At 34.9% G+C, this 288,358-nt stretch overlaps 2 protein-coding genes, 1 long non-coding RNA gene and 2 pseudogenes across 5 annotated transcripts; 2 read left to right on the forward strand and 3 right to left on the reverse strand.

Moving 5' to 3' along the window:
• The first annotated feature begins 28,123 nt into the window (after positions 1-28,123).
• On the forward strand, positions 28,124-97,467 carry TPP2 (tripeptidyl peptidase 2). The gene is made up of 20 exons (XM_074192775.1): positions 28,124-28,455; positions 37,190-37,318; positions 44,616-44,711; positions 46,178-46,282; positions 47,663-47,787; positions 53,456-53,619; positions 58,323-58,477; positions 64,206-64,282; positions 65,837-65,964; positions 72,882-72,981; positions 74,759-74,907; positions 76,260-76,375; positions 77,585-77,753; positions 79,964-80,130; positions 86,110-86,273; positions 86,508-86,604; positions 87,304-87,434; positions 89,427-89,637; positions 93,476-93,595; positions 96,554-97,467. Exons 1-20 carry the CDS (start codon positions 28,291-28,293, stop codon positions 96,641-96,643), a joined length of 2,658 nt encoding a protein of 885 aa, XP_074048876.1. The 5' UTR covers positions 28,124-28,290; the 3' UTR covers positions 96,644-97,467.
• On the reverse strand, positions 88,271-176,160 carry METTL21C (methyltransferase 21C, AARS1 lysine). Of its 2 annotated transcripts, none has more exons than XM_074191984.1 (6): positions 175,969-176,160; positions 104,754-104,958; positions 103,832-103,986; positions 101,845-101,962; positions 100,741-101,242; positions 88,271-88,425 (listed from the first exon to the last, which is right to left on the reverse strand). In XM_074191984.1, exons 2-5 carry the CDS (start codon positions 104,917-104,919, stop codon positions 100,848-100,850), a joined length of 834 nt encoding a protein of 277 aa, XP_074048085.1. In that variant the 5' UTR covers positions 104,920-104,958; positions 175,969-176,160; the 3' UTR covers positions 88,271-88,425; positions 100,741-100,847. The 2 variants fall into 2 exon arrangements, with proteins under 2 accessions (XP_074048085.1, XP_074048086.1); XM_074191985.1 differs by lacking the exon at positions 175,969-176,160 and adding an exon at positions 112,472-112,650.
• A 14,549-nt stretch (positions 176,161-190,709) lies between these two features.
• LOC141492278 (taste receptor type 2 member 7-like) lies at positions 190,710-196,675 on the reverse strand (annotated as a pseudogene).
• A 60,484-nt stretch (positions 196,676-257,159) lies between these two features.
• Positions 257,160-265,520, forward strand: LOC141491248 (uncharacterized). 2 transcript variants are annotated; one of them, XR_012469538.1, is made up of 6 exons: positions 257,160-257,204; positions 257,441-257,461; positions 257,693-257,716; positions 257,924-257,947; positions 264,910-265,001; positions 265,379-265,520. It is a non-coding gene; the product is annotated as an uncharacterized LOC141491248 (long non-coding RNA). The 2 variants fall into 2 exon arrangements; XR_012469539.1 differs by lacking the exon at positions 257,441-257,461 and having other exon boundaries at positions 257,175-257,204.
• Positions 265,521-286,840: 21,320 nt separating this feature from the next.
• LOC141492279 (taste receptor type 2 member 7-like) overlaps positions 286,841-288,358 on the reverse strand; it is a 6,384-nt pseudogene continuing 4,866 nt past the window's right edge.

Genomic DNA, 288,358 nt, shown 5'->3' on the forward strand with positions numbered 1-288,358 from the left:
GAAACTGAGGCTGCTAGAGTTCACATATCGGTCACCTGTACTGTTTTCTCACCATCTTTTTCATATATTCCTGTGTATGATAAGGGGGGGCAAAACTATTAATTTCCCTGGAATTCTATCTGACCCATCTTGTATCTGTTTTCCCTGTATACAGTCTGACATCTCCTTGGAATTCCCAGTGTTGGGTTTTCCAGAGATTTCATAATGTTGAAGCCTTTTGTATGCCTCAGGGAGAGGCAGTCCTGTTAAATTTGGACAGAGTTTACACTGTTTTATTCAAGGAATTTTTCTGAAATCCTTCCTTTATAGTCATTCCACTATTAGGGTAAGTAAATATTGCAATCAATAATAAACCTATAAATATTGGTATGCATGAAATCCCTATATATATTGAAGAAGGAAATGTTGTTCCATCAGGCAGTGTGACTGCCTTGAGTCTGCTTGCTGCAACTGTGTCAAACAGCTTAGAGACCCTGGCTCCCAATAATCACCTAATCATAATGTGATATCTGCCATATTTCAAAAGCATGACATTGACCTAAAAATCTCAATTTAAGGTGATTATTTGTGTGTGCATTGTAAGACCTAATATTTTTATTACCATAATTATATAATTACTTTATTATCTTTGTTTTGTTACCTTCTTCCAGATGTCAGGTGGTACATGGCTAATCAGTAATACTATACCATTATTAGTCATTTACTTTATGGATCTTGTTATTCTGTGAGAACTACTGTAAATATATGACCTAGTTCCTTAACATAATTGCATCATTTGTTTTTTGAAAAATAAATACCTCTGTAGTACCATAAGTCTAAACCATAATGCAAGTTGTTAGGTTGGATCACTATTTCCAAAGTCACCAGCATTTTGAGGAATAGCTAGTGGGAGCTTTTTAAAGAATTCATTATCTTTCTCCCTAAACCAACCCATTCCAGAGTAACCTGTATTCCTAAATTTAAAGTTATTTTCTACTATGCTGTTTCCTATACCATTATAGGTGAGTTGCTATATCTTCTCAAAATATATGGTATCTTTCCTCTTCTCTCATTCTTGAAACAAAACAACAATACTGACCACATGAATTCAGGCCTTCATCACTTCTCTCATTTGACTCATTGCAATAGACTCTAATTGGTTTTCCTGTTTCCCTTCTTTCCCTCCGATTCATTATACACACACACACACACACACACACACACACACACACACACACACACACACACACACGTTGATTTTTCTAAGATATACATCTGATCATATCCTTTCCTTGCATGAGAGAGAAATATTTTTCTCCTGCTCAAGTTTCAGTGACTCCCTAAAATGATAAAATGCAAATCCTCAAGTTGAGCAAACTCCTTTGCAGTCTAGCTCCAATCTGTCTTCAAAATGATTTTAAATTACTGCCCTTCCTACACTCTATATTTGCTGAGCCAAAGAAATTAAATTACTGTTCCCTACACCTATATTCTCTAGTTAATTCCTTCTCTTTTCCCTTGTATGAGCTGTCCATTTTCCTGGGACTCTCTTCTCTCTCTCTCTCTTCTCCTTTGCCTCTCATAGCTCTCCTTCAAGGCTCAGTTTAAATGATATCTCCATCAAAAAATTCTTTCCTGACATTTCTTTCCTAATAGTATTAATAATCTCCTCAATCCCCCACGGAAATTAGTTTGTATTTATTTATCTGTATATATGATATATCCCTCCCCTTCTTTGAATAGAATGTAAACTTCTTGGGGTAGGGGCTGTTTTATCCCCACGTGCTTCAAAAATATTCATGGGGTTGAAGATATATTGCTATTTATAATTCTTGAAGGCAAAGATGGAAAAATAATGTTTTGCTCTTTCATATCTTAGTTAGATTTCAATTACTTCTAATTTCAATAGAAAGAAAAAATGTCAATGTATTCCTGAAAATAGAAAAATCTATCACAATATGTGTATCATTAACAATACATAGATCATAAACATTTATAAGATATTTCTTATATTCCTGTAAAACTTGATGTATAAGTAATCATTAATACATATTTCCAAAACCATTCTGCTATAAAATGATCTTTTTTTTTCCTTTCTGGAACTCTTTTGCAAAATTTTAATTTATGGAATAAAATAAGCATTTCTATAACAGCATACAAATCTTATAATATGGTCTTTTAAAATAAATTTTATTTTATTTATTTTTATTGCATATGAGTTACAAGCTATTTTTCTCCCTCCCTCCTGTCCTGTGCTAGAGACACAAATATATAAATAAAGCTATAAAATTCATAATTCCTTATGTCAGTCATTTCTCTGGAGGTAGAAAGCATCTTTTTTTATTGAATAATTCAGAATAGCATAGTTATCCACATTTACTCTTTGAATGATATTGCTAGTGGTTCATGCAGTCATACATTTCAGTCTTCATTATTTCATCTATTCTGTTTTGTTTTCCAAAAGTCAACCTGTTCATCATTTTTTCCCTCTTAAAGTTTTTATTTATTTTTGAGTTTTACAATTTTCCCCCTGATCAGACAATAAGATACCAGGTTTTTTTTCCTAAATTAAAGTTAATGGTCCTTGGTTTTTGTTCAAACTCCACAGTTCCTTTTCTGGATATAGGTGGTATTCTCCATTGCAGACAGCCCCAAATTGTCCCTGATTGTTGCACTGATGGAATGAGCAAGTCCATCAAGGTTGATCATTGCCCCCATGTTGCTGTTAGGATGCACAGTGTTTTGCTGGTTCTGCTCATCTCATTCCCTGCTCATCATTTCTTAAACATAGTAATATTTCATTACACAATCATATATATTACAACTTGTTCTACTATCCCTCAATTGTTGAGCAACCCCTCAATTTCCTCTCTTTTGCCACCACAAAGAGATCTGCTATAAATGTTTTAGAACATAGAGGATTTTCCCCCCTTTTCTTCTGAAAATGTTGGGAAATAGACCTATAATGGTATTGCTTGGTCAAAAAAGTATCCATAGTCTTATAATATTTGGGCATAATTCCAGATTGCTCTCCAAAACATTTGGAACAGTTCATAGTTCTATCAGCAGTGTATTAATGTCTCAATTTTTCCGCATCCCCTCCAATATTTTTCATTTTCTCTTTCTATAGCTTAGCTAATCTGATATGTGTGAGATGGCATCTCCAGGTTGTTTTAATTTGCATTTCTCTAATCAATAATTATTTAGAATATTTTTTTCATATAACTAATATATAGTTTTATTTATTCTTCTGGAAATTGCTTTTTTATATGCTTTGACCATGTATCACTTGAAGAATGACTCATAAATTTGACACAGTTCTCCATATATCTGAAATATGAGACCTTTTTTTTGAGAACCTGTCTATAATTTCCCCAATTTTCCTTCTAATCTTGACTTTGCTTTATTTGTACAAAATCTTTCTAATTTAATATAATCAAAATTATACATTTTATGTCTCCAAATGTTCTCTATCTAATTTATTCATAAATTCTTCTCTTATCCACAAATCTGATAGTAATAAGTTCCACGTGTTTTCTAATTTACTTATAACTTCCAATAATAATTCTCCAAAAATTCTTATCTCAAAATCTTAAATCCTTATATTTAACAATACTATAATATATCAACTCTATTCCCCTGATCTGTCATTCTGTTTCTTGATCAGTACCAAATAATTCTGATAATTACCACCTTAAAATTCATAAAGTTTGAATCTAGTACTGCTAGATCTTCTTCTTTCACATTCTTTTCCATTAATTCCTTTGATATTCTTGATTTTTGTTCTTCCAGATGAATTTTGTTATTTTTTTTTAGTTCAGTAAAGTAATTGTTTGGTAATTTAATTGGAATGGCATCAAATATGTAAATTAGTTTAGATAAAATTATTTTTATAAAAATATTTTTATTATATTAATCCTACCTACCCATGAACAATGAATATTTCTTCAATTATTTAAATCTCTTTGTTTATATAAAATGTTTTATATTTATGTTCATATAGTTCCTTGGCTTGTCTTGGCAGATATTAAAAGTTCAGTCATGTTCAACTCTTCATAAACCCATTTGGGATTTTCTTGGCAAAGATACTGGAATGGTTTGCCATTTCCTTCATAACACTGTCAAATGATCCAAGATAATTTAAAAAAACTCATGATGGAAATTGCTATCCAAATCCAGAGAAAGAACTGATGGATTTTTGAAGTAGATCAATTTTCACTATTTTTGGCAGGGTTTTTTTTTCTTTTGTATTGTTTCTTCTTTTGCAACATGATTAACATGAAAATGCTTTACATGATTGCACTATGTATTACCATCAATTCTGAAACAATTTTTCCTTTTAAATAGTATTTTTTCTTTCCAATGTAAAGATAATTTTTAACATTTATTTTTAAAATAAAAATTTTAAAATAAAATCCCGAATTTCCTCTCTCTCTCCCTCCCTCCCTCCTTTTCTCCCTCCTCCCTAAGATTGAAAGCAATTTAGTGTAGATTATATATGTGCAATTATGTAAAACATATTTTCATACTAGTTATTAGAGTTTTAAAAAAATTCATTTATGGCCTATTCAATGTCTTTTTCTAAAATAAGTTTATTTAGATGTTCTATTTCCTCTTCTTTTAATCTGGGCAGTTTGTTTTTGTAAGCATTCTTCCATTTCATTTAAATTGTTAAATTTATTGCCATGTAATGAGGCAAAATAATTCCTAATAATTACTTCTATTCCATCTTCATTCATTTTTAAAATTTTTGATGCTAGTGATTTGGTTTTCCTCTCTCTCTTTAAAAATCTTTAACCAATGTTTTATCTATTATATATTTTTTCATAAATCCAATTCCTAGTTTTATTTATTAATTCAATGGTTTTCTTACATCCAATTTTATTAATATCACTTCTAATTTTCAGGATTTCCAATTTAGTATTTAATTGAGGATTTTTAATTTGTTTTTTTCTAATTTTTAAATTGCTTATCAAATTCATTGCTCTGATATTTATTTTATTGATATAAGCATTTAGACATAAACTGTCCTCTGATTACTGCTTTTACTGTAACCCACAAACTTTGTTATGTTGTCTTATCATTCTCTTTAATAAAATTATTTATTGTTTCTATGACTTGTTCTTTAACCCACTGATTTTTTCCAGGTTAGTTTATTTAGTCTTCAATTAATTTTAACCTGTGTTTCCATGGCCCTTTATTAAATGTAATTTTTATTCCATTATGATCCAAAAAGGATGCATTTAATATTTGTGCCTTTCTGTATTTGACTATAAAATTTTTATAACTGAATATAGGGTCAATCTTTGTAAAAGTGTCATATACCATGAGAAAAAGATATATATTACTTTCTATTTCCACTTAATCGTCTCCAGATGTTTAAGATTATCTAAGATTCTATTAAACCCTTAATTTTTTTGATTAGATTTATCTAGTTCTGAGAGGGAAAGGTTGAAATTTCCTGTTATAGCTGTTATAGTTTTTCAAATTATTTCCACCTTTAATTCATTTATCTTTTCCTTTTCCTTTTTCTTTTTAAGTTTTTGTAAGGCAATGGGGTTAAGTGGCTTGCCCAAGGCCACACAGCTAGGTAGTTATTGTCTGAGGACACATTTGAACTCAGGTATTTCTGACTCCAGAGCCGGTGCTCTATCTACTACACCACCTATCTGCCCCCCCCATTTATCTTTTTCTTAAAAATTTGAATGTATTTGTTGTATGTTTAGTATTGATATCAAATACATATCTATGATACTTTTTAACATAATATAGATTCCTTGTTTGTCTTTTTTTAATTAAATGTATTTTAGCCTTGACTTTGAGATAATCACGACCCCTTGCTTTTTTTTCACATCAGTTGAAGTATAATAAATTCTCCACAAGTTCCTTATTTTTAATCTGTGTATGTCTCTCATTTTTTGAATTGTGTTTCCTATGAACAACATATTTCTGGGTTCTAGTTTTTGATCCATTCTACTTTCCATTTATGTTTTATGGGTAAGTTCATCCAATTTCCTCCCATTCCAACTTATAATTACTAGTTATGTATTTCTCTCCATCCTATTTTTCCACACTATCCTCTTTTTTTACTTTACCCCTCCTCAAAAATCTAATTTATTTCTGAGTACTGTCTCCCTAATCTACACATCTTTCTAAAAGTCACTTCCTCACCATATCCCTTCTTGGTTCAGAATACTTTTGTGCCCTACTAAATATATATGATATTTTCTCTTTTACAGTTATGAGAATAAGGTTCCCAAACTACTTGTCCTACCCTATCCTCCCCCCCCCCCATAGTAACAGTTTTTTTTTCCATTTGTACCCTTTTTCTATGAAATAATTTGCTCCATTTTACCTCTTGCCATCCAATTTTGTTTTATTTAGGATCATCCCATCATAATCAAGTCAACCATAAATCTTCTATCTAGGTATAATCTTGTTTACCTTAGGAATGATAACATTCTTGTTTTTGAAAGATTTTGTTTTGAGTTTTACAATCTTTCCTCCATTCTTGCTTCCCTTCCCCCCACCCCCCACAGAAGGCAGTTTGTTAGTCTTTACATTGTTTTCATGGTCTGCAATGATCTAAATTGAATATGATGAGAGAGAAATTATATTCTTAAGGAAGAAACATCAAGTATGAGATATAGTAGAATTACATAATAAGATAACTTTTTTTTAAAATTAAAAGTAATAATCTTTGATTTTTGTTCAAACTCCACAATTCTTTCTCAGGATATAAATGGCATTCTCCGTGGCAGATATCCCAAACTGTGCCTAATTGTTGCCCTGTTGGTATGAGCAAGTCCATTAAGGTTGATGTTGTTGTTAGGGTGTACAGTGCTCTTCTGGGTCTGTTCATCTCACGCAGCAACAGTTCATGTAAATCCTTCCAGGTTTCCTTGAATTCCCATTCCTTCTGGTTTCTAATTGAACAATAGTGTTCCATCACATACATATACCACAGTTTATTAAGCTATTCCCCAATTAATGGACATTCACTCAATTTCTAATTCTTTGCCACCACAAACAGGGCTGCTATGAATATTTTTGTACAGGTGATATTTTTACCCTTTTTCACAATCTCTTCAGGGTATAGACCCAGTAGTGGTATTGTTGTATCAAAGGGTATGCACAGTTTTGTTGCCTTTTGGGCAAAAGGAATGATAATCTTCTTAAGAGTTACACATATCATTTCCTGATATAAGTAGTAAACAGTTTAACCTCATTGAATCCTTTATAATGAGTCTTTCATATTTCTCCAGGCTCTTGTGAGTCAAATTTTCTGTTCAGTTCTAGTCCTTTACTCCAGAATAGCTAAAAGTCCTTTAGTTCATTAAATATATATATATATATATATATATGTATATATATATATATTTTCCTTGCAAGATATTAAACATTCAGCTTTGTGGGGAGGCTCATTCTTGATTGCATGAGTTTCTTTGCTCTATAGAATAATATATTCCACACACTTTGGCCTTTTTTTTGTTTGTTTGTTTTGCAAGGCAATGGGATTTAGTTACTTGCCCAAGGTCAGCTAGGTGATTATAAGTGTCTGAGGTCATATTTGAACTCAGGTCCTTTTGACTCCAAGGCTAGTGCTCTATCCACTAAACCACCTAGCTGCTCCCTCTTTGATCTTTTAATGTAGAAGCTTCTAAATTTGTGTTACTCTGTTTGTTCAGTTAATCTCAACTCTCCTGATGAAAAGATACTTTTTTACATAAAATAAAAAATAGCCTTTCAAGATCATAATATAGGTCCTTAAAGGGGGAACTGTGGAAAGATGGCAGAATAAGGCAGGAAACTAAACAACTCTCTCAAATTCCCCTAAAAATTATTTAAATAATTCTCCCAAGTGATCAGAAATAAACTTAGAGCAACTAAAACAATTTTGGGAAGACTTTAGAAAGAACTGACATCTTGGGGATAGTGGTATTTAAATTTGCTATTTAAATTTTTCTTTCTAGTTATTAATATTATTTTCTCCTTGATGAGGTAGTTTTTTGGGCTTTTTTTTTTAGGTTTTTGCAAGGCAAATGGGGTTAAGTGGCTTGCCCAAGGCCACACAGCTAGGTAATTATTAAGTGTCTGAGACCGATTTGAACCCAGGTACTCCTGACTCCAAGGCCGGTGCTTTATCCACTACACCACCTAGCCGCCCTGATGAGGTAGTTTTGAAATCTAGCTATAATATTCCTGTAAGTTTTCATTTTGGGATCTTCTTTCAGTTAGTGACTGGTGAATATTTTTTCCATTTCTATTTTACCCAGTAATTCCAGAACTTCAGAACAATTTTCTTTAATATTTCCTTGAAGGATAGTGTCTGAATTCTCTTTTCATCATAATTTCAGGTAGTCTGACAATTCTTATTTTATCTTTCCCTGATGTTTTCCAGGTCAATTGTTTTTTCCTAAATCTCAGCCTAATTGGAATATCCCCTGTACCCCTTTTTAATTTAGAGTAAACCAAATAACTTCTTTCTAAGGAGACAAGTCTTAAGTCTTTTCTGGGAGGGTGGGGGTACAATCTTCTGTTCTTAAATCCTCATTTGATCCATAACTTTCTGAAATAGCTGACATTATCAGAATCTATATTGATAAACTCCTGAAGCTATAATGTGATGATATCATTCTGGTAAAAGATTAACTATTTACTTCCCCCTTATTTCTTTTTGGCATTACTTAGTACCCAAATTATATACTTTAGAATTAACCTGACTCTCTTGTCTTTTTGGAATATACTTCCCTAAAAATTTTAAAAAATAGCATTTCTTTTTATGATTTCTTTATATCATATATTTGGTAATAGACACTGTCTCTCCTGATTCTTTTAACTCCAAATAAATTTTCTTTTTAACACTTGTTTATCCAAATCTTCACGGAGTAATTCTCTCTGTGTCTCTCTGGCTAGTAACTCCAAGGTCAAAAGATAAGAGCCACAGTGCAAAAACAGAGAAGCTGTAGGGGGGCGGGGCATTCTGGCAGAATTACAGTGAAGAAGTGGGGGAGAGAAAAATTCAACAGTATTTTATCTTATTAATATACATTTATCTGTTTCACTCAGAGTACTTTCTAAGCTCAATTCTCCTTTCCTTGGGAACCATGGAAAACATCATAAACAGTCTGTAAAGACTTATTTGTTTTTTGATCATTTCTAAGCCCTTCTTTTAAGCCAGTTTCTTTAAGATATTTACATCCTGTCCTGGCTTTTTTAGTTCTTTGGAGATTTCTTTCCTCATTATACCCACTATGCTCACTTGGAAAAGAGGAAAAAAGCTGCGGCTGCAGAAGGCTATCTCAAAGCCTTCCCCCTCTATCTGATCCCAGGGTTCACAGCTTTGCTGGGGATTTTCTTCTCCTGAAGGACTATCTTGGCTTCAGGTCTTGTACCTGCTCCACATTAAGGGAGCCAAATGTTGAGATGAGATGGTTTCACATTCTCTTCTATTTTCTTATCCTTTTTATTTTTTTATTATTTCTTTTTGTCTTATCAAGTCATTAGCTTTCCCTGGCTCAATTCTAGTTTTTAAGGCATGCTATTGTGTTTTCTAAGCTTTTGACCTCTTATTTCTTCCAATGTTCTATAATCAAGGCTTGGTCTACAGTTGACCTTTCTACCCCTGTGTCTTGTCCAGGACCCCCAACACAGCTGCCACTGGAAACACTCTTGTTTCCTATGAATCCTCAGGTGGCTGGCTGCAAGCCTCAGCTCACCCCTCTGCCCTAGTACCAAAATAGGGACTCAGTTCCCTTGGAGTGACCCCAACACCCATCTGCCACCACACTCACCAGTCTGTGCTCTCTCTTTTTCACCTGCAGTCACAGTCTGAGACCCCATGTGGTTGGGAAGCCTGAGCCCTGCATCCAGCACTAGTGGGGAGGGCCCCCAACCCTCAGTGGCCCCAATCTTCCCCCTTTCAGTCATCCAACTGTCACACTGTGGGACAAAAGTTGCTTAAGCTAAAGCTGACTCAGTCACCACTGCCTCTGGGGCTTGCTTTTTGTTGGCTAGGTGGTATGGACCCAGAAGTATCTGCATTTCAATCAAGTCTGACCCCCAAGATGTCAGATCTTTCTAAAGTCCTCCCCAAATTGTCTTAGGTTGCTCTAAATTTATTTCTGATCACTTTGAGTTATCATTTTAAATAATTTATAGGGGAATTTTAGAAAGTTGTTTAGTTTCTGCCATCTTTCCACAATTCTCCCCTTCAAGGACCTATAAATATGATCTTGAAAGGCTATTTTTTTTAATATGAAAGTATCTTTTGATCAGGATAGTTGAGATTAACCGAACAAAGTAATAGCTCTTTACCTTATCTAAGATTTGGGCAGTTCTTCAAAGGTGATTACTAATTATACTTAAATGTGCAAATCTGGACAGGATAGATTATTGCTTCTTTTTCTCAAATCCTTATGTGAAAAGAAATTTGATATTTGTCCAGTACAAGTTTAACTCTGGTTTGATTAGTCATAGTACAGAATTAATTAAAAATAAGGAATTTTTAAAAAATTATAGAGATAACAAGGAAAAAATATTGACTTTATTCAAATTACTATATAGGTCAAAATTTGGTTTTTCAGAATATTGTTATTAAAAAGATATAATCTTAGGGCAGCTAGATGGAACAGTGAGCACCAGCTCTACAGGTAGGAGGCCCTGAGTTCAAATCTTACCTCAAACAACTTTACCTAGCTGTGGGACTTTGGGCAAGTCACTTAACCCCACTGATTTGCAAAAAAACAAAACAAAACCCCAAAGAGATATAATCTTCATAGTTTAGGTATATAAATAAAGATTACTCTTTACAATTCATTTAACCTACTGCCTTCTTTCCAAATTAATTATTTTATTGCTGTTCTCATTTATGCTATAGGTATGGCTGAAATGTTTTCTAAAGCAATTTGTCAATATGTTGAATGTTTTAGATAATTTTATTTAATTAGAATTTACTATACTCCAGTGTGTCAACCTGACTGAGATAATGAAATGCTATACTACTTACTTTGAGTAATTCAGTTTACCAATATTGGCATGGTATTGTTCAATCCTTCAATCATTTTTTATTTCCTATCTTTGTCAGCCCTTTTTCTCGAAGTAGTAAGAATCCCACTTCTCATCATAATGATCATGATTATTTCTTTCTCATGAAACAGTCATGGAGCATACTCATACAGAGCAAAGGCAACATTTCCTTCCTGGTTCCTGTTAACTAAGTCAAATTTTGAAAAAGTGACCTGAGGCTCTCATCACTCTTTTCCTTTGTATCACTGAATGATGCAGGGCTACTCTGATCTTACTCCAATAGAAGAAAGACTGGATGTGGTCTGGCATCTTTGAGTACATGGCTGTATCTTTTTCTTTGTTGTATTCTTTCCTAGTGAAAGGTGAGTGAGTATTCCAGGATGGAATTATACAGGCAGTAATCTTTTTTGAGCTTTAGAAGTTTAGAATGATTTTGATGGAGAAAATAGCAATGTCCACCATAGCAGTAGTAACCAATAGGGATGGGACAGGCTGTGATGGCAGAAGAGAGACATGCTAAAACAAATAATTTCAGGAAGTTTGACCCCCCCTCCTCCCATAATGGATAGAGATGTCATATATTGACTCTCATAATGCATAGACTCTTGAAGCCTAGCAGAAAAATATAGGGAACTTTGTAATTATGACTCAAAGTTAGGAGGTACCCAGATGCTCCATTCATTCTTATGCATTCTCCTACCATTATATCAAAAATTTATACTCACTTTCCCCTCCTTCATCCTATGAAATCAGTGTTTATTATAAGGAAGAATGCACTCTGGGATGTTTTTGTTGGGGGATTGGGGGAGAGATTTTGTATTAATTATTTTTATTATCCTTTTTTAGTAAATATATTTTCTAAAAAAACTAATTGATGCTGATTATTGATGGAGAGCTCACTTATAGGGAGTGGGTAAGCTACTGTTAACTCTAATCAAATGACCAAAAAGTCACAACAGTTCTGTAACTATTAACTCCAAAAAAACCCCCCACAAAAAATCCCTAACAAAAACTAGTTCACACAGGTTATCAAAATCACAGTTAATTCTAAAAATAAAGCAAAACAAAATTAAACCAAGGACTAACAGTGATTATAAACAGAAAAGCTTTCTTTGTTTCCTTGGAGAAGGGAAACTAGATACTAGCCCCCTTTAATAGGAGACCGGCTTCAGTGTGGACAAATCTCAATATTTATTATACCAATGGCTATGGAGTGAGCTGTAGTCCTGGCAATGGAGGGGTAACAGCAACAATAAGACAAGTTTGATTCGTAGCAGGACTTCATGAGGAGAATGTGGGCTCTACAGGTGCCTGTCCAAGTTCAGAGATCACCTGGTGCTGGTGTGAAACAATTCTGGGATTTTGTTGTAACTGAGTTCATTCAGGGAGTGAGTACAAAGAATTGTTGTTAGGATAAGCTCAGGGCAGAGCTTGCTTGCTGAGTCTTAGATCTAGAAAACAGGGTATCTCCTAATAGGAAGAAGAGAAGGTAAGTCTTGGCCTAAAGATCCTGACACTATCATACACAGCACCTTAGGTTTGCCCCTAGAATTCTGAGAATCGTAGCCATTTGCCTTCTGAGAATCGTAGCCATTTGCCTTCTGAGAATCCCAACTTGTGTCGGGGTGAACCCTAGAAAGAGTGCTACATTTAGAAAGTTCTAGAGGTTTTAGTTTGGTTTTTTTTTTGTTTCTTTTATTTTGTTTTTTGCAAGGCAGTGGGGTTAAGTGGCTTGCCCAAGGCCACACAGCTAGGCAATTAATAAGTGTCTGAGGCCAGATTTGAACTCAGGTACTCCTGAATCCAGGGCTGGTGCTTTATCCATTGTGCCACCTAACCTCCCCATCTAGTTTTTTTGGAAGAAAATTAAATTCTTATAGTGAGTTTCAGGTATCATCACTTTTTTCCTATTCTTACATTATCTATAATGTCTCCTATATATTATGTATTACATATTTTTCATTCTTACACGTAAATTAAGGATTTGTAGTAGTAGTGGTGGAAATTATCAGTAATAATTATGAGTACACTATTTTGTAAGAATGTTCTTAGGCATTTTCTCATGCCTAATTATATACCCTTTTCAAATTAAGGAAATATGACTCTTCTCTTCTAGCCATCATGAAACACAGCATTCCTGCACCAAAATATGCTTCTCCTTGCTTTAAGACTTTACTTACAGAATCACAGAAGGATAGAATTTAAGAATTGATAGGGATCATAAAAGTCATCTAATCCAACTTATTAACAGAATCCCCAACTATAAAATACCAGACAGGTGAATGGCCTCTGCTCAAAAACTTCCCCTCCCTCAGTCCCTTGAAGGAACCCTTTCCCCCTTTTTATTTATTTATTTTTTAACTTTTGGACAGCTCTAATTATCAGGCATATTTTCCTGATACCAAGTCTGTTTACTCCCTTGTCACTCATTTTTCCAAGTTTAGTTCTTTGAGATCAAAGGGAGCAAATCCAACCTTTCTCCTCCATGATAGCTCTTCAGATACTTGAGAACAGTTGATACAGCCTCCTTAAGTCTCTATGTGCTAAATCTATCAGATAACTTCAACAGTTCCTCATATCATCAGGTTGAAGGTCCTTCACTCTTGTTGGTTGTATTCTTATCAATATTCTAACTTATCACTGTCCTTCATCAACCATGGTGCCAGAAATGAATCAAGTACCCTATATAAGATGTGACAATAGCTAAAATGGGATTATCAGCCTCCAATTTAGGAAACTATTCTTATCTTAATTCGACCGAAGATTTCATTAGGGTTTTTTGTTTATTCATTTATTTTGACTGATCCAGCTAATCAATGATTCATATTGAGTTTGCCAATACACTTAGACCTCTAGATCCTCCTCTGAATAACCACTGTCTAACAATACCTATTTCATCTTGCACTTGGATAACTGATTTCTTTTATACCCAAATATAACCGTATTAACTTTAATTTTACTAGTTCCATTTCAATGTTCTCACAAGTCTATAGATGTAATTTTGAATCCCAATGGTCATCCAATGTGTTGGCTATCCCTCCCAACTTCTTACCTTCTGTACATATGATAAGCTTTTATCCAAGTCATTCAGAATGTTTTCAATGAAAACTTTCAAACCTCTTTCCAATCATTACATTTACTATAATAATCCCTTTAACAAACACATGAAAATACATGTAAATCTATCTTATATTTGTATTGAATATTATTAGAAATCTAATTAACTTAAGAAAGTCATGACAAGGGCAGCTAAATGGTGTAGTGGGTAGAGTACTGGCCCTAGAGTCAAGAGGACCTGAGTTCAAATTCAGCCTCAGACACTTAATAATCACCTAACTGTATGACCTTGGGCAAGTTACTTTAACCCCATTGCCTTATCAAAAAAAAAAAAACCCTGCTCCCAAAAAAGTCATAAGGAGCTGTCTTCTATTTTAATTAACACCACAATGTTTACTCAATGCTATGTACTATTCCCTATGTATTAATAAAAATCAACTAAAAATATGGTTAGTAACAAATAAGGGAGGTGTTTGGGGTGAAGCTACCTATTACAAAATTAGTTGTCTGAATCATCATCAGATGAAGGAAAATTATTTCAATTAATTACATTTCAAAGTAACAAAAATGAATAGTTAACTATATATAAAACATAATTTAAGTGGTGACTGATCTTAACTGCTTTTTATTCATTCATTTGAAAATTTTTTTCAACAAATTAATAATATTAAATAATCTACCTCTTCATTGAAGGGTTTGACTTTGAGTAAGAGAATATTTGGTTAATGGATGTATCAGAAAATCAAATCACTTTTATATTTTAAATATACCATGAAGAACATATTTAACAGTTTTTCTAATAAATGTTTTACTGGTACTTTAGGCTTATTTTCTTTAAAGATATATTCTGAAGACTGAATTCATAAAAGTTCAGAGAACTTTGTTTGCCACCAGAGAATAGACTAGGTCCCACAGGACCTCTCTCTGCTATTCCTAGGGGGTTTTTAAAGTGCCAGAACTACATTTATTCTTCTACTGATAGAAAAAACAAAAATAGCCCAGATAATTTCATTGCCCTTATAATTTAAACTAGTCACAATAAAAGTCAACAGGGAAATTATTATTGTTGATATACCACATTAAAAAGAACATGTCATTTAGTTAATTTATTTCTTTTAAAAAAATGATCTATGCTGTCTTTTAATTTCGGGGGAGTCCAAATTATTTCTTCATTCATTTAGACAACCCCTTGTGAGGAAACTCCCTGCTGGGCAATTGTTCAGGATAACAAAAAAGGCTTCAGAATATATCATTTAAAAAATTAACCTAAATTACCAGTAAAACATTTATTAGAAAAACTGTTAAATACTTTCTCCATGTAATATTTAAAATATAAAAATGACTTGATTTTCTGACTGACCCATTAACCAAATATTCTGTTACTTAAAGTCAAACCCTTCAATGAAGAAGTAGAATATTTAATATTAATTTGTTGAAAAAAATTTTCAGAGGTCGAATTTTAGACCCAAGTCTTTTTGACTCAGAGGTTGCCTTCCTATTTACTATATTGCTCTTCTACTCTGTTTATACACATGCCCAAAAGTTTTTTCTTTTAAAAAATCTATGTAACCAAGAAATCTTTTATCATTTTTAGCTTCTCTAAAGTGTCTTTGGGGGAAATGAAATAAGGTTGTCTTGGAAGATTTACCTTCAATTTACTTTTATTCAATCTCATCCTCCCTAATAGCTTTCTTTTAAGTCAAAAACATGCCTACAGTTCCTCTTGCCTTAAAAATAGAAAAAAAAAACCCTTTTCTTTGACCTTTGTTATCCTCCTTATGTCTTATCTTTCTTCTGCAAACTTTCATTGCCAAACTTCTAGAAAAAGCACTCTAATATCAACCCATTTTCTTTTTTTTTTTTTAATTTAAGGCAATGGGGTTAAGTGACTTGCCCAATGTCACCCAGCCAGGCAAGTGTCTGATGTCAAATTTGAACTGAAGTCCTCCTGACCCCAGGGCCAGTGCTCTATCCATTGTACCACTTAGTTGCACCTGGTAATCTGATTTCTATCCCCACTGTTCCATTTAAAGGATCTTTTCAAAATCATTAGTTAGTTGATTTCCTGTTCCTTAAATTTTAGGGATTCTTTGCTAACTTCAAACTCATTAATTCCTTTTGCATTTAAGACCAATGACCAATCCTTTCTCCTTATTACCTTTTCTTGCTTGGTTTTCATGACAATATACTCTTTACGTATTCCTACTTCTCTGACAACTGATTCTCTTAACTCTTTAATCTCCTTTTGCCCCTTAAAAAGAGATGCTCCCCCAACATTTTATCACTGTCACTCTTCTCAGTTCTTTTTTGCCTCAATGAACTTACATATCCTAATAGTTTCTTTTTCTTTCTTTCTTTTTTTTTTTAGATTTTCTAAGGCTAGGTAATTATTAAGTGTCTGAGGCCAGATTTGAACTCAGGTACTCCTGACTCCAAGGCCAGTACTCTATCCACTGGCCACCTAGCTGCCTCCATAATAGTTTCAATTATCACCTTGATACTCTAAATTCTCAAATCTAGGTATCTGCTATCAATCTCTCCTCGGAGCTCTAATTACACTTCCAATTTCCTGTTAAATTTATCCATCTGAATGTTGTACTAATGCTTCAAGTTCATTAAATACATAACTTAATTCACTATCCTTTCATGTTTTTCATGAAGGGCAATGCTATTATTATATGCTATCCCAACCCACAACATATGTTGATTAGAAGGTTCAGAATCATATGATATTAAGTGACTAAGCATTTAAGTTCCTAAATTTATTCCATAAAGATGGCTATTCAAATACTTATTGTAATCTGAACACAAATAAGATATTTTTTATCCATTTGGTCTTTCCTATGTGGAAAGGGCAGTAGGTGGCTCAGAGTACTGGTCTTGGAGTCAGGAGGACCAGAAGTTCAAATTCAGCCTCAGATACTTGACATTTATTAGTTGTGTGACCTTGGGCAAGTCACTTAACCCTGATTGCCTTGCATCCAGGGCCATCTCCAGTCATCTTGATCTATATCTGGTCACTGAGCCTAGAGGGCTCTGGAGGAGAACCTGTAGTTAGTGACAGCATCCCTCACTCAAATCTAATTCATGTGCTAGTCATGGCATCAACCTCCCTGATGTTGTGGTCTTCTTAGAGGATGTAGAACACATCCAATATCAGTGAGACCAGACCCTTTTGAGTGTCGTGGACCTCTTCCAGGAGGTTGGAATGTTCTGGAGCTAGATACAACTAGTACAATATTATCTATTTTTAAAAGGACATCTGGAAGACTTTATCATTCACAGTGAATCTGTTCAACTTGGTTCTCTGCACTGAATTTCCTCAGTAACATAAGCAAACACCTTTGTAAAGCACACAAATCTGTTTTATGCCTCACATCATGTTTTTGCTCAGAGGATTAATAAACAAAGTAACTTATATTGTTATATATTTCAAAGATACGAGCAGTTTTAATGGATGAGCAAGAGACACATTGTTGGATGACAGTCATTATGATAGCATTTTGTACTTTTAAATCAGATCTTTTTCGAAATTAGAAACAAATAAGCACAATGGGATTTTATATTCTCTCTATCAGTTAGATAGTTGGAAAATAGGACTGCTGATGACAGCAAATTCTTGTGGTAAAAACAAGCCTTGGTCTTTACTTACAGAAATTTCCTCCCTAGTTATAAGGAATCATTACATAGACTCTCTGATGTTTGTGAGAGGTGGGAAATTGAGGGCAGGACCCATGGTTATTTGCTAGATCTCTTGCACAATGCAAATGCATGCATTTAATGTGTGTTGATGATGAAAATGGTCATTAACACCATATTGTTCTGTTTGCTGATCAACAAATACTTGCATGGTATGGTATCTAGTAATCATCAGATGTCATTTACGTGTGTCATATTGGCAATAGGTACTTTGGTTGCAAGGAAATTATCAATAATGCCAAAGTTTGACCACTCTGAAGTTGTTTTTGTTCTTTGCCCTGGGGACTCCACAGGATTCTTTATTCAGGTACTACTGTGGTTTACATTCCTTTATATTTAAATATTTTAATTTTTTCTTGAAGTTTTATTCATTGCTGTTTTACTATTTTTCTTTTTTTTTTTTTAATTGAGTACTGTCAGTCTCAAATCTTCCCTGCATCCCTTTTCTTTACCTTGGGAAACAGTTTCTAACCCTTAGTAACCTCTGGAAAACTGAACTAGCCCTAACTGATTTTCCACTTCTCTTTTCCTCAGGTTTGACTAAGAGCATTTTTAATTTGCCTGTTTCCTTCTTCTGCTCTCTACATTTCCTCTACCTTGGTTGGAATAATTAGCATTTTTTCTGGTGATAAAGGTGGGGTATCGCTTATGCAAATCAATTGAGTCATCTTTTCATGTTTAAAATCTCTTAAAAGAGATATGAGAATAATTCTTAAGCAATCTTAATGATAACCTTTAGTTTCAATCATAGGTTTTAGACAAAGTGAAAAAAATATTTTGGACTTTAAGTGACATTACATAGGAATCAACTCAGATTGGCTAACTTGGTCATACTCAAGGAAGGGCTGATCTATGAATTATCAAACTAGTTTAAAAATAAGATTATTCCAGAGATCTGAGTGAGTGCAGCATTTCAGTAAAATCATTGAGGAAGAACTGTTTGACAACAAAGGAGAGACCTTGGCCCAAGTTTCCTTCATTCCCCCTTCCCGCCTTTGGCAGGAAGAAAATCTTGAAAAACTTTAAATGGTTTGCAGGAATGTTGAACGTATCTTCCCACAGGTGTCCTAGCAGCATCTCCATGAACAGACTGGACATGTAGAGTCAGCTCCACAAGAAACCCAACAAAGAAAACAGATCATGTCTAAGGGGAACTTATCGAGCACTCCACAAATGGGGAAAAGGACTTCTGGAGACAGGGGGCTTTGAATTACACCTTTGCTACACATACTAAGCTTGATTCCCACATTCCATGAATTCTGTATGTACTGAAACGCCAGCATATCATAGACTTTTGGGTTAGGGAATCTTTTGTATTAACCTATTTTTCTCATACTACCTTAGTAAAGTCTCCTCTTCTGAAATCTGGTTGACAAAATTGATTCTCAAATGAAAGAAGTAGGCAAAATACTGAAAGGAGTTTTCAGGGTATATAGCACTAGGAGAAAAAAATCCCTCAAGGATATTCCTAGTCCCTTTACAAGGATATGAGTTCCAAATCAAGCTCTAAGGACCTGACTAATGGGAAGTTGTAGGGAAGGGGGGTCCTCGTAGGGAGGGATGTGTTGTTACATTGGGATGTGGTCTGGCCCTGGACTGATAGAACACTATCAGTGTGGGGAGCAGAGAAGAATGTCAGTTGAGTTCCCTCAATATTAAAGTTTTCTAGTATTAATTCATATATATTTTTAACTCAGGGAAAGGAGGAATTCTGTTTTATTTTCTTAAGAATTTAGTTTTAATTATTCTACTTTTGATACTTAATTTGGTACATAATTTTTGACATTGAAGAGGCATAGAGAATGATTAATCTACCCTCTTGTCACATGAACTTTGACATTTTAAAGCTGTACTTTTAAGAAACAAAGTATTTTCAGCTTTACAAACAAGCTGGAGTTTGTTTATTTTGTAGTTGGTACTTGTTTGGCATTCCAGTTTTTCTATGTGCTTAATAGGGTGTTGTCTATCATTTTATAGGATCATTTGTATGAAAATTGAACACAAGGGCTCTTGCATAATTTGCGATACCAATGGATAGATTTTAGTCCAATAAATATTTACTGAAAACCAGCTATGTAGAAGGGATTTCCTTGAGAGGATACAAATAGGTACACTATCAAACAGTGGTTCCAAAATCAAATAGAAATGGGGGCCATGAAACCAATACAAGAATCCCTGTGAGCTGCACGTTTAATAGAAAGCCATATTAAAATTGTTTTGGCAAATATTTCACAATTACCTTCCAATATGGTATGAGTGTAGTAGATCACATGTGGCTGAGTGCTGGGGGGATGGGGGGATGTGAATAAATTTATACATGAAAAATGAATAATTTAAAGGCAGCATAAATACAATGAGTAGTGCAAGCAATGTTACATGAGTTTAGACAAGAGAGATCAATGTGAAATGGTTATGTGGGGCAAGTTTAAAGGAGGAAGCAGGATTTGAAGGACAGATGAAATTTGAATAGTTAAAGAAGCACTAGGAGGAAATAGGGTGAGGAGTAATATTACCAAAAGAATGTGCAAGGTATGTTCAGATGATATGAAAGGCAAAGCTTGTATAAGAAAATTTTAGATCCTGGAGATTGGGAACAGATTACATTGGTCCTTGAAGATCAATCTAAGAAATCCAAACTTTACGATGTTGGTAGAGAGGAACCATTAAAAATTTTTATAACGGGGGCAGGTAGGTGGTACAGTGGATAGAGCACTGGTCTTGGAGTCAGGACTCAAATCCCACCTCAGACACTTAAAAATTACCTAGCTGTGTGGCCTTGGGCAAGTCACTTAACCCCATTGCCATGCAAAAAGCCAAAAAAAATGTTTTTTTTATAATGGGAGTGATATAGGTATAGTTGAAAGAATCTTGGATTTTTTGACTTGGATCCTAGCTTTGGCTGTGCCACTAATTTGTCATACGCCTTTAGACAAAGAACTTCATTTTTCTAAAATAAGGGCAGGGCTTAGTTAGCTTATCTTTGGGTACTTTCTATTTCTAACATGCACTGAAAACTGAAGAAATCAGGAGTCACTTAGGAAGCTACTTCACTAGTCCAGGCAGGAAGGTATAAAGTAATGGCAATGGAAACACAATGGAGAATTATATCCAGATGGCAAAGAGTTAAAAATGAAAGTTATGCTTATGTATATATATATATTGATTTTAATTTAACGTTCAGGAAAGTATATTATTTAAACAAGTGGTAAATGAAGTAAATTAATCTTTTTTGGAAAGCAATCTGAAAAAAAGGTTATAAAACTGATGATGACCTTTGATCTAGTGATTTAAGTAATCAGATTATAGTCTAAAGATGATAATAAAAGGAAAAAAGATGTTCCTATGCAAAAACAGTTTACAGTGGTTTTAATGTTCTAATGAAAAATGAAAAACAATCATATATTGCAATGAGTGGGAAATGGATAAATAAATTAGGAAATATCAATAAAAAGAAATTTTACAGTGTCATAAGAAATGCCAAAAATGAAAATTAAAAGTAAATATGGGAGCGGCTAGGTGGCACAGTGAATACAGCACCAGCCTTGGAGTCAGGAGTACCTGGGTTCAAATTTGACCTCAGACATTTAATAATTACCTAGTCGTGTGGCCTTGGGCAAGCCACTTAACCCCATTACCTTGAAAAATCTAAAAAAAAAAAAAAGTAAATATAGAATGACTTTTATTTAATGATACAGAGCAAATAAAGCATATGTAAAGGCATAGAATAAAACTATGTAAAACCATAATAAAAATAATATAGAAAAATATTAACAAAATCTGCCCAAAAGTTTACATGCCAATAAGATCTAAGTATTGTAGATTTAGTGCTGGAAAAATCTCAGAGGTCAGCCTAATCTAATTGTCTCATTTTATACATGAAGAAACAGAGTTTCAGAAAGAAGTAACTTTCCCAAAATCACATGTAAAAGGGAGTATGCTATAAAATACATAGTCACACAGATACCCTTCTCTTCTTCCTGGCCCAACACAACTCTGAACACAACTTTCAAATGACTTCATTATTTTTAAGAAATAATTGCCATGCCTCTAAATTATCTATCCTGATTAAAGCAATGTGCTTGGGGGATATAAAAGATATATGTCCTTAAAACTTAGTGGGGAAAAATGTGCACACACAAGTAGTATTATAGACTGGCAAATGTCATTGCTCTTTTTTTGTTAAAGATATATAAGGAGCAGTTAGGTGGTGGTGGTGCAGTTAGAGCACTCAGGAAGACCTGACTCTAATCCAAACTCAGACACTTAATAATTATCTAGCTGTGTGACCTTGGAGAAGCCACTTAACCCATTGACTTGCAAAAAAAAAATATATCTATATCTATATCATTAAACTATAATAGTTTGAAGTTTGTTTTATATATTTTTATTTATTTGAATGTTTAAATTTATTTATAAAGTTTATTTAATTAATATACACCCATTTCTGAGGATGAGACAAAAGCATTTTGAAGGAAGAATACACATGACCAAACAACTGGTAAATTGGAGGGATTAAAGAAGAAGCAAAGATGATGAAGTTTTGAGACTGTCTGAATGGAAAATTAAAAGAACTTTTACATTAAACAGAGATGTCAGAAAGCATCGGCAACTTGCGAGGAAAGATATGAATGTTAATTTTTTTGATAAGTTTGGTTTGAGGTAATGGTATAAAATACAAATTGAAATATGCAGAAGACAAAGTTACAGGATTTAGAACTTGAAGGGAATCTTAGGATCCCTATATAGTATAGTCTAGTACTCTTATTTTATAGATGAGAAAACCAAAAGGGAAGAAATTAAGTTCACATAAGCAGTAATAGACCTGGGATTCAAATCTAGGGTTCACACAATGGTGAAAAAGGAAGCCAGTATTTATTAAGTACCTACCATGTGGGCCTATACTGTGCTGAGAGCTTTATAAATACCATCTCAGTGATCTTATACTATCTCAGTGATCTTCTTACAGAGAGGTTTTCTACCACAGACATACCATCATCATCATGACAACTAAGGTACTACCAATGCAGTCAAATATTTATTAGTATTAAATCTTAAAATAGGGGGGTTGAATTAGATTTGTAGGATCATTACTCTCTCCTGCTTCTCCTCCTATCCAGGAAGAAACCTCAAAGGGCAAGTAGTTCACATCTTTTACTTTAACGATGAAAGGTCCAGGCATTTAAATAAAGAATGCAAGGTCACACATATAATGGTATAATTTGAACCCAGGTCCACTGACTCCAGAAACTTCAAAGTCCCTTCCACCTCAAACATCCTAGGGTCCTCTTTAAGAACTCTTCATAAATTATTCTAAACCTGTCTAAAAGACTGCTGTTAATACTTTATGTAACTGAAAAGGGAAGACTATATCAACAAAGCAAAGAATATGAATTACTAAAAATCCAGGAGTAAATTAATTTTTTTTCCTGCGACAGTTTTAAGCTATTTTTCACCCTTCTCATTAATCATGTGTTCAAATATATTTGTTTTGCCAATATCAACTGGCTTTTAAAATAAAAGCAGAAAAAGAATATTCAAAAAGTAAGGATAATATATTTATTGAACAAACAAAAGCCTAATAAAACAAAAAATAACAAATCAAAGCCCATATGAACGCTATAAGTTGTAACTGAGTCTCAAAAATTAAGATTTAGCCTTAAAAATAGAAGCTAACTCATTTCTCTTTTTTAATCCTATCATATATATCAGTAATAGAATTCCTTTTATTTTCTAGGTTTTTGTAAGGCAAATGGGGTTAAGTAGCTGGCCCAAGGCCACACAGCTAGGTAATTATTAAGCATCTGAGGCTGGATTTGAACTCAGGTACTCCTAACTCCTGGGCCGGTGCTCTATCCACTGCACCACCTAGCAGCCCCAGTAATACAATTTCAAAGGAACCTTATCCATTGCACAAATTTAGGTGTTTATAATTCATTCATAGTACACAAATTTATATCTATTAAATAATTCATAAAATATTGAATATATATATGTGTGTAAAAGTCTTGAAAAAATCTGTCAAATGTACTGGCATTGGGCTGACTCAGAAGCCTTAATAGGGAAAGTAGAAGTAGAAGAAAAACCAGGAAGCCTGACTCAGTACTTCCTTTTCTGAACTCCAGTGTGGTAACCAGCTATCATTCTAAAAGGGGGTAAGGTTCAAAGAGATAGCTCCTACCCAGTCTGCCTCTTCCCTCCCCTGGGTCTGTTGCAGTTTCTGAAGTTTCCTGTGAATTTTTACATTCCCTTTTTGGAGGCTTTTTAAAAAAATTTCTGCATTATAATGTCTCAGATCTTTTTCATCTTTTCTAGAATTCAATTTTTTTTTTTGAGGCAACTGGGGATTAAGTGACTTGCCCAGGATCATATAGCTAGTAGGTATCTGAAGCTGCATTTAAACTCAGGTCCTTTTGACTCTAGGGCTGGTGTTCTTTCTACTGTCCCTCCTCCACTGCTTTTTAAAATTTTAAGTCATTATTATGCTTGCTTAATAGTAGGTTTATAACACAGAATAATACAGATTACCAACTAACATAAACTTGGCTAAATATCTGCAGATTCTCCTTAGGTTGATCCAAATATGTGTATCTTGTCTGTATACAGACACACAGACAAAATTGATATCAACACTTCCTTTCCTTTCCCTCTTCTTTATTCTGTTAAGCTTCTGTACTCATTATTCAACATAAAATGCTCTCTTCAAAGTTATTAATAATCTCTCAATTGCTGATTCTGATGTCCTTTTTTTCAATTCGCATCTTTCTTGACCTTTGGAGAATTGGACATTGTCAAACCACCCTTTTCTTCACACTCTATTCTGCTCAGAATCTCCTCCTCCTCCTATCTAAATGACTACCTTTCTGCTCTGGATTTCTGTCAGAGATCTGGGTGCTTTTCTTTTATCCCTTTACCTAATTTCACTTGGTGATCTCATCAGCTCCCGTGGATTCGATTATTAATTCTATGCCAATGATTCTCAAATCTGCTTTTTCAGCCCTAAACCTCTTTGTTAACCTCTAGCTTCTAATCTCAAATTGTCTATTGGGCATCTGATTTAAATGTGCTGGAGACATCTTAAATACATGTCCAAATGCAAAGTCATTATCTTTTCCTTTAAACTCTCCCCTCTTCCTAATTTAGCCATTACTGTCAAAAGTGCTACATCCAGTCACTCAAGTTTACCACATCAGTGTCATCCTGGACTCCTTAATCTCTCTTACTCTCCATCTCCTATCTTTTGCCAATACCTGTAAATTATACCTTTGTAAAATCTCTCATGTTCATCCACTTTTCTTTGACACTACACCAACGGGTCCTCAGTACACCACACATAAACTACTACAAAGTTGAAACCAGTCCATCTTCCACCCAGTAGTCTAAGTAATGTTCCTAAAGCACAAGCCTGACCATGCTTCCCCTCTACTCAATAATTCCACTAGATCTTTCATCACCTCCAAATATAAAATAAATATAAAATCCTCTGGTATTCAGATCTCTTCATAGCTTCTTCCCATCTTCATGACCACACCTCCACTTGTCTTATACTTTAACTACCACCATTATTGCCCAATTTACTCTGTAATCCAATGGTACTGACCTCTTTGCTATTCCTTGCACAAGGCATTCATCTCCTAATTGAGAGCATTTTCACTGGCTGACCCCCCCCACCATGTTTTGTAACTTCTACCTTTTGACTTCAAACCCTGGTTAAAAATACCAGCTTCCCAGGAAGTTTTTCCCATCCCAATTAATTCCAATGCCTCTCTTCTTGGATTATCTCCAATTTATCCTATATTTATCTTTTAAGTCAGTTGTTTACATGTTGTCTCCTCCCCATTAGAGTGGGAGCTCCTTGGGATCAAGAACTAGTATTCCTTGCCTTTCTTTGAATCCCCAGTGCTTGGCACAATGCCTGGCAGACATTTAATACATATTATCTGAATGAACTTGTAGTTAGAAAGACCTAAGTTCAAATTCTCCTAGATGTGTGATCTTAGGAAAACCACCTAAACCTCTAGTGAAAGGGCAGCTAGGTGGAGTAGTGGATAAAGCACGGGCCCTGGAGTCAGGAGTACTTGGGTTCAAATGCTGTCTCAGACACTTAATAATTACCTAGCTGTGTGGCCTTGGGCAAGCCACTTAACCCTGTTTGCCTTGCAAAAACAAAAACAAAAACAAAAAAAACCCTCTGGTGGTTCTTGGCAATTCACAATTGTGAGAAGAAAATGAGATGATATATGTAAAGTGCTTTATAAACCTTAAAGTGCTATATAAATGTTACCTATTAAGACTCCCAAAGTTCTTCCAGTTTGAAAATTCAAAGATTATCCTTATCTTAGAGAAGAAAACCAAGAATTTCAGAAGTTAAGTATCCCAAGGATTCTTAGTAAACCATGACAGAGCCAAGACTGAATCCTGCTTTTTTTCTACCATACCACAGCAGCCTATTAAGCATGTGTTCTATTGATGATTTCAAGATTTATAAAGTCTCATCAGTTTATTGCTTTCCAACTCGATTCCATAAATTAAATGTCTACTATAGGCAAAAACTGAATGTTAAGGGAATACACACACACACACACACACACACAAAGTCTCTATGAAAAGGAATTTATATTCTGATAAAAGTTACTCCCCTTCTATTCAATAAATTCCAGTGTTTTCCTATTGCCTCTGGGGGGCAAAGACACCCTTCCTACTTTGCCTTATTCCCCAATACATACTCTTGGATCCAGCCCCATGACCTTCTGTCTTTTCCATTAATAAGATCCTCCATCTTTTCAGGTCCTAGCATTGATTCTCTCCCTTCAAGACATTAAAAACTAAAACTGATATCTTATTGTCCAATCTTGCTGTCTCTTATACTTTGTTTCTTCCTTAAGGATACGATTTCTCATCACACTCAATTTGGATCAATGTGTAACATGGACTGGCAAATTGCTTTCTGTGGGGGGTGAGAGGAGGGAAGTTAAGATTGGGGGAAAAATTGTAAAACTCAAAATAAATAAAATCTTAAAGATGTTAACAACGAAAACTGATATCTTATTGTCCGATCTTGCTGTCTCTCATACTTTATTTTTCTTAAGGATATGATTTCTCTCTCATCACACTCAATTTGGATGAATGTGTAACATGGACTGGCAAATTGCTTTCTGTGGGGGGGGTGAGGGGAGGGAAGTAAGATTAGGGGAAAAATTGTAAAACTCAAATAAAATCTTAAAGACATTAACAACGAAAACTGATATCTTATTGTCCGATCTTGCTGTCTCTTATACTTTATTTTTCTTATGATTTCTCTCTCATTACACTCATTTTGGATCCATGTGTAACACGGTGACAATGTAAAGACTGACACATTGCCTTATGTGGGGGGTGGAGGAAGTTAAGTAAGATTAGGGGGAAAATTGTAAAACTCAAAATAAATAAAATCTTAAAGACATTAACAACAAAAACTGATATCTTATTGCCCAATCTTGCTGTCTCTTATACTTTATTTTTATTATGATTTCTCTCTCATCACACTCATTTTGGATCCATATGTAACACGGTGACAATGTAAAGACTGACACATTGCCTTATGAGGGGGGTGGAGGAGGAAGTTAAGATTAGGGGGGAAACTGTAAAACTCAAAATAAATAAAATCTCAAACAAAAGGCATTAGCAGGTCATCTCGGTCCTCTCCTTTCCGTTGCCCTCTCCAGCTCTCAGCGGGCCCTTGCTCTCTGCGCCCGTTTGCGCTGCCGCCGCCACCCTCTGCGCGCTCCTTGCGGGCAGGCCTGGCACTCGGCCTCCTGGGGCCTCATCCGAGCGCACTGAACGCACGAAGCTGGCTTTGGGCCGGATCTCCGGGGGTCGGGGCTGCGGCCGGCCCTGCTCCCCCCACACCCGCGGCACCACGGCCGGTCGGCGCCCACCCAACCGCGAGTCTGTCCCGCGGCGGCACGTGGATTCGCGGGCCGCCACGCGCGTCTACGCCTGCCCAAGAGGAGCCGGGCACGGATGGGGGAGGGGCGCGGAGGGGGCACCCGGCTCGCGCGCACGCGCACGTCGCCCGGGGCCCGTCCCCTCCCCTCACACTCCAGCCAGGGCGGCTTAGTCCCCTCGGTACGGAAGTGAGATTCCGGCCAATCACGTCGAAGTTCCCCGCCTCCAGGCTCTCCCGGCAGGCAGCCGGGTCCTGCGGGCCGAAGCCGGCGAGCAGGCGCTCCAGAGGCGCGCTCTCCCTTTTCTCCTCCACAAGCCGCCGTAGGCATGGAAACGCGCCGGCCGACGTCACGCGTCGCCCGCGCTACGTCAGCGTCTCCTCGCCGATTGGCCGGCGGGGAGGCGCGGGCCCGCCCCCGGGCGGCGCGGCGGCCCCGCGCTCTTCCGCGCGCGCCCCCGCATGGCAGGGACTGGCTGGCCGCCCGGGGGCCTCGGACTGCCCGCCTCTTCTCTCCGCCCCCGCTGCCCGCCGCAGGGTGTCCTCGAGCCGCTCCGCGCGCCGCCTGGCAGTTTGCCTCGTCCTCGTTCCCGTGCCCGCCATCCATGGCCACCGCCGCGACCGAGGAGCCGTTCCCCTTTCACGGGCTTCTCCCGAAGAAGGAGACCGGGGCCGCCTCGTTCCTCGCCCGCTTCCCGGAGCACGATGGGCGAGGGGTGCTTATCGCCGTGCTGGACACCGGGGTCGACCCGGGCGCGCAGGGCATGCAGGTGAGGGCGCCCCGGAGGCCGCGGCCCCGGGGGCGGGGACGCCGGGGCCCCGGCGCGACGGGGGAGGGGAGCCGGGCCGGGCCTCGGGGGGGCGCCGCCGCGGCGGCCGGGGTCTCGGAAGCGGGGGAGGAGACGGGCGCGCGCGCCCAGGGCTCGGGGGGTGCCCGGGGGGCTCCCGGCAGAGCAGCCGCAGGAGGGGCGGCCGGGAGCGGACAATAGCGGCCCGGCGGGCCCGTGCCCGCGGCCCCGGGCAGAGCGCGCGTGGCGTGGGGGCCGTGGAAGCCCCCGCCGTGCATTTGTGCGGCCTCGGGGCCAGGGTGCCATTGCATTTGGGGCCGAAACCGAGATTTCCATCGAGTCCCCATCCCAGGCGGCTGTCAGGGTTTCCGCCTCCCCTTCTGCATTTCTGTCCTAATCCATAACTACTTCATTCCTTTCCCCTTTTTTGGGGGGGTCCGTATTGCATAAGATAAAATGGCGAAATAAAACGCAGGTATTCTAAATCTCTCGGGGAGGATCAATTGAGTCAGGTTTTGGTTACGGGTCCTCTTTTTAATATGGAGGGGGGGGAAAGCAAATGTTATTTAGTTGTTGTAAAAGTTTTTTACACCAGGCTTTGAAAAACCTTGAGAGAAAATGCATATTGCAAATGAATGTTAGTTACAACCATTCTGACTTTAAAAAAAGCACTTAGATTTATAGATACTATGAGATTCAGTCAGTCATTAGGATAGCTAGCTTTTTTTTCCTTTAGATCCACTGGAAAAAAAATAAACCCTCCTAGAAGAAAACATCCCTGACGAAATAAACTCCATTTGCTCATTCAGTTACGTGGAATTCCCTCCACGTTTTTATTTTTTCTACTTTATGCATCATTTCCTTTTATTCTAAAGATGTTGTGGTGTGCTCCTTGTTTCCCCAACCTAGTCCTTAAGGACTCTACACTAAAACTTCTTTTGTATCAGCTGCTAAACACACTGTCAGATTGGATTATTGGAGAATCTAGTGAAGTACAATCCAGAATTTTTGTTTTTGTTATTTTTTGGGGGGGGGGCAGTGAACTTTATAATTAAATATTATTCCATCAGCAGTTTTCTAGTGTTTTGATCTCTTGATATCCTTGGTGAGAGTAAAATGAGCTTCCTCACTAAAAAAGCAATGTGGCTCATTGGACAGCACTCCAGATCAGAAATCAGAAACATCAGAGTTCAGACCTGGGACACTTCATAGCAAGTATTTTTCTTATTTGTAAAATGGGGTTAATATCCCTTTGTCTCTTGGTTGTTGTAATAAATGGAACAATGTTTGTAAAAGGCTCTGCAATCTTTAAAACTTACTGTTTGTGTGATTTCTGCTATTTCTGGGTCTCAGATACCTCAACTGTAAAATGAGAGGTTTTAAACTAGATTTAACTCTGAGGTCCTTTCCAATTCTAAATCTATACAGTTCTGTAATCCTAATGACTCTCAAAGTAAATTGGTAGGAGTTAAGATCCAAGAATTCTCCAGATTGTTATAGCATTTAATATTTCACATGTGCTTTAACACTTTTTAAAAAAAAATTTCAGAAATTAACTCCTTTGTCATCCTCATTGAGAATGCCAGTCTTCCCATTAGCTTTCATGAATTTTGTTAAGGGCTAGGTAATTCACTGGTTAGCTTGCCCTATAATAGTAATAAGTAGATCAAAAAAGTTTAAGAAATTAAGACTTTTAGAAGCCACTCTATTAATTTTAACCCCTTACTATGTAAGATCCTTAAGGGCAAAGAATTTTTTTCATCTTTGTGTCCCCATACAATGTTTTGCACTTTGTAAATGTTTAACAAGTGTTTGACAACTTGAGTGCATATAGAAATAAACTTGTCCATCAAATTGTTCCCTTGTTCTTTTTTCCTTCCCATAAAACAACAATGATGTTTGCTTCCCTAGGATTGCTTTGAAAATTTAATTATTGGCGAAGATGAATTATATATGAGCCTTTAAAGTGCTCAAGAAAAATAATGTAATATAATTACTCATTTTTAAAGTAGTATTTATTAGCAGGGACTTGCTGTGAGACTTAAAATGTATCCTCACCTTTGATCCTTATTGGATTAAAGAGTATATATTAATATATTAGATAAATAATAACAATAGATAAAATGATGAAATCAAATGAAAACCTAGACTTTGATCTTCTAGGAACATGTATTCTGTGTTACTTGAAGGCCAGCGAAAGGGAGAATTGAGTCAATTCAAAAGGCATTTACTACTGTACTTTGTATAAAAAGATAAAAATGAAATAATTCCATCTTAAGGATGATTGCTGAGGTTAATATATATTGTTTATGGAAAATGAAGTATAAATATAAAGTAATTCCTAGGATGGGCAACAGGCTAGGCAGTCTATAGGAGCTAAACATAGAAGGATGATAGGAATTCTGTTTATGGGGGGGGGGGATAGCTTGTCAAAAAAACCCACCCAAAACTAGCAGAATGTTGCCTAATAGGTACAAGAAGTAGACTAATTTGGTGGGAATATGGAGGGCTTAAAAGGGTATTAAGTGCAATTGAAACTGGAATTTATATATCTCTGAATCAAGAAGAAACCACTGGAACTAATTTAGCAGGATGTGATATGGTTAAAACTGTGCAGTTTGGCAGGTGTATGGTATATGGATTGGAAAGTAGGGAGACAAGATCAGTTAGGTTTTTATAATAGTCCAAGGTGATAAAGTCCTGACCAGAGCAGTAATTTATATGTGGAAAGAAGGAAGAGAGGTGAGAAATGTTGTGGAGAGGTAGCCAGAGATGGCAACTGATTGGAAGATAAGGATTGACAATGGTGACTTGTGGATCTGAGGGTTGCTAACCTATGTAATTGGAGGATTCTGACACCCTAAGAGAAAAATGGGGGATTTAGAAAAGGAGATGGTTTGGGGGAGAAGGTAATGAATTCTGTTTTGGACATGTTGAGTTTGAGATACCTGAGACATCCAGTTTGAAATGTCAAATAGGAAATTGACAATTCTTTGTATTTTAAAAATATTTAATTCATAATTTTAAAAATAAAGCAAACATTTCCATAACAGAATAGAGGGGAAAAAATTGCAGATACAACTTGCTATTCCTTTTTTTATCTTAGGGTTGTTTTTAAAAATATTTTATTTATTTTTCCAGCTACATGCAATGGTAGTTTTCGACAATCTTCCCCCCCCAAGGTTTTGAATTTAAAATTTTTCTCCTCCTCCCCCTGACAGGAAATCAATCTAATATAGGCCATGCATATATAACAATGTTAAGCATAGATTATTAATCATGTCATGAAAGAAGAATCAAATCCAAATGTAAGAAAAAATATTAGAGTTTTAAAAAAGGCATAGTATGTCAGACATCTTTTAAAAATTGAAGATAGTAAACCGGTCTGCATTTAAACTTCACAATTCCTCCTCTGGATATGGATGATATTTTCCATCACATTTCTTTAGAATTGTTTTTGATTATTATATTATTAATGAACAAGTCCATCACAGTTGATTAGCACTTGATGTTGCTGTTAGTGTATGTAATGTTCTTCACTCAACATCAGTTCATGCAATTCTGAAGTCCAGTACAACAATGGATTCCTGAACTAGATTTCAGGAGAGAGAGATTGATTTGGTCTAGCTGTAAAAATATGGGAGTAATTGATAAGACATGATAAGATCTTGGGGCGGCTAGGTGGCATAGTGGATAAAACACTGGCCTTGGAGTCAGGAGTACCTGGGTTCAGATCCGGTCTCAGACATTTAATAATTACCTAGCTGTGTGGCCTTGGGCAAGCCACTTAACCCCGTTTGCCTTGCAAAAACCTAAAAAAAAAAGACATAGTAAGATCTTCATCAAAAGAATGAAGTAATTTGTAAAAAACTTATCTTCCAACATGAAAGTTTTGCTTTTTTTTTTTAAAGGATAGATTTTTTTTGCAAGGCAGTGGGGTTAAAAGTATAAGGAATTGTATTGCAATTGGAAAATAAAAGACATAGGCATGGAAGTAATATTTTCGGGAAGGACCAAAATGGACAAATTGGGGGTATAAATAATCTTCTGTAAAGTTAATGAAAATCTAAAGTTTAATACCTTACATTTTGTTAACTTTTCTGGGCACAAGTCTCCTATTTTGGTGTCCCTTCTGACATTTTCAGGGGGAAAGAGAAGAATAAGAGAGAAAGAAAAATAAAATTTTTTAACAAATTTTCAAGGGTTTTATGGTTATTATGGTCCCAATTTGCATTTACAGTCAATCAATAAATGTTTATTAAAGACATATTTTATGCCAACCTCTGGTAGATGCTATATATATGAAGAAGAAAGCAAAACAATCATGTTCTCAACAGCTTAAATTTTATATTGGATACAAGATCAAATTGTTTGACTTTTAAATTGCTCTATAATCTGATTCCTTCCTACCTTTTCAGTCTTGCACCTTAGTTGCCTCTACTTTCAGTCTATGACACTGGTCTTTTTGCTGTTCCTCTTAACAGTACATTTCTTCTCTTGACTGGGTATTTTCATTGGCTGTAACTCCATACTTGGAATTCTCTCTCCATCTTCATCTCTGGTTTTCCTGACTTTCTGTTAGTCTTAACTAAAATTCTTCCTTCTCCAAGAAGCCTTTAAGAATCACTCTTAGTACTAGTGCCTTCTTTGAGGATGAACTCTGATACTAGATTATGAGTAATTCTTGACAGCAGGAACTTTTGCTTTTTTCCACTATTTCGGTGATTATAGTACCTGGTATATAGAAGTAGGTGCTTGAAATATGATTGTTGCCAAATTTAATATTTGCATAAACAGGTAAATATAAAACCATATACAAAACAGATTGGAGACCAGCCTGAACTAGAGTGCAAGGTATGTGTAGAGAGATGGTGGTTAAATAGGTTAGGGAAGAGATCCTCTGTAACAGGCTAGTTAATCTTTTATTTTCTGTTAAATTTTTTTTGGACTTGTAAACCTGGATTAATATTAGTATTAGCTAACTGGTATTAAAATTGATCATAAAAGCCTTAAGATGTGTCTTAGAAAAGAAAGAAAATGTTTTGCCTTTTGAGTGAGTGGTCAAGACTAATACACTAATAATTGTTTTTCATTAATTGAGCCATTTTAATGATCATTGTGACAAATTAGTTTTTTCCAAGATTTGCCAGAATTTCTAAATGTGATACTTTTTTTTTTGAGTTTGAAGTAAAACTTCCGAAAATATAGTCAAGATGTTAAACTTAAAAGAAATGTCTCTTTTTTAACAGTGGTGAGTCAGAAGATCCAGTTTTAAATTTTACCTGTCACTTGTTAGATATATTTGCCCAAGTCACCTAGACAAGATGATTAACTTCTCTGGACTTTGAACTTTAAAGCTAGAATTTTTTTGTGCAGTCTAGGTAGCAAGTGAATATTTGAACTTTTTCCTTTGACAGGTATTGAAAACTTTTGAAAGAATTCAGCAATGACTTGGGAGAAAAAAATAATACAGTAAAACCTCGCTTATATATGGGGGTCACTAATCTAGTGAACTTGACAGAAATCTGAAAACAAGTTTGTAAAAGGCCCTGAGGAATGAAAATAGACCACAAAATATAGGTATAAAAGTTTAGGTGCTTTATTTGAAGGAGAACTTTTCAAATCCTATTACTAAGTAATTTATTTATATTTTAGATATGATTCTGGACAAAGTTATTAGAATTATATTAGAATTTAAACGGTTCATTAAATTGTTTTTCTGGCTCCTCAGGTAATGAATTAAGAGTGTTGAACACTACTTTCAACTTACCAAAACAGGCATGTCAACTCTTAAATCAAAGTCACCTAGGGAAATGAATCCAGATATAGGAAGTTAGATTTACCCACAAGTTTTTAGGAATTTCTTTATTTGCGTTAGTAGCAAATAGTTTTTTATTTCTCTGTCTGTCTGTCTATCTAAACTTCTAAGATTTATGTAATGCTTAAATTGTTTTGTTTATTTTTAAAACAGTACTTTGAAATAGATATTGACATCTGAGGAAATAAGCTCAGAGAAATTAAGTAATTTGCCTGTGGTCAAAACAATGTTAAATTGGGACCTAGCATTCTCCTGACTTAAAGTCTGATATTCCTTCCATATACCAGTGCTGCCTCTCATAACTAAGATGTACTCATGAGGGTTTACCTTGAAATATTTATATAAATAAAATGGATTGAAATAAGAATATGTGCAAAAGTAATCATTAAATTACATCAGACTTTATTCATATTCTTACAGCTTAAAAACTTCTTGGAAATTTTATGTCTGCTTTGTCACTGATGCATTTTCTAATATTTGGCTCAGCTTGGGCACTGGAAATGAACAACTTTCTGTGACTGATAAGACAAGGATAATGAGCGTTTTTTACTATTTGTAGGAACTTCTGTTTTTCATATTACATTTAAAACAAGTTTAAGATTTTTACCATTTTTTTTTAGCCCATACTGAACTAGATTCATTTGAATTTGTTGGAAACTCACTTTTTTTCCCAATTCTTCTCTCTTTCTCCCCCTTTCTTCTTTCCCTCCCTCCCCATATTAATATGGCATAAGAAATGCCATAATGCTAATATGCTATGTATGGACTAGATGCTAATTCCTTTGTGATTGAGATACACACACATTATTTACAGTTATATCTGGTTGCCACAATTGGTGATTGCTTTTTTTTTTTGGTGAATTATGATTGTTTTGTTCCACCAAGCATAATATAAAATCTTTGTGCCATTCAATTATTGCTAGCTCAGGCAGTTTCAGAAACTAAAACATGATTTAAATGTAAACAAATGTCAGGGCAGAGTTGTCTTTCTATTGAGCACAATATCACCTTCCTGACACTTGATTGTCATAACGCCTCTGCTGTACAGTAAGGACTTTCCTATCAGTGGTGGCTGGGATCCTAGCTCTGGATGGCATCCTCTTTCCCCTCAGCTTTTAAGGAAAGGGAAATTCTCTTGAGAAAGAGGATTTCCTTCATCTAGTAGTTGGTTGGGATTGTTCCCTAGCATCCCAGTTTTCTCTTAAAGCTAACTAGTAAATTTATTTAGCTATCCTTTATTGCAGTGTTGAGAGGGGGAGTTAGAGGAGGAGGAGGAGAAAAACATTCTTAGTTTCAAACAGGGATTGAGAAGCAAACTTTTTTTTGTTTTTGTTATTTGCAAGGCAATGAGGTTAAGTGTCTTGCCTAAGACTTACCACAGCTAGGTAATTATTAAATTTCTGAGGTCACATTTGGATTCAGGTCCTTCTGATGAGTCCAGGGCCCGTGCTTTTTCCATTATGCCATCTAGCTGCCCCTAAGAAGCAAACTTTTGCAAAGACATCTTTTTATAGGTTAAAGAATATTTGAATGAGGAAACTTAATTCAAATATAGCCCTAACTAGTTTAAGATGTTTATGAATCAGTCCATTATGATCTTAATAAATTACTCATTCTGTTTCATTACATCTTTCTCTTTTGAATTTTTAAAGAGCTATTCTATTTTTTCCAATTCCATGTACAGTATTTTAATATTCATTTTTTCAATTGATAGTTTTTTTACAATTACATGTTAATGCAAGTTTTTCTTTTTTCAATTGTTTTATTTTTACAATTACATGTTATGAAAAGTTTTTCAACATTCATTCACATATATAATTTTAAGTTACATATTTTCCTTCCACCCTCCCTTCTCACCCCCATCCCCTCAGTGGTGAACAGTCAGATTAATATTGTATTTAATTAATTTAATGTATTAATATTGTATTTAGTATGTTTACAGATTAGTCATTTTTGGTATGAGGAATGAGGATTAAGGGAAAAGAGAGCAAAGAAATACATAGAGAAATTTTTAAAAAAGTAAATGTGGTATTCATTCAGATTCTGTAGGGTTTTTGTTTTTGTTTTGTTTTTTCTTACTCTGGATAGGGGATAGCATTGTCCATAACCAGTCTAATAGCATTATCCTAGCTCTCTGAACTGCTGAGAGGAACCGCATTCATCAAGGTTGATCAAGTCACAATGCTGTTAATGTGTACAATGTTCACTCAGCATTAGTTCTTGTAATTCGTTCCATGCTTCTCTAGAGTCTGCCAATTCATAATTTCTTATAGAACAATAGTATTCCATAATATCCATATACCATAATTTGTTCAGCCATTCCCCAGTTGATGGGCATCCCCTTTTCATTGTTACTACAAAAATAACTGCTTATGAATATTTTGGAACCTGTAGGATTTTTCTCATTTTTTATGATTTCTTCTGGTTATAACCTCTCCAACATTGATTGTTTTCCCTTTTGTCATCTTAGCCAATCTGATAGGTGTGAATAGTAATCTCATAATTTAACATTAATTTTTTATAAAATTTTGTAGTCCAAATTTTCTTCCTCCCTTCTTCCTAAGACAGTAGGAAATTTGATAGAGGTTATATATGTGCATATAAAACTTATTTCCATAATAATCATTTTCTAAAAGGAGAAGAAAAATTACAGTGTCCCATTTTTCACATTATAGTAGCCCAGATCTGTTCGGTAATGTTTTTTATGAATGAATAGTTGGGATTTGTCAAGTGTTTTTAGTTCTAGGGTTTTTTAAAAAAAATCCAGTTAACAAGAATCCTAATTCATTTGGGATTTCATTACTTGTTTTCTAATTAATTCTAATATCTAAGCATGGAATACTGTAATTTCTCTCTCAGCTAAATGTCTGAACTCAAGAATTATTTCTTGTTTTTCAGGTTACTACTGATGGGAAACCTAAAATCATTGATATCATTGATACAACAGGAAGTGGTGATGTGAATACTTCTACAATAGTAGAATCAAAAGATGGAGAAATTGTTGGACTTTCAGGAAGAACTCTTAAGGTAATACCTTATTTATTGTTACTGCTACTTCTCCATGTTACATTCTTAGTGTCTTTGTAATATCACTTTAGGCCACCTGTGGAATGAAGGATGAGGGATGATGGATGATGGATGTTGAAGAGGAGGAGAAGGAGGAGTAGGAGGAGGATGATAGCATTTTTATAGTACTTTGAAGTTTATAAAGATCTTTGCAAATATTAGTTCATGTTGTACTCACAATAACTATGGGAAGATAGATGCTGTTATTATCCCCATTTTATAGGTAAGGAAATTAAAACAGATTAAGTAACTTGCCCAGTTCAAGAAAGATGTCATGTAAAAAGAGCTTGAAGGTATTGAAGGAAATTAAGGATTCTTTTAAGTAAAGGTGAGGTAGAAGAGGAGGGAGGGTGACCATTCCACAGGCAAGGAGAAGGATCTGTGTTGGGTTATATGGAAAACACAGACAGAAGACTCAGATTTTTGAACAATTTATTTTGGAGCAATTTAAGAATAAGTTGGGGGAAAAACGACAGATTGAGGCTAAACTGAGAGGTTTCAACAGAAAAACAAGAGATTTATATATCATATGTTATATATTATATATTATACATTATACATTAAATATTACATATCATATATTATATATATTGTCAGTACCATAGCATTCTTCCTAATCTCAATTTATAGGAAAGTGTGTAATTAAGAAATAATGTTTAAAAGCCATTCCCCAATTGACAAATAGTCAAAGGATATGCAGAGGCAATTTATAGATGAGGAAATCATAGCGATCCATAGTCATATTGTTATATCTGCCCAAAAAGTGAGTCAGAGACCAAACGGAATTTAATCTTGAGAATAGAATGAGCAAGGGTTTTTATAGTATTTTGAGGGGCAGGGGTATCGTGAGCAAGCAGGGTACAGAAGCCAAAATAGCAGTTAGATATAGTTCCTTGTTAGACTGTTGCACACATGTGACATAGTATAGATAGGAGGTCAATAAAAGATGGAAGGGGGTCAGGGTCTAACATGTTTCCTGTGGTACAGGACAGTTATGTACCAGAGAGAGGGACAGGGTCTGCCTGTGGTACAGGACAGTCATGCACCAGGGAGACTTTAGGTCAGGTGGAGTTTACTATCTTCAGCTGCACCTGGGGAAGGGGAGGCAGTTTTAGGAGGGAGCAGGAATATTGCAGAAACAAGCAAAAGGATTGGGTTAACAAGAACATTAGGGGAGTCCCAGATAAAATTTATGGTTTATCTCGTGACTCTCAGGGTCAACTATTTTAGCCCTGTCAGGATGTTCTCAGACCTAGGGGCGTTAGCCAAGCTGTATTTCTGGGGAGTTTCTCAGGACCCAGAAAAGTGTCAAAGGCCCCCTTTACACAGGGGTTACACAAGTATTAATATTGTACTTCATTCCCCACTTCTTTTTTGCAATACTCAAACCCTTGAGTAATCATCTTCATAACCTGTGGAAGCATGAACTACAAGTATCTTAACAAAATTTATCTGAGAGTGTGTAAAACAGATGATTTGATTGAAAAGAGACTAATGGTTAAAGTGAGGAGAAGGAGTAAAAAGGGGGCCAGCCAAGGCAGAAAAATAACAAGTCACTCCCAGTGCAGCACACAGGCCATCCTCCTTCAGGAACAGTCCAACCCACTTTTATTCTGCAGTATCATTTCTGCTAATGAGTCGACCTGTTTCTCGAGCTGAGAGATGGAACTTTCAATGTGTTTAACTTCTGGGCACTCAATTCTTTAAAACTGGATTCTCAGGGCAGCTAGGTGGCACAGTGGATAGAGCACTGGCTCTGGAGACAGGAGTACCTGAGTTCAAATCTGGCCTCAGACACTTAATAATTACTTAGCGTGTGGCCTTGGGCAAGCCACTTAACCCCATTGCCTTGCAGAAATTAAAAAACAAAAAAAAACTGGATTCTCCCTTAATGAGGGCAGCAATGCCCACTGCAGTGGAACCCACCAGTCCTAGTTCCACCAGTAGTGAGATCAGGACAGGTATGGCTCTCTTCCATAGACTAGAGGGACCCAAAAGCAAGAAGAAATATCCCCAGCTGTCAGGTCCTGAGAGTAAAGACACATGGGGGAAAATTAACATGCACAGGTCATCATCCTGGGACAGGAGAACCTGAACTGAGATACATTTTGTGAGGCTATCCAAGCATGGCAAACCAGGTGCCTTCTGGGGCAATGAACCAATATGAATCAGACTCAGGAGTAGAGATATTTCTAAATGAGCTGCAGGATCTGAGGAGAGGGTTGGCTCTATAAGTTGAGGGGATTACAAGGGAGGTGCCTGAGCCTCACAGATCCCTGAGAGTGACTTTCGGTCCTTCTCAGGAGCACGCTGAGGGTCTGGAGGACCCAGAGACAGGATCCAAGTGAACCAGACCCATGAGATAGGATGGCTGGGGGTCAACACAGAGTTAGCAAGCCTGACCCAGGTTGGGCTGGGTATCATTTGGCATTTGGTGAATTGCGGACAGAAGGGTCAATAAAGGGGGGGTGGGTTCAAAATGACTGTAGGAGTTATTGAACTCCCTTCATCTAAATTTAATCCACTCGGGTGAGGGGTATGCCAGAAGGGGCTAGAGGGTTGCAAAACAAATAGGAACAAGATGGCTTAAGGGACTTCTGATATAAGGGTCAGACCCACCATGGATCCCTGGGACCCTCCATGTCTACACACCTATAGGACTGGAAGATGTGTGGAACGCCATGACACACTGATACTTGGGGCAGGAAAGGGAGCACTTGGTCTTCCCCCAATTTGGGCATGCCAATATGCTAGAATTAGGGGTGTACCCAAGGAACAGAGAATCTAAACCTAGCCAGAAAAAACACCCATCATTGAAGCCTTGAACCTCTCCTCAGCCTGAAAGATCCATAACACTTGGTCACTCTTTTTAATAGTCCATGTGTTCTTTTCTCTGGGGGTGTGGGGTTTAGAAAAGAGGGAGGCACACCAGAACATCAGGAGGACGACTGAATAGGTTTTAGTAGATTGATGCCAGGTTCCACCCTCCATTGGTCAAGTGTTCAGCTTCACCTGGGTGTGATGCAATCACATTGCAATAGAATCTCACCTTTACAGGGTTGGGGGGGGGGTTTAGGATGACAGTGTAGGGTCCCTTCCAAGTAGGTTCAAGTCCAGATGCCGTGAATTTCTTAACCACGACTGAATCCTTTGGCTGGAAGGGATGTATAGGATAGTCAAAGTAGGATCTATTAGTTCATTCAATCTGGCTAGAACTCTGGGGCTTATATGCACAGTATATCTTCCATTCACATCCTAGCACCTCTGTTATTCCTTGAGAGATTTTTAGCTGTAAAGGCAGGCCATTGTCTGACCTAATTCCTACCAGGAGACCAAATCAGGGAGGAGCTCATTCAGAATTTTTTTTAAACTACTTACAGGGTTGTTTTGTCTCCATCCTCCTGCTGCCTTCTTCTACCCTTTTGATCAGCTAGGGGGCAGTTAGTTCAAGGGGAAGAGGAGACAGAACTGGATTCTTCCATCTGGAAATGTTCATCACCCTCCCTGCTCTTGTATTCCCCCCCTTTTGATCTAGTGAAGGAATCTTCCAAGGGGGAACAGACAGGACCTGGTGACGGCCGGGGTGGGGGCGGGATTTGGGAATTCAGGGGCTAAGATCTGTACCTATTTCCTCCCCAGTGCTTCTGATACAAAAACACTTCCATCCCCTAAATCCCACCATCCAGGTTTTGGCATCATAACAGTAAAGTAGCTTATATACACAAAACTAAATCACATAACTTTTTGACATCTTATACATTGTTCTTCTGAGTTTACTACTTTGCTTCCTTAAAATTGAACATTTAATTCTTATTCTATGTGAAACAAGTTCTTTAAAAGTTAACCCTAAGAACTGAATATCCTTTATACTCAAATTTCTTTGATAGCTTTTTTTTTTTTTTGCAAGGCAGTGGGGTTAAGTGGCTTGTCTAAGGCCACATAGCTAGGTAATTATTAAGTGTCTGAGACTGGATTTGAACCCAGGCACTCCTGACTCCAAGGGCTGGTGCTCCATCCACTGCGCCACCTAGCTGCCCCATGCTACCTAGCCGCCCCGATATCTGTTTTATAAGCTTATTATCCTCTTGTTCAAATACACTCCTATTTTCTTTTTTTTCTTTTTCTTTTTTGCAAGGCAACCAGGGGTTAAAGTGGCTTGCACAAGGCCACACAGCTAGGTAATTATTAAGTGTCTGAGACCGGATTTGAACCCAGGTACTCCTGACTCCAGGCTTTAGCCACTGTGCCGCCTAGCCGCCCCCTACACTCCTATTTTCAAAGAAAATAAGATCCTCTATGAATTTTAGTTTCGCACAATAATTCCAAAAGCCCAGTGTACACTTATTACACATGCCAGTGTTAGAGTTATATGTATAATTTCTTCCTTTTAACAGATAATAAGCTATATTGATCTTACATATCAATATTCCCCTTTTATAACCATGAGGTGAAAACAGAGCCTTTTACAAAATTCTCTGGACCAAAAAGACCTTGAGAGATACAACCTTTTGGTAAGGTAGTCTCTAGTTTTTCTCATTAACAAGTCTTTACTATGTGATAGATGAAACTTCAATTCATTCATAGTTTGTTATTACAAAACAATTTTAAAGTCTCAAAGTATAGTTTAAACTGTTCTTATACAAAGTTTACTGAATGTACATAGCATATTTCAATTACATATATGTACCCTTTACTCCCTAAAACGACAATACAAAGAATTCTTGAGACCAATTGCTAAAAAAAAATTCCCTTTTTATAACTACAAGATTTTCTTTATACTTCCTTAAATTCCAAAAGTCATATTCAAATTAGCCTTAAATCACTTTCTTTTTAAAACCTAAAAGTTTGAAAATTCTCCTGATTTTTATCAGTGCAATTCTGAGTTCTCAATGCTCTAACTCATAAGAGTTTTCTATCCTCACTAACATTTCTTAATATTGAAAATTCCCCACAATTTGAGATATCAAAGTAATTTGTACTAATTCTTTTACCTTTACTGTTTATCATTACTCACTCACCCCAGATTTTTCCCCAAAACATTAACTATACTTTGAATCAGTCTAAAATATTATCTTCCCCTTATTTATTCTAAAGTCTGATAAGAACACATAAGTCACAAATTCGTTCTAACAATAATTTTGACAGACTCCCATGACTCTGGAGGAGCCATAAAACATCAGAATAAAAAACTCAAACTTCTTTTCCTTTACAAGTCCCTTAATTTAGTTTACAGGTTAGCGCATTCTAGAATCAATAATAACATCATAAAATTAACATTTACCCAGCAATTGCTTTCATATAAATCAATTTTTTTTCCAATCAGTTCACTGCCAGACATTGCAAAAAGTGACAGTTTAATGAAATTTTTAAATCACCCCATTGTCATATAAACATATCTCCCTATAGACTTATAGTTCTATACTTCTCTTCTTTGTAAACCACTTTCCAAAGTTCCCAAAATCCATCTTTTGTGTACAAGGTCAAACCTGCTCAAACCTTCTGTTTATATGCTTTAACCAATTTCCATACTTAACAAATGATTCTCTATGTCTGGATTTTCTTTCCAGATCTTTCCAAACCTCTGCCCCAGACTATACAGCTCACATTTTCCCTCAATATACTGTCCTACCATTCCTTTTTGTTAGCTCTTCTTGACTTTAATTCATACTATTCTGAACTCGAGTGACATAGCTTATACAACTATATAAGCCACAAATATGATTCTACTTTTCACAATACATTTTCCATTCCAAGATTTTAATATTTAACACTTCTTGATTATGGCTGCTAAAACCTTGGAGAAGGCAAACAGTCATTCAAAAATCCCTTAGCCTAATTAGAATATTCCCTGCTCTCCTTCAGATAGAGTAAACTGAGTAACTTTTATAGGGGGACAGTCCTAGATCCTTTCTAGGGGTTGATCTTCTGTTATTAAATCCTTATATGTCTCATAACTTTCTGTAATAACTAACATCAGAATCTATATTGATAACCTCCTGGAGCTCTAATGTTATCATATCATTCTGGAAAAAGAGTAACTATTTAGTTTCCCCATACTGGTACATTTTGGTAACCATTTTTATATACTTTAGGATTAACCTGGCTCTTGTCTTTCTGAAATTTACTTTCCCAAAACTTTCTCAAATTAAAATAGCATTTCTTTCTATGGTTTCTTTACTTAACATATTTGATAATATTTACTGTCTCCTGTTTTTTTTTTTTTTTAACTTCAAAATAAGGTCCCTTTTAACACTTATTTTACTAATTTTTTCTAAAGTAATTCTCTCTTAGCTAGTTCTTTTTCTGTTTATCTCAAGGTGCAGTGGTAAAAGCTATAAACCAACAAACTGTGGAGAGGGAGGGACGGATCATATTACCCATTGTAAAAGATATAACACAGGCAGAAAGCAGTCTTAATGAGGGCATTAGATGAATACTGCCTAAAAACCCAGCCTGCATTCTTGTCCAGGTGACCAAACGTAGGGAGCCAGGCTGGAGTGGGGTAGAGTGGTTCTTTGTCCTGCCAACTGACCATCTCGGTTTCTTCCCAGCAAAATAGCAATGAACAAGAGTCTTAAAAACAGCAATTTAAATGAGGCAACCCCAAGGAAATCTTTAGCGGAACTTGCTGACTCCCCTTTAACAAATCAATAAAGAAACCAAACACACAAGGAAATAGACAATCTAAACACATAAAGACAGACGAGGCACAAACATGGATTACACAAACGCAGCAGCCAGACACAGCGCAAACATTGACTACACAGCAACAGAACTTTCCAAAACCAGTTCAAACTTCCTAAATTCTACAGCAGTGTTGAAGTTTGGCCACTCCTTAGTGCAAAATAAAGTTAGCTTTGAAATTTAAAACTAGAAACAGGGAACTGTCAAAAGCATCCTTTTGCAGTTTGGAACTACAATCCACGAGTCTCGTTAGACTACAGCTGGACTAGAGTTTACAGATGGCTAGCCCAGTAACAGAAACAGATTGTTATCTGTTTATCTTACTATGTAATTTTGCCATCTCTTATACTTTATTTTTCTTCCTTAAGGATATGATTTCTCCCTCATCACATTCAACTTAGATCAATGTATACCAGAAGCAATGTAAAGACTTAACAGACTGCTTTCTGTGGAGGGGGGGGAGCAAGATTGGGGGGGAAATTGTAAAATTCAAAATAAATAAAATCTTTCTTTTATAAAAAAAGAAATAATGTTTAATGAAAACAAATTATTTCACCTTTCTCCCCCTTCATAGATTCCAACAAATTGGACAAATCCATCAGGCAAATACCATATTGGTATAAAAAATGGTTATGACTTCTATCCTAAGGCTCTTAAAGAGAGGATGCAGGTAATGTCACTTTTATACATATTAAGAATTAATTCCATTGTAAATTCCATATTTACTGTGTTTATTTCCTTTATGAATCCTTACTTCTACTTGAAAAGTGTTTTCCCTGTATAATTAGTATTTTTGCTTTCTTTAGAATGCCAACCACTGTTGCTGTCAGACTTCTCTTAGAGTTAAGGGTTTTTGACAGAATAGATGGTTATCTTTTTAGGAACTCTATTCCCCTTTTCTACTTGCATTCTGAATGAATCCCCCAGACTACCACTTCTTAAATTTTTTATTTAAGGCAATGGGGTTCAGTGACTTGCCCAAGGTCACACAAGGTAATTATTAAGTGTCTGAGGCTGTATTTGAACTCAGGTCCTACTGACCCCCAAGGCCAGTGCTTTAACCATTGTGCCACCTAGCTGCCCCCGTACTGCCACTTCTTACTATCATGTTCTGTTATTGACTTTACCCACTAATTCTAACTTTAATGAATTTTGTCTGACTAGTGTTGAATAAAATGAGAAATTGCTATTGCAAGGAGTAGATTTTTCATAAAAGTAGTAGATGGGCCACAGAAGGGAACTTAGTTTTTGCCTGCACTACTCTGATTCTTTGATTGCAATTTAATTGGGAGGTCATTTACTATATACACACACACACCATAAAACTATATGCAACCTACAGACAGTTCATTCAGTGTCTTTGTGACCTTTGCTTAAAAAATTGCATTAAAAACACAAGTGAACTCAATTTTCTTTTCAATGGCATATTGAATTGCATATTAATCCTAAGATTTATCTTGATGTAGTGATTACAGAGCCCTCAATTTAGTGAAATAGCGATAGATTACTGCTTGGAGTAGGCTTAACTAGTAAGATCTTTTTTACTTTGAAAATTTCATTTGGTATTTCAAAGTACAATTTATAAATTATTTTTACAGCTGCATAAATTATTGCATCTGTTGCTGATTTTGTTTTGTTCAGATAAAACATGCCATTATCAGAATTGAAAGTTAGCTAATAGTTATTAAATCTCAGTATGGGGAAAAATGACAGTAATAGAGGTAATCAGGGTCATTTCCAACTATCTTCAGTAATATTTTTTTTTCAGTTCTGTTTTTTAAAATAAGAATGTTTTTTTTTTAAATTCTGTGGAAATTTAAAGTTATTGAAAAACTAAAGGCTGTTAATTGTTTATTACATTCCTTGCACTTTATTAGTTGGCAATCACTATAGATGGTCATACTTTACATTTTTATTTAAAACTATATAGCTTCCTATTTCCAATAATTTCTATTTGAAAAGTAGCAAATTTTGATTTGGAACAGTTAGTTCATAACCTTTGTAACTTCACTAACATTTTATTTGTATGTTAATTGTATAAGGCAGCCCAAATGTATTAGCAATGAGGTTTGAAAATAAAATTGTGTAAAATAATGAAAATGTATGAAAGAATTGATAAATATCTTTGTTTTTCAGAAAGAACGTAAGGAGAAAATTTGGGATCCTGTTCATAGAGTTGCACTTGCAGAAGTCTGTAAGAAACAAGAAGAGTTTGATGCTGTTAACAACTCTTCTTCTCAAGTTGGTGCTAATAGTTTGCTAATAGTTTAAATAAAAATATTGGTAAAGAATATTCTTCCTTAGGGAATGAAGATTCGACTTTTAAAGTTTAAGAACACTTTGCTTATTTTTGTGATCTATAATACCATTCCTCCTCTTAAAATTGACATGGACTCTATGCTTTAACTATTTTGTTAATATAATTTTTGACTACTGTTCAAAACTTTATTTTTAAAATGGGGCCTTGGTTTCATCTCACTTGTATCCTAATAACAAAAAAATCATATTCTACCACTTTTTCATTGGTAGGATAATAATTTTTAAGTAATGGAAAATTAAGCTTTATTAAGCATTTCACACACACACACACACACACACACACACACACACAATCTTGTTAAAAATTTAGCCCTCCATATGAAAATGTAATTATGTAGTAGGTTTTTTCCATGAGTTCAGATTTTGCCATTATTTTATTTTCACAGTAATTCTGTGAATTAAATATAGAAAACAAGTTCATTCTAAAATTTTTATCATCTGTAAATATGAATATAATATATAATAAACTTGAAAGATTTGTGCATTTATTTTCAAAACTTTTCTGTGTAGTGCTATCCTCCAAATAATTTTGATGTTTGCTATATGTAAAGAGAATCAGTTTTTTTGCCAGCCCATTGGTTTCAATTTAATCCTTTGTTTAAATTTTTTTGAAATCTTTTTTTATAACTGTAATAGATCTGATTTACCATTGACTTTTGATAAATCATAGGAGTGTAACATGCATTGCTGAATGTTTTGGATTTAAAAAAAGATTTTGTAATAGAAATGGTGGGTACTTTTTAGCAGTTCATAATATGTTGTCTCAGATGTTTTTAAAACACCCTTTTTAATACATTTCACCTCTAAAAGTTTGAATTGATCCAGAAATACTGTTTTTCTTTAGCCTAAGTTGAAAAGAATTGAAGTTTCATTAACTACTACAAGTTAAGGAGTTGATTTTTTTTTCTAGATCTTTAATGGCATATGTAATATGAGCTGGTAGATTAAGTAACTTGAGTTCTTTTATAACTAGTTCTTAAAATAGCTTGTAAAAGTTATTAGAGAGCATTCATAGCTATTTTATTAATTGATGTAGAATTAAGAGAAAACCAGCATTCTTACCATAAGGTTTGAGACCTTAATTTTTAACCATTTCATTAGATAGAACCACAATTTAGGGTAGGAAGATAAAATGATATTTTGTTTTTCTGGATTAAAGTTCACACAGTGAAGTGTAAAATTGAGAAATAGTCTTATATATATATGCAATTTATACAGATTGTTCTCGGGAGTCATTGTATATAGTCATTCTTTAGAAGCAAAAATATACCAAAAATATGCATGTTTTGTTATCTTTTTTAGTTAAGTAAATTAATCAAGGAGGAGCTTCAAAGTCAAGTAGAACTGTTAAATTCTTTTGAGAAAAAATTTAGTGACCCTGGCCCTGTGTATGACTGCATAGTTTGGCACGATGGTGAAACCTGGAGGTAATTCCATTCTATGTGACTTATATATTTTAATTATTTTTTAAGTGTTTAACTATGGCAAAATTAAAATCTCACAAAGTATTCTGATTATTTTCTTTTAGAACAGTAGTTCTAATGATCAAACTACATGAAAGCCAAGTTGATAATTATTTTTTGCATTATTCATTGGGAAAGATTGCATACTTTAAAGATGTGCGACGTTTCCCAAAAGTCTTAGTGCACCAAGACTGTTATTCATTTGGAAACTACATTTTTAAAGTACACTTCAGCTTTTGTCACAAATATGTTATGTTGTGTTATAAATGATGATTTTGCAAATTGAAATGTTTTAAAATATACTTGCTTTTGTAAAGGAACTGATATGAATATTTAACTGAAATGAAATGGTTCCATGGAACCATATTTGACAAATGGCATTATAGGATGCACCACAATTGTAGTAAATAACTAATGAGAGAGGCATTAGTGATTGGCAAAACTATTTAACAATAAACTTTAAATGAAATTTTCAGAGATCTGGGATCACAGTGTTTTAATAGTGATATGTTTTGTACCAATATGTACTGTTTCTGCCCTACCTTCTTTCCTTGGCCCCTAGCTATCTGGGGTTTCTCACATGGTGGGGATAGGGAAATAAAAGATTCCATTGATATGGTTCTATTCCCCTCTTGCTTTTCTAACTGTGACTAATAGCTGTGCTAATCTGCTATTTTCAGTTCAGGCAGGACCTTGGCCTAGTGGTTGGGAGATCTTAAGGTGATCTTTTGGTACCTATCAAACGGTTTTCTGATAGGTCTGAGTATTTCCACTGCTTCTTTCTAATCTTCCTTCTTTTCTCTTGGTCAATTCTAAAGGAAGACAAGAATTGTGTGGATAGAATTTGGTACTTATTAATAAGAAATTTTCCTCTTGAGGCATAAACCATAGCAATAGTAAAGTTTTCCTATTTTGTGTTAAGCCTTAGTTAGTAATGTCAGGCAGTTTATACTTTAAAATATTAGTTCCAGGGGACCTTGTGCTTGATATGTTTGTCTGGGAAATAAGTCAAATCAATGATCCAGAGATGTTTAAAAATAAAGCAAGGTTGGTCCCTTATATAATGTTGATTCTACAAGGTTAAAAAGTCTGATTTTTATTATTGTTTTATTTTATTTATTTTGAGTTTTAAAATTTTACCCCTAATCTCCCCTCCCCCCATCCACACACACACACACACACACACACACGGCAATTTGTTAGTCTTCACAATGTTTCCATGGTATACACTGATCTAAGTCGAATGTGATGAGAGAGAAATCTTATCCTTAAGGAAGAAAAAATAAAGTATAAGATAGCAGAATTACACAGTAAGATAATGGGGTCCCCCCCCCCGAATTAAAGGTAAGAGTCTTTGGTTTTTTTTTTCTCCAAACTTCACAATTCTTTCTCTGGATCTGGATGGTATTCTCCCAGTATTGTTGCTGATTGTTGCACTGATGGAATGGGCAAGTCCATCAAAGTTGATCATCACCTCCCTGATGCTGTTAGGATGTACAATGTTTTTCTGGTTCTGCTCATCTTGCTCAGCACCAGTTCATGCAAATCCTTCCAGGCTTCCCTGAATTCCCATCCCTTCTTTTTTTAAGTGAACTATAATTTATTATTACTATTATTACAATAATTTTGTTATAAGAGTAAACATAAAACCCCTTCCCCAAGAAAATGAGAAACTTCAAGAATAGTGAAAGAGTAGAGAGAGAGCGTGCGCAGGAGAGAGAGAGAGAGCAGGAGAGAAAGAGAAATATACCTCAGTCTGTGTTCAGATTACAGTGGCTCTGTCTCTGGGATGAGTTGCTTTATCATAAGTCCAGCAGAGGAGGTGCTTCAATATTTTCCCCACAGTTGCTATTACTAGCTGTACCTCCACTTTATTCCTCCCCACCCTCATTTATTCCTCTCTCTCTCTCTCTCTCTCTCTCTCTCTCTCTCTCTCTCTCTCTCTCTCTCTCTCTCTCTCCTTTTATCCTAGTCCTGTTCCAAAAGTATGATGTATCTGAGTAACCTCTCCCTCAATCTTCCGTGTCTTCTATCACCTATTTCCCCTTACCTCCCCCCATTCCCACTTATCCCATTCTTCTCATTTTTCTCTAGGGTAAGATAGCTTTCTATACCCTATTAAGTGTGTATGTTATTTCCTCTCTGAGCCATTTCCGATGAGAATGAAAGCTCACTTATCCCCTCTTGCCTTCCCCCTTTCCACTACATTGAAAAAACTTTTTCTTTACTCTTATGTGAAATTTATTTCTTAGCTTCTTCATCTCCTTTACCTTCCTCCCAGTACTTTCCTTTAGCACCCATTGACTCCATCTTTTTACTATATTATACCATTATATTCCTCTTCTTCCTGTGCCCTGTCTATAAATACTCCTTCTAACAGCTCTTATGAATGAGAAAGTTCATATGAGTTATCAATATCTTCCCATGCAGGAATACAAACAGTTCCATATCATCAAGTTCCTTATAGTTAGTCCCTCTCTTCCACTCCCTCTTTGGTTCACCAGAGTCCTCCTGTACTTGGAGATCAAGACTTTCTGTTCAGCTCTGGTTGTTTCAGTAGAAAAGTTTGAAAGTCCATCTTTTCCCCTGAAAGATGTTCATTTTTGCTGGGTAGTTGATTCTCGGTTGTAAACCAAGATCTTTTGCCTTCCGGAATATCATATTCCAATCCCTACGCACTCTTAATGTAGATGCTGCCAGATCTTAATGTAGATGCTGCCAGATCCTGTGTAATCCTGACTATGGAGCCTTAGTAGTTGAATTGTTTGTTTCTGGTAGCTTTTAGAATTTTTTTGGTGGGGGGAGTTTTGGAATTTGGCTATAATATTCCTGGAAGTTTTTCTTTTGGAATCTCTTTCAGGAGGTCTGGTGAATTCCCTCAATTTCTATTTTACCCTCTGCATCTAGGATCTTGGGGCAATTCTCCTGTATTATTTCTTGAAAAATGAAGTCTAGATTCTTCTCCTGTTAATGGCTTTCAGATAGTCCAATCATTTGTAAATTATTTCTTTTGGATCCCTTTTTGAGGTCGGTTGTTTTTCCAATGAGATATTTCACATTTTCTTCTAATTTTTGGCTTTTTTTTTTTAAGTTTTATTTCAGGGGCAGCTAGGTGGCACAGGAGTCAGGAGTACCTGAGTTCAAATCGGGCCTCAGACATTTAATAATTACATAGCTGTGTGGCCTTGGGCAAGCCACTTAACCCCATTGCCTTGCAAAAAAAAAAGTTTTATTTCTTCCTGATTTCTTGCAAAGTCATCAAGCTTCCTTTAGTTCCATTTTGCATTTGAAGGAGTTATTTTCTTCAGAGAGCTTTTTTATCTCCTTTTCCAGCTGGTGGCATTCTTCTCATTTGCCTTTTGTTTTGCTTTTTCCATTAGGCCTAAGCTGGTTTTTAACATATTATTTTCTTCAATTTTTTTTATTTCTTTCACCAAGCTGTTAATTTGGTTTTCATGATTTTTCTGCATTGCTCTCATTTCTCCTCCCAATTTTTCCTCCACCCCTATGCTTTTCAAAGTCTTTTTTGAGCTCATCCATAGTCTGAGCCCATTTTCTGTTTCTCTTGGAGGTTTTGGATATGGAAGCTTCGATTTTGTTGCCATCTGAGTATGTGTTTTGATCTTCCATGGGACTAAAGTAATTTTCTATGGTCAGATTCTTTTTCTGTTCTTTACTCATTTCCTCAGCCCATGACCAATTTGCAGCACTTCCAAGGCTTTGGGTTTTTTTTGGTGGGGGGGGGGACACCCCACTGGGACCTTCAGTCCTGCAAGGTCTTATGTTCTCTTGCCTGTACTTTGATATAAGAAGGGGCCCTGCTTGGCTACTTAGTATGGAAGCCCAAATTACAACCTGTATCTGAGTGTGGGCTAGCAGTGGAGTCCTAGCCTCAGGGGGAGCAGAGAAATCTCTGCAGTCCTCCCTGACCCTCTTACTGTCTGTGGGCTTTGCTCTTGGGATGCAGGCTGGTTTCTCCAGATTCTCGCTGCAGATTCTGCGACAAGTGCTCCTCAGTCCACACTCATTCTGTTGTAGCAGAATTCTCTCACTGCCCCTTAAAGCTGTTCAGGGGTTGTGCTGCAACTGGGACTTTTTTTCCAACCCCCTGGTCTTGGGGAAATGTATCACTCAGTCTTTCTGTGGGTTCTGCCCCCTCTAAATTTTGGCTCGAGTCATAATTTGTTGGCTTTTGGAGTTTTGGGGGGAAGGAGTTCTTGGGAATGCTACCTTCATGCTGCTATCTTGGCCTTGCCCCCCAAATTCTGATTTTTAAAAATATATATGTATTCATTATTAATATTAAGTGTATGTATATCAGGCACTTCCTGAACCTGGTTTTTATTTTTGCTATTGTGCCTTATGCTTTAAGCTTTGATTAGATTATTATCTTGCTTTATCCTATCATACACTTTGACCTTTTTCTTTGTCTCTCCAGGCTTTACCTTTTAATAAATGTTTAGCAAAGAATCCTTTTGCAGTGTGAATGGTCATTGTCTGATTTTATGTTTTATCATTTCTATAATTTATGCGGTTATCTCATTTGACACCTTCTAAATGAACCCTTTTAGGACTTAACAATTTCTAGCACTTTTCTCTGAATTACTTTTAATTTGTTTTGAGTATACTTATTTATATATGTGTTGTTTCTGCTGATAGGATATGAAACCCCTTGAGGGCAGGGACTGTTTCATTTTTGTATTTTTATGTACAGTATAAGAGTTATGCACATAGTAGGAGTTTAATAAATGTGTGCTGATTGCAACATGTTCTTGATATTATTCGGAGATTCAGAAGTAATTAGATTATGATCTGAGTTAGCATGGAGCTTGCTCTTATGATATCCAGTTATATATAAAATCTTAGCCTATTAACATAGCTTTTTTTTATGTATAAGTTAACCATAATTCCTTTCAAGTGAAATTTTCTAGGGGAAGTCCCTGCCTGTATAATGATCAAATGGTCATCCTTCGATGCAATATTTATGAATAATTCCTCTCTTTCCAGTAACTACCTATTATTGGCAAAAGGGTATAGGAGAGAATCTAGTGTAACCTTGTTCATGTCCTGTCTCTAGTACTTAAAATACTTTGCTAGCTGGGTACTATGGGCAAATCATTTAGTCATTTAATTGTACCTACAGTTAAAAGTTTAGTTTGTTATGGTCCAGTGGGATATTAATTATGAATAAGATTAATGTGAACCTAATATGAAATGATGTATACAAAGCACTCTACAGACTTTAAAGAACTAATTTAAATGTTGGTAAATGACCATTCTATATCTAGTTCTGTTCTGTCCCCCGGACTCCAGTTTACATATCTACCTGCCTGTTCCCCTACTTCCTCAAAGTTAATATAACCAAAACATCTTTTCCTTAAAACCTATTCCTCTTCCTAACTTTGCCTTGTCTGTTGATACTATCACTATTTGGTTTCCTGGCTACTCTCTTTTTACAATCTTTTGAATGAATGGTTTGTCAGAACTTGGCATTTACTTTGGTATGTACTAGAGGTAAGTATGGTAGATCCTTATCCTTAAGAAAAACAAATTACTTGGCGTGGAGAGATTATTTGGTTTGTGACACACAAATAGAAATTTGGGTATTAACAATTCTGTTTTAATTTCACAGAGCCTGCATTGATTCAAATGAAAATGGGGATTTAAGTAACAGCACTGTATTGAGAAATTACAAAGAAGCACAGGAATATGGTTCTTTTGGCACAGCTGAGATGTTGAATTACTCTGTTAATATATATGATGATGGGAACCTACTTTCTATTGTGACCAGCGGAGGTATTTCTTCTCATTTATGTAGCCACTAAATGATGAAAGTGTCTTAAAGCTAAGGATTAAAAATTGTAGATTTATAAAAGATTTAGACTCTAAATCGGGGTTGTCCAACCTTTTACCTTTTTTTGGACTATACAGAATTTATTATTTATGGGTTCTAACCTCCTCGTTTCACCCAGTTAGGGGGACTAAACTTTCTCATTTCCAACCTTCCATAAAGCAAATGTCACTATCTTAGTATGTTGGAAAAGAAAACCTAATGAAAATAGTGAAGCATTTCCACCTTTGTGCATTTTATTTTTTATCAATCTAGATACAAACAGGAAAGAACAAATTATTTAGTGGAAAGGTTTTCTGTTGGAGTTTTTGGGTATTTTTCAAGTTTTCCATTTTTCTTTGGTTTATTTTTCTTGTCTGTCTGTCTCTCTGTTTCTTTCTCTCTCTCTCTCTCCCCTCCCTCCCTCCCTCCCCCTCCCTCTCTCTCTCCCTCTCTCTCTGTCAGGCCTATGCTCTCTTTTTTGGTTGCATGTGTATTTCAATATTTTAAAGAACTTTCCATTTGCTAAGAGTCTGAGATTTCCATAGACTCATCAGGTACCAACAGATAAAAGTTTAGTTTGTTTTGTATGGTCCAGATTTGATTTCATTGTTACAGTGGGGATATCTCTGTCAGAAAATTGGCAGTACAGATCAGGAAAAGTTATGCATTTTGGAGTTGTAAAATTTCCTGGATCATCCAGAGGTTAAGTGTCTTGGCTTTGGTTAAATGATCACGTGATAACCAGAGGAAGGTTAGAACTTAGATCTTCTTCCTGACTTGAGGTTAACTTTCTGTATTGTCATGTTGTTGCTCCATGAAATTACTTAGGGGGAGCAAAAAATGATCACAACATATAGTCACTAATGATAATCATTTGTAAACTTAGTTCTGAATCAAACATTTCCTCCCTGGACCAGTTTCTTTCTTCATCTCTTGCTCTGTCCATCACTTAAAAGATTAGGATTTTATATGTTTGCCATAGTAACTTTAGATTGATTTATCCCAGGAGCTTTGGAGCTTTTCTCTGCAAAACACAGTTCTTAAGTTAGAGTCAAGTTTTCTGAATGTGTATTCATTAGCAAATGGTTCTCTCATCTTATATCAAAGAACCTTTTCTTTTCATAAGATTCCTGGAAAGATGGAATTCTCCATTTCTTGACTTTCTGTTTCTTTGTTACCTCCTCGTTTTCTGATTTCCACTGCTACTACTTCATGGAACTCTGTCTAATTGAATAATTTTTCTTAGTCTTCTTTTACCTGGGTCTCTGCTAGATTGGCATTATTGATAACAACCATCCTTCCTTTTATACCTGCACATCTATTCTCCAGTCTCTCTGGGGTCAACCTTGGAGTTTGTTTTCTACCTCTTTGGTTTCTATGATCAAGTTCTCTAGAGTTTTCCTTTGAAATGTTTCTGATTTCATTTATTTCTCCATTATACTGTTACTAATGTAGACTAGTCTTTTGCTACAGTATTAACCTCCTGCTTTTTGTTTCTCATTCTGTTTATTTCATGTTGCATAACTTTAGATTAATATTGCTGTAACACCACTTTTATCTTTGTCATCTCCATACTTATAGAACTATAATGACTTATTGTGTGTTGAAGCAAATCTAGAGTTCTCACCCTGATGTTCATAGCTCTTTTGTCTTCTTACTCAAACTTTTTATAAATTACTTTATCTTAATTTGAATTTTTTTTTTCTAAAGGTTTTATTCTGGTAAGTTACAATTTCTTTTAATAATTGGTTCAGGGGAGCTAATTGTGTCTGCTCTTGTATGTGAATTAAAAATTAATGCTAACTGTAAGTAGTGGCATTGTAAATGTCAGTTCATTTATTTGGTAAGAGGAACCCGGAACTGGTCATTTGCGAGAGGGAATAGACAAAGACTGTGAACTAGGAAACTTCTTTTTTTTAAAGACATTCATGTGAAAATTAGAAGCTTGGAATGCTTGTTCTCTGTACATGGCTCTAATTTCATTTCTTAGAGTATGTGAGTAATTAGATGCAGGAGAGTCAGGAAGAATTGTTATACAGACTGTGGTCTTAAGGGCAAATGGAGGTCATTTTAAATTCACTCTACCAAACTAAATGAACTTCAAACATTGGGACAATGAAAGAAGAAAACTATGTTGTCTAAGATAGGTAGATTGGAAGGACTTTGATGCCAAGATTACTCAAAATCTTTGAGCTTTATATCAGCTCTTAGAGAGTCAATTAGAAGGTACTGTCCACAACCAACATTATTTGACCCTAACTTTATTGGTGCATTATAACCAAACTTGATTGTTTAAATAATGCTGTATTTTAAAAGAATAAATAGGAAATAAAATTGTTAAATTTAAATTTTATTTTTTTCCAATTAATGCATATAAAGTTAGTTTTCAACATTCATTTTTTGGTAAGATTTTGGGTTCCACCTCCTTCCTTGCCCTCTCCATGATAGTGAGTTTTCTGATATGGGTTATACATGTTCAGTCATGTTTAACATTTCTAAAATAGTCACGAACAGTACTTTTTTTACGGAACCATTTAAAGGTGGTAAAAAGAGAGTAGTGGAATTTCAGAGTCCTGAATTACAGTCAGAATGGATTCATATTCAACTTCTGTTTCTTATCATCTCAGTGACTCTGGGCAGGGAATATTACTACTCTGAATTTCATTTGCCTCATCTCTAAAATGAGAGGGTTGGTTCCTTTCACTCTGAATCCATGGTCCTATTGTATACAGTGGTATTTTATGTAATAACCCTTGTGTTAGGTCATCTTAGCAATATAAGTTGAAATGTACATATAGTCTTAAAGGGGATCTGGAGAAAGACCTGTAAGGGTTAGTGAAAAAAGTTATATACTTTAGCTAGCTATCCACCTTATCTGCCTTAGACTTCTTTAAAGGTTTGCCTTAAATTCATTTTCTTTATTTACGGCAATGGGGTTAAGTGAGTTGCCCAAGATCACAAAGCTAGGTAATTATTATTAAGTATCCTAGGCCTGATTTGAACGGACTCCAGGGCTGGTGCTCTATCTACTGTGCCACTTCGCTGCCCCTATATTCTTTTTCACTATATTTCTTTTATGCTTAATATAAGCCCATATTTTTATTTTTAAAATGTTTTATTGATGTAATTATTTTCTTCTCTGTTCAATGATCCCTTTTCCTTTTTTTTTTTTTTTTTTTTTTTTTTTTTTGGCAAGGCAACAGGCTTTGTTAAGTGACTTGAGGCCAGGTTTGAACTCAGGTCCTCCTGACTCTAGGGCTAGTGCTCTAACCACTGCACCACCTAACTACCTCTCCCTTTTCTTTTAACAAAGAAAAGAACTTAAGCAAAAATATATCCTATACAGTAAACTTATCTGATAGTATATATAACATTCTACTTTAGTGTTCCCTCACTTGCACTCAATCTTTAGGGAGCAGTCCTTATATTTTATTTCCTGGTCTCTTGGGAGCATTATTGATTTTTCAGTTAACAAGAGTTCAGCTTCCTTTTTAGTAATTTTATACTACAATAGTCATTTTGTTCATAATTGTTCTGATTCTCCCTAATTTACTGTTTTTGGGGGGGCTTTTTGCAAGGCAGTGGGGTTAAGTGACTTGCCCAAGGTCACACAACTAGGCAGTTATTAAGTGTCTGAGGCCGGATTTGAACTCAGGTCCTCCTGACTCCAGGGCTGGTTCTTTATCCACTGTGTCACCTAGCTTCCCCGTAGGAAGTTTTAAAAAATACATTGATAGTTCTCTTTCTCTTTTCTTTGCCAGTTAATACTGTATATTTCCTTTAAAGTTAATCTCTTTATGAAGTCTTTCCTGATTGATCTTAGCCTACAGTTATATTTCTGTTATCTAAATTTATATAGCATTTGATCTGCCATGGAAGTTAACTCTTAGAGATTGCTGGGATTATTTTTTTTTTAAGGTTTTTGCAAGGCAAATGGGGCTAAGTGTCTTGCCCAAGGCCACACAACTAGGTAATTATTAAGTGTCTGAGACCGGATTTGAACCCAGGTACTCCTGACTCCAGGGCCAGTGCTTTATCCACTGCGCCACCTAGCTGCCCCATGGGATTATTTTTAATCTGAAATTCCTATACTCCTAGCACAGTCTTAAACACAAAGACTTTTAACAAATTTTAATTGCAAATCATTTGAGAATTCTATAGGATAATGCAAGTAAATGATTTAGTTATAGATCCAGGATAACTGATGAATTAAATTAGTGAACTGTTTTAATGCTCATAAATTGGTAGCATGAATAGGGTCCTAGAATAGTTGCTAAGGTTCTTAGTAACATTATATTAGATAGAAGTTGCAACATTATAAAAGTTTTGCAGTTAAGAATTTTCTATAATTGTACATGTATAACCTATATCATTTGTTAGCGTGGGGAGGGAGTATGGAAGGTGAGGGTGGTAGAAAAATGTGAAACTGAAAAGCTTGCAAAAGGATGACTATTGAAAACTATCTTTACATGTAATTGGAAAAAAAAGAAAATTAAAGCTTTGGTGAGAAAAGAATGTTTTCTTTTTAAAGACATCTTATTCAATACCTTACAGCCAAGTAAAATTTTTTCCTATTAATAATCATAAATGTCTAAATTAAAATAGTAAAACCATCATTATAAAATTTTAAGTTTTCTCTTACACATGTTTCTTCTCTTATTCATAGGAGCTCATGGGACACATGTAGCTAGTATAGCTGCTGGACACTTTCCACAAGATCCTGAAAGAAATGGTATAGCTCCTGGTGCTCAGATTCTTGCAATCAAAATTGGTGATACAAGATTAAGCACTATGGAAACTGGAACAGGTCTTATAAGAGCTGTAAGTATTCAATATATTAAACTAGACTTTGGGGACAGAAGATTCTTTTTGTACTTAGCCTTCTATTGATTGTTTACATTTTGACTTGTCCACCTCTTTGTCTAATTAGTCCCTCCATCAGGGAATGGTGGATAAAATAAAGTTTAGACCCTACAATTTGAGTCTCTGATTCTCAGTTCCATAGTTATTGATATAATACATTGAATTATTTTGGATAATTTAAAGTTTTTTTTATAATGGAAGTGTTGCTTTTATATGTTAGGAGGACTAACATTTTTAAATGCCATTTTTTTTTAAATTTAAAAATTTAAAATTTTTTAAAATTTAAAAATTTAAAATTGGTTAAAAAATTATTAGGTTTCTTCTGAGTTCAATGTCCCTAGTTTTTTTAAGTCATGTAATCTTAGAACTGTGACACTCCTAGTATTGTATGAATCTTCTTAAATTTCACCTCATAATAGTCATTTAGCCTTTGCTCAAAAAAACTTGAGCAGCTAGGAACTCATTAGGTCTTAAGGTAATCTATTCCATTCCTTCTAATTTGGAGACCCACGAAGACAAAATAAAGTTATGGAGCATGTGGGAGTAAAAGTGATCAGTTCTTCTGTTTTGTATTATAATCATGAAGTATTATAGCTAGAAGAGTTTTAGAGGTAAGATTGACCTTTATCATTTTCAGATAAGAAATTGAGGCCTTTGGAAATATAGGCCTTTGGACCTTAATTTCTTTTTTTTTTTTACTGTTGTTTTTTGGTAAGTAGATATCAGTCATTTAAGAATATATCTGCAATAATACGGTTGATGATAGAAGGTGTAAATGACCCAGAAGGTGATTTGGTTTGAATGAGGAATGTAGATTGACACGTGGAAATCTAAAAATAAGTTTTTATTGCATGCATGACATAATTTTATTTTGTGGCACTTTTTTACCAGTTTTCCATACTTTTAAAGTGATTTTTAAAAATCCTCTTTCCCATCTTATGATTTGTACAACAAAGAAGTCATCTTTATGAAAGTATTAAGCATCCAATTTGTATATGTTGTGCTATCCATTAAACAAAGAAAAAAAGCACATATATCTGAAATTTAATTTTCCAGTCTTAGTTGTTTTGAAACCCAACTTAAAACTAGGAGTAATTGAAAAAGGACTTGACAGCAAAATATAACAAGCCCATACACTTGATTATTTAAGAGACACATGTACTAATAGCAGCAGAAAATGAAACTAATTTTTTTTTAACAGAAACATTACACAGAAAAACTTTAAAAGCACAGTTGTCTGGGCCCATTCATTTTAGTCATAAAAAGCCCCATATCCTTCAGAAGTCTATAAGGGTATGCAGCATGCACCTTAAAGTGACAAGGAAGGGAATATTGCATTTTATATTTTCAAGAAAAATGGTTTAAAATTATTTAGTTGTTAAAGGAATAAACTTAAGACATTTTGACAATTAACTGTTACCAGATGACAATTCTAGCAATGCAAGATACAAGAGATTTTTATTGGAATAAACTATTTTTGAGCTCTTTTAAAGGGTATTATTACTAAATTTTGTCAATTTCTTTTGCAAGGCAATGGGGTTAAATAACTTACTCAAGGTCACATAGTTTAGTAAGTATTAAGTGTCTGAGACCAGATTTGAACTCAGGTCCTCCTGACTCCAGGGTTGATGTTCTATCCACTGCACCACCACGCTGCCCCATTTGGTCAATTTATTAAAAGACTTGTTATACTAGTATTAATTACTGATAGTTTTAGTTTTTATAAATATTCCTGGTAAGCCATGGAAATTTATGAAAGTATTAGTGTGATACTCCCATGTTCATAATTGAGATGGTCTTTGGGAATGCTATAACTCTGAAAAGAGGAGATTAACAGAATTATATATTTTTGTATTTTCTTTCCCTACCCACATCCCCACCTCAGGAAATAGAAGTCAGTTGTGAAAAAAATTTGTTATTTATTGAGGCTTTTATATCTTTCTAAATAATTTTTTTTTACTTAATTCAGTTAAATATAAAATGGAAAAACAGTGGGTATGTATTATAGAACATGATTGTTCAAACTTTTTTTTCTTCAATATTTCAAGAGAAATCATTAATATGGGATATTCCATTTGTATTTTAGGGGGTTTTTTTAGTTTTTTTTTTTTTTGACAAGGCAAATGGGGTTAAGTGGCTTGCCCAAGGCCACACAGCTAGATAATTATTAAGTGTCTGAGACTGGATTTGAACCCAGGTACTCAAGGTCAGTGCTTTATCCACTACACCACCTAGCTGCCCCTCATTTTGTATTTTAGAAGGCAGTCTTCATGAGTGGTTTTGGCCCCCTAAAATTTATTACCTACTGATTTGCCTACTTGTACTTACCTTTTAATTGTATTTACTTAGACCTTAAAAATGTATGGATTTGTTGAACCTGTCAGCTGGACTGAACTGACCTCTAACCTATAGAACACTGGATTCAAACAGAGCAGGCTAGAAACAGGAGTCTGGCATCAAACAGAAGTTTAATTCAAAATGAGGGAAATGACTTGGAAAGCATCTAGTGGGGAGATCCAAGGCAGTGTGGGTCTCAGTACTTATACATTGATTGCCCATTGAACTGATAAAACCTGATCATAAGAGATATGACAACAATGCGACAGGTTTGATTCATAGCAGGCCTTCATGACAGAACATGGGTACTTTATCTGAGTTTGTCCAATGTTTGTCTAAGCTCAGAGCATCTGGTACTAGTCAAAGCAATACAATTATTATGTGAAACTATTTTGGAATTTTACTGTGGCTGAGATCATCTAGAGGATGATCACAAAGGAATTGTTATTATGTCAAGCTCAGCTCTAGCTCAGGCTCTAGCTCTGGCTGTGGAAAACAGGGTGTCTCCTAATATTTTTTTGGTTTTTGCAAGGCAGTAGGGTTAAGTGACTTGCCAAGGACACACGGCTAGGTAATTTTTTAAGTGAATGAGGTCGGATTTGAACTCAGATCCTCCTTGACTCCAGGGCTGCTGCTCTATCTGCTGTGCCACCTAATGGCCCCAATGTTTGTCTGCTAATGTCTCAACAAATCCAAGCATTACCTTTTCAGCTAGGTTAGAGCCCAGCCTAGAGCTCATGTTGTGTTGGCATAACCTTCAAGAACCAAGATGGTTTTCTTATATTCTTTAAAATCTTTTTAGTCTTCAGGGACCTTGTTTTTGTCCTCTTCCTCCTTGACTTTTCTGTATCCTTTGAAATTGTCACTTTTTAGGATAATGATCCTATAGCTAGAAAGGACCTCAGAGTTAGCCTTCCTCATTTTACACATTAGGAAAATGGAGACTTAAGAGAGGTTAAAAAACTTAACCCAGGGTTATAATTGTAGTAAGAGGTATAACTGATATTTGAACACAAGTCTTCTGGTTCCACATTTAGTGCTTTCTCCTTTGGCCTCAATCCCTTCCCTTCCCTCCACCAATGGGCCCCCCTAGTCCCCCCCCCCCCCCCCAACTATATACCATGTTTTCTTTCATCTGAAGCCCAGACCTGCATCTCTTTTAACTGGGCATCTTCTAGTTAATCTTTGAGTTTAACTCAGCTTATCCCAAACTGAACAAATCATCTTTCCTCTCCTTATTTCTATAGGAGATATCCCCATTCTTGACATGGTTTTATAATATTATCATCCTTAATTCTTCACTGAATCTTAATTGCCTAACCCAATCATTCCAGGTCTTATTCCAACATATATCATTTTGATATCACTTACATTCTTGCTTTTTTTTCTTACTCTTCTGGCCATCAATGTCATTCCCCATCACATCTTTACTAGACTTTTGTAAGACTATTATCTTTTTAATTGGTTTCTCCCTCAACCAGTCCATTCTCCACACAACTACCAAAATAAATTGCCTGCCCCTGCCATCTCTATTTCCTTATTGGATCAAAATCAAGTTCCTTAGTATGACATTTAAGACCTTCCACAGTCTGGTTCCAGACTGACTAGGGTACTATTATTGCACATTATTGCTTTTATCCTGTATAGTTCAGTCACACGAGATTGCCCAAATTTGAAAGTCCAGAAGCTGCCCCTGATCAGCAGTTCAATTGTGAACTAATTCCTAAGTGCAGGAGCCACTTTTTGCTTTTCTTAGTTGTGTCTGGTACAGCTCAGGTGCTTCATACATGTTCACTGCCTGGACCTTTTGAGTCCTTATTTTCTTTAAAGGTTTGTCTTTGGTGCTACCTCTTCTTTGAAGCTACCCTCTGAGTAATCACTGCCATTTCCTTACAATGACTTCAATTTACTTAGCTTATCTGTGCTGTAAAATATTTTTTGCTTGTCCATCTGCCCTGCTGCCATGCTTTTAGGGATAAAACTTTTTATGAGGCATGAGAGAAGAAGTATTTAAATGGAAATTTTTTTCATTTTGTAATTGGCTTTTCTGAATGATTTGTTCCTTTTTATTTTTTCTTTTTTTTTTAGATTTTTGCAAGGCAAATGGGGTTAAGTGGCTTGCCCAAGGCCACACAGCCAGGCAATTATTAAGTGTCTGAGGCCGGACTTGAACCCAGGTACTCCTGACTTCAGGGCCAGTGCCCTATCCATTGGGCCACCTAGCTGCCCTGATTTGTTTCTTTTTAAAACATAGGGACCTTTACTCTTGATTCATTTTGTAAAAATGAGTTTTACTCTGCAACTAAGCATTTCCTATAATAGTATTTGCACTGTTAGAGAAAACTTTTAGAGCTGGAAAAAGGAACCTTTTTATGAATCATCTGTTTCTGTGGGTTTTTTGGTGAAAAAAAGAGCTCTGTGACCCTAAGAAGTCAAGTAGCTTGCCCAAGGATCAGTTAGTGGTAGAGCTGAAATTATAACACATTTTTCCTGATTTTTAGGTCAGGGCTCTGTCCACTATACTTTATTCCCTTCATTAAAGCATATTTGACCTTACTTTGTAGATCTTATATAAATTAGATTTAAGGTCCTCCTGGAAATTCCATCCATTCCCACTATTGCTTACATTTGTTTACATCTAATATTTAATCAATAAAAATTAAAGCTTTTTTTCTGAAACAGAAGGAAATATAAACTGTATTTAACATTAAGTAAATGAATAAGTGGTTAAAGAACTTTTTATTGAAAATTAAGAATTTTTTAAAAATATACTTTTTTCCTTCAAACTTTCTAAAATAACATAATTAAAATGTTCCTAGAAACAAAATCTTTGAAGTTTCTTGATGTAAATTATTTTTCCTGGAATTTTTAGTGCAGCATAATATTCTTTTTAGATCATTATTTCTAAAACCAATTACTGAAGTTTCCTGAAATGCAGGTGGGTGAATTCTAAAGAGGTCTTCAAAATTTAAACCCTAGAAATATGTGGAGATGATATACAAACTGGTAAATCTGTAGCACAATCAGAGTTGGAATAGAGTAAGCTGAAGTTCTCAAATTTTTACACTTTCTTGCTGAAATTCCTTTTTCTTCTTAAGCTCTATTATAGGAAAAATATTAGAGATATGAAGCTTAAAGTAATTGTTTGGTGATAATAATGCCTACAGAATTAACTACAGTTTATAAACAAATTGATTCATGGTTAAACCATTTTGGGAGTCATTGGTGTAGGCTTGCATATTTTATCTGAAACGTTGATTTTAAAAATAATATGAACTTGGTGTACAGAAAGTATTCTGTTCCTAAAATCAGAATTTAAACAAAACTCTGAAACTTTTTTTTTAAACAGATGATAGAAGCCATAAATCATAAATGTGATCTTGTCAATTATAGTTACGGAGAAGCAACCCACTGGCCAAATTCTGGGTGAGTATGAATAAAACTTGACTAATGATTTATGATCACATCTATAGAAACTTACCCAGAATATGACATGTCCTTAAATCCATTTTCTTAAGCTTGGTGGATTTTATTGCTTGATTTTGCTTGCTTTGGGGGCAGTGGCAACTAGATGACACAGTGGATAGAGTGCCAGACCTTAAGTCAGGAAGTTTCATCTTCCTGAGTTCAGGTCTGGCCCCAGTTATTTACTAGCTATGTGGGCAATTCACTTAATTCTCTTTGCCTCAGTTCCTTACCTGTAAAATGAACTGGAGAAGGAAATAGCAAACTATTCAAGTATCTTTGCCAAGAAAATCTCAAATGTGGTCACAAAGATGTGATTGAAAATTAGCAGAATATTATATTATCTCGCTATACAAAAATCAGGCAATATAAACCACTAGGCTTAGAAAAAAGATGGGATTAGGGTATAGCACTCAACAAAACTGTATCAATGACATTTTTAAAAAAGATATATAAATATATTTTAAATGGTTTAGAAATAACATAAGTATTAAAGTAGTGACCACATCCACAGCTTCAATCTGTTGATTGACCACATTAGCACAAATTCACATTATTAAGACTTGCTTGAACTTATTAATTATAATGCTGAATGTCATCAATAATGTAATTAGCAGTAATCAAAAGTAAACTGAAATTACATAAAGCTAGGTTGTGACTTCACTATATTTTTTCTAGAACCTTGAAGCCATTAGTTTCATCCTTCTTTAGTTTAAATAAAATACATGTAGGAAGGCAATAGCCAAATCTAAATATAGTCTTTGCTGAGAAATCAGCCTGCCCTGATATTGTTCAACTCTATAGCATCTTGTATCATTTCACTTTTCTATCTGATCTTACTTCTGCTACTGACACCTTTAATCTGAATAAAACTTTGTGCTCTTTATTTTTAAGATAAATTTATTTACTTATATTGTGCCAGTATTCTTTTAAAGCTCATTCACATTAACTCCTCCATCTCCTTCATTTCCTTAATATTTAAAAGTCATCAATTTCACCTTTATTTTGCTCTTGCTCTCAGTGGCTTACTATTTCCTAACATGCTCAACCTCTTCCTCTAACTTTTTCATGATGAATCTGGTTCCTTGCTTCCCATCATAGCTTTACCTGCTAGAAGGCAGGCCATTTTTTTCTTTGTATCCCCAGCCTTCAACATGCTATACTGCACATGATCAGCACTTAATAAATATTGATTTTTTTCCTTCTGTCTAATCTGCATTCTTCCATCTCTTACCAGCATATTTCTCTCAGTTCCCCTCCAGTCCAGCCAGTTTCTGCTATAATTAAAGTTTTCTAGAGTTGAGCTATGCCATTTTTCCTCTACCATTTCAGGTCATGCCTTTTAATTCTTTTGATTCCACGTAGGGCAGTTCCTGATTTAACTAATCTAAATTTTTTTTTCCATATTCAAACAATATATGCTTACTACAAATAGAAAACAACTTGGTATTTGAGTTCCATAGAAAATGTTGGAAAATGTTTTGTGCATTCAAAGGGCTTCTGTCTCTCTTTCAGGAGGATTTGTGAAGTTATTAATGAAGCTGTGTGGAAGCATAATATAATCTATGTTTCAAGTGCTGGGAATAATGGTCCTTGTCTCTCCACAGTAGGTTGTCCAGGTGGAACTACTTCAAGTGTTATAGGTTAGTTCTTTGCTTAAAAAAGCCATTTGTGCATATTTTGTTCTAAAACTTCTTACTGATACCTGTGATAAGATTCAGTTCAATGTGATGAATGGCAAAGCCAGAGTACCCGTTTTATTGTTACTTTTAAGTTAACATACTTTTGGATGGATATTTCACATTCTAAAAACCCAAAGCTGTTAAATAATAAAATTTATCTGCCCGTGTTCACTGTCTCCCCCACCGTCAAGAAAAATATTGAGTTCTCTGGGGACTCTTTTTTTTTTAATTCTTGTAATTCTAGCACCCACCATAGTATCCAGATTACTCGACCTACTTTTTTTGTTGTTTTTGAAATGAAAAGCAATTCTCATTTCTGTTGTGAAAGACATAGGTGGAAATCTTTATTTTAGTTGGAGTACACTTTTTTCTGAATGGTAAGAGATAACTATTAGAATGGAACTAGTTTTTTCTTATTACTAGGCATTTATAATAGCAAAAAGTGACTGGAATATTTGAGATTTTAATCTTAGCTCTTTTTATTATTTTAAATTTGTTCTCTGTGCATGATAATAGGTAAAAGTATACAAAAAAGAATATTGGTATTAACTGCATTATTCTCCAGTCTTCATTTTCTTCCCATCAAAAGGCTTTAGAATGCTCTGATCCCTCCTGATATCTTATTGCCACATTCTCTGCTTATAAGTCAAAACCCCCATCATCCAAGCATTTCCTTTTTCTCTGCTCCTGAAGAACACATTTAATGTTTTAAAAAATGTGTTAGAGTTTTCATTACTAGGTGCTATTGGAAAGCTTAACTGGGAAGACACAATAAAATCATTAGAAAAATGTTATTAACATACACTAGGTCTTGCTTTTTTTTTTTAAAGTCCTTCCTCTTGTTCCTAACATACCTCTTATTCTCACTTCTGTCTTCTAATGTAATCTACCGTCTTTCATTTGGGCTAAATTTTAGAAAAATCAAGCTGTATATATTTCCAAATGATATTCAGTGATTAGCTCATTTTGTATTTTATATTAAAACTAGATCTAGAATCTTCCTAGCCAGTTCTTAGCACTTGGTACAGGAACTCAGTCTTATGGCTAAACATCTTTTTTTTCTATTGTATCTGCTACTTTGGGGACAGCTTTACAGTGTAGTAGATAGAGTGCTAGACCTGTAGTGAGGAAGACTCATCTGCCTGGGTTCAAATCCTACTTCAGACACTTACTAGCTGTGTGATCCTGGACAAGTCACTTAACCCTGTTTGTCTCATTTGTAAAATGAGTTGGAGAAGGAAATGACAAAGCACACTTGTTTCTTTGCCAAGAAAACTCCAAATGGGACATGATTAAAAAACTACTGAACAACAAAAATCTACCTCTGCTTCCTTTCTACCCGCCAACTTCAAATGAGTAGTTTACTTGGGATTCATTTCAAGAATATATAAAATTGACCTCCCTCACACAAGTCATTGAGTGACCTATAGATTGTTCTTGTCTTCATTTAGATCACTAGATAAGAATTTCCCTTTTTAGTTTCCAAATACTTTCATCCCCAGAGTTTTGCTAGGTCTTGAAAACCATCTTGCCTTTCTCCCACCCATTCCCTAGAATCCTTAAACAAATTTGTTAGCTGGATTTGTAGTGACTGATGTATTCTTTATAGTAAGTAAATGCCTATCATCTCTAAAGTCAGATCATAACATCACTATTTACCATATTCCAGAATATTTTTAAAAGTCATGTTTTCCAATGTTGCTTTTATTTTCCCAGGAAAAGCTTTTTAGCAGAATGACCTTGATTAATAGTCCATTCTGTTTTCAAAAATTTTATTTATTCCCTTTTGTCACCACTTTTACTTCCCAGTGTACTCTCTTACATTTCTTTAACAAAGAAATAAAGTAAAAACAAACCTATGAAACAATTGATATTTAACAGCACCTGCAACATATTTTCCTCTAGTTTATCTACCTCTCTTCTGAGTGGAGGAAATTTCAAGATTATTAATCAGTTCTGGAGAAATATAATTTTTTGGATAGCCACTAAATTACAGAAGTTTTAATTCTACTCTGTAATAGAATTAAAGGCAGGTTTTTTGGTTGAAAAAGTTATTTTTAGGCACCTGAATTCCTGAATTTTGTAATAGGTCCTCTTAAGGTTGTAAAAACAGAAATCTTGTGGGTTTTTTTTAAGATTTTCAAAGGCAGTGGGGTTAAGCAGGTTGCCCAAGGCCATACGGCTAGGTAATTATTAAGTGTCTGAGGCCGGATTTGAACCCAGGTACTCCTGACTCCAGGGCCAGTACTGTATCCACTGTGCCACCTAGCAGCCCTAGAAATCTTGTTTTAAGCCTTTATGTGATCCCTATTTATTCTAATATAGATTTCAAAGAATTCATAGATTTTTACCAAGATCTTCTCCTTCAATTTAGGTTACCACCAAGAGGTGGCAGCAGAGAATGGTGATTTTTAACATACTTTTCCCTAATTCAAAATTGCATTTTTCATTTTTATTTTCTCCCTAGGGCTGTAAACAGAGTAGCTATTCAGTTGTTTTCATTAACTAGCATTTGTTTCCCTCTTAATTCCTTTGGTTAAAAGGAAATGTCAAATTCTATTCATAGGGCGGCTAGGTGGCGCAGTGGATAAAGCATCGGCCCTGGAGTCAGGAGTACCTGGGTTCAAATCCGGTCTCAGACACTTACCTAGGTGTGTGGCCTTGGGCAAGCCACTTAACCCCGTTTGCCTAGCAAAAACCTAAAAAAAAAAAATTATATTCATAGTCAAGCATAATAAATTCTTAAATTGTCTTTGTATAGAAATGCGTTCTCATTTTGTATTCCCAGCTAAAATTTATGAAAGTATTACTTTAGTGATACCTAAACTTAACACTAATATGATACAGTACAGTGAAAAAGTTAGGAAGGCTGAGTTCTAATCCTAACTTTGCTGCTGAGTGGATATTTTTGACAATGGTATTTAATGCTCTTTTGAAGCTAGTTTTTTAATTGAAAAATGAGAACTTTGAACTCTATTCTTTAGGAGTTCTTAAATTTTGTGATTTCCTTTGAAACAGACTTCACTTAAATAGCAACATTTCCCTTCTAACTATTACCTACTCTCTTTTCCTTCATTTGAAGGGTTCTGGATTTTTAAAAAAATTATCTTTTCATTCTCCACCTCTTTTGTATCAAAACCTCTTTGCCATGTCATCTCTGACTGAATTCTGCTAATTTTCTGATTATCTCCTGCTGGTAGATGGTTCTCCATTTGGAAGTTCTCTCTTATTTGGAGGGTTTCCTTTTTATTTCATTTAGTGTTTTCTCTGCATAGTTTCTCTAATGAAAAAGTCCCCTAAAGAAAAGGGGTTTTATTTTTATGATTTATCAAAAGTCATTCACTATATGGTTTGCATCTCTCTTTTCATTCTTTTTAATATAATTCCTCATTCATAATCAAACTCACCTGCTATCCTTAACCTCTGCGTCAAATGTCTCATCCTGTCCTAGTACTAATGCTTTTGTATTCTGCTCCTTTATGTCTGAAATGCATTCCCTGCTCTTCTCTTCTCTTCTCTTCTCTTCTCTTCTCTTCTCTTCTCTTCTCTTCTCTTCTCTTCTCTTCGCTTCGCTTCGCTTCGCTTCCGCTTCCCCTTCCCCTTCCGCTTCCCCTTCCGCTTCCCCTTCCCCTTCCCCTTCCCCTTCCCCTTCCCCTTCCCCTTCCTTTCCCTTCCCTTCCCTTTCCTTTCCTTCATCTCTCTTCTCTTCTTTCCCTCATAGGATTTCTAATTTCCTTTAAAGTACAGATTCCAATTTCTACAATTTTTTCTAATCTCCCCAGGCATTCAAACGCTTCATTTATTTGGTATGTTGTGGTGTGTATCTGCCCAATGGAATTGAGTACTTTTCAAGGGTAGCAGTGTCTTCATTTTTTTCATTTTTGTGATCTTTGTACTTACACAGTGCCTTATACATAGGTTTGTCATAAATGTTTGTTCACTTGAATTGAAAGTGTTTGTGATCCATTTCAAAAGGTTCCTTTTTTCTTTTTACCAGAAATAAAATGGTAAAATAACACCATCTTATCCAATTGTATTATGCACATGCCCTTTTAACCTGTTCTTAGAACTGTAGTTTTATTGATTATTTAAACTAAAATTATGCATGATCGTTAAAAATACTAATCAGAAGAATTGTATTCCATTTTTGATGTATTTCCTAAAAAAAAAAATTAAAGGATAATGGGACTTTGAAGAACTGGGAGGATTTATTTTTAATACAAAAAGTCAGAAAATATCAAACATTTTCATGTTCATTAGATAATTTTTAAGTTTTCTGCAAGTAATTTCAGTTCTGTGTCTTTGAGAGCTCAATTACAGTAAAAGAAATTAATTGCTTTATCAGTTCCATGAACTTTATATATTTGTGGATGCTTCTAAATTTCAGTCTTAGTTATCCAATTTAGTTGTATGGGAATATATATTAAATTCTTTTTACATATAATGTACAGTGCTAGGAGAAGGCAGACACAGACCTAGACCTTAAGCATAGTCTTTATCCTTTAGGAGCTTACTGTTAAGTCTAGGAATAGAATGCATAGATAGACTCTGTGTCTGCTCTGTTCTCAACTTCAACTGTTTTCCATGACTTAGAATCTTATTTTATTATATTTTTTGAAGTGCTTTTCTCTCATGATTTCCTCATAACTACTAGCAATTTAGAAATGCAAATCATCACATTTGTTGAAATGGAGAAGACTTTGGCTTCTGAACTAGAGAACTATAAACATTAGGAGGCCCTTCCTTTATATACTTAACAATTTCAAGAGGCCCTTCCTATATATAGTTAGTTTTGTAGGGAGTTATTCTGAGTTCACAATTGTATATATAGTTTAGGTTTGCAGTTTTAACAAGCTGGAGTATAGATTTCCCAGTAGTTTGAGATAGCAAATCAGAAATAGAAAGGGTAAATTAGAGCTGCTAGAACCCATCTCTGAGATGTGATAACTAAAAAAAGGAAAGGAAAAAATAGAACCAATTAAAAAAACATTCAACACCCTTTAATATAGTTGTAATATAGTTTTATGAAATATTGTTTCTTTTAACAATGAAGAAAAAAGACAGTATATTCTTATCAGGCAGCCAATTTTGTAACACTTGATGTTCTAGGGGAAAGAGTAGTACACTTAAAGTAAATATTAATAATGAATCTTAAATACTCATTGACAGAAGCTATTTGTAATTGCATCTTGAATTCTCAGCCTCCTATACCCAGGTGGTAGGACATTCTTTGGTTTGGAAATTCACTCTGCCACTATGTGACTATAGAAAAATCACTTAATGTATCTGATCTCATCCGTAAAATATGAGCATTGGACCAGATTATTTCTTTTTTTTTTAAGATTTTATTTGAGTTTTGAGTTTTACAATTTTTCTCCCAATCTTACTCCACCCCCCGAAAGCAATCTGTCACTCTTTATTTTGTTTCCGTGTTGTATATTGATCCAAATTGAGTATGATGAGAGAGAAATCAGGATGAAACAAAAAGTATAAGAGATAATAAGATCAGACAATAAGATATCTAGTTGTTTTTTTCCCCCTAAATTAAAGGGAATAGTCCTTGAAATTTGTTCAAAGTCCACGGCTCTTTATCTGAATACAGATGGTATTCTCCATTGCGGACAGCCCCAAATTGTCCCTGGTTGTTGCACTGATGGAACAAACAAGCCCTTCAAGGTTGAACATCACCCCCATGTTGCTGATAGGGTGTACAGTGTTTTTTTCTGGTTCTGCTTGTCTCACTCAACATCAGTTCATGCAAATCCCTCCAGGCTTCCCTGAATTCCTGTCATTTTTGTTGCCCTTTGGGCGTAGTTTCAAATTTCTCTCCAGAAAGGTTGGATGAGTTCACAGCTCCACCAGTAGTATAATAGTGTCCCAGATTTCCCACAACCCTTCCAACAATGACCATTGTCCTTTCTGGTCATATTGGCCAGTCTGAGAGGTGTGAGGTGGTACCTCAGAGAATCTTTGATTTGCATTTCTTTAATAATTAATGATTTAGAGCAATTTTTCATATGGCTATGGATTGCTTTGATCTCCTCATCTGTAAATTGCCTTTGCATATCCTTTGACCATTTGTCAGTTGGGGAATGGCTTTTTTTTTTAAAAAAAATATGACTCAGTTCTCTGTATATTTTAGAAACGAGTCCTTTGTCAGAATAATTAGTTGTAAAGATTGTTTCCCAATTTACTACATTTCTTTTGATCTTGGTTACAGTGGTTTTGTTTGTGCAAAAGCTTTTTAATTTAATGTAATTGAAATTATCTGGTTTGTTTGGTGTGATGTTCTCCATCCATCTCTTCCTTACTCATAAACTGCTCCCCTTTCCATAGATCTGACAGGTCAACTGTAGACTAGATTATTTCTAAAGCTTCTTATAGCTCTGAAATCTGAGTGCTTATATTTTCTAAATGACTTGAACTTGTATATTTTTCTGTGCTATTGAAATTTGTATAACTTAGTTTGTCACTCTGTATTAGTTTCTTCATCAAATTGTGAATCTACTAGTAACAAGTGTCTGTTCTTTGCAATTTTCTCTGCAACTTATTTTTGTGCATTTTGTAAGGCATTGGGGTTAAGTGACTTGCCTAAGGTCACACAACTAGGTAATTATTAACTGTCGGAGGCTGGATTTGAACTCAGGTTCTCCTGACTCCAGGGCCGGTGCTCTATCCACTGTGCCACCTAGCTGCTCTCTGCAATCTTAATATATTTATTTAATGTTGTAGGTACACCAGTTAACTAAAAATGATTTTCTTTTCCTGCAATAAATCTAGAGACATTTTTTGGAACAATTATTATTTCCATATTATATAACATTGGAAAATGTCTTTATTTTTGTTCTCGTTTATGAATTCTGCAATCTGTTTTGTAGGAGTTGGTGCTTACGTTTCTCCTGATATGATGGTGGCTGAGTATTCACTAAGAGAAAAATTGCCTGCAAATCAATACACTTGGTCTTCTAGAGGCCCTAGGTAGGTCAAAATTAATAATCTTGAAGTATTAAATTAAAGATTAAAAAGTATGATAGAAAGAAGACCTGGATTAAAACCCAAGTTCTTATATTTAGCAACTGTATGACCTTAGTTCTACCGTTTTTCCTTTTGTGGGATTCAGTTTCCTCATCTCTGAAATGGATTAGAATTTAGTACTTGAAGGGACACAAGTTAATCTATGATTTATATAAATTGTTGTTTCCTCACCAGGTGGATTCTGTAGATAAAACTATATTTTCATTCATTCTTCCTGTTCTGTTCTTTTGGCAATTTCTGATTTTACCGATACTACCACAAAGGAAACTGCTAAATAGAAGAATGAAACTGAGTTCAATTAATTTAATGTCTTTTTTTGAGTATAGTTTAGCAAAAAATACCTAATTTTTAAAATTAGTTAAATTTTTGTTTCTAACATGTTATTTTGTCTCATTTAATATAGTCTGAATAATTACAACACAGATTTTTTTATAGCTTTAGGATAATTGTATAGCTCTTTTTATCTTACAGTTCTAAAGCTTAGTTATGATAAGTCAAATGTTCCTTCAGGCATTTGTAGAACTTCACCATGATGAAAGACTTGATTGAACCTGCCCCTTTTGGAGTGATCACCTTGGTTGGGAAACATTCAAATTGAGGACTGAAAGTAGTTGAATAGTTTTAAGTGGGTAAAGTTAATTGACCTAAAAGGTATCCCATTGTTATTTCATTTTTTTTCTCTTAGGTTAATGGTGATTATATCTAGTGAAATCACCTGGTAAATTAATGGTGCAGAGATTCTCCCTTGGGCTTTGGAATGGTCAGAAAATAGAGTAAAATTTACTTTCTGTAATTTTAGGGTGTGATGAGTACTAAATTTCCTCTTAAATTTCAAACAGCATCATTCCTATGGATATCACCACCTTAAGTCCTTATTTATTAACTTAAAAGCACAGAATCATAGAAATAAGAAAAAAAACTCAGTTCATCACTTCTAATTTTACAGTTAAGGAAACTGAAGCTAAATAATGTCCAATTTATAGACTCAAATGGGGTAAATAGCGTAAAGTTCATGGCCTAAAAAGTTCTTTATAATGGGAAACACATACTGTTCATTCTTTAAAGATCCATTAATTCACCCAAGTATATGATGTTAGTGTATGTTGTCTGTCTTCGCAGAATACAAATAGTGACTCATTGATGATTCAGTAGTTTTCCAGGTTCACTGGGGCTGAAAAAATTCATCACTCTGCAGCTCAGGTTATGATAAGCTTGTGTTAACTTAGCTAAATTGGTGTGGTAAACATAAGTCTTTCACTACAACCATATGTAAAACCTTGACGGTTTTAGTAGAGAATCCAGGACGTTCTTAATGTAGGATCATATAATGATCTTTTACTTTTGTATATAAAATGCTTTAAGTAATTAATATACATTCCATATAAAAGTCCAGTGCAATCAATAAGTAGTATATGTATTATTCTCCTTTTATAGATGAAGAAATTGATACTCAAAGCATATAAATGACTTTCACATGCTTATCAATTAGTGTGTGAACCTAGGATATAAATCCAAGTTTGATAGATTTTCTGCTATACAACACTGACTTTGATTATGAGTAATGTAGGATTCTAGCTCTTAGCATTTTCTAATGTTTCACCAGTAGTCCAAAATAGATGAGAAAGGAAAGTAACATTAGCCCTATGATGAATTGCCATTCCCTGAATGTTTACTGCCTATTTTGCTCATTTAAGGATAATCGTTTTTATTTTTTTCTTAGTACTGATGGGGCACTTGGAGTGAGTATTAGTGCACCAGGTGGAGCTATTGCTTCTGTTCCTAACTGGACCTTACGGGGAACCCAGCTCATGAATGGGACGTCTATGTCCTCTCCTAATGCTTGTGGAGGCATTGCTTTGATACTCTCAGGTAAACAAATCACATATGTCTTTTGATAGATTATTTCTATCATTTAATGTTCTTTGAAAGTATCCATATAGGTATTCTTTCCAGTGATAAAAATTCCAATCTATTTATGCCTTCTCATACTATGCAGATTTTCTCGATGTTCTATCATAAATCCCAGTAAAAAATCTATCCAGTCAATCAGTACATTATTTTAAAACATCTGTTCTTTGTTCAGCACTCCTAGGCACTAGGGGTAAAAAAAAACCAACAATGAAGCAGTCTCTGATGTTAAAGAGTGAACATTTTTTTGGAGGAGACAGTCCATACAAAATAAATGCAAAGTAAGGGAGAAGGAGGGAGAGAACTTGGAGGTATCAGGAAAGGCTTCATTTAGAAGGTGAAAACAAAGAGGAGAGGTGAGGAGTAAGTGGCAGTCCAATTTGGAGGTTAGGTAATTTAAAAATTTGAGAGAGTAGATGGAGTGTTGGGTGGGGAAGAGCAAAAAGGTCAAGTTTTGTCAGATTGCAAAATGTAAGAAGAAAATAGGTCCTATAAAGGCAAGTTTGGTCTTGTTGGGAAGAATTTCAAATACCTAATAGAGAAGTTTATATTTTGTCTTAAAAGTAATAATGAATCACTGGTGTTAGAGAAGTGACAGGCCTGTAATTGTCAAGTTGTTGGGTTCATTGTCTAGTTCTTTTTAATATTCTGTGGGTAGCAGATAGCATAGGTATTTTGCTCTTTTACTGTGTGACAAGCTTACCCCTCCTTTTCTTATTATACCCATCATGTTAAAGGTGGCTTATTTTACTCCACATTTTATGTGGAACACATTTGATATGGAAGTAAGTCATCATTGGTCATAAGTTTCATTGCCCTACCATTCATTATTTCAAACAGTTATACCTGTTCTTCATCTTTTCATTGTTCTTTGGCCATCCAAAATTTTCATTTTGACAGTGTGGCATGGTGGCTGGAGTACTAGCCAGAAGGCAATGGTGGGAAACGAGAGTTTGAAAGACCTAGAATCAAATCCTGTCACAGACTAACAGAAACTTAATAATTTGGTCATTTGGGAAAGTCACTTAATCATGATCCTTAGTTTCCTCATGTAAAATGTGATAATGACTCACTTATTTAATGAGATCATGAGTGTAAAAAAACAGTTTACAAACCTTAAAGGACCATATAAAGTTTAGCTATTATTTGAATAAAAATTTTTTTCATTTTAAATCAGAAGTGATAGGAAAACAACAACAAAAAACCTAAATCAAGTTTCCTGAAGAAAGAAAGAAAGAAAGAAAGAAAGAAAGAAAGAAAGACAGACAGACCTCATGGTCTCTATAAATGGATTTTCTTTTCCCAAATTTTAGGACTGAAAGCTAATGACATTCATTACACGGTTCATTCAGTCAGAAGAGCACTGGAAAATACTGCAGTGAAGGCTGAAAATATAGAAGTATTTGCTCAAGGACATGGTATTATTCAGGTATTGTTTTCATGTACCAGAAAATGAATTATAAATTATTTCAAAAGCCTTGCACAAACTTATTTTAAAATAATCCTTTTGAAATTTTTGTTTTATTAATTTGAATCTTAGGTTGAAGTTTTAAAATTCTTATAGTTAGTATAGTTTCTTGTATAACACCTGAGAGAATATTTTTCTTGTTCATGCATTAAACTCAGTTGTTTTTTTTTAAGTAAAATATTGTTGTGCAAATAAAGGTGGAACCATGGCTAAGAGAATGGGTTGGTAGAATTGAATTAAAATGGTATATTGGGTGACTTCTAAGTTGATTATTTAGAACAAGAATATAATCAAAGTTAAGAGATGAGGGTGAGACTAATGGTATTTTAGAGTATTGCTTAATGAATTTTTATAGATTGAGCTACTGTATTTTGCCTTTATTAAAACCATTAATATAATTTGAAGAAAAGACTCTCATGACATAGTTACTTAGTCTATAGATTGAGAGCTAATAAGAAAGTATTTTTCTTCTAAATTGAAAATAGAAATTGAGGCAGAATTGTTTTTTACTAAAGCTGAAGGTTAATAATCATTTATAAAAATAAAACTAATATTCTTATTCTATAGTATAATACAGTCAGTATTCTGTTAATTGTTACACACTACCTCTCTGCTCCACACCAGCAGGGTTTCAAAACTGTTAGTGGTAAGAAACTCAAAACTAATTTAGAGTGAGATTTGGGAAGGAAACTAATGAAGCAATTTAATTGTACTGATAGATCAAATATAAAAGCAATTTTTGAATGAACAATGTTACTATCTTTTGTCATCACAACAGAATAATTAGCAGAATTTAAAGAATATAGATATTTTTCATTTAACTACTGATTATTTTTAAGTTCTTTGCATTTTAAAAAATGGAATCATAGGATAACGAATTAATTATTTGTAGGCTAATGAATAGCTAGTTCACATAAAGTTAAGGTTCAAAGGGCCACACATAAAATCATCATTATTTGAAGCATGAAGTTCCACCCTAGGAAATTCAATATGTGTTAGTAATTAGGGCTATTCCTATAGTATTCTTAGGAAGTTTTTTTTAGCATAGTTTAACATTGTAACCTTTCTATACCAAATTGTTTTAATTGGGAATTTCTGGTGATATGCAACCAAACTAGTTTCTAGGTCTAACTTAATTGTTTCTAATTGTCAGTTTGTTGTTCTACTTAGGTTGATAAAGCATATGACTACCTCGTTCAAAATACATCATTCACCAATAAAATAGGTTTTACTATTACTGTTGGAAGTAACCGTGGCATCTACCTCCGAGATCCTGTCCAGGTAGCTGCACCTTCAGATCATGGAGTTGGCATAGAACCTGTGTTTCCTGAGAATACTGGTAAGCAGTTAAAAAACAGGTAAACTTTGTAGAAATATTTGTAGTCAAAACATGATGAATGTGTTCGTATTATGCATTAGGTTCTATACAGGAGTAACATAGAGAAGTGCTAATTATGCCAGTTTTCCAAAGTTAATAGTTTCTAAATGCATATTCAAATTACTTTAGTTGTTAAATTTGTTTAACTGCATTATCATGGCATAGAGTAGACTGAGAAAGTATTAGTGGCTATATGATTTGTGAATTAGCGTGGCAATATGATTCACTGGAAAATAAACCTCATAATACCTTTGTCCATTCATCTATTGGCTACAGTTTCCTCTTTCAAAAAGTTAATAGGTAGAACTAAAGTCACTTCTAGCTTTAAATCTGAGATCTAAAGATTTCTTTAAATATCTTGTAACACTTTATAATCTTTAAAAATAATCTTTGGATTTAATGAGGACATATTTAATGAAAATTTGAGATGATAATAAGATGCTTTTGGAGATGACTGTGTAGCACATCACATCTTCAGTGATACAATTGGATTAGAGTTAATATAACTGATTTTAAGTAGACTAAGAAAGAATATATTAAAATCATATTAAAGATTCCTTTTTTTATACACAAGTAAAGAAGTAATTTTGTTCAGCACTTTTCTGATTATCATTATAAAGCAAGGCATGATACAGGAGCATATATGCTCACCAAAGGACTTCCTCTGCAATGTTTAAATGAAAGAAGGAAGATTCCATCATACTTGTGAGACTTTCCAGGTGTTCTTATTGTCCTTATTATTATTTTTTTTTAGGTTTTTTTGCAAGGCAAATGGGGTTAAGTGGCTTGCCCAAGGCCACACGACTAGGTAGTTATTAAGTGTCTGAGACCGGATTTGAACCCAGGTACTCCTGACTCCCAGGCCTGGTGCTTTATCCACTACGCTACCTAGCCGCCCCATATTGTCCTTATTTCAAAGTACATTCTAACACTCTTTAATCATCTCAGAAAGTCCATGGCCTAGCAGTTTCAACAGGAAGAACCAAGTGAATAAAATGCTTATTATCCAATCCAGATTATGAAATGCAGTTGATAGTCATTTAGAACGAGGTAAGAATATATAGATAGAATAAATGTGGTACTAATGTGCCTGAGATACTAAGAGTTAGAAGAAAACTTTCAGAACATTGATTAGATCTCTTAATGTAGGGTTTATGGAAGGACATGGGTAAGAATAATTCAACACAAGAAGATATGTATTGATTGCACTCTACATTGGTAGAGTACATTTGTCAGTGAGATTAGTCACAGATCCTTTCAATTTTGTCTTTAAGAGCTTTGAGAGAAAAAAATTAAGTCATTTTGCTCAGCATTGTGGTTCATACTTCTAATCCTTGTTGTTGAAGGAGGCTAAATCTAAGTGGATTCCTTAAGTAGGAATTCCTGCAGTAGGGCTAGAGCCAATCAAGTGTCTGATATCAATATGATTAGTTCCCAGGAACCTGGAAGGTCCACGGAGCAGTTCATACCTCCTAGGGTGGTCAATATTGGGATCATATCCATGAAAGGCTACTGTGCCAATAGCCTAAGCACTATAGGAAACTATGTTTCTCCTCTTTTCTCCCCAACAAAAAGGTAAAAGGTTGGTCTCAGTTCAAATGATCCAAATTTTTAGTTCCTGAAGATTTCTTCTAAGAGTACTAGTTGAATTAATGTCATGTTAAAAAAATTTTACTTTTTTAGTATTGTGACATTCCTATTCCCTGTCACTTTGCACTACTTGAATATGGGAAAAAACTTCTTTTGATGAGTGGCAAATGGAGCCATCCATAGACATTGACAGGTTTTTCCTTCATATATTCTAGAATAAAAATGTGTATACTGGCAGTGGTAGATGAGTTGTATTCACACTGCACATACCCAATGTTTGAAATTATTTTCAATAGTTTTTTAAAATGTATTGGTAGGAAAACCTTAAAAAAAAGGGGCAGCTAGGTGGCACAGTGGATAAAGCACCAGCCCTAGAGTCAGGAGTACCTGGGTTCAAATCCGGTCTCAGACACTTAATAATTACCTAGTCGTGTGGCCTTGGGCAAGCCACTTAACCCCATTTGCCTTGCAAAAAAACCTAAAAAAAAATAAAATATATTGGTAGGGATTAGCTCTCTTGTTTAAATTAAATATTAGATGCAAGAAATACTGATATATAGTTTTTTGTTTTTTACTGGCAGATAATTCTGAAAGAATATCTCTTCAGCTTCATTTAGCTTTAACTTCAAATTCATCATGGGTTCAGTGCCCTACTCATCTGGAGCTCATGAATCAGTGTAGACATGTAAATATACGAGTAGATCCTCGGGGCCTGAGAGAAGGACTACATTTTACAGAGGTATTTTTTTAAGTTCTCTGTAAATTCTCTCTTTTCTTTCTACATTTTTATATTTAAATGAAAAACTCCAAATTGTTTTTGGAATAATGATTGTAATTATTGCTTTCTAAAGGAAATTGAGTCTTATAATTTGCCCAATTTAACTTGTTGCTTTGCTATCCAGTTAAAAAATAACAAAATTTGTAGGGCATGATGCTGTTTCTTTCACTTAAGTCTCTTAGATTTGCCTCTAATTTGAAATTTTTCATTCTTAAAACATGAGTAAAATGAAATATTAGGTGGTGTAGTAGATAGAGCACCAAGACCTGCAGTCAGGAAGGAAATGAAAACCGTCTGGATAAAAACCCACAAGGGGTCATGTAGAGTTGGAAACAACAGAACAACTCAATAACAGCAACAGAAATGAAGCTTGCCCTTGTACTATAATAAATACTATAAAATTGATGAATGGAGATGGAGTGGACTGCTTGTTATGAACTGTTTTGATTGGTGAGAGTGAGACTACACAACTGGACTCTGGTTTTGAGGGAGAGCTTTATTGTTTAAAAAGCAAGTGGAACTAAGCAACTCAGAAGATTGGTTGGTTGGCAAGCCAGTTTGGTAAAAATTTTTTATGGAATGGGATTTGGAAAGTAAATGGAGATCCTGCTTAGAGGAAGAGTTGATATTTGCACAGTGAGTGTTCAGCTTCTGTTTCCGAGTATGTCACCAAGTGCATGCCAGGAAACTAAGGTGTAATAAGATGAGAATGAAAGGTGAAACAGCTAGTGCACCCTGTGCTAATGCACCCTAAGTGCAAGTTAAAGTCTGCAAAACATTTCAAACAACAACCTTGAAAGGGAATACTAGTCCTACCCCCAATTTATAGTAAAGAAAACAGTCAGAAAGAGGTAAATGACTTGCCCAATGTCAACTAGCCCAATACAATTAGCAGGTGCCTGGGGCAGGATTTGATTTCAGATCCTTCTCACTCATAAGTTAAGTGCTCTATCCATTGTGCCATCCAAAGGCTAACTATAGGAACTCCAATCTTTAATAGATTACCTTAGAAAAACTGAAAGATCTGTTTCATTTTATGTGTATTGTTCTTCCAATTTAATCTACAAATGCTTTTGAATAATCTAGTTTATTTGGGAGTAATGTCAAAACCAGAAGCTTGTTTTTCTATCAGCAGCTTTTTGTCTTTTTGTGAAGTTAAAATGCTCATTTTCTATTATCTTCTATTATATTTAGCAAATGAATGTGTAACTTGTTCTTAAATGTTTGCTGTCACTGATGGGTTTGGGCTCATTTAACCTTCTCTTTGTGGCAGTTATTTTGTATTACTTCAACTCTTTTAAAGACATGGTTATAATCTGTGCTTTCACTTAGATCCATTTCCCATTTTTCATAGTAGACAGGTTGTTTAAACATATTGAATTGGAAGTGTTGTAGTAATTGCAAGTAGCATTTTCATCTTAATCTTTTCTTCCAATTTAATAGTTTGACCTTTGTGACAGCCATTTGATCTGACCACCTCTGTTCTTGGAGAAAGTGTTTATGGTAAATAAGGCTTTTGAATAATCTGTAAACCTTTGAGCTCTTAAATTTCTCAATTTTAAGCCATATTATCTAAGATTTTTAACCATCCCTTATTTCCACCTTCACAGAGAAGTAGCTGACATCACAGTCTATGTGACTATATTGGTTGTCTTAGTGTGGAGAATTTTGTTAGGGTCTTCATAGATTTTCCTCTTTATCTTCTGCAGCAGAGTCTGGTGCTTAAACTGAATTTTTTTTCATGGGATACAATTTGCCATATTTAGTTGTGTGTAATGTCAGGCAGGATGACAAAGTGTCCCATGAAATGATTTTTCTTGTTGCTTCTGGGTTACACTCCACCAAGTCTTTTGTTCTTCTTGCTGAAAAGAACCTGTGAACTTTCCATTTCATTAAGACAGTTTTGTCTTCTGGTTTCATTTCTATTACTGTTAGTATAGGTTCAGTTCCTTTTAGACAACCTAATAATTTCTTTATTTTTTTTATCATCCTTTGTTTCCTTTTAAACTAGGTAATACAGAAGCAGAAGAGTGCCATATAGGACTATTTTAAGATTTTCGTCTATTCCATGTTCACTTTGGTCAAAAGTAATTTATCCTTTGACCAATGTTTTGATGAACTTTTCTAACATAACAGAAGTCCTAAATCAGCATGGTCAGCATGCGTAGACCATATTTGTTTCTCTCTACTGTCAGTGCGATTGCAAAACTAAGCTTACTACTTTTATCACAATGAGGCTGCAGAGTAGGTTGGACTTTTGTAGAGAAGCGATGTAGTTTTTATAAATAGCAAGCAAAGGTGTGTTGTTTGTTATATGGTACTTAAAAGATACTTTTGCAAAACCCATTTAACTAATACTTCTTTAGAGATCAGCCAAAACAATTTGACCTTAATAGAAAATGTCAAGTACTTAGTAAAGTGCCTTCATACTCTAGCTATGGTTTTTGATTGTTCTATTTACTTGAAGAGTGATTTATCAAAATTTATTGGGAAATAATTATTTCTACTTGTTTTGAATTAAAATTTAGAGTCATATTAAGTAATCATTGAAAAAATGAATAATGAATTTATTAAAGTAAATGTAAAATGACTAAAGGTCCAAGTTTAATGATTAGAAATTCAAGTTAAGTATATGTATATCAGTTAATATGCTGTATTTTAAATAATCATTTTTTTATCTTATTGATATGGTTACTAGGAGATCAAATCATCCTTTTGATATCACTGGTTTAATTTAATTTTTCTATGTGAAATATAGATTGTCAGAGTTTAAATAAAACAGCTTCCTCCTCAGCCCCTAGGATCTTTTATAAGATTCTTTTGATATTTCTGAATTTTTGAAAAAAGACACTTGAGATTGCTATGAGTCATAGTTTATTTTTTGTTGGTTGCTTTATTCCTTAGTTTAAAAGTTAAACCATTACTGGTACACATTTAGGAAATGTACAATTCTGTTTTTCTCTGCTTCCCAGCATACTACAAAACTCATTCTCCTGTGTACCTTAATTTGGAATATCAAAGAATTACCATTGCCCCAATGTTAGAGTCCTGGACCTCAACTACATTTGGGCTAGACATTTCTAGAAAGAAAGCATTATTTTGACAAAAATTGTTGCATTTTTAAATAAAAGTTATACTGCTATATACTCCCTTAATTTGGGAAAAGCTAATACTTAAATAAGATATAAATAGATAGTTCTGATTATAAGAGTTACACTTTCAGGGTTCTCTTTTCAAGGCAAGTATAATTAACATTAAAGAGGATATATTGATTATAAAATATCTAATGGGACTAAGAAGGAAAATAAAAAGCATAGGATGAAGTAATATTTATTACGTAGAGATTATTTACAATGATCAGATAGTAATTCTTCTAATTCTCTTCACTTGCCTGTTGTTTTTTTTCTGTATATGACCCAGAGCAATCAGTTTATATAAACACGTGTGGGTTAAAATTTTAGCTTACATTTTACTTACCTTTTGAATATGTACTTAAGCTTTCCCATAGTCAAATACTTTTTTAGTAAATACATTAACTATAAATTTTTTTGAGAATAAAATGATATTTTCTGAAAGTTTTCCTAAAGTTCATGGGGATTCCAATAAAGGAAGAAGGTAGTAAATAAAATAAGCATTAAAAAGTCAGAATTTTTTAGCCAATTAGTTTGAAATATAGAAAGCATTATTTGAGTGCAGTAGTTTTCCCTCAAAACCACCATATTCTATTTATTTTATTATGCTAATGTTAAAGATATGAATTTTGTGAGAAAACTACTCATAAAAATGTCTTGTTGAAAGTATAAGTTCCCTAGATTTAAGTTATGGTGTATATTTTATGGTCTAATTGACATATTCTTAGTTATAATAGCTCATTTTCTATAGCATTTTAGTTTGCAGAGTGGTTTACATTATTTCTTTTCTTTCAACAACCCCGTGTATTTTACAGAAGAGAAAATTTAAGGGAATTAATTTGTCCAAAGTTAAGTATCTAAAGTAGCTAAACTATAACTAAAAACCAGGTCTTTTAACTCTGAGTCCAGTGGTCTTTCTAACTACATCATTCTGTGAAAATTTTCCCATCCTGTTTACGTGCTAAAATCAATGTAATTTTCTGTTTCCCACTAGTCATATAAAACAAACTAGTTATGTAAAACAATACTGGGTTTTTTTTATAGTAGAAAGATTCATATAAAAAGTCTCAAGTTGATACTCATTGTTATGGATAGAAAAAAGGCACAATGTGGGAAATAGAAAATTAGGAGGGAAATTCAGAATAGAGAAGAAACACTAGAACAGTCTAATTGGAGAGAAAAGGATTATTATTATCATACTGTCACCATTTTCTCAACCTTTATAATTTGCTAAGAGAATGACCTAATCGTTAATATTTTGTTAGTTATGATAATTTCCTTATTCTGAATTTCGAATATAAAGAAAATCCTTTGCCTCTTACTTTAATTTGATTCATTTTTGGAAAATCTGTTTTCAAGTATTTTTAAATATTGAAAATGTTAACAGAAATGATGTAAATCAAGATAATTCATTGCATTCTAATTGCTATTTTTATTCCCATTGTTTTTAAGTACAGTACATCAGAAATTTCAGCTTTGTTATCAGCCTTGGAAAGAGTTTTGCTCAGATATTTTTAGTACTTGTTTTAGTTCACCTTGATGATCTTCTTTTATTTACATTTCCATAATAGAATTTCCTAAATGTATTATTTAATCCCCCAATTTAACATCACAGGTATAGTACATCCAGTAAGATAGTCAAGCTTATTAAGCAAGTGAAAGATTTTTATATTTTATTTATATTAAGGTTCTTTTATATTTTCTTAAGTTACATGGTATTTAGGAATATTTTAATCAACATGAAAATATATTTTGGTTCTTTTATTGCATTAGATTGGGAGTTGGGGTAATACAGTGCTTTGCACCAGCTAGGTCATAAAATATTAGTTAATTGTGAAAAGTATTACAATGGATATGCTGCTATGGACTTTAATATCTAGACGACCTTTACCCTACCCTTCACTTGTAATCCTCTCTTAAATACTTTGCATGTAAGTCACATATTTTTTTTTAGCAAACTTTACTTACCTCAATGTACTGTTGCTTACCCTTACATTGCTTTTCATAGAATAGTGAAACATATTTTAGTTACATACTTAGCTCAAGATTTTTGAGTGGGGAATGTAGAGTTGCCATAAGATTAAACATTTGTAGTACAGTAAAAATACTATGTTATATGTAAACTGAGAAATATATTTAACTATTTCTGTTTGCATTAGGAGCATCCAATATTATAGTCCAAAAATGCATCTTAGCAGTCATTTCATAATGGTAGTATGCAATTTTATTTTCTAGTGAATTTATAATGATGACTTTTAAAGACTTAAGTGTAAATATATTATGGTAGCTAGAATAATGAATATCAGGAGTTATAGGAACATTTTAGATTATTCAGTTAATTATTATTTAGAATTGGGGGGGGATAGGATTAAATCATACAATTTTTTAAAATATATGCCCCAGTTCTACATATAGCTACAATTTTACCTTAATTTCAGCCTGTTAAAAATTTGGGGCTATTTGTTATCTAATTTTAATATCTTTTTCCCATTGCTAGGAAGAAAATGTAGAATTACAATACCCCCCCCCCCCATCCTTTTAACTTTTTACTTTATGGGTTCTCCTGTTTGAATTTGTTTCTGACCCCATTAGTAGAGTATGGGTATTTCATTTGGAATTCAGAGGGAAAAAAAAGTTTAAAGTCAATGCACATTGGAATTTATGACTTCATTTTGGTTTCTAGTATACTCGGATAGCCCATTTCAGCAATACCAAAATATGAAACTATATATGTATTTCATTTGTCAAATCATCACCAGTATATTGTTTTATCAAAGATTTTAACAACTTGGATCCAAGAAACTGATATGTTTTCCCCCCACATACACAGGATATAATCCCTGTTCATTACTACTTAATACCTGCACCAACAAAGACAAAGAATGGCAGTAAAGACAAAGAAAAGGATTCAGAAAAAGAAAAGGATATCAAGGAAGAATTTGCTGAAGCATTAAGAGATCTTAAAATACAGTGGATGACAAAGTATGTTAATTTTCTTTTTTAATGTGACTTTTCACAAGAGCCATTTTAATATATTTCCAACCTTATTTCTTTGGCATAGCACATTGTAAATATTTGTTTGGGAACAAATGACCCATTATTTTCTCCTTCTAAATCAGAAAAACTGCCATGTTAAAACGTTTTTTTAAAAGGAAATGAATTAATGACTTTTCTCTGTCTCACACACTCTCTCTGTCTCTCTCCTTCTGTTTGCAGGTTGGATACTAATGATATTTATAATGAATTGAGAGAAACCTTCCCTAATCACCTTCCTTTGTATGTTGCACGACTTCATCAACTGGATTCTGAAAAGGTTATGAATTATTTATGCTATAAATGAGTCTTGTGTTCATTCTTATTTTTATGATCTCGGCAGCATTGACCTTGGGAGGAGCAATGAATAAGTGGAGATGGTACTTATTCAGTGGCAGAATAGACCCCATTTTCTTTTTTCTACATTGACAGACTGAGTCAAACTTGTGATTTAAAAAAGCTTGAATTTTAAGGTTATTTTAATAGAGAAATCCATTAGATTTGTCAAAGAAAATAACAGATGCCTGAGATTAGATTAGAAATCACAGACACTAATAACTGCTGCTTTATTTTTCTTATAATACAAAGACACTTTCTTTGATATGTGAATAATTGTTTAACTTGTATCCCCTAGCCATCTGTGTAATTCACTGCTTCCCTAGTCCTAGTAGTTACTGGTTTTAAACATAGTAAAAGGAACATTTAACTTCAGTGATAAAGGCATGTGTAAGTTTCTAAAATTTTAACCAAATTTTTTTAGACACAAAAGATTATGGATATACTTTGGGCAACAGTAGAGGACAGCCTCCAGGGTCCATCTATTATGTGTAACACACCTGGTTTGAGTTGTACATTTGTATGTTGCATGTCTTAGGTGGTTGAAACATCAGAAATGAGGCATCCAATTAAGCATGTATACATGTATACATGCATGAAATTTTACCTTTAAATTCCTACTTTTTCTTTTTCTCCAACTTAGGAACGAATGAAAAGACTTAGTGAAATTGTTGAAGCTGCAAATGCTGTTCTCGCTCACATAGACCAAACAGCTCTAGCAGTTTATATTGCAATGAAGACTGATCCCAGGCCTGATGCTGCTACTATAAAAAAGTACCTGACCAGTAAATACTCTTTCTTGCATCTCATTTTTAAAAGAATATAGAAAATGAAAAAATAGTATTAGATTTTGCTACTTCTAGTATCTGCATTCTCAGTTTTAAACCATTTGTGATAGAGGAAAATGATAATCTTGAAATGAATTTTTATGATCTTTATTATCTGATATATCAATTGACATTGTGGTGGGGGAGAGTATATTGGAGCGGAAATATATTTTCAAGTATACTAACTAGCATGATGAAAGAGCTATGGGGTAACATTGAAGCACTAATACTTCATTTAGGAAGGTTTCAAGATAGAAAATTTATTCCATGCCCTGGATGGTTATATTACCTAAACTGAATTAGTAAAACCTATCTCGCTTTGAAAATCTATATGGCAGTTTTAACAAAATCTTAGATTTGAAAGAAAGGATTTTCTTCCACATTCACATCCAGACTCTGCTAAAAGTTTTTCAGTGTTGGGAAAGCCCCTCCCTCCTGAGGCAGTTTATTCTACTTTGAGAACACAATTAAGATTTTTTTCTTTGTTTGAATCCTAAAATCTGCCTCACTTCAGTATCTCTACCTAATGTTCTCTGAGGCCAAACAGAACAAGTCATAACTCTTCTTTCATGCAGCAATTTTTCGGATATTTGAAGATAATTCTCATGTCTCAGATAAAAGTATTTTCTTCCCTTAGCTGGATATTGACCACTCTTTTCATTCCTACAAAACTCCCCCACCCCAGTTCTTTCATTGTCATAGCCACCTTCTTGGATGTGTTCTATTTAGCCAGTTTTCTCCTTGAAATATAGCACCTAAAATTCATCAGAATTATAGATTTAATTCTTCTCAAGGAGGGTAAAACTGATTACTTACTGTTTGACTTGGAGCAAGTTACTGAATCTTAATTTCCTTGTCTGTAACATGAAGTTGAATAAATCAAGTGATCTGGGGTTCCTTCCAGCTCCAATTCTGTGATGATTTTTTTTGTACTTTGTCTTTATGTAATTTGGGGGGGGAAGGGAGAAGAAGAGAGATATTGGTTATTTTTTTAGCAACTTTTTCAATTAAATGAATTCTCCTTGTGCTTTTAATGTATTTTTAAATAAGCAATCATGTGCCAAATCTCAAAAATGGTACCGTGTTTGAAATTATTAAAAAATACCGGCTTTTCTTGCTGTGGTAGTGTTAAATTACTAGCTAAATAACAATGAAATTAAGTTTGAATTTGAGCCTGATAATACATTTAGGTCTATTTCATCATTAATGAATTGTCTTCTATAATCTTAAATGTCTTGCTGTAAAATTTATTTAGTTGACCTTAGTTGTCTTAAAGTATTGCATAAAAGACATAGCAACATTAAATTATTTAATGTTGTTCTCCCCATCCTTGTCTTTTTTATATGTGTTCATGATAAAACATTAAGTATATAAGAAAAGCCTAGAATTGTGTTTTGAAGAGACAGTTACTTTTGGTTATCTCCAGTTCCATACTCTACTTTTTTTGAGTTGTGTCTGCCAAATTAGAAGATCTTAACTTAGGTAACATGTCATGGTTTGCCAATACACATTTTTGAAGCATTGTATTAGGGCTAGGGATGCAGATATGAAAAAAGAAAAACTATTACTTGAGTTTACAGTTTTACAGAGTAAGGCACCTCATAAAGGAAGCTGGAAAGGTTCCTGATCTTGGGGTGTGGTAGTCAAATCAGAAGAGTCCCAAAGTGTGCAAAGTGTTGGGAAATGAGGAGAATGTTCCTATCCTGTAAAAAAGAAGAGCAGAGGGTGGTGATGAGTTGTACCAAGGTTCCCCAGTAAGGTTCTTGGGCCATGGTGGATCAGTCAGTATGTAATATATTATTTGGTTTTTATTTAATAAAACAAAAGTCTTATTTTTTGTCCATAAGTATGACATTCAGAAAATATATATAGCTTCATTTAAAAAAAAAGACAAAATTTAGGAAATTTCACTGTCAGGTTTCCCCCCTCTGATTTGCAGTGACATGGACAAACAAAAATCTACATTAGTAGACGCTATTTGTCGAAAAGGATGTGCATTGGCTGACCAACTTCTTCAATTGCAAGCTCAAGATGGGGCTATTTCCTCAAATGACACAGAAGGAAAGGAGGAAGATCGAGAGAGCTATTTGGATTCCCTGACAGAAACTTTCTGGGAAACCACAAAATGGACTGACCTTTTTGACACTAAGGTAGTTTTTCTATATTTTACATGCTATTGGCCATCTTCTCTGTTCAATTAATTTTTCATTGCTAGACCTACTATGGTTCTGAAGTATTACCGGAAGTTAAAGTGAACTGCTCAAATTTTAGAATGGTTTTACCACCTCATGTTGAAAAGTCTTGTAGAAAAGTTTTCTGGTATTCCTCCAGTCAGTAGAATGGAAATTCTTTAATCTCATTAACCTTAAAAAGTAATCTAAAGTAATATTTATAGTTTTTAACTTTAAAACTGATATCACTACAGTCAGAAACTACAGAAAGTTCTGGAAATTATTATAATCAACTTTGCCTTTTATGAAATTTAAATTGCCAAGTGTAAGAATTTTCTTTCTTAAAAAAGTGGCTATATTTCTTCCTTAATGATGAATCTGTTTCCTATTTGTTTTTGATTGAGTTGCTTCTAAATATCACCAACTGAGCTAACTTCTTCCTAATCCCTAACTTCTAATTTATTTTCCTTATTATTTTCCAGTGTTTGTATTAAGGCAAATTAGGATTGAGTTTCTTAATTCAGATCAGTAACTCCTGACAAAAATCCTTTTGTTGCTGAATTTCCTGGAAAGCAACTTAAATTTTTAGTGGAATTATTTTTTTGATTGCCTTTTTTAAAAGGGTAGCATTGGAAGAAGCTATTTGTGAAATTGGTTTTAGAAAATTTGGAATTCACAAAAGTTCTTAGTTCCCATTTATCATCTTGTGACTCGTTTCATTTTTTTTTTAACCACCTTGTGACTTTTTTCTCCTATCCTTTTCTCTTTTGTGCTGTAATCATTTAAAACTAATAGGGTTAGGCAAGAATTTATTTTAGAACAGTGGTATAATTCCCCCCCCCCCCAATATACTCTGCTTGATGTGAGCACCCAAAAAACCTTTTTATTTTGTTTGTGTTTTAATGGTCATTTGGTCATCCAGACCTTTAGTCTTGGTTATTTATCTTTTTTTTTTTTTTTTTTTTTTTGCAAGGCAAATGGGGTTAAGTGGCTTGCCTAAGGCCACACAGCTAGGTCATTATTAAGAGGCTGAGGACAGATTTGAACTCAGGTACTCCTGACTTCAGAGCCGGTACTCTATCTACTGCGCCACCTAGCCACTCCATTTGTCTTCTTAAACCAAAGAAATATGTATTGTAAAAATTTGAAAATTATAATTTCCCTTTCAAAATATCACTAGAAAACAAAAATATGCAAACATTTTCTAACTTCTTGTGTATATAACCATTTACTTCTTACTGTCTGTATGTTTTCGGTATCTCCACCACTGGTAACAATATCGGCTTCCCTCAATGAATGAATAAGTATATAAAATGGGAACAGAATTGAATTGAATTTTATTTAATTCTATTCTGGCCTAAGTATTTAATATTTTCTTGAGTATATTAGTTTATTTTCAGTTGTTTTAACTTTCACAATTTTAAGAATGTTGATTTCACAGATATTAAAAGCTGCAATACATTCAATTTTCTTTTTTCTTGTTATATAGCTTGGTGTAGTACTCAGAGAATTAAGTAAGGAAAGGTTCTTTGGATGTCCCTATAAATATTTTTGATTATTACCTTTTATCTTTATGGTATGGTTAAACTTTAATTATATAATCCATATTTGCTTCACACCATAAGGTACATAAAATATTTTCTTCCTAATAACCTTTTGAATTAAGTAATACATATATTCTTTAGATGACAGAACTGAGGTTTAGAGAAGGTTGAGTCACTTCCCCATGGTCACTCAGATTGTCAGAGACTCACCGGAGGTAGTAGTTGGGAGCCCTGGAGCTTCTTGAATAAGGAAGTTGATGGAACTGGATTTGGAGAGAGGAAAGCCACCAGTACTTTCCCTTAATACACACTCCCTATTCACCTACAAGTTTCTGGACTGAAGGCACTGTATCTCTAGCACTTAATAAGTGCTCCCAAGTTTGTTTATGTATCCCTTGGATAAGGAGATTGATAATGTTTCATGTAGTCAAAGAATTTTAATACTAGAAAGCACTCTGATGCCTTAATTTTTTGGATAAGGAAATGGATTCAGAGAGATTAAATAATTTTTTTCTAAAGACAATGCATTAATTTGTGGCATAAACAAATTATATCTTAGGTCTCATTGAAATAGTCATAACTATACTGTATTACATTATGTTTATCAGTTTCCTCTCAAAACTTTTGCTTTGTTTAGCTTTAATAGGATTTGGCAGATATCTAGCAAGGGAAAAGATTCAAAATGGATAAAGTGTTTTTGGCATCAAAGCACTAAGTAACTAGTGAGAACCAGGAAAGTCTAAGTAAGTAAAGAGTGGTGTTTGAATTGAGTCTTGAAGGTGTATAGAGGTCCTAAAAGGAGTACATTCCAAAGTGGATGATCATGTATAAAACATGGTAAGAAGACTAGTTTTTCTGGACCTTAAAAAAAGGGAAGTTTATATTATTTGGTCTCAAAAGTAATAGGGAGTTTTCAGACTTTATTGAAACAGTAGAATAATGTATTTGCATCTAAGCTTTGGGAAAATCACATTGGCATGTGTGGAAGATAAATTTGAAAGAGTAGAAAAATTTGAATTGAATTAGGAAATTTCAGCAGTCATCTAGCCAAGAGTTGATAAAGGACTGAAATAGAGTGTGTGAAGAAAAGGAGGCAGATAAAAGAGATTGTCTGAAATTAGAATCAGCAAGATTGTGTTACTTGCTTAAGGGAAATTATAGGACAAAAAGAATTCTAACAAAGGAAATAAACAGCTAGGACAACACCAGCTCCCATGTCAGCTGCTCCAGAAATTTATTCCCTTTTTCTCATTGGCAGAGGATCCTGGGATAGAAAGGATTATTTTCCACTGACTTATGGATGGTTTTATTGAATGAGTTTTCCTTTATGTTATGGTTTAATTGAATACTTCATTTCTGTGGATTTACCTGTCTTTGAGTAAAATATATATCTCATAGAGCTTAATCCAATATGATTATTTCTCTTTCCCCAACCCAAGTGTACTATAGGGGTCTGAAGAGTAGTTTCATTACACTTAAATATACTTTATAAGTTTATTAATATTGATGACCTAGTACCCTACCAACTTTGTATAATCTGATATACATTTTCATGTTACTGTTTTAGTATATGTATATGTCTTCCCACATATACATATACAAATACATATGTCCCTTTAGCAATTTGATTATCTTATTTTTATCATAGTTATTTATATATGGAGCCCAATTCGTTATTATTTGCTGTTTCTTCTTATAACAGGTCAGTTTGAAATATTTAAATTTTGAAAATTAGATACAAAAGGTGCATTAATTGTAGATCTTTAATTTTTTTTTTTTAATTCATAGATTTGTAATACCTACCACAGAGGCTGAGACAGGTAGATTTTAGCTTGAGAGTTCTGAGCTGGAGTGAGCTAATCCAACTGATTGCCCTCACCACGTCTGGCACCATTAGATTGTTGTCTCACGAGCAGAGTGGCCACTAGCTTTTCTCAGAAAGGGTGAACCCCAGGCTGAAAATGGAGCAGGTTAAAATTCTCCATCATCAATAATGGCCTGTGATTGATTTTTGCATTTCCAGCATGGAAAAGATAGGGAGATTGAGTCTCAAAGAATGTACGAAGGGTGGGTAGGTAGGTAGGTAGTTAGGTAGATAATGATTTTTCTTTTAACAAAATATTCTAATACAGATTATAGGATTTTATGATTCTATATTTTGAAGTTATGAATTAAAAATTCTAAATGCATCAGCTTCATCATATAATTATTATATTTGTAGTTTCATAAATGGTTATATATTTATTTAAATTATGTCTGTTTACCTATTGTAGGTTTTGACATTTGCATATAAACATGCATTGGTAAATAAAATGTATGGGAGAGGCCTCAAATTCGCAACCAAACTTGTGGAAGAAAAGCCAACTAAAGAAAATTGGAAAAATTGTATCCAAGTAAGTGATAACAAAAAAAATCTGTCATTAATATATAGATAGGAAAGATGCCTAAAATCTTTGTTGAAATGATTTCTATGAATTTAAAACTTTTTATACTATATTTAAACAACTTGTCATAAAACATTTAAATTATAAGTGAAATGATGTGGTATAAAAGCCAAATTCATTGTAAATCATGGGAGAATTTCTTTTTCAAATTTAAGAAGACATTTTAAAAATCAGTTTTCAAGGAAAACAGTATTTAGGTTCACTTTGCTATAGAAAAGGAATTGAATTTATTTGTAAATTCAACATAAGGACTAGTGTTTCATTATTAGAAATAAAACTATTCAATCAGTAGAATTTAGCATATTTTTTAAAATAGGTATTAACCAAAAAATCTTTAAACTTTAAAGATTCATACTTGATACTAGTTCTTTAATGAAAAATATGCATGATAATTTTTTTTTGCACAGATAAAGTACATAAGATGGTTTTCTGAGCATATTAGTAATAGAAATTGGGAGTTCAGTGAATACATTAATACTTATAGAAGATTTAGGTCTCATTTTAATTATTTAGGTATAAGTGTGATGATTCATATCTGCAAATAATACAAATGGAAAGGTCAGTGCAGGGAAATTTAAATCAAGCATAACAGTCTGGAGATTTTAAAGTTCTGTTATAACAAAAGAAAATGTATATAAACAGATATGTCTTGAAAACTGGATAAAATAAAACTTTCACTAACAACATAATTAGGGGTTTATAGCCTTTATATGAGAGAATACATTAGTCATCTCTTCATAGAGCTATTACTCTCTCCCCTCCTGTTAACCTGCATTTCAATATCTGAAGAACTCACTAAAGACATTGTGTGAAAGTGATTTGTAGTTATATTTTAACATAAAAATTGTGCCTGTTTATATGTTGAGGTATCTAAACATTATAAATTATGACTGAAATTTAAGTGCAGAATAGATTTAGGTAGTACCTGCTACTTTGAAAGTAGGTGTTTTCTTATATGAACCATAGGTAAGGATACTATCATTAATTTGCATATTTGGTAAAGTAATGATACATTCATTATACTGCTCCATAATCTAATAAAAACTTTTTTTGGAGCAATTTATAGTGAAGTGTGGCTACTGTTACCCTTCATGACCTTGACACCTTTTAAGTTATACTGGTTACTTATTTTTTTGTTGGTTTTTATTGTTGTCTTGTTTTTACATCATCATGCTTGCCCCTTCCATCATCTCCATCTCCACTGAGAGTCATCCTGGTTCATAAGTAGTATTTTTTTTTTAAACAAAAGGGAAAAGAAGAGGAGAGAAAAAATAGCATAACTCATCAGTACCATGAAATTAATGATTTTTTTTTCTGTTTAAGGCAATGGGACTAATGATTTGCCCATGGTCACACAGCTAGACAATTAAATGTCTAAGGTTGAATTTGAACTCATGTCCTCCTAACAGGCTGGTGCTCTATTCACTGCACCATCTAGCTGCCTCATCTCCAAAAAAGTGCTGCTATAAAATATTTTTTTATATATGGGATTTTCTTCTTATAAATGACTTCCTTGAAGTCTTATGACTTAAATGACTTATACCTTGAAGGGTATAAGACCAGTTAAGAGTCTTTGGTTCAAAATGTATGGATATTTTAGTCATTTTATTTCATAATTTCAAATTGCTTTCCAAATTTGTCACATACCACTGTTATTGATGTGCCTCTCCAACATTGACTATTGTCATTTTTTTTTTATTATCTTTGCCAATCAATAGTAGGTGAGGTAAAACCTTCAGCTCATTTTTATTTAAATTTCTCTTATTAGTAAAACAATGGAGCATTCTGTTATGTTTTTGCAAATGCTTTGGAATTCTTTTGAGAGCTGTTCATATTCTTTGACCATTTACTGATTCAGGGATGGCTTTTAGATGCTAGTACTTCTCAATTAATTGCTAATAAATAATTGAAATTGTTACCTTGTCAAAATATCTTGACTTTTTTTCATTAAGCAGAAAAGGAGTTAAAAATAGGAAAGCAGAATAGAAATGGGAGGCATAACTTGTTTGTCAAGAGCATAGAAATGTGATGTTGTAAAGAAGAAATAGCTGTATAAACCAGAATAATATTAAGGGATACCTGTATTAATCAGAGAGAACAGAAGAGATAAAACAGCAAAGCACTATACTGAGATTAAGAACCTTAGATGCATACAGTCTATTAAATGAATCTCCCATTTTTAATGTTTAGTATAACAAAATTCCACAAATTAACTTGCTATAATGAGTAAATTACCAAAGTAACAAGAGAAGGAAAGAGAGAAAAAGAAAGAAACTAACCAAATCATTTTTCTCCTTGGATCACATTATTATCATTGCACCCATAGTTCTCCTTGGGTTCTAGAATTAGCCTAATCCTACTGCTGTATCACACTTTGACCAATCTTTGCTAAGGTTTTGAAAAATTCCCTTTTACTTCATTCAACGCAAGATTAAAGTTTTTACAAAAGAAATTTTTACTTTGAAACTAGGAAAAAATAATCCATGTTTACAAAACCTCTTCCAAAAAGGAGGGTGAGGGGTTAGGGGAGAGGATACAGAAATAGATAGACAGGATTGAGTTTGTTTTACTTGTCTAAACTTTTAAAGCCCAACCATAGTTAAAACTGGCTAACTTAGTTCTTACTATCTAACTTCAAATTCTTTTATCACAACCCTGTTTGATATTATGTTAGCACCAAAGAAGCAGATTCAATCTAAATGGACTATAATTTTAGCCAAAGACCTAAAAGTTCAAATATGTTTTAAATGATAATGAAAAATTATTTCCTTTTACTTTTTTATGCTAATATAAATAGCATTTTCTGTATTGTGAATTTTTTCTCATAAAATGTTTAAATGCAGAATTTATTGAAAATTAGGTGATTCAAAATCATTTCTAAAAATATATTCATATGTTTCATTTTAGCTGATGAAGTTACTCGGATGGACCCATTGTGCATCTTTTACTGAAAACTGGCTCCCCATCATGTATCCTCCTGATTATTGTGTTTTCTGAAATATCAACTAAGACTTGAAATTTAAAAAGAAATGTTTTATAGTGACCAGATATACAACAAATTTGTGACATTTTTATTCTGATGCATGTTCATCCACTATTAAAATGATGTGTATTTATCAGAAAATTCACTGGTGTGTGGCTTAATACATGTAAACTCAGACCCCTGACATCAAGAAGTTTTATTAGTGCATCACATTGCTGGCAATGGGATGTGTCTTTACTGCCAGCACCAAGGATTTTCAGTTGGGTTGCAGCTTATTGCATGCATATTAGGTTTTTAACTGTTACTTTGAACTGCAAACCTGTAAAATTTCTATTTTTATTTTATAAATGGACAGGGTTTTAAAATGCTTGACTTTAATTTTTTTCAATTGTATGAAGGCCTTAAAAATATGCTACATTAGGTGTAGCTAAAATTATTTATTAGATTAAAGTAATGGAGCCTCATTTCATTTTTTGTTGTTGGCAAACGTTTACATTTCAATTAAGGATTCAAATGGAAAACTGTCACAACTAGCGTGTGTCATTTGATGGAGCATCCTCCTATAAATCTTCATCTTGGACTTATTTCAGGCAAATCATTTTTTAAAATATCTACGTAAAGTTCAGAGTATCAGGATGAACTGATACATGTATAAGTGCCAGACAGCTAATTCTTTATCAGGTATTGTAAAGCTATACATATGGTATGTTTATTAAAGTTGAAATAATGTAAAACACTTGAGAATAAATGTGCAAAATTGAAGATCAAAGTACACCATATGCACTCTGATACCTTAAGGAAATTTTTTTATAATTAATAAAAGTGAATATTGAAGCTACTTTAAGTTGGTGTTAATTTTTCATAAAATAAAATTTTGAAAAACTGGTAGCACTTAGCAAGAAACATACATTAAATCCTATGAGAAAATTTCATTAGTGTAGCATTTTATGTTGAAATGTTCTTTTTAGGATTGAAATTGCTGATACATCTTTCTATGTTACCTATCAAATGTGTTCCCATGTATAAATCACCTAATCTTTCTGAGTCTCTGTTTTCTTATCTGTAGAATGAGAGGATTAGACTTCAGGTCCCCTTCTAACTCTAAATCTATAATACTGTGATCATATTTAAAATTCCAAATGAACTATTCAAGTGACCAAACATTTCAAATTTTCTTTCTCTTTGCCTTCAAAACAGTAGTTGTCATGATAAAGTATAGTTTGTATTCACCTACACAATTCCTATATTATGAGCATGACTTTATAATAGACAGGCCATCAGGTTAGTATTCTGAATACCTGAGTCCTAGAATCAAAATCTTTGGAGATAGACAAAGAACTATCCCCAAAATATAGTTGATCTCTTTCCTTAGACATTATTGTTAGCAGGATCCCATGAAAAGCACTCAGATTTTAAATTGTCGCTGCTAGTCCTGATACAGGTGCCACTTATTTCTCTCCACATTGCTACCTTTGAATTCACTATGAAAAAGTAAAAATAGTACTGTTCGCTCCATAACATCAAAAAGAATTGTCCTAGGAGCCAAAACATGTTACTTTTCATTAAACATTACTTAGCTACCAATTCATTGGCTCAATGACTCCTGGTAATTTTTCTCATTAATTTTTTCTCTGTTAATGATTAGATTTTTAAATAATATTTTGACATTAGATTAATGTAATAACTTTGTAAACATTAAATAAGGCTATTATTTCAACCACCACAAACTATGTATTCATGGTTGTTGTGTGATCTTTATAAAATGAAAATAATATTTGTTTGGTCTGCCTCAATTGGAACAATAATTTAAAAGTGAGGGAGTCCCTACCTTCAAAGACCTTATATGGTATCAGGTGAGATTAAATAATTGAAGATTTATATAAAATAAATGTACAGTATTGTGGAAGATAGTAATGATAAACTCTAGAAAAGCCTTTGAAGGAGGCAGCTCTTGAGTTGAACTCAAAGGAAGATAGGGTCTTAAGTGGGCAGAGATTAGGAGTATGGGAGGCCATTTTTGACTAGATGATGTGAGCAAAGACTGGAGAAGGAATGTAATGTGAGGAATAGCAAATACGATAGTTTGACTGTGATGTGATATGAACAGCAGAGAGTAAGGTGAAATCACTCTGTAAGGACATGTTGGAGCCATATTGTAAAAGCTATATAAGTGCCAAACACAGGATTTTGTATTACACCATAGAAGTGAGGCTCTGGGAAATAAAACTAATAGGTCAGTTTAGCCTGACTAGAGTGGGGGAGGAGTGAGTAAAGCGTAATCACCTCAGAAAGACAGGCTGGAATACATTGGGTAAAGAGCTTTAAATGCCAAAAAGGAGTTGGTATTTTAACCTAAAGACAATGGGGAACAACTGAAGCTTTTCACACAGGAGAATGGTATGGTTGTGCTTTCAGGATTGGGTTGAGAGAAGAACTGAATGGCAATGGTCCAGGCAAGAAATGATGCTTAATTTTTCACATATATGAAATATAGGTGGGAGGGAAAATGGCAACAGACCCAGCAATGAGCTGGCAGAAGCTATAGTGAAGATACCTTCTGGTATTTCTTTCCAGTTTCTTGGTAGCAGAAGCAATGGGTTCTACTTGGCACACTAAAGGGAATTGCAAAGTAAGGAACCATAAATAGTGAGGGATTTTATATAACAAACAGCACAGGGTTGATGTGCTGTTTATGTCTTTGCACAGACTTGAGATACAGCAAAAATGATTAGAGCTACTTCATTTCTCTGCTTTCGTTACTGTACTCACTATCTCTTCAAATAAGACAGTCCTTTCCCTTCAGTAATGAGGTTTGAAAAATAAGGATTACAAAATAATTGTATTTGCCAAATTTTGGGGAAAGCATGTAATTAGGTCAAGACCTCAAAAAAAAATCCTAGGAACTACATGATCCAGTTTATATTCCTGTTATATAATCTGTATTATATCTATTTGTACATTTGTCCACTCATCACCCTGCTATATAATACACTTTTTCCTTAAACCCAAAGAACTGTCTTATCGCATCTTCCCTTTGGGCCTAGGGTATGAGTTATGCATAGTTATGCACAGTTCTATTCCAATAAGGTATTAATATCTCTACATTCATGGGGGAAAGGCACCAGACATTCCTTTGAATAATATCCAATTGTGATGCAGAATGGCTTAGAACACAGTGTTTGCACATAGGTTTTTAAAATTTTATTTATTTTTTTATATTCCAATAAAGGAATTCTTACATTCATGAGATAAACATTTCTGATGTTCCTATGAATAGTAGAACTGACCAAGGTAAAAACATAAAATTTTATTAATGAAGACTGTTACAAGCTAATATTTTAAAAACTTATGCTATAACACCAAAATATTAATGTCCCTTTAACAGCAGTAACCAAAATATACTAATTTAGTATAACTTGGTGTTATAGCATAATCAAAAGCATAATTGTCCCTGATAGCTATATATTTCTTTCCATACCCTCACTGCCTGAAGAGTTGTATTAATCTAGAAATTACTCAGAGTTGTTTTAGGTTATTGAATTAATGTATAATTTAACATAATTTAACAAATATGTGTCTCATACCACTAAATTTGGTATAAAGCAGATTGAATTTGAGGTTTCAAAAAAAGATCATATTCTGGTCTAGTTTGCAATGAATTCAGCAGTTTTATGTTAACCTGATGCTTATAATATCTTTTCCCTATATTATTTCATTCCTTCAGTAGTTTTTTTTCAAGATTTTGAGTTTTACAGTTTTCCCCCTATTCTTGCTTCCCTCCCCCCCCCCCCCCCCCCCCACAGATGGTAGTCTGTTAGTCTTCACATTGTTTCCATGGTATACATTGATCTAAGTCTTCAGTAGTTCTAAAAATAAGTTAGATGTAATTCAGGTAATTTGGAACTTTTATTTTCTATTATTTGGGAGCAAATTCAGTAAAGGTGAGTTTGTACTTGTAATATGAATTATAAAGTATATATTACTATTTCATAATATGTTATACTCCTGAGTTTTTTAGTATATATTTAGTATCTTTATATCTGTATAAATATCAAATTTAGTATAAAGTTAGTTTCTGAAGTATATCTACAAAAACATTTTGAATACATACGTATTTAAAAGTCATCATGCTTGCTTTCTCATGTCCTTATTTCTGTTTTGCTTCATCAGCTTTCACTTCAAGTCATACTAACATGATATATTTTTTCCCATTTTATTTTAGTCCCATTTTAGTGTTGCTTTAAAAAGTTTGACTGTTGAATCTGGAAATTCAGCAAGTAGTGTTGTATTGAAAATTTGTTTGAATTTTTCCAAAAATTCATAATCAGTGCTGAATCTGAATTTGTTTGCCCAGAGCAATACTGTCCCTGGCTGACACAAATGTATCATTGTTTCCAATAGTTTTTCCAGAAAGTAATGGTGGTAAACAACATCAGTAGCTAAAATGAAATCATAATAGTAAACTGACTTAGGGAAATTCAAATCAAGTTCTTCCCCCCACACCAGTTTTCTCACTTCAGGTTTGTGCACAGTACAATTGTGTGTATTTTCAAAAATGTTGTATTGGAGATTTCCTAGCACATCAGGAAGATCAGTTGCTGTCACTTGTGCCCCTAAAAATGAAAACAAGACAGCTATTGTCAGGTAATATTTTGGATGGGGTCTGTTGAGCAATTATTTTAGACACTGAGAATGCACAAGTGTAAGACGTTTTCATATTTTCACTAAGCTTTTTACTACAGTGGGGAGATACAGGGAGGTAAGGTAGCCAGGAATAACCACATTCTTACAAACAAGTATTATATTCATTCATTGACTAGTCAGTATTTTCTAAATATCTTTGTAAATGACACAATGACTTTACTTTTCCCTTTTCTTTTAGTAATTCACATCACATTTTTTTTCATCAGAGCAAATTCTGCATTGCAAAAGTTTTGGGGGTTTTTTTTAGAATGTATGGGGCAATGGGGTTAAGTGACTTGCCCATGGTCACACAGGCAATTATTAAGTCTCTGGGGCTGGATATGAACTAAGGTCCTCCTGACTCCAGGGCTGGTGCTCTATCCACTGTGCCACCTAGCTGCCCCTGGAACAAGTGTTTTTAAAAGTCTTGGCATTTTGTTAATTTATTAAAATATAGATTCTGAAACTGAAGAATTCCTCTTATTTTTGCAATGATTGTAAGTTTAGAAGAATTATAAAATGATGTACTGACCTAATAGACTAGCCACAATTGACACAAGACCTGGTCCAGCCCCAATTTCAATTACTGTAGCATCTTGAATCTTGAGTTCTTCACTATGTTGTTCCAAATATTGACACAAAGCTATAGCCTAAGAAATAGCAAATATTGCAGTTAGATACAACAAAGAGACTGGAGATCAGAGTTCTAGACTTAGTTTTAGAGAAAGCTGTTTCAAATGATAAGGTCCCAGTTTTTTCATTAAAATGAATTGGACTTCCTGTAAGATCCTTACTAAATTTAAAACCTATGAAATTATTTGGGCCTCAATTATTTTGTTTTTAATACTATTTTAAATGTCAGTCAACATTTATTAAGTGCTTGCTGTTTACTATGTACCCACACACTACTGCTAGGAATACTAATACAAAAGTGAGGTTTCTCTATTTATAAAAGGGAGACATACCCTTATTCTCTCCTTGGTCCCCCTTCCCAAAAAATTGACAATGATTTGGGGAAGGGCACATTAATAACTGGAAAACTTGGGAAACAATTCTTAAGCCTTGAAGGGAGCCTCGAAGCATACTTCAGGGATGGGGGATCATGCCCCTATTCAAAGGTGCCAAGATTAGAGAAGCAATGTTATGAATAGCGACAAACATTCAATTTAAATAGAATGAAGAGTATGTGAGAGGTAGTACTGTATATTCAAAGTGTAAGCTAGAGTCAAATTGGGAAGGTCTTGAATGACAAGGGGCAGCTAGGTGGTGCAGTAAGTAGAATGCTGGGCCTAAGGTCTTGAAGACAGTTCTTGAGTTCAAATCCAAAATCAAACATTGACTAACTGTGATTCTGGACAAGTTACTTAACACTGTTTGCCTCGGTTTCCTCATCTGCCAAATGAGCTATAGAAGGAAATGGCAAATTATTCTCCAGTATCTGTGCCAAGGAAACCCCAAAAGGAGTCACAGAGTCAGACAACTGAACAACTTAATTTCCAAAGAGGAGTTTGTATTTTAAATGCTTATTGATTCCATTTACTGTTAAAGATTTTGTGTGACTGGTATGACATTATCTGAACAGTTATATCTCTGGAATGATCAACATGATGTTTAAGAGCCTATTTAGAAGCAGCTAGGTAGGTAGCTCAGTGGATGGATAGAGCAGTAGACCTGGCATCAGGAGAACAAATGTGACCTCAGACACTTAATAATTGCCTAGCTGTGTGATTTTTGGACAAGTCACTTAACCCCACTGCCTTCAATAAAATTTTTTAAAAAAGAGCCTATTTAATCATATGGTCCTTTTTTTATTTATATGCTCAGAATAATAACCTGGGATAAAAGATAAATAAGATCATTTGTATTTTGACAAACATGGTATCCGACTGCTAAGAGACTTGAGCTATAGTATAAAAGTGTTTCTCCTTCCTAGATACTCTTTTCTCCTTCCTAGATACTTCCTAGAACTCTTTTATCTTTGGCACAAGCTCTTTGTAAAACTAAGTGATTGAACATATAGAGGAAAAAGACTTTCAAATCAGAAAACCCAATTCAAATACCAGCTTTCAACCTATTACCTAGTTAATTCTGGGCAAGTCACTTCCCTTGATAGTTCTTTCCAACTCAGAAGTGTGACCTTTCACAGAGCAGAATTTCAATTCACTTTTTTGAACTTGACAAGGACCCTTTTATGGATTTTAGGAGATTAATAGTACCAATATGTTGGTCAAGTATTTTTCACAAGCGTTCCTAAGCATTCTTAACTCTACATTCTCAAATATTTTATTAGAGTGAACATACTTTCTAACACAGGAATTTTGAAATAAGGATATTCTCTTCTGTCTGATGTGAGGTATTTAAAAAATCTTTGCTCCTCCACACACACACACACACACACACACACACACACACACACACACACACAGAGACACTCACAATACACATGGTAAATATATGTGATAAATATACTGGCTTTATATTTCAAAAAAAATTAATCATAAAATTAACAATTAACTTACACCTGGCCACACTACAGCTCCATAACTCTCTATTGATTCTTGAATAATAATATTCTTGCCTGCATATGAATAATGTTCCTTAGTATAACTGTTATAATTTGTAGGAAGAAATTTCTGGAGACTAGGAAGAGAAGAAGACTCTGCATCATTGAAATCTGTTGGTAAAAAAATATGCTTTATTATTTGCAATAGTGTAGTAAACTTATTACAGTAGAAATATTTTTCAAATAGTTCTCTAAAAGTAGAGGAATGCTACTTTAAAGCCTGTCTGAAAATTAGATTTATGTCTTGCCCATTATAGCTGTATAGTGAAATATTCATTTATGCAAAAATACAAGTTATTCAGAAAACTCCCTTAGATCTTTGGTCAACACCCCTAAACCTTTTCAGCATTTATTTTACTTCAGGCTGCTAAGTACTCTCTCCCAATCATTGGAATCAAATGAGCAAGTCTGCACAGAAATTGGGTCCAAGTAAAAGTAGTCCTGAATAGAAGGGAACAGGGTTAATAATATGCTCACTTGGTTAAACTAAAGATAATGACAATAACAATTGATACCTAGAACTTTATAGTTTGAAAAACATTTTATATTGTAATAACTGGTTTCTGTGTCCATTTGTCAGATGAACAATGAATACATTTTTTGAATCTATCCAAATGGAAGTAGCTACCAAAAAATCATCCTATGTGCTAATATGCTTTGCCCATTAAACTATTTTATCTTTAAATTTCACTTCCTGGGAATTAGAAACATTTCCAGTTCGTTTGCCTCATGCAAAAGAACAGAATTAGAAAAATTAAAACCCTATAATAATTAAAATACAATTATCAATAAGTCCTGAAAAAAGTTATAAGTATACCTTCCATGCTTATTATACAAGCATTCAAATCATAATATATTAATCTAACAGGATATATTACCTTTTCTAGTGTTAGGGGATTCTCCTGCAACTTGAGAGTGGACAGTATTCTGTAACTTGGGAATGAATTCATTTTCTTGGAACTTAACTTGAGATTTGTCCTTATTCTCTGTGTTTAATTCTTCAAGCAACATGGCATGCTTGGTGGAACTTGAACACACATCCATAATCTGACCAGGTTAGAGGGAATATTCCTAAGCAAAAAGCTGAAACAAAGCAAAAATCCATTTGAGATTTGGTCTTTTTCTAGGGTCTCTAAGTTACAGATCTTTAAGGCTTAGACAGTAGTACCATTTTTTTTTTGTTTCAAACTTTGATTTTTACCAGCTTCCGGCATCTAGTCACTACAAGAATTTGTCTTTCTCTAGATGCATCATTCTTTATAATGTTGTCAAGACTGATGAATTCTTTAGTCATTGTCTTGTATTTGCATCTCTGCCTTGTTTCAAGTCCCAAGAAAGATTCCTCACTATTCATCTCATTACCATGTTGCTGACTCAAACCTTGGATACCACTTTCTTCAGCCTCCTCTTCCATCTGATTGGAGGAGTGAATGGTTGAATGTAAACCCTTTCCAAAGTCTTCCTTTCCTATATAGGGCTTTCAGTTCACTTCACTTGGAATGTGCAGCTCTGCTAGTTTTCAACTCCAAGGAACAATTTTTCTAAGTACCCCCTTAATTCTCCCACCCCTTCTCAAACCTCCCCAAGCCCTGTGTTATCTTCCCCATAAGACCAAATTCCTTAGCATATTGCCTGTCACTGGTACGTATGAACTGAATCATCAATTAGAATTTCTGACAAAATAATATACTACCCTTGGTCCTGTTGATTTCCTTCTGCTCACTATCTTTTCTTACATTTTTACCAGATCAGTTCCGATGACAATGTCATCAATATTAATAGCATTTTGGCATTTCATATAACTGTGATTGGGAAGTTAGTAGCATCTGACACCACTAAAATAATAGTGATGCCTTACCTATTCAGGTGGGAGACTCAAATCTCTATCATTGGTTTCCAGCAATTTTTTTCAGTCTGCCAAAGAATCTCATATCAAATCAAACATAAGGATTTGAATATCAACAGTCAAGTCAGAAAGTAGTCCTTTAGTTTTTGGGGGGTTTTTTAGATTTTTCAAGGCAATGGGGTTAAGTGGCTTGCCCAAGGCCACACAAACTAGGTAATTATTAAGTGTCTGAGACTGGATTTGAACCCAGGTACTCCTGACTCCAGGGCCAGTGCTTTATCCACTGTGCCACCTAGCCGCCCCAGTCCTTTAGTTTTAAAAAGGACTTTTCCTATCTAATCCTCTTTGAACTGAAAATATTTAACAAGTGCCTGATAGAAGGTTCTCTGAGTAGTTATAGTCTAAAGGGCTTAAGGGAAGATTCTAGGCGAACAGAAGGACTTGAGGAGTCTGCTTTAATTTAAAAAAAAGGATCAAATAGCCCATTTCAAAATACTAATCTCCAGCTGTCATGGAGAAGTACAGTTCATATCCTGAGAGTAGGAAGAAACTTTACCCTCCATATCTTGACAGTCTTTGGGGGTACATAGGAGTAGTGTCTTGTCTTTTTAGAGAATCCCACTTCTGATCTGGTTCAAGGGGACTCCCTCTACCAGTGCAAATCAGCAATTGTTCTGCTACCTATAATCTTAGGGAATTGTCTAAGAGAACAAGTGATTTGTCCAGTGACACACAGCTGGTATGTGAGCATTGGGTCTTGAATCTAGATCTTACAGATGCCATACTATCTCAATAAGCATCTTTGAAGAGATGATTTTTAAAAGATTATAGCTATAAGAAGCTACTAAAATCACTAATTAGAGGAGCTTATATGTATATGTTTTCATAAAATACAAGCAGCTTATGAGGTCTTCCGGATGCAGAACAGAAGAAAGGCATCTTCATATATAAAAGTGAGCTATATATTCATAAACACCCAGGATCATTCAGTTGTACAACTCAGGACTCAAGTTCTGATCCATGGTTAGTCTCCCTGCAGAAATAAATCTTCAACAAACATTTGACATAGAAGTGGGACAGTCTATCTTTCCCTGTTAGGAGGATCCTCTGTTGAAGACATGAGTTGGTACTATGTATCATGTGGACCATATGTTGTTTGTCCTTCATTTTCGAAGAAGATGCCATTGTCAGCATGTGAATTGGATTTGAGTGGGGGCCCGGGGTGGGGGGACGACTATGCTAAGTCCCCAGCCTCACTTTCTCCTCCAGAGCCATCTGGGTCCAGTGGCCAGATATGAACCAGGATGACTGAGATGGCCCTGGATGCAAGGCAATCAGGATTAAGTGACTAGCCCAAGGTCACACAGCTAGTGAGTTTCTGAGGCCAGATTTGAACATGAACTTTGACAGACAACTGAGTGGCACAGTGAACAGTACATTGGGTCTGGAGTTAGGACGATTTGAGATCAAGAACTAAGCTTGAGTTCAAATCCAAGCTTAGATACTTATCTGTATGACTATGAGCAAGTCACTTAACCCCCTCTGATTCTCAGTTTGCTTAGCTATAAAGTGGAAATAATAGTAGCACCCACTTCCCAGAGTTTGTGATTAGAATTTAGTAGGAGGAATAGTAGTAGTAGTGGTGGTGGTGGTAGTTGGTAGTAGTAGTAGTAGTAGTAGTAGTAGTAGTAGTAGTAGTAGTAGTAGTAGTAGTAGTAGTAGTAAATATTGGTGGTGGTGCTGGTGGTGATACTAGTTAGTAGTAGTAGTAGTAGTAATAGTGGTATTGGTAGTATTGGTAGTAGTTTTGCTAGTAGTAGTAGTGTTAATGGTGGTGATAGTAATGACAGCAGTGATGATGGTATGATGGTAGTAATAGTGATTGTAATGGTGGGGTGGTGGTGGTTGTAGTGGTAGTAATTGTTGGAAATAATAGTGGTGGTGATGGTGATGGTAATGGTAGTACTAGTTTATAGTACTGGTAGTAGTAGTAGTTATAGTAGTAATAGCACTCTTCTCTGAGGGTTATTATGAGAAATGAGATCACTGTAAACCACTTATCTAGAGCCTGGCACACAATAGGTGCCCTATAATGCTTTTTTCCCTCCCTTGCCTCCCCTAGACCTCTATTTCCCTATACATAAAATGAGAATGTTAGACAAGACAGTTGCTGGGGTCCCTTCTAGCCTGAAACCTTTCATCTATGACAGTGATCTTGATCAAGAAGCAGAAGACCTTATGTTCAAATGCCTTCTCTGTTACACCCTTGGGCAGCTCAGTTAATCTCTCAGGACTTCACCTCTCATCCAATGACATGAAATTGGAAGAAAATAATTGTTTATGAAGTTTCTACTGTGTATCAGACACTGTGCTAAAAGGTTTACAGATATCTCTAAATCTTCATAGCACTTGGCCAAGATCAAAACTTGAACTTTGAACTCTGGTCTTCCTGACTCCAGGTCCAGTCCCCTCCCACTGCATCCCTAGCTCGGTCTAGGTTAGATGAGATGATCTTTCAGAGAATGAATTTGGAACAAAAGGGTCTATATTCTATTAACTATATGACAATGAACAAGTCACTTAAATTCTTTGGCTAAATTTCATTTTTCTTATCTGTAAACAAAGACATTAATCCAGATGACTTCTGATTTTTCTTCATGTTAAATCTATGATGTTATCATTTAACATAATTTTAAGAACCTACTTAATCTGTGCCAATATAGATATGGATATAAAAGTGAAAGTCTCTGTCTTTAAGGATGTTAAAGTTATTGATCCCAGTTTGCTTCAATTTAATTCAATAATTTTATATAAGCCTCTTTTATTTTGTGCAGTACACTGGACTTCCAACTTTGAATCCATGATCTTTTGGGGGGAAAAAAAAACCTGATGTTCCCTGGGTCATAATGGTTTAAACAATCTTAAGATAAACTAGTTATAAATGTATATCACTGATACCATTTTTGATAAATCTTCTATGAAACAAACCTCTCAGATCATGATGTTAAAAATAGCTGTCCAAATATGGACCATCACTACTATGTGGTACAAAAGAAGTTTACTGCCAAAAGGAAGCTTGCTGAGTCTGGCACTGACATATTTATTCCTGGAGTTCTGCTTCTGATGAATGACATTTGACTTTGGTAGAGCCTCTTGTGATTTCTTTATGAATAAGAGGAGGAGATATGAATGAATGACAGCTTCTGATTGATTTATGACAGTTCTCAAAGTGTCTTTAAAAATTAGCCAATTTTGGAAGCACACGTAAGTGCTCCATTTCTGAATGTTGGAGAGCAATGCCAACTATTTTTGTACAATTAATAAATAAAAAAAGACTGATGCCATACATACTACTTGATATTGATTATCTGTTACCTGACTTTTACTTCCTTGCTATTTTTCACTGAAATCGACAGATTGGGAAAATGAAATATTCTAGACATTTTTCATAAAATTAACTTTAACCATATCTATTTAGCACAGTGGGTACACTCCTGATGTTGCTTAAGTTATATATGTTTTTGTTTTCCCTGGGTCATTAAGCAGATGACAATGTTATCCATATTATTATCACAATAACCTCCTAATTGGTCTTCCTGCTTCTGTTCTTTCCCTTCTCAAATCCATCCTTCACATAAATGCCAAAGTAAATTTCCTAAAGCACTAGTCTAACTAAGTCAACTGCTCAATAAGACACAATGACTGCTATCTCTAAGATCAAATACGAACTTCTACATTTGACATTTAAAGACCATTACAATTTGTCCCCCCACAATAAATTATTCTCCTTCCCAATCCCTATTTTCAAGTCAAAATGACCTTATTCCTTCCGCACTCTACTCCACCTCACATTTTTATTGCCCTATCTTCCATTATTAGAATGTATTCCCTCCTCATCTCTCTCTCTTAGCCCTACTTTCCTATAAAATGCAGTTCAAAACTTCTACATAAAGCTTTTCTTGATTGCCAGCAGCAGCTTGTGCTCCTCCCCAAGTAATCTTGTATTTATGTGCATATTTTCTCCCCAAAATAAGATACTAAACTCCTTGAGGACAAGAACTTTTAACATTATTATCTGTGGATGTTTAACAAATTCTTACTAATTGATAATTGCCAAACCTATACAAGATAGAGCAAAGAAGGCAGAGGCAACGTAGAGTTGGAAGGGACTTCAGAAGTCATCTAATCCAATATATGCCTAACCACAAAGCCTCTAAACATTTCTTACTGGAAGACTTCAAGTTATGAGCAACTTGTTAAGGCATACCATTCCACTTTTAGACAGCTCTAAATCTTAGGAAATTACTCCTTACATCAAATTACAGTATCACTCGTTGCCACTTCCAACCATAGTTACCGGTGTTCTTCTGAGCTGCAATCACCCAACAAAACTTGTCAAGGGGGACAGCTAGGTGGCACAGTGGATAGAGCACTGGCCCTGGAGTCAGGAGTACCTGAGTTCAAATCCGGCCTCAGACTTAATAATTGCCTGGCTGTGTGACCTTGGGCAAGTCACTTAATCCCAATTGCCTCAAATAAATAAAAAAAATTTTAAAAAAATTTGTCAAGGGGCATGTTAGTTAAGGGTTAAGCTGGTCTTTGATGTTGCAGTGCTGGTGTGTGTACTCACCTGTTTCTTCATTGTTACCCAGAAGGGTACAAGACCTGGGTCACATGAATAGGTTTTGAGGGCCATGTGCAGCCCGAGGGCTGAGGGTTGGGAACAACTCTTCTAGATCATGTCCTCTGGAATCATATGAAAGAAATATAATCCATCCAGTGATAGTTCTTATAGTTAGGCACTTAGGATTTTGAGTTGGAAGAAACCCTAGGCAATATGGAGGCCAACTCTCTAATTTTATAACTAAAGAAGTTGAAGTTAAGAGAGACTTAGGGGAACATAGGTAGTAAGCTGAATTATTTTTAAAATTTTCTAACTCAACTGAAGAACTTTGTACTTATCTCTATTACATTTTATGGGAGGTTTCTTACATTCAGTTCATCACTCTTTTCTGGATACTCTGTATTATCTGCAAGTTTGATGTGCTATGTCTAAATTCAAATTAGCAATAAAAATATTGAATGGAATTAAGCCAAAAACAGATTCCCTATAAAGAACTATATATATATATATATATATGTATATATATATATATACACACATATATATACATATATGAACTATAAAAAACCAAGAAGAGATCTCATTTCATATAGACAGTCTTTAAAAACCACTTTGAAATTGAGCCATTCAACCATTTCTAAATCTACCTAAGGACATTGGCTGTTTGGAAAACACTAAGATAACCTTCTAAGGAGATTAGCCTAGTACATCAGTGTACTCCTTCCAATGTGCAAGTGGAAAAGATAACTTATCTTACCTCAACTCAGTAGCTTTCAAAAGAAAAGTCAGAAATCTTTTTTAAAATGAATGCTGCCGGGGCGGCTAGGTGGCATAGTGGATAAAGCACCAGCCCTGGAGTCAGGAGTACCTGGGTTCAAATCCAGTCTCAGACACTTAATAATTACCTAGCTGTGTGGCCTTGGGCAAGCCACTTAACCCTGTTTGCCTTGCAAAAAAAACCCCCTAAAATGAATGCTGCCCCACTTTTACTCATATTTGGCATGGATAGAACTGTAGTTAAGAGAGATCATGAAGGACATGCAAAGTGGTTGAGAATTAATAGAAAACTATCACCCCTCATCTCTCAATCTACCCATAAGAATATCATGAGACAATCTTTCAATTCAGAACCTGAATAACTCAATCAGGAAAAAATGTGCCAGACCTAGACAGACTGTGCAAGCTTTCCTTCAGCAGTAAAACCTGTTTTTGTACTATGTACTATGTAACTGTACGATTGATGTAGAAATAATGTATCACACCATGTGTAAATCAATTCTAACTTCATACCACTTTTAAAAAATAGATTGCTTTGAAAAACACTTTAAAATTGTCAGATATGTGAACTGGTTGTCCTGCCCATTTTTCTCCCTAACCAGGCCATTCTTAACTCAAGAGGGGAAAGTCTTCCCTGATTCTTCATTCCCTAGAGTATTCCTTCCTCTATAGTTGCAGAAGACACAGGACTGAACCCTGCTCCAGGAAGGTCCATCAAATAGACTGATTATTTGTTTAAATTCACAAAATGTCATCAAAATCTAAGTCTTTGGAGTTAATTTAACTTTAACAAGTATAAAATACTACACCTTCTTTCTATGGCCCCTTTCCCTGCTTCCCGTCTTTTGTATTCCCCCCCCCCCCATTGTATGCTGCCTGCATAAAGAGTCAAATATGTATATATTCTGGAAAACAGAATTTTATCATTGCTTAATAAATATTAAATAACTACTAATTCTGAGATTTTTTCAATATTAAAACTTTTGGAAAAAAAATCCTCCATCACATTGAGACTCTCCCTAAAATGCATTACAAATTCTTCAATTGTATTTCAATGAAGAGAGAGTCATTTAAAAACATTATTGTTGTAGTGGAATAAAAGAATAACTCCCTCCCCCATTATACTCAATATATGAAATTTATTTTTCCATTTCCAAAATCAGGTGCACATTAATAAGTAATTGAAAAGCAGCTGAGAAAATAACTACTGACCCTCTCCTGCTAAATTTACAAAGTCAACTTTAACATTTAAGAAACAGCTATTCATCTGAAAGGTTTTTCAAAATGATCTCGTTAGTGTTTAGAGCAATCATTCCAAGTTGTTAGTTTAAGAGAGATGTTGTCATTACCTTCTGCACCAAAAGTTTGAAGTTGCCTGTGCATCTTCCAATCCCCTCTGAGTTTTATATAGATCTGCACCTGAAAGAATTAGTTCTTGCACAAAAGCCAGCCAGTGGAAGTTTGTTCTATTTAGGGTAGCATTACCCACCACCAGCTCTTACAGGGAAGTTACTGTGTTACACTTCTTAATGTAGTCCTTGCAATGCAGATGAGAAAATCTCTCTCCAAAGATCCAGAAAAGAAATTGTTATCTTGGTTATCGAGTTGCTTAGGTATGGTTTGAAAATCATTACTTCATATAACAATATGAATAACTTAGAATGGGGGTAGGGAAGGGAGAAGAGAGTAGGGAAAATTTGCTAGTTCTCATTTCTATAGCTAAAAGAGCAATAAACCCAAGGCTTTGGTAAACAGAGACAAAACAGAAATAAGCCAGTGTAGGATGGGCAGGATCTCCCAAGTGTGAAGGAATACAAGAGAAAATAGGACTTGAATTTTAAAATGAGGTACTTAGGAGAGACAGGAAGGAACAGGAAAGCAGGGAGACTGGATCTGAAATAATTAGCTGAAACCACTACTGTTATTTTGAGGCAAATGAGAGGCAGTGCCACTGGGAAAAGAATTTCTTCATTTAGGAAAAGAGCCTTTGGATGAAAGCCTATTAAATATAAAAATTTAAATTTTTGATAATAACCATTTAGACATATAGAGAAGTATGTTTAATGAATATTTATAACTCTGGGATTAAATTATGGAATTAATTTAATTTTAACTATAAAATCTTAAACCTTCATTCCATGGTCCCTCTCCCTGCTTTATTTCTTTAAATTTTTTCTCCAATTATATGCTCTTTGCAAAGAGAATTAAATATGTTCCTCTATGTTATATATTCTAGAACTGAACACATTATCAGTGCTAAATAAATATCAAATAACTACCAATTCTGATTGTTTTGTTTTGTTTTTTACCCCTCAAATCCTAAATTTTTCTATTCTTATTAGTGCCTGCAGTTCTGCTATCTATCCACTAGGTGCCAGATATATCAGTCACTAATATGAAAGGGGCATTACCTTGTCCTGGGCTTGCTTTTAAAATAGAGAAGAAAAAAAGTCAATTGGGAAAAATATTACAATCACATGTATATACTTAAATAATGTCATGGGTTTGTCATCTGCATGCTCCATCAGTGCAAATTATAAACCGTTGATGGGATGCATATGTTCTCTAATGAATCTTTCTTTCCTTATCATACCAAGATGCCCCAGTGGTCTGTTTCTACATCTTTTGTTTTTTGGTACAAGCTGAGCAGCAATTTTGCTGCCCAACCAGTTTTCTTTTCCTGGATAAATGCAACCATAGAGATAATTCTGTTTTGTGAGCTCCTGCTCTCTAGCATCAAGTCCGACATAATTTTTTTTAAAGTTTTATTGATGTGTTTTGCTTTTCTATCACAAACATTTAAAGGATACTGCTATTTCATGATAAACTGAAACAATTAAATAAAACCAATTACAATGATCTCATCTGAATGTACATTCAAATTTGTACATCTGTAGTATTCCTAACCTATTTTTAAATGAACATAAAACTACTTTCTCCTCCATCCACTGCCAATTGAAAAATAAAAATAAAACAAATTTCTCATACCAAATACACTTAGTAAAATAAACTAATCCCTCTATTATGGCAAATAATATTTAAATACACATATAATATATATATATATACATACATATATTCACTTATGTGTCTCATTCTACACCCTAAGTCTATCACCTCTATATTGGATAACATGTTTCATCATTAGTCCTCAGGAATCATGAATGGTCATTGCATTGATAATAATTCTCATAGTGTTCAAAGAGTTTTACAGAGTTATTGAATAAATTGTCTCTTGGTTCTGCTTATTTCATTCATTCATCATAAACATTCTTCATCAGTTTATAAAGTTCTCAAGATTGCTCTTTTTTGTAATACTGATAATAGCAAAGATTATTCTTCTGGTTCCCTTATTTCATTCACAGTAAATCTTTTCATGTCTTTTTGAAATTATCTATTTCCTAATTTCTTATAGCACAATAGTAGTCCATCATCTTCATATTCCACAACCTAATCAGTCATTTCACAATTGGTTACTGTCAAAGTCAAAAATCAAACCTAAGTTGTCTCTTTGATGTTACATTCCATTGCCTCTTGAAGAAAGTGAAAAGTTTAAAAAAAAGGTAACATTGAAAGAATGCATTGGGAATAGTCTGTGCAAGTGAAAGGAGTTAAGAGATTTCAAGACCTATGGAGTTTAGTGAAATATCACTTCCTTGAGGACAAGGAATGTTTTTTTCATTTTTATGTCTGATATCCCCATATTTTTCAATTTTGAAATTTTTTTGAAAAAAAAACCCCTCAATTCATTACTATTCATTTAGTCTTCCTCCACCTATTTTTGGATGAGTTCAGTCATTTCAGTCATGAACCATTTGGGTTTTCTTGAAAAAGATATTGGAATGATTTGCCATTTCCATTTCTTTCTCATTTTACTGATGAGGAACTGAAGTAAACAGGGCTACTGAATGTTTGAGGCCATATTTGAATTCAGAAAGGTAAGTCTTCCCAATTCTAGGTCTAATGCTCTACTCATTGTACCACCTGGTTGCCCCAAGTAGAGTTATGAGTTCAATAACTTTTAGAAACATCATTAAAGATTTTGTTTTGTTTTGTGACTATTGAACCTATAATTTCATCAGTCTGTTGACAATTTTTTTAGGAAAGTTCATCTTCCACTGCAGATCAGCATCAGTTCTGCAACATATAGTCTTAGAGTTCCCTGGGATTCTGAAAAGTTGAACCACTTGTCTGTCATCATATAGATAGGATGTAACATCAGGGAGATTTGAACTTAGGTCTTTCTGACTCTGAAACTGGTTTTCCATTCTTCATATCATACTTCCTCTAAATGAATGTCATCAGTGTGAAATATGATTGGCATTATACAAGGACTCTAGGTGTCATTATGAGGAAGGAACTATTGTGCTCTAAACAATAAGGACATATTCATTGCACCTTTGGAGCAGAGGAGTGAAATGGTCAGACTTGGACATGGGGGGGGGATATTTTGCTGCTGTATTAAATGGAGAGTTAGAGAAGAGAGAGGCTGAACATACACAGACTAGTTATTTTAATTCAAATGGGAGGCAATAGGAAGGGGGTGTAGGGTGATAGTAGAATGAGTTGAGAGGAAGAGAGGTAGAATCAACAGGACTTCACAGTTGCCTAGATGTGAGGGATAAGAGAGAAGAAAGAGTAGAAAATTACACTGAGATTTTAAAATGACCTTTTAGTGTTAATATTAATAACTCTCGGGGCGGCTAGGTGGTGCACTGGATAGAGCACCAGCCTTGGAGTCAGGAGTACCTGGGTTCAAATCCGACCTCAGACACTTAATAATTACCTAGCCATGTGGCCTTGGGCAAGCCACTTAACCCCATTGCCTTGAAAAATCTAAAAAAAATATTAATGACTCACATTTATATAGAATGTCAAGATTTCTAAAGGGAGTACATTTAGAGCAATTTATGAACTGATTATATGTATGTGAACTTCATATCATTAGTACAATTATCCCAGAAGATACTTCCTTGAGAAATTCCCTAGGGGGAAGGGTAAAGAGAATCATGGAACTTAAAATTAGAAAGACCTTAGAAGTCAAAGCACCTGGGGTACTATGGGAAGTATACTGGATCTTGACTCAAATTCTAATTCCACTTCTGTCATCTACTAATAGCTCTAACTTGGGCAAATCACTTAATCTCTATGGGTCTAAATATCCTTATCTGTAAAATGAAGAAGGTTGGATTGAATGACCTTTGCTTCACTTCAAGATCTAAATATATATATTGTAATGATCCTAATATAATCTATATCATATAACAAATATGCTTTCTATTCAATTCCATCCAACTAAATGAGCATTTATAAGCACCTTCCATATGCAAAGCCTAGGGATTCATAGTAAAAAATGAAAGTGTCCTGCCTTCAAAGGAAGCTATGTTCTATCATGGAATGTGGTAAGTATTTATGCAAAGGAAGAGAACATTAAGTAATAGGAAAAATAATAGAAGGTATTTTATGGGATGTCACTTAAATTTCACTTAGAAGAAAACTAGAAATTCTAAGAAGAGAGAATCACTCTGTAATATTCCTGAAAAGTGGTCATCCAGATTCTTCTTGAAGACTTATAATGATAGGGACATCTATCGCTGACCATACAAGTATATTTATGATGTGACCAGAAAAAAATACAACTAGATTACCACCTCCCAAATTCTGGAAATCTTGTACCTTTTAATGCTATCCTAGGCTACATTAGATTTTTTTGGCTACCAGGCCACTGTTTACTTAGGTTTGGATTGTACAACTCTCAGATCTTTCTCACATTAACTGTATCTATTCTTCTTCTCCTGTTCTGAACTTGTAAAATTGATTTTGTAAGAGGATTTCACATATATTCCTATTAAATTTCAACTTATTAAATCCAGCCCATTGTTTGTGCTTACAGAAACCTTCTTAAATAAACAAACTGTCATCTAGGGTGTAATCTCTTTCTCAGATTCAAATCATCTGTAAATCTGACAAGCATGCAATTTATGCTTTGATTCAAGTCACTGGCACAAATTTTGACTAGCACAGGACCAACAACATTTCTCCATAGGTAGTTCTCCACTGAATTTGAAATCGTCATTAAATAACTGTTCTTTATCTCTAATCATTTGAGAAGTTTTGAAGTCATCTAATTTTATATCACTTGATTCTAAATCTCTCCATGTTTACAAAGATTACCTAAGACTCTTTGTCAAGTGGTGAAGTATTAAGAAAGGTGGCTAGAAAACCTGGGTTTGAATTGCACCTCATTCAAGAAAAGTTCTTGAAAATCACATCAATGATTCTTTGTTTATATGATCTGATGAGGCCTTCCTATCAAAAGTACAGAAAATGTACTCATAAGTCCCTAAATCAAGAGATAGGGAAAGAGTGAGAAATAGAGTCAAAGAAAGATAAGAGAGAAAGTAAAACAGAGAGATAGAAATATAGAGACATAGAGAAAGACAGACAAAATCAGCAGTCTAGATGGTTGAAGTACTCCACTGTTTTAAGATAATGCCTCTGTGCTAAGACTGTTGTTTCTGGAACCCTTTATCTGTTTCTTCTTTCTGTACAAATTGTCTGCATACATCTATTTCTTCTTCCATTGAGCTGCATCCAAACACTCTCCAACATGATTTACCCTCAAGTTATTGGATTTCCTAATATGAATAATTGTTTAAATATATAATTCTATTTTACTACACGCTTTTATTCATTTTCTCTCTTGAAAAAATCTATTAGATATTTTATCTTCTGTAGCAAGACTGTTCCCTCCCTTCCCTCATATATATATATATATATGTATGGATTTCTTTATGCAGCTCAAAGGAAGGCAGAATAGAAACCTCTGATCTCACCTCCCTTCTCTTTCTCCAAGGCAGACTTTAAATTCCTGCCAAGAAGAGAAGCAAGAAACTGGGAGCAGAAACTTTTCTGCTCTGCCCTCCTTGGGAGGAAGGGGCACCAGGCTATACATATATCTATTTGTTTTTTTAAATAAGGAAATATGATTCTTCAGGTGCAAGTTAACCTATGATCACTTATCAATGGGAAAGCAAGACCCCAAACTTAATATCCAAGGCTTGACTCCTTTCCCACCAAATATCAGTTTCACAATGAACACACATAGAGACTAAATAACTAATTTAACCAAATATCCATTTATCCAAATCATGGAAAATCAAAGAATACCTGACATGAAAAAGAGCTTTTCCAAGCAAGCAAAATAATTCAACTCAACCAAGAGAGATAGTCCTAGATTTTACCTAAGAAAGAGTTCTCCAGTATCTCTAATGTAGTGAGTTGAGCATTTGAACATGATGGAAATTTCCATCTCTTCTTAAGTTAGCTTCTTCCCAACAGTCTTTTCCTTCAGCAACCTTAAGTCCATCTTCCTCTCTTGAAGTTGGAAGCCAGAAACTCCTGAAGCCCCAAGTGCTCTAAGGAAACTAAAGACATATATTTTCTCCTACTCTCATTAACTCTACCTCATCCCTCATGCAGGTACAGAACACTAATCTCTGTCATTTAGGATAGAGATCCACATCAGTCAGTTTTGAGACTGAGATTACATTTCATTTGCTTAGGCTCTGTTCTGCTATTGCATTGGGGAATTGTTTGGGGTCTTACTAGAGCTTCTTTTTCTCCTTTCATCTCAGTCCCAATTGCCATTGCTCTGTGAACATGTGGCATAATAAGGATTATGATTGTCATAGGGTGGAAACCAAAATAATTAACTTTTTCACTTAAAAAATAAAAAAGAGAAAAGAAAATTGCCTTGAATTTTTAATAAATTGCAAAAAGGCCCTAGAAATATTTATTGACTTTTGCCAATAATTTTTTTCTCCTATATATAATGTAATTCTATATGTATTTGGTAGGAGTATTTCATCCCATGAGCCTATAATTTCTATATTTTAGCCCCACAAATCAAAATCCTATTCTTAGACATCATTTTTAAAAACAACTGTTCACTTCCTGGATTCACTTTTTATCTTCTGAAGCCTTTATCATCAATCAATAGCAGTGCTAAAAAGTCACATATTCCTTGAAAGTTTAATTTTTTTCCTTAGGAATTCTTAATCTGAGCAAAGTTCCAAATTCCAGGATCATTTGTCCTTACATCAACCACAAGACAGGGTAAGGGTTGTCAACACTGACAAGTTTGACAAGACTCTCCATCCTGTCCTGGATACATGCCCAAGGAAGATAACAGGTCTTTTTATTGTTAATGTCAAATCAACAAATATCCATTTGAATTTCACACAAGAGGAAGTCACAAAACATTTCTATTCATTTAATCTTCCTCTGATTATTTGTGGATGACCCCTCTCCTTGAGTACCTGATAATAACAAGTATCATCTTTATTTGACCCACACAGAATTAACTTAATTCTCAGGGTCTAGCTCCATGCTTTATAGGAAGATCTTTATACTAATTGCATACACATATATATACATATATATTAGTATTATATATACATAATATAATTACAAAAATTCAGTACTTCTTCCCTTCATGCTATTTTTTTTATAGTCTTCTAGCCCCATTCTCTTTACATAGGTTAGAATTCCCCTCAACTTCTTCATATTCATTATCTGGTTCATTTTCTCTTTGAAACACTTCTAGACTTTCAATGAATATTTCTTTCCCTATTATTGCTTGTAGAGTTTGGATGCATTCCCTCTATCGTTCACCTTCTCTATTAGGGAGACAATTGGATGTAGTGTACCTGGGTTACATAAACTTATTGAGGGAAACCTCTTTCCATCATATCTTCACTAATCTTAAGTTTTAATTACCATTAGTCATTTTTTATTCTATCCTTTAGTCATTCTTTTCTGGCAATGGCCAGTAATAATAATAATAGCTATCATTTACAATTATTACCTCATTTAATCATTTGAAGTGGTAAATGTTTCTAGTACCTTTTTTGAAGTTTAATAAAGTTTCAAGTCAATTTTCTTCTAGTTTTTAAGTTAAGAAATTTATGAGTGTTCCCCTCTATCAGTCATAGTCATGAGTAGTGTTACTTCTCACAGGCAGAAACACAAGGTATGTTAGCTAAAGGTCACTACAAATTTATCCTTGAATTCCATACTTTTTAAAATCGAGTTGCTCAAGTCTCTATCATTCTAAAGCCTATATCTTTTTCAAATTTATTTATTTCTTTTGAATTTTCCAATTCCCCCCAATCTCGCTTCCTTCCCCCCTCCCCCCACACAGAAGGTAGTCTGTTAGTCTTTACATTGTTTCCATGGTATATATGTATACATTGATCTAAGTTGAATGTGATAGAGAGAAATCATATCCTTAAGGAAAAAATAAAGTATCAGAGATAGTAAAATTACATAATAAAATAATTTTTTAAAAATTAAAAGTAATACCCTTTAGTCTTTGTTCAAACTCCACAATTCTTTCTCTTGATATACCTGGTATTCTCCATTGCAGATAGCCCAGAACTGTTTTTGATTGTTGCACTGATGGAATGAGCAAGTCCATCAAGGTTGAACATCACCCCCATGTTGCTGTTAGGGTGTACAGTGTTTTTCTGGTTCTGCTCATCTCACTTAACATCAGTTCATGCAAATCCCTCCAGGCTTCCCTGAATTCCCATCCCTCCTGGTTTCTAATAGAACAATAGTGTTCCATCACATACATATACCACACTTTATTAAGCCATTCCCCAATTGATGGACATTCATGCAATTTCCAATTCTTTGCCACCACAAACAGGGCTGCTATGAATATTTTTTGTACAAGTGATGTTTTTACCCTTTTTCATCATCTCTTCAGGGTATAGACCCAGTAGTGATATTTCTGGATCCATGGGTATGCTCATTTTTGCCCTTTGGGCATAATTCCAAATGGCTCCCCAGAAAGGCTGGATGAGGCCACAGCCCCACCAACATAGTATTAGTGTCCCAGATTTTCCACATCCCTTTCAACATTGATCATTGTCCTTTCTGGTCATATTGGCCAGTCTGAGGGGTGTGAGGTAGTAGTACCTCATAGATGTTTTAATTTGTATTTCTCTAATAAGTAGTGATTTAGAGCAATTTTTTTATATGACTATGGATTGCGATGATTTACAGATGATTTCCTCATCTGTAAATTGTCTTTGCATATCCTTTGTTAACTGGGGAATGGTAAAGCCTATCTCTTTTTTAAAAAAAAATTTCCAATTACATGTCGAGATAGTTTTCAACATTCATTTCTGTAAAATTTTTCCTTCCTCCCCTTCCCTATCCCTAAACCAAATTAGCAAGCAATTTTATGTAGTTTATACATGAATGATTCTTATTAGTCATGTTGAAAAAGAAGAATCAGAACAAAAGGGGAAAACCATGAGAAAGAAAAAATGAAAAACAAATTTTAAAAAAGTGAAAACAATATGCTTTGATTTGTATGCAGAGTCTATAGTTCTTTCTCTGGATATGGATGACATTTTCCTTTGCAAGTCTTTTACAACTGTCTTTGGTCAGTATATTGCTGAGAAGAGCTAAGTCTATAATAACTGATCATTTCACAATGTTGCTATTACTGTGTACAATGTTTCTCTGATTCTGCTCTCTTCACTCAGCATTAGTCCATTTGAGTTTTTCCAGGTTTTTCTGAAATTCGCTAAGGCCTCTATCATTCAGCTCCACAACCATTTATACTTTAGTGAAGTCACATGTCCCTAGTAATATCCTTTCTTGTCTTCTCCTTACTGCTTCCACACCAAAAGTTAGAAACTATCTTATTTGAAGGTCAATATGCCTTTTCCTTTTTCCTATAAAAGTAATTTTTGAATCATGGAGGTCCTGTTCCATTCATTAACAGAAAATAAACTCCTCAGTTTAACAATCTGACTGGGTTCACCTTCCTGGCTGGAACTGAGAGAAGAAAAGAGAGCTTGCAACATATTCCCTTCATTAGAAAGGCATGAAGCTTCAGCTGTTAATTTTACATTGCCAAACAGGCATACTCCTATAATTGCACAATCAGATTCAGGAATTAGTTTTATCTTTGAGGCTAGACTTGCTTTCTATACTGTGGAAATAGTTTTCTTGCCTCTATCTTGATTCATTCTTCATTTGTGAGGGTACCATTGTCACTCAGATTCACTACTTCAGTGTGAGCCTTTATTTTTTCTCTCTCATTTATTCCATTTATCTAATCAGCTGCTAAATCTTGTGATTTATTTCTATATAATCAATCAACAAGCATTTACTTGGCACCTACTATATATATGTTTGTGTGTGTGTGTGTGTGTGTATGCCAGGTACTCTCCTAGGTACTGGGGATACACGTACAAAGAATAAAATGAACCCTATAAACTGAATTTGCACAATTCCCCTTCTCTCCACCCATAAAGCTACCACCCCAGTTCTGATTCTTATAACTTTTTGCTTGGATGACATTAGATATTCCTTAATAGACTTTCCTATGAAGGCTCTCCTCATTGCAATCCAGTTTCTATTCAGCTGTCAAAATCATTTTTCTAAATAATAAAACTGATCATGTTCACTAAAAAAAACAAACAAGCAAACAAACAAAAAATCCCAATAAGTCCATCATTCAGGAAGCAATATAAAATCCTTTGTTTGTCTTTTAGAACTTTTCATAACCTGTCCCCTTTCTTTCCTTCTAGTCTTTTAACACATTACTCTCCTCTTTACAGGCTTAAATTCAGCCATACTGGCCTATTTGTTGATCTTCACACAACACTGTACACTAACCTGTGAGGGTCAACATCTGAAGCATTTTCTACTTCAAATCATTTGAGGACACTTACTGATTCTCTGGATCCCAGAGCTTTTTATTTATGTATTTTTGTGTGTCACTCTCCCCAAATTTTTATGATCTCTCTACCATTAAAGAATAGGGTAATCAAAAACCCAATCTCAGATTATTTCAGCTATTTCAATTGCAGCTTTTTATTTTCATTTCAAAACTGAATATAAGGAATAGCTAGATGACGCAGTGGATAGAAACCAGCCCTGGAGTCAGGAGGACCTGTGTTAAAATTTGACCTCAGACACTTAATAATTGCCTGGCTATGTGACCTTGGGCAAGTCACTCTTAACCTCATTGCCTTAAATAAATAAATTTTTTTAAAAAACTGAATGGAAGGGCAGCTAGGTGGCACAGGGATAGAACAATGACCCTGGTGTCAGGAGGACCTAAGTTCAAATCCACCTTCTAAGTACCACTAAGTGATCCCTACTAGCTGTGTGATCTTGAGCAAGTCATTTAATCCTATTGCCTTGAAAAAAAAACCCCAAAATACCCAAAAAACTGAATGGAAAGGGTAGTCTGGAAGGAGAGAGCATCAAATTTCTTTTATTGGACAGTTATTTATCAAACTCCTATCCTCTTTAAACTTTATCTTTAAAATGGCCTTATTGCCACAACCTAAATCTTATTTTGAGACATATTCTGAGTTAATTGGGGGGGGGGGGGTCTCTTGAAACTATACATAAAGAAAAATTTACCTTTGTTAGAGATCTGAGCAATGGAGTCCTGATCCCAGCAAAAATATTACCTCAAGTCTTACAGAATTCACTCCATAGGAAATCAGAAATAATACCCACAAAAATGACTTCAGATTTTGATATTAGAAATCAATCCATCAATTAAGCATTTATTAAAGACTTACAACGTACCATGAACTAAGTTCTGGGAATAAGAAATGCCAAACCAGTCCCTGTCCTTAAAGGTTGTCCCTTCCTGACTTTAAACACAGTTTGCTCTTTGTCTCATTGACTTTTTGTTTTGACTTGTGATATAATCTGTGTTATTTTAATCTTTAATTGTGGATCAATTCCATTTCCTAATCCTTGTCATTATAAAAATATGGCAGATAGAGTGTAAGGAATTTGACATTTAGAAAATTTGAAAAAGTTAGGGAATGTTATACAATTAGTTAAATGTGGAATTATAAAATATCCAAAAATTAGAGAATTTTAGAGCTGGGAAGGACCTCAGAGACTATATTTTTAAAAAATCAATTGTAATTGCAAAACGATTTGGAGCTAAAAGGAAGTTAGAATTTGCTTTATCCAACTTTCTTATTTTCAGATGAAGAAAAAGGGTCCAGAAATTAAGTGTTGTGCCCAAAGTCATAGGTTAACAGTTTTTTTTATCTCTTTGCCCAAGGGTTTCTGGTCTAATCGTGACATATATTCGATATACTCCACATTGATTTAGTCCCACAGAACAGATCTTTTTCTCAGACCTTATTATTGTTACCAAATCATTTATGCCTCTTATCATAACCCAAAGCAAAATGGGTTGATTGGATCAATAAAAGCATGGCAATACTGGGATGCATCAAGTTAAGAAGTAATCCACATCCACCACTTTTATAGCGTCCCCAAAATCATGTCTCTCTTCAATCTATAGAGATCTAACCTATGCATTTAGGCAGTAGAGGTATTTTTTGGCAGTATCTTTCACAAAATGGCTAGAATAAAAGATCAGTTGAGATTCACTATCCATAGTAAGTTACTCTTAGTGCCCTAGAGTTCCTATGAGTCCACATTGGAACAACCCAAGAAAAGATATTGGTGGGGTATGACTTAAGTTCTCCAAGTCTAAGTCTTTGAGTCACTCTCAAATTTCTTCTATTTCCTGCTACTATTTCAAGAGAATTCACCTTCTCAATCAATGAATGCTAGATTCTTCCTCCTAATAGATGTGCAAATGCCCTTGACTTTTTATTGGCCATGTGTATTAAATCAAGCTTTTTTTCCTCCAGTTATATGCTGCTGGTACTTTATGAAAGTGGACTGTCTCAACCTCTCATCTCATGCTGTTCTCTTGAAGAAGAGATTCTTTAAGCTTTCATTTCTCAGCATACTTGTCCTGAGTGACTGAACTTGAATCTAGCTGACCTAGGGGGCCTCACCTTTTGTTTCAGTAGCCCATATGGGGGGGTATTTTCAATCCAGGTGAGACTAATTTTTCTCATTACAACTATTTACACCTATCTGTTGACCACTCCTCAAAGACCTTGACTATAGTATCTGTAGAGGTTTATCATATCCAACCTGTTCTTCTTTCTGATAAATCATACCCAGGAGGGTGTAGGTCATTATCAAGCACAAATCCTTTTCTCACATGGTTTAATCTGATGCTATCTATCTGCTCTAGACATATTCAGTTTTTGACCATTTAAAGACTTTCCTTAGGCAACATCAATTCAAAAGGCGCTAATACCTGGCAACCTATACTACTTTTTTGTTTCAGCCTGTACAAAATAAAACAACAGAGATATATAACATTACAATAGAACATAAAATGCTATACAAAACAAATTGGCACTTTATTTACCATAGTGTAGTGATAAAATAGATGTTCTTTTCAGGAAGATTTTCAATGAGAAACAAGAAAAATCTTTGAGCTACTTATTACAGCCTAACAGAGAAAGAAGAAAAGCATAATATTTTAATTCAAAAAGTTAAAATTGATCACAGGGAAAGCCCATATTAATAAAGTAGTTTCCTTAAAATTTATGGACAATTTTCCTGAGTGAATATAGGAGAAACAGAAAAGGAAAGTTATCCATAAATTATTTTAAAAAACTATTTTATTTATATGGGCTTTCCCTGTGATCAATTTTAATTTTTTGAATTAAAAATATTGTGCTTTTCTCCTTTCTCTTCTTTATATGCCTTTAAGTCAGTAATAATGATATTGAACACAACGGCTAAGGACCCTGGGGCATTCCAGTAGAATTTTTCCCAGTAGCTTGATATCAGTCCATTCATTAATCAACACTCTTTTAGAACTATTCATGTAGTTACTGAATTGGTCTAATCATACTGCTGTTCAATATGCATTTCTTTGTAATAGGAAGGTAAATTAACTAGTTCTGTAAATGCAGTACTTAACGCATCTCTTCCCCTATAGTTCAGCTCAGGTGTCACTTCTGCCTTGAGTCACCATCTTAATCTTCTGTCTGATGATGATGTTTGTCCTTCATTCTAGAAGAGGCATCAGGGAGGTGATGCCATGACAAGCACATGAATTGCATTGGAGGGAGGGAGGGCTGTGCTAAGTCATCAGCTTCACTTTCTCCTCCAGAGCCATCTGGGTCCAGTGACCAGATATGAATCAGGATAACTGGAAATGGCCCTGGATGTGAAGCAATCAAATTTAAGTGACTTGCCCAAGGTCACACAGCTAATAAGTATGTGGGGCTGGATTTGAACTCAGGTCCTCCTGATTTAAAGGTGTGGGTGCAGGGGATAGAGCACTGACCTTGGAGTCAGGAGTACAGGAGTTTGAATTCAATCTCAGACACTTGACATTGATTCATATCTGTCCACTTTAGATGCTCTGGAGGAGAAAGTGAGGCTGGTGACTTAGAATAGTCCCCCTCACTCAAATTCAGTTCATATGCTTGTCATGGTATCACCTTCCTTGATTTCATTGTCTTCTTAGAAAGTGATGGACAAACAACAATTTAATGCATTCATTCTATCACTGAAGAACTTATAATTTTCTGATACTCAATTCGATTAGTGAGAAAATTCCTCTTTGGCATTTCCCCATTCTTGTTTGATTACTTGGTCAGGGACTATCACTAGAAGTTTTGTCAACTGTCAGCTAGCACACATAATAAAAATTTAGGTAGATTTCATTAACTAGTGATCCTTCTTTTGTGTGATTTTGGTTTAGAAGCCAGACTAATCCAAAGTTGATAGTGTCTTTGGAATAAGAAAGTTCTAGCCCAGGACAGCTCTATAGGAACTCTTTAAATAAGGATGATGCCCAAGAGACAACATTAGCCCAGATGCAAAAACACTGGCTTTACAATGAATGCTACATGAGTGGTATACTTTTGCCAAATAGAATGGATTGCATGCTTGTCCTATTATAGCCCATTGTTTACTTTAATACTTTGTTGTTTTTAATAAATTTAACTTATTCCCTTTAAATTCTTTATATTCTTTTCCAAATTTAACTGATGCCCTGAATCAAATACTCTCTTATAAAAAAGAAACAAAAGTAAGAAAAAACCATCAATACAGAGATTGCCTCTGACAATGTACACAATTTTCTGTTCTAGTAGTCACCCATTTCTCTGCCAAGAAAAATTATCTGCTTTCTAGAATCATTATTGGTTTTTCCAGGATTCAATTTCCTTTTAGTGAATTTTCTTTTGCATTACTTTGAAGTCATTATGTAATTTGGTTTTGGGGGGGTTCTTTTTTGTTTTACTTATTTCACTCGGAATTAGTTCATGCAGATATTCCCATACTTCACTGAATTTCTCGTGTCTCTCAATTCATAATGAACTCTATTATTATTATAATTATATTCCTAAACTTGTTTTGTCTCCCATTTGATGGACACTCAGTTTGTTTCCAGTCTTTGTTTTTGTCTGATTTTTATGGAGTATTTGCCTATTTTTAAGATTTTGGGATCAAGGGACACACACACACATGTGTGTGTATATATATTTATATGTGTATATGTACATGTGTGTATTTTACATAAATGCATATACAAACACACACATATATATTTACATATATATATATATATATATATATATAATGCTGGTAGAACTAATCAATAGTCATACTAATAGTGTAAGTATTCCTGTCTTTTCATATTCTTTCCAACATTGATTTTTCCTATTTTGGAACATTTTTGGCAAATTATATGGTGTAAAGTAAAAGCACTAAGTTGTTTTATGTACATTTCTCTTATTACTAGTGATCTGGAACTTGTTTTCATTTTTTTTAGTTCAAAATTCTTCTTTTGACTACTATACTCTTTTTTTTAAAGGTTTTTGCAAGGCAATGGGGTTAAGTGGCTTGCCCAAGGCCACACAGCTAGGTAATTATTAAGTGTCTGAGGCAGGATTTGAACTCAGGTACTCCTGACTCCAGGGCCAGTGCTCTATCCACTGTGCCACCTAACCTCCCCTTGACTACTATACTCTTTGAGCACTTATCTGTTGGGAATGAACTCAAATTTGTTGTCAGTTTCATATCTATGTATCTTAGATATCAGTGTTTATTAGCAGTGATATTTGACAAAGGTTTTCCCATTGTATGATTTATTGTCCAGATTCTATCTGTGTTGATTTTATTGTTATAAAAAGCATTTCAGTGTCATATATAAAACATATTAATAGTTTTTAGATACCACATGTGACTATGCTACTAGTTTATTGTAAATTTATATATAAAATATATATGTAGATATATACATGTACATCTTTAAATACAAATATATATATATATGCATACATACATACATATTGTCTTTTGGAACCCTTAATAATTGCTTTGAGGAGTTAATGGTGAACCTACTCTTTATTTTTAACAGTAGAAATACAAAATAGGAGAGCAATGATCTGAAAAATGTTAATTCCTTGATCTCAATTTGAATTCAGGAGGAATGGATGAGAAGGGTCCTGCACTGAATAGAGTTTTCAATCAAATTGTGTCCTCAGAGAATAACTACTTTTCTTTTAGAAATGGAAATGACAACTAAAAAGGGTTGATAATTTAGGGCAGAGGTGTTAAATTCAAAGCCTGACTGTAAAACTCCCAAGGGTTTCCTGAACCAGATGTAAATGTAATTGAGAAATGTTTAATAAAACATTTAGATAATTTAGATAATACCAATTTATGTTTTTCTAGTCAATACATGGTCTGCAGGGATCCATTTCTGTTGAGTTTGACACTATTGATTTAGGTGAATGTTTATGATAAAATGTTATTGCTAAGGGTAAGGGGCAAATTGAACCTGGGTATGCATGGGTTGAGTAGATTAAGAATAGGAATGCTGAAGGAGATAACCAAGGGAAAAGATTTTCACCCAAAATGAGTCAGGATAATAGGAATTTGGTAAGTAGGATATCAAAAAACAGGTTTAAAGGATATTAAATATAAGAAGAATGAATTAAGAGTTTACAAAGTTTAGTTAATGGCTATGCTTTTAGAAATATCATTTAGAATGTTGGTGAAGAATAATGATATGATGACTTGGTCCCATATAAACTGTGTCTTAGGGAATCAAAGAATTTGATAATGCTAATGGGATGAGATACAAGAGTCTTTTGCCTGCTTGATTTGTATGTCTGTTGATATCACTTCTATTATTATTTTATTCTTCCATTGTACATTGACTTATCTGGTTCATTTTTGGCATTATAAGAAGGTTAGTGAAGGGGAATAAGCTAAATAATATTTAGATAGCTTGTGTAACACAGGATATGATAATATAAATAAGAAGTCTATGTTTTTCTCTGGAATCAAGGTCACAAGATGGAAGATTATTCATAATTGCTATCATAACATATCATGCAGAGTTTCCTGCAAAGAATATTTTGATTTCAAAGACCTTTTGCAAGTCACATGTCGTAGTGGGTTTTTTGCAAGAAATTCCTGCCAGCCTTCAAACTCAACACAATCCAGGTCAGCCTAGGGATAGAAGGGACTTGATAGGTACAAAATAATCCCTCAGACAAAGGACTAAGTGTGAAGCTTCAATGGGAACATTGTGCTCCTAGGTCTTTATAAGGGATGCTGCTCTGGGTTCATACAACACAGATGATATCGACACCATGGGTACCACCAAGATCCTCCTGCTCCTCCTTTCAACGGCCCTGTTGGCCCTGAGCTCAGCTCAAGACACAGGTGAAAGTGAGTAGGGGAACACTGGGAAGCTGTGATAGTGTTAGGGGATATGGAGTTCAACCTTCAAGTCAAATGATAGGATTTGGGGCAAGGCATCCTCAATGATTCACTTATTTTAGTTTACCCAGATGAAGGAATATCACTACTTCTATAAATTAAAACTAGCATTTATATAGGACTTTAAGATTTGCAAGGTTCTTTACATATATTTTCACATCCAATTTGCACAACCACCTTGGGAGCTAAGTCCTATTTTTGTTCCTATTTACAGATAAAGGAACTGAGACCAAGAACTTGTCAAGCCAACTAAGCAGTATAATTTGTAAGGGTTTTGGACTTGAAGTTAGGAAGAGCTGAGTTCGAATTCTGAATCATACATATACTAGCAATGTAACCCTATACAAGTCATCTAACCTCTCTCAGTCTCAGTCTACCTGTTCATTACATTGTAGTCTTTATATTTTTGGTTTGGGGGAGGTTCTTTTTTGGTTTTGTAAAATGGAAAAAATAATACCACCTACTTTCTAAGGTTATTGTCAGGATCAAATAAGGTACCATACATAATAGCATTTTGCAAACTTTAAATACTAGTTATTATTATTATTATTACTATTATTATTGTCATTGCCTAATAGTCTAAGGCAGACTCTAAATTCATTTTCTTGACTCCAAATCTAGTGCCCCATCCAAATGTTTTCCATTCTTGCTCACTTCAATTACCTTTTTCCAGCACTGGGAGCAAACCTAAACTCAACATCTTCTTTAAATAACTATTACTTTACCTTTAGAAACTTTTGATTATTGTTACCAAAATATTGGAAGGAAAAAGAACAATGCCGTCAATCCTTCAAATATCTAATTACAGAGACAACAAACCTTTGAATATTTACTTGTCCAGATGATTGAATGGTTCACTTTTGCCTCTAATTTGGATCTTATCTTCATTGTCAATAGCATTCCCTTTCACATTTTTCATCCAGTCAAATTGGATTACTAACATGATATTTTGTCTCCTGTCTTTGTCCTCATGCCTGAAATATAGTCAGTTATATTTTTAGAATCTCTAACTTCCCTCAAGGAGAGTTCAGTAGCCACTTCTTGCAGGTCTACTCAGATCCCTAAAAAGTTAGTACTCTCTCTCTCTCTCTCTCTCTCTCTCTCTCTCTCTCTCTCTCTCTCTCTCTCTGTCTTGCTTTCTGTCTCTCTCAATTAGATAACTTTGACAAAGAAGTGTTATTTCAGAAAATCAAAAAGGGAAAGAAAGAACTATAATATTAGAAACTCAAAAGAACAAATGCCTAATCAAAAGACTTGTATCTAAACCACAAAATAAAATAATGCTAAATTTTAGGTACATGTTTCACCTTTTTACAAAGCCTCCTCACTGCTTCCAACTAGCTTCAAATCTAGACATACCACTGATAACACTGAGGTTAAAACGAAATAGGAATTGGCAAAATGGTTTTATTTTTCTTTGCTCTTGGATTGATATAATGAATTTGGTTTGATTTCTATTGAATTATTTTTCTTGTTTTCTTTCATGTCAGAATAGTAGTGGGTCACATAAATCCAAATTAGTGCTCCCTTTTTTGAGGACTAAGATAAAACAGTTTGGCTTAGTTTCTAGTTTTGCCTTTTGGATTCTTTTTAGTAGGTGAAAATTCTGTTGGGTAAGTAAAAAAGGTTTAGACTTATGCTTCAACTTTATAGATATACCAATGACCTGAAGAGGTTCCCCATACCAAAGAAAACAGTCAGAGATTGTTAGCAAAATTTAACTAAATTTTATTGAATTTATTTAACATTTTTCTAGACAACCATACTACTTCAAATTTTGTGTTCCAATATTTCTTTTTTTAATTGATTCTGCCCTCATAGTTTAACTCCATTATTTACCTAGAATTCAGGAGAAGATTAACTATTTTATTCATGGTCATAATAGATAGTGTGAGATCAGGCTGAACAATTATCTTATTTTCCATCCATCCTGAATCTATTTCTTTCACTCATCATATCATACTTAATATATAATGACACTTCCAAAGTGAGTGGGATGAATTCTGTTTTATATGCCTGGAGATAAAACCTCTCTCCAAGTGGATGCTTGTATTTCTGAAAGAACTCCAGTGGTATCTCTCCCTTTGAATTTAGGTTGCTCTTATCCACAGTTGAAAATTCTTAAGATTCACCTAAATATTATTATTTCCTTTTCTATTTTTTCTACCCATGGAAAATCCAAACCAACAACCTGCTGCAGCTGAACATAAGTAACAGTCAGTTCCTAAATATTCTTTCTTTCCTTTCTCATTGTAGTCCCTGAATAGTGTCTCTCATTATGGGCCACTAGGACATTTCTAGTTTTATTTTAAAGATGAGTACTAATAAACAGAAGGTATTGATGAACTAAAAATGTGGTTAAGCTAAAATACATTATTTTCTCTTGCCATGGCATATGATCTTTTTCTAACAGGGGATTTCCTGGGTCAAAAATCTCGTTTACTTTAACATCTTCTATGAAATGTTGTCTTTCTCTGTCTATATCTCTGCCTGTCTCTATCTCTGTATGTCTGTCTCTCTTCTCTCTCTTCTCTCTCTCTCTCTCTCTCTCTCTCTCTCTCTCTCTCTCTCTCTCTCTCTTCCTTATGCAGACCTTTGAAAGAGTATTTCTTTAGAAGCATAAGAGGAAAAGAAAAGAACTCCAAAGACCAATGCTTTTTCTTTTCTTTTTTTTGAAGTGTAAAAGCTAGAGATTTATTGTTATTTGGGGATTAATAAATTGTCAGATTGGCTATGACACTTTCTCACAACTAAACACCACCATTCACCAGTACAGAAATTGGTGCTTAACCATATTGAGGAACAAGGCAGAAAGAACAGACATGTGAATATCATTGCTATCTCAACTTATACTCTTTGTGCCTATGTGCTGCACATTATTCCCATTGAGGAAAAGTGTCCAAACAGATTAATGGGGCAATCCAGCCTCCACCACCTTTTGTAGCCAGCAGTTACAGAAGGAATAGAATTGAACTTCAGTATTTTATTGTTCTGCATCCATGTTACTTGAACATATTTCAGTTTTTTAAAACTATTCACAAGGGGGAAAAAAACTGACCTAAGAGAATACTGAACTCATCAGTCAAATATATGACTAACTTCTAAGACCAATAAAAGATTTCTTTCTAGGGGTGGCTAGGTGGCGTAGTGGATAGAGCACCAGCCCTGGAGTTAGGAGTACTTGAGTTCAAATCCAGCCTCAGACACTTAATAATTACCTAGTTGTGTGGCCTTGGGCAAGCCACTTAACCCCATTTTCCTTGCCAAAAAAAAAAAACCCTTAAAAAAAGATTTCTATCTAAAATACAAAATAAACAAATGCTACCTCCTGGACATTTTTTTAACCTTTATGCAAGACCCATCTCAGACCTAACCTCAAACTTAGTAATAATAATGACTGCAGGGAGGAAAGAAAAGAAGAAATAGGAAGAAGGGCAAAATATTTCTAGCCTTTCTCTGCCCCCAATTTGAGGTCAATTTGTATTAACTTATTTTAAATTAACTTTCTTGTGGTTTCCCTTAACTAGTAATGAGATAAGTAACTCCAAATTACCATCCCTTTTTTCTGACCCTGTGTAATGTCTGGCCAAGTGGATGCTTGTATTTCTAAAGGAATTCCATTGGATTCATCCCCTTGAATTTATATACAATTAAAAACTCTTGAGAGTTATACAACACTTGTTCTAAAAAATCATGTTTTCCTTCTATTTTTCTGCAACCTGATGCATCTGAATGTAAGTAGCAAGTCTATCTCTCTCTAAACAATCTTTCTTTCCATTTTTCCTTGTAGTCCCTGTAGTTTAGACCCTTTGACATTTAGGCTCTTTAAGATGAGTACTCAAAGGGGTGGCTAAGGTGGCACAATGGATAAAGCACAGACCCTGGAGTCAGGAGTACCTGGGTTCAAATTCAGTCTCAGACACTTAATAATTACCTAGCTATGTGGCCTTGGGCAAGCCACTTAACCCCATTTGCCTTGCAAAAACTTAAAAAAAAAGATGAGTACTCAAAAACTTAAGAGTTTTGTCAAATTAAACTGCATTATTCTCTCTTGCCATAGCATATGGGCTCCTTTTTTCCAGAATGGGATTTCCTGGATAAAAATTGATGTTTTTATTGAAATGTGTTCTCTGACTCTGTTGTTGTCTGTCTCTGTCTATACATTCTTTGGTAGGCTTTAAAGAAAGGGTTTCTTTAGAATCAGAAGAGGGAAATAAAGAAATGTAGTCTCAAGCACCCAAAGGGTTAAAAGACTATTCAAAATATTTGGTTCTGAAACTCTCTATAGTGCTACATCCTCAATATATTTTTCATATTTATGCAAAATCTCTTCACCTTTTCTAAAAATGAATCCATCTTAGGTCTGTCCTCAAACCTGTTACAGCTCTGACTGCAGAGAGAAAGGGGAAAAAAGAACTAGAAATAGGAAGATAAGCAAGATGTTTCAATCATTGTCCCTGGGTTATGGAAGTGCTGAATAGCATGCCCAATTTATTGTTTATTCTAAAATCTATCTGGACTGGGAAAACTAGTTAGGATTAGTTTTCATTATCTTCCATTTGTGGCCTTCTTGGTAGATGAAAAACACATTAGGGAAGGGGGAAAAAGGAGTTTTGCTTATATTTTAACTCATTTTGAAAAATTTCTTTAGATAGACCAATGGTCTATGGAAGTGCTTGATGTCAAAAAATTGGTCACATATTTTTAGCAAGCATACAATTTTTATTGAATAATGCTTCATAATGCTTCTCCAGGTATCTCTTTTTCAGTTCATTCTACTGCCATAGTTATCTCCATTATTTATCTAGAAATTAAAGGATGATAAATTATATCATGGATCAATATCAATAGATATTGTGAAATATATTTAATCACAACATTTAATTTTTAGTTTCTTTTGTTTCTATCTCCATCTTTCATACCTCCTGTATTCGATATGTTATGTCAGCTTTGAATCAAGGGGATGAATTCTGAATATTATGACTGAACATGTAATATCTAACCAAAAGAATGCTTCTGTTTCTTATAGAATTCTACTTGGACCCTTGAACATAGATAGCAACTATCCACACCTGAAACTCTTGAAATTTATAGGACTCTTTCCCTAAACATCATTCTTTCCTTTTCTTTACTCTACCCATAAAAGCCCCAGTTGAAGAACCTGCTTGCTGCATCTGAACCTGTTAAAGTTTATCCCTAAACAGTGTCTTTTTATCTTTTAATTTCTTGTCTTATCTCACATTAGATACCACTTGAGCATGTATTCTCTTTAAGATCAGTAGCCAGAAACAAAAATTAATGCTGAACTGAGAGTATTGACAAGTTAAAATGAATTATCATCTCTTGATTTTGCATATTGTCTTCTTTTTCCACCATGGAATTTCCCAGATCAAAAATCTCAAGGTCACTTTGCTATCTTCAAATAAATGCTCTCCGTTTAACTCTATCTCTATTTCTCTGTCTCTGACTGTTTGTCTCTTTTGATCTCTCTGTGTTTCTGTCTCTATGTCTGTCTCTCTGTCTTTCTGTCCCTCTCTATCTCTTCTGTCTCTCATTTAGATTCTCATTGTTTCTTCTGTAGCAGAAAAAGAAAAGAAGGAAATGTTGTAAAAAGAACCCAAAAGATCAAAAGACTAAAAAATGTTTTGGATTTTAAATACAAAATAAACAAAAGCTATACACTTGCCACATTTTCACTTTTATACAAAACCTCTTCATTTTTTCAAAGAAAGAACCCATCAAAAACTTAGTCATACCACTAACTGCAGGAGAGAGAACAAGAAGAAATAGGGAGACTGACATAATGTTTCTATCCTTTCTCTGATCCTACACTGAGGGGAGTCAATTTAGATTGATTTCTCTTAATTGTCTTTCTTGTTTTCCTTAATAATAGAGGAGTGGTAACTGAAGAAAGTCCAAATTGTGTCCCTTTTTCAGACCCTGAATTTAGAAAGAACAGTTGGAATTAGCTTTCATTATAGGCTTACAGTGTTAATTTTTCAGTTGGTGAAAGATTTTTTCAGAGAAGAAAATGGGGCTTCTATTTGCATTTCAATTATTTGAATGTTTCATTTAGATAGACTAAAAGTCTTTGGAGGTTTTATAGCAGAGAAAAAGGTTACAAATTGTCAGCAAAATTCTGCAATTTTTTTTAAATTGAATTGTGTTTTTCTAGCTGTCATATTGCTTCCACCCATTCTCCAGGTTCTGCTTTTAAAATTGATTCTATCTCTCTGGTTTTGTCAAGTATTTACAAAGAATTGTTTGTTATGATCAGATATTTGACATCAGATTTATGACACCATCATCTAATTTTCCATCATTTTTTTTATTTCCTTCATTTCTCATAGCTCCAAAATAGATGGAATGAGTGGTGGCTAGGTGGCGCAGTGGATAGAGCACTGGCCCTGGAGTTAGGAGTACCTGACTTCAAATCCAGCCTCAGACACTTAATAATTACCTAGTTGTGTGGTCTTGGGCAAGCCACTTAACCCCATTGCCTTGCCAAAAAAAAAAAAAACCTTAAAAAAATAGATGGAATGAATTCTGCATTTTGTGACTGGATATGTAAACTCTGGGCAAATGGAGTTTGTGTTCCTGATAGAATTCTATTGGGGTCCCTCTCCTTGAACATAGATTGCCCTTATTGATAACTTGAGATTCACAAACTCTTGCCCTAAACACCCCTCTTTCCTTTTCTTTATTATACCATAGAAGTCCAAAACCATCAATCTGCCACACCTGAATATGAATTAAAGTTTATTCCTAAATTGGTTTTCTTTCCTTTTTCCTTGTAGCCCCTCTAAGAGCATAAACAAGTTAAAATGCATTATTCTCTTTCACCATAAATAGATCTTAATTTTCTATCAGGGAATTTTTGAGATCACAAATCCAAGATTACTTTGTTGTTTTCAGTTAAATGCTCTTTGTAAGTCTCTGTTGTACTCTCTGTCTTTTTCTCTTTATCTCTTTTCTATACTTGTCTTCAAAGGAATTTTATTTCAGAATCATAAGAGGAAAAGAAAGAAAAATAGTATAAAGAACCCAAAAGGTCAAATCTCTATTCAAAAGATTTATATTTCAACACCAAAAGAAGAAACACTACATTCTGGCCATATTTTTCCCTTTATATGTATGTAAGTTTGTTTTATACACAAATATATGTATGCATACACACACACACACACACACACACACACACACACACACACATATATATATATATATATATATATATATATACTCTACACACTATGTATATGTTTTTGTATATACATGCACACATATATTCTACACTTCTAGGAAAGGAACTATTCTCAAAATCTGTCAAACCACTGAGTGAAGGGAGAGAGAGCAAGAAGAAATAGGAAGATTGGCAAGAAGATTCTTTCCTTCATGTATCTTGGATAGAGGATTGGGATTGATTTTTCACAAATCTCCATTTTTGTTGTTTTCCTTAATATTTAATTAATGTCAATTAAGTCCAACTTAGTGTTTTTTTTGATGACCGTACACAGGGAAAAACCATATGTATTTTTTCATTATTTACCTTTTGTATTCTTCTTAATAGGTGAAAGTTCTGTCTTAGAAATAATAGATTGATAATTGTATTCCAACTTTGAAAGATTCATTTAGATAGACCAATGGTCTTAGGAGATGTTCCATAACAAAGAAATATGTCCTAAAGTTTTAGCAAAAATTCTGCTAGTTTTAAATAAAGTATGTGTTTCTACTTCAGTCATACTGCTTCCACAAGGTCCTTCAGGTATAGCTTTTTCAATTGACTCAACTCCCATGACTACCACCATTATTTATATGGAATTCAAGAGACAGCTATTTATATGTATTTTAACAACTTAAAGCTAATGTATATGAATATAAATATAATTTGTTAAAATATTGATATTATGATCACAATAGATAATGTGAAAGCAGGCTTATCACAATAACAAATAATTTTCCATCCATTTGTCTCTATTTCCTTCATTTCTCACATGTTCTATATTTAATATGTTATGACAACTTTGAAATACATTTGATGAATTCTGCTTTTTTTATGACTGGTTATGTAACCTCTAGTCAAGTGGATACTTGTATTTCTGAAAGAATTCTTTTGAGGTCTATCCTTATGAACACACATTGCTCTTATCTACAACTAAAATCTCTTGAGATTCACAGGAGTCTTGACCAAAACATTACTCTTTCTTGTTCTTTTTTCTATCAGTAGCCCCAAGTCAACAACTTGCTTCATCTGAACATAAGTAACTGTCTACTCCTAAAAAGTCCTTTTATTTCCCTTTCTCTTTTTTTTAAATTTATTTTTAGTTTTTGCAAGACAATGAGGTTAAGTGACTTACCCAAGGCTTTTCCTTTCGCTTTGAAGATCCTGAACTTTGTTCCTCAATATACATCAACTGGCCTTTGATGGTCTTAAAGAACAGTATTAATAAAGAAAACATAATAATCTTTCCCCTAGAACATACATTGCCTTTATCTCTAAATAAAATCTCTGGAAGTTTGGAGGACTTATATCTTAAACGTCACACTTTCCTGTTCCTTTTTTCTTGTATCCTCAGCAGCCCCAAGTCAAAATCTGCAGTATCTGAAAATAAGTAACTGTCTACTCTTAAAAAGTCTTTCTTTCTTTTCTCCTTATAATCCCTGAACAATGTCACTCATGATAAACTACTTGGCCTTTTATTGTCTTAAATACAGCATAGGGATGAACTACTCTATCCTCTTCAACATAAATTGCCCTTATCCACAACTGAAATTTCTTGAGATATATAGAACTATTGCCTTAAATAATGCTTTTTTCCTTTTATTTTTTCTCTCCTCAGCAGCCCCAAGTCAATCTGACCATAAGTAACTGCCTATTCTTAAACAATCTTTCTTTCCTTTCTCCTTGTAGTTCCTGAACAATGTCTCTCCTTGGCCATTTTTGGTCTTAAATAGAGCAACATAAATTGCTCTTATCCACAATTGAAATTTCTTGAGATACATAGAACTATTACCTTAAATAATACTTTTTCCTTTCCTTTTTTCTATCCTCAGCAGCCCCAAGCCAACAACCTGAACGTAAGTAACTATCTGTTGCTAAATAATCATTCTTTCCTTTTTCTTTAGTCCCTGAACATTGTCTGTCATTATAAAGTTCTTCTTGGTCATTTATGGTCTTAAATAGAGCATAAGGATGAAGTACTCCATCCTCTTGAACATAAATTACTCTTATCCTCCAACGAAATATCTTGGGATACACAGGACTACTGCCTTAAATAAAATGTTTTTCCTTTTCTTTTTTCTATCCACAGAAGCCCCAAGCCAACAACCTGAACGTAAGTATCTGTCTGTTACTAAATAATCTTTCTTTCCTTTCTCCTTGTAGTCCCTGAATATTGTCTCTCATTATACAATACTTGGCCATTTATGGTCTTAAATAGAGCAACATAAATTGCCCTTATCCACAAGTGAAATGTCTTGAGATGCATAGAACTCTTGCCTTCAATAATATTTTTCCCCTTTCTTTTTTCTATCCTCAGCAGTCCCAAGCCAACAACCTGAACGTAAGTAACTGTCTGTGGCTAAATAAACTTTCCTTCCTTTCTCCTTGTAGTCCCTGAAAATTGTCATTATAAAGTTCTTGGTCATTTATGGTCTTAAATCGGTCATAAGGAAGAATTACTCCATCCTCTTGAGCATAAATTGTCCTTATCCACCAATGAAATTTCTTGGGATACAATGAACTAATGCCTTAAATAAAATTTTTTCCTTTCCTTTTTTCTACACACATCAGCCCCAAGCCAACAACCTGAACATAAGTAATTGTCTGGTTCTAAAAAAACTTTCTTTCCTTTCTCCTTGTAGTCCCTGAACATTGTCTCTCATTATACACTACTTGGCCATTTATGGTCTTAAATAGAGAAACATAAATTGCCCTTATCCACAAGTGAAATAACTTGAGGTACATAGAAGTATTACCTTCAATAATATTTTTTCCTTTTCTTTTTTTCTATCCTCATCAGCCCCAAGCCAACAACCTGAACATAAGTAACTGTCTATTGCTAAATAATCTTTCTTTCCTTTATCCTTGTAGTCCCTGAGCATTGTCTGTCATTATAAAGTTCTTGGTTTTTATGGTCTTAAATAGGGCATAAGGATGAAGTACTCCATCCTCTTGAACATAAATTACCCTTATCCTCCAATGAAATTTCTTGGGATAAAAGAACTATTGCCTTAAATAATACTTTTTTTCCTTTTCTTTTTTCTATCTTCACCAGCCCCAAGCCAACAACCTGAACGTAAGTAACTGTCTGTTGCTAAATAATCTTTCTTTCCTTTCTCCTTGTAGTCCCTGAACATTGCCTCTCATTATAAGCTACTTGGCCATTTATATTCTTAAATAGAGCATAAGGAAGAACTATTACATCCTCTTAAACATAAAGTACCTTTATGCACAACTGAAATATTTTGAGATACATAGGACTATTACCTTAAATAATACTCTTTCCTTTTCTTTTTTCTATGCTCAGCAACCCCAAGCCAACAACCTGAACATTAGTATCTGGTGTTCTTTCTCCTTGTAGTGCATGAATATTGTCTCTCATTATACACTACTTGGCCATTTATGGTCTTAAACAGAGCATAAGGAAGAACTATTACAACCTCTTAAACATAAAGTACCTTTATGCACAACTGAAATATTTTGAGATACATAGGACTATTACCTTAAATAATACTCTTTCCTTTTCTTTTTTCTATCCTCAGCAGCCCCAAGTCAACAACCTGAACATTAGTATCTGGTGTTCTTTCTCCTTGTAGTCCCTGAATATTGTCTCTCATTATACCCTACTTGGCCATTTATGGTGTTAAATAGAGCAACATAAATTGCCCTTATCCACAAGTGAAATGTCTTGAGATACATAGAACTCTTGCCTTCAATAATATTTTTCCCCTTTCTTTTTTTCTATCCTCAGCAGTCCCAAGCCAACAACCTGAACGTAAGTAACTGTCTGTTGCTAAATAAACTTACCTTCCTTTCTCCTTGTAGTCCCTGAACATTGTCTGTCATTTTAAAGTTCTTCGTCATTTATGGTCTTAAATAGAGCATGAGGAAGAAGTACTCCATCCTCTTGAATATAAATTACCCTTATCCTCCAATGAACTTTCTTGGGATAAAAGAACTATTACCTTAAATAATACTTTTTTTCCTTTTCTTTTTTCTATCTTCAACAGCCCCAAGCCAACAACCTGAATGTAAGTAACTCTTTCTAAATCATCTTTCTTTCCTTTCTCTTTGTAGTCCCTGAACATTGTCTCTCATTATAAGCTACTTGGCCATTTATGGTCTGAAATAGAGCATAAGGAAGAACTATTACATCCTCTTAAATAGAAAGTACCTTTATGCACAACTGAAATATCTTGAGATACGTAGGACTGTTACCTTAAATAATACTCTTTCCTTTTCTTTTTTTCTACCCACAGCAGCCCCAAGCCAACCTCCTAAACGTAAGTATCTGTCCGTTACTAAAAAATCTTTCTTTCTTTTCTCTTTGTAGTCCCTGAATATTGTCTCTCATTATACACTACTTGGCCATTTATGGTCTTAAATAGAGCAACATAAATTGCCCTTTTCCACAAGTGAAATAACTTGAGATACATAGAAGTATTGCCTTCAATAATATTTTTTTCCTTTTCTTTTTTCTATCCTCATCAGCCCCAAGCCAAGAACCCAAACGTAAGTAACTATCTGTTGCTAAATAATCTTTCTTTCCTTTCTCCTTGTAGTCCCTGAACATTGTCTGTCATTTTAAAGTTCTTCGTCATTTATGGTCTTAAATAGAGCATGAGGAAGAAGTACTCCATCCTCTTGAATATAAATTACCCTAATCCTCCAATGAAATTTCTTGGGATAAAAGAACTATTACCTTAAATAATACTTTTTTTCCTTTTCTTTTTTCTATCTTCAACAGCCCCAAGCCAACAACCTGAATGTAAGTAACTCTTTCTAAATCATCTTTCTTTCCTTTCTCTTTGTAGTCCCTGAACATTGTCTCTCATTATAAGCTACTTGGCCATTTATGGTCTGAAATAGAGCATAAGGAAGAACTATTACATCCTCTTAAATAGAAAGTACCTTTATGCACAACTGAAATATCTTGAGATACGTAGGACTGTTACCTTAAATAATACTCTTTCCTTTTCTTTTTTTCTACCCACAGCAGCCCCAAGCCAACCTCCTAAACGTAAGTATCTGTCCGTTACTAAAAAATCTTTCTTTCTTTTCTCTTTGTAGTCCCTGAATATTGTCTCTCATTATACACTACTTGGCCATTTATGGTCTTAAATAGAGCAACATAAATTGCCCTTTTCCACAAGTGAAATAACTTGAGATACATAGAAGTATTGCCTTCAATAATATTTTTTTCCTTTTCTTTTTTCTATCCTCATCAGCCCCAAGCCAAGAACCTGAACGTAACGATCTGTTGCTAAATAATCTTTCTTTCCTTTCTCCTTGTAGTCCCTGAACATTGTCTGTCATTTTAAAGTTCTTCGTCATTTATGGTCTTAAATAGAGCATGAGGAAGAAGTACTCCATCCTCTTGAATATAAATTACCCTTATCCTCCAATGAAATTTCTTGGGATAAAAGAACTATTACCTTAAATAATACTTTTTTTCCTTTTCTTTTTTCTATCTTCAACAGCCCCAAGCCAACAACCTGAATGTAAGTAACGCTTTCTAAATCATCTTTCTTTCCTTTCTCTTTGTAGTCCCTGAACATTGTCTCTCATTATAAGCTACTTGGCCATTTATGGTCTGAAATAGAGCATAAGGAAGAACTATTACATCCTCTTAAATAGAAAGTACCTTTATGCACAACTGAAATATCTTGAGATATGTAGGACTGTTACCTTAAATAATACTCTTTCCTTTTCTTTTTTTCTACCCACAGCAGCCCCAAGCCAACCTCCTAAACGTAAGTATCTGTCCGTTACTAAAAAATCTTTCTTTCTTTTCTCTTTGTAGTCCCTGAATATTGTCTCTCATTATACACTACTTGGCCATTTATGGTCTTAAATAGAGCAACATAAATTGCCCTTTTCCACAAGTGAAATAACTTGAGATACATAGAAGTATTGCCTTCAATAATATTTTTTTCCTTTTCTTTTTTCTATCCTCATCAGCCCCAAGCCAAGAACCTGAACGTAACTATCTGTTGCTAAATAATCTTTCTTTCCTTTCTCCTTGTAGTCCCTGAACATTGTCTGTCATTTTAAAGTTCTTCGTCATTTATGGTCTTAAATAGAGCATGAGGAAGAAGTACTCCATCCTCTTGAATATAAATTACCCTTATCCTCCAATGAAATTTCTTGGGATAAAAGAACTATTACCTTAAATAATACTTTTTTTCCTTTTCTTTTTTCTATCTTCAACAGCCCCAAGCCAACAACCTGAATGGAAGTAACGCTTTCTAAATCATCTTTCTTTCCTTTCTCTTTGTAGTCCCTGAACATTGTCTCTCATTATAAGCTACTTGGCCATTTATGGTCTGAAATAGAGCATAAGGAAGAACTATTACATCCTCTTAAATAGAAAGTACCTTTATGCACAACTGAAATATCTTGAGATACGTAGGACTGTTACCTTAAATAATACTCTTTCCTTTTCTTTTTTTCTACCCACAGCAGCCCCAAGCCAACCTCCTAAACGTAAGTATCTGTCCGTTACTAAAAAATCTTTCTTTCTTTTCTCTTTGTAGTCCCTGAATATTGTCTCTCATTATACACTACTTGGCCATTTATGGTCTTAAATAGAGCAACATAAATTGCCCTTTTCCACAAGTGAAATAACTTGAGATACATAGAAGTATTGCCTTCAATAATATTTTTTTCCTTTTCTTTTTTCTATCCTCATCAGCCCCAAGCCAAGAACCTGAACGTAACTATCTGTTGCTAAATAATCTTTCTTTCCTTTCTCCTTGTAGTCCCTGAACATTGTCTGTCATTTTAAAGTTCTTCGTCATTTATGGTCTTAAATAGAGCATGAGGAAGAAGTACTCCATCCTCTTGAATATAAATTACCCTTATCCTCCAATGAAATTTCTTGGGATAAAAGAACTATTACCTTAAATAATACTTTTTTTCCTTTTCTTTTTTCTATCTTCAACAGCCCCAAGCCAACAACCTGAATGTAAGTAACGCTTTCTAAATCATCTTTCTTTCCTTTCTCTTTGTAGTCCCTGAACATTGTCTCTCATTATAAGCTACTTGGCCATTTATGGTCTGAAATAGAGCATAAGGAAGAACTATTACATCCTCTTAAATAGAAAGTACCTTTATGCACAACTGAAATATCTTGAGATACGTAGGACTGTTACCTTAAATAATACTCTTTCCTTTTCTTTTTTTCTACCCACAGCAGCCCCAAGCCAACCTCCTAAACGTAAGTATCTGTCCGTTACTAAAAAATCTTTCTTTCTTTTCTCTTTGTAGTCCCTGAATATTGTCTCTCATTATACACTACTTGGCCATTTATGGTCTTAAATAGAGCAACATAAATTGCCCTTTTCCACAAGTGAAATAACTTGAGATACATAGAAGTATTGCCTTCAATAATATTTTTTTCCTTTTCTTTTTTCTATCCTCATCAGCCCCTAGCCAAGAACCTGAATGTAACTGTTGCTAAATAATCTTTCTTTCCTTTCTCCTTGTAGTCCCTGAACATTGTCTGTCATTTTAAAGTTCTTCGTCATTTATGGTCTTAAATAGAGCATGAGGAAGAAGTACTCCATCCTCTTGAATATAAATTACCCTTATCCTCCAATGAAATTTCTTGGGATAAAAGAACTATTACCTTAAATAATACTTTTTTTCCTTTTCTTTTTTCTATCTTCAACAGCCCCAAGCCAACAACCTGAATGTAAGTAACTCTTTCTAAATCATCTTTCTTTCCTTTCTCTTTGTAGTCCCTGAACATTGTCTCTCATTATAAGCTACTGGGCCATTTATGGTCTGAAATAGAGCATAAGGAAGAACTATTACATCCTCTTAAATAGAAAGTACCTTTATGCACAACTGAAATATCTTGAGATACGTAGGACTGTTACCTTAAATAATACTCTTTCCTTTTCTTTTTTTCTACCCACAGCAGCCCCAAGCCAACCTCCTAAACGTAAGTATCTGTCCGTTACTAAAAAATCTTTCTTTCTTTTCTCTTTGTAGTCCCTGAATATTGTCTCTCATTATACACTACTTGGCCATTTATGGTCTTAAATAGAGCAACATAAATTGCCCTTTTCCACAAGTGAAATAACTTGAGATACATAGAAGTATTGCCTTCAATAATATTTTTTTCCTTTTCTTTTTTCTATCCTCATCAGCCCCAAGCCAAGAACCTGAATGTAACTGTTGCTAAAGAATCTTTCTTTCCTTTCTCCTTGTAGTCCCTGAACATTGTCTGTCATTTTAAAGTTCTTCGTCATTTATGGTCTTAAATAGAGCATGAGGAAGAAGTACTCCATCCTCTTGAATATAAATTACCCTTATCCTCCAATGAAATTTCTTGGGATAAAAGAACTATTACCTTAAATAATACTTTTTTTCCTTTTCTTTTTTCTATCTTCAACAGCCCCAAGCCAACAACCTGAATGTAAGTAACTCTTTCTAAATCATCTTTCTTTCCTTTCTCTTTGTAGTCCCTGAACATTGTCTCTCATTATAAGCTACTTGGCCATTTATGGTCTGAAATAGAGCATAAGGAAGAACTATTACATCCTCTTAAATAGAAAGTACCTTTATGCACAACTGAAATATCTTGAGATACGTAGGACTGTTACCTTAAATAATACTCTTTCCTTTTCTTTTTTTCTACCCACAGCAGCCCCAAGCCAGCCTCCTAAACGTAAGTATCTGTCCGTTACTAAAAAATCTTTCTTTCTTTTCTCTTTGTAGTCCCTGAATATTGTCTCTCATTATACACTACTTGGCCATTTATGGTCTTAAATAGAGCAACATAAATTGCCCTTTTCCACAAGTGAAATAACTTGAGATACATAGAAGTATTGCCTTCAATAATATTTTTTTCCTTTTCTTTTTTCTATCCTCATCAGCCCCAAGCCAAGAACCCAAACGTAAGTAACTATCTGTTGCTAAATAATCTTTCTTTCCTTTCTCCTTGTAGTCCCTGAACATTGTCTGTCATTTTAAAGTTCTTCGTCATTTATGGTCTTAAATAGAGCATGAGGAAGAAGTACTCCATCCTCTTGAATATAAATTACCCTTATCCTCCAATGAAATTTCTTGGGATAAAAGAACTATTACCTTAAATAATACTTTTTTTCCTTTTCTTTTTTCTATCTTCAACAGCCCCAAGCCAACAACCTGAATGTAAGTAACTCTTTCTAAATCATCTTTCTTTCCTTTCTCTTTGTAGTCCCTGAACATTGTCTCTCATTATAAGCTACTGGGCCATTTATGGTCTGAAATAGAGCATAAGGAAGAACTATTACATCCTCTTAAATAGAAAGTACCTTTATGCACAACTGAAATATCTTGAGATACGTAGGACTGTTACCTTAAATAATACTCTTTCCTTTTCTTTTTTTCTACCCACAGCAGCCCCAAGCCAACCTGCTAAACGTAAGTATCTGTCCGTTACTAAAAAATCTTTCTTTCTTTTCTCTTTGTAGTCCCTGAATATTGTCTCTCATTATACACTACTTGGCCATTTATGGTCTTAAATAGAGCAACATAAATTGCCCTTTTCCACAAGTGAAATAACTTGAGATACATAGAAGTATTGCCTTCAATAATATTTTTTTCCTTTTCTTTTTTCTATCCTCATCAGCCCCAAGCCAAGAACCTGAATGTAACTGTTGCTAAATAATCTTTCTTTCCTTTCTCCTTGTAGTCCCTGAACATTGTCTGTCATTTTAAAGTTCTTCGTCATTTATGGTCTTAAATAGAGCATGAGGAAGAAGTACTCCATCCTCTTGAATATAAATTACCCTTATCCTCCAATGAAATTTCTTGGGATAAAAGAACTATTACCTTAAATAATACTTTTTTTCCTTTTCTTTTTTCTATCTTCAACAGCCCCAAGCCAACAACCTGAATGTAAGTAACTCTTTCTAAATCATCTTTCTTTCCTTTCTCTTTGTAGTCCCTGAACATTGTCTCTCATTATAAGCTACTTGGCCATTTATGGTCTGAAATAGAGCATAAGGAAGAACTATTACATCCTCTTAAATAGAAAGTACCTTTATGCACAACTGAAATATCTTGAGATACGTAGGACTGTTACCTTAAATAATACTCTTTCCTTTTCTTTTTTTCTACCCACAGCAGCCCCAAGCCAACCTGCTAAACGTAAGTATCTGTCCGTTACTAAAAAATCTTTCTTTCTTTTCTCTTTGTAGTCCCTGAATATTGTCTCTCATTATACACTACTTGGCCATTTATGGTCTTAAATAGAGCAACATAAATTGCCCTTTTCCACAAGTGAAATAACTTGAGATACATAGAAGTATTGCCTTCAATAATATTTTTTTCCTTTTCTTTTTTCTATCCTCATCAGCCCCAAGCCAAGAACCTGAATGTAACTGTTGCTAAATAATCTTTCTTTCCTTTCTCCTTGTAGTCCCTGAACATTGTCTGTCATTTTAAAGTTCTTCGTCATTTATGGTCTTAAATAGAGCATGAGGAAGAAGTACTCCATCCTCTTGAATATAAATTACCCTTATCCTCCAATGAAATTTCTTGGGATAAAAGAACTATTACCTTAAATAATACTTTTTTTCCTTTTCTTTTTTCTATCTTCAACAGCCCCAAGCCAACAACCTGAATGTAAGTAACTCTTTCTAAATCATCTTTCTTTCCTTTCTCTTTGTAGTCCCTGAACATTGTCTCTCATTATAAGCTACTTGGCCATTTATGGTCTGAAATAGAGCATAAGGAAGAACTATTACATCCTCTTAAATAGAAAGTACCTTTATGCACAACTGAAATATCTTGAGATACGTAGGACTGTTACCTTAAATAATACTCTTTCCTTTTCTTTTTTTCTACCCACAGCAGCCCCAAGCCAGCCTCCTAAACGTAAGTATCTGTCCGTTACTAAAAAATCTTTCTTTCTTTTCTCTTTGTAGTCCCTGAATATTGTCTCTCATTATACACTACTTGGCCATTTATGGTCTTAAATAGAGCAACATAAATTGCCCTTTTCCACAAGTGAAATAACTTGAGATACATAGAAGTATTGCCTTCAATAATATTTTTTTCCTTTTCTTTTTTCTATCCTCATCAGCCCCAAGCCAAGAACCCAAACGTAAGTAACTATCTGTTGCTAAATAATCTTTCTTTCCTTTCTCCTTGTAGTCCCTGAACATTGTCTGTCATTTTAAAGTTCTTCGTCATTTATGGTCTTAAATAGAGCATGAGGAAGAAGTACTCCATCCTCTTGAATATAAATTACCCTTATCCTCCAATGAAATTTCTTGGGATAAAAGAACTATTACCTTAAATAATACTTTTTTTCCTTTTCTTTTTTCTATCTTCAACAGCCCCAAGCCAACAACCTGAATGTAAGTAACTCTTTCTAAATCATCTTTCTTTCCTTTCTCTTTGTAGTCCCTGAACATTGTCTCTCATTATAAGCTACTTGGCCATTTATGGTCTGAAATAGAGCATAAGGAAGAACTATTACATCCTCTTAAATAGAAAGTACCTTTATGCACAACTGAAATATCTTGAGATACGTAGGACTGTTACCTTAAATAATACTCTTTCCTTTTCTTTTTTTCTACCCACAGCAGCCCCAAGCCAACCTCCTAAACGTAAGTATCTGTCCGTTACTAAAAAATCTTTCTTTCTTTTCTCTTTGTAGTCCCTGAATATTGTCTCTCATTATACACTACTTGGCCATTTATGGTCTTAAATAGAGCAACATAAATTGCCCTTTTCCACAAGTGAAATAACTTGAGATACATAGAAGTATTGCCTTCAATAATATTTTTTTCCTTTTCTTTTTTCTATCCTCATCAGCCCCAAGCCAAGAACCTGAATGTAACTGTTGCTAAATAATCTTTCTTTCCTTTCTCCTTGTAGTCCCTGAACATTGTCTGTCATTTTAAAGTTCTTCGTCATTTATGGTCTTAAATAGAGCATGAGGAAGAAGTACTCCATCCTCTTGAATATAAATTACCCTTATCCTCCAATGAAATTTCTTGGGATAAAAGAACTATTACCTTAAATAATACTTTTTTTCCTTTTCTTTTTTCTATCTTCAACAGCCCCAAGCCAACAACCTGAATGTAAGTAACTCTTTCTAAATCATCTTTCTTTCCTTTCTCTTTGTAGTCCCTGAACATTGTCTCTCATTATAAGCTACTTGGCCATTTATGGTCTGAAATAGAGCATAAGGAAGAACTATTACATCCTCTTAAATAGAAAGTACCTTTATGCACAACTGAAATATCTTGAGATACGTAGGACTGTTACCTTAAATAATACTCTTTCCTTTTCTTTTTTTCTACCCACAGCAGCCCCAAGCCAACCTCCTAAACGTAAGTATCTGTCCGTTACTAAAAAATCTTTCTTTCTTTTCTCTTTGTAGTCCCTGAATATTGTCTCTCATTATACACTACTTGGCCATTTATGGTCTTAAATAGAGCAACATAAATTGCCCTTTTCCACAAGTGAAATAACTTGAGATACATAGAAGTATTGCCTTCAATAATATTTTTTTCCTTTTCTTTTTTCTATCCTCATCAGCCCCAAGCCAAGAACCTGAATGTAACTATCTGTTGCTAAATAATCTTTCTTTCCTTTCTCCTTGTAGTCCCTGAACATTGTCTGTCATTTTAAAGTTCTTCGTCATTTATGGTCTTAAATAGAGCATGAGGAAGAAGTACTCCATCCTCTTGAATATAAATTACCCTTATCCTCCAATGAAATTTCTTGGGATAAAAGAACTATTACCTTAAATAATACTTTTTTTCCTTTTCTTTTTTCTATCTTCAACAGCCCCAAGCCAACAACCTGAATGTAAGTAACTCTTTCTAAATCATCTTTCTTTCCTTTCTCTTTGTAGTCCCTGAACATTGTCTCTCATTATAAGCTACTTGGCCATTTATGGTCTGAAATAGAGCATAAGGAAGAACTATTACATCCTCTTAAATAGAAAGTACCTTTATGCACAACTGAAATATCTTGAGATACGTAGGACTGTTACCTTAAATAATACTCTTTCCTTTTCTTTTTTTCTACCCACAGCAGCCCCAAGCCAACCTCCTAAACGTAAGTATCTGTCCGTTACTAAAAAATCTTTCTTTCTTTTCTCTTTGTAGTCCCTGAATATTGTCTCTCATTATACACTACTTGGCCATTTATGGTCTTAAATAGAGCAACATAAATTGCCCTTTTCCACAAGTGAAATAACTTGAGATACATAGAAGTATTGCCTTCAATAATATTTTTTTCCTTTTCTTTTTTCTATCCTCATCAGCCCCAAGCCAAGAACCTGAATGTAACTATCTGTTGCTAAATAATCTTTCTTTCCTTTCTCCTTGTAGTCCCTGAACATTGTCTGTCATTTTAAAGTTCTTTCGTCATTTATGGTCTTAAATAGAGCATGAGGAAGAAGTACTCCATCCTCTTGAATATAAATTACCCTTATCCTCCAATGAAATTTCTTGGGATAAAAGAACTATTACCTTAAATAATACTTTTTTTCCTTTTCTTTTTTCTATCTTCAACAGCCCCAAGCCAACAACCTGAATGTAAGTAACTCTTTCTAAATCATCTTTCTTTCCTTTCTCTTTGTAGTCCCTGAACATTGTCTCTCATTATAAGCTACTTGGCCATTTATGGTCTGAAATAGAGCATAAGGAAGAACTATTACATCCTCTTAAATAGAAAGTACCTTTATGCACAACTGAAATATCTTGAGATACGTAGGACTGTTACCTTAAATAATACTCTTTCCTTTTCTTTTTTTCTACCCACAGCAGCCCCAAGCCAACCTCCTAAACGTAAGTATCTGTCCGTTACTAAAAAATCTTTCTTTCTTTTCTCTTTGTAGTCCCTGAATATTGTCTCTCATTATACACTACTTGGCCATTTATGCTCTTAAATAGAGCAACATAAATTGCCCTTTTCCACAAGTGAAATAACTTGAGATACATAGAAGTATTGCCTTCAATAATATTTTTTTCCTTTTCTTTTTTCTATCCTCATCAGCCCCAAGCCAAGAACCTGAATGTAACTGTTGCTAAATAATCTTTCTTTCCTTTCTCCTTGTAGTCCCTGAACATTGTCTGTCATTTTAAAGTTCTTCGTCATTTATGGTCTTAAATAGAGCATGAGGAAGAAGTACTCCATCCTCTTGAATATAAATTACCCTTATCCTCCAATGAAATTTCTTGGGATAAAAGAACTATTACCTTAAATAATACTTTTTTTCCTTTTCTTTTTTCTATCTTCAACAGCCCCAAGCCAACAACCTGAATGTAAGTAACTCTTTCTAAATCATCTTTCTTTCCTTTCTCTTTGTAGTCCCTGAACATTGTCTCTCATTATAAGCTACTTGGCCATTTATGGTCTGAAATAGAGCATAAGGAAGAACTATTACATCCTCTTAAATAGAAAGTACCTTTATGCACAACTGAAATATCTTGAGATACGTAGGACTGTTACCTTAAATAATACTCTTTCCTTTTCTTTTTTTCTACCCACAGCAGCCCCAAGCCACCCTCCTAAACGTAAGTATCTGTCCGTTACTAAAAAATCTTTCTTTCTTTTCTCTTTGTAGTCCCTGAATATTGTCTCTCATTATACACTACTTGGCCATTTATGCTCTTAAATAGAGCAACATAAATTGCCCTTTTCCACAAGTGAAATAACTTGAGATACATAGAAGTATTGCCTTCAATAATATTTTTTTCCTTTTCTTTTTTCTATCCTCATCAGCCCCAAGCCAAGAACCTGAATGTAACTGTTGCTAAATAATCTTTCTTTCCTTTCTCCTTGTAGTCCCTGAACATTGTCTGTCATTTTAAAGTTCTTCGTCATTTATGGTCTTAAATAGAGCATGAGGAAGAAGTACTCCATCCTCTTGAATATAAATTACCCTTATCCTCCAATGAAATTTCTTGGGATAAAAGAACTATTACCTTAAATAATACTTTTTTTCCTTTTCTTTTTTCTATCTTCAACAGCCCCAAGCCAACAACCTGAATGTAAGTAACTCTTTCTAAATCATCTTTCTTTCCTTTCTCTTTGTAGTCCCTGAACATTGTCTCTCATTATAAGCTACTTGGCCATTTATGGTCTGAAATAGAGCATAAGGAAGAACTATTACATCCTCTTAAATAGAAAGTACCTTTATGCACAACTGAAATATCTTGAGATACGTAGGACTGTTACCTTAAATAATACTCTTTCCTTTTCTTTTTTTCTACCCACAGCAGCCCCAAGCCACCCTCCTAAACGTAAGTATCTGTCCGTTACTAAAAAATCTTTCTTTCTTTTCTCTTTGTAGTCCCTGAATATTGTCTCTCATTATACACTACTTGGCCATTTATGGTCTTAAATAGAGCAACATAAATTGCCCTTTTCCACAAGTGAAATAACTTGAGATACATAGAAGTATTGCCTTCAATAATATTTTTTTCCTTTTCTTTTTTCTATCCTCATCAGCCCCAAGCCAAGAACCTGAATGTAACTGTTGCTAAATAATCTTTCTTTCCTTTCTCCTTGTAGTCCCTGAACATTGTCTGTCATTTTAAAGTTCTTCGTCATTTATGGTCTTAAATAGAGCATGAGGAAGAAGTACTCCATCCTCTTGAATATAAATTACCCTTATCCTCCAATGAAATTTCTTGGGATAAAAGAACTATTACCTTAAATAATACTTTTTTTCCTTTTCTTTTTTCTATCTTCAACAGCCCCAAGCCAACAACCTGAATGTAAGTAACTCTTTCTAAATCATCTTTCTTTCCTTTCTCTTTGTAGTCCCTGAACATTGTCTCTCATTATAAGCTACTTGGCCATTTATGGTCTGAAATAGAGCATAAGGAAGAACTATTACATCCTCTTAAATAGAAAGTACCTTTATGCACAACTGAAATATCTTGAGATACGTAGGACTGTTACCTTAAATAATACTCTTTCCTTTTCTTTTTTTCTACCCACAGCAGCCCCAAGCCAACCTCCTAAACGTAAGTATCTGTCCGTTACTAAAAAATCTTTCTTTCTTTTCTCTTTGTAGTCCCTGAATATTGTCTCTCATTATACACTACTTGGCCATTTATGGTCTTAAATAGAGCAACATAAATTGCCCTTTTCCACAAGTGAAATAACTTGAGATACATAGAAGTATTGCCTTCAATAATATTTTTTTCCTTTTCTTTTTTCTATCCTCATCAGCCCCAAGCCAAGAACCTGAATGTAACTGTTGCTAAATAATCTTTCTTTCCTTTCTCCTTGTAGTCCCTGAACATTGTCTGTCATTTTAAAGTTCTTCGTCATTTATGGTCTTAAATAGAGCATGAGGAAGAAGTACTCCATCCTCTTGAATATAAATTACCCTTATCCTCCAATGAAATTTCTTGGGATAAAAGAACTATTACCTTAAATAATACTTTTTTTCCTTTTCTTTTTTCTATCTTCAACAGCCCCAAGCCAACAACCTGAATGTAAGTAACTCTTTCTAAATCATCTTTCTTTCCTTTCTCTTTGTAGTCCCTGAACATTGTCTCTCATTATAAGCTACTTGGCCATTTATGGTCTGAAATAGAGCATAAGGAAGAACTATTACATCCTCTTAAATAGAAAGTACCTTTATGCACAACTGAAATATCTTGAGATACGTAGGACTGTTACCTTAAATAATACTCTTTCCTTTTCTTTTTTTCTACCCACAGCAGCCCCAAGCCAACCTCCTAAACGTAAGTATCTGTCCGTTACTAAAAAATCTTTCTTTCTTTTCTCTTTGTAGTCCCTGAATATTGTCTCTCATTATACACTACTTGGCCATTTATGCTCTTAAATAGAGCAACATAAATTGCCCTTTTCCACAAGTGAAATAACTTGAGATACATAGAAGTATTGCCTTCAATAATATTTTTTTCCTTTTCTTTTTTCTATCCTCATCAGCCCCAAGCCAAGAACCTGAATGTAACTGTTGCTAAATAATCTTTCTTTCCTTTCTCCTTGTAGTCCCTGAACATTGTCTGTCATTTTAAAGTTCTTCGTCATTTATGGTCTTAAATAGAGCATGAGGAAGAAGTACTCCATCCTCTTGAATATAAATTACCCTTATCCTCCAATGAAATTTCTTGGGATAAAAGAACTATTACCTTAAATAATACTTTTTTTCCTTTTCTTTTTTCTATCTTCAACAGCCCCAAGCCAACAACCTGAATGTAAGTAACTCTTTCTAAATCATCTTTCTTTCCTTTCTCTTTGTAGTCCCTGAACATTGTCTCTCATTATAAGCTACTTGGCCATTTATGGTCTGAAATAGAGCATAAGGAAGAACTATTACATCCTCTTAAATAGAAAGTACCTTTATGCACAACTGAAATATCTTGAGATACGTAGGACTGTTACCTTAAATAATACTCTTTCCTTTTCTTTTTTTCTACCCACAGCAGCCCCAAGCCACCCTCCTAAACGTAAGTATCTGTCCGTTACTAAAAAATCTTTCTTTCTTTTCTCTTTGTAGTCCCTGAATATTGTCTCTCATTATACACTACTTGGCCATTTATGGTCTTAAATAGAGCAACATAAATTGCCCTTTTCCACAAGTGAAATAACTTGAGATACATAGAAGTATTGCCTTCAATAATATTTTTTTCCTTTTCTTTTTTCTATCCTCATCAGCCCCAAGCCAAGAACCTGAATGTAACTGTTGCTAAATAATCTTTCTTTCCTTTCTCCTTGTAGTCCCTGAACATTGTCTGTCATTTTAAAGTTCTTCGTCATTTATGGTCTTAAATAGAGCATGAGGAAGAAGTACTCCATCCTCTTGAATATAAATTACCCTTATCCTCCAATGAAATTTCTTGGGATAAAAGAACTATTACCTTAAATAATACTTTTTTTCCTTTTCTTTTTTCTATCTTCAACAGCCCCAAGCCAACAACCTGAATGTAAGTAACTCTTTCTAAATCATCTTTCTTTCCTTTCTCTTTGTAGTCCCTGAACATTGTCTCTCATTATAAGCTACTTGGCCATTTATGGTCTGAAATAGAGCATAAGGAAGAACTATTACATCCTCTTAAATAGAAAGTACCTTTATGCACAACTGAAATATCTTGAGATACGTAGGACTGTTACCTTAAATAATACTCTTTCCTTTTCTTTTTTTCTACCCACAGCAGCCCCAAGCCACCCTCCTAAACGTAAGTATCTGTCCGTTACTAAAAAATCTTTCTTTCTTTTCTCTTTGTAGTCCCTGAATATTGTCTCTCATTATACACTACTTGGCCATTTATGGTCTTAAATAGAGCAACATAAATTGCCCTTTTCCACAAGTGAAATAACTTGAGATACATAGAAGTATTGCCTTCAATAATATTTTTTTCCTTTTCTTTTTTCTATCCTCATCAGCCCCAAGCCAAGAACCTGAATGTAATTGTTGCTAAATAATCTTTCTTTCCTTTCTCCTTGTAGTCCCTGAACATTGTCTGTCATTTTAAAGTTCTTCGTCATTTATGGTCTTAAATAGAGCATGAGGAAGAAGTACTCCATCCTCTTGAATATAAATTACCCTTATCCTCCAATGAAATTTCTTGGGATAAAAGAACTATTACCTTAAATAATACTTTTTTTCCTTTTCTTTTTTCTATCTTCAACAGCCCCAAGCCAACAACCTGAATGTAAGTAACTCTTTCTAAATCATCTTTCTTTCCTTTCTCTTTGTAGTCCCTGAACATTGTCTCTCATTATAAGCTACTTGGCCATTTATGGTCTGAAATAGAGCATAAGGAAGAACTATTACATCCTCTTAAATAGAAAGTACCTTTATGCACAACTGAAATATCTTGAGATACGTAGGACTGTTACCTTAAATAATACTCTTTCCTTTTCTTTTTTTCTACCCACAGCAGCCCCAAGCCAACCTCCTAAACGTAAGTATCTGTCCGTTACTAAAAAATCTTTCTTTCTTTTCTCTTTGTAGTCCCTGAATATTGTCTCTCATTATACACTACTTGGCCATTTATGGTCTTAAATAGAGCAACATAAATTGCCCTTTTCCACAAGTGAAATAACTTGAGATACATAGAAGTATTGCCTGCAATAATATTTTTTTCCTTTTCTTTTTTCTATCCTCATCAGCCCCAAGCCAAGAACCTGAATGTAACTGTTGCTAAATAATCTTTCTTTCCTTTCTCCTTGTAGTCCCTGAACATTGTCTGTCATTTTAAAGTTCTTCGTCATTTATGGTCTTAAATAGAGCATGAGGAAGAAGTACTCCATCCTCTTGAATATAAATTACCCTTATCCTCCAATGAAATTTCTTGGGATAAAAGAACTATTACCTTAAATAATACTTTTTTTCCTTTTCTTTTTTCTATCTTCAACAGCCCCAAGCCAACAACCTGAATGTAAGTAACTCTTTCTAAATCATCTTTCTTTCCTTTCTCTTTGTAGTCCCTGAACATTGTCTCTCATTATAAGCTACTTGGCCATTTATGGTCTGAAATAGAGCATAAGGAAGAACTATTACATCCTCTTAAATAGAAAGTACCTTTATGCACAACTGAAATATCTTGAGATACGTAGGACTGTTACCTTAAATAATACTCTTTCCTTTTCTTTTTTTCTACCCACAGCAGCCCCAAGCCGCCCTCCTAAACGTAAGTATCTGTCCGTTACTAAAAAATCTTTCTTTCTTTTCTCTTTGTAGTCCCTGAATATTGTCTCTCATTATACACTACTTGGCCATTTATGGTCTTAAATAGAGCAACATAAATTGCCCTTTTCCACAAGTGAAATAACTTGAGATACATAGAAGTATTGCCTTCAATAATATTTTTTTCCTTTTCTTTTTTCTATCCTCATCAGCCCCAAGCCAAGAACCTGAACGTAAGTATCTGTTGCTAAATAATCTTTCTTTCCTTTCTCCTTGTAGTCCCTGAACATTGTCTGTCATTTTAAAGTTCTTCGTCATTTATGGTCTTAAATAGAGCATGAGGAAGAAGTACTCCATCCTCTTGAATATAAATTACCCTTATCCTCCAATGAAATTTCTTGGGATAAAAGAACTATTACCTTAAATAATACTTTTTTTCCTTTTCTTTTTTCTATCTTCAACAGCCCCAAGCCAACAACCTGAATGTAAGTAACTCTTTCTAAATCATCTTTCTTTCCTTTCTCTTTGTAGTCCCTGAACATTGTCTCTCATTATAAGCTACTTGGCCATTTATGGTCTGAAATAGAGCATAAGGAAGAACTATTACATCCTCTTAAATAGAAAGTACCTTTATGCACAACTGAAATATCTTGAGATACGTAGGACTGTTACCTTAAATAATACTCTTTCCTTTTCTTTTTTTCTACCCACAGCAGCCCCAAGCCAACCTCCTAAACGTAAGTATCTGTCCATTACTAAAAAATCTTTCTTTCTTTTCTCTTTGTAGTCCCTGAATATTGTCTCTCATTATACACTACTTGGCCATTTATGGTCTTAAATAGAGCAACATAAATTGCCCTTTTCCACAAGTGAAATAACTTGAGATACATAGAAGTATTGCCTTCAATAATATTTTTTTCCTTTTCTTTTTTCTATCCTCATCAGCCCCAAGCCAAGAACCTGAATGTAACTGTTGCTAAATAATCTTTCTTTCCTTTCTCCTTGTAGTCCCTGAACATTGTCTGTCATTTTAAAGTTCTTCGTCATTTATGGTCTTAAATAGAGCATGAGGAAGAAGTACTCCATCCTCTTGAATATAAATTACCCTTATCCTCCAATGAAATTTCTTGGGATAAAAGAACTATTACCTTAAATAATACTTTTTTTCCTTTTCTTTTTTCTATCTTCAACAGCCCCAAGCCAACAACCTGAATGTAAGTAACTCTTTCTAAATCATCTTTCTTTCCTTTCTCTTTGTAGTCCCTGAACATTGTCTCTCATTATAAGCTACTTGGCCATTTATGGTCTGAAATAGAGCATAAGGAAGAACTATTACATCCTCTTAAATAGAAAGTACCTTTATGCACAACTGAAATATCTTGAGATACGTAGGACTGTTACCTTAAATAATACTCTTTCCTTTTCTTTTTTTCTACCCACAGCAGCCCCAAGCCAACCTCCTAAACGTAAGTATCTGTCCGTTACTAAAAAATCTTTCTTTCTTTTCTCTTTGTAGTCCCTGAATATTGTCTCTCATTATACACTACTTGGCCATTTATGCTCTTAAATAGAGCAACATAAATTGCCCTTTTCCACAAGTGAAATAACTTGAGATACATAGAAGTATTGCCTTCAATAATATTTTTTTCCTTTTCTTTTTTCTATCCTCATCAGCCCCAAGCCAAGAACCTGAATGTAACTGTTGCTAAATAATCTTTCTTTCCTTTCTCCTTGTAGTCCCTGAACATTGTCTGTCATTTTAAAGTTCTTCGTCATTTATGGTCTTAAATAGAGCATGAGGAAGAAGTACTCCATCCTCTTGAATATAAATTACCCTTATCCTCCAATGAAATTTCTTGGGATAAAAGAACTATTACCTTAAATAATACTTTTTTTCCTTTTCTTTTTTCTATCTTCAACAGCCCCAAGCCAACAACCTGAATGTAAGTAACTCTTTCTAAATCATCTTTCTTTCCTTTCTCTTTGTAGTCCCTGAACATTGTCTCTCATTATAAGCTACTTGGCCATTTATGGTCTGAAATAGAGCATAAGGAAGAACTATTACATCCTCTTAAATAGAAAGTACCTTTATGCACAACTGAAATATCTTGAGATACGTAGGACTGTTACCTTAAATAATACTCTTTCCTTTTCTTTTTTTCTACCCACAGCAGCCCCAAGCCACCCTCCTAAACGTAAGTATCTGTCCGTTACTAAAAAATCTTTCTTTCTTTTCTCTTTGTAGTCCCTGAATATTGTCTCTCATTATACACTACTTGGCCATTTATGGTCTTAAATAGAGCAACATAAATTGCCCTTTTCCACAAGTGAAATAACTTGAGATACATAGAAGTATTGCCTTCAATAATATTTTTTTCCTTTTCTTTTTTCTATCCTCATCAGCCCCAAGCCAAGAACCTGAATGTAACTGTTGCTAAATAATCTTTCTTTCCTTTCTCCTTGTAGTCCCTGAACATTGTCTGTCATTTTAAAGTTCTTCGTCATTTATGGTCTTAAATAGAGCATGAGGAAGAAGTACTCCATCCTCTTGAATATAAATTACCCTTATCCTCCAATGAAATTTCTTGGGATAAAAGAACTATTACCTTAAATAATACTTTTTTTCCTTTTCTTTTTTCTATCTTCAACAGCCCCAAGCCAACAACCTGAATGTAAGTAACTCTTTCTAAATCATCTTTCTTTCCTTTCTCTTTGTAGTCCCTGAACATTGTCTCTCATTATAAGCTACTTGGCCATTTATGGTCTGAAATAGAGCATAAGGAAGAACTATTACATCCTCTTAAATAGAAAGTACCTTTATGCACAACTGAAATATCTTGAGATACGTAGGACTGTTACCTTAAATAATACTCTTTCCTTTTCTTTTTTTCTACCCACAGCAGCCCCAAGCCACCCTCCTAAACGTAAGTATCTGTCCGTTACTAAAAAATCTTTCTTTCTTTTCTCTTTGTAGTCCCTGAATATTGTCTCTCATTATACACTACTTGGCCATTTATGGTCTTAAATAGAGCAACATAAATTGCCCTTTTCCACAAGTGAAATAACTTGAGATACATAGAAGTATTGCCTTCAATAATATTTTTTTCCTTTTCTTTTTTCTATCCTCATCAGCCCCAAGCCAAGAACCTGAATGTAACTGTTGCTAAATAATCTTTCTTTCCTTTCTCCTTGTAGTCCCTGAACATTGTCTGTCATTTTAAAGTTCTTCGTCATTTATGGTCTTAAATAGAGCATGAGGAAGAAGTACTCCATCCTCTTGAATATAAATTACCCTTATCCTCCAATGAAATTTCTTGGGATAAAAGAACTATTACCTTAAATAATACTTTTTTTCCTTTTCTTTTTTCTATCTTCAACAGCCCCAAGCCAACAACCTGAATGTAAGTAACTCTTTCTAAATCATCTTTCTTTCCTTTCTCTTTGTAGTCCCTGAACATTGTCTCTCATTATAAGCTACTTGGCCATTTATGGTCTGAAATAGAGCATAAGGAAGAACTATTACATCCTCTTAAATAGAAAGTACCTTTATGCACAACTGAAATATCTTGAGATACGTAGGACTGTTACCTTAAATAATACTCTTTCCTTTTCTTTTTTTCTACCCACAGCAGCCCCAAGCCAACCTCCTAAACGTAAGTATCTGTCCGTTACTAAAAAATCTTTCTTTCTTTTCTCTTTGTAGTCCCTGAATATTGTCTCTCATTATACACTACTTGGCCATTTATGGTCTTAAATAGAGCAACATAAATTGCCCTTATCCACAAGTGAAATGTCTTGAGATGCAGAGAACTCTTGCCTTCAGTAATATTTTTCCCCTTTTCTTTTTTCTATCCTCAGCAGCCCCAAGCCAACAACCTGAACATAAGTAACTGTCTGTTGCTAAATAATCTTTCTTTCCTTTTTCCTTGTAGTCCCTGAACAGTGTCTCTTATTATAAACTACTTGGCCATTTATGGTCTTACATAAAGCATAAGGATGAAGTACTCCATCCTCTTGAACACAAATTACCCTTACCACAACTTAATTTTCTTGAGCTACATAGGTCTATTACCTTAATTAATTCTTTTTCCTGTTCTTTTTTCTATCCTCAGCAGCCCCAAGCCAACAACCTGAACATAAGTATCTGTCCGTTACTAAATAATCTTTCTTTCTTTTCTCTTTGTAGTCCCTGAATATTGTCTCTCATTATACACTACTTGGCCATTTATGGTCTTAAATAGAGCAACATCTATTGCCCTTATCCACAAGTGAAATGTCTTGAGATGCATAGAACTCTTGCCTTCAATAATATTTTTCCCCTTTCTTTTTTCTATCCTCTGCAGCTCCAAGCCAACAACCTGAACGTAAGTAACTGTCTGTTGCTAAATAATCTTTTTTTCCTTTCTCCTTGTAGTCCCTGAGCATTGTCTGTCATTATAAAGTTCTTGTTCATTTATGGTCTTAAATAGAGCATGAGGAAAAACTACTCCATCCTCTTGAACATAAATTACCCTTATCCTCCAATGAAATTTCTTGGGATAAAAGAACTATTGCCTTAAATAATACTTTTTTTTCCTGTTCTTTTTTCTATCTTCACCAGCCCCAAGCCAACAACCTGAACGTAAGTAACTGTCTGTTGCTAAATAATCTTTCTTTTCTTTCTCCTTGTAGTCCCTGAACATTGTCTCTCATTATAAGCTACTTGGCCATTTATGGTCTTAAATAGAGCATAAGGAAGAACTATTACATCCTCTTAAACATAAAGTACCTTTATGCACAACTGAAATATATTGAGATACATAGGACTATTACCTTAAATAATACTCTTTCCTTCTCTTTTTTCTATCCTCAGCAGCCCCAAGCCAACCTCCTAAACGTAAGTAACTGTCTGTTCCTAAACACTCTTTCTTTCCTTTCTTCTTGTAGTCCCTAAACGTTGTTTCTCATTATACACTACTTGGCCATTTATGGTATTAAGTAGAGCAGCATAAATTGCTCTTATCTACAACTGATATGTTTTGAGATACTTGGAACTATTGCCTTAAATAATACTTTTTCCCCCCTTTCTTTTTTCTGTCCTCAGCAGCCCGGAACCCTCCTCATAAAAGTAAGTAACTCTTTCTAAATAATCATTCTTTCCTTTCTCCTTGTAATCCCTGATCATTGTCTCTCATTATAAACTTCTTGGCCATTTATGGCCTTAAATAGAGCATAAGTATGAACTACTCCATCCTCTTGAACATAAATTACTCTTATCTAACAATGAAATTTCTTGAGGTACATAGGACTATTACCTTAAATAATACTTTTTCCTTTTCTCTTTTCTATCCTCAGCAGTCCCAAGCCAGCAATCTGAAAATAAGTTACTGGCGGTCCTAAACAATCTTTCTTTCCTTTCTTCTTGTAGTCCCTGAACTTTGTCTCTCATTATAAACTACTTAATCATTTATTGTCTTAAATAGAGAAACATAAATTGACCTTTTCCCCAACTGAAATTTCTTAAAATACATAGGATTATTACCTTGAATAATACTTTTTCCTTTTCTTTTTTCTGTCCTCAGTAGCCCTTAGCCAACAATGTGATCCTAAGTAATTGTCTGTTCCTAAACAATCTTTCTTTCCTTGGACATAAATTGCTTCAACTGAAATTTCTTGAGATTCATGGAACTATTGCATTAAATAATACTCTTTCCTTTTCTTTTGTCTATCCTCATAGTCTCAAGCCAACAACCTTCTGCGTTTGAACCTAAGTAACTGTCTATCCCTAGAGTCTTTCTTTCCTTTCTACTTGTAATCCCTGAACAAGGTTTCTAATTGTAAACCCTTTGATCATTCATGATCTTATAGAGCAAGACCCATAAATAGAGTATAATGAAAAACTAACCCACCCCCTTGCATATACATTACCCTTATCCATAGGTGAAATCTCTAGAGGTTTAGAGAACTATTGCCCTAAACATTACTCTTTCTTTTTCTTTTATCTCTCCTCAGAAGTCCTAAGCCAACTACCTGCTGAATTTGAATGTAAATAGCTATCTGTTCCTAAACAATTTTTCTTTTCTTTCTCCTTGTAGTCCCTGAACTTTGTCTCTCAATTCAAACCAGTTCACCATTTATGATCTTAAAAAGCAATAAAAATCTCAAGATCACCGTCATGTTTTCAATGAAATGTTCTCTGTTCCTGATTCTGTCTCTCTCTGTCTGTCTATCTGTCTGTCTCTCTTTCTCTGACCTGTCTGTCTGACTCTATATTTCTTTCTTGTAAGCATCTTTTTTTTTCAGCTATGGAAGAGGGAAAGAAAGAAACATAGTATCAGAAACTCGGAGTCAAATCCTTTTGCAAAAAATTTCAATCTGAAGAACAAAATAAAGAAATGCAAAGCCTCCTTATTTCTTAAAAAAATAATCTTTCTCAGACTTACCCTCGGATCCATTCACACCACTGAATGCAAGGAGACAGAGCAAAAAGAAATAGGAAGATTGGCAAGATTTTCCTAGTTTCTCTCTGTCCTTGAATTGAGAGCATCAATTTGGATTATTTTTTGTTAATTGCCTTCCTTGTTTTCTTTAATATTAGACTAGTAGTGGGATCAAGTAAGTTCATATTACTTTTCAGACTCTGAACTGGAAAAAGCAATGTGAATTAGTTTCCATTATTTGTTTTTTGGGATCTTCTTCTTAGTAGACAAAAGATCTCTTGGGAAATAAAAAGGGCCTTATGCTTGCCTTTCAACTAACTTTGAAAGCTTCATTTAGAACGACCAAGTTTGAGGAGTGCATGATGCCAAAGAAATGCATCAGAAATGTTAGCATAATTTTACTATTTTTTTATTGAATAACATTTTTTTCTAGCTTAATCTTACTGCTTTATCCTTGGGTACTTTTTTCAGTTAATTCTATTGGCATGGTTACCCCCATTATTTACCCAAAAGATGATAAGCTATTTTTTAGCAGTTTAATCACAGTGACATATAATTTTCTGCTCCTTTTGTGTTTATTTTCTTTACTTCATTCTCCCTTATTCAATATGCTATGACATCTTTGAAATGAATGGGTTGAGTTCTGAGTTTTATTCCAATTCAATTCTATTTCATTCACTTTTCAAACATCCTATATTTAATGTTATAAAAGTTTCAAACTAGATAAGATGAATTCTTTGTTTTATGATTGGATATGTACCTTCTGACTAAGAGGATGCTTGGGTTTCTGAAAGAATTCCATTGGAGTTCATCCCCTTGAATATATTGTCTTGATACAGATCTGAAATCTCTTGAGATCCATAGGATTCTTGCCCTAAACATTAATCTTTCCTTTTCTTTTTTTCTACTCACAGAAATCCTTTCCTTATGTGATTTAAGTAATAGGGCTATCTCTAAAAAGTCTTTCCTTTTTCCTTTTACTCTCTGGATATTGTACCCAATCACTTGGGCATTTATGTCTTAAAAATGAACACCTGTAGTCAGAGGGTAATGATGAATTAATAGCATGGTTGTTAAAATGTATTATTCTTTCTTGACATGACATAGTTTTCTTTTTCTAATATGGAATATCCTGGAGCAAAAATTTCAAAGAAATGAAATGTTCTCATCTGTCTATATCTTTCTCTTCCTCTTTTTGTCTGTTTTATGTGTGTATGTGTTTGTGTGTTTGTACGTGAATGTGTGTGTGTGTGTGTATGTAGGCCTTTAAAGAAATATCTCTTAGCAAGAGAAAAGGGAAAGAAAGGAATGTAGTAACAATAACTCAAAAGGTTAACTTTTTTAAATAATATTTTTCATTTGAAGTACAAAATAAGCAAATGCTGCCTCCAGGTCATATTTTTCACCTTTATGCAAAACCTTCCCACTTTTTCTAAAAAAGAAAAAAAGATGCATCTCAGTCCTAGCCTCAAACTTAGTCACATACCTGGCCTTAGAGAAAGAGAGCAAAAAGAAATAGGAAGATTGGCAAGCTGTTTCTAGCCTTTATCTGCCCACAGATTGAGAATGAATTTACCTTGACTTGTATAGAATTGCCTTTCTTGTTGATTCTTTTAATATGAGGTCATATAAGTCCAAATTAGCATCCTTTTTGCTGACTTTACATTGTGATTAGTTTCTATCATTTATCTTTTGTTCTTCTGTTCACTAGGTAAAAAGATCTATCAGGGAAATAAAAAAGTTTGATTCTTATACTTCAACCAACTTTGAAAGTATCATTTAGAATAGATCAATGAACTCAAAAGTTGTTCTAAATCACACATTGTTAGCCAAATTTTATTAGTTTTTAGGTCAATAATATTTTTTGTAGTTCAATTACAAGTGCTTTTACTATGTCTTCCAAGTACTTTTTTTTAATAGATTCAATTCCCTTTTGTTAAACCTATTATTTACCTAGAATTCAAAAAGTGATAAATTATCTTGTAGTATCATCACAATAAATGTTCTGAGATCAGGCTGATCATAATATGATTTTCCTCCCCTTTTATATTTTTTTCCTTTATTTCTCATACCTCTTGTGTTTAGTGTTAGGAAAACTTGGCAATAAATGGAATGAATTCTGCATTTTTTAACTGGATATGTAAACTCTGGCCGCATAATGGCTTCCATTCCTGATAGGATTCCTTTGGCATCTTTAAGTGTAAACAACTCTTATTCCCAGCTGAAAATTCTATAGATACATAGAACTATTGCCCTATTATAATTTCCTTTTCTTTTTTTCTACAAACAGAAGCCCCAAGCCAACCTGCTGTATCTAAACATAATTGACATGTCTGTCCCTAAACAGTCACTCTTTCCTTTTTCCTCTTGGACCTAGACCATATTTCTCAGTCAGCATCCATGCTCCTAAAGTTCAGTTCCAAGAAACAGAGGATAATGATGAACTAACAGAGTAGTCAAGTTAAAAAGCATTATAATCTCCCAGATAATGTCATATAAAGGCATAAAGGCATATTTTTGCCTTTTCCATTAACTACTATCAAAAATTTCAAAATTACTTTGTAATATTTAATGAAATGCCCTCTTTATTTTCTGCACTTTGTATTCTTTTCTCTTTCTGTCTTTCCTTTCTTCTTTTCTATCATTCTCTCTCATTTCCTCACCCTCTCTTTGATTTTGAGTGTTTTATAGAGAAAGGAAAGGAAGAAATATAATACCAGGGATGCAAAAATAACAAATACCTATTCATAAATCTTGTATCTAAAACACAAAATAAATAATGCTACTTCTGGTCATGTTTTTCACTTTTATGCAAAGTCACTTCTGCTATCTATAGACCAGTGGTCTGAGAAGGTTTTCAATGTCAAATACAATTATTAACAATGTCAGTAAATTATGGAATTATATTTTTCTAGTTCGGGCCTACTGCTTCAAACTATTTCAATTAATTCTTACTTGCCACAATTACCCAAATTATTTATGAAGGATTGAAACTATGATAAATTATCTTCTATCTTTTATCATGGTTATGAGAAGAGTTATGAGATCAGGTTAATCAAAATAATATCTAATTTTCCATCCCTTTTGTCTTCCCCCACCCCTGCATTTCTCCTGCCTCCTGTAGTTATAATGTTATGACAGTTTTGAAATGAATGAAATGAGTTCTGGATTTTATGACCGACTATGTAAACTCTGGTCACATAGTGACTTCTTTTTCTGATAGAATTTCTTTGGGGTCCTTGAACATAGATTGCCCATATCAATTTCTGAGGTTCATAATGACTCTTTTTTTATTCTATACACAGAAGCCCCTAGTCAATAATTACATCTGAACATAAGTTGCAGTTTATCTTAAACTGATTTTCATTCCTTTCTTTTGTAGCCTCTAGTGCTTCTTTCATAGAAGAGAATACTTGATCATTTAGGGTTTTCCATATGACTATCTATAAACTAAGGGTATCATCATTTTAAAATTCATTATTCTCCCTTGCCATAGCATAAGCCTCATTTTCCCACCATAGAATTTTCCATATCAAAAAAAAGTTGGGGTAGGTGGCACAGTAAATACAGCACCGGCCCTAGAGTCAGGAGGACCTGAGTTCAAATTCAGCCTCACACTTTTACTAATTACTTAGCTGTGTGACCTTAGGTAAGTCATTTAATCCCAGTGCCTTGTAAAAACCTTTAAAAAAAAGAGTCACTTTATCATCTTCAGTTAAAGGTTGTCTGTTTCTATATTTTTTCTTTTTGTATATATCTCCCTCTAGATCCTCACTCTCTCTTTTCCCTCCTCTACCTCTATATTTTGTTCTCTCTTTTCTCTTTCTCTTCTACTTGATATTTGAAAAAAATGGTTTTTTTCATAAAGTACAAGGAAAGGGATATCATATGAGGAACCCAAAATGATAAAGGTCTGTTCAAAAACTTTGTATTAAAAACACTACATTCTGGCTATATTTTTTATTTTGGTGGTCAAGGCAATGGAGGGGGGGGGTTAAATGACTTGCCCAAGGTCCCACAGCTAATAATGACCATTATTAAGTGTCTACATATTTTTCACTTTTTCACACACTGTGAAAGAACCCTAATCATACCTAACCTCAAATCTACTCACATCACTGACTGCAGGAAGAGAAGGCAAGAAGAAATAGTAGGATTGACAAGACATTCCTAGTCTTTCTGTATCCCTGGATTAAGAGAATCAATTTGGATGAATTTTTTAATGTCTTTCTTATTGGTTTTCTTAATATAGGGCTAATTGTAATATTAGTCCAAATTACCATCCTTTTTCAGACTCTGAACTCTGAAAAACATTTGAAGTATTTTACATTATTTAACCTTTGTGTTCTTCTTCTTAGCAGATGAAAGATCTGACAGATGGTCTGAGTAGGTGCTCAATGCTAAAATAAAAACAAAAATATCTCAAATTGTTAATGAAATTTTACTAGTTTTTGTTGAGTGACGTTTTGCTAGTTGAATAATACTGTTTCAACTATGTTCCCTAGGTACTTTTTTAAAACTAATTCTATTGACATCATTGCCTAGGAATGAAAAGATGCTAAATTATCTTATATCACGATCACAACAGGAAGATCAGGTTGATCACAATAATACCTAATTTTCCATTTCTTTTGTTTCTATCCTTCATTTCTCATACCTCCTGTGGATAATGTTATGACAGCTTTGAAATGAATAGGATGAGTTATGGAGTTTATGACCAAGTATGTAACCCATGGTCAAGTGAGAGGGCTTATAATTCTGATGTAATTCCATTAGGACCCTTGAATATAGATTGTCCTTATCTACAACTGAAAATTCTTGAGATTCATAGCATTCTTTCCCTAAACATAATTTTTTCTTTTTTTTTAATTACAGAAGACCCTAGCAAGCAAGATGGAATAAAATGCCATAAGTTACAGTCTTTCTCTAAACCTTTTTCCTTTTAGCCCCCAAGTCCTTTTCTCACATTATAGACCATCTTGAAAGTTGAGTACCCATAAACAGTGGATACTGATGTACTAGGAGTGTGAAGATGTCATAATACATTATTTTTCTCTTGTCATGCGTAGTTCTCATTTTTCCACTAGAGAATTTCCCAGATCACAAAACCAAATTTACTTTGTTGGCTACAGTGAAATACTGTATTCTCTGATTCTGTCAGTCTGCCTGTCTGTCTGACTCCCTCTGTCTCTATCTCACTGTGTGTGTGTGTGTGTGTGTGTGTGTGTGTGTGTGTGTGTCCCTCTCTCTTTTATATCATAGTCACAATAGATGTGAAATCAAGTTGATTACAACATCATCTAATTTTCTATCCATTTTGTCTCTTATTTCCTTCACTTCTCATACTTCTTATATTTAATAAATTTGACAGCTTGGAAATACGTGGGATGAATTCTGCATTTTATGGGTGGATATATAACTTCTGATTAAGTGGATGCTTGTTGTCTTGATACAACTCCACTGGGATCCATCCTCTTGAACATGTATTGCACTTATCCGCCACTGAAAACTCTTGAGCTTTATAGGACATCTGTCCTAAACATCACTCTTTCCTTTTCTTTTTCTATCCATAGCAGCCCTGAGCCAATAATCTGCTTTAGCTGAATGTAAATCTGTCGTTAACCAATCTTTCTTTCATTTCTCCTTGTAGTAAAAGACATTGTCAAGAATTCCATGCAAAGGACGCATCACAAAAAGACTTTCAGAAGATCCAGGAATGTCCCGGGTAGCCGGGGGCAAAAGGTAATAATCATCTCTCTTCTCAATAATCCAAAATCTAGGTTTTATTATATATTTACTGCTTTCCCATTTTGTGTTATCAGTTAAATACCGAATTCTCTTCTGTTCCATTTCCTTTGATTTGCTTCATTTCACAGTAAATTCATCCAACATGAGTTGTTCATCTTTGCTTTGTACTAGGCTTCTCACTGATTGAGAGATCCCTGATGAAAAATACTTCACCAATAACCTTTTGTTTTACTCATAACATTTTGCATCTTCTATTGTTACTCATCCCTACTTAGATCCTTTCCATCAGTTTCCATTTCAGTAAAGCCTGACTACTCTGTTATCATAGAGAAAGGTTCAAATCTAAGTCTTTTCTTCCATTCTTGTTTCAGGGTTAAAGGTTGAATAAGAAGATGAATATGAGAACGACATCATGAAAATCCTTCAGTACCCTAGGATATTAGGATGTTAGTGAGGACATCTTGATACTTCTCATTCTTGTATTGAAATGCAAATAAACTAATCAGCATCCAAGCTTTGCTTCTCCTGGGTTTTTGTACATCTGGACATTAAGGATATTTAGGGAACAGAAGTATAGCCTGAGATACTTGTAACTTGGTTGCCTTCAGAATATTCTACAACTGTAAAGCCCTCTGGTTCCTAAATTTATGCATTCCCACAGAAAGGTAGGGGGCAGCTAGGTAGTGCAATGTGTGAACTTGGACACGTCAGGTAAACACCTATCTGCTTCACTTCCTCATCTGTAAAGTAAGGACATAGTGGACAAGAAATGGCAAAGCAGTAAAAGATTAAAGCACTGGATCTCCATTAAGTATCCAAAACAATTCACCAGTGGAAAGCTAAAGGATTCACATGAAGGATCTAGGAACAAGGGCAGGGAGGGAATGAGGGAATGGAAAAGGCTTTCAGAACAAATGATATTCCCTGAATGTGTTAGTAGAGTGAGTCAGACAAAATCAAGTCTCAGTCATCAGAATGGACATTGTCTGGTCTGTTGTGTGATGGTCTTCAGACCACAGGACAATATAGAGGTGCACTATTCAGTAATGATCTTGTGAGAAATTGTCTTTGAGATTTGGTGGACTTGATTGTGTCTAGCTCTTGTTATTTCTCTTAGTTGATATGAAGGAAGCCTTGCACCTTTTTCACCTCCACATCAGCATAGCTCAAATGACACAGACAAGGTCATGGTTTTGGTAGGATGGGAATAGAACCTTGCTCATAGGTTCTGAATTGATTTCTCTTCTCTAATGTAACTTGCAGAAAGATGATAAACATTGACTGGCAAAGCCAGTATGCAACACAGTTCTTGTTAATGTAAGAGGGAGAACTTTCAGTTACTCCATCTTTGTGGGAGCATAGTTTTCTTGTACTTATTCCAGAGAATTTACTTGAGGTATGACTTCTTACCTGGTTTTACCCTTGGTCACCTACTTTAATAAGGCGTGGTTTCCTTCCAATTCAGTCTGCTGTCAAAGAGAAGAATGGTAGATGCTGCCAGACAGCTTGTATCCATGTGATTACTAATTCCTCTTTAACCAATTATTGGTATATAATAGGTACATAATACATGTTTATTGATTATTGATTTTGATGCCCAGAGAAACCTTGGTAAAAGTATTGTTTCTGATCTGGGTTGTTATTTGAATCAATAAATTTTTTTCTCTTTGAATATAAACTCCATGATGGCAATGCAACTGTTTTAAATATCTCTTTCATGTGGGATTTTTGTCAACCACTCCTTTAATAATGCATCTAAGCACTACACAGTGACCATTATTTTAATGAAATAAAAATCAAAACATATTCAAAAAACCCTCCAAAAACTCACAATTTTTACAGCCAATAAGAGAGACAGCAAAACTATTCTCTCTCTCTCTCTCTCTCTCTCTCTCTCTCTCTCTCTCTCTCTCTCTCTCTCTTTTCCTGAGAATTATGAAAAGTGGAGAAAGGAGAGAGAGAAGGACTGGTACCCTAAAACATTTAATTGATAAACATCTATTGTATTTACTTTGGATCCCCCACCCATTTTGCCATCTGGTCCTTATTCAGCTCTGCATATGTCCACTGCTCCTACTCCTCTCCATCACAATATCAGAAGATTCTTTGCTTTCTTTCTCTCTCTTCATGGTACTCCAGTATAGACTGCTGCTACCATTGTTTGCTGTTTTCCTGATCTTGGTAGTACCTTCTCCCTAAAAATCAAGATTCTTCCCCTCATCTTCTTCATAGTCATGGCAAGGCAAAAGCAGTGGCAGATGTAAATGCTTATACCCACTTCATCATCTCCAAAGTCACCAATGTATGAAAAGAGCAATATAGTATTTTATGGGACCAGAAATATTATAGTCCCTTGGGAAAAAAACTGAAACATATCTGATATCTTCAAGATACAGCATAATAATAGATAAAATTCAGCCTTTAAAATAATAATTTTATTATCCTATGTCAAAACCTACAAAATGTAACATAAACAGCAGTTGATGGGATATTTAATCAAATAAATAACTATATTCAAGCAATATATACTATTTGAATGGAGTTATTTATTTGACTTTATATATATAGCAATTATATAGCAATAATGCATAGTTAACAGAAATAAAAATAAGTAGTAAAATAAAGCAATCATAGTGTCAGAATACCTACATAATAACAAGTAAAAAATGAATGAATGAATGAATGAATGACAACTTATAGGCAAAAATAGCAAAATTATCAATAGTTAACATAGCAACAACATATACATGATTTAAGTGTATAAGCAAAGACACATGAATTGAAAAAGTGCAAAACAGAAACATCCTCAAAACCTTCAGTTCTTTGTGTATTAATATACATATTTAATTACATGTAAGGCAAAATTATATGATTAGGCATTAGTATTGCAGTTAGTCCATATGTATAATCATATGTTCTTCTCTAATATCCTAAGTAGAACTGTTTATAGCTCCAATAGAATTATCTCAGGCATAGGGAGAGACAGGACAGCAAATCACAAGAACTGGTCATCCTCCTCCTCAGATGTATAGTTCTAAATTCCTAAGCCAATGAATGTGGACAGGGATGAAGCATCTCTCAGAATTGTTGGACTGTGAGAATTGTCCCTGATCCCGGGACAACTTTTACAGAGGAATTGTAGGCAGAAAAATATACTGCCTCCAAATTCAATTCTATTTGTTTAAACAAGTTGTTCTAGGATTATAAGGCCTAGAATCTTCATCACTTGTACTTTTGATCCATTGTCATGTACAACTAACAGATGGGCATTTTACTCAGTCCTTTTTATAGATTGTCCATTACTTTGGTCCATCTGCTCATCAGTCTTTGTTTATAGGCTTAAAACTGATCAGAATGAATGGTCTTTACAAGATTCTTCCCAATCTCTAAGGTGATTCTGTGAACAGATAAATCATCCAATTCCCCTACAATTAGGTTTTGAGTAACTTTACAGTAATCTGATCTTTTTTTTCATACTATAAACACTGATGGTTTTCAGAAAAACAAACAAACAAACAACTGTCTCTTTATTGAAGGTCTTAACAAAGATCTCAAGCACTGCCAGTCATATGACAAACAAGATGAAGGACTAAATATTTTTCCCAGTTCTCTTGAAATTTCAAAACTCCCAACAAAAACAAATTATTCTTAAGAGGTAAGCAATTAATTGTAGTTGACTGCAAGTCAAAGGAAGATTTTCAAGGCAATAAAATGATGAATTAATTTTAGAGAGGACTTATCCCAAATGCATATTGTGCTCACTCGGCACACCATTCCTTAGTGACCCCCACTCTCTGGTACCTGACCCACCACCAGCCTGTGCTCAGTTATTTGCTGGATGCAGTCTTTGTCAGCATGCCATACTTCCGACCTCACTTCACCATTCTCAGGCAAAAGCAGGAAAATTCAACATGGAGATGAGGAAAAAATATAGGGGAAAAAACACATTCTATATAGGGCTGCAGTAGTAAGCTAGAAAATTAAATGTCAAGAAGATCTCTTACAGTACCAGCATATAGATAGATAGACAGACAGATAGATAGATAGACAGACAGATAGATAGATAGATAGAAAGAAAGATATAGAGATAGAGATTGAAGATATAGATATAGATATAGATATAGATATAGATATAGATATAGATATAGATATAGATATAGATATAGATATAGATATAGATATAGATATAGATATAGATATAGATATAGATATAGATATAGATATAGATATAGATATAGATATAGATAGTCATGGTACTAGATCTAAAAAGAAAAGCCTGAAACTAACTTAAGGCTATTTCTGACCCCCCCCCCCCAGATCTAGCAAGGATGAAAGCAAATTAAAAGTAAGTTCCCCAGTAGAGAAGACTAAAATGACTTTTATGTCCTATCCCAGAGGATCCATCATCAAAAGGGAAACACTGAAAAAGTAAGGAACAAAAGAAATAAGAAAAAATACTGAAATTACCAAAAAATCTTATGAGGAAGAAAATTCTGTTTAAAACATTGGTTAAAAGCCTATAGCACAAGAATATGAATCAATAAGGGAAATATTAAAGTAGAAGGTAAGAGAGCCACCCCTGGCATCTAAATGAATTCAAACATCCTTGAAGAATTATTTTATTAAAAAAGGAAATTTAACCAATACCTGATAAAGTAGAGGGCTCTATGGATTCCCAAGAATGCATGGAATCATTGCAGAATGTTCCTAAATTATTCAAAACAAAAATAAGAATCTTGAAAGCAGAAGTTAAAAGGGAATGAATGGCAGTGTTCTCATTTGGTACAGCAGAAATAATAACCAGAACAGAAATTCCACAACAGTGAGTCTCTCCAAAGAAACAAAATAGAGACCAATTGATTGAGAATATAAGAACAATCTGGAAAAAGAAGTGAAATGTAATACTAAAAGAACACAATCTCTACAGAAGGAAAATGCAATGATCTTGAAGACAGGATGTATAGACAACTTAAGGATTTTAGATCTCCTAAAAGAACACAAAAAGGCAAAAGAACTGAACACAATTATGGAAAAAAATTAATGCAATAAAATTACATAGAACTTTTGAGTAGAGCAAACAAAACAATTGAAAAAATCCAGAAATCTCTTGAAGAAAAAATAATTTATGTTGCAAACTAGAAAATATGTAGTGTTTAAATCCAATAATGTCATTGATGAATAAATTATGCATAGGTGAATATAAAAGAAAGAAAATTTGAATAAAGCAAAACTATTCTGCAACCACCGTATAATGCAGAAAGGGAATGATATATTCTAAAAACAAACAAACAAACAAACAGAAAAGCTCAGGATGTAGCCCCAAATCATTAATGACAAAAGATGGATATTCAATGAGAAAGAGGCATTTGAAGCATTCTCAACAAAGGAAAATATAGTAGATATGAGCAGATATAAATTTTCAAACACTCCAGAGAACAGAAACACAAGATAAATATGTACATATATAAAAATGTACACAGATATATAAGTATATACTAGAAGCATACTAATTAAGTATATTAACTCATTTTTAAAGACTATTAAAAGACAAAAATAGAAAGAGAAGGACACTTACAGGATTAAACAAAATAATAAAAAAGATCATGAAAAAATTGCTTTCAAAAAACATAAAAGTATACAAGTATACTTGTAGAAAAGTATACAAGAGGACAAAGACAAAATAGCATATAAATAATGTAAAGACAAAAATAGGATATAAATAGAAGTGAAATAGGATATAAATAGGAGAAACAAGGGTAGAGAGAGAGAAAGAGACCTGAAATACCATGGACTAAATCTTACTCCAACTCACTCTCCTTAGAAAAATCAGTGTTTTTTATGAGACTAAAATGGAGAATGGGAGGATGCATAAAAGGAGAGCGTGAAACTAGAAGATAAAAGGGCATATATGATATACTGCCAACCAAGTCAATATTAAACAATGAAGGAAAAATAATTTATACAGACTTCCAGGAAAAAGAGCTATGGAAAAATGGATAAGATAGCAAAGAAAAAGATTAAAACTAGGGGGAAAAAAGGAAGAAATGTATTCAGTGTTAAAAGGGGTATCATTTAAAGGGAGAGATAGATTCTGTAATGGAGGATGGAAACTGTGTTTAAATTTCAAGTTGTTCAATTCCCTGACCACAATGCACCTTCTAGTCAGTAAAGTATATTTATAAGTAGCTACTGTAAAGGACAGTAGTAATAGTAAGAAGTAAAATCACAAAGGGGAATCTAAAAGTCACATACAAACTATCTCAAAGACCAAAAGAGCACAATTTAGGGGTGGCTGGGTGGCACCCTGGAGTCATGAGTACCTGAGTTCAAATCCGGCCTAAGATACTTAATAATTACTTAGCTATGTGGCCTTGGGCAAGCCACTTAACTCCATGGCCTTGAAAAAACCTAAAAAAAAAGCAAAATTTATAACTGTAGCATACGTTAACCAAAAATCACATCCTGATAATATATAATCAATCAGGGGGAGTCATCTAAGTTTTTTATGATACATAATTTCAGATAAGTTCCAGACATTCCCAGTAAAACCAGCAGAACATGAATTGTTAATAATAACTTTGAGAAAAGGATATGTTAATTTTAAAGTTTTTCCAAAGCTTTGAGATAATTTGGATATGCTAATGAATTCATGTCAAGGTAGCACAGATAAGAAGTAGTCTATTTTTCAAAAAAATTCTATAAAAATGAGATCTCAAACTCTTGTCCTGCAAATGCTCTTTCATCTCCTTCTTGGTCCATACTGCTGAGTGCTCCCAGCTCTAATCCATGGTTACCTAAATAATTCTCTGTGCATCTCCCCCTCTCTTACAATAGTAACCTTTCTCCCTTTAACACCCAATCCTTGCCCCAACAGCATCTGACTCTATACTCTTATTGTTGCTTTTCTCTATATTTGCTGTGCCATTTGCCACCATACCCTATGAGCCTTATTGTGTGGGGGGGACCAAGATGGCAGACAAAAGGCAGGTATTTGCTTGAACTCTTCGAAACTCCCCTCCAAACAACTTTAAATAATAGCTCAAAATGAATTATGAAAAAGTCACACCTACAAAAGAAGGAAGTAAAATAATATTTTAGCCCAAGACAACTTAGAAGTTTGTCAGGAAAGGTTTATCTCACCAAAGTAAAAGTAGAGTGTGATCCATAACACAGGCAGTAACTCAGCAAAACAACAGCAAGTTATGCCTTGGCAAACCATCAAGAAACCTTGTGGGCAACTGAATTTGCAGTAACAGCTTCTAGAACGACCATCCCACAATGTGTAAAGGATTCAGACAACTGGTCAGAAGATTAGAGGGCTCCCTTTGCTGCCATTGGATGTAAGATTCTGTTTGACTGCCCATATGATCATCTGCATCACAATAGTCGTTGGTCATAGTCCCAGGGTCAAGAGTACTAGCACATCAGAGTTTGCAGCTACAGAGAAATGGGATCTCTGGTAACAGATTTAGAGTAGAAAAGAGAGATCATAGATAAGATAACATTCCAGGAAAGTAGTAAGTTTTCTCTTAGAATTAAGTTTTTAACAATTGGGAACAATTTTGGGCTGTCTGCAAAGGAGAGCACCATCTGTATCCAGATAAAGAGCCGTGGAGTTTGAACAAAGTTCAAGGACTATTCCCTTTAATTTAGAAAAAAACAGATATCTTATTGTCTGATCTTGTTACCTCTTAGACTTCTTGTCTGTTCCCTAAGGATATGATTTCTCTCTCATCACACTCAATTTGGATCAATGTACAACATGGAAACAAAGTAAAGACTGACAGATTGCTTTCTGTGGGGGTGGGGTGGGGGAGGGAAGTAAGATGGGGGAAATTGTAAAACTCAAATAATATCTTTAATAAAAATAAATAAATTAAAAAAATAAAAAAGTTCTTCTTAGATCAGACCCTAGAAGAACTAAAAACTTATAGACCCCCCAGAACTAGCTTTGAAAAGCTAAACAAAATTCAAAACTTGGAAAAAGGACCCCCTATACAGCTCAACTTTAACATGAAGCTAAAAGTCAAGAAATAGGATGAGAAATAAATAAACATCAAAAACAAGGAAGAACCTTACCAAAGAAATTTACTGTGGTGACAAGGAAGATCAAAGAAGACAACAAGAAAGACAAAACTGCTACATCCAAATCCATAAAGAAAAGTGTGAATTGGTTTCAAAACCAAAAAGTATTTCTAGAAGAGTCCCAAAAGGAAGTTTAAAAATCACATAAGAAAGGGAGAGGGAAAACTGGGAAATCAAATGATAGAGATTCAAGAAAACCTTAAAAAAAGTTAACAAGGCGCAAAAATTACTGAAATTAAAATAAAACAAATGATAAAAGAGGCAAAAATCCATTGAAGAGGGGAACTCCTTAAAAAGCCAAATTTCTTAAAAATTAGAATTGGGTAGGTGGAAGCTAATGATTCCATGAGGCATAAAGAAACAATAAAAGAAAACCAAAAGAAGGCAAAATAGAAGAAAATATGGAATATGTCATTGGAAAAAAAGAAACTGATATGAAAAATAGATCCAGAAGAGATAATTTAAGGATTATTGGATTACCTGAAAGTCATGATAAAAAAAGAACCTAGACATGATCTTTCAAGAAAGTATCCAAGTAAAATTATTCTAGGGGCAGCTAGGTGGCACAGTGAATAGGACACTAGCCTCAGAGTCAGGAGGACCTGGGTTCAAATCTGACCTTAGACACTTAATAATTGCCTAGTTGGAAAAGGAGGTAGGCAGATGACAGTAGAAGGATGGCTTGTGAGAGGCAGTAGTCAGAAGCAAAATAATTTTGAGAATGAACAAGGTAAAAGGGGAAAGATAATAAGAAAAAGAGAAGGGGGGGAAACAGATTGGAGGGAAATATACAGTCAGCAATCTTAACTGTGAATTAAACTTTCAGCAAATTTCTCTGATAAAGAACTCATTCATCAAATATATAGAGAATTGCATGAAATTTATAAAAATAAGAGCCATTCCCCAATTGATCAATGATTGGAGGATATGAAGTTTTCAGATGAAGAAGTCAAAATTATCTATAGTTATAAAATGTTCTAAATCTCTATTGATTAGAGAAATACCAATTAAAACAATTCAGACTGGCTAATATTAAATAAAAGAAAAATAACAAATATTGGAGGGGATGTGAGAAATTAAATGTACTATTGGTGAAGTTGTATATTGATTCAACTGTTCTGGAAAACAATTAGAACTGTACCCAAGGGGCTATAAAATTATGAATACCCTAAGAGGGAGCAATACCACTTCTAGGTCTGTATCTCAATGACATAAAAACAAAAAAACGAAAAGGACTTATATGTTCAAAAAATATTTAAAGCAATTACTTCTTGGTGACAAGAATGGGAAACTGAAAAGATGTTTATCAATCGAGGAATGGCTGAGCAAATTGTGATATATAATTTCAATGGAATTATTATTATTACTGTACTAAACAGATTGACAAGCAGGATGCTCTCAGAAAAACTTGGGAACTGATGCAAAGTGAAATGAGCAAAAACAATAGAACATTGTACACAATAATAGCAATATTGTGCAATGATCAAATGTAAATATATGAATAAGTAAAAAATTTACCTATTCTTGGCAAAATAATGATCCATGACAAAGTCAAAAGAGATGATGAAAAAATACAATCTATTTGCAGAGAAAGAACTGATGGATTTGGGAATGCAGTTCAAAATAGACTTTTTAAGCTTTATTTCTTCTTGGTGTGGTGTTTTCTTTCTCTTTTTTTGGTTCCCTTTCTTTAATATCATGACCAATATGGAGATGTATTTTGTCTGACTATACATATAAAACTGATATCAAATTGCTTGTCTTCTCAATAAGAAAAAAAAGAAAGAAGGAAGGGAAAAATTTGGAACTCAAAATCTAAAAAATTTAAATGATAGAAATTGTTTTACATATAATCGGGGAAATTAAATGAAAAATTTAAATTAAAAAAAGAATAGTAAGTCTGAAAAAAAGTGATTGCAGCCTCACTTCTTACTGCCATCATGATCGTTCCCAGAGAGGACACAAAGAGCCAGGCTTGCCTGCTTCATTTCATAATTTCAAAAATTAATTAGTAATTCAGGAACCTTCAGTGATTAAAATTTGCATAGATGTGGTGTTCAGAGATACATCATCTTGAGATTCCATGAGCAGCATTATGTAAAGAGCATCCAGAAAAGTGAGAGGACCTGGATACAGAAACAAAAACCACATGGCTAATGGGAAATAAAATAATAGGAAAGATAGAGGGTAGAAATAGGGTGCACAAACAATGGCACAAAAGGGTTTCTATTACAGGGCATCATTTATATTTTATTAGTTTCCTGCAAAATTTGAGCAGTGTAATAACATAGAAATTGTTTAGGAAATTCAAAATAAGTATTTTAGAAGTTTTAATTCCATGAGAAATACAAAGACAAAAGAATTAAATCAATACTGTCATTATGATTTTTTTTTATTGGTTAATATATGTGTAATGAATTTAACAAAAGTTTAGTTTCTAGAGATCCTTTTCATAGGTCAATTCTGGGCCTGGAAAAATGGTGAAAACAAAGTAGCTAGAGTAATTTGTTTTAATTATGAAAGGTCCTACTTTCTTTCTAAGAATTGTGCTTGCCTGTGTTAATTTTTTTTGGCTTTTTGTAAGAGATAAGTAACTTGCCCAAGGTCAGACAGCTAGGTAATTATTAAATGTCTGAGACCGGATTTGAATTCAGGTCCTTCTGACTTCAGGACTGGTACTATATACACTGGGCCACTTAGCTGGCTCCTTGCCTGTGCTAATTGAAGTGAATCAGTATAAAACTGTTTTGTATGCAAGCCCTGTTATGCACCCAAGAATAATGGGGTGCCTCAAGTCTATAAAATTAATTTAGTTATCCCCACAGGACTTGAGAACATTTGTGTTGTCCTATTTAGATGGTAACGACTGATGTAATCTTTGTATAGTGGACTTGTTCTGGGGAAGATCACTTGTGCTCCATATCTTACTGCTCTATGATCCACCTTCCCCTCCCTTTCCACTGATAATCATATATATATATATATATATATATATATATATATATATATATATATATATATATCAGCAGATCATCATTAAATCACTACCTGATTATTGGCATCCTGTCTTTGGTTTGCTCTGTCCTGTACAGGTAAGAGATTGGCTCGGTAAAAATATAAAGCCAAAGAATCAAAGAATAAAAGGTTAGAATAGAAAAGAGAATAAAGAAAACAAGATAAAGAAATCCTTTTTTAGAAAATGGTTCAACCTCATTTTAAAAAATGAGTGGACCAAAAAACAAATTATAGAAAGAATTAACCATTTTATCATAGATAATGATAATAATGAAACAACATACCAAAACCTATGGGATTCATTCACAGCAGCTCTCAGGGGATATATTATAGCTCTAAATGCTTATATGAATAAATTGGAGAAAGAGGAAATCAATGAACTAGACATGCAACTAAAAAAATTAGAGAAAGAAAAATCAAAAATCCCCAATTAAGTACCAAATTAGAAGTTCTAAAAATTAAAGGAGAAATTAATAAAATTGAAAGCAAAAAACTATTGAATTAATAAATAAAACCAAAAGTTGGTATTATGAAAAAACCAATAAAATTGATAAACCTCTGGTCAATTTGATTAAAAAAAAGAAAGATGAAAACCAAATAGCTAGTATCATAAATGAAAAAGGTGAACTCACCACCAATGAGGAGGAAATTAAAGTAATAATTCAAAATTATTTTGCCCAACTCTATGCCAATAAATATGATAATCTAAGTGAAATAGATGAATATTTACAAAAATATAAGTTGCCCAGGTTAAATGAAGAAGAGATTAAATACCTAAACAACTCTATCTCAGAAAAAGAAATTCAACAAGCCATTACTGAACTCCCTAAAAAAAATCTCCAGGGCCTGATGGATTCACAAGTGAATTCTACCAAACATTTAAGGAACAATTGGTTCCAATCCTATATAAACTCTTTGGGAAAATAGGGAAAGATGGAACTCTGCCTAACTCTTTCTATGAAACCAATATGGTACTGTTACCTAAACCAGGAAGAGTTAAAACAGAGAAAGAAAATTATAGACCTATCTCCCTGATGAATATAGATGCAAGAATCCTAAATAAAATCTTAGCAAAACGATTACAAGAAGTCATCACTAGGATAATATATTATGATCAAGTAGGATTTATTCCAGGAATGCAGGATTGGTTCAATATTAGGAAAACTGTTAGTATACTCAATTATATCAACAACAAACCTATCAGAAATCATATGATCATATCAATAGATGCTGAAAAAGCTTTTGACAAAATACAGCATCCATTCCTATTAAAAACACTAGAGAGTGTAGGAATAAAATGACTGCTCCTTAAAATAATTAGCAGTATCTATCTGAAACCATCAACAAGCATTATACTCAATGGGGAGAGGCTAGAGGCATTCACAATAAGATCAGGGGTGAAATAAGGGTGCCCATTATCACCACTACTATTCAATATTGTATTAGAAATGTTAGCATCAGCAATTAGAGAAGAAAAAGAAATTAAAGGAATTAGAATTGGGAAAGAAAAGACAAAACTCTTGCTCTTTGCAGATGACATGATGCTCTTCCTAGAAAATCCCAAGAAATCATCTAAAAAACTACTGGAAACAATTAGCAATTTTAGCAAAGTTGCAGGTTATAAAATAAAACTTCATAAATCCTCAACTTTTCTACATATATATGTCTAGCAAGAAACAGCAGGAAGAGCTAGAAAGAGAAATCCCATTCAAAGTAACCTCAGACAATATAAAATATTTGGGAGTCTTATTTGCCAAGACAGACTCAGAATCTTTTTGAAAACAATTATAAAACACTTCTCACACAAATTAAATTAGATTTAAATAACTGGGCAAATATCAACTGCTCGTGGATAGGTAGAGCTAATATAATAAAAATGACAATTCTACCAAAACTAAACTATCTGTTTAGTGCCCTACCAATCAAAATTCCAAAAAATTACTTTAACGAGTTAGAAAAAATTGTAAGTAAATTCATATAGAGAAATAAAAAGTCAAGAATTGCTAGGAGCTTAATGAAAAAAATGCAAATGAAGGTGGCTTAGTACTACCCGATCTAAAATTATATTATAAAGCATCAGTCATGAAAACTGTTTGGTATTGGCTAAGAAATAGAGTGGTGGACCAGTGGAATAGACTACATGTAAAAGCAGGAGATGATTATAGTAATCTGCTGTGTTATAAACCCAAAGAGTCTGGCCATTGGGATAAAAACTCCCTCTTTGATAAAAATTGCTGGGAAAATTGGAAGTAAGTATGGAAGAAACTTAGATTAGACCAACACCTCATACCCTTTAGCAAGATAAGATCCAAATGGTTACAGGACATAGACATAAAAAAAACAATACTATAAGCAAATTAGATCAAGGACTAGTCTACCTGTCAGATCTATGGAAAGGGGAACAGTTTATGACTAAGGAAGAGTTGGAGAATATCACCAAAAACCAATTAGATGATTTCGATTACATTAAATTAAAAAGCTTTTGCACAGATAAAACCAATGTAACCAAGATCAAAAGAAATGTAGTAAATTGGGAAACAATCTTTACAACTAATGATTCTGACAAAGGACTCATTTCTAAAATATACAGAGAATTGAGGCATATTTTTTTTAAAATTTATTTTTTATTCTCATTTTGTACAAATTTTTTTACATTAATAAAATATTCTTGTTTACAAGTAAACAAAATATCCCCCCCCCCCATGAATATAGATAGACTTGCTTGGGTGAAAAAAATTAAAGGGGAGAGAAAAAAAATTAAAATTAAAAAAATAATAGTAATAATTGTAGGTATGGCCAGGTGGTGCAACGGACAAAGCACCAGCCCTGGAGCCACGAGCACCCAAGCCCACATCCAGCCCCGTAGAACCAACAATCACCCAGCCATGTGACATGCAAGCCACCTGATCCCCACTGCCCTGCAAAAAACCAAAAGGAAGGGAAAAAAGACCCAAAATAAAATAAAATAGTAATAATGGTAGGGGTGGCTGGGTGGCAGACACAGCATCGGCCCTTGAGCCAGGAGCACCTGGGTCCAAATCCGGCCCCAGACACCCAAAGATCACCCTGCTATGTGACCCCAGGCAGGCAACCCAGCCCCAATTACCCTGCACCCTCCCCCCCAAATAATAATAACAAAAATGTGCTTCAGTCTTTGTTCCAACACCAACAAATCTGTCATGGATGGACCACATTCTTTATGATAAGTCCATCACAAAAGTTACTTCCATATTTTTCCACCGTTGCCATTGCTGATCACAACTCCCTCCTTTCTTATTTCTCCACTACCATGTTCTCTCTCCTTTCACTCTGACTCTGCTGTAGGGTTGCTGAGTGGTGCAGCAGACAGATCCCTGGTCCTGGGGCCAAGAAGTCCTGAGCCCCCATACCACCCCTTAGGCCCAGAATCCATCTGGCCCTGTGGTCCTGGGCAGGCCTTCCAATCCCAGCCCCTTGCAAGAAGTAAAAAAAAAATGTGTTATATCTGACCACTCTCCCCCCATGGTCCATCCTCTCCTCCTTTATTCACATCCCTACCCCTTCCCCCTGCTCCCCCCTCCTTCTTACTCCAGATGTCTATACCCCATTGAGTATATTTGCTGTTTCCTCTCCTAGCCATCTATGATGAGAGCAAAGGTTCCCTCATTCCCCCTTGCCTCCCCCCTTCCATATCATTGCAATAGCTCATTGTAATAAAAAAGTCTTATTATGTGAAATATCTTGGCCTATTCCCCCTCTCCTTTTGCTTTCTCCCATTCCATTTCCCTTTTTTTCTATTGACTCCATTTTTACACCATATTTTATCTTCAAATTCAGCTTTCTCCTGTGCTTCAACTATAAAAGCTCCCTCTACCTGCTATATTAACTGAGAAGGTTCATATGAATATTGTCAGGATCATTGTTCTATACATGCAGTTCATCCTCATTAAATCCCTCATATTTCCCCCCCCTCTCCTCCAATCTCCATGCTTCACCTGAGTCCTGTATCTGAAGATCAAACCTTCTGTTCAGCCCTGGCCATTCCAAAAGGAACCTTTGAAATTCCCCTGGTTCATTGAAAGTCCATCTTTTTCCCTGGAAGAGGACATTCAGCCTTGCTAGGTAGTTCATTATGGGCTGCATTCTAAGCTCTTTTGCCTTCCGGTATATTGTATTCCAAGCCCTACGAGCTTCCAATGTAGTTGCTGCTAAGTCCTGTGTGATCCTGACTGCAGCTCCACGATATTTGAACTGTGTCCTTCTGGCTGCTTGTAATATTTTCTCTTTGACTTGGGAGTTCTGGAACTTGGCTATAATATTCCTAGGGGTTGGTTTTCTGGGATCATTTTTTTCTCGGGGGGGATTGGTGGATTCTCTCCATTTCTATTTTGCCCTCTGCTTCTAGAATATCAGGGCAATTTTCCTGTAGTAATTCTATGAAAATGATGTCAAGGCTCTTTTCCTGATCATGACTTTCAGGTATTCCAATAATTTTTAAATTATCTTTCCTAAGTCTGTTTTCCATATCAGTTGTTTTTTCAATGAGATATTTCACATTTTCTTCTAATTTTTCATTTTTTTTTGGTTTTGAAGTACTGATTTCTGGTAAATTCATCAGTCTCCCTGAATTCTATTCTTTGTTTGAAGGATTTGTTCTCCTCAGAGAGTTTTCTTATCTCTTTTTCCATCTGGCCAATTTTGCTTTTTAAAGCATTCTTCTCCTCAATAACTTTTTGAACTGTTTTATCCATTTGACCTAAGCTGGTTTTAGCATGCTATTTTCTTCAGCATTTTTTTGGATTTCCTTGACTAGGCTGCTGACTTCATTTTCATGTTTTTCCTGCATCTCTCTCCTTTCTTTTCCCAGTTTTTCTTCCAACTCCCTTATTTGATTTTCAAAGTCTTTTTTGAGCTCTGTCATAGCCTGAGCCCAATTTCTGTTTTTCCTTGGAGTCTTTAGATGCAGAAGCTTGTGCTTCCTCATCTTCAGACTGAGTATTTTGATCCTTCTTGGGCTCATTTGCAAAATATTTCTCAATGGTGTTCCTCTTTTTTCTCTGCTTGCTCATTTTCCCAGCCTGGGCCTGGTTTTGGGGTGCTTCCTGAGCTTTTGGGGCACTCCCACAAGGGTCTCAGTATGTGAGGCTCTGTCCTCCCTCCTGGTCTGTGAATGACCATATGCACCCCTCCCCCCTCTGCCATGGGGCTGAGGTGGGGGGGCCACTGCTGTTCTATGAGGGGGGGTCTAGACTGCAATCAGGATCTGAATGTGGTCAGAACCCCAGAGTCCTGTTCCAGGGGCAGAGGACAGAGCTCTGCAGTCTCTCTTCACTCCCCTCCCTCAGCTCAATGGGCTCATGTCCTGGAGGCTCCTGCTTATAGGCTCTGCCTGCTTCTGTTTCCTGGATCAGGGCTGGGGAAAGACCAAGCTGCTGGCTGTGTGCCCTGAGGGCTGGCTCCACGTGCTCGCTCTGGCAGAGGTCCCCCGCTGTTCCCCCACTTTGTGCCCGGTGCTCCCCGGGGTGCAGCTCAGGGGACTCCCCCACTGCTGTGAGCCGCAGCTCCCAGCACCCTGGGGCTGCCTCCAGGAGACTGAACTTCTTTCACTCTGGGGGGCCACCCTTCCAGTGCGCTGCCCCTCCGACCCTGACCCCGGGGAGCAGAGCCTTTCTGCTCTTTTCCTGGTTAGCTTGAGTAGGAGAACTGCCTCACTGGTTCCCTTTGTGGGTTCTGTCTCTCGAAAGTTTAGTTAGAGTCCTTAGTTTATGAGTTTTATCAAAGAGCTCCTAAGACTCGATCCCTTCATCTGAGGCATACTTTTAAAACAAAAAGCCATTCCCCAATTGACAAGTGGTCAAAGGATATGCAAAGGCAATTTACAGATGAGGAGATCAAAGTAATCCATAGCCATATAAAAAATGTTCTAAATCATTAATTATTAGAGAAATGCAAATTAAAGCTTCTCTGAGGTACCACCTCACACCTCTTAGATTGGCCAGTATGACCAGGAAGGATAATGATCATTATTGGAAGGGATCTAGGAAATCTGGGACACTATTACAGTGTTGGTGGAGCTGTGAACTCATCCAACCCTTCTGGAGAGCTATTTGGAACTATGCCCAAAGGGCAACAAAAATGTGCATACCCTTTGACCCAGCAATACCACTATTGGGTCTATACCCTGAAGAGATGAGGAAAAAGGGTAAAAACATTACTTGTACAAAAATATTTATAGCAGCCCTGTTTGTGGTGGCAAAGAATTGGAATCCAGTAAATGTCCTTCAATTGGGGATGGCTTAGCAAACTGGTATATGTATGTCATGGAACACTATTGTTCCATTAGAAACCAGGAGGGATGGGATTTCAGGGAAACCTGGAGGGATTTGCATGAACTGATGCTGAGTGAGATGAGCAGAACCAGAAAAACACTGTACACCCTAACAGCAACATGGGAGTGATGTTCAACCTTGAAGGACTTGCTCATTCCATCAGTGCGACAATCGGGAACAATTTTGGGCTGTCTGCAAAGGAAAAATACCATCTGCATCCAGATAAGGAGCTGTGGAGTTTGAACAAAGTGCAAAGACTATTCCCTTTAATTTAAGAAAAAAACAGCTTATTGTCTGATCTTGTTACCTCTTAGACTTCTCTTTAAGGATATGATTTCTCTCTCATCACACCCAATTTGGAACAAGGTACAACATGGAAACAAAGTAAAGACTGACAGAGTGCTTTCTGTGGGGGGGGAGCGGGGAGGGAATCAAGATTTGGGGAAAAATGTAAAACTCAAATAATATCTTTAATAAAAATAAATTAAAAAAGAAAATGTTCAGAGATTTAAAAAAAAGATTAACAAATAAAGTGACTTGAAAGAGAGGTAAGGAAGGAGAAATGTCATTCAACTAAGGATTGGGGGAAAAGTGAGAAGAATCAGATTATTAGAGAAAAGGAAAAACAAGAAAAGGGAATTATTTTAATAAATTCCAGAACTAAGATGTGACAAATAGCAGAGAGGCTTAATAGTGATCGAAATAGAGCCTGGAGAATAGAGTTGCCTTAAAGTACATTAAGGAAAAATTCACTGGAAAAGAAAAAGTACTGCTATTAAAAAAAGGAATGGAAACAAATAAATACTAATTCAGAGAAGTAATATTAGGAACAAATGGATAAATGTATAAACTTCACTCTTGTAACTTTAAATATGAATGAATTTTAAAATCCAATAAAATCAAAGCGACAAATTGGTTAGAGAAACAAAACCCATGATCTGTTACTTAAAAGAAACTTTGTATATCATTGCTTATTAAAACCAGGAGTTGAAATGAAGGAAAAGCAAAACCAAAAATTTATAGCAAGGAAAGCAGGAAAATAGGAAGGGAAGATGATGAGGTGCTGTTAGAAGTGAGGACAGTTTGGGGTGAAGCAAAAGTGAGAAGCAAAACACTTTTGAGAATGGACAGGATAAAAGGAGAAAGAGCAAGATAAACAGGGAGGAAAATAGGAATGGAGGGAAATACATTGTTGGTAATCATTAATGTGAAAAAAATTAACAGTGAGTGTCTGTGATAAAGTCTTCATTTCTCAAATATATAGAAAACTGAGTCAAATTTATAAAAATAAGAACCATTTCTCAATTGATAAGTGGTATGAACAGGCAGTTTTCAGACAAAGTAAACAAAGCTATTCATAGTCATATAAAAACTAAATTATTATTGATGAGAGAAATTCAAATTAAAACAACTCTGAGCTACTATCTTACTCATGTGAATAAGGCTAATATGACAGAAAAGGAAAATGACAAATGCTGGAGGGGAAAATTAAAACACTACTGGGTCAGAAAGAAAGAAAGAAAGAAAGAAAGAAAGAAAGAAAGAAAGAGGACCTGTATATACAAAAATATGGCAACTACTTTAGTGATGACAAAGAACTGGAAATTAAAGAGATTCCCATCAATTGAGAAATGGCTGAACAAGTTGCGGTATATGAATGTAATGGAATATTATTATTCTGTAAGAAATGATGAGCAGGCAGGCTTCAAAAAATCTGGAATGACTTGCATGAAATGACACTAAGTTAAAACAACACTTCTGCATTATGATCCACAATGAATAACTAAGTTAATTTCACCAATAAAATAATCTATGACAATTTGTAGGATTTGTGATGAGAGGTACTGTCCATTTCCAGAGGAAGAACAGAATGAAAATCAAAGATACTTTCTTTACTTATTTCTGGGTGGGGGGGTTGTCTAGTTTCTTCATAATGACTTACATGGAAATGTGTTTTGTATGTCTACATATGTATAACCTATGACAAATTGTTTGCCTTTTCAATGAGGGGGAGAAGGGGAGGGAGATCTTGGAACTTAAGACTTGGAAAAACTGTTAAAATTAATTTTACATATAATTGGGAAAAATTAAGAAAAAAACAAAAGAAATATGTCTTCCAGCTTCTGTAATTACTTGCTTTTACATAATTCAGCAATAAGTTCACAAGATCTGATATATATTCTTTAACTCATTATGAAACTATGCTTTTATCATACTATCTATTAAATGTTATTTTAATTAATAGACTATTTTTTAATGTTTTGATTAAAGCCCATAAATTTTTCTGTAGTATTTAAATGAGGCAAGTTCCCAGGTCATTGAAGAATATTTCTATCAGATAAATTTCTTAACTTTTTTGTGACATATGACATGATGTAATGCTGTGTTGTACTATTCCATATTCACTTGGGAATTTGTAAAATTCCAAAATGATTCTACTTTTCAGTATATCTATATATTTGTCCAAGTTAACAATTCCCTAAAGACATCCACGCCCAATAGAAGTTAAAAAAAAATTCCTAAAACAGTTCTGTGGGGAGGCTGTTTTAGAGTTGGATGACTATGCCCAGATTTTAACAGGCTCACCTAGTACTCTAGTCTTTGTATTGTCTTGAATATGACTTGCTTTTTTCTCCCATTATAGCAAAAGTTAGAAGTCATTTTTAAATGGGTATTTTTCTTGTTTGTCCAACTTAAAGAAGTCTATGTAGAGAAATAACAACCTCTCTAGTCTTCAAATCTTTTCTTTTTTCTCTCTTTTTTTCTTTTCCTTTTAAAATTTTATTTAAGGCAGTGGGTTTAAGTGACTTGCCCAAAGTCACACAGCTAGGCAATTATTAAGTTTCTGAGGCTGGATTTGAACTTAGAATCTCCTGACTCCAGGGCTGGTGCTCTATCTACTACACCACCTAACTGCCTCCTTGCTTATTTTCTAAGGATTAATTAGCCTCAAAATAATGGTTTGTCAGTTCTTTGTTCTGTTTTGTTTCAACCATACTGCCCTTTGATCTTCTGATTCTATTTGATGATATATTTGAAGGGTCACTGAAATGCAAAATTTTAATATACCAAAATTCATTGCAAGGGTCTAATAGTCATTAAAGTACTATTATTGAATGTTTCATTGGAGTAAAGTACATTCTTTAAAAGAACAGTATAATAAACACACAAAAAAGAGAGAAATGGAATGTTTATATAGACAAAAATACAGAATTCTACTGGCAGAGAACAAGGAAAACCAATTCAAACCAGGTTCATCTGGTCAAGACCAGACATTTTTAATCATCCTAGTAGCAATAGAATTATATATGTGTATGATCATTTGACTATTTTAAAATAAGACCATAACAACATTTTTTCCAAGTCACATCATATTCTAGGAGTCTTATTAATGCTTTTTCATGTATTGATTAGTTGATCAATGTCAACATGGTCTTTGGTAGAGTATAAACAGAAATAGCATTGAGATCATCAATGAGTTAAGATTAAATAAAGAACTCCAGTATATTGGGTAAATTCTATCAAAGGATATAAAAATTCAGACAATCATGGAGCAAAATGAGAAAACATAGAATAACTGCTATTTTTATCAATTAAAGTATCAACAAAAATTAAATCATTGTTCTACCAAACTATGAAATGATCAACAATATAAGACCATAATATGTGAACAAGAAAGTATGAATGTTGAGTCCGGGGGAGGGAACTCAGGCCAACATCAATATGATGCATAAGCTGGTTCCTTTATTGATCACAGGATACATACTTTTATACTCTACATTTACGTAACCAATTACATAAGTGTTTTAGCAAGCATTTTTTTCACATGCATACCTTGTGTATGTCTCAGGTGATTGTTTTGATAAACAGAGTGAAGATTGTTTTGAGAACCAAACAGTGATTTGATAAACAAAGTGCAGAAGGTAATTATCTCAGAATGCGCTATCTATCTGAGCCTGGGAATACACCTTGTTAGCTCAGACATGCAGCTACTCCCTTATCTAAGCTCTGAAGTACATCTTGCTCCTTAAAGCACATAACTATTTCTGTGCTAACCCTTCATAGCTCTTAGCCTGGAACACATATGACACAACATATGAAGATTTGGCATATATGATGTTTCATTTTATAACTAAATATACCATGAAGGTTACTGTTGTTATAATCAAATTGAGCCAGTATCTAAAATTATAAAATGTCATAGTTGGAAAACACATGTGTGAAAATACAATCCCAATCACCTGCCCAATAAGCCAATTTTTCCCCTTGAGGTTATAAATCAAGTTTAAGCATCTCAAATAGGCAATACTTGCCTAAAAGCCCATTCAGTTTTTGGATACCTGAAATTTTTAAAACATTATTCTTTATACTGAGCCAAAACTTGCTCTTGTTTCCAGCACAAGTATTTGAAAAGAGATGTAATGTTCTTCCTGTAATGCCCAACAATTTCAATAATGTTCAAAATCAAACAACTCAAAGTAATGGAAAAATTGGGAGAAGTGAGAAAGGTTGTACTAGAATTCGCAGTTGCCTTCTTTCCACTAGAAGATAATTATTTCTGCACAGGCTGATGTAGTGCACTACAGATATCCCTTCTTTGAGACAATGTTTCATCTCCTGCAGTGCATTCCAGAATGTCTGCCTTAGCTGGATATTCCCCCAAATCAGGGTAAATTAGGGATAGGTGGCTACAGTGATCTCACCAAATATCCTTGCTAGTTCAATCAATGGGAAAAAATAGTTGGATGTTGCTATGAGAAAGGCCAAATAGAAAATGACAGAGGATGAGGAAAAAGATCACAGTTTTGTTGACTCTCAAATGAATCTTTGTGCTGGGATCTAGTATCTATGGAAATGGGCATCATCTTCCTGGTATGTTTTCACAGGGAGAGGATTAACGGGGGAAAAATGAGGGAAAGGGAGACACCAGACTGAGGGGAAACATCATAATAAGGTAGGAAAAGTAACATTACTTTGCTCTTTCTGTTTGCTTAGCTCTTGGAAAGTTTCATTATATTGCTGTTATTAGCAGGCAGATGAACACAATAGAATTATGAGAACCACTCTGTTAATTCTCCATTTCAACCAGAGTAAAAGGACGGTGAGAAAAATTGTCTACCTTCAAACAATAGACTGTGCTAAGGCAGGTAGCAAACCAGATTCTTAAATGGTTGGTGATGGTCCAGTCACCTGTAATTCTAATAATATTTTCACTGGATAAAAGTCATTATAATGCTGTTCAATAGTATCATCAACAGAGGTCAATTCTGGTTAGGTTAGTGAGAATGTAATCAACCAAGTATATTTTCCTTTTCTTGACCCAGTCAATAAAGTTTACCTGTCCAATGAATCCCTTTCCCCAGAATCTCCATTATGAATTCTCCAGCTATCATGATCATAAAAAAGGTTTCTATTGCATTTAAGACATCGGCAGAGAGAAAATCCCCATGTCTAATATTACAATTTTTGGATTAATTTTCAAGCAACCTGTTGAAAAGAGGTATCATTGAGATTTTGTGGTGATTTCTTCTTCTCTTTCTTTGTAGCCCCCATCTTCAGAGAAAAAGCTTTGACCTATACTTTTGTAAGATTTAGAATTATTTTTATAAAACTTTCTTATTCTTTACATGTACATTTATTTTTTTAGTTTGTTTTTGCAGGCAATGGGATTAAGTGGCTTGCCCAAGGTCACACAGCAAGGTAATTATTAAATGTCTGAGGCCGGATTTGAACTCAGGTACTACTGACTCCAGGGCTGGCGCTCTATCCACTGTACCACCTAGCAGCCCCCACATGTACGTTTCAAGGATAAAAATCTATGTGTCCTTTTATTACCACTGCAGCTTGCTATTTGGCATGGTGAGAACTGATTTGCTTATATGCAATTTGCAAAAAAATTCCCTTTCATCATTTTGCACATCCCTTTTCATGCTATTTTCCATTTAGTTCAGATTCATCATCAGTTTGAGTTATGAATGACCCCCCAAATTATCCATATTCTTGACAATGAAGCACATCTGGGGATGAATTTCATTATTGCTATTTGCAATAAATATTTATAGATTCTTAGGTCAAGATTACAAATTATTGGAACAATGAACATCTTTATAATTCAAGCCCCAAAGGAAGATTTTCTTCAATTATAACTATAATTTAGAAAACATTCAAATTCTAATATATTATGAGAATTCACATTCTCATCATCAGTGATTATTTATCCAACAGTAACTTTTTTATTAAATACTTTACTAACAATAAATAATAAAAAATCATCTTCTAACTGCATTTAAAATTCTTTTCACAGAACAGGAGCAGTTTTCTGGTTATTAATTAAACTGTCTTGTGAGAGAGAGATAAGGCTATTGATTTTCATTATATCATCCCAATTTCACTCTCAAGGTTTGTTCATTTGTTTTTAATGCTATTAGACTCAAAGTTATTGTCTCCAGTTATTCAGAAAATTAATGTTTGAAGATCCTCCAATTTTACCAATGAATTTTATTCATTAAGAATATCTGGGGGCGGTTAGGTGACCCAGTGGATAGAGCACTGGCCCTAGAGTCAGGAGTACCTGAGTTCAAATTTGGTCTCAGACACTTAATAATTACCTAGCTGTGTGGCCTTGGGAAAGCCACTTAACTCTATTTGTCTTGCAAAAAAAACCCCTAAAAAAAAGAATATCTACATCTCTCATACTTTACTCTGACATAAGTCTTATTAAAATTTATAATAGGGGTAGCTAGGTGGCACAGTGGATAGAGCGCCAGCCCTAGAGTCAGGAGTACCTGAGTTCAAATCTGACCTCAGACACTTAATAATTACCTAGCTGTGTGGCCTAGGACAAGCCACTTAACCCCATTGCCTTGCAAAACAAAATAAAAATGTTTATAATATATAAAAATTTTCAGCTGCTAACTTCTCAAAGTTCACAGGAACTAAAATCCAAGAGGAAAGGCAATAGTAAATGCAATACTATCTGGCACTGTACTAAGAATTTGTGATTCAAAAATGAAAAGTGAAACATTCCCTTAGGAAATTTGTAGTCTAACTTACAGGGTAAATAATTTGTCTGTGTGTGTGTGTGTGTGTGTGTGTGTGTGTGTGTGTGTGTGTGTGTACACACACATATCTATAAATAGATTTTAAAAAATAGCTATAAGATCGATACAAAGTATTGTAAAATCACTAGAAACTGGGGGACCAGAAGTGACTTTTATTCTCTTCATTTTTTGATCGTTTATTTTTATTTTTCCAATTACATGTCATGAAAGTCTTTCAACATTCATCCACCTGTATATTCATAAGTTACACATTTTCCCCTAACCCTCACTTTAATTCTCTTTTGCCCTCCCTCCCTCCCCTCTCCCTGACTCACAGTGGTAAAAGTTGTAGAAGTATACCTATGTTCAATATGCTCACGTATAAATCTTTTTTGTGTATGAGGAATTAGGACCAAGAGGAAAAGAAAGAAAATCATGGGATATGAAGGAAAAATATAAGAAGTCTTTTAAAAAGTGAGCAGAGTGTATATTCAGATCTTGTGGGTTCTTTTTGTAGCTGTTTTCCCCCTCTGGATGTGGATGGCATTGTCTCCCAGGATTGTACTAGATCTCTTAATTGCTCAGAAGATTCTCTTCATTTCTTACCAGATTTTTCTATCATACCCCAGAAATCTGTTCTTCACTTCTGCCCTAAAATTCACTCCTAATGGCTCCAACTAGAATTTTCATTTAAGGACTATTTTTAGAATGTAAGATCCAAGAGGGCAGAATCTGTTTTTTCTCTTTGCTCATATTTATATTCCCAGGCTTAGCATAGTGTCTGATCTGTAGTTAGCTTAATAAATGCCTATTTAACTGACTTGGTGACTGTGTAGAAAGCAATGCTTATACTGAGTTTTGAAGGAAAGGAGAGATTCCAAGAGGTAATGGTGAAGATGAAGTCCATTTCAGGGACAGATAGTACAAAGGTAAGAAAACATTTGTTCATTATTCCTATCCATACAGATCATTTTTTGCTTTTAAAAACAAGGATTTTATCAGCAAGAAGTTTGGAGTCATTGACTGAAAGTTCTGGGCAAGATTTCCTATACTATACAACCCAATTTCCTCTTATCACTTGATTTGGAACTCAATTTGTTTTTATATCAAGTTTCACCTATTAGTGAATTAAATACCCATAAACCTATATATCAAAGTCTGGAGAATATGCATTTTTCAAATCTTTTATTGCTTTAATGTAGATGGTTAAATCTTATGAGACTTTATAATGTCCTGAGATTTTATAAAGCATATTCCCCCAAAATAGAAACATTTGGTGTATCTATGACATCTATCCTGCTACTGTCTTTCTTTTACCTACTTCAAGTAGTGATCTTCTAGGACACCATACCCACCCTTAACCACCCTTAACCGTATATAATTTGCTCAGCTTTTAGGCTATTCCTCATTGGTGGATGAATACAAACTCACCTATAACATCCTCTAAATAAATGGTTTCAGACCATGCTATATATATGTCTTTCAGACATTTGCAGAGAAATCAAAATCAAGAACTACTGTTTGTTGAGCCACCTCCCCTTTGTTTTGAGAACAATTATACTACCATTGATAGTATAAAGGGAACCATACTTGATTGCCCCATGACTCTAATCCCTGTGATTCCTCAACCAAGGTCTCTTCTTTGGTCACTACACTCCTTTATACTTCCCTCAGGCTCCTTAAGGACAAAGCCTAGCTTGTTTTTGTATTTGTATTCCCAGTGCTAGCACAGTCTGGCATAAATTAAACAATAATTTTTTTTCAATCATTCATTCACCTCACCATCAATAGGGAATACCTCCTTATTTTGGACAGCCTCCATGACACCTTCATAGAAAACCACTTTGGTGCATATATATATGTATAATTCTTTCCTTCATGTCAATGCTCAATGAATTGAATAAAATTATTTGGTTAAGTAGTTACATCTGTCCAGAAATCTTAGATGAATTTGATTTTATATTCATAATCATTGACTCAGTCTCAGTCCCACAGCACTTTGTCTAGCTGGTGTCTATCATCCTAGAATACTTCTAAACAAACTTTAGAATTTACCTGTTCTCAGATCATTATGTCAAACTGTTTTTTAATCTCAGAATTATTCTTAGTCTATAAGAAAATTTCCTGATGGCATAGTAGATTTTTGGTTCTATACTTCTATCACTATATATGTAATCATTTAGCTAACTAAATTTCCTTTCTTTGTTGAATGGATGAAGAATGAAGACAGGTAGCATTGTTTCCATAACCTCAAAAATCAGAATATTTGAACCTGACATAAAAGTCAATGCTTAAATTCACATAAGACAATATCTTCCTTTACAAGAAGTTTTATTTAAAGTAGGAGAGTAGATAAGGGAGATGGTAGAAAGAAACTACTGGCTTTCTCTTCAAGTTGAAGTATGTGGGTAGAATGACACACAGAGAATTCTTTTGGTTTGAGATAAAATCCTTTGTTTTCCTAGAAAGCAAAAACCATACCTTTTAAGAAGATATGTGTTTGGGGGTGGTGGGTGAAGGGGTGAATGAGTGGTGGGAGGGGGATTGATGATGGAAAAATGGGAAAAGTCCTTATTGAAAGAGCTTAAGGATAAAGGTTTCTTTAAATGAAAAATTCACGAATTGACCCTAGAGATATGAAAAATTCAGAATTTAATTCACAGGTGACAGTAAACAGTTTACAGATTAAACTCATATAGAGAGTCATTGAGCTAGAGACCTACTTAAGGACAGGCTGAATAATATAGATCAGGACAAGAATGTCTGTGGGAGGGGGAAGCTAGGTGGCACAGCGGATAAAGCACCAGCCCTGGAGTCAGGAGTACCTGGGTTCAAATCTGGTCTCAGACATTTAATAATTACCTAGCTATGTGGCCTTGGGCAAGCCACTTAACCCTCGGTTGCCTTGCAAAAAAAAAACCTAAAAAAAAAAAGAATGTCTGTGGGAAAGAGAGAAAGGGAAAGGGAACAGTTGCTGAGAAGTGATTGGGCTTAGACCCAAATATATCCAGCCTAGAGCTGGGCCCATATTATTAGCTATGGACCTGAAAAGAAATAGTTAAGCTAAAAGTTAAAAGGAGAGAGAAAAGCTTACATCAGCATAGGTCCAGAGAAGAAACTTAGAGGAAAGAAGGGAGAATAAAAGAGAAGAGATGTTTAGTTCCAAATGGATTCAACCACGTGGAGCTGAGGTCATATATTTCCAGCCCCATAGGTCAGAGCACCTGGTTCCAACCTGAAGAGAGAAAAAGAGTGGCAGTACTGCTGGGGGTCCAGAGGAGAAGAAGAGAGCTTCCTTTCAGGGGATATTTGCTTAAACACATTTCTGTGTTGGTTGGGACAAGGATTGTGCTTGGGGACCAGTTTAGCACCTGGCTCCAGGTACTCTCCAGTTCTCATTGCTGCATGAGTATTGTTCTATGTACTACATATTTCCTGCTTTAAAGGGTATGACCTTCAATTTCAAGGTGGCAAAAGATTACACTATTTTCTTGTACCCTCCATCAGATTGATTTCCAGGAGCCAAGCAGGAAGAGTAAAGAAGAAATTGCCCTAACATTCCCATTCACCTTCAAACAACCAGAAAACAGGGCCCCAACACAAAGCCTGGAACAGCAGAACCAGCAAAATGGTAAAATGAAATAATCTCTCAGTTCAAGAAACTTGGAAGATGGGCTGAAAAGTCTGCCTCATTCAGGTAAAAGGGCAGCACAGTTCAGAACAGCAAGTATGCCAGCAAGTCTATAGCAAACCAGTGGGAGGTACTGAGCCCCAGTGCCATGGAGCAGGCAAATGTCACCAGGACTCCCACCACCGTCATGTACCTCAGTATAACCAGGGGAACCAGCAGACTCCAGCTCCTAGAAGCAAGGTATACCTTAGCATAACTTCCACAGAAATGGTAGACACTTGCAGTTAGACAGTCAAATGCTTCAGGATTGCCTCCTCCCCCCCTACTCTGGTAAACATGGAGATGACAATGTGGGACTACAAAGTACCTAAATAAATGTGTAGACACCAGTTTTTGGACCCACCCACATAATCCAGCATAGCCAAGTGAATAGGCAGCCTCCAATGTAGGGACTACCATGTAGTTCAGCATAACTCTGGGCAAATAGATATCAACATGGGGGCACCTGGTCTCAGCACACGCCAGACAACAGATCTGGAACCCAAGCTCAACTCCAGGTAAGCTGCCAGACCCATCTAACTTCTAGCAGTGCCAGTCACTCCTCACCCCACCACACCAGATAGAAGGGTATCCCAGGGGACCTCAGAGTAGCAACAGCACCAGGCAAACAGCCATGGCCTGCAAACCCTGATACAAGAAACTTGAGACAGTGCCACCCTAGGAACAGAAAATAAATTTATAAGTAAGGGAAAAGGCCAGAAAAGACAAACAAAAAACAACAAAAAAAGGAAGTTATTATGGTGATAGGGAAGATCAAGACACAAATTCAGAAGGGGGTAACAATGTCAAAAGGCAAAATTCATAAGAAGGCTAAAATTAAAAATAAATGTTACCTGCAATATCAAGACTTAAGAGAAGCATAAAAGATTAAAAAGTAAAAAGAAAACATAAGGGATTCAATAGAATAAACTGTATATATACATACATACCTAGATGGGAAGATGATTTTTCTAATGCTTAAGAATTCTATCATAATAATGCAACTGGAATGAATATACATAGAAAGAGGATATAGTATAAGGTGAGTGAAGGAATGATATAAAAATTAATTAAGGATAAGAAAGGGGTAAACTGGGAGCAGAAGGAAGGGAGAAATAGAATGAGGTAAATTATTTCACATGAAGAAATGTGAAAGACCTGTTTACAGTGGAGGGGAAGTTAGGAAGGTGGGCAATGGGCATCACTTGAATCTTACTCTCATCAGAATTGACTCAGAGAAGGAATAATAAAACAATCAGGTAAATATAGAAATCCATCTTACTTGACAGGGAAGTAGGAGGGAAAGAGACTAAGTAAGTAGAGTTGGGGGGGCTGATAGAAAAGTGGGCAGATTTGGGGAGACAGTAGACAGAAGAAAAACACTGCTCAGGAGGGAAAGGGTGAAAGGAGAGAAGGAATAAACAGGGGAAAAATAGAATGGAGGTAATTACACAATTAGTAATCGTAAATGTGAATATGATGGGATGAAGTCCCCCATAAAAACAGAAGTAGATAGCAGAGTGGATCAAAAACCAGAATCCTACCAATATGTTGTTTATAAGAAATACACTTGAAGTAGCATAAAGGTAAGGGGTTAGAGCATAATCTGTTAGACCTTAGGTGAAGTTTAAAAAGCAATACTGATCTCAAAGTAAAAACAAAGTAAAAACAAAAATAGATCTAATTAAAAGCGATAAGAAAGTAAACTACATCTTGCTAATAAGTACCATAGACAATGAAAAAGTAGCAATGCTAAACATGACATATGCATTCAGTGGTATAGCATCCAGATTCTTAAAGAAGTTAAGTGAGTTATAGGAAGAAATAGACTGCAAAACTATACTAGTGGGGACCTCAGCTGTCCCCTCTCTGAACTTGATAAATCCAACCAAAAAATAAAACAGGAAGAAAGGGGGTGCATAGAACACTAGAAAGTTAGATATGACAGATTTTTGAAGAAAACTGAATGGAAACCAAATAAAAAGTGCCTTTTTTTTCAGTCGCACATGGCACCTATACAAAAATTCACCATGTATTAGGGCATAAAAACTTCAAACTCAAATGTAACAAGGCAAGATATTAAATGTAACCTTTTCAGATAATGATGCAATAAAAATTACATTCAACAAAGGGCAGTGAAAAGATAGATAAAATATAATTGGAAACTAAATAATTTAATCTAAAAGAATAAGTGGGTCAAAGAACAAATCATAGGAACAATAAATAATTTCATTGGAGAATGACAATGAGACAGCATGCCAAAATTTATGGGATTCAATCAAAGCAGTCTTAGGGGGAAATTTATTTATCTAAATTCTTACATCAACAAAATAAAGAAATAACAGATCAATGAATTGGGCATGCAATTAAGAAAATTAGAAAAAACAAATTAAACATCCTTGATTGAACATCAAATTGGAAATGCTGAAAACCAAAAGTAAGTGTAACAAAATTGAAGTAAGAAAACTATTGAACTAATAAATAGAACTAGGAACTGGTTTTATAGGGAAAAAAATAGTAAGACAGATAAGCCATTGATGAATTTAATTTTAAAAAGGAAAACTAAACATCTAGATTCAAATATAAAACATTGCAGCCAAAATTAGAAGAAAAACAGGAAATTGGGGGATATTTTACAAGTTTCTCTAATAAAGGTCTCATTCTCAAATATATAGGGCACTGAGACATATAAAAATAAGAGTCATTCCCTAATTTATAAATGGTTCAAGGATATGAAAATACAGTTTTCGGATGAAGAAATCAAAGCTATCAATACTCCTATGATAAAATACTCTAAATCATTAATAATCAGAGAAATGCAAATTAAAATTTCTGAATTGCCACCTCACATTGATCAGGTTGGCAAAAGAAGATTGACAACTTCTAGAGGGGATGTGAGAAAAGAGATTGCTAATGCAGGTTGATGACACTAAATTAGACCACCATTCTAGAAAGCAATTTGGAACTATGCCCAAAAGAATATAAAGCTATGCATACCCTTTGACCCAGAAATACCAATACTAGTTCTATATCCCCAAAATATTTTTAAAAGGAAAAGGACTTATATGTATGAAAATATTTATAGCAGATCTTTTTGTGGTGACAACTGGAAAATGGGATGCCAATCAATTGAGGAATAGCTAAACAAATTATAGCATATGATTGTGATGGAATACTGTTGTGATATAAAAAATAATGAAAGGAACAGTTTCAGAAAAACCATGTTAAGACTTAAATGAACTGATGCACACAGTGAAGTGGGCAGAACCAGGAGAAAAAATTTATACAGTAACAGGAACATTGTAAATTGTAAAGACTTAGTAACTCTGATCAATACAATTCCAAAAGACTCATGACTAAAAATGTTCCAGATGAACTGATGGATTCAGAGTATACACTGAAGCATAACTTTTTTTTGCTTTTCATTTTTTTCAAAACAACTAATATAAAAATATAATCTGCATGACTTTATTTTTTTTTACTCAGCATTATATTTACCTTCTCAATGGCTGAAAGAGGGATGGAAGAAAGAAGAATAAATAGAACTAAAAATAAAATAAAATTGAAACTGCAAACCTGAGAACCAGGAATGGACACTGTTACCAGGGATGTGTTTCCATCAAGCATGGAAGCATGATGAGATCATCATCAGCACAGTCTCAGTTTTGTCTCTCATTGTTCCAGCAAGTGGTTCTGGGTTAGGGTTGTGTTTGACAGTGGAAATAAAGTGCTTGAATCCCAGGCCTACATTAGATCAATTTCTTGAAATCCTTCAGAATGAGACCAAAACCATTACCCTCCCCCTCCCATAGTACCTCTACCAGATGGGGGGGGGGCTTTATCTCAGGATGCAATCAGTACTGTTATTGCTCAAAACTGGCTATCTTCCTACAGGTAGTGTCATTGGTTCTATTGGATCAGACATGGGGAAAATGCCAGATGAAGACCAACCTCCTGGTAAATCAAAATAGACTTTTGAGCAACTGAAAATATGAGAAGATAAATTCATCCAGAAAATCTTCTCCCTTACATTCTCATCTAGAGTCTCTCCCTTTAGGCCATTATATCCTATTTCTGCTATCTGTACCAGAAACGAGTTGTTTGATCTGTACTTTTGTACAGAGACAATTGTAAAGTTTTGAGAGAGAGAGAGAGAGAGAGAGAGAGAGAGAGAGAGAGAGAGAGAGAGAGAGAGAGAGAACTGGTAGCTTTGAAAAGAGTAGTTTCAATTGAGTGAGAAATCAATGACTAAAAATGTAGGAGTCTGAGAAACTGAAAGAATGGTAATTCAATTCATGGAAATAGGGAAGTGAAAGAAGAGAAGTGATTGCAGTCCATTCATGCCTTTTCTGTGCTACTCACTTTTTTTTTTTAGGTTTTTGCAAGGCAAATGGGTTTAATTGGCTTGCCCAAGGCCACACAGGTAATTATTAAGTGTCTGAGACCGGATTGAACCCAGGTACTCCTGACTCCAGGGACGGTGCTCTATCCACTATGCCACCTAGCCGCCTCTGTGCTACTCACTTTCTCACTGAAAAGTGGAAAGCATTTTCTCACCAGTTATCACCTTAAGCACAGAACCAATCTTTGTGATAATGAGGAAGGAAGAAGGTCAAGGTATAGGGTTGCTGGTGGTACCAGAGATGGGTAGGAGATTTTATCAGATCAATTGTCAAAGCTTAGTTTATTATTACTTTAAGGGTTGCATGCCCAAAGAAGACACCTTGGAGACCAGATATATAAGGGAATGAAGTGGTGGAATGAAGACAGTAAAGGAGTAATATTGAACCTTAGGTATATAATTGCATATTGGAAGGGGTAGAGAAGGCTGGTTTGCAATCCATCTTCCTATCCTCCAGTTGGTTAAACATATCCCTCTTGGGTTCAAGTTACAGAATTTATTGGAGTCATTGCTATGCCACTTTAGACTTAGATATTTTTTTTTGGTGGGGCAATGGGGTTATGAGACTTGCCCATAGTTCCATGGTCCAGTGTCTGAAGTCAGATTTGAACTCAGGTTATTCTCAGGTCAGTACTCTAAACACTACACCATATAGCTGCCCCCTGAGGATAGATATTATTAATCCACATATTCTTCCTATGTGATTAGATAGACCAAACTCTTTGGAGACTGTGAATCTTCATACAAGGCTATGCAGTGTTTTAGAGGTTTATGTAATAGCACAAAGTCACCTCTGCAAGCAAAAGCTCTTTAAAAACCTGATCATTTATAGGAAATATTTTTTTCCTTTTGGATTTAGAGCCAGATAGGAACGTAAATATTGCACAGTTCACAAAATAATTATTATTAGAGTTGAGCAATTTTTTGGCATTATATACAATGCACAAAAGATATATATATATATATATATATACATATATATATATATATATATATATCTGTGTGTATAATAATCTTAATAGATTTTTAGAGAATGATTTTTGGATTTTTTTTCCCCAAGCAAATATACTTAGTTTTGGTCATTAAACAGAATTACCTTAAAATAAATTGTTCTCTTATTATTCTCCAAGAACTTGCAAAAACCAAAGCAAGAATGTAAATAATAATAATTGATATTTTCAGTGCTTTTATGTCATTGGGACAGCAAACTAAGATAGCCTTCAAACTGAGCTAGAAAGTTGCTATATCATTTACACAGAGGAATTACTTGACAGGAAAACATTGCTAGCTGGAAAACTATGACATTTTTCTTATATATTGGATAGAAAACATTCTCCAAATACTATTCTTTCCATTTAATCCTTTATAAATTAGATTTCCAACATGTGTCATTCATTTAATCATATTTAATCCTGTGAGACATGGAAGGGGGCCACGTTGATCAGGATGGAATTGAAATCTGAACATAGAGAAGTTTAGATTTGAGAATGGGTATAGGAGGCAGTTTGTCAATTTATCTGATTTTATTCTAAGAACCTCATAATGAAGAGAGTAGGCAGAATAATAAATATGATGATATTTGGTCTTATTATTCAGAGGGTATTGGCCACATCTCCATCTGCTCTTTTTCATCAGCAACTTGGAAATGTTTACCCAGGACTTTAAGTTTAACAATGAAAAGTTGAATTGTTTTTATATTCTTTTTATTTATTTTCTTTCTTCTTTCTTCCTCCTTATTCTTTCTTCCTTTTCTTCCTTCTTCTTCTTCTTTCTTCTTCTTCTTCCATCCTACTTACCCACCCAATCTTATCTTGTATAAACTGGAAGAACAGAAGATGCTGCTCACAGTAATATGATCTTCTCCTTTTCTAAACTAGGCCTATTTACTCTTCCTTGGGGGCAAACTGGTGGGTCTCCCATCCTAACTCAGGAAGCTTACTATATTGATACAGAATTTAATGTGGATGACTTATTGGCAGAGTGCACTGCCACAATATATAAATCTTGAGTTCAAGGTGTCCACCAACTTCAGCTTCCTCAGTAGATGGAATTATAGTTGTGTCACCACTCCAGACTTCTTAAATTTTCAATTAATTTCCAAACATTGAGTTAATTTGGGTGGGCTGCCCTTGAGTAGAGAATCTCTTCTATTTATTTTTTGGTGTTTCAGGGACTCATTCTCAACCATAATCAAGTGACAGTATTGCTCTTGTCTTCCTTCGAAAAATGATGCTGATTGCTTTTCCCTCAAAGTGGAGCTATTTCAGGGTTGTTTAAGTCCACACCCATGGTTAACAGAGAACTGTCCCTTTCATGTCCCATCAACCCTTTCAGCAAATGATGCCTCATTGCAGAATGGAGATGATCAGAGGAATGTAAAATTCAATGACTTCTTCCAAGCTGAAAAGGTTTTGAATATGGTCCTTGTGATGGGCCGATCAAAGGGAATTGGGTTCAGATTCCTGAATCCAGAATGGATGAGAGGCACCATATGGCATCTAATATGGTAATGCAGTAACGGAGAAGCAGGCAGGAGCCCCTGGGAGAGGCCTTTGTGAAGGACAGGGTCACCCAGGAATGGGTTCACCCCAGAAGAGATACCCATGCCTTGGAAAGTTGCTTCTGGCAGGGTTTGGTGAGCTTGAGCTCTGCACCATGTTAACAATACGTCAGTGAACTTTTCCACCAAAGTAACTCTTCTATATTGTCTCCCAAAAAGAGTCATGTCTAGGTAGAGGTAAATAATAAAAATGTGGATACTTAAGGTAAGCTATATGCAGTTGATTTATCTCATTCAAGTTCTCTTATGATAGTGGTTGTCTCTTTTCACCAAATCCCTTGATAGACTTCCCCAAACTATCTTTGGTCCCTTGTGCCCCATTACTCAGGACAAGATCCTCTCTGCAGTACAAGATGACTATGAGCAAATCTGATAAACCTAGTGGCAACAATGTGCTATTGGGAAAAAAATTATAGGGGATCCCAACAATTTCCCTCCTAGTTCCTAAGATCACGTGAAATAAGGATGGAATTTTGGAAACAATATGTAGTTATAATTTGACCTTCCAATAGAAAATATTGAAATAGCTTATTTTTTTTAAATGCCAAAAAACTCTAAAAATGTATTAAGTAGGGTAACTGAAATTGATGCAAAATATCTCTGGCATCAATTGAAATATAATGCAATTCTTAATAAAATGTAACCTAAGAATATCCCTAAAAGTTACTCTTTTCTCTCACCATCAGACTAAAACAACTTACTTCCCATCTGGAGATTTTGCTATATTCCAGTCTTTAATATTCCACCCTGGCACATTGGTAACAGAAGCCAAAACCAGAAGCAATTGATGAAACTTACAAAGAGGAAAACTTGCCCGATGATGTCAAGGGAAAACTTCCTAACAATTAGAGCTATTCCAAAGTAGAATTGGCAGTCTGTGACTCAGGAGGTAATGTGTCTCTTCTCAGCAAGCATGACTAATCTGTCTGTTAAGTCAGAGAAATATAAAAACTCAGCTCCCTAGCTCATGTCAGTCTTGATGGTGATCATGGCTTGAATTTAGAGTTTAATTCTTGCAACTTAATACAGGTTATTCACGGTGACCAAGTCCCCAGTAACTTAGTCAGGTTCTATTATTCAATCCCTAATTTATTTCCTATTATCTCTCAAAATATATGTTTCCAAAATATATACTACATTCCCTTAGTTCTCTGGGATTTTCACCATCCTTTCAGAGACCAAAACCTGTACAAACCTGAGGGTTTGGTCCTACTTTTCTTTTCTTTTTTCTTTTTTTTTTTTGTAAGGCCAAGTGGCTTGCCCAAGGCCACACAGCTAGATAATTATTAAGTGTCTGAGACCGGATTTGAACTCAGGTACTCCTGACTCCAGGACTGCTACTCTATCCACTGGGTCACCTAGCCCTCCCCCCCCCCCCCCCGCCCCAGTCCTATTTTTCAATCCCATTTCACAACTTTTTTTGCATTCTTCACTCTATGCTACAATCAAGCTAGACAGATCTCTGTCTCTAAATGCTCCCTACATTTTCCTCACTAATATGGGTGATTGGACTCTACCTGTGCAGAGAAAAAAAGTGTTAGATTTAGAGACACTGGATCTGGTTTTGAATACCGGCTCTGCCATTGTATGACCTTAGTCAAATCCTTTTACCTTTCTTGAATTTCATCATCCACAAAATGTGGGGGGGTTTGAGTTAGATGGCTTATAAGAGTTCTTCTAGCTCTAAATTAATGATCCTATGATTTCTCCTCCCCTTGCCTAGAAGCCCTTCTGGCAGGAGGCAATGAAAGAGAAGAAAGAATTTATCTACACTGAGAGTTGGGATTATTACCAGGGATACTGAAGCCCACAGAATAGCTCCAAAGAAGGGGATATTGAATATCTGGGGGACTGGCTAAAAGAAATCTCATTGTTTTCTGCAAAGAAGAGAGAAAAAGCAACATTTGTTAGCATGAAGCAGCAAGAATTTTGGTAGACAGAACTGCTCTAGTGATTCCCTTTCAGGAACATGAGAAGTGTTTCTTAGTAATTTTCTCATAATATTCTCAGTTTGAAATCTCAACCTCCTAAAATTTCTTTGGTGAATGACTTCCTAATTCTTTATAAGGAGTTTGCCTATCATAGATTACTGAAATGCTGGGGTAGCTAAGTGGTGCAGTGGATAAAATATAAAATACTGGACCTTGAATCAGGAAAATTTGAAGTTCAAATCCAGTCTCATAGCTGTGACTTTGGGCAAATTATGGGCAAGCTCTGCCCATATTTTTTTTAAATGGGAATAGTAATGTTAGTTGCCTCCCAAAATTATTGTTATCTTGAATAATATCATCTTAGTAAAGTATTTGATATATGGTAGGAGCTATATAAATGTAAAATACGATACTAGTAATAACAGGCTATACTCTCTGAATATATGCTCACCAAGCAGCTTCTGTGAAAATTATTAGTCATTCTCTAAAAGTGCATCTCTAAGTAGCAGGACTGGTACAAAGTGTTCCCACATAATTAGTTTCATAGTAAACATGTAAAGCATATATATATATATATATATATATGTGGAAATATGAACAATGGACAAGTCATTGTCATTTTGTTTGCTCTTTATTTTCAAAGGGAACTGGTGACATAGGGTGATATCTGGACTTGCATAAATTGGATTTAAGTGAGTCAGAGTTGCATAAAGTTGCATAAACTCTCTCTTCCAGAGTCATTGAAGTTCAGTGGCAAGGTAAAAATCAGAACTGACCCAGGATAAAGCGGATGTCTGACCAAGCTCTAATTGCTCCACAGTGTCTGCTTCATGGTTGTTCGAACAAAGTCAACCAGGAGAAGTTTTCACATGCTTTGGGTAGATAGCCCTCCAACTCATTGATGGGTTTGTGGCCCATCAGTTACCTTCAACCTGGTATAACCTATCTGCTGATATGGTTTACTGAATGGCAAATGGATACAAAAAGTAGATGAGCAGCCCTGAAAAGGGTTCAGCAGGCCTTCATACCAGTGATACTAGTCCTTCTTGAATACCCTTAAATCTTATAAAGAACAAGTCACAACTAAATGTTGGTGTTCCCCAATGCTCCAGCCTGGATTCTCTTTTCTCCCCCCACCCCAGATGGTTTGCTAGATCCTATTACACAAATAATATAGTTTTAGAGTAAATCTTGAATTCATCAGTGTAGTTATTTATTAACAGCTCCATTTGAATCTCTACACCTGGATATCTTGCCACCACCATAAATCCAGTATGCTTAAAGTTCAACTCAATGTCTTTTCCTGAATTCATTCTCTTCTTCCAACAATCACTAATTTTAGTAATGGAACCACCTAAACCTCCTAAAGTAATTCAAATGGGAAAAACTCTGTTATTATCCCTCATCACCTGAATCCAACTACTTGATAGATTTTACCTTCACACAACCTTTTTCATCCATCCCTTGCTCTTTATTCCCACAACCTAGTTTATTTCCTTAACATCTTTTCTTTGGACTTGCACGGTGTCATGGAAAGAACATTGGATTTGGAATTAGAATACCTGAGTTTGAATACTAGATCTGCTGTTCACCACTTCTGTGATTTTAAGCCTCAGTTTCTTCATCTGTAAATTTGGCAAATAACACTAGATGATCTCTAAGATCTATTCTAATGCAAAATCTCTGGTTGTATGAATTTCCTCATTGATCACCTGTCTTCCTCTTTCCAATTCACCCTTCACACACTACCAGAATGCTTTATTTAATTTTTTTAGTTTTTTTTTTCAAGGCAATGGGGTTAGGTGACTTGCCCAAGGTCACATAGCTAGGTAATTATTAAGTGTCTGAACCCGGATTTGAACTCAGGTACTCCTGACTCCAGGGCTGGTGCTCTATCCACTGCACCACCTACTACCAAAATATTTTAAAAGATTATTTCCAATCTTGACACTTCCCTTCTCAAAAATGCTTAGCTGGCACCCTATTTCCAGTTGAAAAATCAATCAGTTCACAAGTATTTATAAAGTGTTTACTAAGTGCAGAGGATAAAGCAAAAATGAAGACAATCTTTGCTCTCAAGAAGCTTACATTCTGGGGGTGGAGCCAAGATGGTGACAAGAAAGGATCCAGTCTTAGGTGCTCTCTGATAAAACTTTGAAACTAAGGACTCTAACTAAACTTTTGAGAGACAGAACCCACAGAGGGACCCAGCAAGGTAGTTCTACTCAAGGTAACCTGGAAAAGAGCAGAAAGTCTCTGCTCCCGGGGGTCAGAGGGGCGGCCCGCCAGAGGGATTGCTTGCCAGAGCAAAAGAACTTCAGCCTCCCGGAGGCAGCCCCAGGGCACTGGGGGTCTCAGCTCACAGCAGCGGGGGAGTCTCCTGAGCTGCACCCTGAGGAGCACTGGGCACAAAGTGGGGGAACAGCGGGGGACCTCTGCCAGAGCGAGTACCTGGAGCCCAGCCCTCAGGGCACACAGGGAGCAGCTTGGTCTTTCTGTAGCCCAGATCCAGAAACAGAAACAGGCGGAGTTGGTAAGCCGCAGCCCCCAGGGCATGAGCTCATTGAGCTGAGGGAGGGGAGTGAAGAGAGAGAGACAGACTACAGAGTTCTGTCCTCTGCCCCTGGAACAGGACTCTGGGGCTCTGACCACATTCAGATCCGGATAGCAGTCTAGGCCCCCCATAGAACAGCAGGCCCCCCCCCCCCCACCTCGGCCCCGTGGCAGAGGGGGGCGCTTATGGTCATTCACAGACCAGGAGGGAGGACAGAGCCTCACACACTGAGACCCTGGTGGGAGTGTCCCAAAAGCTCAGGAAGCACCCCCAAACCAGGCCCAGGCTGGGAAAATGAGCAAGCAGAGAAAAAAGAGGAACACCATTGAGAAATATTTTGCATATGAGCCCAAGAAGGATCAAAATACTCAGTCTGAAGATGAGGAAGCACAAGCTCCTGCATCTAAAGACTCCAAGAAAAACAGAAATGGGGCTCAGGCTATGACAGAGCTCAAAAAAAGACTTTGAAAATCAAATGAGGGAGTTGGAAGAAAAACTGGGAAAAGAAAGGAGAGAGATGCAGGAAAAACATGAAAATGAAGTCAGCAGCCTAGTCAAGGAAATCCAAAAAAATGCTGAAGAAAATAGCATGCTAAAAACCAGCTTAGGTCAAATGGATAAAACAGTTCAAAAAGTTATTGAGGAGAAGAATGCTTTAAAAAGCAAAATTGGCCAGATGGAAAAAGAGATAAGAAAACTCTCTGAGGAGAACAAATCCTTCAAACAAAGAATAGAATTCAGGGAGACTGATGAATTTACCAGAAATCAATACTTCAAAACCAAAAAAAAAAAAGGAAAATTAGAAGAAAATGTGAAATATCTCATTGAAAAAACAACTGATATGGAAAACAGACTTAGGAAAGATAATTTTAAAATTATTGGAATACCTGAAAGTCATGATCAGGAAAAGAGCCTTGACATCATTTTCAAAGAATTACTACAGGAAAATTGCCCTGATATCCTAGAAGCAGAGGGCAAAATAGAAATGGAGAGAATCCACTGATTCCCCGAGAAAGAGATCCCAAAAAACCAACCCCTAGGAATATTATAGCCAAGTTCCAGAACTCCCAAGTCAAAGAGAAAATATTACAAGTAGCCAGTTCAAATATCGTGGAGCTGCAGTCAGGATCACACAGGACTTAGCAGCAGCTACATTGGAAGCTCGTAGGGCTTGGAATATAATATACCGGAAGGCAAAAGAGCTTAGAAAGCAGCCAAGAATGAACTACCCAGCAAGGCTGAATGTCTTCTTCCAGGGAAAAAGATGGACTTTCAGTGAACCAGGGGAATTTCAAAGGTTCCTTTTGGAATGGCCAGGGCTGAACAGAAGGTTTGATCTTCAGATACAGGACTCAGGTGAAGTATGGAGATTGGAGGAGAGGGGGGAAATATGAGGGACTTAATGATGATGAACTGCATGTATTTCTGTATAGAAAAATGACACTGATAATACTCATATGAACCTTCTCAGTTAACAGAGCAGGTAGAGGGAGCTTTTATAGTTGAAGCACAGGAGAAAGCTGAATTTGAAGATAAAATATGGTGTAAAAATGGAGTCAATAGAAAAAAGGGAAATGTAATGGGAGAAAGAAAAAGGAGAGGGGGAATAGGTCAAGATATTTCATATAATAAGATTTTTTTATTACAATGAGCTATTGCAATGATATGGAAGGGGGAGGCAAGGGGGAATGAGGGAAACTTTTCTCTCATCAGAGGTGGCTAGGAGAGGAAAGAGCATATATACTCAATGGGGTATAGACATCTGGAGTAAGAAGGAGTGGGGGGGAGCAGGGGGGAGGGGTGGGGATGTGAATAAAGGAGGAGAGGATGGACCATGGGGGGAGAGTGGTCAGATATAACACATTTTGTTTTTTACTTCTTGCAAGGGGCTGGGATTGGAAGGCCTGTCCAGGACCATGGGGCCAGGTGGATTCTGGGCCTATGGGGTGGTATGGGGGCTCAGGGCTTCTTGGCCCCAGGACCAGGGATCTGTCTTCTGTGCCACTCAGCGACCCTACAGCAGAGTCAGAGTAAAAGGAGAGAGAAAATATAGTACATGGTAGTGGAGAAATAAGAAAGGAGGGAGTTGCGATCAGCAATGGCAATGTTGGAAAAATATGGAAGTAACTTTTGTGATGGACTTATCCTAAAGAATGTGATCCACCTGTGACAGAGTTGTTGGTGTTGCAACAAAGACTGAAGCACATTTTTGATTATTATTATTTGGGGGGGGGTGCACAGCAAATGCGACTGGGTGGCCTGCCTGGGGCCACATAGCAGGGTGATCTTTGGGTGTCTGGGGCCATATTTGGACTCAGGTGCTCCTGGCTCAAGGGCCAATGCTCTGTCTGCTACCCCTACTATTATTACTATTTTATTTTATTTTTGGTCTTTATTTTTTCTTCTTTTTGGTTTTTGCAGGGCAGTGGAGATCGGGTGACTTGCATGTCACACGGCTGGGTGATTGTTGGGTCTATGGGCCTGGATGTGGGCTCGGGTGTTCGTGGCTCCAGGGCTGGTGCTTTGTCCATTGCGCTACCTGGCCATACCTACAATTATTACTATTATTTTTTTTAATTTTAATTTTTTTTCTCACCCCTTTACTTTATCGCTCAAACAAGTCTATATTCACGAGGGGGGGTATTTTGTTTACTCTTAAACAAGAATATTTTATTAATGTAAAAAAAACATTTGTACAAAATGAGAATAAAAAAAGAAAAAAAAAGAAGCTTGCATTCAAATGGAGAAGATAACATTTTTGAAAATAGGCCCACAGAAGATGCAGAGAGAGAGTTGGAGAAAGGTAACCTTAGAAGGGAAGGTTCTAGGAGCAAGAATGAGGTAGGGAAAAGCCTTATGTGGAATGTGGCATTTCAGTTGAGACTGAAAGGAAGCCAGGGATTCTAAGAAACAGATATGAAGGAAGAGAATTCCTAGCTTAGAAGACTGCTACTTCAAAAGCACAGAAACAGTATATGAATTTTCATAAATGTAAATAAATCAATATAGCTTACATAGAACACATAGAGTACATGAAGGAGAGAAAGAATAACAATAATAATAATAATAATAATGATAATAATAATAATAATAATAATAATAATAGAGGCAGCTAGGTGGTGCAGTGGATAGAGCACCGGCCCTGTAGTCAGGAGGACCTGAGTTTAAATTTGGCCTCAGACACTTAATAATTACCTAGTTGTGTGAGCTTGGGCAAGTCACTTAAACCCACTGCCTTTCAAAAATAATAAAAATAATAAACAAATGGCATTTATATCATGATTCAAGGTTTACAAAGTGCTTTACAAATATTCTCATTTGATCCTTACAAATATTACTATCTTAGTGGTAGGTTCTCCATTTTATAAATGAGGAAAATGAAGCCTTCAGAGATTAATTGACTTGCCCAGGGTCAGATGGCTAGTAAGTGTCTTGAGGCTGGATTTGAACTCAGGATTTTAATTTATGGAAAAAATAAGCATTTCTATAGTGTAGTATGAAACTGTATATTTATTATATACAACTTGCTATTCCTTTAAAATGTTTAATAAAGTTATTATGAAATTTTTGCCTTATTTTTTCTTCCCTCCTCTCCACCCCTGCCTTAGAGAACATACACACACACACACACACACAAAATCATTCTATATACTTTACTATCCTTCACATGCTCAGCAATCCAGTGATGTTGGTTTTCTTGCTCTTCGTCACAAAAGTTGCTCCAGCTCCTCATTCTGGGCATTTTCATGAACTGTTTCTCTACAACTCTTATCTAAGAACCTGTCTTCTTCAAGAATTTATACATAATTTCATTAGAGTCTCTTGAGACTACTCTCAAGAATAGGCTTTTGCCTTTGTTTATATCCCAAGAGCTCAGCCTGGAGCATGGAAGTATGGAAGTATTAAGGGGCCTTTTGAGTTGCCATATTTTCCAGAAACACTGGACCTGGAGTATATAGGAGAACCTGAATATGTCAAGGATGAAGCCTCCAACCCTACCCACTGAGTTGACAAACGTTATTTTTTTGCAATCCAAGCTGGATTCCCTAGTCTCCCCTTGGAAGTCAAGATAAGTGCCAGTCAATCTGCACTTTACTGGGAAACTCCACATGCAGCTGAGACCCTTGTAGATAAGCAGATTACCATAGGCTTTTCCCAAGGGAAAAGAATGCTACTTTTGCTATTTTGATTATTCATGATTTCTCTTCTCCTGTCACTCTCATTTAGGCAAAGATTTCTGTTTCTCCTCCTTTTTATCACAATTTCATAAATTGAAGCTTCTGTTTGAATTGTTGAATTCTTTACCTTGGCTTAGACTTCCAAATGCATGTTCATTTCTCCTGTAAAATATCTAGGTATTCATTGTGTGATTATCAATTATGATGGACTCAGTTCCTCTCAATAGTTCAGCGATCAAGGACAATTCTAAAAGACTTGTGATGGAAAATACCATCTACATTAAGAGAAAAAACTACAAAGTCTGAATGCAAACCAAAGCATACTATTTTCACTTTTTAAAACTTGTTTTATGCTTTTTCTTTTACTTGTGGTTTTTTATGTTTATTCTGATTCTTCTTTTACAATATGACTAATGTGGAAATAAGGTCCCCTAGGTGACTCAGGGGATGGAGCACTGCTCATGGAGTTAGTAAGATGGGAGTTTGAATCTGGTCTCAGACACTTGACACATACTATGACCTTGGGAAAGTCACTTTACCTTGACTGCCTCACATCCAGGGACATTTCCAGTCATCTTCATTCATATTTGGCCACTGGACCCAGTTGACTCTGGAGGAGAAAGTGAGGTTGATGACTTAGCAAAGCACCCCTCACTCGAATCCAATTCAGGCATCACCTCTCTGATATTATGTCTTCTCCTAGGATGAAGGGCAAACATCACCATCATCATCAATATGGAAGTTTGTCAAACATGATTATTCATATATAATGTATATCAGATTACTCACTCTCATGGAGAGGGGGAAGAGAAGGGAGACAGGTAGAAAAATGTGGAACTCAAAAGTTTACAAATTGTTGAATGTTGAAAACTATCTTTGCATGTAATTGAAAAAATAAAAGAAAATGAAATAACATTAAAAAGAAAACTAGCTGCAATACAATGTCTCATGGACTTGTAATATTGTTTTATTAAATGCAAAGTGTTTTTATAAATGTAAAAGTAGGCACTCAATAAATATTGCCTTATAGGTATGTATATTATCTCTCCTAGAATATCAGCATCAAGAGAGTAGGGACTGTGTTGTTTTTCTGAGTTGTATAAAATAGGTGCCTAATAAATAATTGTTGAGTTTAATTGCACTGAATGGCATAAAAGTATTTTAACCTGATTGATAATACAGGTTCACACTCTAATGGTTCTCAAATGTAAACCTTCTAATGAGTCTTCTGATTGATTTCTTTTTTTTTTAGGTTTTTTGCAAGGCAAATGGGGTTAAGTGGCTTGCCCAAGGCCACACAGCTAGGTAATTATTAAGTGTCTGAGACTGGATTTGAACCCAGGTACTCCTGACTCCAAGGCCGGTGCTTTATCCACTACACCACCTAGCTGCCCCTTCTGATTGATTTCTTTAAGTGTTTATAATTTTATATTGGTTTTGGCATGAATTGACCATTTTAAATTATATTTCATTATAAAACTTTTCTTACCTTCTGTTTCTTTGTTTTGTATGTAAAATAGAGGTTGGTTTGAATGAGTTTTGGATTACTACTAAAAGGTTTGTAAGATGAAAAAAGATTTAGAACTATGGATTGGAAAATATCAAGAAGTTTGGGGAAGCAACTGAATTCACTAAATATTGGTCAAGACTAAAATGGCCTATTTATAATAATTTTAAAAATTAATCTTATGCTAAATTATTTATGAAGTAATAAGTACTCTTCACTTGAAAACTGCTCCAGATTCAGCAATCTCATGAATATGTGGTCAACATAAACATTTTCAAAGATAACAGCATCTTGGATTCAAGGATTGAGGGTTAAGCTGCCATTCTTTCTGTTTGTCATTTTATAATTCCTTCTTATTTGCCTTTAAACTTCACCAGCACAGATTATGACTTATTTGTTGAAAGACTGCCCAGAAGGCCAGGTGCATCAAATAAATTTAAAACCCCAAATGAGATACCAGATCTTGCTTCTCTCCATGACATCTAATGGTATCATTCTGAGCTTCTTTTCCCCTGACCTCCCTCCCCCCAAAAAATGTACTGAGTCTGATCTCTGACCTAAATTAGGCCCTGATATTTAAACTTCTGTAGTCATAAGTTAGAAGTCCTTTGGTGACATCACATAAACATGCAGACATCTTGGCAACCCATAACCTCTTTGCTTCAAAGTTTTATTTTCCATCTGGCGTAGGACCATAAAACCTTAGGGATTATCCAGTCCAATCTTTATCTGAATTATTAATTTCCTCTATTTATATACATGAGGTAGGAAAATCTAGGCAGCTGGGACTTAATCTGAAGCAAGGAATGAAAACATGCAGAATGTTATCTTACAAGGAGAATGCAAAATGGGCTCTTTCAGCAATTTTTACCTTTGAACCTCGGTTCCAGTGCAAGTCACATTCCAGACCAGATGAAAAGGAGTGACAGAGACTAAGTGAAAGAGTAGGCAAGATTTTGTGTCTTTTTGGTTTGGAATGGATTAGAAGTATTGACGGGACACATTTCAAAAGTTAGTCAAGGTCTGTGAGTCAACCTTGTTTCCAAATTGTTTGCATATACATACTCTGGCTCGTGGACATGCTTCTGGCATGTGAAGAGAAGCACAGATAAAGCACAATTGAGTAGTGTGGAAAACATCAGAAAAGCTTGGAAGAGGATCTGTTCATGAGGGAAGAAGTATTAGAACAATGAAGCTTCTCTTCTTAATCTCCCTGATAGAAAAGGAGTTGCTAATCAGGGTGGAAAGACTTTTAAAATTCTTTCCTTACTGACTGAATTAAAATCCTAAAGGATGAGAAGAAAAATCTGTCCTTGTGCCATGTCTCAATATATAAACTGTTTAATCTATGTGTTTGTTCAATTTTTGTATTACTTTCTGTATGTCCATTTGTCCTTCTGAATGTCTCTCCTTATTCTGGTTGTGACTCTAAATGTTCCAGTATAACAGTGTTAGGAGCCAAGTCTTGGGTCTATCCAACACAAAAACATGGGGAAATGAGCACTGGACATTTTTTTACATGATTTAGGACTCTACATCCTAGGTTTAAGTGGCGTCATGTCAATAATGATGTTCATCTAAGAAAGGCATTAAAGATGTTATCCAAGACATCTGTAATTGGAAAAGAATGAGGGCTGATACTGTGGCATCCAAGAAAGATAGTAGATGAAAGTTCAGTTGCTCACTAGTAGTCATAGATTATTAAAAGATCTGGAAGGCATCAGAGAATTGATTAGATCCTCTATGAAGGATTTTCAGATTGATCTAGACACAGGATGAGAAGGCCAATGCTAGTTGGAGAAAATATTTGTGTTTATAAAGCTTACAAATCCATGGAAGTATATATTTTCTATTTGAAATTTTATTTTATTTTTTTCCATTTGCATGCATTGATAGTTTTCAACATTCATCAATTTGAAAATTTATGAGTTGCAGATTTTTCTGCCACACTCCTTCTGTCCTCCCTCCCCATGGCAGTGAACAATCTGGTAAAAGATGAAACATGTACCATCATGTTTAACATAGTTCCATATTAATCATGTTGTGAAAGAGGAATTAGAATTAAAGGGAAAGAAAAAAAACACTAGAAAGAAAGGAAAAGTTTACAAGAAGTTTTAAAGAGTGAACATAGTATGTTTTGCTCTGCATTCATTCAGACTCCATAGTTTTTCCCCTCTGAATGTGAATAGCATTGTCCATTGCAGGTCTTTCAGGATTGTCCTTGATCTCTGAACTGCTGAGGAGAGCTGTATCCATCAATATTTGGTCATTTTCACAATGTTGTTGTTAATGTGTATAATGTTCTCTTGGTTCTGATCACTTCACTTGGCATCAGTGCATGCAAGTCCTTCCAGACTTAAGCAAATGGGGTTAAATGACTTGCCCAAGGTCACACAGCTAGGTAATTATTAAGTGTCTGAGGTCAGATTTGAACTCAGGTACTCCTGACTCCAGAGCCAGTGCTCTATCCAATGAGCCACCTAGCCACCCCCTGACTCATGATTTCTTACAGAACAATAGTATTCCATAACATTCATATATTATACCTTGTTCAGTCATTTCCCAACTGATGGACATCCCCTCAATTTCTAGTTCTTTGCCACTACAAAAAAGAGCTACTACAAATATTTTTGGACTAAATCCATGGAAGTATTAAAGCAGTCATTTAGGAAGGAAGAGAAAGGAAGGAAAGGCAAGACAGGAGAAGGCAAGGCAAGGGAAGACAAGGCAAGGGAAGAGAAAACTTATTTCTATTGTTAATGAAGGAAATTTATAGTTTCCCTGTCCCTCTATACTCTTGAACCTGCTCAGGAAACAGCAATGATATTTTTCAATTCAATGCAATAAACATTTAAAAAGCACTTACATGTGTTAGGCACTGTTTTAGATACAAAAAAGAGGTAAGTGACAGTTCTAAAAAGCTTATAAGTTAATGTTCAAACTTTAACGAAAACCAAAAAGAATTAGAATATTTTTTCCCAATCAAAACTGCTCCCAATGGGACCTACAATGTAACTTTCTAGATAACATTAATTTATAGGCTTGTATTTCACAAACCAAACTGTTTTTCTTAAACAGAAATATCATCTGCTATACCTTCCTAATCACTCTTTCTAAATTTCCTAGAAAACCCAGCCTGAACCATATTAAATCCTTTCTTTTAGTCAGTATAAGGTAATAGTCTCTTAAACAAAAGAGAAATTACATATTTTACTAAGATAAGTTCACTGTGTGTTTTACAAGTATCTTCAATTCAAAAATTAAGAAACTAAGTCACAGAAAGGTGAAATTACTTTTCAGTGATGAGGAAAAAGTATCTTAGTCAAGACTCAAAACAGGGTGTCCCTATTGCATTCTTGTATTCATTTCACTAAACCATGCTACCAAAGTGACATTTCAAAGATAATGCAGTGATGGATGCCAAATGGAGAAGGAAAAGACTAAATCAGGAAAGTCTCTATTGTAGGTAGTTAGAGCAGTATCTGAGGGTCTGTTGTCTCTCTTACAGAAAGTATATTAGAGAATCATAAAACTTTCCAGCTGGATGGGAACATTTGTTAAATAGTATATTATAACCAAGAGAGTTCGTACAAATGTCAAATTACTTTTAACTTCAGAGAACATGAATGCAAGAAAATGCATGCTTCATGAAATGTATCTGTGTCAGTGTCCAGGAATGTGTTTATTCTAGTCTGAAATGCTTGCCAAGATATTCCAACCATTTAAAACCATTGCCTTATGCAATTCCAGACAGAAAACTTATTGGGGGACCATGAAAGGCTGTCTTTTTTTATTTGCTCTGCCAAAACAAAAGCTATAGGATCAAAAATCCCCATGATATTTATTTTATGAAGAATGCATGTCTAAGTAGTATAGATAGTCATTATTTAGCAATATCAATTTGTCCACTCAGATGATATATTTTTAATTAAATGACCAACCGTTGCAGTTGCTATACTTTTTTAAAAATGTAATATGAACAATACATTTTTCATTAGTTCTTTAGCATAGAGTACAAGTTTGAAACAAAAACAAACACCTTTTCCATTTTGTCCTTAGCTCTCTCTCCCAGATTTGTTACTTAAAAATTGAGTATGAATCAGGCATATTCAAGATGTATTTATTACAGCTGCTGTTTTCATAGAATTCAATTTGATTCAGTTCAACAGTTATCTGCTATGTATTAGACACCATATCCAACTCTGATGAACAAAAGCATTATTCAGAGATTTACATTTCACAAACAAAATCAACATCTTGATGAATGCATTGCCATCTTCTCAACAGGACAATTTGGGAGAGGTCTTAGAATAAATGTGGAATTCAAAATGATTACCCCTATCAACAACTTACTGGACTGAGATCCTTGAGGATGGGGACTGTTCATTTGAACTTTGTATCTCTTCTAGAATCTAAAACACACCTAGATGCTTAAAGGACTAATTTATTGTATTGCATTAAATTATATTTGACGTTTAAAATAGTTCCAGCAAAAAGTTCATGGAACCACATCCTTACATTTGAAAGAAATTAAAGGAAGAGTTTCTTATATCAACTTTGTCCATAATTGTAGATAGAGAGTTCTTGACAGCAGGGTCAGCAGGCAGAACAGAGAAAATGTATACTTGAAAATATCTGCTCAAGTCAATAACATTATAATCAATAACAGAAATAAATATAAATAAAATAGCAAGCATTTATGCAATGTTTTAATGTTTACAAATTGCTATAAACATATTTAATTTATTCCTTTTTTGTTAGTGTTTTTGCAAGGCAATGGGGTCAAGTGACCAACCCAAGGTCATACAGGTAGGCAATTATTAATGTCTGAGATTGGATTTGAACTCAGGTCCTCCTGACACCAGAGCTGGTGCTCTATCCACTGTGTTACCTAGCTGTCCCTCATTTGCTCCTTTTAACAACCCTGAGATGTAAACTTTACTATTATTCTCATTTTACAGATAAAGAAACTGAGGTAACAGAGGTTAAGGAACTTGTTTAGGGTCACAGGGCTGGTATCTGAGGTCACATTTCAACCCAAGACTTCCTGATTCCAAATCCAAAGCCTTATTGACTGCAACAGATGCCTAAGGTCACTTATATCAATTTTTTCTCAATTTGACATTGATGCTGCATTTGTCAGTTCAAAAATGAAGAGTGTAGTAGATTCTAGTAAAAAAAAAACTAAAACTTTAAGGGGAGCATGATTCAACGTTTGCCAGTAAAAAAGTCTAGAAGTTAAATTATTATTAGAGAAATTCAAATTTAAGCAACTCTGAGATATACCTCACATTTTTCAGATTGGCTAATATGACAGAAAAAGAAAATAACAAATGTTGGAGGTCTACCCCCAAAGGGATTATAAAAAAAGGGGAAAAGACAGGTAAAAAATATTCATAGCAGTTCTTTTTTGTGGTGGCAAACAATTGGAAATTGAGAGAATGTCAATCAATTGGAGAATGACTGAACAAGTTGTGGTATATGAATGTAATGGAATATTACTATTCTATCAGAAATGATGAGAATGCAGATCTCAGAAAAATCTGGACTTACATGAAAAGATGCTGAGTGAAGTAGAGCAGAACCAAGAAAATTATTGTTCATAGTAACAGAAATATTGTGTGATGATTGACTATGATAGACTTGGCTCTTCTCAACAATACAGTGATCCAAGACAATTCTAAAAGACTTGTCTCATCTACAATGAGAAAAAGAACTTTAGAATCTGAATGCTAACTGATGCACATTACTTTCACTTTTTAAAAATTTGTTTTTTAATTTTTTCCTCATGATTTTTCCTTTTTTTTGTTTTGATTCTTCTTTCACAGTATGGCAATTATGAAATATGTATAATATGATTGTGCAAGTATGACCTGTATCAGATTACTTGCTGTCTTAGGGTGGGGAGGGAGGATCAGAGGGAGAAAACTTCACAAAAATGAATTTTGAAAACTATCTTTACATATAATTGGAAAAACAAAAAAAAGAAATTTAAAACCCCCCAAAAAAGTCTAGAAGCTATACTAACAAGTTTACCTTACTTGGTATTGGACATTACATTTTTCATGTAACAGTGAAGCCTCATTTTCATATTCAGAAAAACAAAAGCAACTTTACTTAGGACTCTGTATTATTTTTCAAAAGGATTTATGGCTGGCTGTGAATAAAAAATAAAATTAATTTTTGCTATATTGAGAATAGAAAATGATATGCTTCATACTGTTTTCTTGCAAGAATACCATGCTTTTGTCAGACTTAGAGACATTTGCTTGCTAAATTCTACAAAAGGTACAGTCCTGGCTCCTCCAGACTCTATCCTTCTCTATCAAAATAAAAGAAAAGGAAGAGAGAATGACTCTGAATTCTTGAAAACAAGGTCCCAGGTGCTGTTTTTATTGAAACCTTCCAGTCACGTGACTCTGCTGTTGTTTCCCCCCCCCCCCCCCTTCCTAAGAGGATCTCCAGTTCCCTCTCAAGGTCTGTATTATCCTGAGGCATAAAGGTTCTCCATATCTAGACAACCCCGGTCATCCAACCAGGTTTCCCACCATCTTCCTACCATATAATATCTTTTCCCTCATCTGCTTTTGCCTATCATGATTCTTGACCACCTCAGTCTCCAACTTTATTCATTATGTTTCAGTAAGAGAGAGAGATGATGTAGCAACAACCAACCAACTTTATTGCAAGAAAAACTGTATGCTGAGAGTATCAACAACATCCCTCTGTGAAAACTGAAGAAATTCCATAAAGGTTTAACTCTCCAATCTTCCCTTCCCTTCTACTTCCCATTCTACTTGCTTGTTGATTAACTATTTTATTCTTTAGTTATGTTCTAATTGTTTTATTATTTTTGACCTTTTTTTCATCAGATGAAACATCTGTGATTGGTTCAAATTTGCATGTCTGTGTGTGTTCTTGGCATGGTCAGAGGGCACAATTGGAAGAAGAGCTCTGAGAAGTGTAACTACACTGAGAGAAACTGGTTAGAAAATTCCCTTCCTAGTTTAGGGCAGAGATTATATCCTCTGAGCAATGATTAGAGGAAATAAATTTCTTTTATAAAATGGGGGTGATGAACTGTTAGTTTATTTGATATTTTATTCATATATAATAAAATTCCCTACGAGCAGAAAAAGGGAATTCCAGATTTTGGGGCTGTGCCCCAGGACAATACTGTTGGTTGCTGTAAGTGGGCATGGTGAATGAGCAAGAGAAAAAGGAAAAGGGAGGTGAAATGAGATCACAATGTAAGATGAGAAGCTCTCTACAGCAATAGTTAGAGGTTACAATTTATTTAATGGTTCATAACAGTTTACATTTCCATGCTTACTTTTCTCACACAATCCTGTGAGGTAGATATTATGTCCCCATTTTAAAGACGAGGCAGTTGAAGTCCAAAATGAATAAATAACTTGCTCATGATATCATAACTTGCACATCCAGTAAGTATAAGAGCTAGTGATCAATCTCAGTGCATCCAGTTATTACTTGTTGCCATTTTTTGTTGTCTACTAATCTAGTCTTAATTCACAATACACTCCCCTTCTAAGCTCTAGCCACACTGTTATTGCCCTGATCTGTTTCTGCCCTTTCCCACCTTTGTGCATGCTATCCTGTTACCTGGATGCTGGAACTAGATAGGAATGTATTACTATATTCTAAAAAAAAAAATCTATGTCTATTAGATGCTTCTGCATTTCCCTTTTGTGTGAATTCAGATCCATATAATTTCTCTGGATGAAGATAACATTTTCCATGACAGATCTCTCAGGATTGTCTAAGATCACTGAACTGCTGAGAAGAGCTGCATCCATCATAGTTGATCATCTCACAATGTTGCTGTTAATGTGAATAATGTTCTCTTGGTTCTGCTCACTGACTCAGCATCTATTCATGCAAGTCTTTCCAGGTTTTTCTAAAGTCAGGCTGTTCATGATTTCTTATAGAACAAGTACTCAATCACTTTCATATACCATAACTTGTTCAGCTATTCCCCAATTGGCGGGCATCCCCTCAATTTCCAGTTCTTTGCCACTTTGCCACAAAAAGAGCTGCTAAAATTTTTTTGCATATGTGACTCTTTCCCCCTTTTTAATGATCTCTCTAGGATATAGACATAGTAGTGGTATTGCTGGATCAAAAGATATACACAGTTTGATTGTCCTTTGGGTATAGTTTCAAATTGTTCTCCAGAATGATTGGATCAGTTCACCACTTCAACAATGCATAAGTATTCCAGTTTTCCCACATGCTCTCCAACATTAACCATTTTCATTTTTTGCCATTTTAGCTAATCTGATGGGTGTGAGATAGTATCTCAGAGTTGTTTTAATTTGCATGTATCTAATCAATGATCTAGAGCACTTTTTCATATGACTATAGATAGCTTTAATTTCTTCATCTGAAAACCGCTTTTTCGTATCCTTTGGTCATCCATCAATTTGAGAATGATTTGTATTTCATAAATTTTACTCAGTTGCTATATATTTTAGAAGTGAGTTCTTTATTATAAGCACTGGCTGTGAAAATTGTTTTCCAGTTTTTTACATGCCTTCTAATCTTGGTTGTCTTGATTTTGTTTGTGTAAAAGTTTTTAAATTTAATGTATTCAGAATTATTCATTTTGTAATTTATTATGTTCATTATCTCTTTTCTGGTCTTAAATTTCTCCCTGTTCCATAGATCTGACAGATAGCCTATACATTTTTCTCCTTATTACCTTATAGTATCACTCTTATGTCTAAATCCTGTTCCCATTTTGACTTTATTTTGGAATATGATGTAAGGTGTTGGTCTATGTCTAGTTTTTGCCATACTATTTTCTAGTTTTCCCAGCAATTTTCATCAAATACTGAGTTATTAGCCAAGGAGCTGGGTTCTTTGGATTTATCAAATACTAGATTACTATAATCATTTTTAACTTTTGTTTTGTACCTACTCTCTTCTACTGACCCACTTCTCTATTTCTTAACTTTGTAATAGACAGTTTTGATGACTGTCATTTTATGATATAGTTTGAGATCTTTGCATTTTCATTAGTTCCTTTGATATTCTTAAACTTTTATTCCTCCAGATGAATTTTGTTACCATTTTTTCTAGCTTTGTAACATAGGTTTTGGTAGTCTGATTCATATGGCACTGAATAATTAATTTAATTTAGGTAGAATTGTCTTTTTTATTATATTAACTCAGCCTACCCATGAGCAATTAACATTTTTTCCAATTTTTAGATCTGACTTTATTTGTGTGAAAAGTTTTTTGTAATTTCATTCATATAGCTTCTAGGTTTGTTTTGGGAATTAGATCCCAAAACATTTATGTTGTTTATAGGTATTTTTTTATTTATGGCAATGGGGTTAAGTGACTTGCCTAAGGTCACACAGCTAGACAATTATTAAGTGTCTGAGGCCACATTTGAACTCAGGTCCTCCTGACTCCAGGGTTGGTGCTCTATCCACTGCTCCACCTAGCTGCCCCCTACAGTTATTTTAAATTGAATTTCTCTTTCTATCTCTTGCTGTTGGGCTTTGCTGGAAATATATAGAAATGCTGCTGATTTATATGAACAAAGGATAAAAATAATCAAAGTGCTACATAAACACTAGCTATTACCCAAGATCTGTGCTTATGGAGAAACAAAGATGTGAGTCCTTGCCTTCAATTATCTTATAGTCAAACAGGAGAGATAAGATAAACTTAAAAGTAACTATAATACAAAATAAAGTGTGGTAAGTTCAAAAGAGAGAGATGAACAAGTGCTATGAGAGTTGGGCAATAGAGCTATCACTTACAGCTGAGAGAATCAAGAAAAACTTATCAAATACTTAAGCAGTCAAAATGGTTAGTACTATCTGTTCAGAGATCAGTTTACTACTTTAAGTTTCAAAATAGATGGCAAGTAATGTTAAGATCTATAGTTAGCAAGCAAACTGACTTGCCATACACATAATAAAAGTTGAGGAAAAATGTATTCTTTTATGCCAACTTCGGGTTTAAATATTGACATGTTTTAACACTCCTAGCCAATCAGTGGGCATCACTTTTATTTTTAAGACATCCTTAGGTTCCAAAATTTCAAATCCTTGACATCATCTCATATTGAGCATAACCAGATTCAGTGGTACAATCCCAGATAGGACAGTCTTCTTACCAAAGAAAGAATCTTTGCAGTTGGTCAAATACAGTTGTTTATATTATTAGATGGAAAAAAATGGGATTGCCAAAAACAGACAAAATAATTCTGAGCTTAGGAAAAAGTAATTAAATAATTATCAAAACTGAAGACTGCTTCTTATGTTCAGTAAGATCATAATCAATTTCTCTATATGAACCAGACTTTTATGTAATCTAGATTTTGCTGAACCCAGAATTGATGATAGTAGGAGGGATAAATGTAGGGAAGAGGAAAGGGTTGGGGGGGAATGTTGGGGCAAAGCACTTAAGTCCCTACTATGTGTTAGTCACTATGCTAAGCACCTTAAAATATTTTTTTCATTTGATCCTCATGATAATCTTGGCAGTTAGTTCTTATTCATCTCCACTTTAGAATTAAAGAAACTTAGGCAAAGGGAAGTAAAGTGACTTGCTCAGAGTCACCATAGATACTAAACACCTGAGACTTTGGACTCAGATCTTTTTAATACCAGGTCTAGCTATTTAGCTACTGTGCCATCTCTAAGGAAGATATCTGATATGGAAAAATGGCTGTGAGACAATCAGCATGGCAGAGCAGATAAGAGCAATGTTTGATTACCAAGTCTGTCATTAAAAACAAAATCCATAAAGTTATTGTGCTTCTGTCATAAACATATACTAGAACAACAACGTTTACAAATTAGTTGATTAGTCTACTTAGCAAATATTATTATCCTGCCCAGTTCATGGATAAGGAAACTGAGGCTCATGAAATTTAAATAACATATGAAGAATCACACAGCTAGTAGGTGACTCTAGGGCATTTAAACCTAGATCCTTTAGAATACAAGTATAATTCTCTATCTACTATGATTTGCTGTTTTTCCCTCATCAAAAATCATGTTCAGAAAGGGTTATGAATTTCACAATAAAATTAATATTATTTTTGAAATATAAATCACTCCTATTAATTATTTTAGAGTTGGAAATGACTGAAAACAAATAAAAATAAAAGGTGCCATATTACACACATATATATGTATGATTGTGTTTTACTTCTCATGATTTTGTATGTACAAGTGATATCTTTCCTCCTTCTAAAGAATGTATATGAATCAATACTGTTTGTTGCAGAATACACTTGCATTTGTACATTTTGTGCTTTATTAATAAATAAATTAATAAATAAAGTATTTTCTCTTTTGTTAAGATAATAAGGTAATGAGAGTTTATTCCCTCATTTGAGTCTTAGTTGGGAATTATCAGTACCTTCATGAGGCTTTCGACATCTCATTTGGTGAGATTTGTCCTTTGACTTCAGGGAGGTGATGCCATGACAAGCACATGAATTGGATTTGAGTGAGGGGCTGTGCTAAGACACTTTCTCCTTCAGAGCCATCTGGGTCCAGCGGCCAGATATGGATCAGGATGACTGGAGATGGCCTGGATGTGAGACAATCAGGATTAAGAGACTTTCCCAAGGTCCTAGTATGTGTCAAATGTCTGAGGCCAGATTCAAACTCCCATCTTTCTGACTCCAAGGTCAGTTCTCTATCTACTAGCTGCTAGCTGCCATCTCCTCTGATATAATTTAACTGGAAGCTATTCTGACACTTGCCAAAGAAATAGCATGTAGTCACAAACTTAATTAAAGTTATTTAATTAAATAGAATCTCTCTTCCCTCCCCACCCCATTCTTTCTTCTCTCTTTTTTCCTTTACCTCTAAAATCAGGTAGAAGGGGCTTCTCCCTTTCATCTAACAATAATTTCATAGATCAAATGTACTTCTGGGCCCATATGGCCTCATACCATTGATCATTATCATATGATTGATATAGCCCTTCACATCCCCCTTGTTGACTGCTGTTGTTTAGTTGCTTTCAGTAATGCTGACCCTTAAAAATCTCTTGGTGTTTTCTTAGCAAAGAAAAACTGAATTGGTTTTCCATTTCCTTATTCTTTCACATGGAATAACTTCCTTTGATTGGATGCCTAGTCACTTAAAAATGATGGGGGGAAAAAAAGTTCTACCAACTTTTGGCTACAAATTTTCGATGAATTTTATCTGTTGTCCTGGAGTTATAAACTGAACAGGTGAGAACGAAGGACTTCCCTTTTCTTGTTTGCCTTCTCTGAGAAATGGGCCTGGGGGGGGGGTATTTGTTTCTGAACTGTGTTGCTTGCCCACAATTTCAAGTGATATTGGGAGTTCAAGTCATAGTGAACTTGGAGCCAGATACTGGGATGTAGCTATCTATGCCTGCTTGGAAACCCTGAGAAACCAAGGGGCCTGGGAATTGAGCCCCAATAAGAATTTTGGACTTGGAACTAGGACTAGGCTTTATGGAAACCAAGATAAGCTGTGAACCTAATTTTTTTCCCCCCTCCCCAGAGACTGAGGTGATCAGAAGAGGAGGTTCAATACATATAATACATAAACATATATATATGTATATATATACATATATATACATATGTGTATATATATATACATATATATATATATATTAGATCTAGTGAACTGACCTTAGGATGAGAAGACTTGTTTCAGTATTCAAAATTTCAGTGTGGAGAATTGAACTTGGACTCAGACTTGGTCATAGGACCTGAAGTGAAATTCAAGTTTTACTGTTTACTATCTTTCTACTCCTTATTTATTATCTGGACTCAACACCAGGCACCTCCCCTCACTTCAGCTCTATTTTAATGTGTAGTCTTTCCCAATTAGAATTCAAGCTCCTTAGGGCAGACAGGCATAAACAGTACAATGACTGTTGTTGCTGTTTGTCCCTCATTTTGGAAGATCAATGACATCACAGTGTCTTGACTCACCATGGATGACTGATATGGCCAGGATGAAGTAGATGACCTTGCATCTTTGATGTCTTGAGAAGACTGTAAGCCCTCCATGGGGTCTGTTTCATGGTCATTGTAAGAAAGTTTTCTCATTCATCTGGGGGAAGTCTTCACATGCTTGGCATTAGTATCCCCTAATTCACTAAGAAGATTCAGATCTATTGGTCACCTTCTACCTGGTTTAGTCTGACTGTCTATGATGGTTATGAGGGTGTGGCCACTCTGCAAACTACAACTGCTTGGATCCACAGGTGAGTGAATCAGGTGGACACCAAAGGTATGATAAGCCCAGAAAAGGGCTTGGCAGCTTTCAGGCCAGAAGTACTAATCTTCCTTAATACCCCACACACCATGGAACATAGTAAACACTTAATAAATACTTTTTGATTGACTATGCTATTTATAGGAGAAGATCACTAGACCTCAGGTAACTCATCTATAAAATGAAGGACTTGGGCTAGATTTCATTTTTTTTTTGTTTTTAGGTTTTTGCAAGGCAATGGAGTTAAGTGGCTTGCCCAAGGCCACACAGCTAGGTAATTATTAAGTGTCTGAGGCTGGACTTGAACTGAGGTCCTCCTGACTCCAGGGCTGGTGCTCTATCCACTGCACCACCTAGCTGCCCTGATGCTAGATATCATTTAAAGTCCCTTCCAACATGATCCTGAAATCTGAAATTTTAACTTCATCATTTACTTGCTGTGCAACTCTGGCTAATACATATAACAAAGTTTCAGTTTCTTCATTGGGAAAGTAAGATTTTAAATATCTGTAATATCTACAAAACAAGGTTATTTTGAAGTGTTCTGCAAACTGTAACTAATGTGTTCAATTATTATTGAAGGACAGACTTATGACAGCAACTTTATAGCTGACCTCATAAGAAGAATACTGCCTTTCCTTAAGAAATTTTTGCTGGTAATTTCATTCTGTAACTGTCTCATAGGAAAAGTCAATCCATGAGAAGTCAGTTTGAGGGAGACAAAAATATTATAGGCAGAATGCATCTCAGCCTAGACCAGTTAGAAGAAGTATGTTTCCCCAAATATGTGCTCATGTGGTCTCAAGGGAGAAAGGTCTCAGAAGACTGAAACAAGAACACAGGAGGATGTTAGGAGAGGGAGGGAGAGAAGAGAAGAAGGAGAAACATCACAGTATTTATGAACCAGAAGTTTCCATATATTATTGACATCCCTTACAATTTCATAAAAAGTTACTGTAATGGTGACTATATTCCTGGATTAATTTATCCAGTCTAGTTTCATAGCTCTTCTCCAATGCACATATATTTCTAAGTTGATCACTCTAAATTTCATACTATTTTCCCATCTTATTTTGTTCCTTGGATCACATCTATTACTAGTCTCATAAGTAATGTCAGTTTCTCAGGAATTCTGGCCAATTAAAGCATATAATTTAATTTTTCATGAAATATATTTCCTTTAGGGAGTCTTTCAGATGTCACAAGATAATCATACACACTGCTTTGACAAACATATTTTTAATTGATCCAAGTACAGAAATAGGAAAAGATTTTTAACTCTTTTCTAGACTAGGAAAAAGGGACTATCCAGAAGCCTGGGGAAGCAAGTGACTCTATCCTAGAGGGCAGAATTCTGAGGAATCTATGTGGTAGAGTAAGCAAATGCATTCAGAAAGGCCTTGAATGTTCACTGTGGACTAGAAGGTAGTAAAAATATATCTTCTGGCGGCATTGTGAGCTGTCGATCTAATATGTGAAGGATTTTAATCTAGAATCTAGACTTTATGAACTTGCATTTATTATAAACTCCTGACCTACTTCAACACAGGCAAAGAAACATCTGCGGTATTGGGATTCCAAAAACCATTTGCTCTTGGAAGATCTTCCTGGTATCAAGTAGCTCCTTGTAAAAGGATTCAGGTTTTGTGAGACACATCCCAAAATTATAAATGGAGACAAAGCCTGAGAATAAATTTTGTCTTTCTTAGCAGTTAGTTTTGAAAAGAAAATAAAAAAGGCAGGGCAGGTAAAGGAGGGTATACCATAAGTTCTACAGAGATTGATGCCAGACAATTTCATTTTAGAATGAAAGTAAAAGTCTTCAGGAGCTTCTATTTTAGCTCTAGGATGAAATACAAACTCCTCATCTGATATTATAAAACCCCTCCTTCACAATATGACTAAAGCCTAATTTTTTTACATTTCCCTCCATTTATTTTACATTCCAATCAAATGAACCCAAATGATGTTTCTCCAAACACAAGATACAGACATACAGAATTATAGCTATAAGGGTTCATAAAGCACATCCTTCACTTTGTAAATGAGGATACTGTGAGAGGATAGTTATTTGTTGAAAATCAAATAATAAATGACAGAGCTGGCTTTCAAGTCCAGCACCCCTAAATCCCAATTCATCATGTTTCCAGTGTTTTTATTTATGTAATGAGCCCCATTTCTGGAATGTTTCCTTTCCTCACCTCCACTTCTAAGAATCTTTAGCTTCCTTTAAGGCTAAGCTCATGTTTCACTTCCTATTTAAAGCCTTTCCTAATCCCCTTCAAAGCATCTTATCTGTCTTTAAATTTTCTTTTCTGTTTACAATGTTGCATCACTCAGTGGTAAGTAAGTTCTTTGATTTTTTCCCCCTAATTTGTTTAGTTCTGGATTTAAGAAATAAAACTAGTATTTCCATAAAAAGTAAAACAGGGGAAAGAAGATATTTGCATATCAAACTACACAACTAGCATGTACAACTTGTTATTCCTTTTAAATATATGATAAAATTATCATGTAACTTTCTTTTTCCCCTTTTATTTTCTACATATATGTGTAGAAACACACACACACACACACACACACACACACATATATATATATATATATATATATATATAATTAGCTCTTTCTCTGGATGCAGATAATATCTTCCTTTATGAGTCCTTTGTAATTAATTTTGGTATTTATAATAGTCATAATGACTTACTCAAACTTGTTCTTTTTTTAAGTTAAATTTTTATTTTTTTTGAGTAACAATTTGGTGTATTTATTTTATATTATTACAATAATCTTGTTGTGAGAGTAAACATAATTGCCTCCCCCCCCAAAAAGGTAGAGAAACCTGAAGAATAGTGAGAGAGAAAAAAAGTGTACTTCAGTCTGTGTTCAGATTCCAATGGCTCTGTCTCTGGGCTGAGTTGCTTTCTTTATCATAAGTCCATCAGAGAAATTGCTTCAATATTTTTCCCACAGTTGCTATTACTAACTGTATTTCCCTTCATTCTATTCCTCCCCACTCCCATTTATTCTATTCTCTCTCTCCTTTCACCCTGTCCTTGTTCAGAAGTGCATTGTATCTGAGTACCCTCTCCCATGATCTTTCCTCTCTTCTATCACCTACTTCCCCCTCCCTTCCCCAATTTCCCCTTAATCCCATCCCTTTTCTCTCATTTTTCTCTAGAGTAAGATAGATTTCTATACCCTATTAAGTATGTATGTTATTTCCTCTCTGAGCCATTTCTGATGAGAATGAAGGCTCACTCATTCCCCCTTGCCTTCCCCCATTCCACTACATTGCAAAAGCTTTTTATTGACTCTTTTATGTGAAATATCTTAGTCCCTTCTTCCTTTCCTTTCCCTTCCTCCTAGTACTTTATCACCCACTGACTCCATCTTTAAAGCATATTATTATATTCATCTCTCTCTTGTGACTTGCCTATATATGCTCCTTCTAACTGCTTTTATAAATAAGAAGGTTCATATGAATTATCATTATCTTCTTCCCATCCAGGAATACAAACAGTTCAACATCATTAAGTTCCTCCTAATTTCCCTTTCCTGTTCACTCCCTCTATGCTTTACCTGAGTACTACACTTGAAGACCAAACTTTCTGTTCAGTTATGTTCATTTCAATAGGAAAGTATGGAAGTCCCGTTTCATTTAAAGTCCATCTTTTCCCCTGAAAGAGGATATTAGGTTTTGCTGGGTAGTTGATTCTCGGTTGTAATCCAAACTCTTTTGCCTTCTGGAAAAATCATATTCAAAGCCCTATGAGCCCTTAATGTAGATGCTGTCAAATCCTGTATAATCCTGACTATAGAGCTAGGGTCACTGAATTGTTTATTTCTGGCAGCTGTTAGTATTTTTTCTTTGACTTGTAAGTTTTGGAATTTGGCTGTAATATTCCTGGGAATTTTCCTTTTGGGATCTCTTTCAGGAGATGACTGGTGAATTCCCTCAATTTCTATTTTGCCCTCTTCTAGGATCTCAGGACAATTTTGCTCTATTATACTTTGAAAAATGAAGTCGAGGCTCTTTTCCTGATCATGATTTTCAGGTAGCCCAATAATTTTTTAAATTATCTCTTCTGGATCTGTTTTCAAGATCAGTTGTTTTTCCAATGAGTTATTTCACATTTTCTTCTAATTTTTGATTCTTTTGGAATTGTTTTTGCTTCCTGATTTCTCACAAATTCATCAGTTTCCTTTAGTTCCATTCTACATTTGAAGGAGTTATTTTCTTCAGAGAGCTTTTTAAGCTCCTTTTCCAGGTGGCCAGTTCTGCTTTTTAAGGCATTTTCTCCTCATTTGCCTTTTTTTAGGTTGTTTTTTCCATTTGGCCTAAACTGGTTTTTAACATGTTATTTGCTTCAGTATTTTTTGTATTTCTTTAACCAAGTTACTGATTTGGTTTTTATGATTTTTCTGTCTCGCTCTCATTTCTCCTCCCAATTTTTCCTCCACCTTCCTTAATTGCTTTTCAAAGTCTTTTATGAGCTCATCCATACTCTGAGCCCATTTTCTATTTCTCTTGGAGGCTTTGGATACAGAAGCTTAGAGTATGTCATCATCTGAGTATGTATTTTGATCCTCTATAGGACCAAAGTAATTTTCTATGGTCAGATTCTTCTTTTTCTGTTGTTTGCTCATTTCCTCAGCCTATGACTGATTTATCACATTTTCAAGGCTTTGGAACACCCCACAGGGTCCTCAATTCCTCCAAAGTCTTATGAGGATTTCTGACTGTTCTCTGGTCTATGGATGACCACAGGCCCTCCCCTCTGTCCTGGAGCTATGAGGAAGGTCCCTGCTAGGCTATGGTAGTATGGGGGCCCAGACTGTGACCTGGATCTAAGTGTGGGCATACAGCAGAGTCCTGCCCCAGGGAGAGCAGAAAGATATCTGCAGTCTCCCCCAACTCCATTAGCTCCTGTGGCCTGGAAACTCTGGAAGTGCTGGGTGGCTTCACCAATTCCCACTGCAGATTCTCACCTCAGTGCTGCTCTGAGACTGATGTTCCACTCCCCTACTCTCTCTGGTGTGGAACAGTTCTCTCACCACCCCTTCAAAGTGTCTCTGGTAATCTGGGGCAAGAGGTCTGGAAACTGCCCTGTCTGCCATGGACTCAGGCACACCCAAGGACCCAGGTGCCCTATAGGCTGTTTCTGGAAGGCTAGAGCTGGTTTGCTTCAGCTGGTTGTGCTGTGGCTCTTTCCAACCCCTGATCCCACTGAAACAGACCTTTCCTGCAGAACTTCTAAGTTATCTTGGACTGGGAAAATGTATCACTCAGTCTTTCTGTGAGTTTTGCCGCTCTAAATTTTGGCTAGAGTCATAATTTTATGGCTTTTGGAGTTTTGGGGGGGGGGAAACGAGTTTCCCAGAATTTCTACCCTCATATCACCATCTTGATTCCACCCTGCCCCTCCAAAGACTCTCAAACTTTTTCTTAAAAAATATATAGCTATTGGGACGGCTAGGTGGCACAGTGGATAGAACACCGGCCCTGGAGTCAGGAGTACTTGAGTTCAAATCCGGCCTCAGACACTTGATAATTGCCTAGCTGTGTGGCCTTGGCAAGCCACTTAGCCCAATTGCTTTGCAAAAACCTAAAAAAAAATACAGCTATTACTGTATATAATATTTTCTTAGTTTTGTTCATTTTGCTTTTCATTATTTCATGCAGTTCTATACATGTTTTTTAAGATTATCAAGCTCATTATTTCTTATAGTAGTATTCCATCATACTACTAACAGTAGTATTCCATCATAATCATATTCCACAACTTAACCATTCACCAATTGACAAGCATCCCTGTCACACACAAAGAGAGCTTCTACAAATATTTTACAATATCTAGGTTCTTTTCCTTTTTCCCCTATTCATCTTTGGAAAGAGGTCTATGGTATTGCTGGGTCAAAGGTTATAGGCATTTTAATAACTCTTTGAGCAAAATATCAGCTTGCTCTCCAAAATGTGTGAACTAACAATTCCACCAGCAATGAATTAGTGTCACAATTTTTTCCACATCCCCTCCAAAATTTGTCTCTTTCTCCCATCAATCATTTTAGCTAATCTGATAGGAGTAAAATGATATCTCAAAGTTATTTTAATGTACATTTACCTAATCAATAATGATTTAGTGCATTTCTTATTTGACTATAAATTTCTTCATCAGAAAATTGCTTTTTGGGTGGAGTAGTGGATAAAGCACTAGCCCTGGAGTCAGGAGTACCTGGGTTCAAATCCGGTCTCAGACACTTAATAATTACCTAGCTGTGTGGCCTTGGGCAAGCCACTTAACCCCGTTTTCCTTGCAAAAACCTAAAAAAATTGCTTGTCCATGTACTTTGACTATTAATTTTCCTTCCAATTTTTTGCTTTCCTTCTCATCTTGGCTACATTTGTTTTATTTGTATAAAACTTTTTAACTGAATGTAATCAAAATTATCCATTTTATATTTCCACATTGTTCTTTATCTCTTGTTTGTTAATAATTGTTCATCTATCCAAAATATTATAGATAATATATATTCCATGGTCTTTAGATTTTCTTGTAATGTCCATTTTGACCTTATCTTATAAATGATGTAAGAAATTGTCCTACTTCTAATTTCTGCAATATTACTTTATGGCTTTTCCAACAATTTTTACCAAAAAATGAATTCTTATCCCCAAAATTCAAATCTTTAAACTTTTCTAATCCTAGTTATTTACTACTGTAGATTGTATATCTACTCTGTTCCACTGGTCTACCTTTCTGTTTCTAACCCATAGAGCATGGAGAGAAGACAGTACTTGACCAACAAATGCTGAGGAATCTCCTCAAGTCTCTTCCCAGGCCCACAGTCTCAATAGAGATTCCAGATCAAATCACACTAGGGCAGAGTCAGAGGGATTTTTTAAAATCAGTACAGGTTTCCACAAATTCACAGAAACATGAAAATTAAAGAGTTAGAAGGATCCTTATGGTCAAGTAGTTCAATCCATATATACAAAGAAATTCTCAATATAGCAAATCTCACAATTGATCATCTAGTTTTTGTTTAGAGATCTTCGAGTTGGGGAACCCACCACCTCTTGAGACAATTCATTCCACTTTTGGAGAGTTAACAGTTAGAAAGTTTTTTCTCCCATCAAGCTAAAATATTCTCTTTGCAACTTTTACAATTGTTCTAGGTTCAATCCTCTGGGGACAAACAAAATGAGTTGACACCTTTCCATATGAAAGCTTTTGTGTAGCCTCAGAATCTTCTTTTTTTTTTTTCCTTGCTAATCATGTCCAGGACCATCAACCAATTCTTAAGTCATGAACAGGCTTGTCTTTACCATTTCAGATGACCTTCTTTGGACAATCCTAAGAATCTTTTTCTTAAACTGAGATGCCCAGAATTATACATAAGGTCTGGCAAGGACAGAATACAAGTTCTGAGATGTGAAAGAGTGAAAGCATCCCAAGAAGCTATGCCCCTTCTAATACAGCCTAAGATTGCATTAGTTTATTTTTTTTTGGCTGTCAATTCATATTGAGTTTATAATCAACTAAATGTCTTTATCCATTGATAAAAATGTTTAAAAAGGACAAGAACAAGCATGAATCCCTAGGTACTCCCCTGGAGTCCTACCTCCATCTTGGTATTGAATCATTAACACTATTCTATTAGCAGCTACTCCTTACAACCAGCTCAGACTCATTTTGAAGTTTACTCTACCCAACTTCCTCAGGGTCTTACTTATAAGAAGGCTTCTTGAAGAGCAGAAGGAGAAGTTTCTAAGAGCACCAAGGAATATCTGTTTCATCCCTTCTCCAAACCATATGAAGCCCAGTGATAACAAGTTCCCTTCAGTCATCCTTTCTTCATCTATATACTCATCATAAGGTGCAGGATTATGAAACTCCAATTCCTATCACATTCTCATCTCAAGGAAAGAGATCTTTGCTACTCCCTTCCTGGGGTCAGACTTCAACCATTTCCCCATTAACCCAGTTGGGGAGTGATGGGTTGCTGGGGTCACATCTGTATAAGTGAAGGGAAGAATGGTAAAGGGGAGAGGAGAATGGAAAAGGGTGTTGAATCTTTCTCTTATATTTCAGGTATAACCAGTTAACATTTATTAATAGGAATATAGATAATAAAAATAGGAAGCTTCCAAATATTTCACTGGGAAAAACTCCACTGCTTACTTTTTGCTCATACTCAGAATAGAGCTCTTCTCCTGACCCAGGAACAAAAAAATTTTAGTTAGGGGTTTGGTCACAATGTTTGAAATTGTAATCTATTCCTTTTTTAAATTGCAAATACCCCTAAGACTAAAGTGAAGCTATTGGGAATTCATATCTTAGCATCCCTTCCCAAATTACTTTGATTTATATGTCTCTGGAAAAACTCTCAATTTACACTTAGAGAGTAAGTCCTCCAGTAGATGAACCCTTGAGTTATGAATGAAAAGTCTAAGAGACATAATTTATAGATAATTAATAATTAATAATAACCAAATAATAAAATGGTTATTTGACTTTCTCCCATAAACCAAAGATGAACCTTGCTTAAAATGCCTTTGGAAAATGGAGTGTATCTGAGGGTAGAAATCAACTCTGATAGGTTAACAATTAATGAGGGGATGGGCAAAAAATTTCAGCTTCTCCAAAGAGAATATCATCTAATCAACTGATTATACCAATCTAAGTTAAAGAATCCATCTCTACCTCACTGGTTGGTTTTCTCCTTCATAAGCTAGGTCATCTTAAATTCTAAGGACATTTAAATCTTCAAGGACAGAGAGGAACAAAGATCCCAAGAGCAAGATTTCACTTAGACTGGATTCTTTTTGTAAAACCTCCTACTAAGTTAGAAACTCATTCAAGATTGAAAAGCATGTACCCCAAGGATTTGGGCAAGTTCATTTATCAACAATGTCCTTCAGATGCTAGCTGAATAATTTACAAGGGGCTGATTTATGAAGGAAAAAATAGACAAGAAAAATCTAATCTCAATTAACATTTGTTTTTAAGATAAAGGAGAAATAATTATTTCTCTTGATGTGGTTCCACATCACCACAACTATAGTCCACAAAACCCTATAATTGTGTTTACCTTTCATTCATTAACTAGAAGATTCGAGGGCAAAACTAAAGTATTTACTCTAATAGCATAGTAAGAAATATCCTACTCCCCTTAAATCTGAGTTACACTCTTCCATAATACATCCAGCATGATTGGGTGGACCCAAAGTTTATTAGTAGAGAGGCATGACAATGTAAATAAAGAGGAATAACTTACTCTTTCAATGCTTTGGGATTTCTGTTGTCTTCCCATGCTGTTTCTTGGCAAAGTTGAAAATGTCAAGGTCATGGAATTGAAGGAGTCTAGGACAGTAGTGGACGACTGATAGAGGGGTAGATGATTAGTAGGGAAGCAAGGGCATCCAGAATGAAAGAGATAAGCTAGAAAATTAGGAGGACTGGAGGAGCATCAGGATGGTTATCATGAGGATAAAGAACAGATTCAGTAAATGGAAGGGAGGGAGAACGGTGGAAGGATAAGAGATTATGTTCAGAGCCCTCCTCCCATAACAAGAGATCTCAGAACTTCTTGGAAGAGCTATAGCAAAAATGATTTTAAGAGGAAGTGCGTATCAACAATATAAACATTAGGTGTGTTTGTTTGGCTCTTCCTGGCAAGATCAAGGATGTCAAAGACCAGAAAATTGCTGGTGAAGTCACATCATTTGACAACTTTCCTCCAAATCTTAGGATCAGTATGATAATTACTTACATATTTTGTTTTGTCTAACTCTATAAAGTACCCACTTGACAGTTTGATTGGTATAGTACTAAATGCAAAGCCTTAAAATTGGGGAAAATATTCCTTCTTTGGAATTTCTTGCATATGAACCAAATAAATAACAGTCCTCAAAGAATAAATCTAAAGTATGTTATATGTCATCAACAGTCTCCCTAAATTATAATCAAACCACAACAGCTGCACCTTGCATGTTGACTTGGGTGTCTCTTATTACACCAGGGGAATGCTGTATCCTGAAATAATAGAGTTAAAGAATGTATCACAGAAAGCCATCTGTCTAATTCTAGACAATGACAGTGCATTCATCACCTTGCCTAAATTGTTAGTGATAAAGTAGCTTCATGGCTTAAATCTCAAAGGAGATGACAAAATGGAATCAGCTAAATGTGAATAACTCTTAACATTACTGACAATCATCTGAAAGACAATCATAGATCAGTTCAAAAGGTGGTGTGGGGTAGACTAAATGATGCCTAAGTTTCCCTTCGGCTGTAAGGTTCTATGAGTTTGTAGTAACTATAAGCCTTGACTATTACTTGTCTCCTCAGAGTCTGAAGAGTTTGGGAAATGTTTTCAAATAGTTTAGCCCATGAGTGCCTATTGATTGTTTTTTTTACTGTATCTATGGTATCAGACAAACTTATTTAACTTTTAGTAAATGTTATATAGTATAGTAAAAAATCACTTTATTCAAAATATTACCACCTTCCCACTCAAAGTCTCTGACACACTATCTTGCCAATATAATAGAGTCCATGGGAAAGTGGGATCAACCTCCAAGCAAATATGGCAAATTCATACTTCTATAATGCCCTTTGCTGGACTCCTGAAGATGTTTCCCTACTTCCAGATTCTTTCTTTTATTATCTTATCCAGATCATCCTTGGTTCCCAATGCAAACAGTGGTGCCAGCCACTCTTGTCCTTATACTGTTGGAACACTGATGATAAGTCCAACTTCTTCAGTTCTCCAAAGATCACAGTCTTCCTTCAATCAAGGAGAGAAAAAGGAAACTGAGTTCAAAACAGAGACACTGTCTTCCAAATTTAGGTGTTTGATTGGAACAATCTCTCTTGACTCACAGATTTCTCAAAACTCTGTGCTTATTGATGCTTGAATATACCATTTCTGGAGTTGGCCTGATATAGAATGTGACTGACTAAGTTTTCTTAACAATCAAAATGGATTTCTCTTATGCTTTAGCTGAAGTAAAAATGGTAGGAGTAGCAAATATAATCTCCGACAAAGCAAAAAAGCAAAAATACACCTAGTCAGAAGAAATAAGCAGGGAACCTATGAAGACAATGAAGCAATATCAGTACTAAACATAAATGCACCTAAAGGCAGAACATCTAAACTTTTAAAAGAAAAGAAAAAAAATTCAGGAGGAATAGACAGTAAAACTATATTAGTGGAGGACATCAACTTTTTCCTGTCAGTGCTAGATATATCTAACAAAAAAATAATTGTTAAGAATATGAATAGCATTTTAGAAAAATTAGGTATGCTAGATCTCTGAAGAAAATTGAATGGTAATAGAAAAGAATATACTTTTTCTTAACTGTACAAGGTACCTTCACAAAAAAATTGATCATGCATTAGGTCATAAAAACTTCACAAGCAAATTCAGAAAAGCAGAATTATTCAATGCACCCTTTCAGACCACAATGTAAAAAATTAAAGGGCTAGGGAGATTTAGATCAGAAATTAATTAGAAACTAAATAATCTAATCCTAAAGAAAGAGTATGTCTAAGAACAAATCATAGAAACAATTGATACTTTCTTTTGGGGGGGGGCGATTTTGCAAGGCAAATGGGGTTAAGCAGCTTGCCTAAGGCCACACAGTTAGGTAATTAAGTGTCTGAGGCCAGATTTGAACTCAGGTACTCCTGACTCCAGGGCCAGGTGCTCTATCCACTGCACCACCTAGCTGCCCCACAATTGATAGTTTCATTAAAGATAATAACAATAATGTGACAATATACCAAAATTTATAGGATTCAGACAAACAGTACTTAGGGGAAAATGTATATCTCTAGGTGCATTTATCAATAAAAAAAGAAACAGAGCAATTAATTGGGCATGCAACTATGGGAAAAAAATAGAGAAAGAGCAAATTAAAAATCCTCAATTAAACACCAAATGGAAAACCTGAGAATCAAAGAAGATATTAATAAAATTGAAAATAAAAATCACTGAATTAATGAAGAAAACTAGGCTCTGGTTTTATGAAAAAAATTAAAATGTGCAACTTTTGACTAATTTTGATTTTAAAAAGAGAGAAAACCACCAAATTCTAACTATAAAAAGTGAAGGATGAAGATAAAATTAAAGCAATTATTAGAAATTATTTGTCCCAATATATCTAAGTGAAATGGATTAATATTTACAAAAATATATAAATTGTCCAAATTAACAGAAAAAGAAATAAAAGACTTTAATAGATCTTTGTTTAGAAAAAAAAATTGAACAAGCCACCCATAAGGTCTCTAGGAAAAAAAATCCCCTGGACTGGATGGGTTTACTAGTGACTTCTATTCAACATTTAAGAAACAATTAATCCCATCACCATACAAATTATCTGAAAACTAGACAAAAGAACCCTGTCAAATTCATTTTATAACACAAACATGGTTTTGATACCTAACCATGGAAAGCAAAAAACAGAGGGAAAAATCAAGAAACCAATTTCCTTACTGATTTTTCATGCAAAATTTTAAATAAAGTACTAGAAAAGAGATTTCAGCAATATATTACAAAGATCATACACAATTACCAGGTGGGATTTATTCCAGGCATGCAGGAGTGAATCAATATTGGGAAAACTATAAGCAACAAAAATATTACATTATTATGATAATAAATACAGAAAAGTTTTTGACAAAATATAACATCTATTCCTATTAAAAACACTAGGAAAAAAACACTAGAAAGCAGAGAAATAAATGGAGACATTCTTAATATGACAAGTAGCATCTACTTAAAACTAAGATCATACATTATCTATAAGCTAGAAATTTTCCCAGTAAGAGTAGTGATGAAGCAAGGATGTTTATCATTACTACTATTATTCATTATTTTATTAAAAACATAGTTAAAGCAATAAGACAATAAAAAGAAATTGAAGGAATTACAAATAGACAATGAGGAAATACAACTATCACTCTGCAGATAAGGTGATGATATATTTAAAGAATCATAGAAAATCAATTAAAAACTAGTTGAAACTATTAACAACTTTAGCAAAGGTGCAGAACGCAAAATAAACCCACAAAAGTCACAAACATTTCTGTATATATTACTAACAAAACCAAGCAGCAAGAGATAGAAAGGGAAATTCTTTTTAAAATAATTACAGATAAGGGCCAGCTAGGTGGTGCAGAAGATAGAGCCCTGGAGTCAGGAGTACCTGAGTTCAAATCCAGCCTCATACACTTAATAATTACCTAGCTGTATAGCCTTGGGCAAGCCACTTTAACCTCATTTCCTTGGAAAAAGCTAAAAGTAAAATAGAATAATTACAGATATAAAATACTTGGAGTCTACTTTATAATACAAATTCAGGGACTATAAGAATATAATTACAGAACACACAAATACAGACAAATCTAAATAGATGGAGATAAATTAATTTCTCACATGTAGACTGATACAGTATAATAGAATTGACAATTTATTCAGTACCGTACAATAAAATCTCCAAGGAATTATTTGATAGAACTAGAAAACAAAATAACAAAGTACACCTGGAAAAATAGAAGATCAAAAAAGTAAAGACCATCAATGAAAAAATGTGAAGGAAGGTGGCCTAGCAATAACAGATTTCAAAACATATTACAAAATGATAACCATCCAAACAATATGACACTGGTTAAAAATTAGAGGGGTGGATCAATGAAATAGATTAGGTATATAAAACAGCAAAAAAAATGACCATAACAGCCTAGTTTTTGATAAACTCAAAGATCCAGGCTTTGGGGGCAAGAACTCACCTTTGCCAAAAATTGCTGAGACATATGATTTAGACAAAAAGGGTAATAACATAAGTAAAATTAGGGAAGCATGTAAAAATTCATCTATGGATGGGAGAAGAGTTTGTGACCAAAAAGGAGTTAGAGAGAATGATAATAAGTAAAATAGATAATTATGGTTACATTAAATTAAAAAGGTTTTGCACAAATAAATCCAATGCAGCCTATACTAGAATAAAAGTAGAAAGTTGGGGGGAAATTTTTTTATAGCAAATTTTTATGATAAAAGCCTTATTTCGGGCCGCTAGGTGGCGCAGTGTAGTGCGGCTAGGTGGTGCAGTGGATAAAGCACCAGCCCTGGAGTCAGGAGTACCTGGGTTCAGTCTCAGACACTTAATAATTACCTAGCTGTGTGGCCTTGGGCAAGCCACTTAACCCCATTTGCCTTGCAAAAACCTACAAACAAAAGCCTTATTTCTCAAATTTGTAGAGAACTGAGTCAAATCTAAGTTATTTCCCAATTGACAAATGATCAGTTTGTAGTACTTTCCAGAAGAAGAAATAAAAGGTATCTAGGGTTACATGAAAAATGTTCTAAATCACTATTGATTAGAGAAATGCACATTATAGAAACTTTGAGGAATCATGTCACACCTATCAGATTGGTTAATATGACAAAAGGAAATGATAAATGCTTGAGGGAATGTAGGGAAATTGGGACACTAATGCACTGTCTGTGGAGTTGAGAACTGATCCAATCATTCTGGAGAGCAATGTGGAGCTATGCCCAAGTCATTATAAAACTGTGCATGCCCTATAAGCCAGCAGTGCCATTACTAGGTCTTTATCACAAAGAGATCAAAGGAAATGAAAAAAGAACCTTGGTGCACAAAAATATTTATGGCTACTCTTTTTTGTGGTGGCAAAGAATTGAAAGTTGAGGGAATGCCCATAAATTGGAGGATGACTGAACAAGTTGTAGTATGTGATTGTGATAGTGTATTACTGTGTTATATGAAATGAGCAGGACAGTTTCAGAAAAACTTAGAAAGACTTAATGTGAACTCTTACAAAGTGAATTGAACATTATAAACAGTAATTGCAATATTCTACAGGCACTCTGATTAATACAGTGATGCAACACAATTCCAAAAGATCCATATGAAAATTACTATTTATCTCTAGAAAGACTGTTGAACTCTGTATACAGAATGAGACATATTTTAAAAAAATTTTTCCCTTGGTGTAAGTCTTTTTTTCCAACATAGCTATTATGGAGATATTTTGCACCACATCACATAATTTATATCATATTATTTGCCTTATGAATTGGTTGGAGAGAGACAGTTAGCAGGAAGAGAATTTGGAACTCAATTTTTTTTAAATTGAATGTTAAAAATAGAGAAATTGGGGCGGCTAGGTAGCACAGTGGATAGAGCATGGCCCTGGAGTCAGGAATATTTGAGTTCAAATCTGGCCTCAGACACTTAATAATTACCTAGTTGTGTGGCCTTGGGCAAGCCACTTAAACCCATTGCCTTGCAAAAAAACACACACAAAAAAATAGAGAAATATTTTTTGGGGGGGGAGAAACAGACTTCTAACACTCTAGTTCATCCAATAATTTTTTTTATAACTAAGGAGAATTTATTTATTTTATTTCACATTGCTACAATAGTCACATTGTAAAAGTAAATGCATGAGTCAAATTTATAAGGTTGCATGCCATTTTATAATTGATCAATGGCCAAAGGATGTGAACAGTTTTCAAATGAAGAAATTAAAGCTATATATAATCATATGAAAAAATATTCCAAATCATTACTGATTTGAGAAATACAAATAGAGGGGTGGATCAATGAAATAGATTAGGTATATAAAACACAGCAAAAATTAAAAAAAATTAAAAATTAAAACAATTGAAACAACTATGAGATTCCACCTCATACCTATCAGATTGGCTAAGATGACACAAAGGGGAAATGATTAATGTTGGAGACATTGTGGGAGGATTGCACATTAATGCCTTGCTGGTGGAGTTGTAAACATATCCAACCAGTCTGGAGAGCAATATGGAACTTTGCCCAAAGAGCAATAAAACTGATTATACCTTTTGATCCAGCAATTCCAATGCTAAGCCTATATCCAGAAGAAATAATAAAAAATGGGAAAAGTCCCACATGTTCCAAAACATTCATAGCAGCTCTTTTTGTAGTGGCAAAGAATTGAAAATTGGGGGAATGACCATCAATTGGGGAATGACTGAACAAGTTATGGTATATGAATGTTATGGAATACTATTGTTCAGAAGAAACCATAAATGGTCAGACTCTAGAGAAGCATGGAATGAATTACAGGAACTGATGCTGAGTGAAGGAAGCAAGACCAAGAGAACAATGTATACATTCATAACAACATTGTGAGTTGATCCGTTTTGATGGATGCAGCTCCTCTGAGCAGTTCAGAGAAATAGTACAACTCTAGGTGAGAAGCTATGGACAATGCTAATCCCAACCAGAGGAAGAAAAACAAGACAAGACAAAACAAAACAAAACCAAAACAAAATGAATACTATGTTCCTTTTAAAAATGTATCTTATGTCTATTAGATAGAATGTACTTTGCTAGAAGTGACATATACTCAGAATGATTTTAAAAACACTACCTCCCTAAAAGGGGCCACAGGAGGGAGACGGGAGGAGGGAGAGGATTGAATGGGGTAAATCTCACTGCATGAAGAGGTACAAAATACCTATGGTAATAGAGGGGAAGAAGGGAGAAGATGAGAAACACCTGCTCTTCCTCTCATCAGACTTGGCTTAAAGTCAACCTACACATACTTAGTTAACTTATAAAACATCTAAACTTTCAAGTATTAAAAGGGGAAAAGGGGAGGGGGGATATGGAGAAATGGAGGGGGAGTGGGGGGGAAAAAGGGGAACTAACAAAAGGAAGGGAAGGGAAAAAGGAGAAAGGGGAAAGAAAGGGGAGGGGGTGATATAGGAGGGCAAACCCACTGAAGGGGGTGGTACTCAGAAACAAAATATTGGGGAATACGGATTGGGGGGAAGTGGGAAAATACAAACAGAGGGAAGATAGCATGGAGGGCAGTAAAGAATTAGTAATCATAACTTTGAAAGTGAATGGGATGAACTCTCCCTCAAAACTAAGTTAATAGCAGAGTAGATTAAAAACCAGAATCCTACAATATGCTGTTTCAAGAAACTCATTTGAAGCAGAGAGACACATATAGGGTAAAGGTAAAAGGTTGGAGCAAAATATATTTTGCTTCAGCTGAAGTGAAAAAAAGCAGGGTTAGCAATCCTTATCTAAGACAAAGCAGCTTCAAAAAATAGTGTTTAAAAGAAATAAGGAAGGAAACTATATTCTCCTAAAAGGTATCATAGACAATAAAGTGATTTCAATACTGAATATATATGCAACCAATGGGACAACATCCAAATTCTTAGAGGAGAAGCTGAAAGAACTACAGGAAGACATAGACAGCAAAACTCTACTAGTGGGAGACCTCAACCTCCTGAACTCAGATCTAGATAAATAGAATCATAAAATAAACAAGAAAGAAGTTAAGGAGGTAAATAGATTGTTAGAAAAACTACATATGGTAGACATATGGAGTAAATTGATTGGGGATAGAAAGGAATATACCTTTTTCTCTGCAGTACATGGAACTTATACAAAAATTGATCATGTACTAGGACATAAACACCTAATGATCAACTGCAGAAAGACAGAAATAGTGAATACTTTTTTCTCAGATCACAATGAAATAAAAGTCATATGCAATATTGGGCCAAGAAGATATAGACCCAGAACCAATTGGAAAGTGAATAACCTTGTTTTAAAGAATGAGTGGGGGGCGGAGCCAAGATGGCGACAAGAAGGGATCGAGTCTTAGGAGCTCTCGGATAAAATTCATCAGCTAAGGACTCTAACTAAACTTTCGAGAGACAGAACCCACAAAGGGAACCAGTGAGGCAGTTCTCCTACTCAAGGTAACCTGGAAAAGAGCAGAAAGGCTCTGCTCCAGGTCGGAGAGGCAGCAGCCAGAGGGGTGGCCCACCAGAGCCAAAGAACCTCAGCCTCCCGAAGGCAGCCCCAGGGTGCTGGGGGTCTCAGCTCAAAACAGCGGGGTAGTCTCCTGAGCTGCACCCCGAGGAGCACCGGGCACAAAGTGGGGGAACAGCAGGGGACCTCTGCCAGAGCGAGCACGTGGAGCCCAGCCCTCAGGGCACACAGCAAGCAGCAGCATCTTTCCCCAGGCCTGATCCAGGAAACAGAAGCAGGTAGAGCCAGTAAGCAGGAGCCCCCAGGACATGAGCCCATTGAGCTGAGGGAGGGGAGTGAAGAGAGACTACCTAGCTCTGTCCTCTGCCCCTGAAACAGGACTCAGGGGCTCTGACCACATTCAGATCCTGACAACAGTCTAGGCCCCCCCCATAGAACAGCAGCCCCCCCCCCCCCCCACATCAGCCCCTTGGCAGAGGGGGCGCTTATGGTCATTCACAGACCAGGAGGGAGGACAGAGCCTCACACACTGAGACCCTTGTGGGAGTGTCCCAAAAGCTCAAGAAGCACCCCCAAACCAGGCCCAGGCTGGGAAAATGAGCAAGCAGAGAAACAAAAAGAAGACTATTGAGAAATATTTCTCAAATGAGCCCAAGAAGGACCAAAATACTCAGTCTGAAGTTGAGGAAGCACAAGCTCCTGCATCTAAAGACTCCAAGAAAAACAGAAATTTGGCTCAGGCTATGATAGAGCTCAAAAAAGACTTTGAAAATCAAATGAGGGAATTGGAAGAAAAACTGGGAAAAGAAAGGAGAGAGATGCAGGAAAAACATGAAAATGAAGTCAGCAGCTTAGTCAAGGAAATGCAAAAAAATGCTGAAGAAAATAGCATGCCAAAAACCAGCTTAGGTCAAATGGATAGAATAGTTCAAAAAGTTATTGAGGAGAAGAATGCTTTAAAAAGCAAAATTGGCCAAATTGAAAAAGAGATAAGAAAACTCTCTGAGGAGAACAAATCCTTCAGACAAACAATAGAATTCAGGGAGATTGATGAATTTACCAGAAATCAGGAATCAATACTTCAAAACCAAATAAATGAAAAATTAGAAGAAAATGTGAAATATCTCATTGAAAAAACAACTGATATGGAAAACAGACTTAGGAAAGATAATTTGAAAATTACTGGAATACCTGAAAGTCATGATCAGGAAAAGAGCCTTGACATCATTTTCAAAGAATTACTACAGGAAAATTGCCCTGATATTCTAGAAGCATAGGGCAAAATAGAAATGGAGAGAATCCACCGATCCCCCAGAGAAAGAGATCCCAAAAAACCAACCCCTAGGAATATTATAGCCAAGTTCCAGAACTCCCAAGTCAAAGAGAAAATATTACAAGTAGCCAGTTCAAATATCGTGGAGCTGCAGTCAGGATCACACAGGACTTAGCAGCAGCTACATTGGAAGCTCGTAGGGCTTGGAATATAATATACCGGAAGGCAAGAGAGCTTAGAATGCAGCCAAGAATGAACTACCCAGAAAGGCTGAATGTCCTCTTCCAGGGAAAAAGGTGGACTTTCAGTGAACCAGGGGAATTTCAAAGGTTCCTTTTGGAATGGCCAGAGCTGAACAGAAGGTTTGATCTTCAGATACAGGACTCAGGTGAAGCGTGGAGATTGGAGGAGAGGGGGGACATATGAGGGACTTAATGAGGATGAACTGCATGTATTCCTGCATAGAAAAATGACACTGATAATACTCATATGAACTTTCTCAGTTAATACAGCAGGTAAAGAGAGCTTTTATAGTTGAAGAACAGTAGAAAGCTGAATTTGAAGATAGAATATGGTGTAAAAATGGAGTCAATAGAAAAAAAAAGGGAAATGGAATGGGAGAAAGAAAAAGGAGAGGGGGAATAGTCCAAGATATTTCACATAAGATTTTTTTTTATTACAATGAGCTATTGCAATGATATGGAAGGGGGGAGGCAAGGGGGAATGAGGGAAACTTTGCTCTCATCAGAGCCTTCAATAATATTTTTTTCCTTTTCTTTTTTCTATCCTCATCAGCCCCAAGCCAAGAACCTGAATGTAACTGTTGCTAAATAATCTTTCTTTCCTTTCTCCTTGTAGTCCCTGAACATTGTCTGTCATTTTAAAGTTCTTCGTCATTTATGGTCTTAAATAGAGCATGAGGAAGAAGTACTCCATCCTCTTGAATATAAATTACCCTTATCCTCCAATGAAATTTCTTGGGATAAAAGAACTATTACCTTAAATAATACTTTTTTTCCTTTCTTTTTTCTATCTTCAACAGCCCCAAGCCAACAACCTGAATGTAAGTAACACTTTCTAAATCATCTTTCTTTCCTTTCTCTTTGTAGTCCCTGAACATTGTCTCTCATTATAAGCTACTTGGCCATTTATGGTCTGAAATAGAGCATAAGGAAGAACTATTACATCCTCTTAAATAGAAAGTACCTTTATGCACAACTGAAATATCTTGAGATACGTAGGACTGTTACCTTAAATAATACTCTTTCCTTTTCTTTTTTTCTACCCACAGCAGCCCCAAGCCACCCTCCTAAACGTAAGTATCTGTCCGTTACTAAAAAATCTTTCTTTCTTTTCTCTTTGTAGTCCCTGAATATTGTCTCTCATTATACACTACTTGGCCATTTATGCTCTTAAATAGAGCAACATAAATTGCCCTTTTCCACAAGTGAAATAACTTGAGATACATAGAAGTATTGCCTTCAATAATATTTTTTTCCTTTTCTTTTTTCTATCCTCATCAGCCCCAAGCCAAGAACCTGAATGTAACTGTTGCTAAATAATCTTTCTTTCCTTTCTCCTTGTAGTCCCTGAACATTGTCTGTCATTTTAAAGTTCTTCGTCATTTATGGTCTTAAATAGAGCATGAGGAAGAAGTACTCCATCCTCTTGAATATAAATTACCCTTATCCTCCAATGAAATTTCTTGGGATAAAAGAACTATTACCTTAAATAATACTTTTTTTCCTTTTCTTTTTTCTATCTTCAACAGCCCCAAGCCAACAACCTGAATGTAAGTAACTCTTTCTAAATCATCTTTCTTTCCTTTCTCTTTGTAGTCCCTGAACATTGTCTCTCATTATAAGCTACTTGGCCATTTATGGTCTGAAATAGAGCATAAGGAAGAACTATTACATCCTCTTAAATAGAAAGTACCTTTATGCACAACTGAAATATCTTGAGATACGTAGGACTGTTACCTTAAATAATACTCTTTCCTTTTCTTTTTTTCTACCCACAGCAGCCCCAAGCCACCCTCCTAAACGTAAGTATCTGTCCGTTACTAAAAAATCTTTCTTTCTTTTCTCTTTGTAGTCCCTGAATATTGTCTCTCATTATACACTACTTGGCCATTTATGGTCTTAAATAGAGCAACATAAATTGCCCTTTTCCACAAGTGAAATAACTTGAGATACATAGAAGTATTGCCTTCAATAATATTTTTTTCCTTTTCTTTTTTCTATCCTCATCAGCCCCAAGCCAAGAACCTGAATGTAACTGTTGCTAAATAATCTTTCTTTCCTTTCTCCTTGTAGTCCCTGAACATTGTCTGTCATTTTAAAGTTCTTCGTCATTTATGGTCTTAAATAGAGCATGAGGAAGAAGTACTCCATCCTCTTGAATATAAATTACCCTTATCCTCCAATGAAATTTCTTGGGATAAAAGAACTATTACCTTAAATAATACTTTTTTTCCTTTTCTTTTTTCTATCTTCAACAGCCCCAAGCCAACAACCTGAATGTAAGTAACTCTTTCTAAATCATCTTTCTTTCCTTTCTCTTTGTAGTCCCTGAACATTGTCTCTCATTATAAGCTACTTGGCCATTTATGGTCTGAAATAGAGCATAAGGAAGAACTATTACATCCTCTTAAATAGAAAGTACCTTTATGCACAACTGAAATATCTTGAGATACGTAGGACTGTTACCTTAAATAATACTCTTTCCTTTTCTTTTTTTCTACCCACAGCAGCCCCAAGCCAACCTCCTAAACGTAAGTATCTGTCCGTTACTAAAAAATCTTTCTTTCTTTTCTCTTTGTAGTCCCTGAATATTGTCTCTCATTATACACTACTTGGCCATTTATGCTCTTAAATAGAGCAACATAAATTGCCCTTTTCCACAAGTGAAATAACTTGAGATACATAGAAGTATTGCCTTCAATAATATTTTTTTCCTTTTCTTTTTTCTATCCTCATCAGCCCCAAGCCAAGAACCTGAATGTAACTGTTGCTAAATAATCTTTCTTTCCTTTCTCCTTGTAGTCCCTGAACATTGTCTGTCATTTTAAAGTTCTTCGTCATTTATGGTCTTAAATAGAGCATGAGGAAGAAGTACTCCATCCTCTTGAATATAAATTACCCCTTATCCTCCAATGAAATTTCTTGGGATAAAAGAACTATTACCTTAAATAATACTTTTTTTCCTTTTCTTTTTTCTATCTTCAACAGCCCCAAGCCAACAACCTGAATGTAAGTAACTCTTTCTAAATCATCTTTCTTTCCTTTCTCTTTGTAGTCCCTGAACATTGTCTCTCATTATAAGCTACTTGGCCATTTATGGTCTGAAATAGAGCATAAGGAAGAACTATTACATCCTCTTAAATAGAAAGTACCTTTATGCACAACTGAAATATCTTGAGATACGTAGGACTGTTACCTTAAATAATACTCTTTCCTTTTCTTTTTTTCTACCCACAGCAGCCCCAAGCCACCCTCCTAAACGTAAGTATCTGTCCGTTACTAAAAAATCTTTCTTTCTTTTCTCTTTGTAGTCCCTGAATATTGTCTCTCATTATACACTACTTGGCCATTTATGCTCTTAAATAGAGCAACATAAATTGCCCTTTTCCACAAGTGAAATAACTTGAGATACATAGAAGTATTGCCTTCAATAATATTTTTTTCCTTTTCTTTTTCTATCCTCATCAGCCCCAAGCCAAGAACCTGAATGTAACTGTTGCTAAATAATCTTTCTTTCCTTTCTCCTTGTAGTCCCTGAACATTGTCTGTCATTTTAAAGTTCTTCGTCATTTATGGTCTTAAATAGAGCATGAGGAAGAAGTACTCCATCCTCTTGAATATAAATTACCCTTATCCTCCAATGAAATTTCTTGGATAAAAGAACTATTACCTTAAATAATACTTTTTTTCCTTTTCTTTTTTCTATCTTCAACAGCCCCAAGCCAACAACCTGAATGTAAGTAACTCTTTCTAAATCATCTTTCTTTCCTTTCTCTTTGTAGTCCCTGAACATTGTCTCTCATTATAAGCTACTTGGCCATTTATGGTCTGAAATAGAGCATAAGGAAGAACTATTACATCCTCTTAAATAGAAAGTACCTTTATGCACAACTGAAATATCTTGAGATACGTAGGACTGTTACCTTAAATAATACTCTTTCCTTTTCTTTTTTTCTACCCACAGCAGCCCCAAGCCACCCTCCTAAACGTAAGTATCTGTCCGTTACTAAAAAATCTTTCTTTCTTTTCTCTTTGTAGTCCCTGAATATTGTCTCTCATTATACACTACTTGGCCATTTATGCTCTTAAATAGAGCAACATAAATTGCCCTTTTCCACAAGTGAAATAACTTGAGATACATAGAAGTATTGCCTTCAATAATATTTTTTTCCTTTTCTTTTTTCTATCCTCATCAGCCCCAAGCCAAGAACCTGAATGTAACTGTTGCTAAATAATCTTTCTTTCCTTTCTCCTTGTAGTCCCTGAACATTGTCTGTCATTTTAAAGTTCTTCGTCATTTATGGTCTTAAATAGAGCATGAGGAAGAAGTACTCCATCCTCTTGAATATAAATTACCCTTATCCTCCAATGAAATTTCTTGGGATAAAAGAACTATTACCTTAAATAATACTTTTTTTCCTTTTCTTTTTTCTATCTTCAACAGCCCCAAGCCAACAACCTGAATGTAAGTAACTCTTTCTAAATCATCTTTCTTTCCTTTCTCTTTGTAGTCCCTGAACATTGTCTCTCATTATAAGCTACTTGGCCATTTATGGTCTGAAATAGAGCATAAGGAAGAACTATTACATCCTCTTAAATAGAAAGTACCTTTATGCACAACTGAAATATCTTGAGATACGTAGGACTGTTACCTTAAATAATACTCTTTCCTTTTCTTTTTTTCTACCCACAGCAGCCCCAAGCCACCCTCCTAAACGTAAGTATCTGTCCGTTACTAAAAAATCTTTCTTTCTTTTCTCTTTGTAGTCCCTGAATATTGTCTCTCATTATACACTACTTGGCCATTTATGCTCTTAAATAGAGCAACATAAATTGCCCTTTTCCACAAGTGAAATAACTTGAGATACATAGAAGTATTGCCTTCAATAATATTTTTTTCCTTTTCTTTTTTCTATCCTCATCAGCCCCAAGCCAAGAACCTGAATGTAACTGTTGCTAAATAATCTTTCTTTCCTTTCTCCTTGTAGTCCCTGAACATTGTCTGTCATTTTAAAGTTCTTCGTCATTTATGGTCTTAAATAGAGCATGAGGAAGAAGTACTCCATCCTCTTGAATATAAATTACCCTTATCCTCCAATGAAATTTCTTGGGATAAAAGAACTATTACCTTAAATAATACTTTTTTTCCTTTTCTTTTTTCTATCTTCAACAGCCCCAAGCCAACAACCTGAATGTAAGTAACTCTTTCTAAATCATCTTTCTTTCCTTTCTCTTTGTAGTCCCTGAACATTGTCTCTCATTATAAGCTACTTGGCCATTTATGGTCTGAAATAGAGCATAAGGAAGAACTATTACATCCTCTTAAATAGAAAGTACCTTTATGCACAACTGAAATATCTTGAGATACGTAGGACTGTTACCTTAAATAATACTCTTTCCTTTTCTTTTTTTCTACCCACAGCAGCCCCAAGCCACCCTCCTAAACGTAAGTATCTGTCCGTTACTAAAAAATCTTTCTTTCTTTTCTCTTTGTAGTCCCTGAATATTGTCTCTCATTATACACTACTTGGCCATTTATGCTCTTAAATAGAGCAACATAAATTGCCCTTTTCCACAAGTGAAATAACTTGAGATACATAGAAGTATTGCCTTCAATAATATTTTTTTCCTTTTCTTTTTTCTATCCTCATCAGCCCCAAGCCAAGAACCTGAATGTAACTGTTGCTAAATAATCTTTCTTTCCTTTCTCCTTGTAGTCCCTGAACATTGTCTGTCATTTTAAAGTTCTTCGTCATTTATGGTCTTAAATAGAGCATGAGGAAGAAGTACTCCATCCTCTTGAATATAAATTACCCTTATCCTCCAATGAAATTTCTTGGGATAAAAGAACTATTACCTTAAATAATACTTTTTTTCCTTTTCTTTTTTCTATCTTCAACAGCCCCAAGCCAACAACCTGAATGTAAGTAACTCTTTCTAAATCATCTTTCTTTCCTTTCTCTTTGTAGTCCCTGAACATTGTCTCTCATTATAAGCTACTTGGCCATTTATGGTCTGAAATAGAGCATAAGGAAGAACTATTACATCCTCTTAAATAGAAAGTACCTTTATGCACAACTGAAATATCTTGAGATACGTAGGACTGTTACCTTAAATAATACTCTTTCCTTTTCTTTTTTTCTACCCACAGCAGCCCCAAGCCAACCTCCTAAACGTAAGTATCTGTCCGTTACTAAAAAATCTTTCTTTCTTTTCTCTTTGTAGTCCCTGAATATTGTCTCTCATTATACACTACTTGGCCATTTATGCTCTTAAATAGAGCAACATAAATTGCCCTTTTCCACAAGTGAAATAACTTGAGATACATAGAAGTATTGCCTTCAATAATATTTTTTTCCTTTTCTTTTTCTATCCTCATCAGCCCCAAGCCAAGAACCTGAATGTAACTGTTGCTAAATAATCTTTCTTTCCTTTCTCCTTGTAGTCCCTGAACATTGTCTGTCATTTTAAAGTTCTTCGTCATTTATGGTCTTAAATAGAGCATGAGGAAGAAGTACTCCATCCTCTTGAATATAAATTACCCTTATCCTCCAATGAAATTTCTTGGGATAAAAGAACTATTACCTTAAATAATACTTTTTTTCCTTTTCTTTTTTCTATCTTCAACAGCCCCAAGCCAACAACCTGAATGTAAGTAACTCTTTCTAAATCATCTTTCTTTCCTTTCTCTTTGTAGTCCCTGAACATTGTCTCTCATTATAAGCTACTTGGCCATTTATGGTCTGAAATAGAGCATAAGGAAGAACTATTACATCCTCTTAAATAGAAAGTACCTTTATGCACAACTGAAATATCTTGAGATACGTAGGACTGTTACCTTAAATAATACTCTTTCCTTTTCTTTTTTTCTACCCACAGCAGCCCCAAGCCAACCTCCTAAACGTAAGTATCTGTCCGTTACTAAAAAATCTTTCTTTCTTTTCTCTTTGTAGTCCCTGAATATTGTCTCTCATTATACACTACTTGGCCATTTATGCTCTTAAATAGAGCAACATAAATTGCCCTTTTCCACAAGTGAAATAACTTGAGATACATAGAAGTATTGCCTTCAATAATATTTTTTTCCTTTTCTTTTTTCTATCCTCATCAGCCCCAAGCCAAGAACCTGAATGTAACTGTTGCTAAATAATCTTTCTTTCCTTTCTCCTTGTAGTCCCTGAACATTGTCTGTCATTTTAAAGTTCTTCGTCATTTATGGTCTTAAATAGAGCATGAGGAAGAAGTACTCCATCCTCTTGAATATAAATTACCCTTATCCTCCAATGAAATTTCTTGGGATAAAAGAACTATTACCTTAAATAATACTTTTTTTCCTTTTCTTTTTTCTATCTTCAACAGCCCCAAGCCAACAACCTGAATGTAAGTAACTCTTTCTAAATCATCTTTCTTTCCTTTCTCTTTGTAGTCCCTGAACATTGTCTCTCATTATAAGCTACTTGGCCATTTATGGTCTGAAATAGAGCATAAGGAAGAACTATTACATCCTCTTAAATAGAAAGTACCTTTATGCACAACTGAAATATCTTGAGATACGTAGGACTGTTACCTTAAATAATACTCTTTCCTTTCTTTTTTTCTACCCACAGCAGCCCCAAGCCAACCTCCTAAACGTAAGTATCTGTCCGTTACTAAAAAATCTTTCTTTCTTTTCTCTTTGTAGTCCCTGAATATTGTCTCTCATTATACACTACTTGGCCATTTATGGTCTTAAATAGAGCAACATAAATTGCCCTTTTCCACAAGTGAAATAACTTGAGATACATAGAAGTATTGCCTTCAATAATATTTTTTTCCTTTTCTTTTTTCTATCCTCATCAGCCCCAAGCCAAGAACCCAAACGTAAGTAACTATCTGTTGCTAAATAATCTTTCTTTCCTTTCTCCTTGTAGTCCCTGAACATTGTCTGTCATTTTAAAGTTCTTCGTCATTTATGGTCTTAAATAGAGCATGAGGAAGAAGTACTCCATCCTCTTGAATATAAATTACCCTAATCCTCCAATGAAATTTCTTGGGATAAAAGAACTATTACCTTAAATAATACTTTTTTTCCTTTTCTTTTTTCTATCTTCAACAGCCCCAAGCCAACAACCTGAATGTAAGTAACTCTTTCTAAATCATCTTTCTTTCCTTTCTCTTTGTAGTCCCTGAACATTGTCTCTCATTATAAGCTACTTGGCCATTTATGGTCTGAAATAGAGCATAAGGAAGAACTATTACATCCTCTTAAATAGAAAGTACCTTTATGCACAACTGAAATATCTTGAGATACGTAGGACTGTTACCTTAAATAATACTCTTTCCTTTTCTTTTTTTCTACCCACAGCAGCCCCAAGCCAACCTCCTAAACGTAAGTATCTGTCCGTTACTAAAAAATCTTTCTTTCTTTTCTCTTTGTAGTCCCTGAATATTGTCTCTCATTATACACTACTTGGCCATTTATGGTCTTAAATAGAGCAACATAAATTGCCCTTTTCCACAAGTGAAATAACTTGAGATACATAGAAGTATTGCCTTCAATAATATTTTTTTCCTTTTCTTTTTTCTATCCTCATCAGCCCCAAGCCAAGAACCCAAACGTAAGTAACTATCTGTTGCTAAATAATCTTTCTTTCCTTTCTCCTTGTAGTCCCTGAACATTGTCTGTCATTTTAAAGTTCTTCGTCATTTATGGTCTTTAATAGAGCATGAGGAAGAAGTACTCCATCCTCTTGAATATAAATTACCCTAATCCTCCAATGAAATTTCTTGGGATAAAAGAACTATTACCTTAAATAATACTTTTTTTCCTTTTCTTTTTTCTATCTTCAACAGCCCCAAGCCAACAACCTGAATGTAAGTAACTCTTTCTAAATCATCTTTCTTTCCTTTCTCTTTGTAGTCCCTGAACATTGTCTCTCATTATAAGCTACTTGGCCATTTATGGTCTGAAATAGAGCATAAGGAAGAACTATTACATCCTCTTAAATAGAAAGTACCTTTATGCACAACTGAAATATCTTGAGATACGTAGGACTGTTACCTTAAATAATACTCTTTCCTTTTCTTTTTTTCTACCCACAGCAGCCCCAAGCCAACCTCCTAAACGTAAGTATCTGTCCGTTACTAAAAAATCTTTCTTTCTTTTCTCTTTGTAGTCCCTGAATATTGTCTCTCATTATACACTACTTGGCCATTTATGGTCTTAAATAGAGCAACATAAATTGCCCTTTTCCACAAGTGAAATAACTTGAGATACATAGAAGTATTGCCTTCAATAATATTTTTTTCCTTTTCTTTTTTCTATCCTCATCAGCCCCAAGCCAAGAACCTGAACGTAACTATCTGTTGCTAAATAATCTTTCTTTCCTTTCTCCTTGTAGTCCCTGAACATTGTCTGTCATTTTAAAGTTCTTCGTCATTTATGGTCTTAAATAGAGCATGAGGAAGAAGTACTCCATCCTCTTGAATATAAATTACCCTTATCCTCCAATGAAATTTCTTGGGATAAAAGAACTATTACCTTAAATAATACTTTTTTTCCTTTTCTTTTTTCTATCTTCAACAGCCCCAAGCCAACAACCTGAATGTAAGTAACTCTTTCTAAATCATCTTTCTTTCCTTTCTCTTTGTAGTCCCTGAACATTGTCTCTCATTATAAGCTACTTGGCCATTTATGGTCTGAAATAGAGCATAAGGAAGAACTATTACATCCTCTTAAATAGAAAGTACCTTTATGCACAACTGAAATATCTTGAGATACGTAGGACTGTTACCTTAAATAATACTCTTTCCTTTTCTTTTTTCTACCCACAGCAGCCCCAAGCCAACCTCCTAAACGTAAGTATCTGTCCGTTACTAAAAAATCTTTCTTTCTTTTCTCTTTGTAGTCCCTGAATATTGTCTCTCATTATACACTACTTGGCCATTTATGGTCTTAAATAGAGCAACATAAATTGCCCTTATCCACAAGTGAAATGTCTTGAGATGCAGAGAACTCTTGCCTTCAGTAATATTTTTCCCCTTTTCTTTTTTCTATCCTCAGCAGCCCCAAGCCAACAACCTGAACATAAGTAACTGTCTGTTGCTAAATAATCTTTCTTTCCTTTTTCCTTGTAGTCCCTGAACAGTGTCTCTTATTATAAACTACTTGGCCATTTATGGTCTTACATAAAGCATAAGGATGAAGTACTCCATCCTCTTGAACACAAATTACCCTTACCACAACTTAATTTTCTTGAGCTACATAGGTCTATTACCTTAATTAATTCTTTTTCCTGTTCTTTTTTCTATCCTCAGCAGCCCCAAGCCAACAACCTGAACATACGTATCTGTCCGTTACTAAATAATCTTTCTTTCTTTTCTCTTTGTAGTCCCTGAATATTGTCTCTCATTATACACTACTTGGCCATTTATGGTCTTAAATAGAGCAACATAAATTGCCCTTATCCACAAGTGAAATGTCTTGAGATGCATAGAACTCTTGCCTTCAATAATATTTTTCCCCTTTCTTTTTTCTATCCTCTGCAGCTCCAAGCCAACAACCTGAACGTAAGTAACTGTCTGTTGCTAAATAATCTTTTTTTCCTTTCTCCTTGTAGTCCCTGAGCATTGTCTGTCATTATAAAGTTCTTGTTCATTTATGGTCTTAAATAGAGCATGAGGAAAAACTACTCCATCCTCTTGAACATAAATTACCCTTATCCTCCAATGAAATTTCTTGGGATAAAAGAACTATTGCCTTAAATAATACTTTTTTTTCCTGTTCTTTTTTCTATCTTCACCAGCCCCAAGCCAACAACCTGAACGTAAGTAACTGTCTGTTGCTAAATAATCTTTCTTTTCTTTCTCCTTGTAGTCCCTGAACATTGTCTCTCATTATAAGCTACTTGGCCATTTATGGTCTTAAATAGAGCATAAGGAAGAACTATTACATCCTCTTAAACATAATGTACCTTTATGCACAACTGAAATATATTGAGATACATAGGATTATTACCTTAAATAATACTCTTTCCTTCTCCTTTTTCTATCCTCAGCAGCCCCAAGCCAACCTCCTAAACGTAAGTAACTGTCTGTTCCTAAACACTCTTTCTTTCCTTTCTTCTTGTAGTCCCTAAACGTTGTTTCTCATTATACACTACTTGGCCATTTATGGTATTAAGTAGAGCAGCATAAATTGCTCTTATCTACAACTGATATGTTTTGAGATACTTGGAACTATTGCCTTAAATAATACTTTTTCCCCCCTTTCTTTTTTCTGTCCTCAGCAGCCCGGAACCCTCCTCATAAAAGTAAGTAACTCTTTCTAAATAATCATTCTTTCCTTTCTCCTTGTAATCCCTGATCATTGTCTCTCATTATAAACTTCTTGGCCATTTATGGCCTTAAATAGAGCATAAGTATGAACTACTCCATCCTCTTGAACATAAATTACTCTTATCTAACAATGAAATTTCTTGAGGTACATAGGACTATTACCTTAAATAATACTTTTTCCTTTTCTCTTTTCTATCCTCAGCAGTCCCAAGCCAGCAATCTGAAAATAAGTTACTGGCGTTCCTAAACAATCTTTCTTTCCTTTCTTCTTGTAGTCCCTGAACTTTGTCTCTCATTATAAACTACTTAATCATTTATTGTCTTAAATAGAGAAACATAAATTGACCTTTTCCCCAACTGAAATTTCTTAAAATACATAGGATTATTACCTTGAATAATACTTTTTCCTTTTCTTTTTTCTGTCCTCAGTAGCCCTTAGCCAACAATGTGATCCTAAGTAATTGTCTGTTCCTAAACAATCTTTCTTTCCTTGGACATAAATTGCTTCAACTGAAATTTCTTGAGATTCATGGAACTATTGCATTAAATAATACTCTTTCCTTTTCTTTTGTCTATCCTCATAGTCTCAAGCCAACAACCTTCTGCGTTTGAACCTAAGTAACTGTCTATCCCTAGAGTCTTTCTTTCCTTTCTACTTGTAATCCCTGAACAAGGTTTCTAATTGTAAACCCTTTGATCATTCATGATCTTATAGAGCAAGACCCATAAATAGAGTATAATGAAAAACTAACCCACCCCCTTGCATATACATTACCCTTATCCATAGGTGAAATCTCTAGAGGTTTAGAGAACTATTGCCCTAAACATTACTCTTTCTTTTTCTTTTATCTCTCCTCAGAAGTCCTAAGCCAACTACCTGCTGAATTTGAATGTAAATAGCTATCTGTTCCTAAACAATTTTTCTTTTCTTTCTCCTTGTAGTCCCTGAACTTTGTCTCTCAATTCAAACCAGTTCACCATTTATGATCTTAAAAAGCAATAAAAATCTCAAGATCACCGTCATGTTTTCAATGAAATGTTCTCTGTTCCTGATTCTGTCTCTCTCTGTCTGTCTATCTGTCTGTCTCTCTTTCTCTGACCTGTCTGTCTGACTCTATATTTCTTTCTTGTAAGCATCTTTTTTTTTCAGCTATGGAAGAGGGAAAGAAAGAAACATAGTATCAGAAACTCGGAGTCAAATCCTTTTGCAAAAAATTTCAATCTGAAGAACAAAATAAAGAAATGCAAAGCCTCCTTATTTCTTAAAAAAATAATCTTTCTCAGACTTACCCTCGGATCCATTCACACCACTGAATGCAAGGAGACAGAGCAAAAAGAAATAGGAAGATTGGCAAGATTTTCCTAGTTTCTCTCTGTCCTTGAATTGAGAGCATCAATTTGGATTATTTTTTGTTAATTGCCTTCCTTGTTTTCTTTAATATTAGACTAGTAGTGGGATCAAGTAAGTTCATATTACTTTTCAGACTCTGAACTGGAAAAAGCAATGTGAATTAGTTTCCATTATTTGTTTTTTGGGATCTTCTTCTTAGTAGACAAAAGATCTCTTGGGAAATAAAAAGGGCCTTATGCTTGCCTTTCAACTAACTTTGAAAGCTTCATTTAGAACGACCAAGTTTGAGGAGTGCATGATGCCAAAGAAATGCATCAGAAATGTTAGCATAATTTTACTATTTTTTTATTGAATAACATTTTTTTCTAGCTTAATCTTACTGCTTTATCCTTGGGTACTTTTTTCAGTTAATTCTATTGGCATGGTTACCCCCCATTATTTACCCAAAAGATGATAAGCTATTTTTTAGCAGTTTAATCACAGTGACATATAATTTTCTGCTCCTTTTGTGTTTATTTTCTTTACTTCATTCTCCCTTATTCAATATGCTATGACATCTTTGAAATGAATGGGTTGAGTTCTGAGTTTTATTCCAATTCAATTCTATTTCATTCACTTTTCAAACATCCTATATTTAATGTTATAAAAGTTTCAAACTAGATAAGATGAATTCTTTGTTTTATGATTGGATATGTACCTTCTGACTAAGAGGATGCTTGGGTTTCTGAAAGAATTCCATTGGAGTTCATCCCCTTGAATATATTGTCTTGATACAGATCTGAAATCTCTTGAGATCCATAGGATTCTTGCCCTAAACATTAATCTTTCCTTTTCTTTTTTTCTACTCACAGAAATCCTTTCCTTATGTGATTTAAGTAATAGGGCTATCTCTAAAAAGTCTTTCCTTTTTCCTTTTACTCTCTGGATATTGTACCCAATCACTTGGGCATTTATGTCTTAAAAATGAACACCTGTAGTCAGAGGGTAATGATGAATTAATAGCATGGTTGTTAAAATGTATTATTCTTTCTTGACATGACATAGTTTTCTTTTTCTAATATGGAATATCCTGGAGCAAAAATTTCAAAGAAATGAAATGTTCTCATCTGTCTATATCTTTCTCTTCCTCTTTTTGTCTGTTTTATGTGTGTATGTGTTTGTGTGTTTGTACGTGAATGTGTGTGTGTGTGTATGTAGGCCTTTAAAGAAATATCTCTTAGCAAGAGAAAAGGGAAAGAAAGGAATGTAGTAACAATAACTCAAAAGGTTAACTTTTTTAAATAATATTTTTCATTTGAAGTACAAAATAAGCAAATGCTGCCTCCAGGTCATATTTTTCACCTTTATGCAAAACCTTCCCACTTTTTCTAAAAAGAAAAAAAGATGCATCTCAGTCCTAGCCTCAAACTTAGTCACATACCTGGCCTTAGAGAAAGAGAGCAAAAAGAAATAGGAAGATTGGCAAGCTGTTTCTAGCCTTTATCTGCCCACAGATTGAGAATGAATTTACCTTGACTTGTATAGAATTGCCTTTCTTGTTGATTCTTTTAATATGAGGTCATATAAGTCCAAATTAGCATCCTTTTTGCTGACTTTACATTGTGATTAGTTTCTATCATTTATCTTTTGTTCTTCTGTTCACTAGGTAAAAAGATCTATCAGGGAAATAAAAAAGTTTGATTCTTATACTTCAACCAACTTTGAAAGTATCATTTAGAATAGATCAATGAACTCAAAAGTTGTTCTAAATCACACATTGTTAGCCAAATTTTATTAGTTTTTAGGTCAATAATATTTTTTGTAGTTCAATTACAAGTGCTTTTACTATGTCTTCCAAGTACTTTTTTTTAATAGATTCAATTCCCTTTTGTTAAACCTATTATTTACCTAGAATTCAAAAAGTGATAAATTATCTTGTAGTATCATCACAATAAATGTTCTGAGATCAGGCTGATCATAATATGATTTTCCTCCCCTTTTATATTTTTTTCCTTTATTTCTCATACCTCTTGTGTTTAGTGTTAGGAAAACTTGGCAATAAATGGAATGAATTCTGCATTTTTTAACTGGATATGTAAACTCTGGCCGCATAATGGCTTCCATTCCTGATAGGATTCCTTTGGCATCTTTAAGTGTAAACAACTCTTATTCCCAGCTGAAAATTCTATAGATACATAGAACTATTGCCCTATTATAATTTCCTTTTCTTTTTTTCTACAAACAGAAGCCCCAAGCCAACCTGCTGTATCTAAACATAATTGACATGTCTGTCCCTAAACAGTCACTCTTTCCTTTTTCCTCTTGGACCTAGACCATATTTCTCAGTCAGCATCCATGCTCCTAAAGTTCAGTTCCAAGAAACAGAGGATAATGATGAACTAACAGAGTAGTCAAGTTAAAAAGCATTATAATCTCCCAGATAATGTCATATAAAGGCATAAAGGCATATTTTTGCCTTTTCCATTAACTACTATCAAAAATTTCAAAATTACTTTGTAATATTTAATGAAATGCCCTCTTTATTTTCTGCACTTTGTATTCTTTTCTCTTTCTGTCTTTCCTTTCTTCTTTTCTATCATTCTCTCTCATTTCCTCACCCTCTCTTTGATTTTGAGTGTTTTATAGAGAAAGGAAAGGAAGAAATATAATACCAGGGATGCAAAAATAACAAATACCTATTCATAAATCTTGTATCTAAAACACAAAATAAATAATGCTACTTCTGGTCATGTTTTTCACTTTTATGCAAAGTCACTTCTGCTATCTATAGACCAGTGGTCTGAGAAGGTTTTCAATGTCAAATACAATTATTAACAATGTCAGTAAATTATGGAATTATATTTTTCTAGTTCGGGCCTACTGCTTCAAACTATTTCAATTAATTCTTACTTGCCACAATTACCCAAATTATTTATGAAGGATTGAAACTATGATAAATTATCTTCTATCTTTTATCATGGTTATGAGAAGAGTTATGAGATCAGGTTAATCAAAATAATATCTAATTTTCCATCCCTTTTGTCTTCCCCCACCCCTGCATTTCTCCTGCCTCCTGTAGTTATAATGTTATGACAGTTTTGAAATGAATGAAATGAGTTCTGGATTTTATGACCGACTATGTAAACTCTGGTCACATAGTGACTTCTTTTTCTGATAGAATTTCTTTGGGGTCCTTGAACATAGATTGCCCATATCAATTTCTGAGGTTCATAATGACTCTTTTTTTATTCTATACACAGAAGCCCCTAGTCAATAATTACATCTGAACATAAGTTGCAGTTTATCTTAAACTGATTTTCATTCCTTTCTTTTGTAGCCTCTAGTGCTTCTTTCATAGAAGAGAATACTTGATCATTTAGGGTTTTCCATATGACTATCTATAAACTAAGGGTATCATCATTTTAAAATTCATTATTCTCCCTTGCCATAGCATAAGCCTCATTTTCCCACCATAGAATTTTCCATATCAAAAAAAAGTTGGGGTAGGTGGCACAGTAAATACAGCACCGGCCCTAGAGTCAGGAGGACCTGAGTTCAAATTCAGCCTCACACTTTTACTAATTACTTAGCTGTGTGACCTTAGGTAAGTCATTTAATCCCAGTGCCTTGTAAAAACCTTTAAAAAAAAGAGTCACTTTATCATCTTCAGTTAAAGGTTGTCTGTTTCTATATTTTTTCTTTTTGTATATATCTCCCTCTAGATCCTCACTCTCTCTTTTCCCTCCTCTACCTCTATATTTTGTTCTCTCTTTTCTCTTTCTCTTCTACTTGATATTTGAAAAAAATGGTTTTTTTTCATAAAGTACAAGGAAAGGGATATCATATGAGGAACCCAAAATGATAAAGGTCTGTTCAAAAACTTTGTATTAAAAACACTACATTCTGGCTATATTTTTTATTTTGGTGGTCAAGGCAATGGAGGGGGGGGGTTAAATGACTTGCCCAAGGTCCCACAGCTAATAATGACCATTATTAAGTGTCTACATATTTTTCACTTTTTCACACACTGTGAAAGAACCCTAATCATACCTAACCTCAAATCTACTCACATCACTGACTGCAGGAAGAGAAGGCAAGAAGAAATAGTAGGATTGACAAGACATTCCTAGTCTTTCTGTATCCCTGGATTAAGAGAATCAATTTGGATGAATTTTTTAATGTCTTTCTTATTGGTTTTCTTAATATAGGGCTAATTGTAATATTAGTCCAAATTACCATCCTTTTTCAGACTCTGAACTCTGAAAAACATTTGAAGTATTTTACATTATTTAACCTTTGTGTTCTTCTTCTTAGCAGATGAAAGATCTGACAGATGGTCTGAGTAGGTGCTCAATGCTAAAATAAAAACAAAAATATCTCAAATTGTTAATGAAATTTTACTAGTTTTTGTTGAGTGACGTTTTGCTAGTTGAATAATACTGTTTCAACTATGTTCCCTAGGTACTTTTTTAAAACTAATTCTATTGACATCATTGCCTAGGAATGAAAAGATGCTAAATTATCTTATATCACGATCACAACAGGAAGATCAGGTTGATCACAATAATACCTAATTTTCCATTTCTTTTGTTTCTATCCTTCATTTCTCATACCTCCTGTGGATAATGTTATGACAGCTTTGAAATGAATAGGATGAGTTTATGGAGTTTATGACCAAGTATGTAACCCATGGTCAAGTGAGAGGGCTTATAATTCTGATGTAATTCCATTAGGACCCTTGAATATAGATTGTCCTTATCTACAACTGAAAATTCTTGAGATTCATAGCATTCTTTCCCTAAACATAATTTTTTCTTTTTTTTTAATTACAGAAGACCCTAGCAAGCAAGATGGAATAAAATGCCATAAGTTACAGTCTTTCTCTAAACCTTTTTCCTTTTAGCCCCCAAGTCCTTTTCTCACATTATAGACCATCTTGAAAGTTGAGTACCCATAAACAGTGGATACTGATGTACTAGGAGTGTGAAGATGTCATAATACATTATTTTTCTCTTGTCATGCGTAGTTCTCATTTTTCCACTAGAGAATTTCCCAGATCACAAAACCAAATTTACTTTGTTGGCTACAGTGAAATACTGTATTCTCTGATTCTGTCAGTCTGCCTGTCTGTCTGACTCCCTCTGTCTCTATCTCACTGTGTGTGTGTGTGTGTGTGTGTGTGTGTGTGTGTGTGTGTCCCTCTCTCTTTTATATCATAGTCACAATAGATGTGAAATCAAGTTGATTACAACATCATCTAATTTTCTATCCATTTTGTCTCTTATTTCCTTCACTTCTCATACTTCTTATATTTAATAAATTTGACAGCTTGGAAATACGTGGGATGAATTCTGCATTTTATGGGTGGATATATAACTTCTGATTAAGTGGATGCTTGTTGTCTTGATACAACTCCACTGGGATCCATCCTCTTGAACATGTATTGCACTTATCCGCCACTGAAAACTCTTGAGCTTTATAGGACATCTGTCCTAAACATCACTCTTTCCTTTTCTTTTTCTATCCATAGCAGCCCTGAGCCAATAATCTGCTTTAGCTGAATGTAAATCTGTCGTTAACCAATCTTTCTTTCATTTCTCCTTGTAGTAAAAGACATTGTCAAGAATTCCATGCAAAGGACGCATCACAAAAAGACTTTCAGAAGATCCAGGAATGTCCCGGGTAGCCGGGGGCAAAAGGTAATAATCATCTCTCTTCTCAATAATCCAAAATCTAGGTTTTATTATATATTTACTGCTTTCCCATTTTGTGTTATCAGTTAAATACCGAATTCTCTTCTGTTCCATTTCCTTTGATTTGCTTCATTTCACAGTAAATTCATCCAACATGAGTTGTTCATCTTTGCTTTGTACTAGGCTTCTCACTGATTGAGAGATCCCTGATGAAAAATACTTCACCAATAACCTTTTGTTTTACTCATAACATTTTGCATCTTCTATTGTTACTCATCCCTACTTAGATCCTTTCCATCAGTTTCCATTTCAGTAAAGCCTGACTACTCTGTTATCATAGAGAAAGGTTCAAATCTAAGTCTTTTCTTCCATTCTTGTTTCAGGGTTAAAGGTTGAATAAGAAGATGAATATGAGAACGACATCATGAAAATCCTTCAGTACCCTAGGATATTAGGATGTTAGTGAGGACATCTTGATACTTCTCATTCTTGTATTGAAATGCAAATAAACTAATCAGCATCCAAGCTTTGCTTCTCCTGGGTTTTTGTACATCTGGACATTAAGGATATTTAGGGAACAGAAGTATAGCCTGAGATACTTGTAACTTGGTTGCCTTCAGAATATTCTACAACTGTAAAGCCCTCTGGTTCCTAAATTTATGCATTCCCACAGAAAGGTAGGGGGCAGCTAGGTAGTGCAATGTGTGAACTTGGACACGTCAGGTAAACACCTATCTGCTTCACTTCCTCATCTGTAAAGTAAGGACATAGTGGACAAGAAATGGCAAAGCAGTAAAAGATTAAAGCACTGGATCTCCATTAAGTATCCAAAACAATTCACCAGTGGAAAGCTAAAGGATTCACATGAAGGATCTAGGAACAAGGGCAGGGAGGGAATGAGGGAATGGAAAAGGCTTTCAGAACAAATGATATTCCCTGAATGTGTTAGTAGAGTGAGTCAGACAAAATCAAGTCTCAGTCATCAGAATGGACATTGTCTGGTCTGTTGTGTGATGGTCTTCAGACCACAGGACAATATAGAGGTGCACTATTCAGTAATGATCTTGTGAGAAATTGTCTTTGAGATTTGGTGGACTTGATTGTGTCTAGCTCTTGTTATTTCTCTTAGTTGATATGAAGGAAGCCTTGCACCTTTTTCACCTCCACATCAGCATAGCTCAAATGACACAGACAAGGTCATGGCTTTGGTAGGATGGGAATAGAACCTTGCTCATAGGTTCTGAATTGATTTCTCTTCTCTAATGTAACTTGCAGAAAGATGATAAACATTGACTGGCAAAGCCAGTATGCAACACAGTTCTTGTTAATGTAAGAGGGAGAACTTTCAGTTACTCCATCTTTGTGGGAGCATAGTTTTCTTGTACTTATTCCAGAGAATTTACTTGAGGTATGACTTCTTACCTGGTTTTACCCTTGGTCACCTACTTTAATAAGGCGTGGTTTCCTTCCAATTCAGTCTGCTGTCAAAGAGAAGAATGGTAGATGCTGCCAGACAGCTTGTATCCATGTGATTACTAATTCCTCTTTAACCAATTATTGGTATATAATAGGTACATAATACATGTTTATTGATTATTGATTTTGATGCCCAGAGAAACCTTGGTAAAAGTATTGTTTCTGATCTGGGTTGTTATTTGAATCAATAAATTTTTTTCTCTTTGAATATAAACTCCATGATGGCAATGCAACTGTTTTAAATATCTCTTTCATGTGGGATTTTTGTCAACCACTCCTTTAATAATGCATCTAAGCACTACACAGTGACCATTATTTTAATGAAATAAAAATCAAAACATATTCAAAAAACCCTCCAAAAACTCACAATTTTTACAGCCAATAAGAGAGACAGCAAAACTATTCTCTCTCTCTCTCTCTCTCTCTCTCTCTCTCTCTCTCTCTCTCTCTCTCTTTTCCTGAGAATTATGAAAAGTGGAGAAAGGAGAGAGAGAAGGACTGGTACCCTAAAACATTTAATTGATAAACATCTATTGTATTTACTTTGGATCCCCCACCCATTTTGCCATCTGGTCCTTATTCAGCTCTGCATATGTCCACTGCTCCTACTCCTCTCCATCACAATATCAGAAGATTCTTTGCTTTCTTTCTCTCTCTTCATGGTACTCCAGTATAGACTGCTGCTACCATTGTTTGCTGTTTTCCTGATCTTGGTAGTACCTTCTCCCTAAAAATCAAGATTCTTCCCCTCATCTTCTTCATAGTCATGGCAAGGCAAAAGCAGTGGCAGATGTAAATGCTTATACCCACTTCATCATCTCCAAAGTCACCAATGTATGAAAAGAGCAATATAGTATTTTATGGGACCAGAAATATTATAGTCCCTTGGGAAAAAAACTGAAACATATCTGATATCTTCAAGATACAGCATAATAATAGATAAAATTCAGCCTTTAAAATAATAATTTTATTATCCTATGTCAAAACCTACAAAATGTAACATAAACAGCAGTTGATGGGATATTTAATCAAATAAATAACTATATTCAAGCAATATATACTATTTGAATGGAGTTATTTATTTGACTTTATATATATAGCAATTATATAGCAATAATGCATAGTTAACAGAAATAAAAATAAGTAGTAAAATAAAGCAATCATAGTGTCAGAATACCTACATAATAACAAGTAAAAAATGAATGAATGAATGAATGAATGACAACTTATAGGCAAAAATAGCAAAATTATCAATAGTTAACATAGCAACAACATATACATGATTTAAGTGTATAAGCAAAGACACATGAATTGAAAAAGTGCAAAACAGAAACATCCTCAAAACCTTCAGTTCTTTGTGTATTAATATACATATTTAATTACATGTAAGGCAAAATTATATGATTAGGCATTAGTATTGCAGTTAGTCCATATGTATAATCATATGTTCTTCTCTAATATCCTAAGTAGAACTGTTTATAGCTCCAATAGAATTATCTCAGGCATAGGGAGAGACAGGACAGCAAATCACAAGAACTGGTCATCCTCCTCCTCAGATGTATAGTTCTAAATTCCTAAGCCAATGAATGTGGACAGGGATGAAGCATCTCTCAGAATTGTTGGACTGTGAGAATTGTCCCTGATCCCGGGACAACTTTTACAGAGGAATTGTAGGCAGAAAAATATACTGCCTCCAAATTCAATTCTATTTGTTTAAACAAGTTGTTCTAGGATTATAAGGCCTAGAATCTTCATCACTTGTACTTTTGATCCATTGTCATGTACAACTAACAGATGGGCATTTTACTCAGTCCTTTTTATAGATTGTCCATTACTTTGGTCCATCTGCTCATCAGTCTTTGTTTATAGGCTTAAAACTGATCAGAATGAATGGTCTTTACAAGATTCTTCCCAATCTCTAAGGTGATTCTGTGAACAGATAAATCATCCAATTCCCCCTACAATTAGGTTTTGAGTAACTTTACAGTAATCTGATCTTTTTTTTCATACTATAAACACTGATGGTTTTCAGAAAAACAAACAAACAAACAACTGTCTCTTTATTGAAGGTCTTAACAAAGATCTCAAGCACTGCCAGTCATATGACAAACAAGATGAAGGACTAAATATTTTTCCCAGTTCTCTTGAAATTTCAAAACTCCCAACAAAAACAAATTATTCTTAAGAGGTAAGCAATTAATTGTAGTTGACTGCAAGTCAAAGGAAGATTTTCAAGGCAATAAAATGATGAATTAATTTTAGAGAGGACTTATCCCAAATGCATATTGTGCTCACTCGGCACACCATTCCTTAGTGACCCCCACTCTCTGGTACCTGACCCACCACCAGCCTGTGCTCAGTTATTTGCTGGATGCAGTCTTTGTCAGCATGCCATACTTCCGACCTCACTTCACCATTCTCAGGCAAAAGCAGGAAAATTCAACATGGAGATGAGGAAAAAATATAGGGGAAAAAACACATTCTATATAGGGCTGCAGTAGTAAGCTAGAAAATTAAATGTCAAGAAGATCTCTTACAGTACCAGCATATAGATAGATAGACAGACAGATAGATAGATAGACAGACAGATAGATAGATAGATAGAAAGAAAGATATAGAGATAGAGATTGAAGATATAGATATAGATATAGATATAGATATAGATATAGATATAGATATAGATATAGATATAGATATAGATATAGATAGTCATGGTACTAGATCTAAAAAGAAAAGCCTGAAACTAACTTAAGGCTATTTCTGACCCCCCCCCCAGATCTAGCAAGGATGAAAGCAAATTAAAAGTAAGTTCCCCAGTAGAGAAGACTAAAATGACTTTTATGTCCTATCCCAGAGGATCCATCATCAAAAGGGAAACACTGAAAAAGTAAGGAACAAAAGAAATAAGAAAAAATACTGAAATTACCAAAAAATCTTATGAGGAAGAAAATTCTGTTTAAAACATTGGTTAAAAGCCTATAGCACAAGAATATGAATCAATAAGGGAAATATTAAAGTAGAAGGTAAGAGAGCCACCCCTGGCATCTAAATGAATTCAAACATCCTTGAAGAATTATTTTATTAAAAAAGGAAATTTAACCAATACCTGATAAAGTAGAGGGCTCTATGGATTCCCAAGAATGCATGGAATCATTGCAGAATGTTCCTAAATTATTCAAAACAAAAATAAGAATCTTGAAAGCAGAAGTTAAAAGGGAATGAATGGCAGTGTTCTCATTTGGTACAGCAGAAATAATAACCAGAACAGAAATTCCACAACAGTGAGTCTCTCCAAAGAAACAAAATAGAGACCAATTGATTGAGAATATAAGAACAATCTGGAAAAAGAAGTGAAATGTAATACTAAAAGAACACAATCTCTACAGAAGGAAAATGCAATGATCTTGAAGACAGGATGTATAGACAACTTAAGGATTTTAGATCTCCTAAAAGAACACAAAAAGGCAAAAGAACTGAACACAATTATGGAAAAAAATTAATGCAATAAAATTACATAGAACTTTTGAGTAGAGCAAACAAAACAATTGAAAAAATCCAGAAATCTCTTGAAGAAAAAATAATTTATGTTGCAAACTAGAAAATATGTAGTGTTTAAATCCAATAATGTCATTGATGAATAAATTATGCATAGGTGAATATAAAAGAAAGAAAATTTGAATAAAGCAAAACTATTCTGCAACCACCGTATAATGCAGAAAGGGAATGATATATTCTAAAAACAAACAAACAAACAAACAGAAAAGCTCAGGATGTAGCCCCAAATCATTAATGACAAAAGATGGATATTCAATGAGAAAGAGGCATTTGAAGCATTCTCAACAAAGGAAAATATAGTAGATATGAGCAGATATAAATTTTCAAACACTCCAGAGAACAGAAACACAAGATAAATATGTACATATATAAAAATGTACACAGATATATAAGTATATACTAGAAGCATACTAATTAAGTATATTAACTCATTTTTAAAGACTATTAAAAGACAAAAATAGAAAGAGAAGGACACTTACAGGATTAAACAAAATAATAAAAAAGATCATGAAAAAATTGCTTTCAAAAAACATAAAAGTATACAAGTATACTTGTAGAAAAGTATACAAGAGGACAAAGACAAAATAGCATATAAATAATGTAAAGACAAAAATAGGATATAAATAGAAGTGAAATAGGATATAAATAGGAGAAACAAGGGTAGAGAGAGAAAGAGACCTGAAATACCATGGACTAAATCTTATTCCAACTCACTCTCCTTAGAAAAATCAGTGTTTTTTATGAGACTAAAATGGAGAATGGGAGGATGCATAAAAGGAGAGCGTGAAACTAGAAGATAAAAGGGCATATATGATATACTGCCAACCAAGTCAATATTAAACAATGAAGGAAAAAATAATTTATACAGACTTCCAGGAAAAAGAGCTATGGAAAAATGGATAAGATGGCAAAGAAAAAGATTAAAACTAGGGGGAAAAAAGGAAGAAATGTATTCAGTGTTAAAAGGGGTATCATTTAAAGGGAGAGATAGATTCTGTAATGGAGGATGGAAACTGTGTTTAAATTTCAAGTTGTTCAATTCCCTGACCACAATGCACCTTCTAGTCAGTAAAGTATATTTATAAGTAGCTACTGTAAAGGACAGTAGTAATAGTAAGAAGTAAAATCACAAAGGGGAATCTAAAAGTCACATACAAACTATCTCAAAGACCAAAAGAGCACAATTTAGGGGTGGCTGGGTGGCACCCTGGAGTCATGAGTACCTGAGTTCAAATCCGGCCTAAGATACTTAATAATTACTTAGCTATGTGGCCTTGGGCAAGCCACTTAACTCCATGGCCTTGAAAAAACCTAAAAAAAAAGCAAAATTTATAACTGTAGCATACGTTAACCAAAAATCACATCCTGATAATATATAATCAATCAGGGGGAGTCATCTAAGTTTTTTATGATACATAATTTCAGATAAGTTCCAGACATTCCCAGTAAAACCAGCAGAACATGAATTGTTAATAATAACTTTGAGAAAAGGATATGTTAATTTTAAAGTTTTTCCAAAGCTTTGAGATAATTTGGATATGCTAATGAATTCATGTCAAGGTAGCACAGATAAGAAGTAGTCTATTTTTCAAAAAAATTCTATAAAAATGAGATCTCAAACTCTTGTCCTGCAAATGCTCTTTCATCTCCTTCTTGGTCCATACTGCTGAGTGCTCCCAGCTCTAATCCATGGTTACCTAAATAATTCTCTGTGCATCTCCCCCTCTCTTACAATAGTAACCTTTCTCCCTTTAACACCCAATCCTTGCCCCAACAGCATCTGACTCTATACTCTTATTGTTGCTTTTCTCTATATTTGCTGTGCCATTTGCCACCATACCCTATGAGCCTTATTGTGTGGGGGGGACCAAGATGGCAGACAAAAGGCAGGTATTTGCTTGAACTCTTCGAAACTCCCCTCCAAACAACTTTAAATAATAGCTCAAAATGAATTATGAAAAAGTCACACCTACAAAAGAAGGAAGTAAAATAATATTTTAGCCCAAGACAACTTAGAAGTTTGTCAGGAAAGGTTTATCTCACCAAAGTAAAAGTAGAGTGTGATCCATAACACAGGCAGTAACTCAGCAAAACAACAGCAAGTTATGCCTTGGCAAACCATCAAGAAACCTTGTGGGCAACTGAATTTGCAGTAACAGCTTCTAGAACGACCATCCCACAATGTGTAAAGGATTCAGACAACTGGTCAGAAGATTAGAGGGCTCCCTTTGCTGCCATTGGATGTAAGATTCTGTTTGACTGCCCATATGATCATCTGCATCACAATAGTCGTTGGTCATAGTCCCAGGGTCAAGAGTACTAGCACATCAGAGTTTGCAGCTACAGAGAAATGGGATCTCTGGTAACAGATTTAGAGTAGAAAAGAGAGATCATAGATAAGATAACATTCCAGGAAAGTAGTAAGTTTTCTCTTAGAATTAAGTTTTTAACAATTGGGAACAATTTTGGGCTGTCTGCAAAGGAGAGCACCATCTGTATCCAGATAAAGAGCCGTGGAGTTTGAACAAAGTTCAAGGACTATTCCCTTTAATTTAGAAAAAAACAGATATCTTATTGTCTGATCTTGTTACCTCTTAGACTTCTTGTCTGTTCCCTAAGGATATGATTTCTCTCTCATCACACTCAATTTGGATCAATGTACAACATGGAAACAAAGTAAAGACTGACAGATTGCTTTCTGTGGGGGTGGGGTGGGGGAGGGAAGTAAGATGGGGGAAATTGTAAAACTCAAATAATATCTTTAATAAAAATAAATAAATTAAAAAAATAAAAAAGTTCTTCTTAGATCAGACCCTAGAAGAACTAAAAACTTATAGACCCCCAGAACTAGCTTTGAAAAGCTAAACAAAATTCAAAACTTGGAAAAAGGACCCCCTATACAGCTCAACTTTAACATGAAGCTAAAAGTCAAGAAATAGGATGAGAAATAAATAAACATCAAAAACAAGGAAGAACCTTACCAAAGAAATTTACTGTGGTGACAAGGAAGATCAAAGAAGACAACAAGAAAGACAAAACTGCTACATCCAAATCCATAAAGAAAAGTGTGAATTGGTTTCAAAACCAAAAAGTATTTCTAGAAGAGTCCCAAAAGGAAGTTTAAAAATCACATAAGAAAGGGAGAGGGAAAACTGGGAAATCAAATGATAGAGATTCAAGAAAACCTTAAAAAAAGTTAACAAGGCGCAAAAATTACTGAAATTAAAATAAAACAAATGATAAAAGAGGCAAAAATCCATTGAAGAGGGGGAACTCCTTAAAAAGCCAAATTTCTTAAAAATTAGAATTGGGTAGGTGGAAGCTAATGATTCCATGAGGCATAAAGAAACAATAAAAGAAAACCAAAAGAAGGCAAAATAGAAGAAAATATGGAATATGTCATTGGAAAAAAAGAAACTGATATGAAAAATAGATCCAGAAGAGATAATTTAAGGATTATTGGATTACCTGAAAGTCATGATAAAAAAAGAACCTAGACATGATCTTTCAAGAAAGTATCCAAGTAAAATTATTCTAGGGGCAGCTAGGTGGCACAGTGAATAGGACACTAGCCTCAGAGTCAGGAGGACCTGGGTTCAAATCTGACCTTAGACACTTAATAATTGCCTAGTTGGAAAAGGAGGTGGGCAGATGACAGTAGAAGGATGGCTTGTGAGAGGCAGTAGTCAGAAGCAAAATAATTTTGAGAATGAACAAGGTAAAAGGGGAAAGATAATAAGAAAAAGAGAAGGGGGGGGAAACAGATTGGAGGGAAATATACAGTCAGCAATCTTAACTGTGAATTAAACTTTCAGCAAATTTCTCTGATAAAGAACTCATTCATCAAATATATAGAGAATTGCATGAAATTTATAAAAATAAGAGCCATTCCCCAATTGATCAATGATTGGAGGATATGAAGTTTTCAGATGAAGAAGTCAAAATTATCTATAGTTATAAAATGTTCTAAATCTCTATTGATTAGAGAAATACCAATTAAAACAATTCAGACTGGCTAATATTAAATAAAAGAAAAATGACAAATATTGGAGGGGATGTGAGAAATTAAATGTACTATTGGTGAAGTTGTATATTGATTCAACTGTTTCTGGAAAACAATTAGAACTGTACCCAAGGGGCTATAAAATTATGAATACCCTAAGAGGGAGCAATACCACTTCTAGGTCTGTATCTCAATGACATAAAAACAAAAAAACGAAAAGGACTTATATGTTCAAAAAATATTTAAAGCAATTACTTCTTGGTGACAAGAATGGGAAACTGAAAAGATGTTTTATCAATCGAGGAATGGCTGAGCAAATTGTGATATATAATTTCAATGGAATTATTATTATTACTGTACTAAACAGATTGACAAGCAGGATGCTCTCAGAAAAACTTGGGAACTGATGCAAAGTGAAATGAGCAAAAACAATAGAACATTGTACACAATAATAGCAATATTGTGCAATGATCAAATGTAAATATATGAATAAGTAAAAAATTTACCTATTCTTGGCAAAATAATGATCCATGACAAAGTCAAAAGAGATGATGAAAAAATACAATCTATTTGCAGAGAAAGAACTGATGGATTTGGGAATGCAGTTCAAAATAGACTTTTTAAGCTTTATTTCTTCTTGGTGTGGTGTTTTCTTTCTCTTTTTTTGGTTCCCTTTCTTTAATATCATGACCAATATGGAGATGTATTTTGTCTGACTATACATATAAAACTGATATCAAATTGCTTGTCTTCTCAATAAGAAAAAAAAGAAAGAAGGAAGGGAAAAATTTGGAACTCAAAATCTAAAAAATTTAAATGATAGAAATTGTTTTACATATAATCGGGGAAATTAAATGAAAAATTTAAATTAAAAAAAGAATAGTAAGTCTGAAAAAAAGTGATTGCAGCCTCACTTCTTACTGCCATCATGATCATTCCCAGAGAGGACACAAAGAGCCAGGCTTGCCTGCTTCATTTCATAATTTCAAAAATTAATTAGTAATTCAGGAACCTTCAGTGATTAAAATTTGCATAGATGTGGTGTTCAGAGATACATCATCTTGAGATTCCATGAGCAGCATTATGTAAAGAGCATCCAGAAAAGTGAGAGGACCTGGATACAGAAACAAAAACCACATGGCTAATGGGAAATAAAATAATAGGAAAGATAGAGGGTAGAAATAGGGTGCACAAACAATGGCACAAAAGGGTTTCTATTACAGGGCATCATTTATATTTTATTAGTTTCCTGCAAAATTTGAGCAGTGTAATAACATAGAAATTGTTTAGGAAATTCAAAATAAGTATTTTAGAAGTTTTAATTCCATGAGAAATACAAAGACAAAAGAATTAAATCAATACTGTCATTATGATTTTTTTTTATTGGTTAATATATGTGTAATGAATTTAACAAAAGTTTAGTTTCTAGAGATCCTTTTCATAGGTCAATTCTGGGCCTGGAAAAATGGTGAAAACAAAGTAGCTAGAGTAATTTGTTTTAATTATGAAAGGTCCTACTTTCTTTCTAAGAATTGTGCTTGCCTGTGTTAATTTTTTTTGGCTTTTTGTAAGAGATAAGTAACTTGCCCAAGGTCAGACAGCTAGGTAATTATTAAATGTCTGAGACCGGATTTGAATTCAGGTCCTTCTGACTTCAGGACTGGTACTATATACACTGGGCCACTTAGCTGGCTCCTTGCCTGTGCTAATTGAAGTGAATCAGTATAAAACTGTTTTGTATGCAAGCCCTGTTATGCACCCAAGAATAATGGGGTGCCTCAAGTCTATAAAATTAATTTAGTTATCCCCACAGGACTTGAGAACATTTGTGTTGTCCTATTTAGATGGTAACGACTGATGTAATCTTTGTATAGTGGACTTGTTCTGGGGAAGATCACTTGTGCTCCATATCTTACTGCTCTATGATCCACCTTCCCCTCCCTGATAATCATATATATATATATATATGTATATATATATATACATATATATATATATATATATATATATATATATATATCAGCAGATCATCATTAAATCACTACCTGATTATTGGCATCCTGTCTTTGGTTTGCTCTGTCCTGTACAGGTAAGAGATTGGCTCGGTAAAAATATAAAGCCAAAGAATCAAAGAATAAAAGGTTAGAATAGAAAAGAGAATAAAGAAAACAAGATAAAGAAATCCTTTTTTAGAAAATGGTTCAACCTCATTTTAAAAAATGAGTGGACCAAAAAACAAATTATAGAAAGAATTAACCATTTTATCATAGATAATGATAATAATGAAACAACATACCAAAACCTATGGGATTCATTCACAGCAGCTCTCAGGGGATATATTATAGCTCTAAATGCTTATATGAATAAATTGGAGAAAGAGGAAATCAATGAACTAGACATGCAACTAAAAAAATTAGAGAAAGAAAAATCAAAAATCCCCAATTAAGTACCAAATTAGAAGTTCTAAAAATTAAAGGAGAAATTAATAAAATTGAAAGCAAAAAACTATTGAATTAATAAATAAAACCAAAAGTTGGTATTATGAAAAAACCAATAAAATTGATAAACCTCTGGTCAATTTGATTAAAAAAAAGAAAGATGAAAACCAAATAGCTAGTATCATAAATGAAAAAGGTGAACTCACCACCAATGAGGAGGAAATTAAAGTAATAATTCAAAATTATTTTGCCCAACTCTATGCCAATAAATATGATAATCTAAGTGAAATAGATGAATATTTACAAAAATATAAGTTGCCCAGGTTAAATGAAGAAGAGATTAAATACCTAAACAACTCTATCTCAGAAAAAGAAATTCAACAAGCCATTACTGAACTCCCTAAAAAAAATCTCCAGGGCCTGATGGATTCACAAGTGAATTCTACCAAACATTTAAGGAACAATTGGTTCCAATCCTATATAAACTCTTTGGGAAAATAGGGAAAGATGGAACTCTGCCTAACTCTTTCTATGAAACCAATATGGTACTGTTACCTAAACCAGGAAGAGTTAAAACAGAGAAAGAAAATTATAGACCTATCTCCCTGATGAATATAGATGCAAGAATCCTAAATAAAATCTTAGCAAAACGATTACAAGAAGTCATCACTAGGATAATATATTATGATCAAGTAGGATTTATTCCAGGAATGCAGGATTGGTTCAATATTAGGAAAACTGTTAGTATACTCAATTATATCAACAACAAACCTATCAGAAATCATATGATCATATCAATAGATGCTGAAAAAGCTTTTGACAAAATACAGCATCCATTCCTATTAAAAACACTAGAGAGTGTAGGAATAAAATGACTGCTCCTTAAAATAATTAGCAGTATCTATCTGAAACCATCAACAAGCATTATACTCAATGGGGAGAGGCTAGAGGCATTCACAATAAGATCAGGGGTGAAATAAGGGTGCCCATTATCACCACTACTATTCAATATTGTATTAGAAATGTTAGCATCAGCAATTAGAGAAGAAAAAGAAATTAAAGGAATTAGAATTGGGAAAGAAAAGACAAAACTCTTGCTCTTTGCAGATGACATGATGCTCTTCCTAGAAAATCCCAAGAAATCATCTAAAAAACTACTGGAAACAATTAGCAATTTTAGCAAAGTTGCAGGTTATAAAATAAAACTTCATAAATCCTCAACTTTTCTACATATATATGTCTAGCAAGAAACAGCAGGAAGAGCTAGAAAGAGAAATCCCATTCAAAGTAACCTCAGACAATATAAAATATTTGGGAGTCTTATTTGCCAAGACAGACTCAGAATCTTTTTGAAAACAATTATAAAACACTTCTCACACAAATTAAATTAGATTTAAATAACTGGGCAAATATCAACTGCTCGTGGATAGGTAGAGCTAATATAATAAAAATGACAATTCTACCAAAACTAAACTATCTGTTTAGTGCCCTACCAATCAAAATTCCAAAAAATTACTTTAACGAGTTAGAAAAAATTGTAAGTAAATTCATATAGAGAAATAAAAAGTCAAGAATTGCTAGGAGCTTAATGAAAAAAATGCAAATGAAGGTGGCTTAGTACTACCCGATCTAAAATTATATTATAAAGCATCAGTCATGAAAACTGTTTGGTATTGGCTAAGAAATAGAGTGGTGGACCAGTGGAATAGACTACATGTAAAAGCAGGAGATGATTATAGTAATCTGCTGTGTTATAAACCCAAAGAGTCTGGCCATTGGGATAAAAACTCCCTCTTTGATAAAAATTGCTGGGAAAATTGGAAGTAAGTATGGAAGAAACTTAGATTAGACCAACACCTCATACCCTTTAGCAAGATAAGATCCAAATGGTTACAGGACATAGACATAAAAAAAACAATACTATAAGCAAATTAGATCAAGGACTAGTCTACCTGTCAGATCTATGGAAAGGGGAACAGTTTATGACTAAGGAAGAGTTGGAGAATATCACCAAAAACCAATTAGATGATTTCGATTACATTAAATTAAAAAGCTTTTGCACAGATAAAACCAATGTAACCAAGATCAAAAGAAATGTAGTAAATTGGGAAACAATCTTTACAACTAATGATTCTGACAAAGGACTCATTTCTAAAATATACAGAGAATTGAGGCATATTTTTTTTAAAATTTATTTTTTATTCTCATTTTGTACAAATTTTTTTACATTAATAAAATATTCTTGTTTACAAGTAAACACAATACCCCTCCCCCCATGAATATAGATAGACTTGCTTGGGTGAAAAAAATTAAAGGGGAGAGAAAAAAAATTAAAATTAAAAAAATAATAGTAATAATTGTAGGTATGGCCAGGTGGTGCAACGGACAAAGCACCAGCCCTGGAGCCACGAGCACCCAAGCCCACATCCAGCCCCGTAGAACCAACAATCACCCAGCCATGTGACATGCAAGCCACCTGATCCCCACTGCCCTGCAAAAAACCAAAGGAAGGGAAAAAAGACCCAAAATAAAATAAAATAGTAATAATGGTAGGGGTGGCTGGGTGGCAGACACAGCATTGGCCCTTGAGCCAGGAGCACCTGGGTCCAAATCCGGCCCCAGACACCCAAAGATCACCCTGCTATGTGACCCCAGGCAGGCAACCCAGCCCCAATTACCCTGCACCCTCCCCCCCAAATAATAATAACAAAAATGTGCTTCAGTCTTTGTTCCAACACCAACAAATCTGTCATGGATGGATCACATTCTTTATGATAAGTCCATCACAAAAGTTACTTCCATATTTTTCCACCGTTGCCATTGCTGATCACAACTCCCTCCTTTCTTATTTCTCCACTACCATGTTCTCTCTCCTTTCACTCTGACTCTGCTGTAGGGTTGCTGAGTGGTGCAGCAGACAGATCCCTGGTCCTGGGGCCAAGAAGTCCTGAGCCCCCATACCACCCCTTAGGCCCAGAATCCATCTGGCCCTGTGGTCCTGGGCAGGCCTTCCAATCCCAGCCCCTTGCAAGAAGTAAAAAAAAAATGTGTTATATCTGACCACTCTCCCCCCATGGTCCATCCTCTCCTCCTTTATTCACATCCCTACCCCTTCCCCCTGCTCCCCCCTCCTTCTTACTCCAGATGTCTATACCCCATTGAGTATATTTGCTGTTTCCTCTCCTAGCCATCTATGATGAGAGCAAAGGTTCCCTCATTCCCCCTTGCCTCCCCCCTTCCATATCATTGCAATAGCTCATTGTAATAAAAAAGTCTTATTATGTGAAATATCTTGGCCTATTCCCCCTCTCCTTTTGCTTTCTCCCATTCCATTTCCCTTTTTTTCTATTGACTCCATTTTTACACCATATTTTATCTTCAAATTCAGCTTTCTCCTGTGCTTCAACTATAAAAGCTCCCTCTACCTGCTATATTAACTGAGAAGGTTCATATGAATATTGTCAGGATCATTGTTCTATACATGCAGTTCATCCTCATTAAATCCCTCATATTTCCCCCCCTCTCCTCCAATCTCCATGCTTCACCTGAGTCCTGTATCTGAAGATCAAACCTTCTGTTCAGCCCTGGCCATTCCAAAAGGAACCTTTGAAATTCCCCTGGTTCATTGAAAGTCCATCTTTTTCCCTGGAAGAGGACATTCAGCCTTGCTAGGTAGTTCATTATGGGCTGCATTCTAAGCTCTTTTGCCTTCCGGTATATTGTATTCCAAGCCCTACGAGCTTCCAATGTAGTTGCTGCTAAGTCCTGTGTGATCCTGACTGCAGCTCCACGATATTTGAACTGTGTCCTTCTGGCTGCTTGTAATATTTTCTCTTTGACTTGGGAGTTCTGGAACTTGGCTATAATATTCCTAGGGGTTGGTTTTCTGGGATCATTTTTTTCTCGGGGGGATTGGTGGATTCTCTCCATTTCTATTTTGCCCTCTGCTTCTAGAATATCAGGGCAATTTTCCTGTAGTAATTCTTTGAAAATGATGTCAAGGCTCTTTTCCTGATCGTGACTTTCAGGTATTCCAATAATTTTTAAATTATCTTTCCTAAGTCTGTTTTCCATATCAGTTGTTTTTTCAATGAGATATTTCACATTTTCTTCTAATTTTTCATTTTTTTTTGGTTTTGAAGTACTGATTTCTGGTAAATTCATCAGTCTCCCTGAATTCTATTCTTTGTTTGAAGGATTTGTTCTCCTCAGAGAGTTTTCTTATCTCTTTTCCATCTGGCCAATTTTGCTTTTTAAAGCATTCTTCTCCTCAATAACTTTTTGAACTGTTTTATCCATTTGACCTAAGCTGGTTTTAGCATGCTATTTTCTTCAGCATTTTTTTGGATTTCCTTGACTAGGCTGCTGACTTCATTTTCATGTTTTTCCTGCATCTCTCTCCTTTCTTTTCCCAGTTTTTCTTCCAACTCCCTTATTTGATTTTCAAAGTCTTTTTTGAGCTCTGTCATAGCCTGAGCCCAATTTCTGTTTTTCCTTGGAGTCTTTAGATGCAGAAGCTTGTGCTTCCTCATCTTCAGACTGAGTATTTTGATCCTTCTTGGGCTCATTTGCAAAATATTTCTCAATGGTGTTCCTCTTTTTTCTCTGCTTGCTCATTTTCCCAGCCTGGGCCTGGTTTTGAGGTGCTTCCTGAGCTTTTGGGGCACTCCCACAAGGGTCTCAGTATGTGAGGCTCTGTCCTCCCTCCTGGTCTGTGAATGACCATATGCACCCCTCCCCCCTCTGCCATGGGGCTGAGGTGGGGGGGCCGCTGCTGTTCTATGAGGGGGGGTCTAGACTGCAATCAGGATCTGAATGTGGTCAGAACCCCAGAGTCCTGTTCCAGGGGCAGAGGACAGAGCTCTGCAGTCTCTCTTCACTCCCCTCCCTCAGCTCAATGGGCTCATGCCCTGGGGGCTCCTGCTTACTGACTCCGCCTGCTTCTGTTTCCTGGATCAGGGCTGGGGAAAGACCAAGCTGCTGGCTGTGTGCCCTGAGGGCTGGCTCCACGTGCTCGCTCTGGCAGAGGTCCCCCGCTGTTCCCCCACTTTGTGCCCGGTGCTCCCCGGGGTGCAGCTCAGGGGACTCCCCCACTGCTGTGAGCCGCAGCTCCCAGCACCCTGGGGCTGCCTCCAGGAGACTGAACTTCTTTCACTCTGGGGGGCCACCCTTCCAGTGCGCTGCCCCTCCGACCCTGACCCCGGGGAGCAGAGCCTTTCTGCTCTTTTCCTGGTTAGCTTGAGTAGGAGAACTGCCTCACTGGTTCCCTTTGTGGGTTCTGTCTCTCGAAAGTTTAGTTAGAGTCCTTAGTTTATGAGTTTTATCAGAGAGCTCCTAAGACTCGATCCCTTCATCTGAGGCATACTTTTAAAACAAAAAGCCATTCCCCAATTGACAAGTGGTCAAAGGATATGCAAAGGCAATTTACAGATGAGGAGATCAAAGTAATCCATAGCCATATAAAAAATGTTCTAAATCATTAATTATTAGAGAAATGCAAATTAAAGCTTCTCTGAGGTACCACCTCACACCTCTTAGATTGGCCAGTATGACCAGGAAGGATAATGATCATTATTGGAAGGGATCTAGGAAATCTGGGACACTATTACAGTGTTGGTGGAGCTGTGAACTCATCCAACCCTTCTGGAGAGCTATTTGGAACTATGCCCAAAGGGCAACAAAAATGTGCATACCCTTTGACCCAGCAATACCACTATTGGGTCTATACCCTGAAGAGATGAGGAAAAAGGGTAAAAACATTACTTGTACAAAAATATTTATAGCAGCCCTGTTTGTGGTGGCAAAGAATTGGAAATCCAGTAAATGTCCTTCAATTGGGGAATGGCTTAGCAAACTGGTATATGTATGTCATGGAACACTATTGTTCCATTAGAAACCAGGAGGGATGGGATTTCAGGGAAACCTGGAGGGATTTGCATGAACTGATGCTGAGTGAGATGAGCAGAACCAGAAAAACACTGTACACCCTAACAGCAACATGGGAGTGATGTTCAACCTTGAAGGACTTGCTCATTCCATCAGTGCGACAATCGGGAACAATTTTGGGCTGTCTGCAAAGGAAAAATACCATCTGCATCCAGATAAGGAGCTGTGGAGTTTGAACAAAGTGCAAAGACTATTCCCTTTAATTTAAGAAAAAAACAGCTTATTGTCTGATCTTGTTACCTCTTAGACTTCTCTTCTCTTTAAGGATATGATTTCTCTCTCATCACACCCAATTTGGAACAAGGTACAACATGGAAACAAAGTAAAGACTGACAGAGTGCTTTCTGTGGGGGGGGAGCGGGGAGGGAATCAAGATTTGGGGAAAAATGTAAAACTCAAATAATATCTTTAATAAAAATAAATTAAAAAAGAAAATGTTCAGAGATTTAAAAAAAAGATTAACAAATAAAGTGACTTGAAAGAGAGGTAAGGAAGGAGAAATGTCATTCAACTAAGGATTGGGGGAAAAGTGAGAAGAATCAGATTATTAGAGAAAAGGAAAAACAAGAAAAGGGAATTATTTTAATAAATTCCAGAACTAAGATGTGACAAATAGCAGAGAGGCTTAATAGTGATCGAAATAGAGCCTGGAGAATAGAGTTGCCTTAAAGTACATTAAGGAAAAATTCACTGGAAAAGAAAAAGTACTGCTATTAAAAAAAGGAATGGAAACAAATAAATACTAATTCAGAGAAGTAATATTAGGAACAAATGGATAAATGTATAAACTTCACTCTTGTAACTTTAAATATGAATGAATTTTAAAATCCAATAAAATCAAAGCGACAAATTGGTTAGAGAAACAAAACCCATGATCTGTTACTTAAAAGAAACTTTGTATATCATTGCTTATTAAAACCAGGAGTTGAAATGAAGGAAAAGCAAAACCAAAAATTTATAGCAAGGAAAGCAGGAAAATAGGAAGGGAAGATGATGAGGTGCTGTTAGAAGTGAGGACAGTTTGGGGTGAAGCAAAAGTGAGAAGCAAAACACTTTTGAGAATGGACAGGATAAAAGGAGAAAGAGCAAGATAAACAGGGAGGAAAATAGGAATGGAGGGAAATACATTGTTGGTAATCATTAATGTGAAAAAAATTAACAGTGAGTGTCTGTGATAAAGTCTTCATTTCTCAAATATATAGAAAACTGAGTCAAATTTATAAAAATAAGAACCATTTCTCAATTGATAAGTGGTATGAACAGGCAGTTTTCAGACAAAGTAAACAAAGCTATTCATAGTCATATAAAAACTAAATTATTATTGATGAGAGAAATTCAAATTAAAACAACTCTGAGCTACTATCTTACTCATGTGAATAAGGCTAATATGACAGAAAAGGAAAATGACAAATGCTGGAGGGGAAAATTAAAACACTACTGGGTCAGAAAGAAAGAAAGAAAGAAAGAAAGAAAGAAAGAAAGAAAGAAAGAAAGAAAGAAAGAGGACCTGTATATACAAAAATATGGCAACTACTTTAGTGATGACAAAGAACTGGAAATTAAAGAGATTCCCATCAATTGAGAAATGGCTGAACAAGTTGCGGTATATGAATGTAATGGAATATTATTATTCTATAAGAAATGATGAGCAGGCAGGCTTCAAAAAATCTGGAATGACTTGCATGAAATGACACTAAGTTAAAACAACACTTCTGCATTATGATCCACAATGAATAACTAAGTTAATTTCACCAATAAAATAATCTATGACAATTTGTAGGATTTGTGATGAGAGGTACTGTCCATTTCCAGAGGAAAAACAGAATGAAAATCAAAGATACTTTCTTTATTTATTTCTGGGTGGGGGGGTTGTCTAGTTTCTTCATAATGACTTACATGGAAATGTGTTTTGTATGTCTACATATGTATAACCTATGACAAATTGTTTGCCTTTTCAATGAGGGGGAGAAGGGGAGGGAGATCTTGGAACTTAAGACTTGGAAAAACTGTTAAAATTAATTTTACATATAATTGGGAAAAATTAAGAAAAAAACAAAAGAAATATGTCTTCCAGCTTCTGTAATTACTTGCTTTTACATAATTCAGCAATAAGTTCACAAGATCTGATATATATTCTTTAACTCATTATGAAACTATGCTTTTATCATACTATCTATTAAATGTTATTTTAATTAATAGACTATTTTTTAATGTTTTGATTAAAGCCCATAAATTTTTCTGTAGTATTTAAATGAGGCAAGTTCCCAGGTCATTGAAGAATATTTCTATCAGATAAATTTCTTAACTTTTTTGTGACATATGACATGATGTAATGCTGTGTTGTACTATTCCATATTCACTTGGGAATTTGTAAAATTCCAAAATGATTCTACTTTTCAGTATATCTATATATTTGTCCAAGTTAACAATTCCCTAAAGACATCCATGCCCAATAGAAGTTAAAAAAAAATTCCTAAAACAGTTCTGTGGGGAGGCTGTTTTAGAGTTGGATGACTATGCCCAGATTTTAACAGGCTCACCTAGTACTCTAGTCTTTGTATTGTCTTGAATATGACTTGCTTTTTTCTCCCATTATAGCAAAAGTTAGAAGTCATTTTTAAATGGGTATTTTTCTTGTTTGTCCAACTTAAAGAAGTCTATGTAGAGAAATAACAACCTCTCTAGTCTTCAAATCTTTTCTTTTTTCTCTCTTTTTTTCTTTTCCTTTTAAAATTTTATTTAAGGCAGTGGGTTTAAGTGACTTGCCCAAAGTCACACAGCTAGGCAATTATTAAGTTTCTGAGGCTGGATTTGAACTTAGAATCTCCTGACTCCAGGGCTGGTGCTCTATCTACTACACCACCTAACTGCCTCCTTGCTTATTTTCTAAGGATTAATTAGCCTCAAAATAATGGTTTGTCAGTTCTTTGTTCTGTTTTGTTTCAACCATACTGCCCTTTGATCTTCTGATTCTATTTGATGATATATTTGAAGGGTCACTGAAATGCAAAATTTTAATATACCAAAATTCATTGCAAGGGTCTAATAGTCATTAAAGTACTATTATTGAATGTTTCATTGGAGTAAAGTACATTCTTTAAAAGAACAGTATAATAAACACACAAAAAAGAGAGAAATGGAATGTTTATATAGACAAAAATACAGAATTCTACTGGCAGAGAACAAGGAAAACCAATTCAAACCAGGTTCATCTGGTCAAGACCAGACATTTTTAATCATCCTAGTAGCAATAGAATTATATATGTGTATGATCATTTGACTATTTTAAAATAAGACCATAACAACATTTTTTCCAAGTCACATCATATTCTAGGAGTCTTATTAATGCTTTTTCATGTATTGATTAGTTGATCAATGTCAACATGGTCTTTGGTAGAGTATAAACAGAAATAGCATTGAGATCATCAATGAGTTAAGATTAAATAAAGAACTCCAGTATATTGGGTAAATTCTATCAAAGGATATAAAAATTCAGACAATCATGGAGCAAAATGAGAAAACATAGAATAACTGCTATTTTTATCAATTAAAGTATCAACAAAAATTAAATCATTGTTCTACCAAACTATGAAATGATCAACAATATAAGACCATAATATGTGAACAAGAAAGTATGAATGTTGAGTCCGGGGGAGGGAACTCAGGCCAACATCAATATGATGCATAAGCTGGTTCCTTTATTGATCACAGGATACATACTTTTATACTCTACATTTACGTAACCAATTACATAAGTGTTTTAGCAAGCATTTTTTTCACATGCATACCTTGTGTATGTCTCAGGTGATTGTTTTGATAAACAGAGTGAAGATTGTTTTGAGAACCAAACAGTGATTTGATAAACAAAGTGCAGAAGGTAATTATCTCAGAATGCGCTATCTATCTGAGCCTGGGAATACACCTTGTTAGCTCAGACATGCAGCTACTCCCTTATCTAAGCTCTGAAGTACATCTTGCTCCTTAAAGCACATAACTATTTCTGTGCTAACCCTTCATAGCTCTTAGCCTGGAACACATATGACACAACATATGAAGATTTGGCATATATGATGTTTCATTTTATAACTAAATATACCATGAAGGTTACTGTTGTTATAATCAAATTGAGCCAGTATCTAAAATTATAAAATGTCATAGTCGGAAAACACATGTGTGAAAATACAATCCCAATCACCTGCCCAATAAGCCAATTTTTCCCCTTGAGGTTATAAATCAAGTTTAAGCATCTCAAATAGGCAATACTTGCCTAAAAGCCCATTCAGTTTTTGGATACCTGAAATTTTTAAAACATTATTCTTTATACTGAGCCAAAACTTGCTCTTGTTTCCAGCACAAGTATTTGAAAAGAGATGTAATGTTTTTCCTGTAATGCCCAACAATTTCAATAATGTTCAAAATCAAACAACTCAAAGTAATGGAAAAATTGGGAGAAGTGAGAAAGGTTGTACTAGAATTCGCAGTTGCCTTCTTTCCACTAGAAGATAATTATTTCTGCACAGGCTGATGTAGTGCACTACAGATATCCCTTCTTTGAGACAATGTTTCATCTCCTGCAGTGCATTCCAGAATGTCTGCCTTAGCTGGATATTCCCCCAAATCAGGGTAAATTAGGGATAGGTGGCTACAGTGATCTCACCAAATATCCTTGCTAGTTCAATCAATGGGAAAAAATAGTTGGATGTTGCTATGAGAAAGGCCAAATAGAAAATGACAGAGGATGAGGAAAAAGATCACAGTTTTGTTGACTCTCAAATGAATCTTTGTGCTGGGATCTAGTATCTATGGAAATGGGCATCATCTTCCTGGTATGTTTTCACAGGGAGAGGATTAACGGGGGAAAAATGAGGGAAAGGGAGACACCAGACTGAGGGGAAACATCATAATAAGGTAGGAAAAGTAACATTACTTTGCTCTTTCTGTTTGCTTAGCTCTTGGAAAGTTTCATTATATTGCTGTTATTAGCAGGCAGATGAACACAATAGAATTATGAGAACCACTCTGTTAATTCTCCATTTCAACCAGAGTAAAAGGACGGTGAGAAAAATTGTCTACCTTCAAACAATAGACTGTGCTAAGGCAGGTAGCAAACCAGATTCTTAAATGGTTGGTGATGGTCCAGTCACCTGTAATTCTAATAATATTTTCACTGGATAAAAGTCATTATAATGCTGTTCAATAGTATCATCAACAGAGGTCAATTCTGGTTAGGTTAGTGAGAATGTAATCAACCAAGTATATTTTCCTTTTCTTGACCCAGTCAATAAAGTTTACCTGTCCAATGAATCCCTTTCCCCAGAATCTCCATTATGAATTCTCCAGCTATCATGATCATAAAAAAGGTTTCTATTGCATTTAAGACATCGGCAGAGAGAAAATCCCCATGTCTAATATTACAATTTTTGGATTAATTTTCAAGCAACCTGTTGAAAAGAGGTATCATTGAGATTTTGTGGTGATTTCTTCTTCTCTTTCTTTGTAGCCCCCATCTTCAGAGAAAAAGCTTTGACCTATACTTTTGTAAGATTTAGAATTATTTTTATAAAACTTTCTTATTCTTTACATGTACATTTATTTTTTTTAGTTTGTTTTTGCAGGCAATGGGATTAAGTGGCTTGCCCAAGGTCACACAGCAAGGTAATTATTAAATGTCTGAGGCCGGATTTGAACTCAGGTACTACTGACTCCAGGGCTGGCGCTCTATCCACTGTACCACCTAGCAGCCCCCACATGTACGTTTCAAGGATAAAAATCTATGTGTCCTTTTATTACCACTGCAGCTTGCTATTTGGCATGGTGAGAACTGATTTGCTTATATGCAATTTGCAAAAAAATTCCCTTTCATCATTTTGCACATCCCTTTTCATGCTATTTTCCATTTAGTTCAGATTCATCATCAGTTTGAGTTATGAATGACCCCCCAAATT

Source organism: Macrotis lagotis, chromosome 6, assembly GCF_037893015.1.
Source record: "Macrotis lagotis isolate mMagLag1 chromosome 6, bilby.v1.9.chrom.fasta, whole genome shotgun sequence".
Lineage (NCBI taxonomy): Eukaryota > Metazoa > Chordata > Mammalia > Peramelemorphia > Peramelidae > Macrotis > Macrotis lagotis.

Coding starts and splice junctions, on each gene's coding strand:
- TPP2 (XM_074192775.1), top strand. CDS start 28,291: ATGGCCACCGCCGCGACCGAGGAGCCGTTCCCCTTTCACGGGCTTCTC. Junction 80,131..86,109: donor ATTTTACAGAGGTATTTTTT/TAAGTTCTCTGT, acceptor TATGTTTTCCCC/CCACATACACAGGATATAAT. Junction 87,435..89,426: donor GATGCTGCTACTATAAAAAA/GTACCTGACCAG, acceptor TCTGATTTGCAG/TGACATGGACAAACAAAAAT.
- METTL21C (XM_074191984.1), bottom strand. CDS start 104,919: ATGGATGTGTGTTCAAGTTCCACCAAGCATGCCATGTTGCTTGAAGAA. Junction 103,987..104,753: donor ATCCCCTAACACTAGAAAAG/GTAATATATCCT, acceptor TTTTACCAACAG/ATTTCAATGATGCAGAGTCT. Junction 101,963..103,831: donor GAGCTGTAGTGTGGCCAGGT/GTAAGTTAATTG, acceptor GCTATTTCTTAG/GCTATAGCTTTGTGTCAATA.